Raw genomic sequence first — 254,519 nt, forward strand, 5'->3', positions numbered from 1 at the left:
ATGCATATTCTGGAAGTAAGGAGGACTAGGGCTGTGTTTTTGGGATCATGGGTTCACCCACCATCATGCTGAGCCCTACCTAAAGGCGGCCCATAAACACATGGCATAGGAGGAACCTGCCTTTGGAGTCTGACCGTTCTGGGTTCACATCCTAGCTCTGCCTCGTACTTCATGGCTAACTCAGGCAGGTCATTTTCCCTATTTAAGCTGTAGATTCCTCCTCTTTGAGTAGCTCCCTCAAAGATCTGTTGACAGGACTCCGTGGGGGCTTCTATGAAGCAGGGGCATGGGGCAGGGACTCCTCTGTCTCTTCCTGGGAGCCCCTGCACCTGCCTCATATTGTACAGAGCCAGCCTCAGTTTACCACTCCCTGCTATTTGCTCCCCTTGCCCCTGGGGTGTGCTTACATGCAGCCAAATGGGCAGGTACATGCACATGGGCACACAAGGTGAGGAGTCATCTGGACTCAGCAAGACCTTGATCTCAGATCTACGACAAGCCTCAGCTCTGCCTTTTATGAGCTGAGTGACGTTGGGCTGGTTGCTCAACATTTCTGGACTTCAGTTTCTTTACTTGTCAAATTGGCAAAATAATAGTACCTTCTTCCCAGAGGGCTGCTGGAGCTCTTGACTAAAATAATGAGTGGAAGGGACACCTGGATGACTGAGTGGTTGAGTGTCTCCCTTCCTCTCAGGTCGTGATCCCTGGGTTCAAAGATCAAATCCTGCATCAGGCTCCCCGGAGGAGCTTGCTTCTCCCTCTGCCTGTGTCTCTGCCTCTTTCTCTCTCTCTCTCTCTCTCTCTCTCTGTGTGTGTCTCTCAGGAATAAATAAAATCTTTAAAAACAAAAAACAGGCAGTGGGGTGTGGAGCAGGAGCCTTGCTTCCCTGGAGCTCTGTCTGTCCTGGATCTGCCCTTTGCCGGGGCTGACAGTTGCAGGAAGTGCAGAGGGGGACTCCAGCCTGTGAGCTGGGCCTGCCAGGTTTTAGCCTCAGCACTGCCTATGTGATCCTGGACAAGTCATTTGACTTCACTGAGCCTCAATTTCCCCATCTATAAAGTGGGGCTAATAGCTTTTTTAAAAAAAGATTTTATTAAGGTGGGAGGAATTGAAGGCAGCAAAGAGCATACAGGCGGCTGGGCAGGTATAAGCACCACACTCTTCAGGGGGTCGCGAAAAGGGGGGCCTTTGCACAGGTCAGTTGACAATAAGACAATGAGGACACAGAGACACTCTCAGGAACTGCATTTAGGAGGGGTCCTCTTTGTCAGGGATGAGAGCATCTGAGATGGAGTCAGGGCTCCACCCTCAAGGGAAAGGCAAGGCACATATGTACTGGGGCTTCCTGGCCCATCCATCCAATGCCCAACTGTCACATGTTTGACAGGCCAAATAACTGAATAACTGCATCTTCTGAAGCAAAACCAATCAGCTGCTCTGACACCAGCTAGATGCAATTCTAGAGGATTCCATCAATGGCAAATAATTGTAACCATCTCATAAGATCGCTGGAGGAGTTAAAGGAGTTAATACATGTGTTTGCCACAAAAATAGCCAGAATATGTTGAAAGCAGTTAGAAGGAACAGGGGTTAGAGTGAGGCAAACTCCTAACCATCCCTCAAAACCCTGTCCTGGTGTCCTCTCCCCTGTGAACCTTATCTGAACAATGTAGATTCGGCTACTTCAACCATACCATCCCTCTATCATTGCAAGCATCACTCTGTACCAGAATTATCCAACATTCTTTTCTGGAAGCTTTGCACTCCCTGAGCCCAAGGACTCACGGTCTTTCCTCAAGCAGATTGGTTTCCCTGAACTGAACTGGCTAAAGGCCAAAAGAGCATGGCCTTGCTATGCTGAAACTCATTGCAGCCTACTCCTATTTTTCATTCATTCATTCATTCATTCATTCATTCATTCAACAAAGATCTTTGAGCTTCTCTTCATGTCCTTTTTGTGGCTCAGTTTACCTTACACAAATTCGATCCATCTTAACAATGCATTTAATTTGAGGTGGCCAGGAAGGAGATGGATGGATGGCGACAGTGATGTGATAGGATGGTGAGGTCACAGTGGAATAATTCGCACCATACAGGAATACTGTATATGAAGTACTATAATACATTCCATAATAAATGGAATTATAAGGAATGATAATTTTCCATAAAATAAGTTATAAAAGAATTTCTGTCATAAAACAGGAATATTTCTCCTGTAGAAAATAATTCTACCTGCCATCCTACCATAGCTTACTTAGAGCTGAAGGGTGAGACATCGGTGACACCAACATCTGAGAGGTCTCTCTGTGCCAGTGGCTTTCCTTCCCTTGCTCAAACCACAAGCTGAATATTTCAGTGACCTGTTTGGAATACTGGCGTCACCCAGCATCACTGGACTTCTGTAGCCTGGGCATTTTCCAGTATGTTCCATGCTGTCAATACTCCCCAGCTTCCTGGATTCCTGCCACAAACTGGAAAACTAAGAGGTTGGACAGGAATTAGCCAGAGAGCTCCCTGCTGAGGGAAAAAGTACCTAGCTCCTAAGAGCCAAGGCAATCAGGCTCTGCAATGACTTTTTGATACCACTGCCCCCCTCTGATGAGCCGCCACCACAGACTTGGGATCAGGAAGCAGTGGGTCTACTGAGGATGCACCACACAGAGTGATGTAACAACAAGGTCAGGTCACCCATAGGCCAGGAGCCCCAGGCCAGAAGTCCCAGTCATAAATTAGCAAACTGTACACCCAGCCCGGGACACTCCCTTTGGAAAAATAAAAAGAGACCTTTATGCAAAAACGGCTCCCTGGAATGATGTGGGGTGGGTATAAATACCTCTTTAGCAGCCTGTGTGTTCATGACTTTGCAATAGATTGAGTCTGAGACTCTCTGACCCCAGAGAACTCAGCGTTGCTGGTCTGAGACCTCTCAGCCACCCCTGGTGAGAGGACAGGAAAGTTAGAGGTGGTTCTGAAGGCCTAGAGATACAGGTATCCTCCTGTGCTTGTCCATCCTCTTCAACAGGCAGTGCGGCCAGTTGCGAGGTAAGTTTTTCTTTGATTTACGGGTAAGCTACTGCTTTTTCCTATTTGGGGAGGCCCAGGCAATTCTGGGAGGTCCAGATTCCCTATTTGGAATTGGACAATTGGAAGGCCCAATTCCCTATTTGGGAGTTTTTGGCCTACAGAGAAGTTTATCTCTGGTGGCAAATCTAAGAAATGCCCCACGTGAAGTTCGGCCACTTAAAAAGAGCATCTTGCTCAGATTTTTTTTCCTTCAGGATTTGCTACATTTCAAGGAAAACTCTGTTGGAAAATTCAGATTGAGAGCGGGGAGGAGCCCACTAAGAATTTTTTACCCAGATTATCTTGTCCAGTCCTTATAATGGGCACCTCTACCCTGGCAAACAAATTCTGTTAAGATGAATATTATTAAGCCCATTTCACAGATGAAGAAATGAGTCTCAGATAAATAAGTTGGTCCAGGTCATATAACTAGTAGAGCCAGGACTTGAACCTTAGAGGTTTGGCGGCTTCTTCCAAGGGCCACATCACACACTGCCTCCCAGTGCAGAGTTTTGCCATTGAGAAGGCATGGTGGGTGCAAGCCCAGACCAGACCTGGCCTCTACTTTGGTCAGTGTCCCTTTTTCGTTTTTTTTTGTTTTTTTTGTTTTTTTTCTTAAAGAGGTGATCTCAAATGTTGAGAGTTGAGTGTATTCTTTTCACAAACAATTCCACAAACAATTTCACAATTATCCATCCCTCCCACTCCACGCTCTGTAATAAAAAGGGAGCAGGCGGGAGAGTTGACAACAGTTGTAGTCTTAAAAGAAAGGCAGCTACAACCTGAGTGCTCTCTCCAATGACAGGCATAACATGACAGTTGCTAATTAGCCTACTGGGAAGACCTTGCAGAACCAGGCAAAGGCGCCCCGTGTTTAACACAAGTGGGCTCCTCCCCACCTTGCCTGGGTCAGAGGGCCAGCAGCTCCCATTAAGGAGGCTCACAGGTTATTTGCTTTGTCCTCGTTGAGCAACGGGTTTGGTGTTTTTCCTTTAGATCGTTATGTCAAATTAGAATCTTTGACAAAAGATTTTTTGTCAAATTAGAATCTACGTTCATGGAACCCCAAATCCAACCTCAAAATAAGAACAGAAATTGCAAGCACAGATGAAGTGGGTGTTTAAGACTCTTTATGTCAAAAAAAAAAAAAAAAGACTGTTTATGTCAGCTTTTGTACTGATTCTATAGTAACCTAGCCATATTGAGAAGGGCCAGTTCTGCAAACTCTTCCTAAGCTTTTTATTTAAAAAGCCTGATGAGGAACTCGATCCCAGGACCCTGGGATCATGACTTGAGCCAAAGGCAGATACTCAACCACCGAGCCACCCAGGTGCCCCTCTTCCTAACATTCTGACCTTCTCTTTTGTCAGCCCATAGTGAAGAATCTCTGAGTTTAAATCCAAAAAAGCCAACTGCTTTGCAAAACCATAGAGATGGCCTGTCCCTGGCAGTTTCTGTTCAAGGCCAAATCCTACAAGTACGACTTGACCGAGGAAACAGACATTAACAACAACGTGGGGAAAGCCAGCCAGGCCCCCTCCAGGTAAGCTTTTGCCTGCTGCCACTTGCTGCTTGTGTCCCCTGGGCTCCCACGTTCTGCTTCGTGCTGCCAACTCAGAATTCCTCTCCGTGCATCTGGCTTCTTACTGGAGATCTGTTCTCACCAGTTGTTTCTTGGATATCTCTGTTGGAATTTAGTACAGCTATTCTTTTTTAGTGGACACCTCGTTGCCCCTGACCCCATGTGAAAAAGGAAGGGACATGGCACAGTCCTGTCCCTCAAGGATTCTGGAATCCCTGGGGGAAGAATATAGGAGAGGAATATGGAATACCTGACTTGAGAGTGGGAGGCAGTGGAGCCCAATGGTTAGAACCAGGGCGGCATCCTGGCTGATGTTTGTTCTAATTCACTGTTGCATACGCCTCACAAATTGCTGGATATTTTGAATATTGATCTGGTACAGAGTTCCAGGATGTTAGACAGATGGTATCCAAGCCTTGTGCTGGGCTGCACTTGCTGGTCCTGTGCTGTCTCTCACCAGCTGTGTGACCTAGGGCAACTTAAGCTCTCTGATACTCAGACATAGTATGAGGACACCAATAGTATGAGGACACCCATAGTATGAGGACGCTTCATAGCTTGTTGAGGATGAAACAAGAGTGTGCATAGAAAGCACTCAGCAGAGTGCTCGCACAGAGCATAGCTCCATTAATGTTAGGGCCTCTTATCATTTACCGGGCACCCTGAGTTACTGAGTAACTCTGTGCCAGGGTTATACAGGGCACTTCACATGCATTGCACCTCAACTGATTCCCACAGCGGCTCTGTGAAGTGTGAGTTATTCTCTCATTTTACAGATGAGGAAATGGAAGCTCTAAGAGGAGAGTGACTTCCCCGGAGTCACATGACTGATGGTCATTGATCCCCATCCACACTCCCACTCCACTCCCAGTCAGTGTGCAATAACATGATCCTATAAATCAGAACAAAGCCCTAGTCTGCACAGCGCTGCCCCCTAGTCTCACAGCCCAGAGCCACTTTCCCATGGACTCCGGTGGGCAGCACGGCAACCACCGCAGGAGGTTGCACCCACCAGAGGCCTCTGGTGCACCCACCAGAGGCCGCAGAAAAGCATCAAGGTTAAAAGCACGGACTTGGAGATAAGCAGGTGGCTTTGCCACTTACTAGCCCTGTGACCTTTGGCAAGTCCCCTAGCACCGGAGCCTCGGTTTCCTCATCTGCAAAAAGGGGTTAGGAAGGCCTATATCCTGAGGTCATGGTAAGAATGAAATGAGTTCTTTTTTTTTTTTTTTTTTAAGATTTCATTTATTTATTCATGAGAGACAGAGAGAGAGAGAGGCAGAGACACAGGCAGAGGGAGAAGCAGGCTCCATGCAGGGAGCCTGATGTGGGACCCGATCCCGGGTCTCCAGGATCACACCCTGAGCCAAAGGCAGGCACCAAACCGCTGAGCCACCCAAGGGTCCCGTGAAATGAGTTTTTGCAAGCAACACATAGCCCCGTGCCTGGCAGAGAGAAAATGCTCGGTAAATGGCATCTCATCTAAGATGAGGCAGAGCAATGTTAGGCGAGGTCCCCTTGAAGGGCTTCTGAGGAGTGAGGTGGGCTCGGTGGACTTGAAGAGAGGGTAGAATGTGGGGAGGGGGTGAAGACAAGTAGCAAAGGCATTCCAGGAAGGGGGCGAGGAGGGGGGCAAAGATTCACAGACAGAAGCAAGCATGACTGTGCTTGCGGGCTGCCACAGAGGAGGTGAGGCAGGGAGCCACCGCAGATTCTGGAACGAGACAGGTGTGGCTGGAAATAGAGGTGAGCGCACTGGAAACCAGGCAGGCTGAGCTGTGGTGGGTCTCATCCTAGAGACCGGGAGATGAGAACGCAGGCTTGGATAGCCTCTAGGTATCTTCCTGGCATTTCAGACTCAAAAATGCGGACTGATAGCTTTATTACTCCTCTCAGGATCTCAGAAAGTTCACCCTTCTCTCCACCGCTTGGCGGCAGCCCCTCACACTGCTCTGACCTCTTACTCCAACTTCTAGTAAGCCACGCTCCTGCTCTAGAGTCTGCAGTGGCTCCCCATGGCCTGTCACCACACGGAGGCTTGGCTATGGCATTCTGTGTGAGCAGCTCTCCCAGACGGGGTGCCTCTCCTACCGGCCCAGTTCCCCAGTCCCCACACTCAGCACAGTCCTCCGTCTACTCCTCCAGACCCACTCTATTCCCCAACCCCCATCTTTCAAGATCATCCTGAATCCTTCTCCTCTCCTAGCCCCCCGCGGTGTGGCCTAAAGCCTTTAGCCCTGAATCCCACACTTCATATAGCACTGACAGTTAGTTATTCCCGACTTGGGGCTTTGGACCATTCAGAAACTCGAGCTGTAAGTTGACTTGGGGCAAACCAGCTGACTCCGTGCCTCCTGCGAGGACGAGCCCCCTGGAGGGGACCCGAGGGGACCTCACCACCAGCAGCCGGCCCGGTCTCCCACGAGACGTCACCCCCAGCCCTGTGCTTCCTTTGGCTTCTTTGCTAGACTCACAGACAGGTCTTGGGGCCGCCTATGGGATGAGAGGGCTGGAGCTGTGGCCTGGGGCAAGATCCTTAGCCTCTCAGGGGAGCCCGCAGCTTCCTTCTCAAGAGAGAGAGAAAACAATACAAAACTGCCTTTTTGCCTGGATTTAGTAAGGGACAGATGAAGTAACAGGAAAGTTTGCTTTCTCAACGAGAAGCGCCCTGCCCTGCCCTGGGAGTCATCACGAAAACCTTTGGGGTTCTTTCGCGAGGGACGAACGAGCCCCGCCGGCCGTGCAGGCCCCTGCTCGGGCGGGGAGCGCGGGGCCGCCGCAGAGGCTGACTTGGCCGCGGCCGCGGGGGCAGAGGGCCGGGGGCGGGCCGCGGGCCGCGGCGGGGCCGGGCTGGGCGGCGGGCGCGGGGCGGAGCCGGGCTGGGCTGCTCCGGGCTCGCTCCGCCCCGGGGCGGGGCTGCGGGGTCGCGCGGCGCTAAAAGGCCGGGCCCGGCGGCGGCGGGGGGCGCCCTGGGAGCTGCGCCCGCGGCCGGGCCATGCGCGAGGGGCTGGGCGCTGCGTGCGAGGCCGCCCGGCCCCGGCTCTGCCGCCTCCTCCGCGGGATCCTGCGGCCGCAGCCCGCCTGCAGGCCCCCGCGAGCCAGGTACTCCCGCCGGCCGGGTCCGCCCTGGGAGGGGGCGGGCGGCTCCGCACCCGGGCCTTGGCTCCGACCCAGGCGCGGCGCTGACCCGCCGCGGGCCTCGGTTTCGCGTGAAAGTAGGAGGCCGTTAGAGGGCTCGCTCCGTCGGATTGCGATGAGGGTTTGCTTCCATGCCATGTTTCCCTCCTTTAGGACGCAGAAGAGGTTGCAGGGCAGTAGCCACAGACGATCCACGGAAGTCCCGCGTGCACCCTTGAGAGGCGTCTATGCGGGCAGGACCAGGAATGGTGGATGTTTCAACATGGGGGCTGTGCACACTTTAGGACCGATAGGATTAAGAGAGCAAAGAGGGCCTTGCTTTACGAATTAGACCCATTTCCCAGAGCGCTCCACCCACCCACCCCGTGTTTGCAGCGGCGGGCGGTGGTGGGGAGTGGGAGCTGCCAGGGAAGTCAGGACCCCCGTTACCCCAAACAAGCCACGGACCGCAGCTCCCTCCTCAGTAACTCCGGGGCTATGGATAGTTACGGGGTCTAAGCACTACACTCCAGCGCTCCTTCTGATGGCAGCTTCCTAAGGGTCTGCTGCTCCCTTGAAGGACCAGACAGGACTGGGCATAGCTGTGGGTTAGCCAAATGGCAGGAGAGTCTGGACAGACTGTGCAATAATTGGGCAACAAGTACCCAGAACCTTAGTATGCTCACCTGGCTTCTGGCCACCCAGTCTCCCATCAGCCAGCCCAGAGAAATTAGCCACCTGGGGGAGGCCGGGGACCATGCATAGCTTTGTTTATTGGTTTTTTCAAATGAAAAAAAAAAAATCCTAATTATGAAGAGCGCATGGTCATAGTGAAAGTTGAAAAATGCAGAAACCTATAAAGGAAAATTCACATCTCCTATGCTGTCATCACATCACGCTAGCCACTGTTAATATTTACTGGCATTTTCAGTGCTTCACACACACACACACACACACACACACACACACAGCATCAGACCGTATACAGTAACAGTTTGAGGCATTATTGATGATAGTGGAGAAACTGATACAACATAAATGTGCAGCCATAGGCAGTGGGGTCAGGCTGACTATGGACCCCCTAGATAGTGGATTTTCAGGTAGCTTTTTAATATTTGGGGGCAGTAGTTATGTAAAGTATACAAAAACGGTGTTTCTCCATCTAAATGTTACTGTGGACCAGTAGGCTTCTCCATTTCTCCAGTCCTGTGGCCACAGGCAAGTGAAAGGAAGCAAGAACCAGCAGGGTGGAGGTGGGGGTAAGGTAAGGAATGATGGCAAAAGATCCAGAAGAGCGGTAAGGCATTGCCTCACTGAGGACTTCAGCCTCAAAACAACTTCCATTTTAAGAAGCCCCGTGATGAATTGCTCAGGTGGCTTACCTGCTCTGACTCAACAGATTTTGAGCTTTTTTCTGGTGGGGCCTCCAGTCTGACCCAGAGAGGTGATGGTAGGGTTTGAGTCACTTCATTCAGATAGAAGTTGTGTTCTGATACATACTTAGGTTCTCTTAAAGAGACACTATCTCTTTGTAGTTATTATCATGTAATGCTACTATATAATGTGTGTAGTTAATTATATGTTAATTTAAATATACAGTCATACTTTTTCCACTAATTAAAGTAATACTCATTCTTCACATTCCAAATATGTATAAAGTAGAAAATGAGAGACCTTTATGATATTTTCTGACTTCTTTCCCCTTGGATGTGTACGCACATGCGTGTCCACCCCAGAAATACCCAGAAGAGCACGGACCATGGACCACAACAAGGTTTCATACCGAAGTGCTCCTATAGTGTGATTCACCCTAGGAGGAGGCATGTGTAGGGGTTGCTATTAAGGGGGTGCACATGTGTAAGGAGCCTAGAAAGGTCACATGCTTGCTGTTCTCTGTAGCATCTGCTGGGAGAACAAATCTGGAATCCCAAATCAGAGGGAGTGGTTCCTAAGTGATTTCAGACTACTGGGCTTTTTCACCTTCAAAGGACAGGCAAAGTTTTTTACATCTGTCATTTTGAAATAAATATAAGCAACATATCTTTTAAAAGAGTTCTTGACTTCCAGATATCCTTACTGAGATATTTCGGGGATGACCTGACAGCTCAGATTTGCTTTGAAATGATGGCAGATGCTGGGAGAGTAGAGTTGAAATAAAACTGGCCATGGGTTGATACTTGTTGAGTGGAGTTAAATCTGGGTGAAGGGCCTGTGGAGATTTATTATACCATTTTTTCTACTGTGTACACTTAACATTTACCATAAATAATAAAAAAATTAGAATAAGTAAATAAACCAATATAAGTCAAGGACTTTAAATAAAAAAGCCTAAGTCCCCCCCAAACAAGTGGATAGTGGGCCCTGCTGCTGTCCTGGAGTGGGGGGATTAAAGGAGCCATTTTCTCTGTATTTAGTCTCATCTCACATTTGTAGTTGCCTTGGGGGGGGGGGGCATCTTCCCAGAGCTTCCATGGGTCACCATTTGGGCAGCTAACTTTGTCTTAGCTCTCCGTTTTGTAGGGGGAAGGCAAGAGAAGAGGAGGAGGAGGAGGGAGGGTGATGATGGTGGGGAGATTGGGTCTGGTGGGCTGCCTCCCCCACCACATACACACATACTCCTGGTGTGGCAACTGTGAAATTCACTCCCACCCTCTGAACCTCGGTTCCCTCATCCATCAAATGAGGGTTGGCAAGGGGGACTCCAAGATCCCTCTCTGCCCTTAGATACTCTATCTCATGATGGCTGTTTCCTTTCACAGTCTAGTGACACAGGATGACCCCAAGTGTCACAGCCTCAGCAAGCACCGGGATGAGTCCCCCCCGTCCCTCACAGGGACAGTAAAGGTCAGTGAGTCACAAGGGTGTGGGAAGCCCCTTCCTTCCTTGCCCAGGCAGATGCAGGCTGAGCAGCCTAGTGGAGGCTGAGGCCTGGGCAATGAGTGGGGATCCTCAGGGGTACAGGTAGTGAGGAAGGGCCTTGGGAGAGTGGGATGATCCCTGGTGAGCAGGAGTGGTGGATTCTATGGTGCTATGGCCCCTGGATGGCTTGCCTGTGCAGGCTACAGGCACAGATGCAAGGCGGACATTCATGGAGCCGGGGGGGGGGGGGGGCGGGGGGGCGGGGGACAGACACCCTAACACAATCCCAGACTCAGCAGCTGAACCCCAGTTCCAGCTCCCAGCTTCTAGCCCAAAGGTCCCATCTTTCCTAAGAGCTTTGGATCATTCTGGAGAGGTGGGCAGAGAAATGGGTGGGAGGTGGGAGAGAAGATGGATTCCATGTTCTTAAATAACTCCAGGGAAGTCCTGATTTCTGCTCTCTGCAGTACTGGCTGTGACAAGAGCCTCTCTTGCATCTAACCTCAGTCCCTCCTGTTGCAATTTCACTGAGGGAACATTTGGCAGGGTCTTAGGTGAGGAGAGAAGCCTGGCCCGTGGCCCAGGCACCTGGGGCTCTTAGCAGGCACTGGCCCAGGTGGCCAGGCTGCCGGGAAAGGAGGAGGGGGACCAGACTGACATCCTGACCTGGGTCCCCTCATAGTCCCCCACCCCAAGCCAAAGTGGGGTCCTGGGGTAGAGTCATTTGTAAATCCTTGATGTTTCCCCCTCTTAGACGTCTCCAGAATCCACAATCAAGCCAGCTGCGCCCCCACTGGCCTGCCCACGGCACGTGAGGATCAAAAACTGGGGCAACGGGATGACCTTCCAAGACACACTTCACCACAAGGCCAAAGGGGTGAGAAGGCTGGAGCTCAGGGAGAACCACCTTTGTCCCAAGCTGGTGGAGCCACTAGGGCCCTTAGTAGATCAAATGGATACACCCCTGGGCAAGCCAGACAGTTATCTGCTTGGACACAGGGTGGTGGGAACAGGAGCCAGTGGTCCACACAAATGACAGAGGATGGAGACGATGCCAGCTCCCTGTTAGTTCCCATAATGGGTGTTGGATAATCCAGGAGACAGGATGAATGATTACAGGAAGAAATGCAGTCTTTTTTACAGAGACAGCATAGTAATGGGGAGAATTTTTTTTCCTTTTTCCTTTTCTTTTTAAATTTTTTCTTTTAAATTTACTTATTCATGAGAGACACAGGGAGAGAGGCAGAGACACAGGCAGAGGGAGATGCAGGCTCCATGCAGGGAGCCTGACGTGGGACTCGATCCCAGGACTCTAGAATCCCACCCTGAGCTGAAGGCAGACGCTTAACCTCTGAGCCACCCAGGCATCCCTCCTTTTCTTTTAATCAGGGCAAGTTTTCTTTTTTTACAATTTTATTTTATTTTTGTTTGAGAGAGAGAGATAGAACAAGCAGGGTGGGGAGGGGCATGGGGAGAGGGGGAAGCAGACTCGCCACTGAGCAGGAAGCTTGATGCAGGGCTGGATCCCAGGACTTTGAGATCATGACCTGAGCGGAAGGCAGACGCTTAACAGACGCTGAACCATCCAGGTGCCCCTAATCAGGGAGAATTTTCTAAAAGAACTGCCCAAAGCTGGGCTGAGCAACATCGGTAGATAGTGAGCTCCCTGTCACTAGAAGAATTCAAATTTGATAGGGAGATGGAAGAGGGGTTCAAGCAGCCGGTGAGTAGTTGGAATAAGAGTCCTTCAAGTTTCCTTCTTCTAAGTGTCTTAATCTAACTATAGAATGCATTCTGATTATAAAGTAGAAAGGAAATGAAAATTTCAAGACCGTGAAAACAGAAGGATTTCCCATACCTTCCAGAAATTACCACAATTAACATTTGGATGTACATTCTTCCAGCATTTTTTCTGTGCCATCTTCTAACTTTAGGATTTGTATCCTCTCCATTCGGTTCATTTTGGCTAAGTACAAAACTGTGTTCCCACGAGTCACATCAGCCTCTTTAAATGAGAAGGTAGTTGAGATATTCCCCGGGATCGAGCTGTTGACTTTGCCCTGGGTCTGAGTCTGGCCAGGGAGCAGAGCCAGAGACTGAGCCCAAGGTGGTGGGAATAACCCCAGCTCACACCCCCTTGGCTCAGCCAATAGAGGAAAGGAGATGTGGGTGGTGAGAAAGGCTGGTGGGCCCCAAGGAGGAGGTAACACAGGGGTGGAGAGGGGCAGCAGGAAGCTGGAGCAGCTGGAGGAGAAAGAGATGGCTAGGAGAGGAGCTGGCCGGGAAGGAAGACGCCCATCAACACCTTCCTGAGGGTTCCAGGCAGCCCCCTCACCACTTGCCTCTCCCTTCCCAGGATCTCGCTTGCAAGTCCAAGTCTTGTCTGGGAGCCATCATGAACCCCAAAAGTTTGACCAGAGAACCCAGGGACAAGCCAACCCCCCCAGACGAGCTTCTACCTCAAGCCATTGAATTTGTCAACCAGTATTACAGCTCCTTCAAAGAGTAAGTCTCACTTGGACTGGGTCGCTGCCTCCCCGTTTCCCTGAGCTCTCCTGTCTCCAGTCATTTCCCTCTGACCCCAGGCTCTCTCCCTTCCCAGATCCACAGTGGAGCCAGGGCTCAAGCATAGTTTTCCAAGGGGGGAGACCCCAGCCCAGCATAGGTTCTCATAATTATAAGAAAAAGAGGCAGAGCAATAGTGGTGAAAAGCGCGGATCAGGAGTATAGCTGTTTGACTGAATCCTGGCTGTGCCAGTAACTAGCCCTGTATCCTTGGGAAATCTGTTCATCTTCTCTGCATGTCAACTTCCTCCTCTGTAAAAGTAGGGTGAGAAAAGAATCCAGCTCGTAAGATTGTTGTGAGGATTATGTAAGTTCAGAACAAAGTGACCTTGACTGTGAACTGGTGTGCACCCTTTTATTAGGAAATGTTTGAGGCAGGAAGGACTTTCGGGACCACCTGGTCAGACACTCCTCCACATGAACAGGGAAGCCCAGTCCCAGCTAGAATCCATGCCACGTGTCTTGGAGAGAGCAGGGCATGCTCTTTGCATTGAACTCTGTGCAGTTCTGTATTCCTGGATTTCATAAAATACGTGATTATTAATTTAAGCCCATTTATAACTTTAAAATAAAAATACACAAAGGGATTGTGAGACAGAATGGCTGACAGAATGGATTTGCTGTTTGATGGGCTGGGAGGGGAGTGTGGCTTTTATGGTGTAGGCCACTCAGCACTCTGCGGCATGAAACGAATCATAGAAGCACACCTGGGACCCCCATGGTGGAAAGAGTGGTTCCTGGTGATACCACATCCTCTCTACCATGACCCTACAAATATCTGAGCTGGAAGGAGCCTGGCATCTATGAAAAAGGCCCTTATCTTCCACGGCCACTGATTTCAATCCTGGCTGTCATAGAATCACCTGAGGACTTTGTAAAATGCTGATGCTGGGGTGCCTTGGCCAAGGGCCTCAGGATCTCAGGAAGTGTGGAGTGGGAAGACCTCTGTGTTCTCTCCAAAAAGCTCCTCCGGCGATTCTCAGAGAGAACCAGGCTGAGTAACCTGCTGGGGCTTGGCTGCCACATGTGCTGTGTAACTGCAGCCTCTATGGGAGTGCTTCGCCACTAGGAGGTTCAAGGTCTTGGGCTGTGAGCCCTGCCAGTGGCCAATGAGCCTTTCAGGGTCTAAGAATTCTCTTGATGGGCCTCGTTGGGCCACCGTATCAACACTGACATTTACTGAGCACTAAGTACATCCCGGGCCGTGCGTAAGTGCTTTATAAGTAATGCTCACCACAACTCTAGGAAATGAGTATTATTGTGATTTTACAGACATTTTACAGATAACTGTAGGAACCCCCCAGTTTATGGGAACTGAAGGCCACAGATGAAATCATTTGCTTGAAGTCAGACGTTTGGGAGTCCTGCAGTGGGATTTGAACCCAGGCAGTTTGGCACCAGAGCCCCTGCTTTTAACCTGTGTTCTAGAAGATTCCAACTTCATTCTGGACCTGGGAGGTCCTGGTGGTGTTTAGAAGGCACTGGGTGGGTGTTAGCCCAGGGAAGCAACTCAGTTGTTCTTGGTAGCTGTTCAAACACAGTTGTTTCTCACAAAGGGAAAGTCCCAACCCCATACCTTGAACCCGTCAAGAGATCCTGGAGGGTACAAAGGATGAATGGCGGTCCATCCACAACTACGCTAGCAGCCAGAGTCACAGACGGCTGGCAGTTTTGATTGTTAGCGAATGAAGGATTGTTATAGTTAGAAATTGTAACTTGCTGAATGTTCTGTTCAAATTCATTCACTGAGTCCAAAAGCAATACTCTCTCTCTTTTTTTTTTTTTTTTTTTTGGAACCATAAGCATCATAACGTCTGTAGTGCCTCAGAAATGTGACTGTATGGGAACAGTGGTAAAATATAAAACTCTAAAGGAATTGGGAGAAATGTGAAAAATAATGCTTCCTTTACATAGCCACACATTAACACTACTACTGTGCTTAGGGCTTCTGTTCTGGTGACTGGTACTGTTTCTATGCATAGACATGGAGCAAGGAGTCTTGCTAGAAGCTTTAGAAGCTTTGTGTGGGAAGGGAGGGGGCTTCCAGTGTGGCTACGTCAATCTCACCCAGCAGGTCCTTATGCCAGGAGTGTCCTTGAAGATAAAGAGCCCCCAATGTTTTGTCTCCAAGCTTTTTTCTTTAATAAAGGAAGAGTTGTCAAGACACTCTTCATACACAGAAAGGCCACTTTGTTCAGAGTCGACCATTCTCCCTAATCAGGAGTTCATTCCTTAAATAGTTTTGATTGTTGCCATTTCAAATTGTCTTTGGTGTTGATTAGAAATTTCAAGGTTGGCGTGTGTGTGTGTGTGTGTGTGTGTGTGTGTGTGTGTGTGTCTCAAAGCCTTTCTGAATCCCCACCCTGGGAGATATTTTTGTAGCCTGGGAGGGGTGAGGAGAAACACTTTAGAAATCTCCCCTGGGATTGATTGGTGGCTGAGCGATGCCGAGGTTGAGAAAAAGCATATTCTAGGGGGCCTGCGATATTGGATCGTGCTGTGGAGGGCTCCTTCCTGGGTAGGCCCTGCGGCCCTACAGGCTGAGTCCTGAAAACCCATCCCAGCTCAGGAAAGCGTGGGTGGGCCCTCAACATCTCTGCGCTTGCAATCCCCTAGGGTGGAGGGTGGAAGGTTAAGAGCCTGGCCTTGGCATTAGGGCAACCTGAATGTAAATCCTGATTGCTCTTTATCACACTTACGTTCTCAGGCTAGTACTTAACCTGCTAGAGCTTTCATACTCCAGATTATAAAATGAGCAGAAAAATGCCACCCTCACAGACTCGGCAAGACCCGGACTGTGAGTGGCTTTGCCCAGTTCCTGGCTCATAATGATTCCTCGGTACACGGGAGCACTCCTGGGAGGGACTGCTCATCTCTGGATCATAGGATGGTGGCCGGGAAGCAGGATGCGGCTGTGGCTTGATGGGTACTCCTCCAGGTGGTGCAGGTATCTGAGAAAGGTTGCACTCCTTGTTGATGCTTACCAAGCTGAGATGACTATGACTGGAGTAAAAGTATCTGGAAACAAGGATGCCAATGAGAACAGGACCAGTGTAACTGGACCCAGTGGCAAAGTGAAAATGTGGGCTCCCTGTTCAAAAATGATTAAGAATTTCAAGACAGGGACAGCAGAGCACTAAGCCAGGCCTGGGGCCCTTCTGAATTCTGGGCCATGGTCTTACACCTATGAAGCTGACCCTGGAGGGGACAGTCTCGGTGAGGGACATCTTGCCCTCCTGGTATCCTAGCTCAGTTCCTGCTTCTGTGGATCGAATTAATCCCCATCTAAGGCCATCTCATTGTTGATCTTCCTGCTGTCTTCCTGTCCCCCAGGGCAAAAATAGAGGAACATCTGGCCAGGGTGGAAGCAGTAACAAAGGAGATAGAAACAACAGGAACCTATCAGCTGACGGGGGATGAGCTCATCTTCGCCACCAAGCAGGCCTGGCGCAACGCTCCCCGCTGCATCGGGAGGATCCAGTGGTCCAACCTCCAGGTGGCCTTCCTTAGACCTGGGCAGGAGAGGAAATTGGGGGTGGGGTGGGGAGCAGGCGCTGAGTATGTGGCTCTGAGTCGCCCGGTGGGACTCCCCAGTTCTCTCTTCACATTTGTGAACTTGACATAGGGGCTCATAGGGCTCCCCCTGGAAGTCTAGAATCTGATTTCAAGATTTTTTTTTTAATTCATTTATTCACGAGAGACACAGAGAAAGAGGCAGAGACATAGGCAGAGGGAGAAGCAGGCTCCCTATGGGGGGCCTGATGTGGGACTCCATCCCAGGACCCTGGGATCGCCACCTGAGCCGAAGGTAGATGCTCAACCACTGAGCCACCCAGGTGCCCCTAGAATCTGATTTCAGCACAGGATTTCTATCCGGTCTTTTCTCTTAAGTTAAACAGACATAAAACCAAATGACCTGTTGAAACCACAAGAGAGAGAGTTTACCTCGTCTGTTTGAATCCTTGGCTCCTAGGAAACATTTTCTTTATCCTAGCCTCCTAGGTGTCTTTATCTTGGGGGATCATTCACTGCTGGGCAATATGGAAATTGCTGGGGTGGGAAAATTGATAAGAAATGCCAGTGAAACCAACACTGGCTGAAGAAAGAATGTGCTAGGAGCCCCGTGGAAAAGGTGCTGACATTGTGGAGGCACTAGGCTAGGGCAGTGGGAATCATGATTCTTGTGTTCTAAAGTCAGATTTTCTTGGGATTTGGGTTTTGATGGTGTCTTTCAAGAGGATTTGCCTGGGATCCCCCAGGAGAGCAGAAGAAAGGCTAGATGAGGCAACCCTGAGGTGGGAGGTGGCGATGCAAAGAGGAGAAAGCTTGGTGTTTGGGGTGGGGTAGGGGGTTCAGGTCACTCCCCCAGTCCCTTGTAACTTAGCTTCTGATCAACCCCAAGGCCTCTGTCCTCACAATCCTTGATGGCCTGGGCTGGGTGGGCTGTGTGCAGGTCTTTGATGCCCGGAGCTGTTCCACTGCCAAGGAAATGTTTGAGCACATCTGCAGGCACCTGCGTTATGCCAGCAACAATGGCAACATCAGGTGAGTGTGCCTTTCCCAGGGCTGGGGCTGGGGCCCACCCTGACCCTGAGTCTGAGCCAAAGGATGCAGTTGGGTTTAGGGGAGGCTTCTCCAGGAGAAGCCAGGGAGAAAGAGAGAAGAGAAAGATGCAGGCCTTTTCGGCGAGAAGAAGCTGCCCTAGTACTGAGGCTAGCCTCCATGAGCCTAGCCCCCCTTACTAGCCCATGTCCTTGGTTTCCTTCTGACTTGGAACCATTTGGAGGGGGTGGGGGATCTTTAAGAAGCAACATCTTCACTGCTCGAGGTCAGCTGGCTCCCCACTTTTTAGAAGGAACAAGAGGTTGGTTTTGCTGCTCAAGCCTCCATTTTTCTTAGAACCAAGAGAGTCACTGCTCATCAGTACCCACCCCCCACCTCCCTCCTCTTACCCCTAACCAAAGAGGTCAGAGCTGATAGGACTGAAATGCCCATTTGGTCATTCATTCATTTTTTTGTTTAGCAAACATGTAGCAAGCACCTACATAAGGGGAACCCAAGTCATGACTAGGCATAGCAGTGGGGCGGGAGCAATGCAGAGGTGACTAAGACTTAGGACACTGCTCCAGCCCACTGGGAACCTAGGCCTGGCACTAGACAAGCGTCCGGCTAACTGAATTTCATGAGAGCAATGTGCAGCAAGGGCAAAGGCTGAGGCAGTTAACCCTGCCTGAGGGATGGGGAATGATCAAGGGATGGTAGGGTGGGGGGGTGTCCTTGAATTGGTCTTGAAGGAAGGGGAGGAGCCGGAAGGAGAAGAAGGAGAGTGAGGGTGTGTCAGGAAGGCGGGCAGGTTACACAGAAGCCCATGAGAACCTAGCATGTTGTGTTGTTACAGGAGTTTGGTTAAGCTAGCACGGGGGCAGAGGAATGGGGAGCAGGAAGATGGGAAGCAGAGGGGCCCTATGGGGACTGGGAGCCCCCTTCCCCCTGAACCGAGGAGTAAATGGCACTATTCTTGTCTTGGTGAAGGTCGGCCATCACCGTGTTCCCCCAACGAACTGATGGGAAGCATGACTTCCGAGTCTGGAACGCCCAGCTCATCCGCTATGCTGGCTACCAGATGCCCGATGGCACCATCCTGGGGGACCCTGCCAGTGTGGAGTTCACTCAGGTGCGAGATCCAGCCTTGGTGGCTGACAGAGTGAAGCCAGAGGGGTCAAGGGGCCTGGGTCAGGCCCAGACTCACTGTACTTATCTTTTCCTCAGCTGTGCATCGACCTGGGCTGGAAGCCCAAGTACGGCCGCTTTGATGTGGTGCCTCTGGTGCTGCAGGCTGATGGCCAAGACCCTGAGTTCTTCGAAATCCCACCTGACCTTGTGCTCGAGGTACCCATGGAACATCCCAAGTAAGCAGGCTAGGGGTGAGGTAACATGCATGCTCTAGTACTCTCTTAAGGAGCAGATGGTGTCCAGAAGGGCTGGCTTTCAAGCCTTGTTGATGCTTGTACAGGAATCCTGGGCTTGAGTCTTGGGCCTCAGACTTAAAACGATATGTTGATGATGAAGGGGAAGCAGAGGCTTAGACATATGGGGCCCTAGGAACTAGGAAAGCAGTGGCCTTGGGAGAGGAGCCCTCAAAAGGCTCTAATATTCTCACACTGAGCAGCCCAGGCCTCTTGTCTTCCTGCCAACTCTCTTAGCTGCCCCTCTCCTGACTGTGGTGAAAGTATATGGCTGAAGTGACTTCTGGAGCTCATCTGGTTCAGCCCCTGCTCTGGGGCAGCAGTCACAATCACAAAAATACTTCCATCTGTTGAGACTCACTGTGTAGCAGGCATTGAGTTGGACTTGACTTTTCATCCTCTGCATACATTGAACTCAGTCCTAACCTAAGGGCTTTTGCACTTGCTGTTCCCGCCACCTGACATACCTTTTCCTCAGAAATGTAAAGGATTCATTTCTTGACAATGAGGTATTTCCTTAATGTAACCCCCTCAGGTGGTTAAGCATCTGCCTTTGGCTCAGGTCATGATCCCAGGGGCCTGGGATCAAGCCCCGCATCAGCTCCCTGCTCAGAGGGGAGTCTGCTTCTCCCTCTCCCTTTGCCCATCCCCCCCACCACCTTGTTCATGCTTGCTCTGTCACTCTCTCAAATAAATAAATGAAATCTTTAAAAAAAAAATGTAACCCCCTCTATAGGCCTCTATTCTGAACACTCAGTCTAGAGAAGACACTCTCATCCTCTGTCTACCACCTCATCTTGTTTTGATTTTTCTATTCATCTGTCTACTTGCTTATAGTCTAGAATCTAGACTCTAGTCTGTAAGCTCCTTGAGAATAGGGATCTTGCCTTTTTTTTTTTTTTTAAGATTTTATTTATTTACTCATGAGAGACACAGAGAGAGAGGCAGAGACACAGGCAGAGGGAGAAGCAGGCTCCCTGCAAGGAGCCCTATGCAGGACCAATCTCAGATCCCGGGATCATGCGGAGCTGAAGGCGGACACTCAACAGCTGAGCCATGCGTCCCGGATCTTGCTTTTCTTATTCAGCTATACATCCTAACACCTAAAAGGGTACCTGGCACATAGTAGGCACTCAATTATAAATATTTCTGGAATAAATGAATTTATAAATAAATGATACCGTTATCTTTATAGTAAGCTCATGGGTTTGATGGTAGTATCTCTGTTTTACTGCTGGGGTTTCTGAGGTTCAGAGAGGCTAACTCACATCCCAAGGCCACACAGCAGGCAAGCAGTAAGGCAGACCAGAACCTGGGTTTTCTGACACTAGAGTCCTTAACCGCTATGTTCTATTGGGTTCTCCGCATTTAGCACAGTGTCTGTCGTGTACTTGGTGCTTAACATATGTTTGCAGGAATGAGTGAATAAATGAATGTGTAGTGAATGAATGATACCTACTGTGCCCAGTTCATCTCTCCAGGTTGGATGAATGTAGAGAACAACACTTGGAAAGGAGTTTTCTTGGTTGACTCTCTTTCTGAAGCCTTTTTTGTTGGGGGTTGGGGTGAGTATGGGCAAAAAGTACAGGCCACAATCATTGCTGGTTCCGCCTCCCTGCCAGGTATGAGTGGTTCCGGGAGCTGGAGCTGAAGTGGTACGCCCTGCCTGCAGTGGCCAACATGCTGCTTGAGGTGGGTGGCCTTGAGTTCCCAGGGTGCCCCTTCAACGGCTGGTACATGGGCACGGAGATTGGGGTCCGGGACTTCTGTGATGTTCAGCGCTACAACATCCTGGAGGTAAGGAGACCCATCCAGGAGGGCTGGCTGCAGATGTGGGCCTGTCAGGAGTGGGGGTGGGGGAATGCACCCTGAGGACCAACTCACCCCATCACTCTGCCTCTGCAGGAAGTGGGCAGAAGGATGGGCCTGGAAACACACAAGCTGGCCTCACTCTGGAAGGACCGGGCTGTCATTGAGATCAATGTCGCTGTACTCCACAGTTTCCAGGTACGTTGTGTTCTGTGGGTCTGGAGACTTGCTGGTCAGAAGGTTATCTGGTCCAACCACTCATCTCAGGCTTGGTTCTCCCCTGACAGCACTGTCCATTTTTTTTCAAGCATCACACAAGTATTGAGTACCTAGTTTGTGCCAGGTGCTGGGGATGCAAACAAATAAGCCATCCTACTCACGCTGGGTCTTCTAGCATAAATTTGGATGCTTCTAGCAACAGGTGACTCCTTACTTTCAAAACTCATCAGGTCCTTGAGCTTGAGCACTGAGTCCTGATCCCTCTCACTTTCTCAAGGACTGTACTCCTGAAAATTCCACCTCCTTTCTGTCTCATCAATGTCTTCCTCTCTGTTGGGTCATTTTTATCAGTGACCAATAGCTATAATGGTCCCCACCTCAAAGAAATAAACGAGCAGCTAATTGAATAAGTCTCCCAGCAGCTACTACCTTGTTTTCCTGCTCCCCTTTACAGGTAAACCACTGAAAGGTCTCACTACACCTCCTTATCCTCCAGCCACTCCAGTCAGTGGTCTATCCTCTACTACTCTGGAATTCTTCGTGTTTGCCAAACTCACCATGATGGGTCCCACCTTAGGACCTTTGCACTTGCTTTTTCCTCTGCCTAGAACACCCTTCCTACAAATCATCCCCTGACCCCCTCCTTCCCTTCATCCAGGTCTCTACTGTCACCTCCGTAGAGTAGCTCTTCCTGACCACACCATGGAAGATGGCACCCTTACCTCCACCTCCAATCCATCCCTCTCTCTTCTTCCTTTAACTCTGTATTTTTCTTCATAATTCTTTTTTTTTCATAATTCTTTTTTTAAAGATTTTATTTATTCATTCATGAGAGACACAGAGAGAGAACGAGGCAGAGGCAGAGGCACAGGCAGAGGGAGAAGCAGGTTCCACGCAGGGAGCCCAATGTGGGACTCGATCCTGGGTCTCTAGGATCAGGCCCTGGGCTGAAGGCAGGCGCTAAACCACTGAGCCACCTAGGCATCCCCATAATTCTTATTAGCTTCTGACAGTACATAGTACATCTACTTCTTGCCTGTTAGGGCCAGGCCTTGTCTCTTTTGTTCACTACTCTGTCTCTAGAGTGTAGTGGAATGTCTGGCCATTGTAGATACTGAAAAAAAAATATGTACTGAATGAATGAATGAGAGTGCATGTCCACATGAGCAGAGGCTGCTCTTCCATCTGCTGAGCAAATGGACCCTCTCCATTGGCCTACACACAGGTCAGCTCTTGTGTGGGGCTGAGCCTTTTGGTCTGTCCGCTGCTTTTATTCATAGAAATGTTCCCCTTCCTTTTGGGAAGGAGGCAGGGGATATGTGAAGATGTTACTTTTTTTTTTTTTTTAAAGATTTTACTTATTTATTCATGAGAGACACAGAGAGAGAGAGAGAGAGAGAGAGAGAGAGGCAGAGATACAGCCAGAGGGAGAAGCAGGCTCCATGCAGGGAGCCCGACATGGGACTCCATCCTGAGTCTCCAGGATCAGGCCCTGGGCTGAAGGCGGCCCTAAACCCCTGAGCCACCGGGGCTGCCCAAGATGTTACCTTAAAGACTGAAACCGTCTCCACAAAGCTTGCAGATGCCCTGGAGGCCAAACCGCTAGGAAGACAGTCCTTTATTCATTCAGCAAAGTATATTGAACATTTTGCATGTGCCAGGCATAAGGCTTGGCCATGTGAGTGGTGAGCAAAATAGACAAAAACCCTTCTCCTGTGGAGTGGGGCAGGGACTTGACATTGAACAAACATCCAGTAAATATTTACAATCACAGTTTCCCCGGGCTGGTCACCCTACAGGCAGGTCAAACTTGTGTTTGTTGTTCTGAAGCGGGATGGGGGGGTCTGGGGCGGAAAAGGAAGACCCCCCCCTTAGGGCTGGGGCTGGGGCTGGCCTGGGTCAGAAGGACCCTGCTGCCTATGGACTGCACATCCTGGCTCCTGGGGCTCTGTGCACCAGCCCCGTCACTGCAGGATGCAGATATGTCCCAGAAAATCTGCGGATCCTCGGCTGTCTCCTGGCCATTGCTGACCACACACCCCCCTCCACTGCTTGAGAGTCTCCAGGACTTCCTCATCATCTTCCTTCAGGATAAACTTCCTCGTCTGTAAAATGGGAATAAATAGTAGGATCTCCCTCACTAGGTTATTGTAAGAATTCAGTGAAACTGCGTGCAAAACACTTAGCTGGGCTGCCTGGCCCATAGCGAATATTCTGTAGGTATTCATTTTGCTGTTCTTCTTATTTATTATTACCATCATCAGCTTCTGAGCATCAAACTGGTCTGGTACCCAGGAGCTGCTTGCATATGTGTAAGATTTCAGAAGGCCGCCTGAGCCCTCCATTGGTGGGCTCCCCCTGTGCCTCCAGCCTGACTCAGGCAGTGTCCTCCTCCAGAAATGCCCATCCCCCACTCAACTGGTGCCCATCCCCCAAGACTTGCCTCCGCTTAGAAGCAGCCTCTCCTCCAGGCCTCTGCCTGAGCTCAGCCCCCTCTGGCTCCCAACAGCACCTGCACTCTCCTCCTTTACATCTTGTAGCAGACCACATGGAAGGCCAACTTCCTCTGCCTCCTCTCCTTAGAATATAATCTTTTTTTAAGATTTTATTTATTTATTCATGAGAGACACAGAGGGAGAGAGGCAGAGACATAGGCAGAGAGAGAAGCAGGCCCCATGCAGGGAGTCCGATGTGGAACTTGATCCCAGGACTCCAGGACCACACCTGAGTCAAAGGCAGATACTCAACCACTGAGCCACCCAGGCGTCCCTCCTTAGAATATAATCTAATGCAGAAAGGGGGCCACATTTTCACCTCTATAATGCCTGTGCTTTATGCAGTGCCTAGCAGATAGAAGAATGGCAGCTAATGCTTATTGCGCATGTTCTGTGCTCTGCTTGTGCCCTTGAGCAGCCTCATATCTTCCAAATGAGGAAACTGAGGCTTAGTGAAGTTCAGGAGCTAAGAGCTCATGCTCAAAGGGCCAGTAAGAGGCCAAGGTTTGAATCATGACACTGAACACTTGACTAGATGAGTTGCTCTGGGCAGTGAGGGGTGTGGCTGCTTCTTTTGGATCATTCCAGGAAGGCTCAGACCCCTTGGCTTCTAAATTTAGGATGTGGGACATTATGGTGACTTGTCTTCCATACTCTGTGGTTATCCCGATGCTCAGTCCTCTTCAGAGATGTCTAGTTCCTTCTTGGCTGCGAGAGCCACATTCTTGGGGATGTGACTCCTGAAAATCTCTACTAACAAGTGACAAGAAGCCTCTGTGGCTAGATTTATCAGCATCAAGAGGGAGCCATTTGTGGGGAGTTGGGGGAGACTTGTAGGTGTAGCCTGAAAAGCTGACACGGCCCCTAGAGAGCCAAGGGGTCCACCATGTGATCTGTGGGTCGAGCATGGCTGTAGTGATTTCTGGGGCTCCTTTGGAGGTCCAGAAAGTGCCTTCCACTTGGGTATTTATTTTTAGCAGCAAGGCGGTGGCCAGGGGCAATTGCTGTCACATTTTACTGATGCCAGGCTTTTCCATAGTCCCATCTTGGGAGCCCTGCAGCTGACAGACCGTGTTCCTGACTCCCCCATCCCTTACATCAAACCCTCCTTCTTTGCCTCCTTCTAATTCAGAAGCAAAATGTGACCATCATGGATCACCACTCAGCTGCAGAGTCCTTCATGAAGTACATGCAGAGCGAGTACCGCTCCCGAGGGGGCTGCCCTGCCGACTGGATTTGGCTGGTCCCCCCAATTTCTGGGAGCATCACTCCTGTGTTCCACCAGGAGATGTTAAATTATGTCCTGTCCCCTTTCTACTACTACCAGGTAAGGGAGGGCTTTCCTCTCCTCTCTGTCTTGGGAGCTCAGGGATGGAGAGAGTGTGACTGGATGTGTGCGTGGGTGTGTGTGCGTGAGCAGATGTGTGCACGTATGCATGCTAACTCATGCAAGACACACAGGGGAGGGTCAGGGACACAGAGGCCTATGCTTTGCAGGCTGCACTCCTAGAGGCTGAACAGTGTTTGTCCATTTTCACAGAGAATGGAACTTAAGGAAATAGGTTTTTTTTTCCTAATATATTTATTTGTTCATGAGAGACACCCAGAGAGAGGCAGAGACATAGAGGGAGAAGCAGGGACCCTGCAGGGAGCTTGATGCAGGACTGGATCCCAGGAATCTGGGATCACACCTTGGGCCAAAGGCAGACACTCAACCACTGAGCCACCCAGGTGCCCCAAGGAAATACCTTTTATTCTACCTTTAGTGGCCCACTGCTGTCATGGGGCTTCTGCTTCTGAGGTTGATCACTGTGACCGTCACCTATCATATCCCATAATGGTGAAGAGCTTGGCTCCTGGGTCAGACATGCCTGCAGGCGACTCTCCCACTTCCTAGCCATATGATCTTGGGTGGGTCTTTTCACCCATGTAGGCCCCGCTCTTCTTACTCTAAAAACACTGGGCATTAACTCCACTATAGGAGGTGGTATGGATCCTATGAATTGGTGTATGCCCAACCCTGAATGCCTTCTATCACTGCTACCTGTTGAAACCGGTTCATTTTTTTGTTAAAAGGGACTTTGGTTAGATTTGGGCAAGAGGTTCCTTACTTTGACACTAAGTAGGGTGACTGATTGCTGGGACAATTTGTGTCTGTTGTCATAGAGACAGACACTCCTTCTACTCTCAAAGGTACCCGGTTTGGACTCTACGTCATATGGCCTGCCTAGTGATTAGACACTAAAAATGAAAGTGAAGTGGGGCTTCTTCCTTCTGGGGAGACACTAGTGGAAAATAAGCCAACTGACTCCATCCCGGTGTGTGCAGGCTCTAAACTGGTTACTGGAGCTGTGACTCTGAGGGACACAGAGCCCCTGTCCTCCCCCATGGGGCATCCAGAGACCCCCATCTCACAAACGGCATGAAGGATCCTCTAGCTCCCTCATATCCCCAAGCCCGAGCTGAACCAGGGCCCACCTGCCTCACATTTGTCTTCTTTTCTGGAGGTGGAGGCCTGGAAAACCCACGTGTGGCAGGATGAGAAGCGGAGACCCCAGAGGAGAAAGATTCAACTTAAAGTCCTGGTTAAGTAAGTGAGAATGACCAGAGCTGACACACCTGAGCAGCAGCCCTTCCTTCCAGGCAGCCTGCCCTTCTAGGCCTTGACGGGCAGGGAACAAAGCGAAATGATGATCTTTACGGAGTTTGGCTGGCAGAGGTCCAGACGCCAAGGGGGACCACCTGTCACCATCAGCCCAACCTTGCCTGTCCTCTATTTCCCTGGGGCTGAGTAGCGTGTCGGGCAGGGGAGGGAAAGAGAAGGGCCACAGGTCAGCGTCAGTGGCTGGTAAGATATGTGCATTCCTTTCCCTTGTCCTGCCACACTTTGAACTCTGTCCCTCTCCCATTCTCCTGGGCTCCCCCTACTCCCTGTGTTCCTCTGGAGGGTGGAGTCAGCACAGTGTGTGTCTGTCTGTCCACACAGAGCTGTGCTTTTTGCCTCCATGCTGATGCGCAAGACCATGGCATCCCGAGTCAGAGTCACAATCCTCTTTGCGACAGAGACGGGAAAGTCAGAAACGCTAGCCCGGGACCTAGGGGCCTTGTTCAGCTGCGCCTTCCACCCCAAGGTAGTGAACTCAGCTGGACGTGGGCCTTTCTCTCTGCCTGTGCACAGACAAGTTGGCAAAAGTTAAAGTGGTTGCTCTGCCCCTGAATGTCCCAGAGCCTTGGATGTGCTGAAGTACATTGTAAATCTGGGATAGGGATCCCCGGGTGGCGCAGCGGTTTGGCGCCTGCCTTTGGCCCAGGGCGCGATCCTGGAGGCCCGGGATCGAATCCCACATCGGGCTCCCGGTGCTTGGAGCCTGCTTCTCCCTCTGCCTGTGTCTCTGCCTCTCTCTCTCTCTCCGTGTGACTATCATGAATAAATAAATTAAAAAAAAAAAAAGTAAATCTGGGATAGAAGGATAGATTTGGGTCCAGGGATTCCCAGATTTACATAGTAAATACATTTTCCAGGGTGTTGCATGGGAACACAGTTTGAGAAACACTTTCCTAATCCGAGTCTCTCTCTCTCTCTCTCTCTCTATATATATATATATATATATATATATATATTGTGTGGAAAATACGTCCACACACTCCGAATTCAGAGTAGCAGTGGAAGTGTTTTCATTTGGGACTTAGCAGGATTTTGAAGGCAAGCCCTCCAGGGCTTGTGGAAGTGTTGGTGTTGGGGCTTGAGTGGGGTAGGAGGATGAGGAGCGAGGTATTCATATAGGTTTATTTGACTGGGATTCACAGAACCCTCACCCCTGTACCACACTGGTGCTGGGCGTGGGCGGGGTGGGGGGAAACAGGTGATAAGGGGTCTCCTGGGTTGGGGAGGAAGCACAGGGCATCTGGAGATGGCATAGAGGGCCTCGGCCTGGGAACGCAGGGCTGATGTCCACCCCCGGGGCCTTGCAGGTTCTCTGCATGGATGAGTACAAGCTGAGCCACCTGGAGGAGGAGCAGCTACTGTTGGTGGTGACCAGCACGTTTGGGAACGGAGACTCCCCTGGCAATGGAGAGGTGGGTGGCCTGGGGCCCAGTGGTCTGGGTGCAGGGTTGTGGGGGATGCCAGGCCCCAAGGGAGCCAAGGAAAGGATCTGGGGATTTAGCATGTCCTAAGGAGGACATTTGGAAATGAGTGCTCAGATCACTCTGGGCTGCCAGCGTTTACCTGCCTTCTTTGTAATTCTCACCATATGTACGTGATGCCTTTCCAAAGGCATATTTTATATTTTCAAGTAAATTGACTCACCTTTTTAAACTCAAAAATTTATGTCTAAAGGAAACTTTATATCACTCACAAAGGGAAAGCTGACAAAATAAATCTTATGAGAGCCAAAGTTCTTGAATTTGAGCTAACTACTATTGTCTGGCCATAGTGGGCTTTGTTTTTTAAAATGAGTAATAGGCAAGTATTAGAGGTCTTTGGGCTCCAAGAGCCCCAAGCTGAGGATCTCCCTAGTTTTCATAAAGATGATAAAAATAGTAGAAACAGGAATAAATTAAAAAATTACAGAAAAGAGAATACTTTTTTTTTAAAGATTTTTAATTTATTTATTCATGAGAGAGAGAGAGAGAGAGAGAGAGGCAGAAACACAGGCAGAGGGAGGAGCAGGCTCCATGCAGGGAGCCCGACGTGGGACTCGATCCCGGGTCTCCAGGATCACGCCCTGGGCCAAAGGCAAGCGCCAAACCGCTGAGCCACCCAGGCTGCCCGAGAATACTTTCTTACCATGTGATTTGACATTCTTTCTGTTGGGTCACATTCCACATTCCATTCCTCAGAAATCAGGGTTATCTTAGGGAGTGCGGGATCAATTATCATTCTTAGCAGGTTCCAAACAGGAAGAGGGGCTCATGCCCCATCAGGAGATCCTCTAAAGATGCCCTGCCGCAAGGCAGCCCTGCCCTCTGCCAGAGCTGGATGGGGCTGGGCTGTTCTGAGTTCCCCACCAAGGGACAGGCCTGCATGAGTTGCTAAGGCTGAACTTCTCCCTCAGCCCCAAGAAACTGTCCCTACACAGAAACTGACTTCCATTTGTGGGTCTTGAACCTTCTTCTGCCAGATGTGGCCAGTTTTTAAATGGGCTACCAGAAGAAGAAGAGTAAAGCAGTGCTTTTCTTAATCTTGTCCTAAGAACTCCATGGTTCTCTCTCTTTCTAGAAACTAAAAAAATCTCTCTTCATGCTGAAAGAGCTTGCCAACAAGTTCAGGTAAGGCTTCTCCCCACTCCCACTTGTCCAAGCCTTGCCTGATGGACCTAAGGGTTCCGGGGAGGGTACTGGTTGTGTATGGGGGGGGGGGGGCGGTCTTATCCAAGATGTCCAGGCACAGAGAGATCCTGTCGTCAGAGTGTACTAAGAGTCAGGCCAGGGAAACCAAGTCCCTCTCACAGATCTGCAGACCAACTCATGGGAGTTGGCGATAAGGTTTGGGAGCTGGAGAGGACCAGAAGATGGCGTGCACTGGCCGGTGCTGTGCCCAGCTGGAGTGGAAGTGTCTGAGGCTGGCTCATGGGTGGGTGGTGCTACATAGTGCTTGCATGGGTGGGCTCACTCCTGTCTCTGTGTATGTGTGTCCTCCTCGGGCAGGTATGCCGTGTTTGGCCTCGGCTCCAGCATGTACCCTCAGTTCTGTGCCTTTGCTCATGACATCGACCAGAAGCTGTCGCATCTGGGGGCCTCTCAGCTCGCCCCAATAGGGGAAGGGGATGAGCTCAGTGGACAGGAGGAAGCCTTCCGCTGCTGGGCCGTGCAAACCTTCAAGGTCAGTTTGTAGCTGGAGCTGCCTCACCACAGGGACAAGGATGCCACAGCCCATTCATGCCCAGGACATCTGTGCATCCTGGGTGGCACGACCCCTGCCGGGTCCTGTAGGCATCAGCCTGAAGGCTCAGATCACTGCTGTTCTCCCTCAGCCCCCCAGAACCCTACTTTAGACATGTGTCCCTGGATGGGAGAAGAGCCCTGAGATGCCTCCCACCCTCAGGGAGCTTTTTCAGTTTAAGATATTCGCCCTCTAATTGTCCAGGTCACCTCTTGATGACTTTGCCCTGTTTCAGCCTCCCAACCACAGAGAGCCTGGGGACAGGGACCATGCAGTGGGGTCCTTTGGATCCATGTCAGAATCTCAGTAGACTTTTGCTTCCTATGGCCTGACACCCCTAATTTAACTGTCATTGGAGTTCCCCAGGTGGCTCAGTTAAGTGCCCGGCTCTTGATTTCAGCTCAGGTCATGATCTCAGGGTCATGGGATTGAGCCTCTTGTCAGGCTCTGTGCTCAGCAGGGAGTCTGCTTGGGATTCTCTCTCTCCCTCTCCCTCTGCCCCTCCCTGTACTCATTCTTCTCAAATAAATCAATAAAATCTTAAAATAATAATAATAATAATAATAATAATAATAATAATAATAATAGGGATCCCTGAGTGGCGCAGCGGTTTGGCGCCTGCCTTTGGCCCAGGGCGCGATCCTGGAGACCCGGGATCGAATCCCACGTCGGGCTCCCGGTGCATGGAGCCTGCTTCTCCCTCTGCCTGTGTCTCTGCCTCTCTCTCTCTCTCTCACTCTCTGTGTGACTATCATAAATAAAATAAAAAAAATTAAAAAAAAAATAATAATAAAAGCCTCCTCATGTAAGCAGACCATTTCAGCCAGCAGTGGTACTTAGAACACCAGCTTGAGTCAAGGCAGACCTGGTTCCCAGGCCCACACCACCTCCACATGACTCCACACCTGGAGAATGGGAGTAATCAAATCTCAGAGCTCAGGCATGCGGGTAAAATGAGATACTGTATTAATATCCATACTAATAGCAGTAACAACTGTGTGCTAAGTCCAGCCACTTCTTTGAGTCCTTGCAGCAGCTCTATCAGATCCATGTGCTCAGTAATTTTACAGGAAGCACTTTACTGATTTGTAAGGACCTACAAAATGGTGGCCGATGATGACATCGACCTTGTTAACCACAATGACAGTGGTTAACACCGGCCTGCTCCATCCTCTTCCAGGCAGCCTGTGAGACGTTTGATGTGCGAGGCAAACACTGCATTCAGATCCCCAGGCTCTACACTTCCAATGTGACCTGGGACCCACACCAATACAGGCTCGTGCAGGACTCGCAGCCTCTGGACCTCAACAAAGGTACCTGCTTTGCCGCACCACACGAGACTGGTTGCTGGGGTGGAGGTCTCTGACCCTGGGGTCTATGGTCCAGGAGACCACTAGGACCCTCTGAACAGAGACAGCTGGCTTAGGGCTGCTAGGCCTCTCTCTATCTCGTATCCAAGAGCCTGCTGGCATGCAAGACTGGAGAGCTTGCTTCATCTCTGAGGGAGGCTGTTTCAGGAGGAAGCCCTGGGAGGGTGGTGGAGAGACAAAGGGAGCCAGCACCAACTGAGAGCCTCCTATGTGCCAGGCACTGTGCTGGGCTCCTCGCCTGCCCACTCTCAGTGAGCCCTGACACTCATCTTGCAAGAAGGGCACAAAGACCAGGGCCCCCAGCTGGCTCAGTTGGTAGGAGCAGCTCTGGGTCATGAGTTTAAGCCCCAGACTGGGTACAGGGATTACTTTAAAAAAAAAAAAAAGAAGGAGAAGGAGAATATAAAGAAACTGAAGCTCACAGAAGTGAAGCAAGTTGCTAGCATATGGCCGAGCTGGGATTTGAGCCCCAGCTGTCCAGCTCTGACAGCAGCCAAGAATTGTAAACTATCGCAAAGAACATCATGCAGAGGCAACCCTAGGCTGCCGTTGGTAAACTCTCCTTCTGGACACTGTGATTCCTCTTTTCTTGTACCATGAGTACAGCAGTATTGTGGTTTTCCTGCATGGTTAGCCTAGGCCCGACTTCAGCTAAGCTCTCCTGCGGATGCCAGGCCATGGGAATGGCTCAGAAATGCCCATATTTGGGCACCTAGTGTATTTCCTCCGCACCTAGCAGCGTCACAAACACCCCTGTCAGTCCAAGGGTCTTTATTTGTGATTCAGAAACACAGCAGGGAAAAAGAAAACCCCACTACTGTCACAGAGGGACACCCCCAGGGTAGTGTCCAGGTAAAACTGACTCAGACACATGGAAGCTACCCCCACCAGCACTTAAGAGCCACTTTTTCACTTCATCATCTCTGTCTCCCACAGCCCTCAGCAGAATGCATGCCAAGAACGTGTTCACCCTGAGGCTCAAATCACAACGGAATCTACAGAGTCCAAAATCCAGGTAGGGGAGACTACCGGGCTGCTTGGGTGATGTTCTGCCGGTTTAATTTAAGACAAAACAAAACAAAAAAAGACCAGAGCCAGTCAGTGTTTGAAAGGAGAGAGGTGTACACAGCATTAGCGATGATGCCATCTGTAGGACCAGCTTGGCTGGTAACCCCTGTGACCTCCAGTGCCTTTAAGTCTGGTCTCCATTAACCATACACTGGTTTTCCAGCTTGAGAACTAGGCACCTGCTTTACCACCTGCCCTTTGTCACTAAACCCTTTCACCAAAGGTGGAGAGCAAGAGAAACTCAAACCATTTGGCTCTTAAGAACTTTTAGGAAAAATTTTGGCAGGTAAGGACATTTCCCCACCAGGAGAAATGGGTGTTATGCATTCCTTGTGGGTTTTGTTCATTTGTGCTGTCCCCCTGCCCCAATCATTAGGAAAACCAGCTTTGGGGATGCCTGAGTGGCTCAGTGGTTGGGCGTCTGCCTTCAGCTCGGGGCATGATCCGGAGGCCTGGGATTGAGTCCCACTTCGGGCTCCCTGCATGGAGCCTGCTTCTCCCTCTGCCTATGTCTCTGCCTCTCTCTCTGTGTGTCTCTCATGAATAAATAAATAAAATCTTAAAAGAAGGAAAGAAAGAAAGAAAGAAAGAAAGAAAGAAAGAAAGAAAGAAAGAAAGAAAGAAGGAAGGAAGGAAGGAAGGAAGGAAGGAAGGAAGGAAGGAAGGAAGGAAGAAAGGAAAGAAAGAAAGAAAGAAAGAAAGAAAGAAAGAAAGAAAGAAAGAAAGAAAGAAAGAAAGAAAGAAAAAGAAAATCGGCTTTGTTCTAATGAGAGCCAGATTTGTGCTGGGGACAAGGAAGGGTTTGTCCTAATGGCCACTGATCTCCCAGGGGGGATGCTCTCTTTAGATGGAGGGTGTAGTCAAGCCTGGCTGGGCTCGGGAGTGCTGCACCGGGAGGCTGCGGCCCACCGTTTTTCCACAGAGAAGCCCCAGGCCTGGTTGGCCACAGGCCCTCTTGAGCACCCCAGCTTCAGTGGGGGCTGGTCACCTGACCTGTGTTCACGGAACTAAGCAGGAAGATGAAAGAGGGCACATTTCCTGGGGAAGCCAGCCCGCCCCTCAGGGAGCTCTGGAGGAAATCCTGGTGGCGTCACCAGAGGCTTCTTTTTCCCTTCTCCAGCCGCACCACTCTCCTGGTCGAGCTCTCCTGTGAGGACAGCCAGGAGCTGAGCTACCTGCCAGGAGAACATCTCGGAGTTTTCCCAGGCAACCAGCTGGCCCTGGTGCAAGGCATCTTGGAGCGAGTAGTAGACAGCCCTGCACCCCACCAGCCTGTGCACCTGGAGACCCTCAGCGAGAGGGGTGAGACCTTAGCACGGTGGCCCCAGCATCCGCCCTGCCTCCTCAGCAGCCTCCCAACCCCGCTGTTTGGGCTGGTCCCATGCCTGCACCGTGGGCGCCTAACCCTGTCCTTCCTGCTGAGTGGGTGGACCACCCAAGCCCAGGCTAATACAGCTTTGCGAACAGAAGGGATGCTCCTCTAGGGCTCTCTGCCCAGCCCAACAGGCTGGGGAGTCTCTTTCCTTTCATCCTTTTGCTCACCTGGCCACTTTTTTGTTAATTGATAGATTCATTTATTTTTCCATTGAAATTTTAACTAGTCAGTTGCATCTATGTACAAGGCACGCCCTGGGCTACAAAAATGAATGAGACTCAGTTTCTGCACTTAGAAAGCTCACTACCTAGTACAGGAGGCAGATAGGCAAGAGTATTTGTCACCATCATCATCATCAACAGTAGCAGCTAGTATTTCCTGCGTAATTATTAGATGCCAGCATTTTACATGTCTTGTCTCTTCAGTCCTCGCAATAGACGTGTTGATGGTTTGCCTGATGACATGATGGAGAAATGTGGGAACGGTGTAATAATATTGGGCTTTGAAGGTTCAAGTCCCTGATCCATTACTTCCTAGCTGCATTACCATTGGCATATGAGTCAACCTCTCAAGGCTTTATTTCTTTGTCCACACCGTGACCCCCTGCATACTGCCTCTTGGGACTCCTTGGGACTTGACGCTTTGGGCTGCTTTGCTGCTTGCCCAGTACCTATTGGCATAGCCCCAGTGTACTGCAGTCATGGGCTTTTTTCTAAATGAATTACTGGCCTGGGGGGCGGGGGGAATACATCAGTCTTTTGTGAATTTAGTCACTGTGAGTCTGTAGTTCACCTGTAGGTGTTTTGCTCTAGTTCAGGTCTGAACCAGAGAGGGACCGAACTCTGGTGCGTAATTTTTAGGATCATGTCAACTTGGGGGCCTTTCAGAGGGCTGTTGATCAGCCTTCCCTAGCAACCGTACCTCTGAGCACTGCTTTCTTGCACATGAATTGGGTAGAGGAGCACTTTTGCTATTCCTGGAGACAGAAATTCAGTGTCTTCTCTCCCCTGCAGCTGAAAGGCAGAGGGTATCTTCCCCAGAGGCTTATCCCCCTGCAGGAAAGACTTGTTTTGCTGTTTCACCATCTCCTGACTCCTTCTTTCCCTGTCCAGGAAGCTACTGGGTCAGAGACAAGCGGCTGCCTCCGTGCTCACTCAGCCAGGCCCTCACCTACTTCCTGGACATCACCACTCCCCCGACCCAGCTGCTGCTCCGAAAGCTGGCACAGCTGGCCACAGAAGAGGCCGAGAGGCAGAGGTTGGAGATCCTGTGCCAGGTAAAAGTTGGGCTGGTGGAGCCCCAGAGTCAGGGGGCACCAGAACCCAGAGCTGGTCTTTAACCTCCAAGGGGGAATCCGACTCAGCTTCCCAAAGTGAAACTTGTCAAAAGCTGGTGGGAAGTCAGTATCCTCTCCCATTCTATATCCAGGACACAGTTGTGTTAAGTGAACTGAAATTTTCTGAGTGTCTGCGGGATGCCACCAATGTGCACTTCATTAAAAATTAGCTAGAAAAGGAGAGCCATGTAGGCTCTGCCCAGCCTTACCAGGAAATGCAGTGCATGTAGCTTCTGCCCTCACGGACCTTCCCATCTAGACGGGCAGTGAAGAGAGACTTGTAGAAATAGACAGTTGTCATTATGCAGGTGCTAAGAAGCATAGGGTGCGCTGAGGGCAGAGGATAGGGGATGGGCTAACATAGCCTGGGAGGTCCAGAACCTTGTCTCCTTGGACTTGTCTCCTGCCCCAGATGAACTTTCCTTGCCCTGCACGGTGTCTTGTCTTTGTATATTCCCCAAGCCTGGAATAACCTTGGAACTTAGGAAGTGTTGGAGGATGGAAGGTGAGGATGGGTGGAAAAGTGGCCCTTAAGAAGGCATCGGGGTCCCACATAGGACATAGAGACAGACGGGTAATAGAGTTAATAAGTTAATGAGAGGATGCATGAACTCACCTGCAAATTTCTAGGCCTATGCCTCTGCAAAAGGCACTGGATGGTATTATTACCATCATCTTCACGAATTAACTTGATTCTAGCCACCTCCACTGCCGTTATCCTGTGGCCACACTGTACTAACTCAGCACACATTTTCTTATTTCATTCTCACAACGTCCCCATGAGGGAGACGACACTATCCTCATGTGACAAAGGTTAACTGATTGGGACAAGATCCCACAGCCATAAAGGCACCCAGTCAGGATTTGAACCCAGGTCTGTAGGATTCCAAAGCCCTGTCCAAAATTAGATTATAATAAAGGTGTGACTCTTGCCCACCGGTGGCTGACGGTGGAGTTCTAAGCACACGAATTAGGTAAATACTACTCATTGGCCTGAGTTCTTCCAGGACGGACACCATTTTCTCTCCAGCTTGGTCGTGTCAGCACCCTGGACAGTGCCTGGCACTTGGCAGTGTTTGTTGAGGAAGTGAATGAGCGAATGAATGAATGCTGGATTGTGACAGCCTCCTGCCTCCGTGTGGGGCACATGCCACGAGTTGCTCACACTGCCTTTGGCTTTCAGCCCTCAGAATACAACAAGTGGAAGTTAACCAACAGTCCCACCTTCCTGGAGGTGCTGGAGGAGTTCCCATCCCTGCGGGTGTCTGCTGGCTTCCTGCTCTCCCAGCTCCCTATTCTGAAACCGCGGTACTACTCCATCAGCTCCTCCAGGGACTGCACACCCATGGAGGTCCACCTCACGGTGGCTGTGCTCGTGTACCCCACCCGAGGTAAGGCTGGGCAGAGGCTTTGGAGCAGTCCAATCCTGCTACTTCCTGGGCAGCTGCTCAACATCTCTGAGCTATGATTTCCTCATCAGTTAAAAACCTACCTCCCAGAGGGTTAATAGCAGTAGCAGGCATGTTATAGTAATCATAGAGATATTACTATGTAATAATAGAGAGATTACTATGAGCCAGGCGCCAAGCAGACCCTCTGTATATGTATTATCGGTAACCACACGAGATGGGTACTGTTTGCATTTTACAGGTGAGGAAACTGAGACATAAAGAGGATAAGCCCCAGGGGCAGCCTGAGTGGCTCAGTGGCTTAGCGCCGCCTTCAGCCCAGGGCCTGATCCTGGGGACCCGGGATTGAGTCCCACGTCGGGCTCCCTGCATGGAGCCTGCTTCTCCCTCTGCCTGTGTCTCTGCCTCTCTCTCCCTCTCTGTGTGTCTCTCATGAATAAATAAATAAAATCTTAAAAAAAAAAAGAGGGTAAACCCCAGAGTCACACTGTTAGCAAGTAGAGAAATGGAATTCACACCCACACAGTCTGATTGCTGGACCACCCTGCTTCACTCTGCTGTCCTGCTACTGCCGGGATGATTTAATGAGATCAAATGGAGAAAGCACCCAATACTTGGTGGGAGCCCAGTGGGTCTTAGTATTCCTTATAGTCTACGCTGGGTATGGAGGTGATTATGCCTTGCTTGCTCACTCACTCACTCAGCAGTGGTTTATTTCATACCTCTCTACGCTTGTCATGATGTTGGGTGTGGAAACGTGGTACATGTAGCTTCTGCCCTCATGGAGCTTCTCGTCTAGATGGGGCAGTGAAGAGAGACTTGTAGAAATAGACAATTGTCATTATGCAGGTGCTAAAGCATAGGATGCTCTGAGGGCAGAGGTTAGGGGATGGGCTAACATAGCCTGGATGGTCCAAAACCCTTCTCCTTGCACTTGTCTCCCGTCCGAATGGACTGTCCCCTTGCCCTGCCCTCTGTAATGCAGCGTTGTCCATGTTGGCAAAGTTGGGTGAAAAGCACAATCACACAGTTTCTAAACCCTGGGCAGAGACTTTGTCTGCTCTGCTGGAGGACATCTTCCCAGGCCAACTCTCAGTCCTCAGACAGGACTGGGGTGGGTACATCTTATGAGAGCCAGATCCCATTCTGAGGGAAAAAGGGACTTCTCAGGTTGGTTGGGATAGCTTTAAATGCCAGGCCTTTGGAAAGGGAATGTAACCCAGAGGAAGCTGGGGTTTCCACAGGCCCAGGAGGAGCCACCAGGGAGAGAGGTGTCAGAGCAGACCAGGATGCTCAAGAGGCTGGCTACCACTCAGGGTTCATACCAGCAAGGGCTTTACCTCATGAAGACACTGTGGGGCAGTGACTATGGCCACCCTGCAGGGCCACTCTTTGCTACAGCCACCAGAGCTGAGTGGTGGGCTGGGAGGGTCCCTGGAGCAACTCTTGGGAGGAACGTTGGAGTAGGAGTCAGGGAAGCTAAGCTGTGATCTGATTTGACTACTGCCTGAGTGGCCTGGTGCGAATCACTTTGCTTCTCTGAGATTTTCTGCAATGGCAAGAGAAGAGGCTGGCACACTTCTTAAGGTGCCTTTCAGCTTTCCCCAACTCTGGCTGCATAGAGGGAGAACCACAAAACCAGGAGAAGAATTGCCCCCTCACTAAAACCCACAGAGTGCCTGAGTGGGCACTTGCAGGAGGCTCACTGGCATGGGAGGAGCCTCTGGGACAATTCATTCCCCCAAGGGTTGGGAGGGTGGGGGATGATGTTGGTCAAGTCTGTGTTGTCCTTGCAGATGGCCAAGGTCCTTTGCACCATGGTGTCTGTAGCACATGGCTCAGCAACCTGAAGCCCCAAGACCCAGTACCCTGCTTTGTACGAAGGTAAGCACCCTCTCCACTCCAGCCATTGTAGGACCACTGGCCCTGGGAGCAGTGGTTTGAAAAGGAGAGATCTAGGCCCTTAAGAAGGCATCGGGGTCCCACGGGGCCTCTCCATTCTATCCCCTGGCAATAGAGCATGGCAAGGTCTCCAGTAGGGACAGAGAGGACAGCGGTGGGGGCCCAGAGTACAATGAGGTTCAGCCTTTTTTCAAAAGGAGCCCAGGACAAGGTGAGGGTGTGCCTGGACAGGGGAAATGAAACAGCCTACAGGACTTGGGAAGTCAAATTTGAGCTCATTGTCTTCTCCACCCCCACCACGCTACCACTGCCCCTTCCCCCTGCACCTTCGGCTCCCCAGTCCCCGTCTAACTGTGCATCCATCCCAGGGTGTCTGAGAACTGAGCCTCTCCATCTGTCCCCCTCAGTGCCGGCAACTTCAAGCTCCCCGAGGATCCCTCCCGTCCTTGCATCCTCATTGGACCTGGCACAGGCATCGCCCCCTTCCGCAGTTTCTGGCAGCAGCGGCTCCATGACATCAAGCACAAAGGTACAGTTAGGGGCTTCCCTAAAGGCGGGGAGGGAGCACCAGGTGGCCTGGCATCTCCCTGGGAGTAGAACTACAGCGACTGGAGAGTTGTGCCTCCGCCCGCTCTCCCATTTGCCTCAGCCTGTATGGACCAGTGATCAGAACACTCTGGGCCTGGGTTTCCACATTTGTAAAGTGGGGACAATACTAGGTAGGACACTTGGGGGTATCTGGCTGGACAGGTCTGGAGCAGTGGCCCGCCCTCTGGTGGCCTCCCTGGTAACTGCAGCCTGCTGGGTCTTGCAGGGCTCCGGGGCAGCCGCATGACCCTGGTGTTTGGGTGCCGCCGCCCAGATGAGGACCACCTGTATCGGGAGGAGATGTTGGAGATGGCCCAGAGTGGGGTGCTGCATGAGGTGCACACAGCCTATTCTCGCCTGCCTGGCCAGCCCAAGGTAAGTATGGCAGCTGCCCGAGCAGCAGGTGGAGCTTTAAAAGCACAGATTGGGGGCACCTGGGTGGCTCAGTGGTTGAGCGTCTGCCTTCGGCTCAGGTCTTGATCCCAGGGTCCTGGGATCCAGTCCCACCTCGGGCTCCCTGCAGGGAGCCTGCTTCTCCCTCTGCCTATGTCTCTGCCTCTCTCTGTGTCTCTGATGAATAAATAAATAAAATATTTGGGGGAAAAAAAAAGAGCACAGACTGGTGCACTCCGGCTCCCCAAAAGCCCCTTGTTCTCTGAGCCTTCATCTTAGCTCTAAAACAGAGGCAGTTACACAACCATCAGAGCAGTGCTGTGAGGCTATTGTGTTTGCTCTGCCAGGAGAAGAGACGAGCCCTGAGCCATTCAGGAATAAACAGGGTCACGTGGTGGGCTAGTCCCAGTGCCCAGCTTTGCTACGAGTTAGGGGCTGGGATGCACACCTGGGATGCACACCTGCCTGGGAAGAGGTGGCCCAGGCTGGCTTCATGCTTAAACACCATGCCCCGCTCATGGTCCCTGCTGCCCTCGGGAGCACTTAGCTCTGTGAAACACGAGGAGTCAGAACAGACTGTTACCTCAGCCCTTGAGAATTTGTTCTCTCCAGACTCCTCCCAGACCCAGTGTTTTGTGTCCAGTGCTGGGGTCACTGGGTGTCTTGTGTGGAACAAGAGCAGAGGCTCCTAGACTTCTGTGTGACTGGGGAGCCCAGCGCACTGTGCCCTGCTCTGAGTTACAGTGGAGCTTCCATGAACAGTCTGCACTAAGAGGCTCCCTTTCTGGGATGCACACAGGTGGGCCTCAGAGCTCTGGGCGGGGGAGTGGCTTGATTGATGCCTCTCTCAAGCATGGTAAAATTCAAAGTAAATGCAGGAGCTTCACTGAATGGTCAGCTTCTTGAGGCCAGGGTGGTGGCCAACGTTCATCTCTAGCTGGGCTGGGCAGGATGCCGGCGCACTCCTCATCCTGAGCCTGATCCCTGGGCAAGGTTCTGGCTGGGACGGCACTCACCCTGCAGCCCATCGTGCCCCCCACAGCCCCCTCCTGGCCATCAGGCCTGACTGCAAGCTTCACCCCAGCAGCGGGGACCTGGACCCACCATTTCCTCTGCTTTCAGGTCTATGTTCAAGACATCCTGCGGCAGCAGCTGGCCAGCCAGGTGCTCCGCATGCTCCATGAGGAGCAGGGCCACCTTTATGTCTGTGGGGATGTGCGTATGGCCCGGGATGTGGCCCATACCCTGAAGCACCTGGTGGCTGCCAAGCTGAGCCTGAGTGAAGAGCAAGTTGAGGACTATTTTTTCCAGCTTAAGGTATGGCAGCTGGTGTTTGGGCTGCAGCTCAAGGACACAGACAGGGGAGTCAGGACTGGGAGAGTCAGATCTAGGGGAATCAGGCTCATTCTAGTCCTGAAACTCAAAGGAATCCTAGAGGTGACTGGATGTCTGAGCTAGATGGGCTGTTAGAAGGCCTGCCCGTCCCATCCTGGTCTGCTTGCTCAATTAAACAAAGGCAACACGTTGCTTTATGACAAGACTCCTCAGAGCCTCTACCGTGCTACCGTGCATCGTGACTCCTCAAGATTGGGAGAAAGTATGCAGCATTTTCCAAATGTATTTATCTCAGAGCCTATGTTTCCTGGAGCATCTTGTGGGACAGGCATGAGGCAGGCTTGGCAAGCTGTTCAGGTGGTTCACCTCAGCTCAGGTGCTGATGGGAGTTAGTCTAGTGGGATTCAAGTACACTCTAAGCGTGACAGTTGTGAAGGCAGATGGTGTGTGGGTATACGTGTGATAAGGAAGCTGGGGGAGCCCCAGGGGCTCATCCTAGCCTGGACCCAATGAACGAGAAGTGGCTGGACCAGCAGAGCTGACACCCTGATTCTGTTTTCCCTTAAAGAGCCAGAAGCGCTATCATGAAGATATCTTTGGTGCTGTGTTTCCCTACGAGGTGAAAAAAGATGGTGCAGCAAAACAGCCCAGCGATCCCAGAGTTCCAGCAGCCCACGGAAGAAGTTAAAGTTGCTGCCATAGAATTGAATGATGAAACCAACTCTCGATTATCCGAGGGCACAGGGCCTGGGGAGATGGAAGGAAATTGCATCCCCGAGCCTCATATCTATCTCCCCAGCTGCTTCCCCACCACACCCGATACTTGACCTGGACTGTATAGCACCCCGGACTGAGTGGAACCTCTTGTCTCCCTTGAGCCCACCCTTTCCAGGTAATGGAGAGTTGGGCCTTCCAGGTCTCTTGAAGACTAAATCTGCAGTGCCAGGCCCAGCTGATGGGTGAGAAGGATGGCACTTTCATCTGATTGCACCACTTTGAGTGACCAGCAGGAGACGATGTCGTCCTGCCCTGTATTTATTTGCCCTGTGTACAGTTATTTATAACTCTGTATTTAAAACAAAACAAAACAAAACAAAAACCCAGTCTTCTCTTAAGGGCCACTTGGGCCCTCCCTGTATGACTCCTTGATGGAGATATTTATATGAAATGCATTTTATTTTAACCACATTGTATGTGTGTGTGGGTGTTTTGTAGGGAAAGCAGCTCCTTTCGACAGAGTTAGGGATTGGTGGATGGCACCACCTGGACCCAAACCCCCCCAAGAGGGACATACTAGCTTGGCCAGGCTGCTTCTCAGAAATGGCCACCAGGTATGGGGCAGCATGTGGAACTTTGTGCATATCCGCAGGCCCGAAAGCGGGGTGAGGAAGACAGGCTTGCCCGCCAGGCCTGCACTGTGCCTCACCCGGGGGACACCCTACTTCGGGGGGGTACTAGAGGTGCAGTCCTGCCTGTGATGCCGACTCCCCAGCGAAGGCCTTGACCACAATCCCATCGTAGAAAGTCACAGCGTTTGGCTCTGGGGCTGCCTGTTTCATGAGTTGGGCCAATACTAATTGGGCACCTGGGTGACAAAGTGGGTGAGATCGGACCACGTGTCAAAGACTTGACAGTGAGTGAAGGACACATATGTTCCCTGGGGAAGGCTTATGGGGCCAAGCCATGTTTCCTTCTCTTAGAATAAGGAAGGAGCTCAGCCAGGGGCTAAGTGAGCAGTCTGGGAAAATCAGGCTCCACAGCTTGGGTTGGGCCTCTGTTTCGTCGGCTCCCTGGCCCACTTCTCCCCTCCCCCTACTCAGAGGGGGGAGGCGAGGGGAGAGAGAGGCAGGCCAGAGTCCCAGCAATACATCTGAACCGTATGGTCAAGAACACGGTCACCCAGACCCGGGCTTTTCCCCTCCAAGATGCACACAGACCGCCTGGGATCTCGTTACAAAGGCAGACTGATTCTGGAAACCCAGTGGCAGCGCCTGGGATCCGGCCCTTCTGACAGGCTTCAGGTGCTGCTGGTCCAAGGCCAATGCCCTGAGCCCCCGGCCTGGTTCCTGAGGCACTGGATTCTTGATGGAGTTAGCAGGGTGGGTTGGCATCACATGGACCCAGAACCAGCCCCTCCTGCTCTGGCCCAGGGGCTGGTAGAAACCCACACACTGAGTCACTCTCCCCACCACACCCTGACCCTGAACGCCAGGACCCGCAGTGGAACAACACAAACAGGTGTCAGCCTGAGTCAGCTTCTCCTGACACCACACCTGCCACCTCCTCCCACTGGGACACAGGCTTCTCTGATAAGCCAGCCCCGCTATTTGGCCTTCTGGCCCAGCCTTTGGTCCCTTTCAGAAGTGTGAGGCTATTTGCTGGGTTTACCTGTTACCAAGCTTTCTTGCATCACAGATTCCAGCCCAGGAAGTCTGAGCCCAGCCTGCTTTCTCCCACCTGTGTGGGGTTTGTGGGGAACCACTGGGAGCAGGTGTGGAGGTCAGGACCACACCATCAAAGCAAGCTCATGCTCTTTCCTCCCAATGCCCTCGCCCAGAACCTCCCCAATTCCAGAGACTCCAAAATGTCTTAAACACATTTAATAGCTGCAAAGATCCATGTGGATGTGCCAACAAGCATTTGTCTTTCTTTGAAAGACTGGGAAAGAGAAGCGCCCCCTGCTGAGAAAGGTCCTGGTGGTGGAGACCAGTGGAGAATCGGGGTATCTTTCCTGGAGCAGGTAGGGTTGTACCTGGGTGGAAGGAAAGGTTGAAGGTAGGAGACCGCCTCCCCTGTGGAATGAACAGCTGGTGGCTTGAGGCCAAGATGGAGTTAACTGGGGGGAGATGTGACTGAGCAGCAGATGGGGTGGAGGCCTGGGCTGGGAGCTTGGGAAGGCCCAGGACTCTCCCTTTCTGCCAAGGGGACCGAACGTAGGGCTTAGCCTGCAGAGACCACCCTCCTCTCCCCAGATGGTAGGATTTAGGCAGCTGGAGCCCCAGGTGCTGCCCTGCCCGAGGAAGCCTGGAAGCCCAGGTGCAGCCCCGCCAGGTGCCTCCTCCCCTCCAGCCTGGCTACAGCAGGAAGCAGAGCCAGACAAGGACACCATCTCTCCAGAAAAGCCCCAAGTCCTTCAGCAGGCTGGGAAGGACTGAGGCAGGGACAGGGACAGGGGGACGGGGAACATGAAGGTGATGAGCAGATCCAGACAGCAGCATGCCCCAGCCGTGTCATCCCCAGGGCCGCGGAGCCCCACCTATGTCTGCACGTGGGTCAGTTGGACGTCGCCCGCCACTTCCATGTTGTTGATGGCCAGCAGGTTCTTCAGGCGGTGGTAGTACTCAAACAGGTGCTCACCATCCACAGCTACCTTGAAGCAGTGGCCCTCACACATGATCCACACCTGGGCAGAGGCCACATCATTCGCACTCCCCTCGGAAAGTTCTCAGACCTAGACGCAGGCTCGCACCTCCCTCCGCCTTCCTGCCTTCCTCAAACATTCAAGCAGGTCTCACGCCTGCCGTCAGGCCCACTGGGGGAGACACACTTCCCTCCACACGTCACCTGTGCTGTTATATACCCCATCCAGCCCGCCTCGCCCACGTGGGTAACTCTGCTCGCCCTTCAGCCTCGCCCTCCCAGCGAGTCTCCCCTGCCTTCCCCGCACCTCGAGCCCTCCTGGTCAGGTGTCCCCCACCCCACCCCCATTCTGCCACTGACTCCGAGCCTCTAGGGGCAAGAACACCGGCCTGGGCCACCCCTGTCCTCAGTGGCTGGCACACGGCAATGCCTCACACCTGCACAGCTGCAGTGCAGTCTCCTGACTTGTCCTTCCCGCCCCCCTCATTCTCCAGGAGGCAACAGCCACATGTTAAAACATCACGACAGCTGACACTTGTGGCACACTGTGCCCCGGCCACTGTCCCAAGCCTGTCACAGACATTATTTCATTTCATCCTTCTACCTCTATGAGATTGATACTCTCATTAGCCCCATTTTTCCTTTAGATGAGGAAACTGAGGCACAGAGCAGTTAAGTCACTCGCCCCAAGTCACACAGCTATCTGTGGATCAAAGTGTGCTCCTCTCCGGCTTGAAACACACTGACTTACTGCACTGAAATTCAGACTTCTTTCCATGGCTCTCCAGGCCCTACGTTAATCACTGTCAACGCTGGGTGAGGAGCATTAGGGCATATCTAGAAATACGGACGTTCAGGCAGGGGTGCAGCCAAACATTGCTTTTTCTTTCTGAAGCTCCTCAGGTGATTTGCATGTGTAGTCGAGGTCAAGAACACCTGCTCTGTGTGATCAGGCCTCTAGCCACACCACCCACACCTGTCCTACGTACAAGCCCCTCACCTCCCTGTCCCTAGACAGGCCCGGCCATGACTGCTTTTGCAATGATAGCTGCCCATCAGGAATGCCCCCCACCTTGGGCCTTTGCAAGGTGGGATGCTTCTGTCCATGAGGTCTTGGCTTACACTGTGGCCTCCTCTGAGAGCTGTCCATCTAAGGCGGGGTGTCCCCTGCCCCAGAGCTCACTTGATCCCATTATTTATTCTGTTTTGCTTTCTGCACAGACCTATTATTTCCAGTGATCTGTTCATGATTGTTGAATGAATGAGTGAATAAATGAATGACAGCTCATGGTTGGGTCCCACCTGGTACTTATGGACTATAGGGCCTCAGGCCAGTAACCTGCACTGGTGAATCTGTCCCATTTGCAAGCAGGAGGTACCACCAGCCACCTTATGTGGGACAGTACGGGCACAACAAGAATAGTTGCTGAATAGAATATTCCTGAATATGTGGGGCACTTTCTCTCCGGGGCCCAGCCCTCACCCCAGAGGTGTCAGCTCTCATGTGATTCGAGGGGCCCCCAGACGCCCTCCGCTCCCTCATTCTGTTGGCCCCTGGAGCCCATCTGAGCTCTAGGCTGCAGCCCCTTACCGAGAAGCTCTGGCCTTGGACAAAAGGCATTTTTCGGGGCAGGCTTCGCTCCTCAGACCCCCAAGAGTTGTTGATCTGCGTGTTGCGGACCACGGTGTTCTCATTGAAGCGGGGGTTCAGGTGGAAGGCAATGTCATTCCCAGAGCGCAGGTTGATGTGGAACCTGGGGGTGGACAGCTCAAGTGGACCTCCTCTGCCCCCTGAGCCCTGAGCCCCTACCTGCCCCCACAACCTGCCCAGAGCCAGGGGGATGACCAGGGGGACCTTGGGTTCCTGAGAGCCCTGGCTTACCTCTTGGCACCGGGCAGGACGGTGCCTGACACGATGATGCTCTTGGAGGGGTACAACCCACCCGGGATGGAGGTGAAGAAAGGCATCGGCTGTTGTGGGGAAAGGGGCAGGTCAGCTGCGGGGGGAGGGAGCTTTGTGCCAATTACTGTGAATTTGGACTGTCAACTAAGTTTGACAGCCATACCTGTGAATAATATGTTTTCAAGAAAGAATTCCATGATGTCATTACTTGGTTCAGGAAATGCCAAAGGAAAACTTTCCAGCATTCCTCAAAGTAACGGGCTTCAACTGTCATGAAAAGAACTTCAGCCAGACACAAAAGGATACTTGGGTCAAGAAGGGAAGGCCCTCTAAGATGCTTATGTCGAAGGGACAGTTTTAAAGGTGACAACTCCTTTCAACAGCCTTTTAATTCATTTGGATGTTTCCAGAACTTCAGCTTACAGAAGGACTGCCCTCATGTTGTAAGCCACCCATCACCTCCCACTCTGCCTGACACAGACAAGGCCTCCGCCCTCTCCAAGAAACCACTTACATAGGTTGGGGTGGGGTACGCCATGGGTGGGATGATAGGATTCTGTTGAAAGAGACCAGAAGTTCAGTTTGGGAATGCACACTCACACAGCCCCCCACCTGCTGCAGGGGCGCCCTAGCGTGTGGCCCTTGGCTTCTCCCTTTCACCTTCCTTCCCAAGTCAGTCTTGGTGGGACTTCTTACCATGTTCCCTGACCTCATCATGGCACCTGCCTGCCCCTCAACCCTTCTACTGGCAGTTTGGCCTCCCATCTGATTCATGCTGGCAGCAGGAGAAGCAGCAGCAGAAGCCTGTGACCAGCAGTGACATCCCAGGGCTTTGTCCCCAGGATGCAGGGCTTCACTCACATTCAGATGCTAGGACCACTGCGCTCCCCTTTCGGTGACGGAAGGACCGGTTTTCTTGCTGGTCCCTAGGGGACCTGCTTCTTAGGCCACTGGGTAAATCCACCCTGATCCAGAATCTCCATTGTCCCAAGGGGAATTTTACTCACATGGCTCTTGAGCAGAAGGCCCAACCCCAAATACCCCCATCCTCCTTGCTACTCTGCTTTCTTCCTGCCTCTGGGACTAGAGTTCAGTCCTTGGTGAAGAGGAAGCGTGGTCAGGCTGTGATTTGACCAGAGCTTTCAGACTTACAGGGAACGGCTGTCCGGGGGTGGTCTGCACAGTGTGGATGACTGTTTGAGTCTAGAAGAAAGAACCAGATTTGAATGGGCTCTCACCAGCATGAAGACCACCACCTGCCACCAGAGGGCACCGCTTAACAGACAGCCTATGAGGTGAATCCACCTGGAGCCCCTAACCAGCCCAACCGACCCCCCCAGACCCCCAGAATTGGCAAGTACAAGTTTCTTCTCTCAAGGGGATGAGGTGGGGGCAAAGGTGTCTTCTACTTGGAGAAGAAATAGGCTGCACTTGTGGCCTGTGGCCCACCTTTCTTCTCAGGGGACTTTCTCTAGCGCAGCCCCACTTTCCAGGAGGAATAAGTAAATGTGGGGCCTCGGGCTCCTGTGGCTGCGCATGGAAAGGCGGGGCCTTGAGCAGAAAGGTGGCGATTCAGGTTGTTCCCCACTTCCTGAGGGCCAACCACTCCCCCCACCCCCCACCCCCACACACAGTGGGAGAGGCCCGGGGCCTGCCCTGCCTCCTCCTTCTAACACGTGGGAGAAGCAAAATGAGAGGGATCCCAGGAGAACTCGAGAAACTCACGATGGGAGCCGAGCTGCTCTGCCAGACGCCTGGAGACTGACCGGGATGAGAAAAGCAAAACGGCAGTTAATGTTGCTGTTATATTCCGGGGGCGATGCTGGCAGGAACCGTGGTAAAAAAGGCCTCCCCAGACTCAGCTCGCCTACTTCCTGCTCCCCATCAAGCTTTCCAGAGCCAGTAGCTGCAGACTCTCCCCCCCAATCCATCCCAGGTACGCTCTGGTTGGGAGCGAGGACATGCTCATTGGCTCCTCCAGAGGGAGAGACCACAGCCTCCCTCAGCTCCCAGAGGCAAAACCACGAAATCCAGTGCTGAGTCTTATAGTCAGGTGAGGCCCTCGTGAAGGCCCCACTGCCCCAGGCTCTGGCCCCAGCGCTCTCACAGGGGAGGCACCCTCAGCTCCTGTTTCACTAGTGAGGCCAATCCACTTGCCCGACCGAGCCCCTCCAGGTACAAGTGATAGGATCCCAAATGCTACCCAGTTCTGGTTCATCATATCTGCCACACCCTGTCCTCTCCAGGCCAGAACCAAAGTCGGACTGCCCTGCAAAGACTCCCCGAAGCTTGCCCAGCCCTGAAGTCATCTCGGCAGAAAGCACATGCCCTCTTGGGACCTCGATGGACCATGGAAAGCTGGGTAGAGAGGCACCCCTTCCTATAGCCACCCCCCCCCCTCCAGTAGCCACAGGAAGGGCTGGGCCCTGCTTCCCTTCTTGTTCTGACCCTCTCCCCGCCAGACTATCCTTGCCCTGGCCAGTCTCCCATTCTGCTGGCTGTGCACGCCACACCCCACGTTCCTGGAGTCCCTGCTGCTTGCTCAGGCACTGTGCAAAGTGGGGGGATACAGATGAACAAGCCACAGTCCCAGCCCACAAGGGGCTTGTGGGTGTAGGGGAGGAGGGGCCGAGTGACAGGGACAGACATGTAAGCACAGTTACAACAGGATGTGGTAGCTGGCATAGCACGGATATGGACGAAGTCCACGGGGTCACGGGGGAGCACCCGATGATGTTCCAAGCACCAAAGATGCTCCAAAAGAGTGACATTTAAGCAGAACATTGAAGGGCTGGTTAAGGTCAGCTGGGGGGTTGGGGAGGGGTGGCGCAGAATGCTGTCAGCACTGGGACTGCAGGTGCCAAAAGTATGGTAGCCCAAGAAAGCCTCAAGTGAGGGAGTGTGGCCAGGAGGTGGGCTGGGGCAGGACTGGGGGGGCTGGGTGGGGTTCTGCACATCCTGCTGGGGAATCCAGGCTTTACTAGAAGACCTTGGATGGAGCCTTTAAGATGTTTAAGCAGGGAGAGGATGCAATCAGATTTGTATGTACAAGGGTCAGGGTCTCAGTGGGTGGGGTGGGTGGGGAACTAGACCAATGGTCTTTGTAGTCAGGGGTCAGATGGCCTAGCCTGAGGAAGGCAGTGGTGTGAGGATGGAGAGGCATGGGAGCACCACAGGGGTAAGGAGGGGAAGAGAGAGCCAGGGCCAACCCCCAGGTCCTCAGCTCAGCCCAGGTGGTGTGGTGCAGACAGGACAGCTATGGGTGGGCATGATGGGGCCTGCCTGCTGGAACCAGCCTCTTGGACCCTCTGTCCTTCCTGCTGAGTGCTCAGCCTCCAAGGCCTCCACATCAAACTCACTTTTGGCTTTCGCCCCTTGGGCCTGGGTGGGAAACAGGCAGTCTGGGGGAACTGCATCGTGGAGAAGGCAGGCTGGGTAATGGTAACTCGGGTGTTCTGTTAAAACAAAAGGCACCACAGCGTGAAGAGAAACATTAGTGGAGTTAGAGGGCGGGCGCCTGGGCCAGAGGGAGGAAGCCTGGCAGGAAGGGGAGGGGAGGGCACTCAGGATCACACGGAGGGCCAGAGGCAGGGATTAGGCTCCAGCGAGGGACAGCAGGCCACGAGCTCTCTCCTCACACCCCTACTCCCCTCCATCTCTCTCTCCTTCCCTGCTCTCTCCCCCCAGTAGGGAGGGAATATGAGAGATTAGGACAAAACACAAAGGAGCTTGCATCTGTTGCAGGCCTACTGTGTGCTTTTCTCATCTCAGTGAGCACAGACTGAAAGTGGTGACAGCAGCTCCACCCAGCCTCCTACAGCCCTGTGGGAACATAGGTCCTGTGTCTCCCATCCTCCTGGTTTTCAAAATGGCCAGAAATCCAGATTTCCATGTGATACCACCTGACTTTTTCTTTTTAAATTGTGGTAAATAAGATTTCCCATCTCGGGGGATCCCTGGGTGGCTCAGCAGTTGAGCGGCTGCCTTCAGCCCGGGGTGTGATCCTGGAGACCCGGGATGGAGTCCCACATCGGGCTCCCTGCATGGAGCCTGCTTCTCCCTCTGCCTGTGTCTCTGCCTCTCTCTCTCTCTCCCTCTGTCTCTCATGAATAAATAAATAAAATCTTTTTAAAAATTTCCAATCTCAACCAATTTTAAGTGTACGGCTCCGTGGCATTAAGTACATTCCTACGATGGTGTGGCTGGTACCACCCGCCATCTCCAGAATGCAGAAACTTCTTCTCCTGATCTTTTAGATGCTGGCAACACATTCAAAAACGTTAAAACACAGAGAAGGTCAAATAGAGCCTGGCGTGGGCCCATACAGGCTGTTTTGTGACCTCTGACATATATTGCCACTGGGGCAGCAGTGACTATGCCCCTTCCACAGATGGGGGAACTGAGGCTGGGGGAGGCAAAGTCGCTTGTCTCAGATCCTGCAGTGGATGACAATGTGCAGACTTGAGCTAGATTCCGTTAGATTCCCAAATTCTTTCTGGATCCACATGGCCTCCTGACCGTGGTAGAAGTAGAGAATGAGAGAGGAGTGGCCTGGGAGTCTGAGAGACTGAGGCGACTGTTCTGGACAAAGACAGGAACACAGAAGGACAAGACAGGGGAGCTGGACGGGTATCCCCAGAATCACCTGGGTAGGAGATTGGCTGTTACCATCAGGCCCACCCAACAGGAAGTATAGCTAGATGGGGCCCCACACTCGGCCTCTGAGACAAGTGCCAAGTGGACAATCTGACCTGGAAGCTAATGTAGGACAGCTGCACAGCCCCAGTGATGGAGAGGGTGTCCACATAGTGGAAGGGCACGCGATGTGAATACTGCGTAAAATGGCTCCCGTTCACCGTCACCTGCCAAGACAAATGCATATTCCAGAAGAGGGGTCTCAGGCCAAGGCAGAAGATCTGTGCCCCTGCTCCCAGGAATTAAGACCTATGTCTGGTTTTCACATCTGTCCCCTGGGAGGTCAGGGGCACCAGCCTTCAGAGCTGTGCCAGTTGTAAGAACATGGCCTTACAACAACAAGATCCAAAGTGTATCTGAACCTAGTCTCTAATTGGCTCTTCTTGACTTTTTGGGTTCTTATGGTTGTTTATTGCAGTTTCTCTTTCTAATCTGAGCTTCCCTGAGGTTTTATTTAAATATGCATAAACATGTTCATGGGGAGCAGAGGAGAGGCAACCCTGGCTTGTACATTGAGTGGGAGGCACATCCACCCCCACATGGAGGACAGACACGGGGATACTCCCCACCCCCCACCTGTCTCCCAAGCCCAGATACACTACTCTGTTTACCAGTGCAATGCACAACAAAACTAAGCCATCCCTAGAACCTGGATAAAGCCTGAACAATATAGGGGCATCTGGGTGGTTCAGTCAGTTTAGCGGCTCAGGTCATGATCTCAGGGTCCTAGGATCAAGCCCCACATCGGGCTCCCTGCTCAGCGGGGAGTCTGCCTCTCTCTCTCCCCAGCTAGTGTTCTCTCTCTCTCAATCAATTGAATAAATGAATGGATGAATGAATGAATGAATGAATGAATAAATAAATAAATAAATAAATAAATAAATAAATAAATAAATAAATCAATCTATCCAAGAGAAAGAAGAAAAGGCTGCAACAATATTACTGAAAAACAAGTGTTATCCCGGACCTGCAGTGGAGGAATGGCTACAGCAAAGGAATAGGATTAACTAGAACTTTAAAGATCTGCAGGGCCAAAAAGCACCATGGTGATGTATCTAGTTCTTATTTCCTGAGTAAAAGAAGCGATATGTGTACCTGTAGATGCAAGGGAAGGTGTGTGAGGAGACCGTAACCCCAGAAGCACCCCTACAAGGGGAAGGTGCTGCTGGGTAATGGCACTGCACGTGTGATTACTTAAAAGCTCAGGTGCTTTATAGGAGGCACCTGGGTGGCTCAGTTGGTTGAGAGTCCAACTCTTGATTTTGGCCCAGGTCACGGTCTCAGGGTCGTAGGATCAAGCCCTGCATCAGGCTCTTTCGCTCAGCAGAGTCGGCTTGAGATTCTCTCTCCCCCTCTCCCTCTGCTTGCACTCTCTCAATACATACATACGTATAATCTTTTTTAAAAAGTGAAGGCTCACATGCTTTATAAAAGGCTATTCACCACATGCGATGGGGCTGGGAGGTAGGCAGCAGGAAGGGGGGGGGTCACTGCTCACCTTGAAATCGCAGCTGTTCACCATGAAGCAGAGCTCAAATGGATTCCCCATCTGGAAGGGCATCTGCATCTTCCTCTCCTCTGACCCCCAGGATCCTTTCTGCTTCGTGTTACAGACCACATATCCACCCTCCTCAAAGCGAGGGTTGAAGTGGAAGGCGATGTCACTGTCGCTGTGGCCACTATGAAAGTTCACAGCAAACCTAGCAGAGGGAAAGCGGGCAGCCTTCTGTAGCCTGGTTTATCGCCCGCAGAGGGGGCAGCCTTGTGCCTTTGAGCTTTTGACTTGGGATTGTGTCAGTCTGTAGACCTGGACCTGCGTGCAACTTGTATGGCAGGTTTGGGCCTGTCCTTGGTTGGTTGCTATCCTTCCTAGTCACCTAATTTGCACTTCCTGTGTTTTTGTGCAGTGATTGCAATTTGCCCTTACAGTGTGATTTTCCAAAAATACATAGGAAATGGGTAGAGAAAAATGTTGACACTAGCAACAAGAGGCATAGGGCTTGAACATGGATTCAGATTTATATCAGAGACGGAAGTCAAGAAATGTGCCCAGAAGCAAGTGACTTTCATGCCAAGTTGATACTTGGAGGCCAGTCTCCATCAGCTCAATTGCAAAAGAAGAAAACAAATTTAAAGAATGTGTGAAATTGGGCACCAGGGTGCTCTGTTGGTTAAGCGTCCGCCTTCGGCTCAGGTCATGGTCCCAGGGTCCTGGGATGGAGCCCCACATCGGGCTCCCTGCTCAGTAGGGAGTCTGCTTCTCCCTCTACCTCTCCCCCATTTGTGATCTCTCTCTCAAATAAATAAATAATATCTTTTTTAAAAAATGGGGGAAGAAGAAGGAGAACATGTGAAATTGATGAAATATACCTACGAAGGGAGTTACTAATAGAGAAACATCGATTAAACAGTAGCTCCAGGCATAAGAGCTTTCCATATGTCTGTCTGTCTCTCAATGGAGGTTGGCTTGTGTCTCACGCATGATGTGTGGGGAGGTGGCCCTGAAGTCAGCAGGCAGGCCTGGTCCCAGATCAGACCCCAGCTCTGCACTGTTTGTCATTTGTGATCATCCTGAACCACACTACTCTCAAGTCACCATACCTTGGGAGTTGAGTGACTTCTTTTCTCTGGGGATGCTTAGTGAGGCGGTGTTCAGGAGGCCCCCAACCAAGTAAAAGCCTGTTCCTATCTCTCCTCAGAGGAAGCCCCCTCACCATCAAAACCACCTTTGGGTACAGCCATGGCTCTAAGGTGAGGAATTAAAACAAAGAACTTTGCAAAGAGCCTGGCTCACAAAAGGGGCACAATAAACGTTTGCTGGTCCTAAAACAAGTTCCAGTCTGAGGTTCTCCTCCCAGGCACCTCTGTCTTACCCCAGCCTTCCCTGAACTCAGCACCAGCCTCATTTGCCACCTGCTTCTCGGGGTCACTCTGGTCTCCCCAGCTACCGCCCAGTGCTCTCCTGTCATCCACAGCCCCCACAGCATCAAGCCCAGGGGTGGGCCTTAGGAGACATTCTATTAAATTCTTGCAGAGCCTGCTTGATTTCTTGCTAGAGGAACGTGAGTTCTGGATATTGTCCTCAACACCAGGTAGCTCCGAGCCAGCAGGCCCCACAGGAAACTGCCATGGCCCTGAACCCAGCCAGCCCTCCTTCTGGGAAAGGAGGCTGCCAGGGACTCTGGAAGCAGCAAGTCTAAGCCTGTATTCTTCTGGAAATGGAGAATATTGTTTCTGAAGTGTCTCTGGGTGGGCAGCCCGGGTGGCTCAGTGGTTTAGCGCCTCCTTCAGCCCAGGACCTCATCCTGGAGACCTGGGATCGAGTCCCATGTCAGGCTCCCTGCATGGAGCCTGCTTCTCCCTCTGCCTGTGTCTCTGCCTCTGTGTGTGTGTGTGTGTCTCTCATGAATAAATAAATCTTAAAAAAAAAGAAAGAAAGAAATGTCTCTGGGTGTATTTTTCCCTCCAGCTTAGAAAAATCCTGTCTTAGGGGCACCTGGGTGGCTCAGCAGTTGAGCATCTGCCTTCAGCTCAGGTCGTGATCCCAGGGTCCTGGGATCGAGTCTTGCATCGGGCTCCCCATGGGGAGTCTGCTTCTCTCCCTGCCTGTGTCTCCGCCTCTCTCTCTATGTCTCTCATGAACAAATAAATAAAATCATTAAAAAAAAAACAAAAACAGGGGGGATCCCTGGGTGGTGCAGCGGTTTGGCACCTGCCTTTGGCCCAGGGCGGGATCCTGGAGACCCGGGATCGAATCCCACATCGGGCTCCCGGTGCATGGAGCCTGCTTATGTCTCTGCCTGTGTCTCTGCCTCTCTCTCTCTCTCTCTCTCTCTCTCTCTCTCTGTGACTATCATAAATAAATAAAAATTTTAAAAATTTAAAAAAAATTAAAAACAAAAACAAAAACAAATCCCCACCTTAGAAAATCCCTGCCCCCAGGGAAGGATGAGGGCAGGAGCTTTTCGGGGCGGGGGGGGGGGGGGGAAGGTGGGGCCAGTCTCTGTTGGACAGGATGGGAGTAGAAAGCCATCCTGGTGCTGGAGGAGAGGGAGGCAGGGGGAGAAAGGGACATTCAGAGGCCGAGGTCCCCAAGTCCCCTGCTGGTAGGGAGTAGGGAACTCTTGGCCTCGCTCCCCTCAGAGTCTCCTGGGGGCCCTGAGGTCTCTCAGAGAAGACCCACGGACTGCATGGCCATATCCACCCAGCAGGGAAAGCCACAGTGGAGGAAGTTGTCTAGAATCGAAGTGCCCAGCTGGGCCTGGGAGTGGTGTGAAGGGATCCAGGAGGTCCCAGACCCCTGGGAGGTGATCAAAGAGAGGACCAAGAGAAGGGCTTCCAAGAGAGAGGACCACGTGTCCTCTGTGTATCCCCCAGGTACACAGACCCCATGCAAACTGGGCAAGAGCCCCACTGCCTCACGCCACCTGGACGCTGCAGTCGTTACAGCGACTGCATGAGCTTCAGAGGGGCCTCCAGCCTCTGCAGAGATGGCAAGCTCCTCCCTGTTCCTGGAGATGCTCCCTTGAAAAGGGGGAGGGGGAAAGAGCACGAGAGGGGTGTTTGTATTTTGAACCAACTTAGCATTTCCCTGAAAAGACCTTGAAACTGAAAGAGACCAAAATGCACTTGATGACAAGTTTAAAATAAATCTAGATCAGCCAAATGAGGCTGTTATGGGAAATGAAGGAAGCGATACCGGGCTGGGCACAGGCAGCTCAGGGGGTATTGGGTGAAACAACCTGAGCTGATGGCCGCCACGGTTTGCTAAGAGCAGAGTCTGGAGGAAAGAAACAGTTCCAGGTACCTGGTTCCATTGCAGTAAGGAATGGTCCCATTGATTGTGATTTTAAGTCCGTCCTGGAGACCCCCCTGGATTTTCCCGGAGAAGGGGACACCCTGCAAGGAGAAAATGCAGGTCAGTCAGTGGGCCTGCCTCCTCCTGCTTGTTCGTCAGCACTTGTAGCGAGGCCTGGGTGTGTCAGGCCCGTGCAAGGGCGTCTCAGCCTCACAGATCTTCCAGGCCTATGAGGAAGCAGACTTGAGTCCAGGTAGTTCCACAGACATTCTGCAATTGTTCCGGGGACACTTTGGGGCTCCGAGAGTTGTGATGGGGCACTGGCCTCCCTTGAGCATCTGAGAGGAAATGACAGTTTCTAAGAGGAGGAAGTAGCATGTCCACAGCCCAGAGATGGGAAGAAGCCAGGGTAGTGATGGGGGCTGTGGGAGACCCCAGGCCAAGCTCCTAGCAAAAGCTCCAGGGCCCTGGCTAGAGACTCGAAATGCCCAAGGGACCACAGAGACCACCAATGTGTTCTAGAGGATAAACCTTCTGCTCGTGACAAGGCCAGGAAGAAGGCATCCTCCCCTGCTCCTGCCCACCCCACCCCCGGGACTATGGTGACCAGGACTTTGCCCTCCCAGCCACCTCAGGTAGCACCTCAGTCCCAGGATCGAGTCCCGCGTCGGGCTCCCTGCATGGAGCCTGCTTCTCCCTCTGCCTGCGTCTCTGCCTGCCTCTCTCTGTGTGTCTCTCATGAATAAATAAATAAATTCTTTAAAAAAAACTTTTAAAAAAATGGATTTGATGTAGCCTCCACAAAAAAAAGAAGAGGAAGAAGAAAATTCTTTGAGAACTGATATGAAATGATGCCATTTGTATGTAAAAAATGGGTGGGGGAGGCTATAAACATGCATTTAACTTATTATAGATGAAATATGTGTGGATGGATTCAAAGACACTGACAACCCTGGTTGACTCCAAGGAGGAATGGGGGGCTGACTCCACTGCCCCCCACATCCACATTCCAATCCCCAGACTTTGTGGATGCTGTATGTCACCTTACAAGGCGAAGGGGACTTACAGGTGTGATTAAGTAAAGGATCCTGAGAGGGGGAGGTTATCCTGGATTATCTGGGTGGGCCTCCAGGTCCTCGGAGAGGGAAGCAGGAGAACAGAGTCAGTAAGTAGTAGGACATGTGACAACAGAGGCAGGAAGCTGCTGGCTGTAAAGATGGCAGAAGGGACCCCCAGCCAAGGTAAGCCAGCTGCCTCTGGAAGCTAGAAAAAGCAAGCAAGGCAAGATCTTCCTTTGAAGCTTTATTGATACTTCTAAATTTCTGACCCCCAGAAGTGTAAGAAAGCAATTTTGTGTTGTTCTAACTCTGGCAGGACAAGGCTGTGGTGCAATTTGGGCACGTGAGGGGGGGGGGGGGGGGCACGCACATGCACAACCGCACACTTCTATGAGAAAGAGAGAGAACTTTTGGATTTACGGTCCCACAGACATGGGTTCGCCACCCCCCACCACCACCAGTTCCTTGTGCTAACAGCTCTCCTACTGGGCAAGTCACTTGACCTGTCTGCACCCCAGGTCCCTTCTCAGAACAATAGCACTGCCTGGCAGTGTTCTTGAGAGGATTAGATGAGAGCCCCAGTGGTGTCCAGGCCTTTGACAATGGCAACTGCTTGCATCAGGATGAATTAATCCCTCTACTCCTGGCTGTGCCTGGAGCCTGAGGACTTCTTCCTCCTCTTCCGGCCAGGCTCTACAGGTGTGAGGGTGGGCAGCCTCCATCTGGAAGCCCCGTGTCACCAGAGGACCCAGCTGGCAGAGGGGGCTCACCAGCAGGAGGCAGCAGGAGACTTTTAGCCAAAGGATGCTGCCCTCCCCCCCCCCCAAGAGGTTCTGCGGCCCTTTTGGTGACTTAACCTGCCCCTATTACCTCATTACCCAGTATTAGTGCACTTTTACAGAGGAAACTGAGGCACAGAAGATTTGGTAGTTTGCCCAAAGCCACTTACCTGGTCAGCAAAAGCATGGGGTTGAAACTCTAGCACTCGTGCCCCACAGGCTGCTTCTCAGGATGAAGCACAGAAATCCTCTCCTGGCTCACCAAACGCTTCCCAGACCAAACATTGAGTCTTGTTCTAATTGTGGTTCCAGATTCTGTCCTGGACCTCTGATAAGGCTGACCAGGTGAGGCGGGTGGCAGGTGACACCATGGGCAAGGAATGGGGGCCAGACTCCCCAGGCAGCCTGGCCGTGTGACCTTCCCACCCCACTTTGGAGGAAGCAAGGTTCCCACAGCTGGATGTCAGTGGGCTGTTTGGGAGAGGGTGCCCATGAGGGTGGGCAGGTGTTCCCGAGCCTGGGGCGGGGTGGTGGTGGCTGCAACCATCTTATTTCTTGTCTGGACTCCAAGGCCCTGTTTTAGCTCACTGTTGCCCATAGGAGGATTTTCCTTCTGATTTGAACATCTCGGATGCAAGGATCGGAAAGTAAAAACTAGTCAGCAGAATAATTAAATGTCAGGGCCTGGGAGGATCTTGGGGATTCTCTGTCTGATGGAGAAGGAACCCAAGGTGACATGTTTTTGTTTTTGGTTTTTTTAATTGGCATTTTATTTTATTTTATTTTATTATTTTTATTTTTTTTAAAGATTTTATTTATTCATGAGAGACACACAGAGAGAGAGAGAGAGAGGCAGAGACACAGGCAGAGGGAGAAGCAGGCTCCATGCAGGGAGCCCGATGTGGGACTTGATCCCAACAACAACAAAAACCGAAAGGCAGCCCTTTGAGCCACACGCTGCAGGAACAGCCCACTTCCTTCTCACTCCTGAGATGGCCCCTCTACAGACTCCCTTGGCCTGCCTCTGCCTTAGCTTACCTCTCAGGGAGCAGAAACCTCAGGTCTTCCCTGCTGCCTCCAGACTCCTAATACTACAAAACACTTCCCAAGGACCCCCAGTGTGCCAGGCACTGTTCAAACACTCGAGACATGCTGCCTCTCAAATCCTTACTTAACCCTAGGAGGTGAGCTTGAGGATGATCCCCATCTTACAGATGTGGAAATTGAGGCCCAGAGAGGTCAAAGTAACTTGCCGGAGGCCACCCAGCTATTCAATGGCTGGACCCAGTCTCCAAAGTAAGCTCACTGAACTGCCCCGCTGGGCTGTTAGCCTCCCTCAGGAACCCAGTTTATTTTCCTGTTCGTACAAACTGTCACTCTCCTAGTTATCGTTCATGCCTGTCTCCCACTCCCCATTTCCCCTCACCAAGGACAGGCTCCCAGGGGAGCTTGGTAAGCATTAGTCAAAGGCACAACCCCCGGTGATCACCAGCCCACCAGCCCTGGGAAGCAGGGGACACCGGCTTGGGGTTGTGTCAGGATTGCCTCACTTAACTTTGCCCACTTGTGCCCTCTTTGGGACGTCTGCCCTCTTCACCTGCTGCCACCCCAGAGTTACCTCTCTGGGGACCCAGTGCATCCTGGGGCCCGCACCACCCCTGCCGGCAGCCCCGGAACTCACCGGGCTCAGGTAGGGAGGCTGGGAGCTGCTGAAGGCCATCTTCACACCACCTCTGTGGCCACCAATGCTCTTCACACCAGCCAGCCGGTCCTCTGCTCTGGGAGGAGTTATTTCCAGGGAAATAGAAACCAAAGCAAATTGGCAGTGACCCAAGGAGGAGGAGCCAGGGGCAGGAGGAAGTGGGTCTAGAAAAAGAAAGCAAGTAGCGTGTTGAGGGGGGGCTGGAGGTATGACCCAGGCAAGGATAGGGACACTCCCCACCCCAGTGAAATTTTCCCCTCCTCTCTCCTTTGCTCCACCCTTTTCAGAAAGCCTTAGGGAGCCTAGATAAACATCCTATGAGTGAGCCTGCATTTCTCTTCCTGCACCCTCATTCCCTCCTAGCCACCCCCAGAGGACCCTGATAAAGGCAGAACTTCAGGTCTGTGCTGGTGTGCTCTCTCTCTCTCTCTCTCTCTCTCTCTTTCCCTACAGCCTCCCTGTGTAGCCCCTGTGTGCCCTGCAGCCCCTATGACTTGTGAGTAAGAAACCTCGAATTTTCACAGGTCCCCGATGGTTGCTGCTGAGTTGTGCCTTGTAGGCATAAGAAGAACCAAAGGGCTGGTCCAGCCACAACACTGGCTCCAATGCAGGAAATATCTGAGGGGGTCTCACCACAAGTGGTATGAGGTCAGTGAGCACCCCAGGTATTTCTAGCCTGTAGCATCACTGAATCGGCTGAGACAAAAGCAACAACAGTTTGGTGGTTCCTTAAAAAACTAAACATAGAGGGCACTTAGGTGGCTCAGTGGTTAAGCATCTGCCTTTGGCTCAGGGTGTGATCCTGGGGTCCTGCGATCAAGTCCTGCATGGGGCTCCCCATGGGGAGCCTGCTTCTTCCTCTGCCTATGTCTCTGCCTCTCTCTGTGTCTCTCATGAATAAATAAATAAAACCTTAAAAAAAAAAAAACCTAAACATAGAATTCTTTCATGATCCAGCATTACCACTTCACATGTGCCATAAAGGATTGAAAGCAGGGACTCGAAGAGATATTTAAAACCCATATTTATAGCAGCATTATTTATAATAGCCAAGAGATAGGAGCAACCCAAGTGTCCATTGTTGGATACACGGATTAAAAATGTGTGTGTCGGGATCCCTGGGTGGCGCAGCGGTTTGGCGCCTGCCTTTGGCCCAGGGCACGATCCTGGAGTCCCGGGATCGAATCCCACGTCAGGCTCCCGGTGCATGGATCCTGCTTCTCCCTCTGCCCGTGTCTCTGCCTCTCTCTCTCTCTGTGTGACTATCATAAATAAATAAAAATTTTAAAAAAATGTGTGTGTCTGTGTGTCTATAGAATGGAATATTATGCAGTCTTAAAAGGGGGGAAATTTTGACATAAGCTACAACGGTGGATGAATCTTGAAGACATTACACTGAGTTGAAAGAAGACAGTCACAAAAAAACAAACGCTATATAAGTTCATTTACATGAGGTATCTAGAGCAGTCAAATTTATGGAAAAGAAAGTAGAATTGTGGTTGCACAGGGGTTGGGTCAAGGGGAATGGGGATTTGTTTAATGGTTATGGAGTTTCAGTTTTGCGAGATGAAGAATGTTGTGAGTCAATGGCAGTACAACAGTGGGGAAGTACTCGATGCCCTCAAACTGTACACTTTAGAAAAAACTGTACACTTTAAAAGGGCTAAGATAGTAAGTTTTATGTTAGGGGTGTTTTACCACAATTAAGAATTTTTTTAGGGAAAAAAAAAAAAAAGAATTTTTTTAGGGGCACTTGGGTGGCTCAGTGGTTGGGCATCTCCCTTTGGCTCAGGTTGTGATCCCACCCAGGGTCCTGGGACCGAGTCCTGCAACAGGCTCCCCATAGGGAGCCTGCTGCTTCTCCCTCTGCCTATGTTTCTGCCCCCCTCTCTCTGTGTCTCTCGTGAATAAATAAATAAAAATCTTTAAAACAATAAAATAAAAAATTTTTTTAGAATGTGACTCTGGGGATCCCTGGGTGGCTCAGCTGTTTGGTGCCTGCCTTCGGCCCAGGGCCTGATCCTGGAGTCCCGGGATCAAGAACCACATGGGGCTCCCTGCGTGGGGCCTGATTCTCCCTCTGCCTGTGTCTCTGCCTCTCTCTCTCTCTCTCTCTGTCTGTCTCTCATGAATAAATAAATAAAATCTTAAAAAGAAAAAAAAGAATGTGACTCTGATGGTCTGTATTGTCAGGCCAAGAACTGATGATCACTGTGGGGTCTCTGCTCCATTTGGTCTCACAGGGCCGAATCCAAAGCACTTCCTGCTGGACTGATAAGGGCGGGCGGGCCTCCAGGGCTTTCCAGGGGAGACCAGAGGAGCTGACAAGGAATCCGAATCTCACGCTAGGGTAGGGGAGGGCAGAGGAGGGAGAGGAGAGCCAGGGCCAGAGCAGAGCCAGGGCCCCAAAGCAATGCAGCACCTGCCAGGAGGTCCTCAGGGAACTCTGTCGGTCTCCTCAGGACTGAAGGGGAGAGGTGGGCTCTCAGCCGGGGATTGTGGGGAGGAAGGGTCCCCAAAGAACTTCCCAGGCAGCAAAGGTGAAATCCTGGAGCTGAGTTCGGCCAAGTTTAGGAAAGGACAGAGGCAGCGAGCAAGAGAGGGAGTGGAGGAGGGCAGAGCCCACAAAGGCAGGGCCGGTCGGAGTCCAGACCTTACTTCACAAGCAATGAGGAGCCTTTAGAAGTTGCTGATTTTTCAATCAAGGTAGAAACTACAAACAGTAAAATGCACCGGTCCTTAGTGTAGAGGGGAAGAAGGTGGTAGATGTCTGCATGCGTGTAACTACCAGGGGCATCAGGAGGGAGGACTCTTGCCCCCAGGGGCTCCCTCATGGCTCCTCCCAGCCAGTACCCGCCTCCCCCACAGTAACTACCATTCTGACTTCTCTCACTATAAACTCGTCTGACATACTTTTGAACCTCCCATAAATGAAATCTTACGGCAACGGCACGTGCCCTTTGGAGTCTGGCTTCTCTCACTGAACAGGCCGTGTAGGAGCTTTTCTTTGCGGCCTGGTGCGCCTTTGTATGGGCAAACCATAATTTATCCATTCGTTCTTCTGCTGATGGAGATTTGTGTGGCTTTCAGCTTTATCTCTACAGCTGCTGTGAGCAACGGTGGTGTGCGTATCTCCTGGCGCACAGACGCATGGTGCCTGTGGGACTCACCGCAATGCGGGGTAGACAGGTCTCCCTTTAGCGGCCTAGAAGGTCTTCAGCAGATAACAGACACAATCAGATGTGTAGTTTGGGAGAATCACACAAACTTCCGTGTGAAGCCTAGAGAAGCTTCGACAATGGTGAGGGTCAGGGACTCATGTTCCAGTCTTGCACTCAGGAAGGTGTCTTGTACAAAACAGAAACTTAACAAAACTCTAGCTTGCAACTTGCTTCTTCCTCCTTTCTTGTGCAACCAAAGGTTGACCTTGCATTCTAGAGTGACCCCAGGGAGACCGTGTCCTTAATGATCTAGATAAGATTGACTCGAACCACATGCCAAACCTCAAAACTTTCCAAGGACCATTGTTTAATTTTGGTGTGTGATGAAAAGATCAGATTGTCGTGGATGTTGGCTCGCAACTACTGTTTCCACATATTTACATAAATTAAATGAGTTCCTTTTATCTTTCCTTCTCTGCCTTCCTGCCTGTCAGGGGCCATGCTCTTAGCCAGGTCACTGTTCTGCTTCTCAGATAGTTTGGTGAGAAAAAGCCCGTGGCTTGCATTCAGACAGACCTAGGATTCATTCCTGAATGATATGTATTGTAAATCCTAGGGCAACTACTAAAAAAAATAAAACAGAGGATAGCTAAGAGAAGAAAAATGTAGAAAAGACAACGTGGAATTTAAAGGATACCTTTTAATCCAAAAAGAAAAATCAGGAAAAGAGGGAAAAGCACAGCCAGGACAAATAGAAAACCAGCAACAAACTAGTCAACCTAAACCCAGTTGAATCCATGATGACATGAAATGGTGAGGGACTTGACACTCCAAACCAAAGGCAGAGATTGTGATGATGGATAAAAAAAGCAATACCTAGGGGCTCCTGGGTGGTTCCGATGTTGAGCGTCTGCCTTTGGCTCAGGTTGTGATCCCGGGATCCTGGGGTCGAATCGCACATCAGGCTCCCTGGACAGAACCTGCTTCTCCTTCTGCCTGTTTCTCTCTCTCTCTCTCTCTCTCTCTCTCTCTTTCTCTCTGTGTCTTTCATGAATAAATAAATAAAATCTTAAAAAAAAAAAAAAAGCAAGACCTAGAGTGATGTATTTTTTTAATTCTGGCATAATTCACATACACTGTTGTATTAGCTTCAGGTGTACCATAGAGTGATTTGACAATTCTATACATTTCTCAGTGCCCACTATGGTAAATGCACTCTGAAACCCCTTCACAGAGTGGTATGTTTTAATTGAGACCTCTTAGTTAAGCTGGGACTATGTTTCTTGAATATTCTCTCTTTCTGCATAGTTCTGGATGCCACAAAACAAGTTTAGCTTGCAGTTTGGAAGGAGGAACTGGAGTTGCTTCCACACCCAGACGGTTGCCACTTGTGGGTGTTATTGCTCACCTGCTAGCTGTCCTGTTGGCGTGGGGTAGCGGCGGGGCCTGAATTCAGCACCACTGCATCTCCTCCTTCACCTGCTTCTGACTCTGCTCAGATGTGTGATCAAAGGCTCATGCTTTTCTCCCGGGACATGCTCATCATCAAAGAGAGAGGCTTGAAGGCAGTGAGAGAAAATGTGTTCCACAACCTCGTGGGTTCCACTGATTCTCACAGGCTCCATTTTTGTCCTTGCTCTGCACATACCCCTTTGTGTCCCTGTCCTCTTCCTGACTGCCTGTCCTGCTGACTTCAGACTGTAACAGTGAGCATAGAAGACTACTTGCCCAGCTCCCACAATTACAGATTCCTAGTAACCACATCCTACTCAAATTCCTGCAAAGCACATTGGAAAATTGTTCTGGTAGTTTCTTGCAAAGTTAAGCATACCTTCCTTATGACCTAGAGATTCCACTCCTCAGTGTTTACTTCAGAGTGAATAAAATCATATGTCCACACCGAGACCCATGTAAGAATTTCATAGCAGCTTAACACATAGCCCAAGTATCCACCAAAAAACAGATGAACACACTGTAGCATAGCCACACAACAAATACAGTAATAGAATGAAACAAACTACGGATAAACACAATATAGGTAAGGCTCAAAGATATTATGCTGAGAAAAAGAAGGCAGTCACAAAATGTATGAATGCTTCCATTTCTATGAAGTTCTACAACAGACACGAGTGGCCCATGATGAAGGAGTGCAAATAGTGGTGCTTGCATCCCCACTGGGGTTGGGCAGGAGGGATCTTTCTGGGGTGATAGAGATGCTCTCTGTCTCAACAAGATCTTGGGCCACTTGGGTGTAGGTACTTGTCAGAAATCACTGAACTATACATTTCCATTCTGTTCTTCCCACTTGTGTGCAAAGTAAACCTCAGTTTCTAAAAACTAGCTTGAGAGAGGCCCAAGGAACGAAACTCCATGTGTATTTCAAAATTTTTAAAAAGCTTTTTTTTAAACAAAAACCAGGCCCTGGGGTATGTCAGCAGGAAAGACATCATATACGGTGTCCCTCCCCACTTTTCCGCCAGAGGATACATCCCAGGACCCCCGAGGGATGCCCGAAACCCTGGATGTACCAGCTCTTGTATGTGTACTACACTTTTTCCTCTACATATGTACAGATGGCAAAGTCGCGTTTATACATTGGGCACAGTGAAAGATTACAATAATAATAAAATGGAACGATCACAACGATACTGTAATAAATGTCATGTGAATGTGGTTTCTCTCTCTCTCTCTCTCAAAATATTCTACTGCACTCCCCCTTCTTCTTGTGATGTGAGCTGCTAACATGCACGCGTGACCACTTGTGATGTGAGCTGCTAACATGCACACGTGACCAGGTGGAGCGAGGGGAGTGAGGTGGCGCAGGCTCCTGCGGACCTGGCAGTTTGTCGCAAGGAGGATCTGCTGTTTCCAGACAGTCCCGGAAAGGGCGGATAAGGGGGGCCGCTACTGCATTCCTGGGGAAGAGCCGGCGCCAAGCAGTCCGAGGTCCCCTCCAGGGATCTAGCCTGCGGGGACCACCTGCAGGCCTGGCTGCCTCTGCCACTGCCTGGGCAGCTCAAGGGGAAGCGCAGTGGAGTGTAGAATAGCCTCCATTGGCCGACTCCCTGCCGCCTGGGGGGCGATCCTCCTCCAGCCCACACTTTCCCTCCTAGTCTCTTACGGTGAGGACTTGCAGGCTCCAGTGGGCTCTTCTGCCAGGGGTATATACAGGGCAAATGAAAGGCTGCCAGGCTTCCTTGGAGTAACTCGGGGACACCCGGGGTGAGCTCTGTCTCCACCACGGGCTTGACCTTCCTCCACAGGGGCTGCTGATTGAGTCACCCCTTCCCAGAGCAGAAGTCAAAACTGACCACTTGTTCAGAAGGAATGGAGAAGGGGAAGCACACTTGTCTTGGGAGGGGAAGGGGACTATGAGGTAGGGTAGGGACAGATGGTGGCAGGACAGGGTGACATCTTCCCCCCGCCTGGGCCCCCTTCTGCCCTCTGGCCCCAGCCAAACGCTCACCGGCATGCCCAGGTCTTGGTCTGATAAGAAGGAATCGAAACTGTGTTCCATGGGTGACTTAGGCAGTTAAGAGTCTGCCTTTGGCTCAGGTCATGATCTCGGGCCAGGGTCATGGGATCAAGTCCCTGCATCGGGCTCCCTGCTCCGTGGCAGAGAGCCTGCTTCTCTCTCTCCTTCTGCCTGCCGCTCCCCCTGCTTGCACTCTCTCTTTAATAAAAAAAAAAAAAAAAAAAAAAAAGAAGTAGGAATCAAAACTACTCAGAACTCAAGGAACTTCTACTGGAATCCACAGCTTTCCAGGAAAAGGAGGGTACATATATACAACAATGACTCTTCCGGGAGCCCTGAAACAAATAACCCCAGCGCCGGCGTAGGGTGGAAACGTTCAGCACGGTGATACTCAAACTTTAGTGAGCCCAGAATCTTTCCCAGGGCCTGGGATTGGGTAGTTTGGAGGTGTCTGGAATTCTGCATTTCCAACAGACCCCTCACACCGAGCTGGGTAACCCATATTACAAGCCTGGGAGGCACTTTAAGGAAAAAGAACACACGCTTAACTAAAATAGATGACTAAATAAACACACTGCTGGGGCCCTGCCCACAGGTCACACAAAGGAGTGGCCTTGCAGTCAGAGCCTCTTAGGCCTGCTGGTGAGCCCACCTCTGAGCCCAGAGGATTCTGATGTCAGAGGCAGGTGGCACACCATAGAAGAAGCACAGACTAGCACAGGATGTGTACTGAGGCTGCATGCCCAGCGCTGGGCTTGGCTCTGGGACCACAGACCAAGGAGATGTTGTCCTTTCCCTCCAGCGGTTCATAAATCATCAGGGTTGGTGGGGATGCAAGTTGTGAAATGCACTGATGGACAATGAAGGAAGCATATTCAGCCTGCGGTCGGGGCACAGCAGCTGAGTGAGGCCAGGCAGGTTACTTGAACTCTGTCAGCCTCAGTTTCCTCATCCATAAGATGAAGCTAATCATGGGGCCTTATTTCATTAGGTTGTGAGGACCAAGTGAGCTGGTGCTTGTGAGGCACCGAAGTCAGTGCAAGGAATAAGCACTCCTGAAATTCTGTTTGTTCACATACCGTACTTGCGGGTGGCCCCTGGACTGAGTCTTGAGGCAGTGGTGATATCCCTTCCATGGACGGCGGGGATAAGGAGCCGAAGAGCATGCTGCACCGGAGAATCACTGGGGGCCCGTGTGAACAATCATGCAGTACCAGATGTGCAGAAGTAATCTTATCATATCAACAAATTAGCCAGACACACCACCGCTCTGCCTTTAGTGCTTGTGTGACTAATCTTACTTGCCAATTTCCTGTAAATCAACTTATATGCATTTGTTTTTAAAAGAAAACTTCAGGGGTGCCTGGGTGGCTCAGTTGGTTAAACATCTGCCTTGAGCCCAGGTCATGATGCTGGGGTCCTAGGATGGAACCCTAAGCAGGGAGCCTGCTTCTCCCTCTCCCTCTGCCTCTTCCCCCACCCAATGTTCTCTCTCTCAAAAAAATAAATACAATTTTTAAAAAGATTAATAAGATAAATAAATAAAAGCAAACTTCATGGCATCACCATAAATGAAAACCATCACCACTCCCATAAATAAGAACTCCTGGTGGGCAAAATGGGTGAAGGTGGTCACCCAAATTTTGGGGGGACACAAATATTGAAACCATTGCAGTCAACAAATACTCTGCACATCATAAAATCTAGAAAAATAATTTTTTTTAAATTTAATTTCCTGGTGGGCAGCCCGGGTGGCTCAGCAGTTTAGCGCCACCTCCGGCCTGGGCTGTGATCCTGGAGTCCTGGGATCAAGTCTCACATCGGGCTCCCTGCATGGAGCCTGCTTCTCCCTCTGCCTGTGTCTCTGCCTCTCTCTCTCTCTCTCTCTCTCTGTGTCTCTCATGAATAAATAAATAAAATCTTTAAAAAAATTAATTTCCTGGCACTATAATACTTTCCTACTTTTTTGGCTGCATACTCTTTGCTTCTCTCTGTGGGATGAAGATGTGACACATTTTCCATAAAGGAAGTAGGAAGACCATCTACTTCTTGAAGTCCACCGCGTGTGTACTCTGGGACACATTCCATTGGGACGTGTTTCTGGCCCCACAACTTTTTATCTGGACCCAGGTGGTCTGGCACAATGGGCAGGAGGAGGGTTCCAGAAGCCATTCCTAAACTGGGACAGCTGGGAATCACTGAATTATTCACCGAAGTGTCTGTGAACCACATACATATATCCCATTCAACCTAGAATAAACATATGCCCAACTCAACAACTCTCTTAGTTCGATCCCCAAAATGCATATGGCCTCTCCGATACTACCTGACCCAAGAGGCCTTATGATAGAGGAGAAGTCAGAGGCGAAGGAGACGATAGTGTTAATCAGTTCACTCAATACATCTTAGCTCTTTTTTTTTTTTTTTTTCTGGTTACATCTTAGCTCTTGCAAATGTTATGCATGCCTGTGGCCCTGCAAACCCATTGCCTCTGCAGTGAAGAACCCTGAAGTCCAAGCTTCTCGGTGACCCCACCTCTGGGTTCTGCTCCTAAACTTGCCGGGAAGACAGACAGCGGTCGGGCTGGCAGCCAGCGGCACTTGCCATAGGAAGATGAAACCTGGTTTGTTTATAGCTCCTGGCCCCAACCCATGCCTTTCCTCTCCGTGGCTCCCCTGCCCCCCTCCTTCCCTACGCTGCTTTCAGGAGCCAAGTCCCTCTTCATTCACCAGGAACGCCCCAGAAAAGGAACCAGTGTTTATGGACACCAGTGGGCCAAGGATTTTACATCTGTCACCTCTGGTCAAGCTCCTGTCAGGCCTTGCTGTGCTGAATCATCAAGGAATCTAAGAATCAGAGAAGTGCCCCGTGCCACACCTGTAATGAGCAGCCGAACCAGAATAAAGACTGGGTCACCCTGGCTTGCAGGTCTGGCACTCCTCCTGCCGCCCCCAGTGGCCCCTCTCTCCATTTTGGTGTCCCTGGAAGAGATGGCCTGAGCGACCAGCCACCAGCTACTGACCTGCTGAGTCGATGCCACCAGCGCTGCTTAATCAGTCCACGTCCTAGTGATCTGTTGCGTGAAATTATACAAAAACTGAGTAGCTTCAAACAATGACAACATTCACCTGGCTCACAAATCTGAACTCCAGCAGCGCCCGGTGGGGAGAGCTCGTCTCTGCCCCAGAGTGGGAGCCAGATGGACTTTTTTTTTTAATTTTATTTTTTTAAATTTTTATTTATTTATGATAGTCACACAGAGAGAGAGAGAGAGAGAGAGAGGCAGAGACACAGGCAGAGGGAGAAGCAGGCTCCATGCACCGGGAGCCCGAAGTGGGATTCGATCCCGGGTCTCTAGGATCGCGCCCTGGGCCAAAGGCAGGCGCCAAACCGCTGCGCTACCCAGGGATCCCTTTTATTTTTTTTTTTTTAAAGGTTTTATTTATTTGAGAGAGAGAGAGTGTGTGTGTACAAGCAGGGGAGAGGGAGAAGCAGGCTGCCCATCAAGCAGGGAGCCTGATATGGGGCTCGATCCCAGGACCGGGAATCATGACCTGAGCTGAAGGCAGCCACTCAACCAACTGAGCCACCCAGGCACCCCCAGATGGACTTTATAACCTAGCCTCAGAGAGCCATTTCCTCCACATTCTACTTCTCCAGGCAGTCCCAAAGTCCCACCCAGGTCCAAGGAGCGGGAGGAGACCTCACCTCTTGGTGGGGAGCAGTAAGACTCTGGAAGGGCTTGGGGACTGGTAATGTTTGGAAGACACAATGACTGCCATGGTCAATAACCAAGTGCTGGGCTCTCCTGGGCGCTGGGCTCAAGGAAGACCTGATAGGTACAGACAAGGAAGTGCTCAGAGACGGGTTTGGTTTTTTTTCTTTTTTTCTTTTTAAGATTTTATTTATTTATTTGAGAGAGAGTGAGAGAGAGATCACAGAGGGAGAAAGAGAAGCAGATTCACCGTTGAGCAGGGAGCCCAACACAGGACTTGATCCCAGGACCCCGGGATCATGACCCAAGCCAAAGGCAGATGCTTAACCGACTGAGCCACTCAAGTGCCCCTCAGTTTTAAGGTAATTTAACACTGGTATAGTGCTGATTATGTGCTGAGCACCGACCTAGGTGCCTTACATTTAATCCTCCATTAGCTTTATGAAGTAGGTGCAATTAATTATGTCTAGTCCACGTGGGATGAAAGCACAGAGAGGTGAAGCAACATGCCCAAGGTCACACAGCCAGAAAGTGTCGCAGCTGGGATTCAGCCTAGGCAGTGCAGCAATGAAGCCTGTGCTGCTAACCCCTGCACCGCCCTGCCTCATTTTTCAGATGCCTTTTCATAGAACGGGCTTCCTTTCACGGGCCCCAACATCTGTTGTGGGGAACATGGTCCCGTGTGGCTGTGTGTTTTCGCTCCCAGGGATGAGGAGACCTCTGCCAGAATCTGTCTCCTGGTTTCATTTTCTTTTTTTTAAGATTTATTTATTTGAGAGAGAGAGAGAGCGAATGGGGAGAGGGAACAGAGGGAGAGGGAGAGAATCTCAAGCAGGCTCCCTGGTGAGCATAGAGCCTGACATGGGGCTCCATCCCAGGACTCTGAGATTATGACCTGACCTGAAATCAAGAGTTATCTGCCCAACTGACTGAGCCACCCAGTCCCTCCTGGTTTCATTTTTGATCAATATTTTCCATGCCTGGGCAGGAGGAAGCCTAGAGCATCAGGTGCTGCTTTGGGTCCTGTCAACACCCTCTCATCCAGGGCTTGTTCCAGAGGGGGCAGCAGGGAACAGGGGGTGGAGGCTGCTCTGCTGAACAGACAGGAACAATGAATCCATTCTCTTTTGTATCCAGGGATTTCCTTGTAAAAAGTTAACATGGAGTGAAATGGTATTTCCCATGGTATTCCCATGGAGTGGAACATGATTTACAGAGGGACCCCGGGGGCAGCCCAGGTGGCTCAGCCGTTTAGTGCTGCTTTCAGTCCAGGGCCTGATCCTGGAGACCTGGGATCAAGTCCCACGTCGGGCTCCCTGCATGGAGCCTGCTTCTCCCTCTGCCTGTCTCTGTCTCCGTCTCAGTGTGTGTGTGTGATGAATAAATAAATAAAATCTAAAAAAAAAAAAAAAAAAAGGAACCCAGGGGTCAAAGCAAGAGCCAGACACTTTGAGAGTCAGCCAAACTTGTCTTCAAATCATTCAAGTCCAAGCTTCCTCATGGTCGGATGAGGCTGGACAGATGGTTGGATGACCAACCATGGTTACTTCTCCTCAGTGGTCCCCTACTCCTTCTGTAGATGGGGGTAATACTTGTTTCATATAATGTGCCTGTTATGAAATGAGAAGACATATACCACACAACAGGCACGTAGCGATGTTCTCTTGCTTTACCTTGGCCTCCTGGTATGTGTCCAGACCTACATCCTGCACCCAAAATCTCTGAACAATATATAACCATGTGGAGCTTTCACCTCTAGTTTCTAGACACTCTACCTCTAGTAATATGGCCTAACATGGTATTATTTTTAGCAGCCCTGTCATTCAGTGGTTCTTACCAATTAATATCCTATAGTTCTTTCCATATGTCACAGCTGGTCCTCAGCCTCCTCCCAGCAACCATCATAATTTGCCCAGGTGCAGACATTGATGGTTGGTAGTGTTCCAGAAATGTGGCAAATCCCAGGCTCCTTCCTCTATGACTCAGGGCTTTCTTCCACATTGCCATGGAAGGCTTGCCCAATCCACCCAACAAAGGAGGGGCCGGGTAAGATTCAGAGCCCAGGCTCCCTGCACCTCGGCCCTGACCACCTCTATTCCCAAGGGGTGTCGGCCCAGTACTGTGCTCAAGAGGGAAAGATGGGAAAGATTAAGTAGACACTCAGTTCCTACTCGATAAGGTGAATGAGCCTGTGCTGGTCTACTCCTCCAATGCTGTTCCTTCCTCCCAGACTAGAAACTTACTGAAATGACTGACGATCTTTTTATTATTTATTTAAAGGTAAGGATGGGGGTGGAAGAAGGAAACTCTCGCAACCACTTTGGAAATTAGACATTGCCCTGGCCCATCTCCGTACACAAACTTTTTTTTTTTTTAATATTTTATTTCTTTATTCATTCATGAGACACACAGAGAGAGGCAGAGACATAGGCAGAGAGAGGAGCAGGCTCCCTGAGGGGAGCCCGATGTGGGACCCAATCCCGACCCCAGGATCATGCCCTGAGCCAAAGGGTTGAATCTTGCTCAGCATCCCTGGATGTCCAGTCTCTCTTCTCCAAGCACTAGAAGCCTGGGTTTTAGCTGGGCTTGTGACAGCCCTGATTAAAGAGGACACTACCAGCTGAGGGCTCTTCACCCCACAACTTACCTTTCAGGTCTGCTTCTTTTCTTTTATTTGTAAGACTGGGACGGTAGTAGTACCTCCCGAGTAGAGCCATAGGAGGATTAAGTGAGTTAATCGTGCATAGTGCTTACAGCAGGGCCTGGCACATAACACGTGCATGGGGACAGCTGTTCACAGGTGCTGTGGACTTTTGGATCAGAACAAAAGAGACTTTGTGTGTTGTCCTGGGGCCACCCTCACCAATCCCTTCCCATTCCAAGCTGCTCTGGGGAGCAAAAGAGAGGGCCTAGCTTTCCCTTCCCAGGATTAATCCACATCAGAAACCTTGTTCCCTCCGAAGGCTTATATCCTAAGGGCTGGAGCCCAGGTCTTTATTTATTTTTAAAGATTTTATCTATTTATTCATGAGAGACAGAGAGAGAGGGGCAGAGACACAGGCAGAGGGAGAAGCAGGCTCCACGCAGGGAGCCCAACGTGGGACTCGATCCCGGGTCTCCAGGATCAGGCCCTGGGTTGAAGGAGGCGCTAAACCACTGAGCCACCCAGGCTGCCCTGGAGCCCAGGTCTTTAGAGCTACTTTTCTGATAGCGTCGTACAGTAACGGCCCCCAAAAAGTCACGCTCCCCTGCATCCATGCCGCTTGCAATGTGACTGCTCTTCCTCCCCTCGAGAGATGGAGTCTCCTTTCCTGCCCCTGAATTGGGGTTGGCCCATAACTTGCTGTGGCCGACAGAGCGCAAAAGCGACATTGTGCAATTTCTGGGGTGGGCCTTAGGCGCCACACAGTTAAATGGTTAAAATGAGATTTATGTTTATTTAAGAGGTAGGGGTGGAGGGAGAAGGCTATTAAGCTCCAGCTGTAAAACGCTGTTCCTGGGAAGTTCTGAGTCTGCAAGGGGCCGAGACTGTGGTAAAAGGCGGATCAGCGCTGGTGGGAGAGGAGGCTACTAACCATCCGGGCCTTTCCTCTTGGGGTCCCCAGAGGGACTGAAGGATACTTGGAAAGAGAATCACTTTCTCACTGTGTGACTCTACATCACTTGCTGCCTCAAGGCGGGTTAAGGACCTACCCGTAGCTGGGGCCTCTCCCTGGGCAGCTCTCAGCTGGGGGCAGTGGCCGTGTGCTCTGGGGCAGGCGGGTGGGAGCACAGGATCAGGCTCTCGTCGTCGGGTGGCCCTGTTGACAGCGGGATCTGCAGGAGGGCTGGGGACTGTCCAGGCCCCAAAGCGAACAGGGATTAATGCAGGTGGCTGGACTCCAGAGCTCTGGTACGTAAGTCGCCCCCACGCGTGCACTGCTCGGGCGCCGCCAGAGGACACCCCCTTGCGCCGAAGTCCAGTGACGTGTCGGGCTCCCACCAAGCCCCGGGCCTTCTGGGGAGGGGTGCTGCCATGTGCGGTGAATCAGCGTGTGTCCCCAGAGCACGCGGCCCGGGCGGCAGGGAGGAGGGCGAGCCTGCACAATCTCCCCTGATGCTGGGCCTCCTGGCACCAGCTCGTCCTTAGCTCCAGCTGCCTCCTGCCGGCCCCCGGGGTCGGGCCAGAACCTACACTGGGTGGCCTGTGGGCCACGGCCAGTCTGCAAACTGGTTTTGTTTGTCCTATACACAGAATAAAAAAAAAAAAAAATTAAAATAAAAGAAAAAGAAAAGCTAACTTTTGGAAATTTGGAGATTTCACCAAACAAACAAACAAACAAAATAAAAAATCCAGACTTCTAGCTCCTGTTAAAAACAAACGAAAAGAATGATAAGGGATGTTTGGGTAACTCAGTGGTTGAGCATCTTTGGCTCAGGGCACCATCCCGGGTCTGGGGATCGCGTCCCACATCGGGCTCCCCGCGGGGAACCTGCTTCTCCTTCTGCCTATGTCTCTGCCTCTCTCATGAATAAATAAATAAAATCTTAAAAGAAAAAAAAAAAAAAGATAAAAGGGAAGGTCTGGCAACACTGGGTTCTCCTTCCCAGGAGGCGACAGTTCACCGGAGGGGGGACCAGCTGTCTCACAGAGCACATTGTCCGGTTCCCCAGTCTTCACCACCCTCCCACTTGGGGGAGGAATTGTCGCTGGGTGCTGGGTGCCGGCTACTCCCTCAGGCGATTGCTCTAGCTCCTAGCAACTTTGAGCCCTGAGCACCTTTCCCCTGCAAACCAGTTGGTACTTGGCCCTGAGGACATCTTTGAGCTACCTTCCTCAACCACTGCTCTCAACTGGCCCCTTGGGGCTTCTGGCACAGGACGGGGGCACCCATTTCGGAGTCACACACACCTTCTGAAGACACAAAGCTCCTGTCAACGTTTTGGGAGGCGCAGGCCTAAGGGCTGGATTGTATCTGCATTCTTCTCAGCCTAGCAGCAGGGGATGGGAGAGCTCATTCTTCCAGTTACAAAGCTCTCCTCCGGGGATCCCTGGGTGGCTCAGCGGTTTAGCGCCTGCCTTCGGCCCGTGTGCGTGACCCTGGAGTCCGGGGATCGAGTCCCACGTCGGGCTCCCAGCATGGAGCCTGCTTCTCCCTCTGCCTGTGTCTCTGCCTCTCTCTCTATGTCTATCATGAATAAATAAGATCTCTTAAAAAAAAAAAAACTACTTCTCTAAAAAAACAAAGCTCTCCTCCACGTATACGCATTAAAACTTATGCCCAAGGACCCAGGTGTGCTGCCATGTGGGAGCTGTGGTACCCCTTGTCCCTCCTCCATACACCAGCCACCAGTACCTGCCAGCGCTGCCCCCAACCCCCACTATATTCCCGTGAGGTCCTCTTTCCTGTGCCAAACTCTGGAGCCATCTATCCCTGCAGAAGCCTGCATGAATGCAATAGCATACAAAAAATCCAATTGCAGGATACAGAGGTAATTAGGGAATGTTAAATATTAAACAATGTGTCAAAGGGCCACTGTGTGCCAAACCCTCCCTCCCCCTTTCCAAGATAACCAGGGATCTTTTTTTTTTTTTTTTTAAAGATTTTATTCATTTATTAATGAGAGACATAGAGAGAGAAGCAGAGACACAGGCAGAGGGAGAAGCAGGCTCCATGCGGGGAGCCCGACGTGGGACTCGGTCCCGGGTCTCCAGGGTCTCCAGGATCGCACCCCGGGCTGAAGGCGGCGCTAGACCGCTGAGCCACCGGGCTGCCTGATAACCAGGGATCTTAAAGGGACTCCCACCAGAGCCTCACTGTCTCTTAGGTTAACTTCTAACCTAACCCTGCGCAGGCCCTGGGGAAACAGATTTCCATTGCTTTTATTTAGCACCTACTCGAAAGATAAAAATGGCCTGTCAAGAAAGAAAAAGGACTCTAGCAGCTAGAGGTCTTATCGAAAATCATTAGGGAAAACCGCTGGTTATGGCAGTTATAAACAAGCACCCCCCAGTTATGGAGACTGGGGACCCTCAGCTATAGCACTGGGTCCTCAGAATGAGGCCACATTTTTAGTTTTCCTAGTTCCCACCCTTACTCTTTTTTTTTTTTTTTTTTAAAGATTTTTGGGCAGCCCCGGTAGCTCAGCGGTTTAGCCTGCTTAAAATAAAAAGATTTTTATTTATTCATGAGAGACACAGAGAGGCAGACACAGGCAGAGGGAGAAGCAGGCTCCATGCAGGGAGCCCGATGTGGGACTCGATCCCAGAATTCCGGGATCAGGCCCTGAGCCAAAGGCAGATGCTCAACTGCTGAGCCACCCAGGCGGCCCCCCTTATTCATTTCTACAGCAAGGTGTGCTCCCAGGCAGTGTCCCTATGCCCACTTGGAGCTCCCCTGGATGCCCCTAAATGTGATCCCTGTCCAGCTTCTCATCCACAGGCTCACCTTCTCAGCGACTGACTCTATCAGCAGGGGGAAGCAGACATTTAGGGAGCTACCCTGGAAGCTCACCTCTCCCCCACATCCAATCAAAGCTCAGGTCATTATCCCTTTTTCTCTGGTTCAGCCCTCCTCCAGTCCCTCCTGTGTATCTAAGATATAAATCTAATTATGGCCTTCCCCTGCTCAGGCATCTTCCATGGCTCCCCAAGGCTTGGTCTGTTAAAGTCATAACTCCCTGGCTTGGCACCTGCAGGATCCTCACCAGTTCCAAGTTCCACTTTTACAACAGCTTGAAAATTCATGTGAAATTCATTTGAAAATTCCCAAAGCATCTCATGTGTTCCCAGATCTCTGAGCCTTTGCTATGCTGTTCCTCAGAATAGAATGCCCTGCTCGTTTGTTTGCACCAGGCATATATGACCGTAAAAGTCAGCTGCAAGGCCACTTCCTCTACAAAGCCTGCCAGGCAGACAGGGACCCTTTCCTTGGGCCACTTGTTGGCTCATAGCTGAAGGCAAGGGCACTACCACCTTTTTATGTGTGTTCTAGAACTTAGCACCATTGCCTGAGCACAGGTGCTCAGTAAATGACTGGTAAGTTCCTCGGCTTTCGCTGAAAGGAAGTTTTGGCGTCAAAGCCATGAACTGCATCCTGAACTAGCCACCTTTCAGCCATGTCATCTTGGGGGATCAACCTCTTGTGCCCCAGCTTCCTTGATTGAAACATCACAATTCCTGCCTCATGGCATCGTTCGGAGGATTACACTAAGGAGGGTGGGTGGCATGTGCAGAAAGCACCTCCCTGGCTCAGAAGAGGGCCTTGTGAATACTGGATCCCTCTCCTCTATCTGTTCTGCTCACTCCAACCTCCAAAGCACCTACTTCTCTACCTGACTGGCAAGGAGAGGCTCCTAGAAATAAAATTCAGATAAATGAGCATTCCACTTCCCACCCCACCTCTAAGGCTTCCATGACGCAAGGCATCTCCAGCCCAGGAGACACTGACTGGATTTGGGTCTGCTTACTCTTGGGGGCTGGATGACCATCCTCTGTGCATCATGGGTTCTTTTTTTTTTATTATTTTTATTTATTTTTATTTTTTTTATTCATGATAGGCACACAGTGAGAGAGAGAGAGAGAGGCAGAGACATAGGCAGAGGGAGAAGCAGGCTCCATGCACAGGGAGCCTGACGTGGGATTCGATCCCGGGTCTCCATGATCGCGCCCTGGGCCAAAGGCAGGTGCCAAACCGCTGCGCCACCCAGGGATCCCTGCATCATGGGTTCTGATGCCATTCTGTCTCCACTCTTCTGTGCCTTCAAGGTCCATGGATAATTTCTTTCTTTGGAAGGAGCTCCTAGAGGGGGTGCAACCCCCACTGACTCCCCCACCCATTCCTGTTCCCTGTGCCATCCGAGTAGCTCCTCACACTCCTCTGGAACTGACCCAAGTAGACACAAGCCCCAGACATCATGGTACACTTTTATTCACAAACTCCAGACACCCAGGCCTGGCCTGGCACAAAAGATGTGTTCTTGCCAGTGGCAAAAAACTAATACAGCACGTTCATTAATACTAACCATTTTAATTTAAATTAATAGCATTTCTGGAAGACAAATGCAGTTGATAGAAAATATAAAAACTTTTACTGTACAAATTTTACATCACATTCAAAAAAGCAAGTGTGTGCCTGTGGCCACGGAAGACGCTGGTTTTACACACACTAATGAAATCCGGGCTAACACTGCAGCATCACACAAGCTCTCTAAACGGCTTCACATTTACATCTCCACTCGGCCCCCTAATCAACACGGAACAGCAATGCAGGCTTATAGGACACACGGCTGCCCCCTGTAGTCACAAGGAGAAATGCCACTAAGAGGGCAGAGGGGCTCCAGCACCCTGCATGGATTTGGTGACATGGAGAGGCGAACGTTGCTACACTGCCCACGACCAACAGGGAGCTTGCTAGGACTGAAGACCTTGAGTTGGACAGAGACCTAGGGACTGCACCTCTGGTGGCTAAAGGCAGCAGGGACAAGGGCCCTAGGGTTTTGGAGGGGATGCTAGGGACTGGGGACGTGCCATGAAGGACCAATGCTTGGGGTCCACTCTCAGACCCCGGTGGGGACCCCCGCTATCCCCAGAGCTCTCGCCAAGGAGGCCATCTCAGCTTCTCCATCCCCTTCACAGTTGGCCATGCAGGCTGAATTCACAGTATCTGCCGTCCTTCGTGTTTCCACAACAGACGGGAAGAGCACACAGAAGGGCAAGCATGTCTTCTCAACCTCAATTCACAGTCACTTTGAGTGGGAGAAGGGGACTACTTTTCTCTTAAATGACAGGCAGTGCAGGGGTAGGCCAAGAGCTGGGAGGCTGTCCAGGGTCCTGCAGATGAAGGGGCTGTCACCCCCAGACCTTCACCTCCGCCTCACGGTTCCTGGCAGAGGGTCAGTTCCTCTAAGGGCAGAGACTGTGGCTGCTCCTGTTGCGGAGTCCCCTGCACTTGCACAAGACACCGTTGGTGTTTGATGAAAGCTTCCTGAACTGATCTGCGGCATGATACTCATTGGGGAGGCCAAGGGATGAGGAGGTGAAAGCAGCAGTCCCACCTGGAGCTGAATCCAGCTGGTTTACAGCTCCAATCTTCCCTAAGCACCCTGACTAGGAAGGGTTAAGGAGCTCAGGTCTGGGGTGCTGATGGGCAGTGGGAGCCCAGATACCCTGCATGGCTGCACAGCTCTGCTAAGCGTGTGTCAGCCAAGGGGTGCCTGACCTGGGGACAGGAAGACAGCCCTACAACTTCTAGGTAGTGGCTTGCTTCATAGGACATTTTGGCTAGACTCCAGGGAAGGCTCTGAAGATTGGGAGCTTTGCTAAATGGGTCTAAATGAAAGGGATGAGAGGACCACATGCCCCTCCATCTTGGCTCAGGGCATGGCTCAGAGCATTCTGGGTCTGAATCCAACCACATCTCCACCCTTGTCACCTTCAGTCAGTTCTGGTTTGAGGCCTAACATGGTGAGTAACACCCACTGAAGGCTTGTTTGCCATTTGGTACTATCCCTTTGGGTGACAGCTTCTAATGAAGATAGGGAGGGTGCTCTCACATCACAGACTTCCCCTACTCACACCCCTCCTTCTGGTGCAAATGTACACACATAGGTAGGTGGCCCTGACTTAGTTCATGGGAAGGCTCAAAGACTGGTGGGCTGGGTGGGTCTAGATGAATGGCGTGGAGGGGCATAGGCCTCCTGTCTTAGCTAAGAGCTCAGAACACGGACTGCAGAAGAGTCAGGAGTGGCTATGGGCTTTCATTTCAACAGTACAGGGGGAGAATGGGCAGGCAGTTCCAGAACCTTGGCATGACTGATAGAGCTTCCAAAGAGCTAGGTCACCCCTGTGACTGGGAGGGTGGGCTCAGGGGGCCTGCTGCCTGCCACTTCTCCCTTCCCTTTGTCCTCACCAAGCAAGCTTTCATGGTATACACAGCTGCTGGGCTGGGCCTTAGGTCTGGGGTCAAAGGTCAGCCAGGACTGGGACGTGTCTAAAAAGCTGAAGCCGGGAGTGCCATCTCCTTGGTGTCTTCCTGGAAGCTGTGTGAAAGAAACCTCTCCACAGGTGAGAGGCTACCTCCACCCTGGCTACCAACCCACGAACCCCTGGATCAATCTAGATACTATTTGCATTTTATCTGTCTCTCCTTTTCCAGCAGGTATGGGCTGGATTATTGGGGTCAAAAGGGAAACAAACTCTCGGAAATTCCTGACCCTCATAATCCAGCTTGGTTCCTAGCCAGGGTTTCTTCTGACAGAAGAAAAAGGGACAGCGTCCCTTTGATAGGATAGGGCAAGAACCCAACACAGGGACATTCTCTATGGCTGGGCTTTAGGGCCAAAGCAGAGTCCAGGTCAAACCTCATGGTTCCCTTCCTCCCTGGAGAACAGCCACAATCATGATGCTTTTCTTTCTTTTTCTTTCTTTTCCTCAATGCCGACAGGGTCCTCCAGAGGGGAAGGCCACTTCCGCCATCCTGGCCAGTGGTGCCAGTGTGCCTCTGAAGAGCACTTTTTATTATTACCTACTGTAAAGCATCAAATTCACTCCCCAGAAACATATATGTAAACATTCGCTGCCTGTTGGGGCAGGTCTGGTTGTCAGTAATGTCACTTTAAGAAACAGCAGGTGCATCTCCATCTCCGGCCCGGGTGTTTTTGTGGATGAATGGTCTGAGTCGAGGACTCACACTCCTGATTTGCAGCACTTAGGGTAGACTGATGTTTTGAAGAGTGTTTTCATTTTTGTCACGGTGGTTGTTTGGATGCTTCAGAAACACATTTAAGAAAGAAAGAAATTGGCAGAAAAAACTGCACAGCTGGCTACATCTTTGGATTACTGGACTCCAGGACACCCAAGCCAAACCTTTCAAACCGGGGTACAACTTTGCTGCTGTTAATGCTGCAAAGAGGAACAAAAACATGAGTTACAGCCACGCTGGTCTTGACCGGAAGTAGGGTAATGTTAGCTCAGGAGCAGGCCAGTTTCAGAAGCTCCACAGAGGACCTGACCCCAGCAAGAAGTAAGGACGACTACAAGCCAACAGCCTTGGCAGAGCTGCTCCTGGTCATACTTGGCCAAGGGAGTTTAAGACTTGGCCGCATACCCTCCTGAGGGGACAGGGGCTTGTTCATCTTGGAGTCCTTGGCCCACGGCATGTCGTCATTGCCCATCTGAGCTACTTTCTCACTTGCAGCCAGGAAGGCTCTGCTCCAAGTGCAAAAGGAAGAAAAGAGAAACTGGACCCCAAATACTAGGGCGGGCAGGCATCAGGACCATCTGGAAAGCAAGTATAAATGCAGAGTCTCAGAGCCTGCCTCCAGAGACCTGGACTTGGTTTGGGGGGTGACCCCAGGAATCTGCACTTGGGAAGCAGCACAGTGATGGTGTGTGGCCTCTTAGCCTCACTCTTGATGAGCCTGACTTGGGGTCTGGTACTTTCTGTCTGTAAAGGGAGTGAGGGCTGGCGGCAGAAGCTTTGTTCTCATCAGTGAAATTATTTGGCGACAGGCCCCCTTCGTCTTAGGACAGCTTTCCTGAGGGCACTGCTGAGGACAGAGCCCTTTCCAGCTAGTGTTTTTCATAGCAATAGGACTCTGGTGTCCACCGCCCCCAGCCCTCCAGATGGGGCGGGCCTCAAGCAGCTCTGAAATCATCCCACTCCTTGTTGGATGAGACCTCTGCAGGTTAACAGCCAAGCAGAAAGCCCTCCCCTGTACTGCGGACACAGCCCACAGGGGGCTGATGTGCTCAGCAGGGAATTGATCCCATTGAGGTGTTAGTAGGGAGCCAGGATCACCCAAACAAACTGGTGCCGCCCTCACAGAGGAAGAGTTAGAGAATGATGTCCTGTCAGAGTAGGCAGCACTGCTGGGTGGGGTGAGGGCAGGGTCTGTTAGGGGATCCTCGTGGACAGCAGTTATTCAGGTACACACGGGCCGTGGAGAGGGGAGGGGGCCCGTTTTAAAAACAAACAAAGCAAAAGAAGTCTTGGGAGAGGTGCCTGGCGCGGCAGAGATCACATCCCCTGGGTTAGTGCCCGCACATCAGTTTGCGTTTGAGCAGAAGTCACGGTGCCAAGTGTCGATTAGGAGGAAGAAAGCCCCTGGTGCATGCAAGGCAGCCAGGCCTACAACCTACGGGAAGAAAGAGAAGAGGGGAGAAGAGAGTCAGCAACCCGAGCCCTTGGAGGAGCAGGAGGAGCGGCAGAGGCCTGGCCAGGGCGGGGGGGGGGGGGGGGGGGGGGGGGCGGGGGGGGCGGGGGGGGGCGGCGCGCTTTCCCTGCAGAGGGAAAGGGCATCCCCGCTCTATGCCAGGCTTGGCAACACAGCGAGCTCAAAAGGGACCTGGCACAAAGCACCTGTCCCAAGTTCCCCTGGGACAGCCACAGAATGTTTAGACAGAGGTTGGCCAATGGACCCATTCCCCTCAGCCCCTATCAAAACGGACCTCTTGAAAGTTCATTCATCCTGCTTACTGCATTCCCTTCTTTAAACTCTGGTCAAAGGGCACCCTGGATTTGGATCAAGGACCCAAGTTCTCTTCCACCCAGCAACAAGCCACAGCAGGTAGACGGAGGTCCTGCCGTATGCCGTGCGCCTCCACTCAGCCCGGTGAGAGCCACACAAGCCTGTGGGACCCTTGCCGGTGGCCAGTTCAGCTATGAGAACATCACTTTGGCTTTAGGGGAACAAAACAGGCAAAAATGGAAGCTGGATGCAGACACAAGACAGGAAGCAGGGTGCAAACAGGCAGGGAACAAGGGCAATCACAAAAGACACACTATTCCTCCAGAGCCGGACAGGAGTTCTTAAAGTCCAGGTGACCGTAACGCCCCTTCCCGTAGTAGCGGCTCCGCCAGCGGCTGGAGGGGCCCCGCGACCGTTTTGCCAAGTGTGGGAAGAATGCAGTCCGGTGGGTGATGGAATCAGGCACCCAGCGCAGACAGGTGGAGGAGGAGCGGCAGGAAATCATGATGGTGGGAAGTGGGGAGATGACAGCACAGGCCAGCACATCCGCCACCCCCCACCGCCGAAAATAAAACAGTAACAAGACAGATGGAAAAGAAAAGAGAAAATGAGAATTAGAGGCAGAATGTGTTAAAGTACAAATTATGAACAGGAAGCTCTGACTGAGGCTCATTCAGGTAGGCTGGCATTTTTTTCCTCCCAGCGGCTGAAACAGATGGCTTGGGTAGGGAACGCCGATTTACGGCTCTGTCTCCCACCTGTAAATGAGAAGGTGGGGCTATATGGTCTTTAGGGAATCTGAAATCATCTCCTGAATGGCCGACCTGCCTAGTGCAGCCTTCTCCTCTCTTCTGTGGATGACAAAACCAGGAACCAGGATATTAAACAAGTGCCCAAGTCCAGGGGAACCTCAGTCTCCTGGTCTCTGCCAGGACAGTTCCTGTTCAAAACCCAGTTCCAAAGACCCCTCTTTCTGGAGACACTTTCTCAAGCTTTCTGGGTGGGCAGAGAGGCCCCTGTGTGGGCTCCCACAAAGGCTGTTCTTCATCATAGCTCTTAGCATGTTATAATCATTCTCTCATCCATTCTCCAATTAGACTAGAAACTCCTGGCTGGCCGAGGCCTGGCCTTGGCCTTCGTCTCTGTGGGTGTGTAGCAGGCACTCAGCAATGGATAGGCTGAACCCACACTTCTAATCACAACATTCTGTTGTGCCCTGTTTGCCTTAGACTCTGACCCACCTTAAGAGCAAAATATGGAAACTAATGTGGCATTTTAAGAGACAGTATTCCCAACCCCAAACAGTCATTCCTCTAGGCTGTCCCTGCAGATGACCTAAATCAGTGGTTCTCCTACTGCACCCTCTGGTCACCCTCGGGTGACCTGTGCTGGGCCTCCCCTCACCCATGACTCGAAACCCAGTACAGTTTGTTTTCAAGATGGGCCAGCAAACTAAATACAAGCCAAATCCAGCCACAAACAGATTAATCACTTTAAAGTTTTAAAAGAAAAAAATCAAAAACCAAAAATACCAAGAACAGATGATAGAGATCATATGACCTACAAACCTAAAATATTTACCAACTGGCCTTTTCTAGAATGGGAGGAGTGCTGCTGCCACCACATGCCTGGGCAACAGACAGGAGATCCAAGTGCCGCTTCTCTAGGGGCTCTGTGATGTGACTGCAGGTGCCACTTGCATCATGACTGGGGGCCCCAGGAGCCACCTTGGGGATGTGGATGGGCTCCTGCCCACACAACTACCAAGAGCAGCTATATTTTATCTATTTTATATATTCGGACTTTGGGGGGAGATTGCACTTTTAGAAAGTGCCCTTTGCCTGAAAAAAGTTTAAAACTATTCATATCAGGAGTGCCTGGGTGGCTCAGTGGTTGAGTGGGCGTCACATATTGTGAAATCTTCTTTTATTTTTTTCCCTCCAAAAGCAATATGTGAAAGTTGCATGGAATTTAAGTTGGAGCATCCATAAATTAAGCTTTATTAGAGCCCCCAGCCACTCTTGGTTTACATGCTGTCTGTGACTGCTCTCACATCAAATGGCAGAGCTGAGTCCTTGCCTTGCAATACAGGCCGTCCACAGTGCTGTCACAGCTTCGCACCACTGCTGGGCACACTAGAAATCCCAGGGACAGGAGCTGTAACTTGAAATTTCCCTCCATGCCTGTAAGGCCTAATGCATTTCCCATGCCCACTCACCCCCCACCCCGCTCTGGCCCAAGCTCTACTTTTAAAAGCTGTGGATACTGAGGCCTGGAACAAATGACTTCCTCAGATTCTCACAAAGGTTTATGGCAGGGCAAAGGTCTGCTTTGGAGCGTTCAGGCAGAGAGAGTGCCAGAGGGACAGAACAAAAGGGGAATGAGACAGAATGTACAAGAGGAGTGAGGCCTGCCCAGTACCAAGGGGCACAAACAATTGTGTGATTCAACAGGACAAAGATGGACTTCCAGCATCAAAGCAGCACATAAACTCTGGCCATGTGGCCCTCTAACAGGTGGCTGATGCGGGGCTAGAAAGCTGTCTTGAGTCTGCACCCTTTTAAGTAATAGCCGCTCTGCTGGCGTTGCTGATGCTCTAGGACCCATGCTGCTCTGGCTTCCAGCTGGCCCCATGTGGCCCCTTCCAAGGCAAAATCTTCTTGTCCTGGCCCAGAGTCTGCACTGCCCTGATAATAGTGACAGGCAGCTTTTCACAGAAGAACACTAGAGATACTGGTCTCTCAAAAGGAGTTCTCTGAAATAAACAAGATCCTAGTATCACTTGGGCAAGGGGACGAGTCTAGTTACCTCCGGCTAAACTGCTCTGTGTATTCCCCAAATCAACGCTGTAGGCAGACAGATTGGACAGTGCCCTTTAAGAAACCAGATAAGGCTGTACAGGCTTGGTTGGTGAGTTTGGCCCACTGAGGGGAAACTTACTCAGCAGACTTCCAGAAGTGCCCAGGGTGGGAGAGCCTCCGGTTCAGCTTGGGCAGTTTTTCCAGCATGTCCATCAGCAGGGTGAAGCTGGGCCTCTCCTGCAGGTCGAAAGCCCAGCAGGCAGAGAGGATCTCCTGCAAGCAGAGCCAGCATTAGTGGGTGTGAGAGCTGGCTGGGAGGGAGGAGGGCACAGCTGGGGTACTCTGCACAGGGTCCCTTTGATACTCTCGAGTCCCCCTTCTCCATCTGGTGGTCCCCTGAACATTCTGCCAATATTTGGAAGATTGGTCATTTCTAGAATAGGGCTGAGAAACAACTGAATCTCAGAAGAGCTCTCATGCTTCCAGTTGAAAACAAAGTGCATGAGCTTGTCTCTCCTCTTTCCTTCTTAGACTGCCCTGGAATAACAGGAACAAGGCCGGATAAACAGGTAATAAAAAAGAGATCAGAAATTGGGTTGTAGATTTTTGGAATGGAAAGCAGAGAAATGCAAGAGCTCAGAATACATGTGGGGCGGGTGGGATGCATCAGAGGCAGAAGCCCCAGTACTATAAGAATGGAGGCTGGGAGCGACCAAAAGGGTGAAACAGTCAGCAGAACACCTGTCCTGACTGCCCCCCAGCCCAGGGGTGCCGGGGTGGCTCAGTTGGTTAAGTGTCCAATTCTTGATCTCAGCTCAGGTCTTGATCTCAGGGTCGTGAGTTAAAGCCCTACGCTGGGCATGGAGCCTACTTAGAAAAAAAGAGTAAAGCTCCTCTCACTTTGAGAGTTTGCTGCCTACTCTCTGGATCTGCACATTTCCCACACACCTCTCAGCCTTTCAATTCAGGAGAGCTCCCGCAAGAAAACAGGCCTGCACACACAACCAGGCAGAAAGTGCTCACCTACTTAGGCTCAGCAACTCAGGTTTTTGTTCCTAAGTACAACTAGACCTCATTGGGTTGCCTACCAGGTCAGGAAAACAAGAGACCAAAGAGAACACCAACCCTGGAGAAAAGTGTGTGTGTGTGTGTGTGTGTGTGTGTGTGTGTGTGTGTAGAACCTACTCTGTCCATAAAAGAAGATCAGGATGCAATAAAAAACACACTAACAAATAAGAAAGAGATTGAAATTAATAATATATCTTCTGAAACAAAATATTAGGAATACTGGCAGATAAGATCCAGGAAATTCCTCAGATTGTGCACTCAATTTTATTTATTTTTTATTTTTAAAAGTTTTTATTTATTTATTCATGAGAGACCCAGAGAGAGAGGCAGAGACATAGGCAGAAGGAGAAGCAGGCTCTCTGTAGGGAGCATGATGCGGGACATGATCCCAGGATCACGTCCTGAGCCAAAGGCAGACGCTCAACCACTGAGCCACCCAAGCGCCCCAGCACTCAATTTTCGATAGAGAATAGAAAACATTAAGGAAGGTAAAAGACACAGAACCTCACTAAGGACCAAATTCTGTCCAATGGAAGTTTCCACAAGAGAAAACAAAGGAACTATAGGGCAGAAGCCATATAATGAAGACTTAATAGGAGAGAATTTCTCAGAAACCTTTGAGGGAAACTGGAATCTTCATCTGAAAAGACCCAGAGAAGGGACCTCACTGAAAAAAGAAAATCAAACCAAGAAAAAGAACTTATTCTATAAGGTACATTTTAATGAAATTTCAAAGTAACAAGGATAGGGCAGCCTGGGTGGCTCAGCGGTTTAGCGCCGCCTTCGGCCCAGGGTATGATCCTGGAGACCCGGAATCGAGTCCCATGTCGGGCTCCCTGCATGGAGCCTGCTTTTCCCTATGCTTGTGTCTGTGCCTCGCTCTCTCTCCCTCTCTCTCTGTGTCTCTCATGAATAAATAAAATCTTTAAAATAAAAAAAATAAAAATAAAAACAAAAATAAAGTAACAAGGACAAAGAGAAGATCCTGGACATTCCCAAAGAGAATAAACCAGGGCATCTACAAAAGACTGAGAATTAAGATTAATATCAGATTTTTCAGCAATGCATTGGACACTTAGTAGACAGTAGAGCAAAAATTTCATGTTCTTAGGGAAGATTACTGTGAACCTCTTGGTGTAAAAACAAAATCAGGACTTGTGTAGGCATGTGAGGAGTCAAAAATTATCTCTTATGCATCCATTGGGAGGAAGTTCCTTTAGAATTCACTCTCTCTATTTATTTATTTATTTATTTATTTATTTATAAATTTTTATTTATTTATGATAGTCACAGAGAGAGAGAGAGAGAGGCAGAGACATAGGCAGAGGGAGAAGCAGGCTCCATGCACCGGGAGCCCGACGTGGGACTCGATCCCGGGTCTCCAGGATCGCGCCCTGGGCCAAAGGCAGGCGCTAAACTGCTGCGCCACCCAGGGATCCCCTCTCTCTCTTTTTAATATTTTATTTACTCGTTCATGAGAGACACAGAGAGAGAGAGAAAGAGAGGCAGGACACGGGCTCCATGCAGGGAGCCCAACATGGCACCCGATCCAGGGTCTCCAGGATCACGCCCTGGGCCGAAGGCGGCGCTAAACCACTGAGCCACCCGGGCTGCCTAGGATTCACTCTCATTTTGCTGGAATGTAAATAAAGAAATGGAAAGACATGAGATACAAAAAATTCTAGTATTGAACCAGGATTGAAAAGAAATGGAAGGATAACAGCACTACAGTAGGCCAAAAATTCCATTATCCAGATTATAAGAAATCAGTGGGCCCTGGAAAGAATGCAACAAATTGCATTCCATAAGCAGTATGTAGGAACTGCATGACCTCGGGAATATGGTAAAGGTGCCTGTGACTATTCTCAACAAGAAGAAAGACAGACAATTAGAAACTACAGGAAAAACCTAAAAGTGCACAAGAAAACCATGGTCCACATGTGAAGCCAACAAAATTGTGGCGAGCCTTTGAATAACTGATAGAATGGAAGAAAAGAAATGGACCCGCAAAAAAGAGAATGTAGTGAACTACTGAATCAGCAGCTAATGGCAACTACAATCTATTATAATAATGTACACATATTTATCATCCTTTCATTTTTAGCCTCAATCTATAGACACAGCATGGACAATTTAATCATGTCAACACAAAATCAATTTCAATAAAAGGATAAAGGGAAAGCTGATGGAAGTTAAACAGAGAAGGGGCAGAGGGACAGCGAATGAAGAGGTGATGGAACAAGAAGTTGGTCTTTTGGAGAGTGACCTCAGGTAAGGAACTGGTGGTTTTCATTAAGAATCATTCTGGCCTCTTGATGTCATCCTGTGCACACTAACTCAACTGTGGCTGCCTTGATGCAGAAACTTGGTGGTGAACTTACAGCAGTGTGGCTGAAGGGGCAGAGAACAGTGCCCCCCAGAGGGCACTCCCTGCTTTTGACTATGATTCAAAATCACTTTTTATTGCCATTGACCAATGTCTCATCTACCCTCCAATGGCAATGTGTTAAAAAAAAAAAAAAAAAAAAAAAAAGACCAAAAAGGAAAGCCAATTTTCATGAGCCAGAAGCTGACTGCTTGAACACTTTATCTGTCCCCATTTCCCCGCTCCCTGTCCCTAATCTATTCTTGAAAGGCTTCAAAGGACCCATAGCCTTTGTAAGCTATCCTTTCTGTAAGATATCCTTTCAGAACAGAACTCTAGCTGTGCACTAGGAGGAGCTTTACTTAAAATGAAAGATTAAAAAAATTATGATCTTAGCCTCAGCCCAGGCCAAGTAAATCTTTCTCTCTGGTAGGGGCCCTGATCCTTATATTTTTAAAAGCTCCCAGATGACTCTTTTAGCCAGCACCGAACTCTGACTCCCTTGTCCTTGTCTCTGATGGGCTCTAGACTCTGCTCCAGGCCTTCACCCTCTTGAAGACTCCACCTCTGTGCTCTAAGATTCTAAGTGTGCAGAAATACGAGATTGCTGCCAGGAAAGCAACTTACTCTTTTTTTTTGGGGGGCGGGGGGGAATAAAACAAACACATCTGTACACTCTAGTTTACACAAAGGTGTCCTTAATAACTTTGTTGTAATGGGCACAAATTGGAAATAGCCTAAATGTCCAACAACAGAGAAGTTGTTTTTTGTTGTTGTTTTAAAGATTTTACTTATTTATCCATGAGAGACATATATATATATATATATATATATATATATACACAGAGAGAGAGAGAGAGAGAGGCAGAGAGAGAGGCAGAGGGATCCCTGGGTGGCGCAGCGGTTTGGCGCCTGCCTTTGGCCCAGGGCGCGATCCTGGAGACCCGGGATCGAATCCCACATCGGGCTCCCGGTGCATGGAGCCTGCTTCTCCCTCTGCCTGTGTCTCTGCCTCTCTCTCTCTCTCTCTGTGACTATCATAAATAAATTAAAAAAAAAAAAAAAAAAAAAAAGAGAGAGGCAGAGAGAGAGGCAGAAACATAGGCAGAGGGAGAAGCAGGCTCCCCATGTGGAGCCCAATGCAGGACTCCATCCCAGGACCCTATCCCAGGACCCTGGATCAAAACCTGAGCTGAAGGCCGACTCTCAACCACTGAGCCACCCAGGTGTCCCCAGAGAAGTAGCTGGATTATGGTGTAAGCCATAGGACACAAAGGTAGACAGGTTTAAAGATAAGGTTTTGTCAATGATTTGAGATAAGCATAACAAAAGATCATGTGGGGAAAAAAATGTCATGATTAAAAAAATCAGCTATATGTTATGATCTTGATTTTGTTAAACATATATCTTCAAAAAAATTAAGGGGCATCTTGGTGGCTCAGTGGGTTAAGCGTCCAGCTTTTTTTTTTTTTTTTTTTTAAGGATTTTATTGGATCCCTGGGTGGCTCAGTGGTTTATCTCCTGCCTTTGGCCCAGGGCATGATCCTGGAGTCCCATGATTGAGTCCTGTATCAGGCTTCCTGCATGGAGCCTGCTTCTCCTTGTGCCTGTGTCTCTGTCACCCACCCTGTGTCTCTCATGAAAATCTTATTTATTTATAATATTTATTTATTTATTCCTGAGAGACACACAGAGAGAGGCAGAGACATAGGCAGAGGGAGAAGTAGGCTAGGCTCCCCACGGAGAGCCCAATATGGGACTCAATCCCGGGACCCCAGGATCATCACCTAAAGCTGAAGGCAGATCCTTAACCACTGAGCCACCCAGGCATACCAAGCATCTAGCTCTTGATTTCAGCTCAGGTCATGATATCAGGGTCATGGGATAGAGCCCTGAGTTGGGATCTGCACTGAGCATGGAGCCTGCTTGGGGTTCTCTCTTCCACTGCTGCACCTCCCTCTACTCATGCATGTATACGCGCTCTCTCCCAAATAATAAATCTTAAAAAAAAACAAAAAAACCAAAAAAAAAACAAGACAGGAAGCTGAGTAGCTGCTCAGGTGTTCTCTCAACTACTCAATAGTCAGGAGCCTCATCATTGTGTCAGGGCCAGGAAACTTATAAACTGCAATGCGAAGAAACCATCAAAGGTATCTGGAAATAGGTCAGTACTTATATTACAATCTGATATTTTGGCAAGAAATAGGCTGTGGAAACTTCGATTTGTTCTTGAACAGTTATAAAGAACATTTTGGAGAAGAGATTCGACGCCACAGTAAAACCCTGTCAGTGTTCTGTGCAGTGAGAATTTTATCACCTTTTTTCATCTAAGATACAGGGCTCTACTATCTTTTCAACTCATAACTCAATTAAAACTATGATCTTTATTTCTTTCCAGTCTTTTTTTTTTTTTTTTTAAAGCTTTTTCTAAAGAAAAATAGTTGAGTAATAAAAGACACAGCTGTTTTAGCCAGGTGCAAGGAGGCCCACCCGGCATACTTCTGCCTCCAGGGCTCATTTCTCAGGTGAGTGAATGAAGAAGGGCACACCTATCGTGTGCCCAGGCTCACCCTCTACCCTTCTTCCCGGAACACAGGTGGCTACTCACAGTGACTTCCTTCCCCAGGCTGACGGAGGCCAGGACGCGCTTCATACCCTCTCCGCTCCCAATCTGCCAGATCAAGGCCTCTGCGGCTTGGTTCTTAAATGGCCAGTCTCTTGCTTGCAGTTCATACCAAACAGTCCTGTGGGGACGGTCCATGCAGTGTGAGCTCCGGAACCACCTGGCCCAGCTCATGCCCAGGGGCTCCTATTGCCACAGTGCCAGGAACCCAGCCAGAGCATCCAGGATCCTCCTCCAGCTCTCCCCACTCACCGGGCTTCCAGAAATCCTGTGATGCCATCCTGGTGGCTCCTCCTGAGTACAAGAGGACCCCTGGCCCTACACATCTGTTGTGGTGGGAAGTCTGAGGCTGCACAGGCTCTGAACAGAGTTCCTGGTACAGGGATCCCGTCTAGAATACGGCCATACCACCCTGAACACACCTGATCTTGTCTGATCTCTGAAGTTAAGCAGGGTGGGGCCTGGTTAGTACTTGGATAGGAGAGATCCCGTCTAATCTCAGTAGGGCTAATGCCAATGTCCAAGGTTGTTTGGGGAGTAACAAATGCCAAGCCCAGTGCCTGGCGCACAGAGGTGCTCAGGAAGTAATAGTCCAAGGTCAGGAGATGAAAGCACTACCCCTAAGGGAAAGTACCCAGAGATTACACAGTGAGGCCCTCACCTAGCCTCTCCAAATTCCCTCACCTTTCTTGATTCACCTTGGCCTTCTCCATGAGCCCCTCACTGCCACTGCTGAGGGTTGGGGCCACTAGCCACGTGGGGCTACTAAACAACTGACATGTGGGGAGTAGACCTGAGGTGTGCTGTAACATATTCTATACCAGATTCTGGAAACTTTGTGGGGTCAAACGGTTCCTTCATTTTTAAATTTTGATTACATGTCAAAATAATAGTATTTTGGATCTACTGAGTTAGACACATTATTAAAACAGATTTTATGTTTTTCTTTCTTTTTTAAGATTTTATTTATTTATTCATGAGGATGCAGAGAGAAGGCAGAGACATAAGGCAGAGGGAGAAGCAGGTTCCTGCAGGAAGCCCAATGTGGGGCTCCATCCCAGAACCTCGGGATCACACCCTGAGCCGAAGGCAGACGCTCAACCGCTGAGCCACCCAGGTGGCCCTCACATTACGTTTCTATGCTACTTTTCTTTTGGTCAGCTTCGTGGGGCACTAGAGACTGGCTGGTAGGACCCTATGGTTCTCCCAGGAGGACAGTTCTGAGCTCTGGGCAGCACCTTCACGGGGTCAGGGGTGAGACTGACACCTAGAAATCACCTGACTTAGTCCTCGTGAAGCAACCTTACAGGAGGTATTGTTAATTCTCTGCATTTTAGAGCAGGGAAAAGAGAAGGTCCAGGATGTGGTCTCTTAGCCAGAGAGGCAGAGCCAGGACTCAAAGCACAACACTCCCCTCTCCCCCCTGTCCCCAATGCCAGCTGGGCCCCTTCTTTGGGTCACACTTGGCCTTAGAGCCACAGGAGGGAGGATGTCAGGGCCTCCTCACCCAAATGCATAGACATCAGCAGCTTTGGAGAACGGCAGCTGGTCCTCGTCCTTCCCAGGGGTCATCTCTCGTACGATCTCCGGGGCCAGGTAGCAGAGCCAGTCGTGCGACAGCTTCAGCTGGTTCTCACGCCTGGAGGCCAAGAAGCCAGGGCAAGGACATGAGGCCTTTTGGCCAGGGGAGGAGAGGCTGCCTAGCACACCTATGCCCCAGGGCCAGCACACCACCCATGCATGACCCAGAAAACAGTGCTTTGCAAAGGCAAGAATGTTACAGAACACTGAAACCAGGTTCTTTCAGGAAAGTGGGCCGGTAACAGGTATCAGCAGGGGGTGGATTCTCTACCCTAGGATATCTGCCTGCCTGTGGATCTTAGAACCTGGCCTGGGGCTCATCTCCAGATAACGTGCTACTCTCCCTCCTGGCGGTCCCCCAGATTCCTGGAGAGAAGCCTTTCTCCCCACTCCTGCCTTTCAAGATTTGGGGAAATAAAATTGAATGCTCTTCCTCATTGGGGACATGAACCTTGGCCCTCCGCCCAAGTCAGTGAGCAAACAGGGGACCCAGCCTCTTATGAAGGTCAGCCTGAGAATGCAGGGCTATGTATGAGGGAAGGCTGCCCTTCAGTAACAGACTGAAAGGGTGCCCAGACCTCAGTGACACCCCGAAGCCTGGCTGGCACTGCCCAGCTCCTCCCTGTTCTATCCAGACACTCAAAACCAACTTACCGGCCCTCTCGGACCACGCCCGAGATCCCAAATAGTCCGAAGTCGGTGATGACAACTTTGCCATTGTCATAGAAGACATTCTTGGATTTGAGATCTTTATGCACAATACCTTTGGCATGTAGATAGCCCATGCCCTGGAAAATAGCAAGCCTCATGTCAGGGGGCGGGGCAGGAAGATGAGGGACAATGATTCAGCCCTCACCTGGGCTGGGCAAAGAGCTGGATGCCTCATGCAAGTCCCTTCCTGTCATCTTCAAAATCCTATGCAGTAAAAGGTCTCCACTGAACAGATGAGGAAACCAAGCTTCAGGGAGGGGAAGTCACTTGCCCCAGGCCACACAGCAATTAAGCAGCATTGCTGAAGTTTTGGTTCCAGGCTAGTCCACAGCCCCATGGTCCAACAGACACCATATACTTGACTAAAGTGTGAAGTGTGGAGAGGGTGATGGGTAGGGAGTTGGGGGGCCAGGAAGTATATAAAGAGCAATGATACCACTCATACAGGAATCCAGTGATCTATAGGGTCTCTCTCCCTCAGGCTTTATACAACTGGCCTCTACCCTCAGGCTAGGTGAGGGCTCAGTTGGGGTGCAGAGAGGAATTGAAGTCAGGTGGTCCCAGTATCTGTGCTGTGGGCGAAGGAGTTCTGGACTACTACTGATGCCCAGAATCCACGTTCCATCTCAGCTCAGGTTCTAAATTCCCGTATGGCCTGGGACACTTGACTTCTGAGCCGGTTTCCTCATCTATCAAATCAAGGTTAGGGATTTCTAACCACTGCTCTATTGGGAACTGAACGCTAGCCAGGTGTATGGGATGCAAGTGCCTGACACAGGCACAATCTCTTCCAAGGTCAAGTGGTCTTCTGACGTGAAACCCAAGACTCGCATGTACCCCGATGCCCTTGGGAATGGGGGTGAGATGCTACTGCTGAAACAGCAGTCCTCACCAGCTCAGAAAGACGCACCTATAAAACCATCTCCCAACCTCTCATACTGACGGCCCTTCACACATTATGAGAGTCCTTCTGACCTTAAAGCTATCTCAGGATGAGAGGTAAAATGGTAAACAAGAAACAACATGTAGAGATAGAAAGAATGAATTGTGAGGCAGAACCAGACAGAACTCAGCTGAGGCCAGAGCTCGGTCCGAGGGGGTTTGGAGAGCACTGGAGAAGAATTTACACAAGGAAAGGGATGGGGAGGGCATGGGGTCTGCTGTACCGCTTCCCTCAGGCCTGCCAAGAATAGTCACCCTGCTGTGGAAGCAAAGAGCTCTGGGAAAGAAGGACCTGCTCCTTTCCAAAACTCCAACCTGAATACAAGATCGTTCCTAAAATATCTGCCCATTCCCCAAACCAAACCAAGGCACAATCCTTTCTCAGTGGCCAAAGACCCCACGTTGGGCTGAACAGGGACCAGCTAGCTGCAGGACTGAGGTCAAGTCGCTGAGCCCCTCTGAGCCTTATTTATGTAAGAGCTGCCACAGCCTCAAAGAGCTTCAAGAGACAAGATGTAAAGCACCCAGGTCTGGAGCACAGACTCCCCTCCCCACAATGTCATACTGTTTCCCAAGTGGCCCCCAAGTCACAAACCTAGCCAAAAGTTCAGGACCTTGTTAATGCACTTTGAACCTCAAAACACCACAGATGAGTACAAAAGGAAGTGGCTTAGAAAGTCCTAGAAGGGGGCAAGGGACAGCTTCTTGGCAGGAGGAAAACCAAACAAGACAGCAGAGAGGTGGCTTCCGGCTCTGCAGCTCTAAAGTCTCAGAAGTAACTTCTCATCTGCCCCTAGAATCTTCCGGATGGCTTGTTCATCTGACCTTAGCCAGTCAGCAACAAGACACGACTCCCCAGTGCTCTGACCATAAGGAGAAGGAAGGAGGGCAGAGGAGGAGCGAGAGGGGAAATAGGACCCAGCAAGTTTGGGGGACAGTCTGAAACAAGTGTGATACCCAGTAGGTCCCTCCAACTCCTCTGAAACAAGATATACTGCAAGTGAAGGCAGAAATGTGCTATTTCAATTTCGAGACTTTCAAAGTTTATTTAATTCATTTAATTTAGCCACATGTTAAGTGTCACGTGGAAATCCTGGTTTGCTCATAAAAGTCACTGTGATTTTTTTGGTGTTTTCCTTGTGAAAGACACACCACACACACACACACACACACACACACACACACGATGGGCAGGAGGGAGGGAGAGAAAGGAAAAGTAGGAGTGAAAGCAGAGGAGAAAGCAGGGGACAGAGAGTTGAGGGAAGCTGGTTACAGCAAGCTTTTCGACAAAAACAAGAGGAGAGGAACCCCTATCCAGCAGCAGTCTGGCTTTTATCCAAGCCTGCTTGGTGTTAAAGAAAGCAACTTAAAAAGAAACTTTTATTTTGTGTTTCATTACTTTAAAAAAAGATGAAAGAAAGAAAAAAGGCTGCCTGAAGGCCAGTCCTCATGAAACTTAGATCTGGATATTACCCAGATCTAAGCACCACCTTAATCAGCTCTAGCAAACTGTCACTGAGTGCCAGGCCCTGGGCCCAACATGCTCTCAGTGGATTTTTCTTGCGCCAATCCAATGGGGGAGGCTACGTTGGAATTCCTATGCTACGGGAGAGGAAGCCAAGGCTGAGAGAGACTGAATGACCTACCCAGAGCCACACAGCTGGTGCTACCAGGATTCGAACTCAGGCCATGTGTCTTTAAAGCCTGCTGCATTCCTCCCCAACCAATTCATCTGTCATCACAGACTGGGCATCTAGCTCCTGGCTCTAAGTGGCTGAGACACAGACGAGGGAAGGTGATGGGGTACTACCCTTGAGGAACCCCAGCTAAGAGAAGAAACGGAGCAGGGGACAGCCAGGAACCCTGGAACCAGCTGGATAACCCTTTACCTTGATGATCTCCTGAGCAATCTGTCTGGTCTTGTTGATGTCCAGAGACGTCTTGGGGTCCCTCACAAATGAGTGCAAAGTCCGCCCCTTGCAGAAGCTGTCAAGAGTGGTGAGGTCAGATTGAGGGATGGGGCCAGTGCAGCCGAACCCCAGCCCGCTGGGAGCCTCAGAGAAGTCATGGAGAGAGTTGTGCCCCCGGCCTCTGGAGGACTCTCTCTGTCCCCTGGACTGTGAGGGTCAGAATCCTTGTTCTTTTTTTTTTTTTTTTTTTAAGATTATTTATTCATGAGAGACACAAAGACATAGGCAGAGGTAGAAGCAGGCTCCCTGTAGGGAGCCTGATACAGGACTTGATCCCAGGACCCTGGGATCACAACCCGAGCCAAATGCAGATGTTCAACCACTGAGCCACCCAGGCACCCCCAGAATCCTCGTTCTTAACCAAGCCCCTGACAACCATTCTTTCTTGGGCTGGGCCTGAGTGTGCAAAATCATATACATGTCCCCCGATCCCTGCAGTTCAGGGCCCATGCACCCCAGAACAGGACACCCAGTTCACTGAGACTCCTGGCAACCCAGAGCAGCTTACCTTTGGAGGATTCAAGGCCGAAACATGTCTCCCCTCAAACTCAGGGAAGATCCTGGTCTTTTAGAGGACTATAATCAAGCAACATCTGGTACTGTCTATAATGATTCTCATGACCATTTGTACTGCTTTCTGAATATAGAGATTTTATTACAGTAAAGGCATGTGTAGGAGCGGGGTGGCTTCAAGGATGTCGGAGTGATTACCAGACAATGGGCTCGAGTTTTCAGGTCTCCCCCTGCACGGATTCCCAAAACCCAGGATGAGCAAGCACCCAGAGAGAATGTATGGCTCATTCCCCCTGTTCCCAGGAGTTCACTAAGGCAGCTCATGAAGGTGCTAGTTTTAGGAAACTTTTCCAAGGAGAGAGGATTCTTAGAGCCTCAGAGACTTTGAGAACTGGCTGAAGGGTCTGGGACATTGGCTGATGGTTCCTTGTATGTTTTCTGATCCCCTCAGCATATCCTAAAATGTGATTTTTTTTCTGGGTAATGAATGCTTTGCTATTTTTTTTATATGTATTTCCTTTAAGCAGACTCAGATTCTCACAGCCCTGGGTGGGTAAACAGAGCCGGACGGGTGAATAGACGGACAGCGCCGGGGGTGCTAGGGCCCTGGGGGCTGCTGAGCTGATATAACCTAAGGCATCATATGTTGTGCTTTGGGCTGGAATTTTGTTCCCTTGCTGTGTGACCTGCCCGAATCACAGTGCTCAGGAATTCTGGGGTGGTCCTGGTTTACATCTCTGATAAACAGGAAAAAGGGAAATGAATTTTTATTTAGTAAATACAGTTTATTTGAGGGGGGACGAAGGTTCTTTCAAAGCACAAGGTCTGGCTATGGGGAATGTCATCAGAATATTAAAGAGAGGACTCTTGGCTGATAGGATTAAAGTGATTTCTAGTTGCTTTTTGAAACCTCCCTGTATATTCCAAACTACCTTCAGTAACCTCTAATTACTGTTCCTGACTGTAAAAGTAAACACCAAACAACAATTTTTTGAATGCCAAGGGCAGCCTCACAGCCCTGGTACTGAGGGAATGGACTGTCATACACCAAAGTTGGGGGGCAGGGGGGACTGGTGAGCACTTTCTGGAGTAGAAAGGGACAATGTACCTCAGAGCACATTCATATACTCTCCCCTAGCACTTGCACTCACAGAAGTCCACCAACATGTTCACTATAGCAAAGTGCCCAGCAAAAGAGGACTGACTAAATAAACAAACTTGGGCAACCAGTGATCAGCCAGAGGGAGAACATGTCGTTAGCTTGAAATCAGCTGTGGTGACAGTATTTACACCACAGGCTCGGCTTTCCTCCCCACCACCTAGGAACCGAGCACACCACTGGGTTCCACTTCGTGCCAGGAATGCTGGGTAAGCATGAAAGATTGCGGTTGGCCCCAGACCTGCACTCAAGTTGGAGAACACTGCACTCAAGTTGGAGTGATCCAGTAGAACCTGTTCTATTTTTACAAAGGAATAGTTTAAAAAACATAAGTAGGGGTGCCTGGGTGGCTCAGTCGCTTAAATGTCTGCCTTCAGTTCAAGTCATGACCCCAGGGTCCTGGGATCGAGTCCCAAGGGCTCCCTGTTCAGCGAGGAGTCTGTTTCTCCCTCTCCCACTCCCCCTGCTTATGCTCTCTGTCAAATAAATAAATTAATAAATTAAATAAATAAATAAATAAATAAATAAATAAATAAATAAATAAAATCTTAAAAAAAAAACAAAAAAAAAAAAACCACGAGTATCAACAAACTTCTCAAAGTAACAGAAGGCACACTAAGGATCTGTTCACAGTTTCCACCTTTGGGGGAGAAGCACCCAGTTGGGATGGGAGGAGGCTGGTTTTTACTCTGTGCCTTTTTAGAACATAGGATTTTCTTTAACCTTAGGCACCATTTTATTTTTTCATGTCAATGGGGCTATAATGGGAAGCTATTTTGGTTTCTTTCTTTGTACCTCTCCCCATTCAGGCCTCCCAGTTCCCCAGAGCGTCCCCACAGATAACAGGGCACCTGGGGCAATGGCGGGATGGGCAGGGGCTTGGTTACCTGGTGATGATGGCCAGGTGGGGCGGGTTCATGCAAGCCCCCATGAAGAGCACCACGTTCTCGTGTCGCGTTTGCCGATAGTTCATCACCTCCTTCTTGAACAGCTTCAGGTGGTCCTGGTTGTGACCGTCCATCTCCAGCAGGCGGATGGCCACCTCGCCATGCCAGCGGCCACGGTGCACCCGACCCCAGCGGCCCTGCCCAATGGGCTCACCCAGCTCCACCTGCTCGAAGGGGATGTCCCACTCCTGCAGGTACACGCTGGTCTGGCTGGCCTTGCGAGAGATGGGGCCCCGCCAGGGCCGGCGGGAGCTCGGCAAGTCATCCACCTCGTCCTCGTCGTCCTCTGCCTCTGACTTGCCAGCCTCTGGCTCCTCAGCCTGGAAGGAGGGGGAGGGAATGGGGGGCTGGGCAGCAGATCTGGGCTCGGCCGACGCGCTCTCCCCAGAGCCCCAAGAGAGAGGCATGGGATCAGGAGACCCAGGTACTGGTTGTAGCTCTTGCTCTGACCTGCTGTGGGCAGGTCACTTACCACCACAGGACCTCAACGTCCTCATCCACACAATATGGTGGGTGGCCCAGGTGGGCCCAAGGCCCTTCTTCCCAAGAATGCTCCAAGATTTACTCATTACTGATATCTAACTCCCAGCAAAGAGCATTAACATCCCCTGGCACAGATGAATTTAACCCCATTTATCCTTTCTGGGCATTCTTTTGTTTAAACAGTTTCTGATGCTCCTCTCAGCAGGAATAAGTCAGTCAGCGAACATTCTAAGGCATGTTGCATTGATGGAAGCCAGGCTTGGCTGATGCTTTAGTTCAAGGGTTTAAGACAGTGGTTCTTGGGCCTAACTATAATCAGGATCACTGGGGGGCTTTGACATCACACAGATGCCTGGCCCCCACCCTAGACTGACTAGGAGTCTCCCACACTGGGCACCAGGCCTCTGGGCTAGGGGTGGGAACCAGGAGAATCGAGCGCTTACTTCAGCTTAAAAGATAAAAACAAAACAAAACAAAACAAAAAAAGCCTGCTTCATTGTACTCCTCATTCTTCCCTGCTGTGCACCTGCCTCAGTGGGCCCCTGAGATGGCCCTTGCTGGCCCGGCACCCCTGTGCTCCCCACACCTTTGTGTATGCTGAGACAACGTGGAGAGAAGGAAGGCAGGGTCCCTGGCTGCGTGTCCCCCTCACTCACCTCCACTTCGTGATCCTCCAGCACATCTGTTTTTGGCTGGTGGTCGAGCCTAAAGGTAAAATAGTTGGTCAGGGAGATGCTGAGGGCAGTCCACCCTGCTCTCACATCTGGACTCCCATGTGAGGTCAGAGAGAGGGCTACCAGGCCCGCATCCAGACTGTGACCTACCTGGTCATGGGAAAGGCAGTCTGGATGCTGTAGAAACAGACAGGAGGCCCAAGACCAAACCCCATTTCCCTTCTTTGGCCTTGGCCTTCTTCAGACTAACCCGAGGGTGGTGGGGAAGACGGGTCATCAGGGACCACAAGGCCCCTTTCAAATCTGATGCCCAGTGCTTGGGCTCTGAGCGTGCGTGCGCGTGTATACATACACACACACACACACACACACACACACACACACACACACACGGGGTTTGAAATTTGAAATTCTACCTGAGAACCGACTTCACGTAATTTCTTAACATCTCTGTGCGGGCTTTCTCCTCTGTATGTTACGGATGACACCTATTTAGACACCTGCCTTCACCAGGCTGAGGCCCGTGTGAGGAAATGGGAGCCAAGGGCTGGGCAGAGCCGGGCTCCCTGAAGGAGTTCCGCAAACAGGAGCCATTTTTAGTAGTTGTCTCTAACTCCAAGTGGCCTTCGCTCACCTCTCCTGCATCACAAAACTGCTCCAGGGTTACATATATCCCTATCCAATGCCAGCTGCACTCACAGGAGGCAAATAAAACCCTCTGGCCGAGTTCACAGATGCAGGGAGTGAATTGCCCAAGGGGTATCTTGCCTGGCTGGCCCAGGCATACGGCAGCATCTGGAGCTGAGGGGGGACGGTGGTCAGACACTTATAGGTGGGGTGGGAGGTGGTCCAGGGTGTGGGTCTAGAAAGAGACCATGGCATAGGGATGCCTACCGGGTGCTGTCCGCCGCATCAGGGGATGGCACTGCCTGTGGAAATGCCGAAATGTCTGGAGGAAACAAAAATCAAACACAAGGCCTGAGACTCCCCTCCCCCTCCCCCTCCCCCAAAGGGCAAGGTGCTTACAAACCCAGCCCACACAGTGGAGTGGCTCCTCCTCGAGCGGCCAGCCCCTCGCAGGGCTGAGTACATGTTCGCTAGGCCACTGCCACTCCTAAAATGGGACACAGAAGTGACCTCTACTGTACTTGGTTTGGCCCACACGGCTCAGTGCTGGGAAGGGACTCCAGGTGAGAGAGAAGGTTGAGATTCTCCAGTGAACCCCGTTCCCCTGTAGCCAAACTGTCCACTAGGAGCAGGTGGTAAAAGCAGACTGGATTATTATTTACTGGACATGGGGGGGTCAAGGCCCCCCTTGTCTGCTCAGAGGCAGCAGGTGGATGCAATAGCCCTGGAGAACAGTGAGCTGCCTTGGCCCAGGCCAGCAGAGGTCCAGAGGCAGGGCTCGCAGATGGCTCAGTAGTGACACCTGGTGTCTGGCTCAGCTGCTGGCCATTTCTGGTGGGAGCCAGAGACCCCACCCCCTTGGCTTTCCAGGTGTTTAAGTCGTTGGTGAAGCAGCTCTCTGGGGAGACGAAGAAATGCACAGTCTATACTTCCTAGGGCCCAAAGATTGGGCAGGGGCTGACCCTGAGCCTAGGAGTTTCCCACTTTTAGCACTGAAAGTCTCACATCTGGGGAACACCAAACAGATGGGTCACCCCAGTGTGGAACCAAAACCTTCCAGGGCTCCTTCTGCTGCCTGCTTCCTTCTGGTCCCTCTCTCTGGTTCCCCTGAGGCTGGCAGCCCCAGGCCTGGCTGGGCCCCTCACTCCCTCCTCTTTGGTCAACAAAAGAAAAGAGACTATAGGTGGCAGTGGCTCAAGCTATTAGCAGCCTCTCCCTGCCTTCTAGGACAAAGAGCTGCCCAACTCAGCTACCAACACCCTCTCAAGTTCTAAGGCTTTATCCAAGGCTACCCCCTAAAGATCATCTATGCGACCTCACAGACTTGGAGAATCTGAGAGAGGCCGTGGGACTCTTTATCAGGGAAGTGCACACATGCAACATTTCTGGGGGATCCTGGGCCCTTGAAGACTCTGCCAAGGCCTCCCCCAGATACCATTACATGGTGTCTGCAGACTACCAGGGGCAGCCTGACCTTTCTACCTCTCCGATACAGCTCAAATATTCCCACAGAAGATAGACGCATGCATAGGGGGTGGCACTGGGGAGAAACAGCACCCCAAGTGAGAGGGAATAGTGTCTCTGAGGCCTCCTATGTTTCCTTAAACATTAAGAGTGTCTTTTGCATTCTGCTCCAAAATGTGTCCATGTTTATTTTAACAGAAATACGTTCCTTCTCCTCCCTCCTTGACATACGTTCAGAGCAAGATGGACCCTTCGGGAAGGAGAGCGACATTCTTCCAATGCTTTTGAGTACTCCTCTGTACTCTGTCCTATAGCTGGTAACCAGAGAGGCTCTTAGAGGCGAACTGTGACAAAAAAGGGTGTGAAACCACTAAGGCAGCTCAGAGAGGCTCCTCAGGACCAGCCCCAGGCCCCTGACACCTGCCAGCCTGTTCACACCTGGCCAAAGCCATACAAATAGTCCTGTAAGAACTTACAAATGCTCCAGATCACTCCCCTAATGGAGCTGGGCTGGGGAACAGAAAATGCTGAGCTAACTAAAATAGCATTTCAGGACAGGTCTGTTTAACCCAGGAGAAAAATAATTAGCCACAGTCTTTGTCTAAACACACAGCGACTCCCTATGACTCAATTAAGAATTAAAGTAACCCCCCCCCCAAAAAAAATAAAAGAATTAAGGTAGCCAATCACTGATAGGAATGCTTGTCATCCTCAGCTGGAGAAATAGGTACTAACCACACAAATTCCTTGGGGGAAGCAATATGGCCAAAGGCAAAGGTTGGCACACAGTGAGTGTGCAAAGCAAGTTTTGTGGAAGGAAATCAGAGATTGAAGGTGATCTCCTTGAAACTCTAAAACAAAGCTGCATTTTATCTTATCGCCAGCATGAGGCGCTAGGCAGCAACGCTCAGGAAGGAGAAGCCCAGTCAGTAAGTGAAGCCTGCAGACTTTTCCAAACTGGCTTCCCTTTCTAAGATAGGTCCTGTAAGCAGCTTCCTTGTCATGACATAGGGGAAGATATCCTGACAGATGCTCAGAAGGCATTAGCAAAAGGTCTCTTCCTTCATTCTACAAACTGGATTTTGGCCACCTCCCTGCTGCATGATCCTGTAGTCTCTCTATGCAAGAGGCTGAACAGGCTCCTTGCCAAGGTCCCTCTCAGGAAGTCACTGCCCCTGTGAAGGGTCCCCTCAAGGTGACCCCCCCCCCCACAACTGTCTTTTCCAGCTGTGACACACAGTCAGCTCTCAAAATAGGTATATGTGAGACTCCAGCATCTCAGAGGTGCCCAGGGAAAGGATGCCCAGGTGGGCTGGACAGAAGGCTCACAGTGAGGGGCAGTTAGTGGAACCATGCAAAGGACTCACCTGGAAAGATAAACTGCTGTCTATGATGAATGAAGTAGGCAGCTTTAAACAGAAGAGGAGGTGAGTCACACACACAGAACAGCAAATGCGGGGGCTTGGCCGGGGCGGGGGTGGGGGGGACGGGCTGATTATGGGATGGGGCAGAGCAGGGTGATCCATGCAGGAAGGAGGATGGGGGCTAGAAGGAAATGGGTGCTGGCAGGAGCCCCCAGGAAGGACTGGTCCATGAAGGATCTGCTGCAGAGCCCTGGCCCATTCGCCTTATCTCCCAGGCTTGCTTCTCTGTGCAGTCTGTATGAGCTCAGCTGGGGCAAAACCCAAGGGGGAAGAAATGGTGAAAGCTGGCTGAGCCATGCGCAGAGGAGTGGCCCCCCTCAGCCCCACATTCACCCCCTTGGCAACCCGACCGCCCCACACAAAACAAAACAAAAACCCAGCTCACTGAAGGGGATGCGCTGGGGCTCTGGACTCTGACACAGTTGTCATATTGTCAAACAGGGGTACAGATAGCCTTTCCCCGGCTTTATTCTTGGAGGTAAACAGAAATGCTCCCCCGAAGTGCAGAATGGGGGCATGGTGGGAGTTGTGACTTCCCAGATTAACCACCAGGCCAGGCCCAGGGGCACTGCCATGCCCAGCGAGACCACAGATCCTGGAGAGACGGAGGGCTCTGTGCACAGAACAATGAGGGCCCATCAGGGAAAGCTGAGAGGCTCTGGCTGACATCACAAAACGGACTTTTTCTGTGGCCTGTTTTTCAAACAGGGACTTCCTTTTAGAAAAATCCAACCTAGGAGTTTAGCAAAAGACCCAGTTTCAGAGCATAATGACAGAGCCGAATGGGAGAGGAGGTCGCTCAAAGGGGCTGTCGCTCCACTTGCAGGGAGGGGATAGGTGTGATGGGGACAATGCAGAGGGTATCCAGCCAGGTGCATGTTAGAGCAAAGGGGCAGGCAAAAGAGAAAAGATTCCCACAAAAATCTCAGTTTCCCAGTGACCCTAAAAGAAATCCCTGGCACATTGGTAAAATGGGCCCAGAGAGGCTACCTGGTCTCTTGCTGGCTGCATGTGGCCCCAGCTAAGAGTCCCCCGGCACAGGAAAATCTGTGGCCCTGACCCCTCCACCCACCCACCAGGTCTGGAGCTCCAAGGACCAGTGACAGGTGGGGCCTGACCTGACTGGGCCCAGAGCAAACTGGAGTGTCCCAGTGGCTGCTCCTTCTTCCTGGCTGCCAACTGAAGGGCCAAGACCAATTGCAAGGAGATGTGAGGGAGGCCCAAGCCAAGGTGTGTCCTGAGACAGGCAAGTGGGCCTTGCTGAGACGGGGGTGGGGAGGGGGGCACCCTGGCCTTATAGAGTGCAGGGCAGCCCGGGCTATGGTGGAGGCAAAGGTTACCTCTAGCATGCACCCCTGAGACTCAGTGTACTCATCTGCACAGTAGGAATAAACCAAATCCCAACTTCATGGGGTAACAAAAGTTCCCCCATAAGCAGCTTTTTTAGATCACAGAGCAGGTAAGCAATTGAGCCTCAGAGTCCCTCTCCCAGACCTCCTGGGTCAGCCCCAGCCCTCCGTGCTGCCTGCCATGCTTCCTGAGAGCTCAAAGTCCTGAGTGAACAATGCTTAGGAGAAGCCACCACATGCATGGGAGGGCAGCCTGGGGATCCTGTCAAGAATCCAGGCTTTATGCCAGACAGATTTGGCCTTGATGGTGGCTCTGTCCCTTACGTGTTATACAGCTCAGAGTAAGCCACTTCCTCTGAAACCTCAGTATCCCCATCTGTAAAATGGGTGTGATAACAGCATCTACCTCAGAGCTCTCATCAGGTGTAAATATGGTAATGTACTTGAACTTGGCACAATGCTTGGCTCCCAGCAAATGCTCTTTCTTAGTGGTGGCAGTGTTTGACCTTGAGCCTGCTGGGGCATGCTGAGAAGGGGCATCTGACCCTACCCTGAAGGCACACAGAAGCCCCAAGGTGTGGTTACCTGGGAAGTTGAACCTGCTGTCCCGCTGGCCAGGAGAGGGGTTGGGGGGTGTGGTTGCACTGGATGGATTGGACGATGTTGGGAAAGGTGCCGGCGAGGAGGGTGTGGAGGAGGTGGTAGAGGATGGGTTGCTACTGGAGTCCAAGTGGTTCATGGCCGGAGGATGCTCCTGTGGGACGAGAGACACCAGAAGTGGGCAGGGACTGTCACTGCCCTGCCCAGCCTGCCTCCTGTACCCCATGCTGGGACCCTCCCCTCCCTCCCTAAAAATGAAGAAGTCTGCCCAGGGCATCCTGACATTCTACTGGTCTAATATTCAAGGGAAGAATGGCACAGAGAGACCCTCACCTCAATGCCATCCCCTGGGGGACACCTGCTCATCTTTCTTCATCTCATACTTTCCTCTCAGAAGCCCTTCTCAAGCCCAGTGGGGACCATGCTCCTCCTATAGCTAGCACCTTTCCTCATCTTAGGGGGTTTCTGAAAAATGTCTCTCCCCCACCCCCCAGAGTGTCCTGTGAGGGCAGGGACTGGCCTGCTCCTCATAAACCCAGTGCCTGGCTCTGAGCCAAGCACACAACAGGGTTTCTTAATGAATTACAGGGTTTCTTAATGAATTTAGCCTCTGACAAGTGTTTGGTATGTGGTACACAGTGGTGTCTAATAAATAAATGCTCCCTCCACTCTTTTGCAGACCTACTGGTTAGGACTGCCCAGTGGTTTGGGCCCTAGCAAAGTCAAAGGGCCAGCTGAGAGAGGGCTACAGAGGGACTCTGTGTCAGGTGGGACACTGGCCCTGACCAAGTTCCCAGACCCAAACTCCAATCCTTTAGGGGACAGGATTGGAATTCCTTGGTCAAAAAAGTTGGGGGCTAGGGACACCTGGTTGGCTTAGTCGGTACAGCATATGACTCCCGATCTCGGGGTTGTGAATTTGAGTCCCACACTGGGTGTAGAGAGGACTTAAAAATACAATCTTTAAAACAAAGTTGGGGCCAAATTATGTTGAATGTTGAGTTCTATAGGTTTTTCTTCTGCAGACCATCAAGGCTCTGGGGACCCCAGAACCCACCAGAGCCACGCAGTGGGCCTCACAGTCCAGGGATAGCCACCACTACCCAGTGCCACATGCCAGTGGGGGAGGGAGCTGGGTCCACTGAGCCTGTCCTCTCCCTGTGCACCCCGCAATGATCCTGCATCCCATCTCTGTTCCCCAGGGCTAGGCCCGCCAGGGGAGGAGGAAAAGCTACGAGGCAGGCGGGTTGAATCCCAGGCTCCTCAGCTCAGCGCCCATGTGACTTGCTTCAAATCAGCCCACCTTTCTGAGCCACAGTGGTTCTCTATAAGAACCGGCTGCTGCTTCACGGGCTCAGCGTTCAAGGCCAACATGTTCTTACCACAAGCTATGTGCCAGGCTCTGATGCAGGCATCAGGTAGAGGCAAGACGACAAGGCCCCGCCCTCCATAGCACCCCCCCGCTGGGGAGATAGGCCCTCCGCGGGCAGACAGGTGACTGTGCCATGCGGTCAGGCTGCCAAAAGCATCCAGAAGGGGGTAAGTGCAGCCAGAGGCCCCGGTCCTTAGCCCACATCTTGGCAAAGTGTCCCTGAGGAGTGTGTAAACCCGAGAAGGTGGGTGTGGGCAGAGCTGCTGTGAGCAGAGGCAGCTGGAGGAGAGGCTGGAGAGACAGGAAGGCCCTGAAGATGAATGGGTCAAACACGTGGCCCTCAGCACAGTGCCTGCAAGAACTCAGTAACCATTAGCTCCGGTTATGAGAACGACTACAAATAGGGGTGAGGGAAGGATGACAGCTGGCCAGTGTCCTCAGTGAGGTAAGAGAAGGCATAGCCTAGAACTATGTCGGGGCAGGGCCGACCAGGTGCACGCAGGAGGGCCTCCTGGAGGAGGAGGGGCCTGAGTGGGTCCTGAAAAACCAACAAGGACTGAATGTGGTGAGATGGTATAAATGGGGGTGCATCTGGTGCTGCCAGACAAGAGGACAACACTGGCAGGGTGGGAGTGGCAGATCCGGGGCCTAGCGTCCCTCCCAAGGAAGTGTGTCTATCTGTGACAGCCTGGACACCACCACTACTCCTGATGAGCAAGTTCATGAACGTCATCTCGTTACCCTCACAACACCCTGAAAACGAAGCATTCTCATCCCCACTTACAAACCAGGAAGCTGAGGTTCAGAGAAGTAAAGGAATTCACCCACGGTCACAGGGGCAAGAAAGGGGACTAGTTGGGACTGGAGCTCAGGTCTGTGATCCTACACCCTCCATTCTACCTCTATTCCTGCTGGGAACGCCACCTCGGGGGAAATGCAATGATGGGGGAGGGAGGCCAGAGAGACAGCACGGGCTGGCCCATGAGGAAGTCAGCTCTGAGGCACTGGCCTCCCCTGTTGGACAGTGAGATGTGGAGCAGCCCCTTACGCTGGATCTTCAGGTCCCCGGTGTTCATCAGCTGTGCCATCTGCTTCTCTTCTCCCTGCCTGAACCTCCACCCCAGCCTGGCCCAAGCCTTGGAGAAGCCGGTCACATGCCCCTCAGTAAGGCAGGCAAGGGCATGCTAAGCCCCGGTGTAGGCCTGGGACACAACACACTGAAAACCCAAAGCCACCCCCGCAGCAGCATCGGGGCAGAGTGGGGAAGCCACTGGCTGTATGGTCACCAGGGAGCTGCCATCAGAAGCCACTAGTGCCTGGAGGCCACAACAGGTGTGTTGAGACTCTCCTTTCAAAAACCTGTGTTATGGCAGAGCACACCGGCTCTGGGCCTGCCCCTCACTCACGGGGGACCCTGTGCCCACTTTCCTCATCTAAAACCGAGGTACCATCAGTATGCGATTTTTACAACTACTGTGAGGATCAAAAGACACATTGATGGAAAAAGTTCCCAACTCACAGTACATGCTCAGGAAACGTCAGGTTAAACTGGGGAAGGAGGTCATGGGCACATTAACTATGATTTTGGACATAAAATATGAGGTCTTAAAAATGGCTAAAGACAGAATCCCTGAAGGCCACCCTCTGGCCTTGGATCCTGGATTGCACGCCCCACACTTCCCTGCTCAACTCTCCCTTTTGGAAAGGAGCAGGACGGGTTTCTCCCAGCAGAAGCAGCTGACCAGGGGACCACCGCTGCCACCAGCGTACCTTCTTTGTTAGTGCTTTGGGGAGGGTTCCGAAATGGGGCTCAGCTGCTCTGTCCACTGGGTTGTTGATGTCCGAGGGGACAGACTCTGTCCTCCGAAGCCGAGGTTCTATTGAGAAATGACAGGGGAAACCATTAACAGGGAGCAGATCAAGCTACAGAAAAGTTCACCCCAAACCCAGTGAAAGCAAAGAGCAGAACACTCACGTGGAAGGAAGGATATTCGACAGGCAGGGGCTTCTTTTGTACACTTGTTGTGACACTTCAATCTGAGAAAGAAGGCAGGGTCAGTGCCCAGGGGGCCACTCGGGGCTCCCAGGGCTCGCACAGGGGGCTCTGGGCACTGGGCCCAGCAGCTCTGGGCACTCTCTCATGGCTGCCTCAATCTCCACACATTTCTCAACAAACATTAGCTCAGGAGTTTGGAACATCCCACATCAATTGCCCTAGCAGCTATGGGGAGCAGGACACTTTCCCTTTGGTGTATGCCTAATCTTCACAGTGGAGCAGTTTTACTTGCACCCATTTTAACTTGTGTGAGTCACACATCTATTTCTCTTCTCTAAAGAAAAGGGAGACCCTCCACTCACATTCAGAAAACTGGAGAAAATAGGAACTTACAAAAAAAAGATGAATTGGAAGGAGAGCATCTACATGACCAAAGGGATCCCAGGAATGCACAGGGTGGCTCCTGCTGCATTCCAACATGGGCTACGTGGTTTGAGAGCCAGCTGGGGGGCCAAATTGGAAAGAGCAGGGCCCTCAGTTTGGTCCTACCTGCTGCACCATGTCTTGGTGGTTCTCAACAATCAGATGGGTTGATATTGGTGCCCTACTAACCTTAAACCACAATTGTAGGAGAGTGTGGGGCTCAAAGATCATGCTATGCTCTCCATGTGAAAGGTACTGCTTGAAAAGAAGAGGGGGTCCCCAATTTAAAGCCAGGAGCCACAGAAGACCTAGACTGGTGGAAAGCTCTGACATTATCTCCTTGGTGGTCAGGGGAGTCATCAGGAAAACACAATTTATCCAAATGACAGGCACGAGACCCAGTCTGGTGGGAGCCGAGATGCTTTTATTACACGCATCTTGATCAGAATCTTGAAGCAATCCTGATAGATAAAGAGCCTGGGATCATCCACCTGCCCGGTTGTGAAATGAGGCCCAGAAAGGGCAGGCATCTTGCCCCGGGTCACAAAGCAATGAAGGGGCTGTGATCTGGGAGCAGAGACTCCAGGTCCATCCTCTGTAAGATGAAGGCAGCTGATAGCAGCAGAGGCCACTCTGCCCCTAACACGGTTCCCTTCCTCATCCTTCTGTCCTACCAGAAAGCATAATGGTAGGAAATAAGTTGGGTTTGTAGAGAAGCCATTCTCCCTGAACTCTCCTCTTCTGTGAATACCACAGGTCATCTCTGTTTTCACCTCTACCTGACCCTTCTCCCCACTTTGTGTGCTAACATGTAAGGCTAAACTTCAGAACTCCTTATAGATAAGAACAGTCCTCCCATTCCTCTTGGACTTGTACAAGGTCAAAGGTTTGGAATTCTTTTCTTTCTTATCTACCTGGTAAACTTCTACTCCTCCTTCAACACCCACCTCAAACATCCTCTTCTGGAAATGCCTTGCTTGATGCTTCCTTAATCTCCCTACAGAGAGCTGATCATACTGAGGTATGTCAAATGGGATTATAAATAATAGGTTTAAGAACTCTCAAAGGCGTTCCCTTGCGCTCTGACTCAACCTATGGCCAAGAATCAAGTAGTAGGACTCTTACTAAACTAAAAGTATGGAGTTTACTCGCCTCTCTCACCCTCTTCCACCCTCTGCCCATCACCTGCAATGCTTGCATTTCACTCCAAACATCATGCTCTTCTGGCACACATGGCAGACCTGTGACAGCCAAGACTTCGTGGAGAATCTGCAGAAGGTAGACGGGAAAATGCTCACATGGCTAGGAAACCAGAGCCTGGGCAGGGAAGGGCCCCAGGAAAACCAGGAGACTAGGCTCCATCCCAAAGCCTCTAGCCTTTCCCAGGGAAGGGCAGGGACACCCAGGGCCACTGCCTGCCCCTGAGCATTCAGATTTCCCCGCTGTAAAGTCATCATTGCCAAAACCCCAAAGTTAGTATGATCACGGATACCAGCTCTCTGGCAGCAGCCATCAAAATTACAAGAGTGTATACTGAATGACTCCCATCTTAGGAAGTGACTCAATAGATACTTCCAACTGATATCAAATGATGTACAGACAAGGTTACTCCCTGCCGTATGTTTGCAGTGTAGAAGACTGCAAACAACCTATGCTGTTTAGGTGTATAGACGGCTGACTGCAAAGTACAGTCCAACTACACCATCAGACACCATGAGGCCAGAAAACAAAGAAAGCTCTTTTTGTACAAATACAGGATGATCTCCAAATTACATTATCAAAGGAAGAAGTACATGACTCTATTTACATGAAGTTCAAATATAGGAAAATGTAACCAATGAAGACATAAGTGAACAGTAACCCGTGGTGGTAGTGCTATGGACCCAGAAGGGCCAAAGATCAATTTCTGGGGGACCAGAATATTCTAGATCTTCACCAGGATGACACACATCGGTGTATCCATATGTAAAAATGCATTTGTGCTCTCAGCTCTATGTAAATTATGCCTCCATTTTTACAAGAGAAGCAGAGTATAGAACAGTGTATATAGTATACATATGTATTTGCTTATATAAAAATATCTCAAAAAACTGCCAAGATCTGCCTATAGGGGGACCTAGAGGGCTGGGGGGTAGCAGCAGGAGGGGACTATGTATGTATTATGTGCATATATATGTAGTATATATAGTATATAGTGTGTATATATATGTGTGTGTGTGTGTGTATAGTCACCCTTCTATACCTCTTGAATTTTGATTGTATTTCAATCCAAATTAAATCCAAATTAAAAAAAAAATTAAAAACACAAAAGATAGATTGGAAGGAAGGGCGAGGGTTGAGTGGGTAGACGTGTCCTGCAGAGAAAAACTCTAAGGCAGTCCCCAGAGTGGGAAGGCTGAAGGGAAGAAAGAACGCACATTTTTGGAGGAACAGATTTTTGAAAGCATAGTAGATCATAGTAACAACAGAACAAATAGCAACAGTTATTTGGGAAACAGTTTGTAACACATCCATGAACATTAGCTCACTCCACCCCAGGGTGCAGATGCTTAGTACACAGGCAAAGGAACCAGAGAGGTTAGGTGACTTCCTGGGGTCACACAGTTAGGATGTTGCTGCAGCAGGGTCTGGACCCCAGGTCCCTAAACTCAGAGCTGCACAGCTTTTGAGACCACGAGGGCAGAGCATAGAGAAAGAACATGGGCTTTGGGATCAGACTGCACCGGTGTGAATCCTACCAACTACTGGCTGTGGGAGCCTCGGAGCCTCGGAGGCCAACATCCTCATAGGGACCTGAGGAGATCACATGTGTGAATGTGTAGTGCACACGAGCGCTACTGTCTCCACCCAGCCAAGATGGGTGCTTCCAGGGACAAGGACAGAGGTGCTCATGTCCCTGATGTACCTTTTAGGAGCCCTAATCCTACCTATCTGGGATCCACAGACTCTCTCTGGGCTTCAATCTTCTCTCATGCCAACAGTGGGGATAAGGGGAGCAGCTCAGTGAGAGGACCTCCACTCGGAAATCTTGAAAACGGGGCAAAGTGGTGGGTCAGATCTGGCCCTGAGAAGAGGCAAGTGCTAGAAAGGGCGTAGGCATAAAAGCCTTCCCAGACTGGGAACGGACCATGATTAGACTAAAGCACTTTAGATTTTCCTGCTGAGGGCAGCCCGGGTGGCTCAGCAGTTTAGAGCCACCTTTAGCCCAAGGGGTTATCTTAGAGTCAAGTCCCATGTCAGGCTACCTGCATGGAGCCTGCTTTTCCCTCTGCCTGTGTCTCTGCCTCTCTCTCTCTCTCTGTGTCTCTCATGAATAAATAAATAAAATCTTAAAAAAAAAAAAAAAAAAAAAAAAGATATTCCTGCTGAGCGAGAGAGGCCTGGAACCAGGGCTTAAAAAACCAAGCAGGGAATGCTCAACCCTGAGCATCAGCTTCAGCTCAGGTAGTGATTCCGGGGTCCTGGGATTGAGCCCACATCAGGGTCCTGCCACAGGGAGCCTGCTTCTCCCTCTGCCTAGGTCTCTGCCTCTCTGTGTCTCTCATGAATAAATAAATGAATCTTTTTTTTTTTAAATTCACCTTTTAAAATTGTATAATGCAGTGGTTTTTAGTATATTCACATCACCACTAGTGATGATGCACCACTAGTTGCATATTTAGTATATGCAACCATCACCACTATTCAATCCCATAACATTTCCATTACCCCAGAAAGAAACCCCATACTCGTTAGCAGTCACTGTCCACTTTCACGGAGGAAGAATAGGTGGGCTTCCTGTTGATGAGATGCCGTGCAGACCTGTTATCTGTGGCACACACCAGCCTCACACCCTGGGAAGATCCCGCTGGGCACCTGGGGACAGAGGAGGGAAGACCTCGGACCTTCACATGAAGGGCTTGTCCCCATTGTGGCACCAGGGCCTCTCTTCCTCAACACTCAGCCCTGACAAGTCTCCAGAGGTGCCTGGGTGCCAGTCAGAGGACTCAACCACTATCTCACCAGCAGCATGACCTTAGGCAATTACTTAAGCCCTCAGAGCCACAGCTGGGTCTCCAGCTCTGGCCAGAATTCCAGGCCAGTCTTCCAGGCTCACTGCTGCTACAGTTCATGCTCAGGGGGAAATGAAAGTCCCTGGCAAGTTGCAAAGCTCCTGATAAGTGTGTTCCCAACAGTCTGTGGCAGGGATGGCCAGAGCACTGGCATCCCTAGGCACTGTTCCAGTTGTTGTCCAGGGTGATGAGATGCTGTGCAGGCCTGTTGTCTGTGGCACACCCCAGCCTCACGGGAACTAAGGCCAAGTCTCCTGGTCCATCCACGTCATGGGCCTGTGTCAACCCATGACAACACACACCAGCCACCAGAGTCACTAGAAGTTGTTGGAAATCCAGGCTACCAAGCCAAGAACTTTAGGGATGGGCCATGGGACCCTGGAGTTTCAAAGCTTCATGGACTCTGACGTGAGGCCAGCTGTAGGCCTCAACATGATCTCACAGTGGGACCTGCAGGAAGCTCGCAGCTCCTCCTCCCTGAGACCATAACCGTGTTTCTCCTGGGACCTGTGTCTTCCCTCAGCAGGGGTGGGGTCAGGGAGGGTCCAGTGAGTCCATAAAGCCACTGGTGACAGGCAGGGGCTCCACATGGGTGGGTGATGGACAGGCCAGAGGCAAAGAGCCCCAAGAAACAGGGATCAGGCCGGACACCCACCCACAATGAAGACTGACCCCTCAGTGGGTGCCCTGCCACACGCAGACCCCAGTCCAGCTCTACGTCCCCTTCCTGTCCCAGCCCGGCTGGACCTACCTGTGAGTCACTGACAGTCCGATATCCCTTCGTACCATCTGTGGGGATCCATGTGGGAGATCTGTGGGGAAAGACGCCAGGTCAGGCAGGCTGAAGAGGCCTGTGCACCTGTGGCCTTCTAGATCAGAGACCACAGGCTAGGTGGGTGAGACGACTTGCTGCAGAGTAGATAAAGTTGTCCCTAACATTCAGAACAGGGACGGTCCAGGGAGACTAATGGGGCAGTGTAGTTACCATCATGCCTGACCTGCTTCTCCTGTGAACATTACTGTCTGGTCTCTGCAGGTGGTTATGAAACCATCGCTGTGTGGCTTCTCGTTGCAGTGGCAGGCAGCAGGCAAAGCAAAGGTAAGGACAGAAGTCTCCACCTATGCCCACCTCTCGCGCTCCCTCATGGACACATCCTTAGGTCATCATTTGCAAGGGCTTAATTTAGGTCTCTTCTTGTTTAGTGGGTAGGAGCTCTCTGATCTTTGGCGGAGGTTCTGAGGCTGAGCAGCCATATAGCACATCCAGGACCTTTATAGCTACAAGCACCTTGAGAATTTTGCTCTGAGAGCCACCAGAGCCAGATCTTAGCAGGTAGAGCAAGGACAAAATGAAGTTGTATCATGCTCCCACTTGGGCCAGTCCCACTGGCTTCTGGAGGAGTCTCAGATCGCAAGCTTTGAGATGAGCCTTATGTCTGCCTTCCTAGAGGGGACCCCAGGCTCTCTCTGTCCTAATCCTGGGTTCCCCCATAAGAACAGCATCCCTAGTGGTTAGGCCTTACAGGTCAGGCAGTGGAGGAACACCTGGAGGCAAGCTCTGCACCCACTGGCAGTCCACATGTCCCACTGCCTCATGCCCCTCCCCCACTTCCCAGTCCTGCCTCTGCCCCTACTCAGCACTGCCTACCTCCTCCTAGAGGAAGGGTTCTCAACTGAGTCCCTGGATGGACTTCAGGGGTTCTGGGAATCCTCTGGACTGGAAAGCTTTGTGGGTGGACTTTTCCCTGGAAGGTAGGTCTAAACTTGTATCCAGTTATCAAAAAGAACCATAACCCAGAAAGGTCAGGAACATGGTGCTTGAGGGATCTGTGGCTGTCTCCTGTCCTCAGAATCAGCAACAATCCCAGACCCCCTGCCTCCTCGTGCTGGCCTGGCACATACCTGGTGCTCATTAAGTGCTGGTTCACTTAATGCCAAGTACCACATACCTGAGCACACAGAGAAGGAAGGATGGGCCGGAGGTGCTGGCTCCTCCTCCCACACTAAGGGGGTTTGATCAGGACCAAAAGGCCCTGTGCTACCCCCTGATGATTTGGGAACCCACAATCACACTACCACAGTTCTCTCTGGCATATCTGCTCTGGGACTGACTTGTCCTGCCTCCCTCCTGGGACCCACTTCACTGTGAACAGCCAAGGCCATCAAAGTACATGGGTGTAAAAGGGATTAGGCTGCCAGCCTAAGAGAAACAGACTGTAGGAAAAATGAGATTTCGACCATATATACAACCTGTAGTGGACTTGTAATGTCGGCTGTGGGTGAGAGATACGAGGCAGGTGAGAGGGCACAAGGGCCAGGCATCAAGCACCCCTCATCTAGATGAAATACTCGCCCTGAAGACTTTGTCCTGCCTCCTGGCAAGCTAGGCAAGCAGTCCCACAGCAACTGGGAGGATGTGGGGACTGGGCTGTCCTAAGGATGCTGATGATGGATTCTCCTCCAAGGCTCTGGTAAGGGCCCTGAAGTTTTCGCCTTGTGCCCTGGGGAAGGGACAGTGCAGCCTCCCTCCTCGCTCACTCTATGCCTCTCTGGTGGTCCTGCAGCCAGCTTCATTTTGGCAGAGCTACAGCCTATTATCCCCCTAACCCACTGCCCCCTACCTTGTCACTAAGACCCTGCTGACAGCTTTGTCACTCTGCTTAGCCAGCTCAGGACAGGACAAAAAATAAACTGCTATTTTGCTCAGGCAAAAATCAGACGTCTCTGCATTTCCACTGAGACAATTCAAAGCAGACCCCAAAGGCATGGTAGTTTCCCTCCACTCTGACTCAGGAGTGAGAAGCCCTTTCACAACAGCCGAGTGCAAGACCCCACTTCTGACCTGGAGGTGGATGGGTGGATAAAGGGATCAGGGGCCACGTGGGTCTCCCCTCTTAAAGGGGAATTCTCATTCACATCCTCCGATCTCTTGGGGCCTCATTCAGAGCCAAGCTACATTCCTGCTGGCAAGGTTGCCTGTCCCCTAAAAAGAGAGGTCCCAAGACATCAGCTGGGTTCTGTGGACAGCTAAAATCCACCTACACCAGACATATGGTGCATACCTCTTGGTTATCATGGCAGCCCAGCAGGCAAGGCTCCCTGCCAGAAGTCACCTGTGGGGATGACGAGGTACAGACTGGGCCTGAGTAGGTACTGCCTGCAGCCCAGGATGCTCTCCAGGTTCTCTGCTTCGCAGAGAGCAGCTCCTGGCTGGTCTGAGGCCACCTCACATCATCCTAAGGTCACCTGTCTTAGAGCTACTTCCTGAGGTGGTTCCCAGCACCTCTGCTTCTGAATGGTGAAAAGGCCAAGTGGACTGGGACAGGTTCAAAGAAATCCACCCCAGATGGGGACAGCAACACAAACACGACTCCCAGGCGGCAGAGGGGATGAAAATGAATCACTCTTACCAAACCTGCAGGAGACAAAAGAGAGAGAAAGTGGGATGGCACCATGCTGGTTCAGCATGTCCCCCAGGATATCCCCTCTTGGGAGGGACTGGGTAATGTGCTCAGGTAAGGACTTTGAGCCCCCCGAGCATGGGGTAAGGTTGGCTACGTGACTATGGAGACAATTCCTCAATGGAAAGGGCTAGAAGTTACCCCTAATGGACACTGGAGCTACACACTTGAAAAGAAGAGCCCATGTCCGGAGAAAAGCCGAGTTCCCCAACCCTCAGAGGTACAAGAAAGTAGAAGGCATCCAAAGAAAACTCCCCCCTTCTTCCCCTGTGCGCTGCCGACAAGGGCAATTTTTGTAATAGCAAAACTGACAATGACCTGAAGGTCCATCAAGAAGGGAGAGGGTAGGTAAACTATACACTGCAATGATATGAAAAGGTTAAGAATAGGAGGTAGTTTGAGGGCGCTTGGGTGGCTCAATCGATTACGTGTCTGCTTTCAGCTCAGGTCATGATCCAGGAGTCCTGGGATGGAGCCCCACATCACTCTCTGCTCAGCAGGGAGTCTGCCTCTCCCTCTCCCTCTGATGCTCCTCCTTGCTTGTGCTCTCACTCTCTCTCAAATAATTTTTTTTAAAAAGGTGAGGTAGTTAAAAAAAAAGATGAAGTAGTTTGAATAATTATAGGTATATACAAAATTGATAACCTGGTTGGCTCCCCAAGGAGAATGGGGTGACAGGAAAAATGGTGAGGGTAACTCACACTGTCTGCCCCCTACAAACTACAGGAGCCACAAGGCTTCTACATCTTGAGACATGTGACTGTTAATACCCATTTCAGTAGATTAAAATTTTTTTTAACATAAAAAAGATATTTTAAGATATATGTACATAAAGTTCTCAGATATAAAGTAAGTTGAAAAACATTGGTTAGGGGTACCTGGGTGGCTAAATTGGTTGAGCATTCAACTCTTGATTTCAGCTCAGGTCATGATCTCAGGGTCATGAGATCGAGCCCTATGTCAGGCTCCGCACTCAGCAGGGAGTCTGAAGATTCTCTCTCTCCTTCTCCCTCTGCCCTTCCCCCCATTCATGCTTGCATGCTCTCTCAAATAAATGAATAAATCTTTGGAGGAAAGAAAATAGAGTCTAGAAAAGACTACATGGTATTTGACAATCATTAGAGGTTTCAGTCATATATTTCAGTTCTCCCCATTTGGGCATATGGGAGAATTACATTTCTTGGTTCCTTTGGGTAGGGCCGTGATGGTGAGTGGAATTTCCAGGAAACAGCATCTAATCACTAGTGTGTAACATCTAAAATTCTTTCTTCCTCTGCCCTAGTGGAATTTTCCAGATAATGTTTGAGAAAGTGTCTGCTCTGTCAGCCTGGGACCTGGAATGAGACCAACCCACAATGGACAGGTGGCATGAGCAAGAAATAAATCTCTGTCGTTTTAAGACTCAGAGAATTAGGGGTTATTTGTTACTGCAGCATAATGTAGTCTATCCTGACTGATGCATGGTACCATTCTGTGTGTGTGTGTGTGTCCAGAAAGAACCTAGTAATGAAGCCTGGAGAAGTGAACTGAGAGACACAGGTGCTTTTCACTGTGCACACTTTTTTTTTTTTTTTTTAAAGATTTCATTTTATTTATTTGAGAGAGAAAAAGTGAGTGAGAGACAGAGCATGAATAGGGGGTAGGGGAGAGGGAGAGGGAGAAGCAGACTCCCCATTGAGCAAAGAGCCAGATGCAGGTTTCCATCCCAGGGCCCCAGGATCATGACCTGAGCCCAAGGCAGACGCTTAACTGATTGAGCCACCTTGGCATCCCCACTCTGCACCCTTCTACATTGACTGATTTTATTTGTCCTTTTAAAATAAAGCCCATATTACCTTTATAATGGGAAAACCACAGACAGAACTTTCAGGGGACGGCAAACTGAGCACTCACCTCATCGGGGAGACCTCATCAATGCGGTTCCCCAACTGTGACTCATGGGACTTGCTCCGGGTGAGTGTGGGGAAGCTGGGCAGCAGCTGAAAGACCTTGCGGCTGGGCGGGGGTGGTGTCCGCGGAGGCTTCAGCTTGGTGTGCCTTCGCAGTTGGGGTGTGGTTGGGGGGGTGATGAAGCTGTGCAGGGCCCGGGGAGTCAGCCGACCACTGGTGTGCAGGAGGATACAGGTGTCCGAGAGGCCCTCGCAGGGGCCAGGGGGCAGGGAGTCTGAGGTGGGCAGAGCTGACACGGACACGGAGCGTGGGCCCTGGGCACCGCTGCCCATTCTGCCCAGCTGGGCACTCCCTGGGGGCCAGGGCAGGCTGGCTGGCGATGGGGTATCCACCGAAGACCCAGAGCCACTTTCCCGCCGGGCATCCAACGAACTCCAGCCTGAGTCTTCTTTGTGCTCCCCTCCTGTGGGCCAAGAAGTCGAGTCACAGATGATGGGAGCTAGAGGGAGGTGGGTCAGCACCCAGAGATGGTAACACTTTGTTCAGGGGTGCACATTTCCTTAACAGCAGGCTTTGACTACCAGCCTTCATACAGGCTTCTCACACACACATATCACCCATGTCACCTGTGACTGTGAGGGCACCGGCACAGGTATTACTGTCCCCATTTTATGGAGGTGAAATGAGGCCCAGAGAGAGAATGGCTTGTCCAGAATTCTTGCTGCCAGGTCGGTGGGGAGCAACGCGGGAAACCCAACCCAAAAATGGGTGACCTCAGAGAGGGAAGTGGTAACTGATCTTTAGGAGTCAGGAAGGGGAAGCTGGGGTGCTTAAAGGGAATGACTACATCAAGAAAATTCAGGCACCAGGAGAGGAGCGTACCAACTTTCAGTAGTAATCTGCCCTGGAAATTTGCTAGGAAAGAAATCCGGTTAAAATAGATAGAAAATAGATAGATAGATAGATAGATAGATAGATAGATAGATAGATAGATAGATAGATAAAAGAGGATCAATAGCCACTTCCTTCTGAGAGGAGCCCATGACTTTTGGCTTCCCACACAGAAGACCCCTAAGACCATGGGGCAGTTCCGACTCAACAGTCTAGTCTGTCCATTCTTTCAAGCATATACTGGAGGCCGGGTGTCAGACCTTGGAAAAGGCATCCATTGTGCTCCAAGAGTCCAAGGAAGGTGACAGTACCATGCCAAGACAGAGTTGCCTGGGCCCCAAGGGAGCACAGAGGAGGGGGACCCAAACTAGCCTGGAGGTCCAGGGCTTCCCAGAGGAAGTGGCACCCGAGCTGAGCCAGCAGGAGAGGGCAGCAAAGCAGGTGCACCAAGCAGAGGGAACAGCATGTGCAAAGGCAGGGAGCACATGGCACCATCTGGTGACTATGAAGAGTTCCCTGTGCCTTGAGAGGTCAAGGTCAGGACGAGCCCAAGAGATGCAAGAGATGAAGTGGGCTGGTCAGCCCCTCTGGGGCCAGCTCAGGAGGGGTCCTGAAGGCCTCCCTAAGGACTTCAGGTTGGAGCTTAGAAGGCTTGGGGAGACACCAAAGGGCTGGGGGCAGGGAGAAATGAGCCTGTCTATAGAGACCCCACTGCAGGAAAGGAAAAGACACCTCCCTCCCGGTTTTATCAATGAGTGGAAGGTACGAGAAGGTAGCTTTTGATTCAAGACCAAATGAACTTCCACATCGGAGTCATCTACTTTGTTCCCCATCTTGCTCAGTCTTCCCATCACATCAGAGAGGCCACAGACACTGCAGAGGTCCGGCGGCTAAGCGAGAAGTGGGCCGGGAACAGAGCCCTCAGTACCAACCACAGCACTGGGCCTCCTCCCACAGGGCTGTCCATGTTGAACAGCCTACAAATACGACACAGCCTGGAGAGCTGCAGAGCTCCCTAGGGTCAGAGGTGTTCAAGCCCAGCCCATACAGCCATTTATCAGGGATGGTGGGGAGAAACTGTCCTTCCCGACTCCCAGGGGCTCTTTGTACACACCCTCCCTCCTACTCCCTGGCATCAGGACTTTCTTTTCAGGAGCCAGTTCTACAGAGGGAGTTACTCAGCCTGTGCGTGCCTTGCATTTGCTCTTGTAGAACTGCAGCCACCACTGTAACTCAGAAACTCATCTACTAGGATGCACTGGCCTGTCTCTTACTGAGGGGAGCAAAGAGTGAGTTCCACAACCCATGGGCAAGTCTGCCACCCAAGTAAACAAATCGCAAACTCTTCCAGTTGCCCATTTGATCAGCATCACTCTGAACCAGCACAGAAGTGGCAGATGGGTCTTGACACACATGCCAATACCAGTTAACCGGCAGTGGCTCTTGAAGATGACCTGGAGTCAATCAGTAGGAAGAGCCTGGGAGCAGTTAGTGATGTGTGCTACGGATGAGGGACAGGAAGCATGGGCAGAAATAGTCTCTCCTGTTCACTAGCCACAGGCACAGAAAACTATCCCTTACCTTTCTTAAGACCAGCGGCCACAATGTCAATGTATTCAACATTTTCCATGACCCTGCAAGCCCAATACTGAAAAGAGCACTAATATATCCCAGGCTTTCGCCTAAGCACTGGACCTTCACCCATTTCATCCTCACAACAACACTATGAGAAAATGTTATTACCTTCATTGTACAGATGAGGAAACTGAGGCACAGAGGAGTTAGGTAACAAAGGTCCCATGGATTCTAAGAGTGCTAGGCCCAGGCAGATGGATTCCACCATCCATCTTTACTGCAAATAAACTGCTCTCACCAAGCCCTGTTAGTTGCAACAGACTCTCTGATGGCATGATCTGAGAGGCACGGTGATGGCGGTACCCACTCAGTTCCCAGCAGATGCCCCTGAAGCATGGTCACCGCTCGGCAGACCCATTTGGGTTGGGTGTGGCCAGGACCCTCTTGGGGACATAGGGGTACCCAAGCTGGTACCCAAGCATAGGGTACAAGCTGAGACCAGATGAGAAGGATGTGGAAAAGATCCCCTCCTCCCCAGAAGCCTCCTCCAGGGCAGAGCAGAAAATCACCCTCTGAGGAAGAAACCCAGCTCTGCCGAGTGCCGAATGTGGGACCCCAGACAATTCACCCAATGCCTCCGATGCTCTAGCTACAATAGGCGCTCAACACCACCACTTAAAAAGGTATTGCCACACACATGGCAAGTGCCTGGTTTAATAAATTAGTGCTTAATGAGCTGGTGATCTCCCTAGCTTGGCACCCAGGATGGGCAGTCACCTTCCTAACACAAATAGGTCACCACCACTTGACAGCTGGCTTTTCCACATTCCTTACAATTCAGGTATAAGGAGGGAGGGCTGACTAGTTACCCCCAATCCCAGCTTGGGTGGCAAGTACTTCTAAATTTCCACAGTGTAGACACAGCCTAGCCATCAACAAAGACTGAGGCTGGAATTCCAGCTCTGCCACCCACTGTTGTGTGTCCTCGGCAAAGCCCTATCCTCTCTCTGGGCTCAGTCTCCAGCCTTCTCTGTAAAACGTGGGGATGAGAAGGAGGACTACATCTCTCTCATGTTTCTTTGGTACCTGCTGGAAGGCCTGGCCTGTCAAGGTCTTCTGAACTGAGTGAAGCTCTCCACACTGTGTTCAGAGGACTTGGGGGACAGTAGGGCCCAGGAAGAAATAAAGCCCACTCCCCTCTGGGGGGAAAAAAATCAAGCAGAGCATAAACCTCGATAGCTTCCTGAAGCCACAGGCAGTCAGAAATAAGATAGGTGGCTCAGATAATTAAAAACAGGACTGGGGACACCTGGGTGGCTCAGTGGTTGAGCAACTGCCTTCGGTTCAGGACCTGATCCTGGGGTCCTGGGATTAAGTCCCACATCAGGCTCCCCACAGGGACCCTGCTTCTCCCTCTGCCTGTCTCTCTACCTCTCTCTCTGTGTCTCTCATGAATAAATGGATAAAATCTTAAACAAAAAAAAACAAAAAACAAAAAACAAAAAACAAAAACAGGACTGCTACGCCTGGGTGGCTCAGCGGTTGAACATCTGCCTTCAGTGCAGGGTGTGATCCCGGGATGCAGGATCGCGTCCCGCATGGGGCTCCCTGCATGGAGCCTGCTTCTCCTCCCTCTGCCTATGTCTCTGCCTTTCTCTTGGTCTCTCATGAATAAATAAAATCTTTAAAAAAAAAAAAAAAAACAGAACTAATTCTATTCTTTAGGCTCATTTTAAAGCCTTATTGGCATGGTAGTGGGAATATTAAATCACAGCAGTTGAAGCTGTTTAAGACAAGATTTAGAAAGCCTGCAAATAATTCCTGAGGAGCTCATTCTAATGCCAGGATTACACACTTTGCCTGGGGCGGCCATGTCCATGCTCACAGCTGAAACACCATACAATTTCTCTCATCATGCTACTGCCTTCTGAGCAGATAGCCCAGCATCCAGTGGGAACAGGAAAAGGTAGGGAATAGGCTGGGGGTGAGCCAGGGTGAGCATGGGGCTGGAATGCAGGGAGCCTCAGGAGGGTTCAGAGCCCAACAGATGTGCTCCAAAGAGGGGAAATCCCACAGGGCCCACCTAGTGGCCCGGTATAGGGCCTCTGACCATGGCAAAAGCTTTCCTAGCTTGACCAGTCAGGATGCAAACCCTATATCTCAAGTCAGGGCAATCCACACACTCTCTGGCCTTTCCAAGCTGTCCCACAAGCCCTGGGCTACACCTGCCCCACCCCCATCAGGGGCCCCAGGGAACCAGGACAGGCCTGGAGAAGGCTGATGTCCCAGCCCAAGTGTAGGGACAGGAAGCTGATGGGGTTGCCATCAGCACCGGGGACGCTGGTCCTACCTACCCAGACCTGTCACTTTCCGCAGGCAGGCAAGTGCATACTGCAGGCGGCCACACTCCTCGGTGTTGGCCCCGTAGCGCCGAAGCGTCTCCTTCACCTTGACCTCGTTCATGTCCAGCAGGGCATCCAGTGTGAGCTCGCTGAGGATCTCCTGAGGAAGCACAGAAGGGACAGGCAGATAGCAGTGAGTAGTCAGGCCGGCCCTGGCGCCCTCCTCATCCTCTCCGTGGCCAGGGCTGGGCTCCTCCGCTGACTGGCAGGGGCCAGGTGCCGGCAGGCCAGCCTCCGACCAGAAGCTGCCACTTGTCAGAGGACACAGGCCGCCAGCTCTCACCCCCACCCCCAGCGCTACCAGAGACAGCAGCTGAGGCCAAGATACCAAAGCTTCAGGGTCGGGGTGGGGGAAGGAAAAGAAAGGAAAAACAGTGAAGTTACAATGAGGGCACATTGCCCACTTGTTTCTTTTCATGCCTCTGCACAGAAAAATGATGAATCATGACAACTTTTTAGAATGACAAGAACTTCAGATAAAGATGGCCCTTTACCACTTTGTTATACCTGAATTAGACAAGATAGATTCCAAATAAAATTGGCTCAACAAGAGAAGGATTAAAACGAATGAACCCTCACCGAGCCCCGTATAGGCCCTTATACCTTGCTGTAATTAATTAATTAAAGGTTTTAATTGTAATTAAAGGTTTTAATTCTCAAAAACCTTTCAAGGGTTCAAGGTAGCAGAGAGGAAGAGAGAGACTCAAGTGTCACAAGGGCTCCATGTGGCCTCTGGAGGAATGGAGGGGCCAGGTGAGAAGGGATGCAGGTGGCTTCTAGCAGAGAGAGTGGTCCCTGGCTGACCAGCAAGGTAAAGGGAGCCTCAGACCTACCCAAAAGGAACTGGCTTCTGCCAACAACCTGAACGCACCTAGACATTGCTTCTTCCCAAAGCTTCCAGGTAAGAGGCCAGGCTTGCTGACACCTAATATTCTTGGGCCCGGTGAGATCCTATGCAGGGAAAAGCTAGCTGAGCCCACCTGAGCTCCTCTATCCAGTTCTCCTCCTACAGAACAGTGAGCTAATAAATGGGGGATGTTTCAAGTTGCTCTGTTTGTGGTTGTGATACAGCAACAGAAAACTAATAGAGAGAGTGAATATTTGAATCAGGGCCTGACTTCGAAGCTTGTGTTCCTTCTTCTCATCAAGGAAGGAGGGGCACCTGGGTGGCTCAGTGGTTGGGCCTTTGGCTCCAGTTGTGATCCCGGAGTCCTGGGATCAAGTCCCACGTCAGGCTCCCCACAAGGAGCTTGCTCCCTCTGCCTATGCCTCTGACTCTGTGTCTCTCTTATGAATAAATAAATAAATAAAATCTTAAAAAATAATAATAAAGGAAAAAGGAACCCCCCCACCCCCCACCTTGGCTGATTGCTTTGAGCCATATGTGATATCAAGTCCGGGGTAAACACAGAGAGAAGGGACAGGTCTCTGGTCTCAAGAGGCTTGCAGGTGATTGACATAAAAACAAGTCATTGCAAAGCAGTATGATATGGCCTAGCACAGAGAAAACTCAAAGAGCTACCTGATGAGGGGTGAGGAGGATGAGATTGGGGATTAGGTTCTTTTTCCTCTTCTTTGGCGCCTTTCAATATTTCCCAGATTTTCTCTATCAGGGAAGGCCAGGCATCCCACATTAAATGATTCATATAAAGCTTGTAGTTCAGAAGCTAAGCTGATTTTCATTGATTTCAGCAAGCTGTGCAATTTTATTTTAGAAAAGTTTTTGTCAATTCATGCTGGTATAGATCTTAGACTCAGGTGTCAAAACAGAACCTGATGGAGATACTGGCTTTAGTCCTTAGAGCAATGGGCTGCGGGATTTGAGATCCTGGTGGTGGAAGGCCACAGCTGAGGCCTGGGGTCAGGCCAGATCCCACCCCACCCCACCCCTGCACCTTTGTGTCTTGTCTGTATATTCTTCGATCTCCAGGGTTGTGGACAAGAATCTCAGAGCTGTTTAGAATGATTCACCTCGAAATTTGGAAAAATAGGCATGAAAAAGCACCAAGAAGCTAGCTCATCATTGGCTGGACAAACCCTTGGTTGTCAGAAATCCTTCCATATGATCAAACTACAGTGTCACAGGAAACTGCTGATAAGAACAGTACAGACGGGAGGCTGGTCAGATAAATGTCTCCAGGCAGCAGCTTTTGTTCGATCCATGCATCTTCCTTTATTGGCTACCATGACATTCTTCATCAAACGCAGTTTTGACATCTTTTTCCCTCCTTCTACTATGGAAACTAATTTGGCAATACTGTCAAGAACGAATGGAAGTGATGCTGACCTTTACACAACTGCACAAAATGACCCCGCCACCTTTCCCTGTAGTGTCCCCTCTTCTCACCAAAGGAGCATTTCCACACCACCACCCCCAGGCTGTGATGACTCAGCAGTTCCCCCAGAAAAGAGATTCTGAAACCAGCCTAGAAGCCCAAGCCCCAATCTAATTATAATGCAAATAGGGATTTTCTGCCTTCCTTTCTGTCTTTCTATTCTTTTCCTCCCCACCCACACCAAGTTTCCAGTTCTCAAACATAATAAGTACGTTTATTACGACAAACCATCTGCCCAGTACGATGTGCCCAGTGCTTTGTATGCTCTCTCTGTTCAGCACGATTCAGCAAAGGCAGGCAGTGGGGCGCACCTTCCCAGGCCTCGGAGTCCTCAGGCAGGGCAAGCTACCGAACTATGGGCCAGACCTGAAACCCATGTGTGTGGATTGCAAGGCTCCTTCAACTATTTCTCACTGACATTCCTCAACATGCCAAAGCCTTGGGAAGCAATTAATAGATTAATTTTTTCAAAGTAAATTAAATGAATTAATTTCTACCTGCTTTCTGAAAAAAAAAAAAAAAACTATACTGTGTAATAGAAAGTCTTTGTTCTTCATCAAGTGAAGCAACCTCCTAGAAAAGGAAAAGAATATGTTTAAATCCATTTCCTTTTAAAAAAACAATGAAGAAAAAAGGTATTTCCCTTAACGTTTCAAATTAGCTGGGAAGTTTCTACCACTGCCATGAAGCTTCATGCATCAGCCCAGCACACAGAACAAGGCAGCAGGGGCCACCTTCCCTCTCTTCCTCTGCCCTTTTTATGCACCAATTCAAACCAGAGGTTGGCAAGACATAACGGGGGCGGGTGGGTGTACTGGGACAAAAGAGCCAATCCAGGGTCCCACTTAGATCGGAGCTGCCCCCCCTCTCCCCGGACAAGCCTGCTTTCCGGAGTGTGAACTGTGTACATCCATCCATGAAATGAGAGCGCTAGCACAACATGTCATCATTTCTGACTGCCCCTTCCATTCCCTAACCCCTCCTCTCCTACAGGGTTGGATCACTGAACTGGAGAGAGGGACTACCCCACTCTACCTAAAAGCTGTGGTCAAAAAAGCTATCCACCAGTCAGCAAGTTACTTGGGAGAGTAAGGGTCTCAAATACATAAGCCTCAGGGCCAGGCCGTGGGAAATGAGACCAGTAGGGGATGTAGCCCACTTGATCTACCTTTTATTAGAGATAGAAGTAGTAGAGACACTTTTCTTCTTTACTGGACAGCAAGAAAGCCACAGCAGCAAGGATGATGCTAATCAGAAACCCACTCTTTGCCTGCACTCAGTGTTGGGGTTCTGAGGTGAGGCAATGAAGGGTTGCCAGATCTCACATAGAGAAATCTGGGGGCGCTGGGGTGGCTCAGTTGATTGGGCACCCGGCTCTTGATTTCAGCTCAGGTCTTGATCTCAGGGTTGTGAGACTGAGCCCCGTGCTGGGCTCTGTGCTGAGCATGGAGCCTGCTTAAGAGTCTCTCCCTCCTTTCCCTCCCCGCTTCTCTCTCCCCATCTCTTTAAAAAAAAGAAAAAGAAAAAGAAAAGAAAATTAAAATGAAAAAATTGAAAAAAATCTGGATCTTTACTTTAGCTTATTTGGGGGTGCCTGGGTAGCTGAGTCAGGCGTCTGACATTACCTGAGGTCATGATCTCAGGGTTCCTGCTGGAGGGGGGGTCTTCTTCTCCCTCTGTCCCTCCCCTTGCTTATATTCTTTCTCAATAAATAAATAAAATCTTAAAATAAGTAAAATAGCTGATTTTTATAGGGTAGCAACTAATACAAAACTGTGCAGACCAACAGTCACATCTGAGAGTTACAAGGAGTCCCCAGCAAGGAGACCCTATGTGAAGAATGTAACACCTTCCCAACTACTGTCTGATTAGCAACTTCTAAAGCTTTATTTCTGTAGGCACATGAGGAGGGGAGGCAGCCCAGAAGTAAATGCCCTGGGGAACAGAGCATGGGGTGGCCAGGCCTTCTCTGTGAGGTGTCCATGCTGGCCCTAGAACCCCACCAGAAAAACAAAGTACCCCAGCCTTTCAATACCTACAAGTGATTTCAGACCTAAAATTAATTCAGTCGAGGTGGGAAAGCGCATAAAGCAATCATGCTGGAGTCAGGGGAACTGGTATACAAAGAAAAGGCACACCCCCAGCTCTGAGCTGGACCTTCAGCTAGACATCAGTCAGGCCTGGGGAGTGGCCCTGCTATCTCAAGCCATGGCCCCAAGCAACTCGACACCCCCAAGCCTCACATATTGACGTGACCTGCCCACCCACACAGAAGGGCCCAGCCAAGTCTGAGTTAGGAAGTTCTTTTAAGCCATGTGCAACAACTTCCCTGGATCATCCCTAAACTGAAAGCACACTAGGAAATGAGTTTCACCAACTGCTGCAGGTGACCCCACACGCCCACCGACTACCCTGCAGGTGAAGCTGCTCTGTCTCAAAGACAAGGACTCAGACCCTGGAGCTCAGGGCAGGGAGACTGATAGTCCATACTGCTTTGAGGAGAATTCCTGCCCATTCCATCCCAGCTGCTGTCTAAAAACAAAACGTGAACTAGGACACGGTAGAGCAGGGTATGTCAAGCCCCGGCTCTCACAAGACTTCCATTAGCACCAGCACAGAATAGGGCAGCAAGGACCTGGGACAGAGCAAGAGCTCCTCGGCCCCCCCCCCCCCCCCCCACATCCTTCAGGTCACCGCATATGTTCTCCCGGTGATGGGAAGTTACTCTTCTTGATAATAATTAAACAGTAGGGTTGGTTGAGTGCTGAGGTCACTCCTGGCCTATGGTGTTCAAATACCGGTTTTGTTCTCTCAGGCAGGAGGCGGGGCTGGGCCGAGGAACACAGCTCTCCCCTCCCCTCAGCACCTGGTGTTAGAGGCCAGGATGCTGTCAGACGGTATGGTATCCTGGGACTTACCAGCAGCCACGGGGCTGCATGGGGTCTATACTTAGAAACCTGTACCGGCTGACACCAAGAGTTGTCCACACTCACCCTAGTCAGTCAGGAGTGGAAATGCCTGGGGCTTCAGCGCCTGTTTGTGGGCCATGTGCAAGAAACCAGGGCAGCTCCAGGCTGAATTCCGGTGAAGGCCTGGGTTAAAGAAAGCCCAGGAAGCAAACCCACACTTTGTGGTTTATTTAGTCTTCTGGTCCGAGAGCACAGGATGGGTCAATAAAGTCAGTAAGTGCCCTGTCAGTGCTGCTAGCTCTCCAGGTCCATTTGCAGAACTCAGATGTCTGGTATGTGGGTGCAGGGGCATCCCCCACCCCCACTTCCCTGACTGCCAGATAAGTAAAAGGCCAGGATCCTTCACTGATGCTTCCCTGGGACTGGTCACAACCCCAGAGCCCAGTGGATGGTGATGCAGACCCCTGCACACCCCTCTGAGGCCAGGGGAGCAGCTAGGGAAAGAAAGAGAGGGGAAGAGCAAGGGAGTTTCTCTGGCAGCCCAGGCGGGGAGCCCACATGCCCCTGTTTGGCAAGGGAACACCTGCCAGGTGTTCCTCTCTGCCCTCTGCCCACAGCTGGGCCTGAGGAAGAGGGGCAGCAAGACTTGGGTGACAATAGTTGGAAATTCTGGGAGGCACAGGTGGAGCTGAGGCAATGAGAGCCTGGATTGGGCAGCTTTCTGGGGCTTCCATGGAGATCCAAAAGACAGCTTTGTCCATAGGGTATACTGGTTTGGTCTGTGGACCAGTCCTGGGCCCAGCCTCTTCTTATCTCAGCACTAGGAAATGAGAAATACCCCCTTCCCAGGAGAAGTCAGCCACATTCTGGAGGGCTTCTCTCCACCACCTCCCAGTCGGACAACATAGTGAAGGAAGGGTCAGGCCTGGTCATTGGAAACCCCATGACCTTGGGCCAGTCCCAACCCCTCTCCTGAGGTCTGGTTTCACATTTGTAAAATGAGTGTGTTTGGCTGATTTATTTAGATCAGTGGTTCTTAACCCTGGCTGGGGGGCTTTTAAAAAGGATCCTGATGCCCGAGCTCTACCTCAGATCAATCAAATCAGAATTTCTCAGGGTGGGGACCATGAGAGAAGGCAGGCTGCAGGGCCTTACATCCAGCTAAAGTAGCCCAGGGCAGAGAGTCTGAGAAAGAAGACAGGTCTGGCCAGGGCAGGGCAGAGCAGGGCAGGGCTGCGCCCTGGGGCTGACCACTGCCTGTCTTCTCATGAGGCCCACACTTCTTCAACTCAACCCCAGCCTAGCCCAAGCTCACAGAAGTCCTAGGAAAGGTCTGTGCCTGCCCTCCTCCCTCCCATAAGACAGGATGTGGGCTCAAAGAGTGGGGAGGCAGGCTGGAATCTTTAGGGAGTGGCTGTCTCTGGCCTATACATTGGTATGTCTGGGCTTAAAAGCCTCAGAAAGATGGAGCAGCAGTGGGGTGAGGTGTGGGGGTCGAGAAATGCAGGTCAAAGGAGGAACTGAGGAGGAGGAGGTCAAGAAAGAGCAAGCAATGAGCATTTATTATGCATCTCCTCAGTGCTAGGTGCTCTGTGGGATGAACTACAGAGGTGTTTATGATTCTCATAACATCTTGAGATGCACGGTAAGGTTAGGTTCAGAGAGGGTAGATAACTTGCTCAAGACCACACAGCCAGATTGGTAAGGCTGAGGCTTACCAATCTGAGGCTACCTCTTCCTATTCTCAGCCAGCTGGCCCTGCCTGAGCTGGTGCCCACTTCTTTGCTTTATTAAGTGAGTTCTTCTGCCCAGGTAGAGTTTACTGGGCATCATAAGGTCACGTCTGGTTTTCCTGGCTCCACACCATGCCCTATCCCTTATGCCAAGCTGGGTCGAGCTCTGGCTGTAGGGGTTAAAAGCACCTGCAGGCGCCACCCCCCCACCCAAGGGGCTTCTCCCCACATTCCCTTTCAAGGCTCTCTGTTTTCTTTGTGCCTTCTGGAGGAAACCAGTGCTTCCTGACTCCACCTCAGACAAGATCTCCAGCTTCTGGTGGCATGTGCTGTCACCACAGCCACCACCATCACCCCAGGAGCTGGCCCCACCTTCCTAGAAAGCCTGCCCTTTGTCTCCATGAGCCCTGAGGTACTTAGGGCGGGGACTGGCAGGCTTTTCCTGAACAGAGGGCGAATAATCTTCAGCTTTGCAGGTATATGGTCTGTGGCAGAACTACTCAAACCTGCCATAAGAGGTGCCCAAACAGCCATGGACAGTATGTCAATAAATGGGTGAGACCACATTCCAATAAAACTTCACAAGTATAGGGGGATCCCTGGGTGGCTCAGTGGTTTAGCGCCTGCGTTCCGCCTAGGGCATGGTCCTGGAGTCCCGGGATCAAGTCCTGCATCGGGCTTCCTGCATGGAGCCTGCTTCTCCCTCTGCCTGTGTCTCTGCCTCTCTCTGTCTCTCATGAATAAATAAATAAATAAAAATTTAAAAAAAAAAAAAAACTTTAAGTATAGACACTGAAACATGACTATCCTATAATTTTCATGTGTCATAGAATAGTCTTTTTTCTGTTGGCTCAAAATGTGAAAACCATTCTTAGTTTACAAGGCTGTACAAGAAACAGTGGTGCTCTGGATTTGGCCCAGGAGGCAGTTTGGCAACCCCTGATCTAGGGGGTCACCCAGCTACTCAACAAACACACATCAACTATGCTGGGCTCCATCTCCTCGTGGCCTGTACCTCACTGCTCCTTCTTTTCCACCTCCCTCTGTGCTGACAGGCCTTCTTCCCCACCCAGCAGCACCAGCACACAATCTGCAGAAGGGGACACAGAGGAGAGGCTTCAACGGAGGCCCACACACACCTGCCATCTAGGGTACCTGCATTTTGTCACCTTCCTCTGTAGCATCAACACACATTGCCAAAACTGCTCCTCCTGGCTGCTGTTTGCAAACAGCCACACACACCCAGCTTTAAGAGAAACACACCTACTCACACACACACCAGCTTCGGGGTTGTGTGCTCACCCCTCAAATACACGCTACTTCCCAAATGGACACAGGAGACATGTAGGCTTCTACAGGGGTGGAGGATCTTGTCTACACCCAGGATCTTTGCTGGACGGGGGGCGGCGGCTACTGTCCCCTAGACTCCACAGTAAAATACTCTAAAACAAATAAAAAATAGAACATTCAAAGATAAGATTGGGGTCAGAGTGGGACAGGGGGAGGGTTTGCCAGCAGCCAGAGAGCTACACTAACCCTTGGGTGACTACCAAATGGGAAAGTCCCTTCCTGGACAAGTAGGGCAGGAGGAGGGAGGGAGAGCTGCCCTAGAGCCGCAGGCCCTCCCTGGCAACCCTGGTTGACACAGCAGCTGACAGCAGGACAAGCATGGTGGCAATGGGGATGTAAGCCAGGCCAGCAACTGGGTGACAAGAGGCTCCAGGGTGAGGGTGGGTGTACGAGGGACCCACAGGGACACCTCTGAGAGGGGGGAACTGTAACTGCTTGGGAAGCAAGAGCCCCAAACTGGGATGCCTGTTAATCCCACACACAGGGTGCAGGGAGTGGGGTCTGGTTTGAAATGGATCTCCTCATGGGAAACCCCAGCTCTTCTGAGGGCAAAGGCAAGGATGGAAACCAATAGGGGCTCCTGGGTGTGGCCATGCCTAGGGCCATCTTTACTGCTGGCCAGTGCTTCCATCCAAACATACAATTAAAAAGAGGATTCCCATCAGGTCAACTGGTCTGCTACTTGCACCTCCCTCCATACCTATCAGATTGGGGGCAGCGGGGGGGCGCAGCTGAGTCCAACCAGTGAGGCCCACCACACTAGAGTGCACCCAGACTGGAGAACAGTCCCTCAGGCCACAGCAGCTTTGCTTAGGGTCCTGACACATGCCTGGCCCCAGCCTTGGAACCTGGTGGGCCCCATCCTGGGGCCAAGAGCCAAATCACAGACCCCTCTACCAGAGTGGCACGTGCTAACATGCGGTTATACAGTCTGTCCTTTGGGGTTGTTTATCTATCTGTCTGGGTGGGGGAGACACTGGGCCACAGAAAGTGAGCCTAGGGCGGAGACCTGAGAACCAGGACGTTCCACCTGAAAACAGGGGCTGCATTGTTTCCACACTACCCCACAGGCATCCAACCAGGAGACCAAGATCTTTTAGGAGATCTCTGTAGTTTTCCAGAAACCCTGTAAACAACTCCTGCCCCACAGCAACAATGGCCTCAAAGTATAGAAGCCCAAGTGGATGGCCAAGACTCAAGCCAAGGAGGCCATTGCTGGTGCCAAGGTCTGAGGGCATGAAAGATGCTAATGGATATTCATGAGGTTGAGAAGAAGATAAATCCTTCCTCTGCCAAGGTCAAAGGGCAGAGTTTAAAAGGGACCTGAGAAACAATTTAGTCCAAGACTCATTTTATGGAGAAAACCAAGGATCACAGAGGAGGGGACATGCCTCGGTCACCCTGACCAGGGCCCAGATTTCCCTACCACTGTCCAGCACTGTTGATCCTGGGTCCCTGGGAGAGCTCACTGGTTTTCATCCTGGGCTTTCCTCACACAGATGTAAAGGTTTCACTCCTGCCAGATTCTCTGAGCTGCTCTAAGAAGCGAGCCAAGGGTAAGAACTACCTTGAGATCTGTCCAGAGAATCACCTCCAAGGCACTTCTTGGAATGCCAAGCCAGGTGCTTGCCTAGTGGGCCCAGAGTCCTACGGAATCCAGAAGCAAAGGACTTCTAGGCTTATGGCCTTCCCCAGAGACCAGCAAGTCCCTTATGTCTTGGTGGCTTAAAAGACAAGTGGGCAGAAAATCTCAACTCCATGTTCTTGTCCACCCTTACCCGTGCCCACTGTTGACAGTGCCCATTTTTCTTTTTATTGATAAGATCAACAAATCCCACCCAAACACCTAAGTCCTGCCATGCGGCCTAAGACCTGCCTAGGGCTGAGGCGCACTGATTCTTACTCAGCTTCTCTGCATGCTTCCTCTTTCCACAAACAAGCTAGTCATAAAAATAACCACTACTGGTACTGTCACTGCTCGTGAAGTGGCCTGGGCACAGCTGCTTGGTAGCTAAGGAAACTGAGGCTCAGAGAGATTAAGTTACTCACTTGAGACACAGCCACAGAGCACCGGAGCCCGGATTGGACTCTGATCCACGTAACTCCAAAGCTAGCACTCACAGCCTCTACACCATGTGGCCTCGCTGGCCTGGGTGACCAGAAGCACCAACAGGCAGGGCTGGGCAGCCTGTACAAGTTCAATTTCTTAAGCTCCCTACAGAAGGATCAGGCTCAAAGCAAGCATATATCCTGCTCAAAACAAAAGCATGAACAAGCCAAAAGTCAGTCATTCACTAAAAGGATGGGGAAGATCCATTTCGGTAAGATCCTAACAGTTCCCCAGCCACTTTACCACAAGAAAGCCAGGGAATGAAACAATGAAATGGAAATCACAATCTAGATCTTTCCAGATACATTCTATAGACAGTTAGCAATGCAAGAACTCAGAGCCCAGCCAAATGTTCCCATTCTGGGGACTCACAGAAGGGCCACCTGATCCTGGACCCCAGGACCTACCTTGCAACCCTCCAGCCTGGGCTGGTCCAGGCTTTCTGTTTCTTGCAGGACCACGGGTGGTGGGGTCCCCGAACCCCGTGCGGCCTTGGCCATCACCCAGCTCCATAGGCAATGCATGGTGGGGGTCCCAAGCCCAGGGTCCCCAGCAGCCCCAGCCCCGGGAGCAGTGTCTCAGAAAAGGACAAGGCAGGGAGAGCAGTTTCTGTTTTCATGACTGTAGTGAACAGTCACTGTAGCCAAAAATAGTTTGTGCCTGGGAGCTGGGGAGTCAGCACATACCTCCTAGAGCAGGTGCTAGTTGTAAGATACTCCGGCTCTGGCGGGCCTCACTGCAGGGGCCTAAGGACCCAGACACCCAAGATACCTGGGATACCAGGCCACAGACAGAGAGGTGTTCTCTGCCTCACTGCTCACCTCCAGAAAGTTTGACCTGAGTCAATAAGGAACACCATCGTCTCCCTCCTCCCAGTGAATCATCTGGGGAACCCCCACCCCCACATGAAATCCAACTATCCCCAACTTTCCTGGAGCTCTCACACATTTGGGACTGGGTGGTTTGGACAACCACAGGAAGAGTCCTGTGAACTACGGCGATACCCTAGATGGGACATAAGACAACCATTACAAATGAGGTGCGGCTGTCGAAGCTCTTAGAACTTTACCATATACACGTGAAAAAAAATGTAGTAGAGGTTAAGGGGGGCTGCCAGTGGCTGTTGGGAGTTGTGGGAGGATTTTGTTTGTTGTTTTGTTTGTTTTTAAAGTAGGCTTCAATTCAAGGCCCTGAGATGGAGAGTCACATGCTGTAACTACCTCATTGTTTTCTTTTTGGAGCTGTTTTTTTTTTCAAATTTGCCTGCAATGAATATTTGTAACTAGATTTATGAAATGCTATTTTGAAATAAAACTGTGAAAAAGGAAAAATGTTCAGGTGTCACAGAGGGAATGTATCACATGGTTCTTAGAGAACTGAAAATTTGGGTTTGGGTGTATCTTGTGACGCCTGCTATGGAGCCAGATATCCTGGATATGGATCCTGGCCACATCACATACCATCTAGGGGACCTCAGATAAATGACACCTTCAGTTTCTCTAGCTCAAATGCATATTGAGCATTAAAGCATTGCCTCCTGCTATAGACTAAATATTTGTGCCCCCACCCCCCACCTCAAAACCTAATCCTCAGGGTGTTGATACTAGAGTAGGGTTTTTGGGAGGTGAGGGGATTATTAAGGGTGGAAGCTTCACGATAGGAACAGTGCCCCTAGAAAAGAGACCCCAGAGAGCTGCCTGGCCCCTCCTACTATGCGAAGACATAGCAGAGACAGCTGCCTATGAACCAGGAAGTGGGTTCTCACCAGATGCTGAATCTGCTGGCACCCTGATCTTGGATTTCCCAGCCTCCAGAACTGTGAGAAATACATTTCTGTTGCTCATAAGCTCCCAGTCTATAGTATTTTGTTATAGCAGACTAAGACATCACGTTATAAGGCTTTGGGGAGGACTGAATGAGAGACATTCCATGTACAGCTCATAGCTCAGCCCCAGGCACACTGGGAACACTCACTAAAGAATTATAGCACAGGGGTGCCTGGCTGGCTCGGTCAGTGGAGTATGTGACTCTATATCTCAAGGCTGTGGGTTTGAGCCCCAAGATGGATGTAGGGATTACTTAAAAATAAAACAATACTTAAAAAAAAAAAAAAAGAAGAAGAGGGATGCCTGGGTGGCTCAGCAGTTGAGCATCTGCCTTTGGCTCAGGGCGTGATCTCGGGGTTTGGAGATCGAGTCCCATATTGGGCTTCCAGCATGAAGCCTGCTTCTCCCTCTGCCTATGTCTCTGCCTCTCTCCCTGTGTGTGTCTCTCATGAATAAATAAATAAAAATTAAATTAAAAAAAGAATTATAGCATAAATTCCTTAATAAACTTCATTTAAAAAAGAAGAAAGAGAAAGAAAAGTCAACAATGAAGGCTGACTGGAAGGAAATGCACCAAAATGTTTATACTATTTCCTGAGAGTAGTAAGATTAAGGGATAAATCATCAATAAATGTAGAATTATTATTTTACTTTCTATGCTTTTCACATTTTGAAAATGAACATCTAGGTAAATTACTGGATATTAAAAAAAGAAAAGCAAAAAGCCAAGAAGCAATGATTACCTCTGTGAAGGATTACAGGTTACTTAACTTTGCTTCGCTATATTTTCTAATCTGAAATAAATACTTAGTGCTTTCACAGTGAAGAAAAAGAGAAATGTCATCAAAAACAAAAATGAGGGGATGGGTTCACTAATTATATTCTAGAAATGTGATCTCTGCTGGCCCCACCAGGGTCAGGCCTTATACAGTATCTCGAGCCTGAGGCCCTTTGTCTCCCACACAGACACAGGAGCTCTGCTCAATGATGGAAATGGGACACAGTGGTCACCCCTGAGACCCACGGGGGAAAGCCAGGTGACCCATCCCCATGGAGAGGCCCTGCTGAGGGTGGAGACCACTGCTCTTGCCATCTGGGGATGACGGTGTTTATGCACACCTCTTCTGCCACCCGGACTGTCTTTCCTCCAGGAACCCATTTCCCCGAGTGCAGGTGGCACTGAGCCTTCAGACCCCACACTCTCCACCATGCTATTAATGGGCTGAACCATGAGCCAGTGTGGGCTAACTGGAGTTTCTCATCTTCCTAGCCCTGTGATTGGTTCTGGTATAACATATGACCAAAGGCAGGCCATTCAGAGCCTTCCCTGGGATTTTTCAGCTATCATTCTTGGGAAGAAGTTCTCCCAGGCAAGCACTACCAGTTATGCATGAAGAAAGTGAGGCTTAGCAGCTGGTGCCTGGGGCCTGCCATGTGAAGTGGGCCTGGCTGAGTAGTATACGCTAACTGCATCATCTGAACTTCTGTGTCCAGACTTCCTCAGACTTGTATTACTTCAGCTGACAAGTCTTTAGTTTATACCAGTCAGTATTGGAACTTGCTATAGCAAAATTCCAATTAGTAGGAGAATATAATCGCTTGTACTTAGTATGTACTTACTATGTGCCCTGGTACCATTAATGCCTCCATCTATTTATCCCTCCCTTTCAACCATCTCATCAATAGACAGCTACTGAATACTGACTGTGTGCCAGACACTTTATTCCACGCTAGGAATATGACAGCAAACAAAATATGTAATCTTTTTCTAGCCTCTAGCAAGCTTATATCTATTAGGGAAACATAATTTATTTTTTTTAATTTATTTTTTATTGGTGTTCAATTTACCAACATACAGAATAACCCCCAGTGCCCGTCACCCATTCACTCCCACCCCCCACCCTCCTCCCCTTCTACCACCCCTAGTTCGTTTCCCAGAGTTAGCAGTCTTTACGTTCTGTCTCCCTTTCTGATATTTCCCACACATTTCTTCTCCCTTCCCTTATATTCCCTTTCACTATTATGAATGAGAACATATAATGTTTGTCCTTCTCCGCCTGACTTACTTCACTCAGCATAATACTCTCCAGTTCCATCCACGTTGAAGCAAATGGTGGGTATTTGTCATTCCTAATAGCTGAGTAATTGGGAAACATAATTTAAAAAATAAAATAAAATATGTACTTGAAATTTGTGAATAAATGCTAAAAAGGAAAGAGCATGTTGAGATACGGGGGGCATCTCATTTTAGACAGGGTGGCCTCTCTGAAGAACAGACTTCTAAAGATCCTAGCCATGTGAGTATAGAAATTTCCAGGCAGAGGAAACAGAACATACAAAGGCCCTGGGCTATGACAGGAAACCTGACGTATTCTGGCACAAGGCGAAGTGCGGAGGGGTAGGAGATGGTGTGGAAGAAGGAGGCAGATGCCAAATACTTCAGGGCCTTGCAGATAATGGTGAAGGGGCTTAGATCTTATGCTGAGTGCAAGACATTAAATGAAGGACTGTACTCAGAAAAGTGAAATGATCAGATCTGGGGTATCAGAAAAATCATACTTGGCTGAAAAATGAAATGAAGGAGAGGGCAAGAATAGACAGAGTGATGATAGGTGCTACTGCGCAAGTCCGTGCAGTAGCTAGGCCTGGGGAAAGGGCAGTACTGAAAAAGAGACATAGGTGGATTTGGGATTTATTTGGAAATAGAGCCAGGAGGCTTTGCTAGTCAATCAAATGTGGAGGTTAAGGATGCAAAAGGAATGAGAAGTGACTCCTCAGTTTCTACCTAGAGAACGTACAACAGAATAAACAGGCTGAGAGGGAAGGGACTTGTCCATTAGCAAGTGGCAAAATCCAATTTCTGTCTGCCTCCCAAAACCAGGTTCTGAGCTATTTCCAATCTTGCTCCTTGCCCCAAAGCATATGGATGAGAACCAAGTCACCAAAACGTCTATGTTGATTGTCTTGAAAAGAAGGGTAATAAGAGAAGAGGTTTTGTCTGCAATAATTAAAACACTGTGGTGTGGACACAAGAATTCCCCAATGATATCTGGCTGGTGAGGTGTGTCTTAGAGCAATCTTGCCTTTGAGGCCAGTCCCGGAGGATGGAAGAACACAAACTGGCAGCCCAGGAGCTGGATGGCCCCAGAGGTGGCTCCAGCACACCCTAAGCCAGAGTCATCCCACAGCAGGACTACAGGCACACAGTTGACCCAAGTCCAGCCCCTCACCAAACAGAGCAGAGGCAGCTCAGGAATCCCGACCTCAGCAGCCCCCAAATACCTCCCTGCAGCGGCCCCTGTAATTCAACCTTCACGAGCCTAGATGAGAAAGTTCCTGAGACCCCTCAGCCCAAGAGACCAGAGCTCTGGGTGATCTGATCTTAATTTGTTCATTCAACGAGGACACTTCAATGTGCCAGGTGGCAGGGACAGAGTCTCGAACAAAATAGCCCGATTCCTGCCTGCATGGCTCTTCCAGTCTGGCCAGTTTTCACTGGACACGGCAGCAGCCCAGAAATCCAAAGAATTGAGGAGATGGACTCACCATTCATAAATGCCAACCAGTAGAAGGGGCGACCAGGACCATCATGCTCTGATTTTTTCCGATTTCTAGAAACCAGGGGCAACCTCACACTCAAAGCTTCAAAGAGGGCCTTTTGGCTCAGAATTAGAAAATAAATCACTTCATCAATTGGAGAGAGGGAGGTATGCAAGTTCGATTAGGACAGGAACCCATGCGTGCCACCTGGAACAGGACCTGGCATACAACAGGAACTAACTACACTGAATGAGAGCCTGACTGGGAGGGCAGGAGACAACACAGGAAGGCCCTCGGCTCTGTATGGTGCCCCATCTCAGCCCTTCCTCTCCTAGGGCCCCATCTGCTTCCTCAGCTGTTATCTGTAGATCTGTACATCCCACCACCCTGCAAGCCCCCCAAGAAGACTGTATTTTGTTCATCAGTTATCCCCCACCATAATTTTTTTTTTTAAGATTTTATTTATTTATTCATAGAGACAGAGAAAGAGAGGCAGAGACACAGGCAGAGGGAGAAGCAGGCTCCATGCAGGGAGCCCAACGTGGGTCTCGATCCAGGGTCTCCAGGATCATGTCCTGGGCTGCAGGCGGAGCTAAACCACTGCGCCACCGGGGCTGCCCTCCCCCCCCAATTAATCCGGATAAGTGATCAATGTATGTAGAATGAATGTATATTAAGGAAAGACGGAGGAGGAAAGGAAGAAAAGGACAAAGTACAGAGGGAGGGAGGAAGGGAGAGAGAAAGAGATCAGTTCAATCATACAGTTGCAGGAGGTAACCCCAGGCTGGGCTCTTCTAAATAAGAAACCAAGTCAAGGAAGGAACTCTGGGTTTGCAATCACAGAGACCTGACTTTGAATCCTGACCCAGCTAACAGGCTCACTGTGTGACACTGACCTGTCACTCAACTTCTCTAAACCTCAGTTTGCTCAGCAATAAAATGGGAACCAAGGTGTCCCCGCCTCCCTCTACCCTGGGTATAAGGATTAAAGAGGACAATATAAACACAAAAGCGCCACCTTCCTTCCATGCCACCCCACTTCCAGCCCTTCTCCTGACTGGTTGGGTGACATGGGCACGCTGGCCCCCCGTCCAGGCCTCCACCGCCCCATCCTGCTGGGCTGGTACTGACACCTCAAATTGTCAGTAGCAAAGCAGCCTTGGGCTGCTGGAGCCAACACGCTGGTGCCGATCCCTCCACGCAGTCTCGGGAGAGTGTGAGCTGCATTTGGAGGTGGCTCCCAGCTGCCAAGAGCAAGGCTGTTGAACCGTGGAGCCTCTGGCTCTGGGGAGTGGGTGGGGGTGACGGGAAGATGGGCAGGAGGAGAGGCTCAGCAGAAGGGTAGCAGGATTCATGTGCCTTAAAGCTGAACCCAGGAGCCAAATACCGACTCGCTTTTGCAGTTTACTTTTTCACAGCCTCCTGCTTCATCCAGCCCGCTCGCCAGGGCCCATACAGAGCTACGGCCACTCCCAGCCAGTGGGAAACCAAGATGGTGGCAGACTTCAGGTAGTTTTCTTCCCCATCCCCAAGAGAAGGCCTGATTTTCAACATGAGAATTCGAGGGGAGTAGAGGAAAGGCTGTAAAGAGAAACTTGCCCAGTCAGAGCCTTAACAAAACCCCCTTACCGGATTCGCCTGCATCTTCAGTTGACAAAACACCACCAGCAAGAGCTCACTCAGGGGAGCCTGTGGCCTGTTGCTTGGGCCCTGGAATCTCGGCCTCTGCAGTACCCACCTCTCACTCTCACGGCTGGGACTGATCCCAGTCAGTGCTCGCCACTTCCTCTAACAACTTCCAACAGGGAAATTGCCCAAAGGAAAAAAAATGGCTCCATGCCAGCAGGCTCTGAAATCATTTCCCCCCAGCTGCAGCCACAAGATGAAGCTGTGATTTTTAACCTGTGGAAGCTTCAAGGGTTGAGGGTGGAGGAGAGAGTCACAGTGTGTGACTCTATGTGTCTGGAGAGGGAGGGGAAAGGCACCCTGCCTCTGAACCCAGGCTCAAGCTCAGTGCTAGGCCTGAGGGCCCCTCCTCCACGCGGCACCCCGCGTTCCCACACCAGCACCTTCTCACCTTTCACTGTCCTCATGATGAACCCAGCGTCTCACCAGCAGGGGTTTTAGTTTCCCTAAAACAATTCTAATGTTCTCTCTCCCCCTCCAGTACACATGCACGGCATTGATCTCCAGATAAATCCCTCCATGCGAAGATTTCCATGAACTGACCCTTTGCTCACTGGTCTCCTCCCAGGCCAAGCCCTTTGCGAGCACTTCCTTTGAGTCCCAAGCAGCTCTCTCAGACCTCAGGGTCTCTGCTGGTACGGTTTCCGCCCTCTTGTCCTTCCTGCCAGCCTAGCTCCCAGCTCTGAGGGAAGCTCTCCCTGGTGCTGGTCCTTCTCCGACTCCCAGGGTGGGTTTGCCTGCTTGCTCCCATGAATCCCAGGCTGCCTTTTGTCAGGGTATTTGATGTCGGCTCTCAGCAAGTCTCACCACAGCCTATGAGCTCCTGGGGTGGGGGAGTGTCTCTAGCATCTCAGTTGTGAGCACAAAGTCCCGCCAGGGCAGGCTCCAGACCTGCCCTGTCCAATACAGCCAGGGCCATGTGTCTCTACGTTAAAATTCATAAAACAGGGATCCCTGGGTGGCGCAGCGGTTTAGCGCCTGCCTTTGGCCCAGGGCACGATCCTGGAGACCCAGGATCGAATCCCACGTCGGGCTCCCGGTGCATGGAGCCTGCTTCTCCCTCTGCCTGTGTCTCTGCCTCTCTCTCTCCCTCATGAATAAATAAAATCTTAAAAAAAAAAATTCATAAAACAAAATTCAAATTTTGGTTTATCAGTCACACTAATCCTGTTTCAAGTGCTCCGTGGTCATATGTGGTTGATGGCTACCATGCTGGGTAGGGCAGTACAGAATGCTGCTATCGTCACCGAAAGTTCTATTGGATAGGGTCGCTCTAGACAAAGATCTGATGGTTGAGTAAACGTATGAAGATGTCTCCCAGGCTGTCTGTCTCCAAAGAAGCTAGAATTAAAGGTCATTTAAGTCCAAAGCACCCACAGCAGGCTCTGGAGCTGCAGAGGGCTGAGACTGGACTCGGAAGGGAAGAAAGAGAGCAGAGTCCCTTCATCCACACCAGAAACCAGGAAGTGTCACTACCACCCTGTGGCCACTTCCACATGCATCCCTTCTCTTCATCAAGCAGAAGGGCACTATTTCCCAGAAGGGTCAAGATAAGCAGAGAACTGAGAGGCCCAAAGGACAACTCCCAGCACTGGAAGGCCATGCCCAGAGGCCTCAGGGAACGGCTTTGCAGTCCTGAGCCACTGTCAGCAGTGACAGCTCAGGCAAAGGAAATTGCCAGACTTCATGGTTCAGATCTGTTCTCCAAAAAACCAACCAAATAAAAAAAAAGATACACAGATAAGACCATGTCTTGGGGCAGCCAGGGTGGCTCAGCGGTTTAGTGCCACCTTCAGCCCAGGGTGTGATCCTGGAGACTCAGGATTGAGTTTCACATCGGGCTCCCTGCGTGGAGCCTGTTTCTCCCTCTGCCTGTGTCTCTGGCTCGCTCGCTCTCTCTCTCTCATGAATAAATAAATAAATAAATAAATCTTAAAAAAAAAAAAAAGACCATGTTTTAAAGTCTCCATCTGGGACTCCCGGGTGGCTCGGCGATTGAGCATCTGCTTTTGGCTCAGGGCGTGATCCCGGAGTTCCAGGATCGAGTTCCACATTGGGCTCCCCCCAGGGAGCCTTTTCTCCCTCTGCCTGTGTCTCTGCCTCTCTCTGTATGTCTCTCATGAATAAATAAATAAAATATTTTTTTTAATTTTTTTTTTTTATTTATTTATGATAGGCACACAGTGAGAGAGAGAGAGGCAGAGACACAGGCAGAGGGAGAAACAGGCTCCATGCACCGGGAGCCCGACGTGGGATTCGATCCCGGGTCTCCAGGATCGCGCCCTGGGCCAAAGGCAGGCACCAAACCGCTGCGCCAACCAGGGATCCCATAAATAAAATATTTTTTAAAATAAAAATAAAAAAATAAACTCTCTATCTTAGGGCGTCTGGGTGGCTCAGGTTATGATCCCAGGGTCCTGAGATCCAGCCTCACGTGGCGGGAGTGGTGCTGCTCAGCAGCCTCCATCCCATGAGGACTTTCATTCATTCCTTGGTCACCTTTTCACCCAGCAAATATTTGCCAAGGGCTTCCCACAGGCCAGGTGCTGTGCAGCTGTGCACATGGACTCTTCTAGGCACAGGATGAAGCCTTCTGTGTGTGCCTCTATGTGCACAGATGGGTACCCTTCAGACAGTCATTGCTAAGCTGGCTTGCAGAAATCCTACTTTTAACTAGTCTACTGTTAAAGAGGAATGAGATGCATTTGTATGACTAACACAGAGACGAGATTAAGACAGAAAATACTGTATGAGCCCATTTTAGCAACTATAAAAAATAAAAATAAAAAAAGAAACAAATTTGTATGTAAATAAGAACAATGTGCCATCCTGGATTGGCTCCTAGAACTGAAAAGAAGACACTAATGGAAAAACTGGTGAAATCCAAAAAGAGTCTGGAATTTAGTTAACAGTAACATACCAACGTTTTCTGTTTTGACAAATGTACAACAGTAATGTATGATGTTAATGATGGGGGAATCTGGGTGAGGACCATACAGGAACCACTGCAGTTTTCCCATAAATCTAAAACTCTTCCAAAATAAAACATTTTTTAAGAAAATTAGCCATGTTCAGATGCCATTCAGAAGCTAAAGGGTTCTATCTCTGACGTCAATTTTGGAAAAGCATGGGTTTTTATGCTGTTTAGACCTTCGGTTTCTAAGATTTGCACCTATCTTTGATGGGTGGAAGTTTTAGAACCAATTCCGGCTACAAGCACACAAGACCCATCAGGGCCAAAAACAGGGTAGAGTAGGTGTCAGAGTCCAAACAACCATCTGAGTGTAAAATCAGACCCATACCCTGGGACCAATCTTGAGGCCTACGCCAGGGAGCTGCTCTAACTCCGGGCCCCCATCACTATGCCCTCATACAGGTAATAAAGAGAGATTCCAGGAGCAGAGCTGAGTGGAGGCTGCCCCCTCCCCAATCAGCAGGGGCTGGGGTTACTAATGGAAACTGCCCTCCTTTCCAACCTTCAGCATGCTCTGCCCTGAGCCTAAGAACCAACCTGAGATTTGAAGGGAAGAAACAGAATAATCTTGAGAAAAGGGGTCTGGAGACTTTAGGGAAGACATACTGTGATACCCAGCCAATGGTTCCTTGTGATCCTTAAAACCCATGCAGAAAGCTGTTGGTCTGCTCCCCAGCTCCTCTCAGGTAGCCTGGCCCACCCTTCTCATGCTCCCTACCCTTTCAGGCCTCATTCCTCAAACTTTCTGGTAAGGATGCCCATGACTGGCCTTTGGCACCAGGGATGGGGGCGGCAGGGTGGGGGTGGCAGTGAGGAAGCTTCTGTCCCTGCCACCCTTCTTAGGCCTTGAACAGATTCCCATTGCCTCTTGATTCAGAAAACTGCCTCCAGCCTTCCCTTCATTCCCTTCTTTGCACTCCCCAGACGGTTATTTCAAGCTACCTGTGTGCAAACCTCCAGCAGTCCCTGTGGGTCTGGCTCTCACTCAGGAATAACAGCGGCTGAGGATGAAAAGTGAGGAAATTGCCCAAATTTTCTCTCCTCCACCCCAGTGAACACCACTGTGGTTCTAAGTACTTGACCTTCCCAAGTGCTTCACAGTGTAAGAGGCACATGGGTCATGGTACAGCCCCAGACTACAGAGGCCTCGCAGTGAAGGGCTGGCCCAGCTCCTGGAAGCACAACCCTTTAACGAGTGAAGCGTGTTGGTATGGTCACAAGAGGGGTGCCAAAGAGGCCCAAGGACTCCCCAGGGCAATGGCTTGTGCCGGCCTTCCTGAGGGTACCAACTTTCCCAGGGCTCCTCCCAGAAGCTGACTTGTGGGTAGACGGCTCAGGCCCTAGAGCTGGGAAGGTAGATCATGGGGCTGTGATTCTAAAGAGGCTTCTCTTGTGGGGCATGAAAAGTCAGAGTAATCTGTGCCACTCACTCAGAACCAAACCCTCGACTCCTGGGACATCCACCACAAGAATGAGATTCAACCCTACCTCCCCTCTCAATCGTCACACTGAGCCCAACACTCAGTGGGTTGTCGTGGAGCATGTATTCCAGCAGGAGAGAACAGACAGACGACATACAGTTAGATACACTCCAGAAAGTGGTCGGTGTCAATGAGAAAAATCAGCCAACATGCACTGGTAGAAAATAAAGGGTATGAGTGATCTATATATCAGGTTATCAGAGAAGGCTGCTCAGAGGAGGTGACAATGGACCTGATGCTATAGTGATGTCCCCAGTAGGAGCCAAGGAGAAAGCACTCCAGGGAGAGGAAGAGGGTGGGGATGGGGAGAGGTAGACAAGTCTGCAGATCTGGGAGCAGAGCTCACGGGGTTCACATACGTGAGGGAGGGCAAGGGAAGACTCAGGGCTGTAGCTTGAGCAACTGGGCAGATGATGCTACTGTTCTCTGAGATGGGCAGAGGAGGGAAGAAAACATGTCTATGTGAATAGAAGGAGAAGAGCAAGAGTTCGGCCTGAAACATGTTGTTTCTGAGCGGCCTCACGGTCCCCGGGCAGCTGGAGATGCTCTTGCTCTCTCACCCTGACCCCGTCGTTCCCACAGAGTTCTCTGCTCAGTCTCGACCCCAGTCCCCCGGGCCATGTAGCATCCTGGTTCCCAAACCATATCTGGCTCTTGGGCTCTTCCTCCTACCTAACCCTTCCACACAAATGAGCCTGCCCTCTCATTTACCACCAGCTCTGAGGCATCACTCACAACCTCATGACTCAAACATCACCTAACTCAGTATCTGCTATGCCTCCGGGTCTGGCTGGGAGACCCCGGTCCCAGCTGCCCCCTGCAGCCAGTCTCCATGGCTCCAGCTTCTGCAACGGGCACATCTGGCTCCTGTCTCACAGGCAGATATAGGTGGAACTGGGTGCCTGGCACACTGGCAGATCTCTGCAGATCTAAGGAGAATGCCTGGAGAAGCTAAACCAACTGATGGAGACGGCTCAGGCCCTAGAACGGAAGTTAGAAGGCACAGTTTGGAGTACAGAAGGCCTGGGTCAGAACCCAAGGGTGTCCCTATTACCAGCTCCAGACTATCACAGAGCCCTTTGGCCTCTTGAATGTGTGGTGGTCCTCTGTCAAGGAGGGATGCTGCTGGGGAGATGCTGGGCAAGTCATTGCCTCTGTGGGGCACCCTTCACTGCAAGCTACAGATGCAGGTGTGAAGGGAAATTGCTTTTCACCTCTGAGACTGGGGGAGAGGAGGAGTAAAGGTTGGGGTTAGCGGGGGTGGGGTGGGGGGGCAGGATTCAACTCTTCCTAGCTCCCAAGTCCATGATTTTAAACATGATATCATGGACAACCATTATATATATGTTGAGATCTCCTTCCTATACGGCAGAAAGCTGTTAAGACAGGTGGGTGGGGGACGCCTGGGTGGCTCAGCGGTTGAGCGTCTGCTCGTGACGCCAGGGTCCTAGGATCGAGTCCTGCATTGGGCTCCCCACAGGGATCCCTCTGCCTATGTCTCTGCCTCTCTCTCTGTGTCTCTCATGAATAAATAAATAAAATCTTAAAAAAAAAAAAAAAAAAAAGACAGGTGGGTGGGTGGAGAGACATGGCTCCTTATACATGTGTGCATGTGTAAGTGTTAACAATGCCCTAGGAAACACCATCTCACAGGGCAGTTTCCCTCAGCCTTCACACAGACAAGCTCCTTCCTGCCAGCTTTATAACCACTGGCGTGCACCACAAATATGAGGGCCGCCAGGGCTAGGCCAGGCCAGGCACATGTGATGTGTTGACAGCACCCTGTGGGTTCCCCGTTCACCCCCACCTGCTCCACTCACCTCATGACAAGACCTTCTAAGTTTATGTCACTTCCTGTCCAGGAAATCTCTCCCAGGAAAAATTCCTAAATATACAAATAGCTGCATAAATCATATTAACTACTGCATTAGATAGAATACCCAAGGACTGAGATGAGCCTCTGCCTGATAAACCACATCCCATGCACACAATCAAACATTATACAGCTACTTTAAAAAGGGAGGGGGGTTATGTGTGAAAGTATGAAGAAAACATGCTGGCTAGCATAGCAAATGATAAGAACAAAACTGTTTATTCAGGATGGCTAGTATGTTGTTGTTTTTTTAAGATTTTATTTATTTATTCATGAGAAGCACAGAGAAAGAGAAAGGCAGAGACACAGGCAGAGGGAGAAGCAGGCTCTCTGTGAGGAGCCCGATACGGGACTCGACCCCAGAACCCTGGGATCACACCCTGAGCTAAAGGCAGACACTCAATCACTGAGCCACCCAGATGTCCCTATTCAGGATGGCTTAAACCAGTGTTGCCCAAGAAGAATATAATACAAGCCATATACTCAAATTTTTGAGTCACAACATTTTAACAAGTACACATGAAATTAATTTTAATGACATTGTATTTACCTTAATATACCCCAAAGTGTCATCTCAATGTATACCAAATATGAAAAGTTATTAATATTTTATTTTTTTCTATACAAAGTCTTCAGAATTCAGCACATCTTTGGATTTCTATCTTTGAAATTACAGCACATCTCATGTGGATTTGCCATGTTGCAAGTACATCATAGCCACATTGGCTTGTAACTACCTTACAGCACGGTGGGTCTGACCCATTAGAAATTTCGAAAAGACTTAAGTACTAGGGGGGAAAACTAGAAGGAAATATCAAAATCTTAATGATCACAGACTTTTGCTGAAAGGTGGGAATATATATGTGATTTTTTTCCTCTTCTGTTTTCCAAAGTGTCTATAAATAATCAATTCATACTGCTTTTAAACAACAGCAACCGTCAACTTTTTAATTTTAGAATTGAAGGGATTTAAGAGATCTGACGGTGAACTCCACCTGCTATAGACTGATTTACTGACTCCTCAAGAGAGCTGTCCTGTGTCCCTGACACCTGGCACAGAGTACACTCTCCAAGCTCACTGGCTGTTTAGTTGGTGGGTGGGTGGGTGGGTAGGCTGGCTGGATGGGAAGAGGGAATCAAGGAGGGAAGATAATACAACAGATACAAGAGAAAACTAAACTCAGACTCTTGTTTCTGAATCCCAAAGTGATCCCTTGCTAGCTGTAGGACTTCAAACAAGGCATGTAACCAACCACTCTGTGCTTTAATTTCCTCAAGTGTGAAACAGCAATAATGACAGTATTCCTTCACAGAGTTTTGTGAGAATTAAGTGAGATTATCTAGACAAAGTGTTTAGCATGGTGTCTGTCATACAGCCAATGCTTCCAGAAATGCTGGCTGGCTCTACTTATGGTGGTGAGTCAGTGAACCATCAGTGTGGTCAGGCTGTCTACCTCATAAAGCAGCAACACCCAGGACACATGCTAGAGCCACAGGTACTGTGGTTCCTCCCACTGTGGCATCCTCCCAAGTCCCCCCCTGCCCCCAGTTCCCACACCCTGCTTACCTGCACCACTGCTGGCCTCACACTGAAGGTACACAGCCAGTCACTGAAACGGGGGTAGCTGTTGAGCTCTGGGGTCCTCTCGCCAGGAGCCACACTCAGCTTGCACTGCTGCTGTTTGCAAATGTACCGGACCAGCTTTGCCTGTGGGAGCCCAGGGGAAAAAAAGGCCAGTTCATTTGGGGCGCACACATGCATGTGGCAGCCCCAAGCACAATACACAGGAGCCTGCTGGAATCCCCCCTGAGGTCATTCAAACACCGATAAAGTAGGAAATGGAAGGATGAGAAGAGGAGACGGGCGTGAGAAAGTTGGCAGGAGACCTGGAGAGCCACTTGTGACCCCTCTGCACCCTGAGGCTGGCTGACACTGCCTCACCCTCAGGACTCCCATCCTCGGAGATCAATGGCAACACTGGTCAGGACAGAGAACTGGGTTAACACATAAGAGCCTCCCACCTGGGGAAGCTGGGGGAGTGGGGGGACAGACAGTAAGTGAGGACAAGGAAGATGTGGGGATTTGGGGAGAATGAGTAACCCTCCACTTAAGAACCTTCCAACCTAGTTTCAAACTGCCTAAGTTGGGATCCGGGGACTCAGGCATACCCTAATGAGGGACCCTGAATGAATTACTGAACCCCTACACCCAAAAAGCCTCAGTTTCCTCCTCCAGATAATGAAGTAATAACAGAACCTCCCTCTCAGGGAGGCCAAGAAGAAATGAAGCACTTGGTGCATGCCTGGCACACATGAGCATACCACATGCTGGCCATGCCTTTTGGGATGTGGCCTTCTGGGCAAAGGTCCTTGACTTGGGCTCACCAATGGGCTTTCAGGAAGCACACCCCAATATGTATGTAAATTTCAGAGGTACGACTCTGCATTTTCCAGGGGAAGAGTGTCCATAGTTTTCAAAAGCCTCTCAAAAAGCTAAAACTTTAAGAAGGGAAGTTGAAATAAGGACAGCCTGGTCCTCTCTCTGACAAACACTGGGCTCTAACCAGGTGCTCTGCACAGGACTAAAGAATGCAGAGGGAGAGGTGATGGGATGGGCAGGATGGGTGCACCCATCAGTGCCCAGGGCTGATTACAAGAAGGTTGAGCTGATAGAACAGATAGAAATGAGCTCACAGTCTCAAGAGGAGGACCAGGGAGCTTCCTGGCTTCGCTGAGATCCAAGGATGCAGAGACTCCGTGAGGGCTCCTGTCACACTGGCCTCCCCTTGGTGCCTTTCAAGCTTCCCCAGAAGGAATGCACCTTCAAAGTCTTTGCAGGAACCCTCCCAAGTAGAGCTACTTCCCAGTACCCCCTGACCTCAAGGGGTTTTGTTGTTCATTCATTCCTTTCTTCCTCATCTCTAAATATCTCAGCGCATTTCTCTCAAGGGTAAGGAATCCTTCTGTTATTCACGATACTAGTAATAATAATTATTCTGTTACTCACAAAAAAGTAATAACAATTAATGATTTAACATTTCAAGTATTTAGAAAGGCTCCCCAATTCCTAACAGGAGCTCTTGACCATTTGGGGACCATGGACCCCTCCCCAGTAGACCAGGGAGGTCCCCAGTCCCTTTCTAAGAATGATGCTTCAAACGAAACACTTAGGATTATAAAGGAAATCAATTCTATTTAAATACATTTCTCAAAATATTTATAATGGTGAAAGAGTACTAAAAGCCCACCTTTCTTCCTTTAAAGATTTATTTATGTGGGGGAGGCAAGGAGAGGGTAGGACAGTGGGCGGGGGAGAGCCCAAAACAGATGACATACTGAGTACGGAGCCTCACGACGGGTTCAAACCCAGGATCCTGAGATCACAACTTGAGCCGAAATCAAGAGTCGACGCCAAACCAACTGAGCCACCCAGGCGCCCCCAAAAGCCCGTCTTTATTACAGCATGAAACAATAGCTGGCTGTGGGTCTCATAACTATGACAGCTTTTATATTGTGACAAGCGTCAACTACTTTTTTAGATATCGCCACAACTGTAAGGTGATATGCAAACAGCTGTGCTTTTCGCTGGTGACTGAGTCACACATATATGCTAAGATGACTGTGCCTTGTTGCCTACATTCAAACTGAGTAACATTAAATTCCAGTTAAGGTTAGTGAAAATAAAGGTTCCTTTTTTCCCCCCTATAAATTCATGGATCCCCCGAATTCTATCCACAGGTAAAGAATCCTTGTGGGGCACTTGGGATGCTCAGTTGGTTAAGCATCTGCCTTCAGCTCTGATCTGGGGGTCCTGGGATGAAGCCCCACAGCAGGCTCCTACTCAGTGGGGAGCTTGCCTCTCTCTCTCTCTCTGCTCTTCCCCCAGCTCATGCTCTCCCTCTCTCTTTCTCTCAAATAAAGTCTTTTTTTTTTTAATAATTTATTTATTTATTAATGAGAGACACACACACACACAGAGAGAGAAGCAGATATACAGGCAGAGGGAGAAGCAGGCTCCATGCAGGGAGCCTGACGTGGGACTTGATCCCGGGTCTCCCGGATCACGCCCTGGGCGGAAGGCGGTGCTAAACCGCTGAGCCACCTGGGCTGCCCTCAAATAAAGTCTTTAAAAAAAAAAAAAAAAAAAAGAGTCCTTGTGAGATGTGAAACGAGACCCACACTGACAACAAAACAAGACCATTTGCTTCTCCATCAGCCTTTCTGAAAATTCCCCTAGCAACTCTGGCCCCAGGACTAGACTCAGGGATACCCGCCCCCTCATGCGGACCTGAGCATCATTATGTGCCACCACCTCCAAAGGGCTCAGTGGCAAGTGGGCACAATTGCCAGGGAGGGAAAAGGGAATCAAACAAAAATGATTCCAATTTCCAGTTTTGATGTTTAGAGAAACCTACACAGAGGCAGACTCCTGGCCTTCCTGCACCACGGGCCCCGCAGGCACCCCAAGCTGACACTGCTAATCAAACACTCTCTGCGGAGGCTTTACACCCCTGAGTGACACGGCTAACAGAACACCACTCTGTACAATCCGAGTGGCCACTTGAGAAGTACATTTGCTGTCCTACCATGGAACTAAGCCCCGGGAACATCTTCAGAGCACAGTTAACAAACAGGAAGATGTGAGTGCCACTTTTATCCTACAGGGTTAAGTAAAGGCACTCCTGTCCCCCCCATCCGGCCTAACCCCACAACAATCTATCCCTTCCAGTGTGACCAGAGGCCGAGGACTCCCCACCTTCCTTCCCAGGCTCATCTCTGCTCCCCTCCACCCCTGGCTCACACTGCCCTGCAGGTGCACACTCACCTAGGAGCTATTTCTCCAATACTTCCTGTACTTTCCTACCCCTGGGCCTCTGCTCAAGCTGCGTGCAGTGGTTACAAGTCCTTCCCTCCTCTGGCCACGGCATCCTCGTGCTGGGCAAGACTTCCCAGGCCTCCTTACAGTCCCCGTCTCCCCTTCTGCACACATGCTCTACATCTCTACGGCTGCACCCCCAACCGGTGTGAGTTCCCAGGGCAGCAGACACAGCACCGGGCCCCAGAGTTGAACCAAATCAGGATTCAAATGTAGGTTCTACCCCACATTCACAGTTATATGACTTCGGGGAAGTTTGTTCATCTTTCTGAGTTTTGGTTCTCTCATCTGTACAACGACAGGCATGATGACATCCAGCCCATGCTCTGTTGGGGGAATTGAACAGTACAGAAAAACCCTGAGGATGTGTAAGTCCCCAGATTATTACGTATCAGGTCAGGACTGTGTCCATCTCATCTGTGACCGTCCCCATGTGCCTATTACTGCACCTGGTATGCAACATGTGCTCAAAACGGCCCAAGGAAGGAAGGAGGCAAGGACACACATGGACCACAGCCCCATGCTGAAGCCACTCTTTCCCTCCATCCCAGCCACTCTCCAAACATGGCTCAAAGAGCTGGTAAAGACAGGGCAAAACATCAAATAACTGTCCAGAGTCAAAACCGTTAAGCAGAGGTCTGGCCCTCACAGCAGGTCAAGACTGGCCCCCTTGGCCTCAGCCATGAGCCAGGGTCCCGGCTTCCTAGACTTCAGCCCCTTCCCACATACCCAGCCCCTTTCGGCCTCAAGGCTCTCTGCCCAGAGGCTCTCTTCCGTGACCTCTGGGCCACAGCTCAGCTTAGAACTCCATTCTTCCAGAGAGCACTGCCCATGCCCCTCAGCCCACCTCCCTGACCAGAACACACAACCAAGTTCTAATATTTTACTCTTCTGATTCCCACCGTATGCCTCCCCCGTCCAAGGTCAGGTGTCTGCTATGTTCGGATCCCTGCCACGAACCAGCAGAGCCCCCAGAGCACACAGTCTGCTACTGTAAAACCTCTGCTGGACGAATGGACACAGGAACATACAATCTACCTTGGAGTCCTGCCAGGCTCAGACATTTACCAGAATGAGAGCAGAAAATAAAGGCTAACTATGCAAGTGGTCACTCAGGAGCTCAACAGTCTCAAAAGGCAAGGCAAGTTCCCCAGAAGAGGAATGAGTGGGCTTCTTAAAGGTTGCTAGTGATCCCTGCTAGACAGCACAGAGGCTGGGTAGGATTCTGCAGAATGTGAAGGGACTCCTCACTACACCCAGTTAACAACCCATATGCCTGGCTGGGACAAGGAAAGACACACAGCGCGCTGTGACCCATCTGCCAGCAGGTCTGATGCTCCGGCAGCTGCTATCTATCCCCCGGAGCTCGTAAAGAAACACCTCATAGGTCTGGTTTCTGCTAAAGCAGCAAAACTATTCTCATTCAAAAAAAAAAAAAAAAAACTATTCTCATTCACAGAGGATGCAGGTACCCAGCATGCAGCAATTCCATCTGAGTAAGCCAGTCTGCCTCACTTTTTGGAAAGTTGGTCACAGTCACAGAAGCACCCAGGGGCTACTTTCCCAGACAAACCGCAGTGGGACCTGCCAGCCCAGCCCCAGGGGCCTACAAGGGGACCGTTCACAGGCAGTGTCATTTTTTTCTTAACCACAAAACCGCAAGATAGAAATTTTCCGGAATAGAAAAGCACCTGGGGTTTCAGCGAAGGAACGTGCAGCAAGAGGGAAAGACTTACTGGCTCTCTGGTCGCTGGGGAGGACCCCAGGCCGGAAGTGAACTCGTAACCCCACCCCCAATATTCTTCTGCTTCACTGAATGTGTGCTTCACCCCTGCCCTGACACTCAGCCTGGCTTCACAGCTGAGAGGTAGTACCAGCCACTAGAGTACACAGGAAGCCCTCATAAGTGTCCTAGGCTGAAAGAGCTAGGACCTGGTCCCAGCCCTGACATTTAGATCAAGGATCTAAGGGGAAATCCCCCTTAGCTCAGCTTCAATCTCACCACCTATAAAAAGGGTATCATTTTATAGAAGCTGGGGCCAAGTGAGTGACCATATATAAAACTGTTTGGAATAAGTGAAAAAATATGACAAGTCCTCCTACATTACTGTTAGGTTATTCCAACCACATCCAAGAGGCAGCACTCTGGCTCAAGATAGACGGACCTGGCCTCTCATCCCCAGTCCACACACACTCCACGAGTGGACACAGATTTAGCCTGTCGGTCTTAGTTTTACCACCTATAAAATGGGACTGATCTACCACAGAAGGTTGTTGTGGAGATTTACATGAGAAAACATGGACGTGAAACATTCAGCAAAGTGCCTGGAAGAAGGAAAACATGTGCTCAGTGGGCGGTGTCCTCACTAAGCCAAGTCTTCAGGCTCTCTTACAACCTCCCTGGGCAACAGGGCAGGTGTGGGTGGGATTGTACTCATTTCAGAGATCGGGGTTAAAGACGACCCCGAAAGCTGGCATTGGTCTTCAGGACGACGCTGGGAGAACTCACAGATCTGGTACATTTCTTTTCAAGGCATGAGGGCCAGGACCTGGCTCAGGTGTTGGCTCCTGTGAACACGAACCACCCCCCTCCTTGGGAGTGCTCACACCCCCCCGCAGCAGCACCAGAGGGCATGGCTGGAGCCAAGCATCAACTCCAGAATGCCCCTTGCCTCATCTGGCATCCTGAGCAACCACAAATCTACTGCCATCTCTAGCTGCTCTGGTGGGACTCCAACACAGGCCTTCCAAGTAGAAGCTGCCGTAAGCATGGCTTCCGTGAAGTGGCCAGGGAGGGGGGCTGTCAGACATCCCTAAAGGGCAGACACCTGTCAGAGCTCCCAAAGCACCTGCCACCGAGAAACTTCTGCAGGAACAGGAAGCAACTCCCAGAACTGCAAGGGGCCCAGGAAGCTGAAAGGCCTTCCATGTCTGCTCTACTCAAAGTTCGTCCAAACATGGCTCTGTGGAGGCATCTTCAGCTCTCAAATTCACCCTTCAGAGAGCATCACAGCTGTCAGAGGCAACCCACGAGCCTGGCTGACCTTGGACTCGCGCTCTTCTGCGGCCAGAGTACCAACCACAGCGGGGTGGGGTGGCAGCTGTCCTGGCCTCCAAGTGAGACAGGGCAATGCTGGCTGAAATGGTCATCCCAGCAGAAACCTCTCGCAGGCTCCCACAGGGTAGCAGGATGGGGGCCAGCCATTGTGCCTGAGTGGCTGGGGGGTGCAGTGGGAATGACCGGGCAAACATTCTGCACTCACGCCTCCCATGTACCACCAGCACCCATTCCAACCGGTCAGGGCCATGCCTCCCATTGTTAACTGTTCTATCACCCACGGAGGGAAGCACCAGGCTTAGCAGCCGGGCAGACAGAGGCAGACCGAAGTTCCACCCCTGGCGTTCTCACGTACCAGGGGCATGGCCGTGGCCAGTTTATTCCGTCTTAGTTTCCTCACCTGTAAATCGGAGGAAATAGCACCTGCTCTACAGCACCGCTGAAAACTCACGATGGGATTCGTGCAGGTGTAATGCTTAGCCCAATGGCCAGAACACATGAAGTGCTCACTGAACAGGGTGCTCTTAGCATCAGCCCTGCTCAGCCTGCAAGCACAGCCTCGAGAAGGAGGAGTGTAACGACTTTTGGCCAGTGCCATCTGGATTACTCTTTTTGCAGGCTTTTGCACTTTTGCAGAAAACACACAGACAACTAGCTCTGCAAAGAAAGTCAGCTACCCCCTAACACTGCAGGGCCTAGGATGCAGAGGTCCCAATTTTGTTGCCCCCAAATCTGTAATCCAGGCTCTGGAAGTGGCCAGATGCCACGACTTTTGTCGCCCTAACTCTGTCTCAGGCATTGGCTGCTTGCCTTTCTCAGTGTTGTAGGGGTTTTCAGATCTCAAGCAGGGCAGGCAGTTCAGTCTATGGGGACAGATGTGACAGATGCTGAAAGATAAATGGTGGACAAATGAATCCCAGGCACAGAGATGTACACCAGATTCCCGTGTATAGCAATGGGCTTTCTCAATTATGCATATCGTGTCATTATTCCATTATCAGCTCTAAGTAGTTATAATGATCTCTTCTATTTATGTAGTAACTTATCACTTTCTCTCCCTGGATTCTCAATGAAAATTCCAGGAGGTAGGAATTGCAGCAGACCCCTGAAGGCAGAGGAGTGATCTCCCAAACCCTCACATATCCCCAAAGCTGGCAATCTCCCTCAGCATATATCATACTCCCCACAAAACACCGTCGAGCTTAAATGAAGACATCACAGACCCTTCTAGACTCTTGGTGGGAAGTACTGTGTACTCAATATTAAGCCAAGAAAAAAAGCTATGTCAAGATGTGGATGCCGGGCAGCCTGCTTGGCTCACTCGCTGACTAAGGGATGCCCACCCACCCTGCAAACAGCAGAGTGCAATTCTAAGCCCAGCCTCAGCACACTGGTAAGTATGGCCCATCACTTAGGGTCACTCACAAATAGTCAAACCACATATGCTAAACCCATGAGACTTACGGGTGTATTTTATTATTCCCACCTTACAAATGAAAAAATTGGGACACCAAGAGCTTTGTAACTTTCCCAAATCGTATGGTTAAAGGTATTCTTTAAAGAAACTCAATAGTTTCTACGTACCATACCATCTCCCAGAATAATGACTCCTGCTACCTACACCTTTAGCTTATCAAGCAATCCTGGCCAGCACAAGCAGGACACCAGTGGGCAGGGTCTACCTCTCTTGTGATCAGAAGCCCCAAATCCAGCAATGCGCAGACTGCTGCAGGCGGTGAATTCTCTGAATAAAAGCCATAGACTTCTCCACTCTCCAAATGTGTCCAATCACTCAAGCAGGCCACCACCTCTGACCCTAATTTGCAAAACCTATCATCTGGACTATACCCAATCCCTGGCTCCAGACCAGCTCTGAATTCACTAAAACTAGCCACCACCTTGCCCAGTACCTAGAGTCACCCCTTTCAAGGATATCCCAGCATAGTCTTTGCAGACTAAGGTGAGAGGTACCTGGATGGCCACTTTGGACCAGACTCCAGCTCGCCACCACCTATGGGAGCCTGACACCCTCCTCCAGGTGAGCAACACCATACTCTAAAAAGATCTTGACACAGGCTTTGCTAGTACCAAGCCCCTGTCCACTCCATCCCAAACTTCAGGGAGTTGCTAAAGCTCTTGAGACTTACTCCCATCTTTCCTAGATAGTTCCTGACACTACTGCTCCTTCCCAGGCACCTCTGGCCCTGCCCAGGCCTTGGAGCTGTTCCTCTTATTTTTCCCCACACCCTCCCCAAAGCTGGAGTGGACTTCTGGGGACTTCCTGCCAGCCCAGCCAGCTAAGCTGTCTGCTCTGCCTACCATGGCCAACGTGTTGCAAAATGATTTCTGAGAATGTAAGGAGGCCTCTGGAGGTCATGACGCAGCTGACAGCTCCATGCACAGGCACGGACCGACCACAGCACTTAGCTCCAAGAGCACCAGAGGCAGCCCTGGGTCTCCAGCACTGCTATGCCTCCCAGAGCCCTCAAGGGGACAAAGGGGGTCGGGGCTATTCTTGGTGAGCAGGGGACAGAGAAAGCAAGAGTGCCAAGCCAGTGGGGTGAGGAGAGAGAAAGTGACCTCAATCTCCAGACTGGGGATTTTGCAAACAGTCATCCTTCGGCCGGCCCTGTCCCGCACCCGGGCTCTCCTGGGGAAGCTGCCAACCGTGTGCATTTGTGCGGAGACAATCTCCGCGCCAAGCCTCCCACTAGCAACCCTGCCCTGACGTCAAACTCCGAGTCAGGGAACTTCAAATACAAACAAACAAGTCTGCCCCAGACCACAAGTGGAGCCGTTCCCAAGGAGGCCAGAGATGACAGGGTCACAGCTGGGAACTCAGGGCTCCCTGCCCTGCCTTGTCTCTACTGGAGCTACAAACTCCAAGGCCTGACTACGGGCTACATATGGGAGCCTCAAGCCCAAGCTGAGACCAAACAGGATCCATCTCTGGCCTCAGGGATAGATGTTGAGCACCAGTGTGCAGCCCCGCACAGCAGGGAGTCCGGTGACCCTGTCTGGAAGGACAGTGCAATCAGCAGCCCCCCCCCTTAGATAACATCGCCAGTTGTCACTGCCCTGATGCTAAGTGTGAGCATGCAGAGGGAAAGGAGAGACCGATGTGACTAGGAAGTGCTCACAAAGCATCCTGGGAAAGATGGAGCTGGAGCCCAGCCAGGGTGGATGGCTACGGATGAGGGTTTTCTTAGCAACACCTGCTCTTCCATCGCAGGCTCCACTGAGGTCAGGAGACTTGATAGGAAAGATTTTCAAGAGGAAGGCAGTTCCCTGACCTACGTATTATTCTAAGACAGCCTCCACCTGAGAAGCCACGGCGGGGGGAGTCAAATAAATGTGCTCTTCAACCTTTGGCTTAAAAAGCTGGTGAGGGCAGCCGGGTGGCTCAGCGGTTTAGCGCCACCTTCAGCTCAGAGCCTGATCCTGGAGACCTGGGATCAAGTCCTACGTCAGGCTCCCTGCACGGAGCCTGCTTCTCCCTCTGCCTGTGTCTCTGCCTCTCTCTCCGTCTCTCATGAATAAATTTTAAAAATAAAAAGCTGGTGAAACGGTGGTCTCAGGGATACCTTTCCAGTTTTGCTTTGTGCCCCCATTCAATCCTTTGTGCTCTGTGTTTTAGAACCAGTGAGCAGGGGACAGAGAAAGCAAGAGTGCCAAGCCAGTGGGGAGGGGCCTGTGGGAAAACTGGACTACATCATGAGAAAGCCAGACATCTGCTTCATCCTCCCTGCGCCTCACGTGACTGCACAAGGAAAGGGAAGCAGAACCTTGATCTATAATCCATTCGTGCAACAAGGGGTCGGGAGACTTCTTCCCAGTGCCAGGCACCTTGACACAGTCCCAAGACACTTAGCGCATGAGTTTGAGGAGCTCACACAAATGTAGGCGACAGACTTATCCATGGAGAGACCTCACTTGACAGTGGGAGGTGGGAGGCACAGAAAAGGAGGTGTGTCCACCCTGTGAGCATCGCAGCCACCGCCCTCCACAGTCTCAAAGCTCAGCACTTCTGGGTAACTGAGGGGAGCGTGGGCATCAAAGCCCAGGTGTCACCCACAAACCAGATTCCTAATCGACGCAGCTTTGTCTCCGTCCAAACACGCGGCTCCTATATGCCTGGCTGAAGTCCACCAGTCCCACAGAGCACGGCTCAGCCCAGAACCCCTGAAGTACAAAAGGGAATTCCATGGGCAGCCCAGGTGGCTCAGTGGTTTAGCACCGCCTTCAGCCCAGGGCATGATCCTGGAGACCAGGGATCGAGTCCCATGTCGGGCTCCCTGCGTGGAGCCTGCTTCTCCCTCTGCCTGTGTCTCTGCCTCTCTCTCTCTGTGTGTTTCTCATGAATAAATGAATAAAAATACACTTTAAAAAAATAGGAAATCCCAGAGAAGTCCTGACACTGCCTACTAGAGGGAACATGGGTGTGAATTACTAAGTGTGGCCTAGGAAAAAAGGCAGAGGGCACACCTAATGCAAAGGTGGAGCCCTGCCAATGGGGCCACCCCATTTACTATCCTGAGGATCTCATCCCCTGGAAGCTTCAAGAAGTAAGCGATGGGGGAGGCACTTCAAATTCTGATCTGAAAGCATCTGCTGTGTGTAGGATACTGTGCCATGTGCTGGGGATATAGAAGGTGTTCCTTTCCGGGAACATACATGAGTGCTTGCCTAGCGACTCCAGTCACCACAGAAAAGGATAAAGGGCTACATAGGGGGCAAAGGTCAAGAGCAGGTAAGTAGACAACCAGAGGTCAACTCATGTGATGGCAAACTCCTCTAAAAGATGATAGCCACTGGGATGCCTGGGTGGCTCAGTGATTAAGTGTCTGCCTTTGGCTCAGGGTGTGATCCTGGAGACCTGGCACTGAGTGCCACAATGGGCTCCCTGCATGGAGCCTGCTTCTCCCTCTGCCTATGTCTCCGCCTCTCTGTGTCTCTCATGAATAAATAAATAAAAATCTTAAAAAAAAAAAAGATAATAGCCATTGCATTAGGCATTGCTTATGCCCTACCTCATGTCCATTTCTGACTTGCTCCTCACTCACAGAATGATTTTGTCACTGTGCCCAGTGATGAACTGGTCTGAGTCAGTGGTTCTCTACACTGACTTCACATCACAGTAACATGAGCCCCCACCTAGATTCGCATGGGATGGGGTCCCAGCATGGGACTTTGTGGCTGTCTGTGACAGTCCTGATCAATGGGACACAAGGACACATCCACCGAACTGCAGAGAAGTGTCTGCTTTCCTCACAAGTGGAGGCAGCTGCCAGGGCTGTCCACCACCTTCTTCCCGCTTTAAAGATTTGAATTGCCAAGAGTTGTCCAGAGAACCAGAGACAGCAGCACTATCCAGCTACTGTCAACATGTAAGCCACCTAACCCCAAACTTCTCAGTGTAGAAGAAACTTAACTGCCTATTTGTTGAAGTCACAATTTCTGTTAGTCATTTCTGCTAACACTTACTAAGCCCACACTATTTCAAACCTCCTTCTAAAGCTTCTAAGGTGGGGCACCTGGGTGGCTCAATTGGTTAAGCGTCTGCCTTTGGCTTGGGTCATGACCCCAGGGTCCTGGGATTGAGCCCTGCATCGGGCTCCCTGCTCAGTGGGGAGCCTGCTTCTCCCTCTCCCTGATAAATAAAATCTTTTTAAAAAATAAATACATAAAGCTTCTAAAGCTAACATTTCTAAGTCTACAGCTTCCTGTTGGCTTCCCGAAAACCTACGAAAGGAAAAAGTATCCCTTCATTCTTCTTGGGACCACCTGCTATCCAAATTCATCGCTTTAAAAAGTCCTTCCAAATTTCAAAGAGCAGCTATGTTGTCATGAAGTCCAATTTGCCATTTTTTTTTCTTTTTTTGGTTTGTGTTTTTCATTTCCTAAGAAATTTTTGCCAAGACCCACATTCACAAAGATGTTCTACACTAAGTTTTATAGTTTAATCTTTGTTTAGGTAGGTCTATGATCTATAAAATTTGAAGTAATTTTTGTATTCCAAGATGGTCTTTACCATAACTCTGCACTGATTTTTAAACTGGATATTCCTATATGCCAGGCACTGTGATATGCATTTTATGTATACTGTCTCATCTACTAGTCACACGAAACCTGTGATTGGTATACATTAGAGCCTTCATGGACCCTCCAGACCAGGACAGCTGATGCCATGTGGAACATGCCACCTCTGCCACAACAGAGGTTTATGTATGTGCTGTAAGATCTCAAGAAGACTGGATCTAACTGTGAGGTGTGGTGCTAAGATCCTGGGAAGACATCAACAGTTTGGGGTGGTCCACAGGATATGGCACACAGACACAGAGTAAGGGGAGGGCACAGCGTGAGCAAAGAGTAATGACATTACTGACTCAGGTCTTGATCTCATAACCCTGAGATCATGACTTGAGCTGAAATCAAGAGTCAGACACTCAGCCATCCAGATGCCCCTAACAAAAACTTAAAAAAAAAAAAAAAAAAAAAAGGGCAGCCCCGGTGGCGCCGCCTGCAGCCCAGGGCGTGATCCTGGAGACCCTGGATCGAGTCCCACGTCAGGCCCTCTGCATGGAGCCTGCTTCTCCCTCTGCCTGTGTCTCTGCCTCTCTCTCTCTCTGTGTCTCTATGAATAAATAAATAAACTCTTAAAAAAGAAAAAAAAAGATATAGTCAATTGCCAAAGAGTAGAGAAGATAGGGAAGAGAAGGGAAGCAAAGTTAGCCAGGGAACAGGACCCACTCATGCAGGTCCAGGAAGGTTCTGGAAGGTCCCGGAAGGTCACACTAAAGCATCTACACTGCTCTCGCAGGCATGGAGAGGGAAGCAAAGGAAAACACGTGATCAGATCTGCATTTTTGAACAATCATCATTCTGGAAACCATGTGGAGGACAGATAGAAGTGGGTGTGGAGAAACCAGAGAAACAGGAAAATCAATTAAAAAGCCACCGCAATTCAGCAAGTGATGAAAACAAAAGGTAATTTAGTTAGTGGCAATGTGGGTGTAGGGGAAGAAGCAGATTCTAGAGATGTTTTATTAGCATTTTTACTATAAAGACAAGACTTCCCTGATTGCTTGTCCAGGGAATGTCTGGCATACCAACACCGTGGAATGCAGGAAACTGAAGAGCTGATTTTCTCCAGCAGAAGAGCCAACAGAGCAGAGAGCCCAGAACTCGGTGCTTGGTCAGGGAGAGGGCCTGCTTCCTGCCAGGGCCTCCCCACTGAAGATCCGGCTCGGCAAAGCCACCTTGGTCCAAAGGCAGCTATCATCGGCCTGCTCCTGAGCTCTGCTCCTTGCCCTCCTCCCAGGTGAAGCGAAACCTCATACCGCCAAGAGCAAAAGCCACTCCCCTAACAGTTCCATCTCCAGCTTCCCTGCAGCCCCCAGTGGTGGGTCAGACAGATGGGGTCTAGAGAGACAGCATCTGCCAGAGTAGCCAGACCCAAGAGGAGCCTTCTCCAACCAACTGAGGCCTGCTGCTTCTGTCTGGCCCTCTCCAGCTTGTCTGTGCAGAAAACATGCCACCCTATTAAGGAGAGTGGGCCCAGCTGGTAGTAGGGATCATCATCAGAGAGATTCAAGTTCAAATCTTCCTCCCATGCTAAGCTAGTGGACCCACCAGCTAAGCTGACCATGGGCAACTGACACAGCATCTCTATGCCTTTATTTCCTCTGTTATAAATGAGGCAGCAGCAGGGAGTGGAGCATCGAAACATGGCTGTGAAGACAAAAACGATATAATACATGTCCAGCAGCTGGTGACCAGCAAATATTTGTCTGCATCTCCCTTCTTTGCAACCTCAATTGTAGGAAAGGCTGGGCTTTGACAGCCAACAGGCAGACTGGGACAGGAGATTGGGGGAACCTCAAGAGGCAAGTGTCCCAATGCAGGTGTCAATCTACTGACACATCTCCAGTCTCCCCATGGAACAAGGAGAATGACCAGCTATAGAAACAAATCATGAGCACAAGGTAGTCTCCTCCAACCCCAACCCCCTAGAGGGGACAGTAGGACTTTAAATTAATAGATTAAAACCAAGGAGCCATTCAATTACCCATGACCTTCCCTAGAGGGGACAGTAGGACTTTAAATTAATAGATTAAAACCAAGGAGCCATTCAATTACCCATGACCTTCCTCATTATAAAATCTTGAGAGCTCTCATTTTATCTGGGCAGAGGAAGCTATAAAAATTAAATATATATATGCTGTTTGGGATGGATGCAGTGGGGCTGAGGTGACCTCAGCTCTAGGAGACAGGAGCAGAGGAAGACCATCCTCTCTAACAAGCAATAGTCAAAGACTACCAGATTTCTCCCCTGAGCCCTGTGCACCTCAGCTGACCCAGTGCTAACTGAGCTCCTGTCATCCACACGATCACTAGCAGAGAGTGAGAAAGGACTCAGATAACAGCAAGTCACTGTGGAGCCATCCCAGGAATCCCAGCCAGAGGCAGTATGGTGAGGGATGGTCAGATGCTTGGGCACAGAACCTGGCAGACCTGAGTTCAAATCCTACCTATACCTGCTGTCCAATTACCTTAACATGGGAATTTTTTTTCTAAAGATTTTATTTATTTATTCATGAGAGACACAGAGAGAGAGAGAGGCAGAGACACAGGGAGCAAGGGAGAAGCAGGCTCCATTCAGGGAGCCCAATGTAGGACTCAATCTGGGACCCCAGGATCATGCTCTAAGCTGAAGGCAGGCACTAAAGCATTCAACAACCCAGGGATCCCCATTAACATGGGAATTTAAGTTAACCTTTCTATGCCTCAGTTCTCTTATCTGTAAAATAATAGTACCACCTTCGGGGAGGGAAAAATAAAGTGCTTAGCCCTAGGCCTGGTAGACTGTTTACACTCATCGCCCGCCATCTTTATCATAAAAATTCCAGCATCTTGGGGTGCCTGCTTGGCTCAGTCTATAGAGCATGCAACTCTTAATCTCAGGGTCATGAGTTCAAGCCCCACACTGGGTGGAGAGATTACTTTTAAATTTTTAAATTTAAAAAATTAAGTCTTTAAAAAAAAAAAAAAATGGATGCCTAGAGCCAAGGAAGCAAGCTGGGGAGAGCATGGGAAGGGTGGGCAGACCAGCCACCAGGCCTGGCACACAGGCTGTTAAATGGAACTGTTCTCTGACACAGCTCAAAGACAAAGACACACAAGCACGTATGCACACCTGCCACCCCGGACAAGCTCCAGCTAACAGAGAGAGGACCCATTTCAAAACAAACCGGGCGCATGGGCTGCCAACCTTCCTAAAATCAACTGACCTGACCACAGCTTACTGAAGAAATTAGATCATAATGCTAACAAAGTGCTTAATATGAGCCGGCATCACTCTAAGTATTTCATATATATTAAGTCACTTACTCCTCATAACAAACCTCTGAGAGAGGCCCTAATACTATCTCCATTTCACAGAGGGGTAAACTGAGGCCAAGGACCAGTCCCAAGGCTACTAAGTGACAGAATGATAATCTGAACCCAGGCAGTTTAACTGCTGAGTCCGTGCCCTAAGCACAGACTAGATTACCTCAGGTGTTTGGGGCACCTACTGTGAGCCAGGCCAATGCTGAGCATCTCGGCATGAGGATCCTCATTTATAAACAAGGACCCAGAGGTTCAGAGAACCAACTCAAGGTCTTGGGTTGAGAGCCAACCTAAACCCAGGAGGATCTAATGCCCCATGCTACCCTTCCTGACTCCATGCACTGCGTTTCATCTTATTGTAGGCCACCCCACACCAAACCCTGCCCACTGCTCTACCAGCACTAGTGCACACACATCACTTACACAGTGCACAGACCCAGGTGAGGCTCTGCCGCCTGGCCAGGAGGCCAGAAACTTCTAGAAGGCCTGGAGGACCAGCAGAACCTGGAAGAGCATACAGTCCTTCCCTCCTTGGAGGCCTGCAATCCACATCCTACTCCATTCTACCAGTCCGCAGAAAGAAACAGAGCAAGAGCCAGTTCCCCGACTGTAAGAGCTCTGCTAGAAGCTCTGCATATTTAGCCATCTGACATAACAGCTCGAGGTGGAGAGATACACACAAGCTCTTGCATAAGACCCGATTTCGCTCACACACAGACCTCAGGGCAAGCAGCGAGCTCTGCAGGCAGGTGTGCACTGCAGCCCCACAGAGCAGAGATGCTAGTGGCCCGCACCTCAGCCCCACTCTGCCATGCAGGACAGCACCTGCCTCACATCCCCAAGGAGACCGGTTCTCCCATGACTTTTTCCCCGGTGACCCAAATACTTACATTCACCCTCCAGATGGAGGCAAGCTCACCTACACAAAGAAAACTCCAAGCAAACCCTAAAGGTTTCTGGATCTCCTCCTGACCCCCAATCTATGCAGTCAGGCCTGAGGAGGACCATGCCAAGCAGGAGGGGCTATCGGCAGGACTGGACCCTTTTTGAGATATCTGAAATACCTTTAAACCATAAAATCCTAGAGTGTTCTAAAATGAAAAAGTCCTTTCAGGTCAACTCATATATGTAACGAATAAGCAATAAGGAAACTAAGGCCCAGGACAGGACAGTAACCTAGTCACATAGACAGTCAACGGGCAGTGCCAGGACAGAGCCCCTGGTCTCCCGACTCCTGGTCAGTGCTCGTCCTGCGGGGCTGGATGGCAGAAGGCATGGTTCCACCTCCTGCAAGAGCAAAAAGCTTAGCCAGGTCTCTGCTTCCCTATTTTTACTTAGCAAATTAGGGACTATTTAAAGAAGTTTACAAATACTAACTCCTTTCATTGGAGGTGTTATTATACCACATGGGGATGAAAGTACGACACAAAGATAAAGGAACTGTCAGGTGAGGCATGAACCTAGGCAGTGTTCCTCCATAGTCCAAGGCCTGGACTTTTGGGCCACACTGCCTTTGTAACTGCAGCCCGGGCGGGGGGACACGACACGGACTTGGCATCAGGAGCTTGTCAGCGTGCCCTGAGCAGCTCTTCAGAAGAGTGAGGCTGAAGATAATTCCAGAACTGCTCCCATCCCAGCAGCTCCACAGGACTCACACAGGATCGATCTGCCATACAGGATCCAAGTCTGGGACCAGCCAACAAATGGACCCGGGTGTTCACTATAAACTCCCATGGAGACATAGAAGAGTGACCAGAGCTCACTAGCAGGGAGGGCAGCTTTGCCAGGTCTAAGGCCTATGGAACGTCCAAAAGCTAAGCCTTCCCTCCCCTGCATCCTCTGTACCCCGGAGCCCAGGCGGGCAGGAGGGGCTGGCTGTGCGACACCAATGCCCCGACACCCACAGGCCATGATTCTGCACTCCTGTGTGGTCTCCTCAAGGCTCGAGCACTTGAGTTTTCCTCCCGAAAAGGAAGCTGTTTCTCAACATGTTGCTACACACAGATACTGAGAAACGCAGACCAAGAGGCAAATGGGGCACCAGCCACAAAGGGAGGAGGAGAGAGAGGGCAAGGGTGCGATGGGTCTTTCACCCTGGCAGTGCAGCTCAAGAAGCGGCAGGGCAACACTGTGCACAACCTGTCCATCCCTGTCCACAAGAGTGACACAGCGGGCACAACCCAAAGACCCACCAAGAGAAATAGAGCTGGGGAAGTTGTGGTAAGACCACTTACGGTGGTGCAAAACCGTTCAACAAGTTTACAAAGACACGAGAAGTTTTCTGTGTTATTCTCCTGAGTGACAAAGGCAGGACAAAGAATTGCATGACAGACGGTTAACACACGTGCACCTGGACACTGCAGCTCAAAGAAAACATGGCAGAAATGCCAACCACAGTCAAGCCGAGTCTGGGTGGGAAGGCGACAGGTAATCACTTCCTTCCACTTTTCCCTTTTCCAAATGTTCCAGAATTACCATGTACTGACTGTATAAGATGATTAGTGATAGTATTCCATTTTTAACTGTCAGAAGAAGAAAACGGAGGGTGATGGGGAGTCTCTTCCAGCAAGGGGAGAAAAGTCTGTGTGGGCAGCCAACCATCTGTGTCCTAGTTGACGCAGAGACTTGCCAGGGCCACCAGACCCGGCCTGCCCTTGAAAGCCCTGACAGGTTATGTGATGGAGCAAAACATCACTAGTTCAGAAAGGAAAGAGGAAGAAAGGAAGAATACAATGTGACAAGATGGCATTAGATTCACCTTGCTGAAAAAATTAATATTTTTTATTTTTAAGTAATCTCTACATGCAACACAGGGTCCTGAGATCAAGAGTCACCCGTTCTACTGACCAAGCCATACAGCCACCCCTTTTAATTTTTAAGAACTGTGTGTATCCATCCATCCATCCATCCATCCATCCAAGAATATTGAGCACCTGCTAGTTATCTAGCATTGTGCCAGGCCCTCTAAGTAATACAGAAATGAGTAAGACCCATTTCCCACCCTCAGGACTAGATTCCAGTAGGGGTCAAAGATGCCAACTTAAAATGCAAAGGGGGACTTAAAGGGGGATTTGACAAGTTGTTTTAAGTTACAGACTGCTATGAGAATTCAGAGGTGAAAATAAAACCTTCCGGGGTGCTTAGGTGGCACAGTCAGTTGAGCGGCTGATTCCTGGTTTCTGCTCAGGTCCTAAACTCAGGGTCATGAGATCCAGCCCCATGTTAAGCTCCGTGCTCAGCTTGGGATTCTCTCTCCTTCTCCCTCTGCACCGCTCAATCATGTGCATGCACTTGCTCTCTAATAAATAAATAAATAAATCTTTAAAAAAGAAAAATAACTTCCAGCTTCAGAAAAATGGCAGGTAGCAGGAAAGGGGTCACGAAAAAGGCAGGCTTTGAATTGGGTCTCGAAGAACAGGAGCAGCCCATGACAGGGTCAGGTCAGTAAAAAAGGACAAGGAAACATACATGCTCATCTCAAAGGAAAGTTACAGACCTGTGCAACTATAACAAACCTTTCTACCTTAATTATAAGTGAGGAAATACAGAAGGAAAGCAAATGGAGTTGTGGCAATGCTGTAGAACCACTCCCCAAGTGGTCCTGGTGCGGGCTGCAGCGGGAGCGCGGAGCAGTAGGGCCAGCTCCCTGGAGCGTAGCCGAGACCCAGGCAGCTGCCTTAAAAAGTGGCCCACTCGCTTTGTGCCAGCGATTTCACTTCTAGGAATACATCCTAAAGGAACAGTTAAGCATGCGCGTAGGGCTATTCACAGAAGTGTAACTTAAAATAGGCAACCATGGGGAAGTGGGTGACTACATTTTGGTGTGTTTATAGAGCAGAAAACTGCAGCAACTAAAAAATGAAATCCCATTTTCGAAGAATATTAAATGACAGGGTGATGCCCGTAATATTATAGCAAGGGAACAACTCAAGATAAGAAAACTATGTTTACAATATAATCCCAAATTTATCCTTAAACAATTTTAAAGATTGTATTTATTTATTCATAAGAGACACAGAGAGAGAAAGGCAGAGATACAGGCAGAGGGAGAAGCAGGCTCCTGCAGGGAGCCCAACATGGGACTCGATCCCAGGTCTCCAGGTTCAGTCCCTTGGCTGAAGGCAGTGCTAAACCGCTGAGCCACCCGGGCTGCCCTCTTAAACAATTTTTAAAGCATGATTTTTCTTTCTTCAGCTTCACTGAGGTCACTTTATAGTTTATAGCAAAATAAACATATCAAAATTTAAACACTGGAAATATAAAATCTAATTTTGAGACTTTGTGTTTTCTCTAAGAACATGTATTCTCTTTATAAACATGTAACATTATTCAAAATGAAAGAGTAATAGATGGAATTTCTTAAGATTTTATTTATTTACTCATGAGGAAGACAGAGAGAGAGGCAGAGACATAGGCAGAGGGAGAGGCAGGTTCCATGTAGGGAGCCCGATGCGGGACTTGATCCCAGGACTCCAGGATCACAACCTGAGCCAAAGGCAAACACTCAACCACTGAGCCACCCATGTGCCCCCAATAGATGGGATTTCAGGAGAAGGGGGCATTGCAGGCTGAAAACAGAAGTCAGAGGTCAAGGAGAAAAGGCCTGTTTGCAGAAGAGAAAGGGCCACACTTTAGGGTCAGACAGAGCTGGGCTCTAGATCCATTCTTTTCTAAAGCCTGGATCCATTCTTTTCTAGCTGTGTGACCTTTAACAAATGACTGAACCACTCTGGATCTTCTGGTTCCTTTAACGACTGTGTTAACTTACACTGAGCACCTACTTGATACACTGGTGGGGGTGGGGGAGGCCGCATCAACTCTCTCAGAAGTCAACAAAGTTGGATCCCTTTCTTTTTTTTTTTTTTTTTAAGATTTTATTTATTTATTCATAGACACAGAGAGAGAGAGGCAGAGACACAGGCAGAGGGAGAAGCAGGCTCCATGCAGGGAGCCCAATGTGGGACTCGATCCCAGGTCTCCAGGATCACACCCCAGGCTGCAGGCGGCACCAAACCGCTGCGCCACCGGGGGCTGCCCTCGGATCCCTTTCTATTGACCAAACAAAAATTCATCCTGGATGAACACAGATGAATTTATAAAACACAGGAATTTATAAAACATTTTACAAAATGCACCATTGATAAGAGAATTTGCCGAAAAAAAGTGTCACATTAAATCAGTGTACAAAGCATCCCAATTTCAGAAATATTACATTCTTTCTGAAAAGATATCTGTCCTAAAACCTAGAAAACATGAAAGTTTCTTCTCAAGATGGTGATGACCATGGGGCACCTGGGTGACTCAGTGACTGAGCGTCTGTCTGCCTTCAGTCCAGGGCATGATCCTGGAGTCCCAGGATCGAGTCCTGTATCGGGCTCCCTGCATGGAGCCTGCTTCTCCCTCTGCCTGTGTCTCTGCCTCTCTCTGTGTCTCTCATGAATAAATAAAATCTTTAAGAAAAAAAAAAGGTTGGTGATGACCAGATTTAGGCCATCGGTCATAACCCAAGACATTAATGTTGTTCTCATGCTTCTCGTGTGGTCTAACTTGCATCTAAAATGAGTAAATGAACCAGAAGTCCGCTTCCAGTTCGAAGCAGACCTATATGTGAAGCAGACCTGTATGCATAGGGATGAGGTCCCCCCACCACAAAAACAGTTCTGGATTGGAGAGTGCTGCTCTCATTCTCCCTGGAACCTGCCTACATCTCTCTAATCTTACATTTAGGAAGAGAATTTAGACAAAATTCTGCACAGTAGGCTCTGCCAGCCTACCTGGGAGGTATCCTTGACCACGACCACTCCATCACCTCTCAGATGAAGAAGATAAGACACCAGCAATGCCAAAGTCAACTCCCTTTAGGGTAAGCAGATGCACTCTGGGAAAGCTTAGGGTTTGGAAAAAATCCTTGGAGGGAAATGCAAGCTCAGTAACTGAAATGTAAGCAATCAAGAGCCCCAACCCCTTCCAAATGCCAGGTTCTGGCAAACCCAACAAGGGAAGCCTTCAAAAAGGAGACCCAGGAGGCTCAAATCACCCAATTAAATATAATCATGGCAGCTAATCCTTATATGGTGCTTAACATGTGCCAGGCATAGTTCTGAGCACCTTACCTGGAGTAACTCATTTATCCTCACCACAGAAGCAGCAGCACACACACAAAGAGGTTAACCCAAGGTCAGGGCCAAAACTAGCCCTTGATCCAAGTTGAAAGAGGGTGCCCTTGCCTTTATGGAGACACAGCACAGTCACGCGCAGGGCACGTGCCTGACAGATGGGGGCAGTCTGGATTTCAGTATCTCTCAGCCCCTTGTGCAGTCCACAACCTGCTTAATTATACACTGCCCCATCCAAACAAACAAGTGGGCACAGTTCAATAGTAAATAAGTGGCTTACAAATGAACACAAGCCAAAATCTTTGAAGCACTGATTTGGGTGACTAGGAGCACTCAATTCTGTTTATCGCCGATGATCAGATTTTCAGCAATGATAGGAAAATGCCCTGACATTTACTTCACGGGCTGAGACTTTTTAGTCTTTTCACCATTTCTAATGAGAATAGTTCTAAAATACCTCCCATTCTTCTCTGTCACTTAGAAAAGAGAGCATCAAATACAAGCAAACCTTGTCTAAACTCCACCATCACCGCCCACCCCAGGACCCCGCAGCCTCCTGCCTTTGCCTGACACCTGGGCTGTGCCTCAGGATCCTGGGTAATGGATCCTTCTCTGCTTCTTTAATTGCTACTGTAGAAAATTAAATATGCAGGTGGGTTGAATTCCCTCAAAGTTTTGGGTTTAAAACTCCTTTCTATAGCTTAGCAGTGTTTTCACTTGCTTCTACCTAACTGCTCATTCTTCCTTGGTTCCTGGGTCTCACTGCTTCACGCTGGATGAGCCCCCATGCAGAGACGGGCTGGCCTGGAACTCCCTCAGCTGGCCTCTCCTCACCTCCCAGGGGCCCCTGCTTCCTTCTGAAGGCAGTTAGGGTTTAGCGAAATGGGTTTTAGCTGTCCTGTGGCCTCTCAACCTTTATTCCAATCTTTCTGACGATAGGAAAACACCTTCCCTCCTCTTCTTTGAGGCCCAAAGGTCTTGACACTGTCCCTCAGCTGTTCACTTCTTCCTCCTCCATCCATCTCAGTCCCTCTGCTTCCCTGGGACTGCTCCTGCAGACACCCGAGGAGTTAGGCTTCTTACTTCCACGCGCATCTGTTTGATCTCACTGGGGCAGCTGGCACAGGGAGCCTCTCCTCCTGCCTGCCTGCCCCTAGCTTCCTGTCATCTTTCTACCTCTGAAAGCTGAGGAGCTTCCTTTCCAGGACTCCCACCACCTATAGATCAATGCCTCCTTAACCAGAAACTCCAGACCCATCTGTGCAATTCCCAAATGGACGGCTTGCCAGCACAGCCCACAGGAACCTCAAAGTCAGTGGGTCTGAGCCAACCTCGTTCCCTCTCACCTTTCATCATCTAGTGGCCTCCCATTCTCCACTCTTCCTAACAGAATGCTAATTTTCATTGGCCCATTTCCATCCTCTCTTGCAGTTAGGTGTAGCTGTCTGGCCAATGACATGTAAATGGAAGTGTCCTGTGGCAATTTCAAAAAAAGAATATTTAAAGAACACATCCTTCCCCCAGTCCCTCATCCATCCCACTGCCTGAAATGATGATGTGATAGCTGGAGCTCTAGCAGCTATCTTGGAATGTGAGGACAAACAATGCAGAGGGGGTGACCTGGAAGGAATGGGACTTCCTTATGTCTTTGCAGATCCACTACACTGACCTCGTTTATGCGTAAGAAAAATTAACTTGTTTAAATCACTGCTATTTTATTTTGCTGGTGTCATTTGCCTCCATATCCATCCCTCACCTCCAAGCATGTGCATGCACCTGAATACTCTGAATTTGCTATAGCAGACACAAAGGAATACCCTCAGCCTAAGCTCCTCTCCCCAAAAGGCTGCCTGGCTACTATGTGGAGATGGGCACCCCTCCGCCCCCCACAAAAACCGATTTAGCTAGGCAGCCAACATTCAGAGTGAGTACCTGCGTTATCCTTCTGTAACACATCGCCCTGCAAGGTGGATGCTGACTCTTTCCCTCAGAGAGCGGGGGGGGGGGGGGGGGGGGGAGATCCTCTGCAACCACTTGTGGGGGATTCCCCACAATCATTTCATGTGAAACACATCCCCTCAAGCCTTCCCCAAAACTAACATGAACACAGACAAGGGCAGTTTGGGGGTGTCTCACCCATCACAAGCCATCCCTGTTTTCCCCAGCCGGTGGAAAGAAATGTCACATCTTAGGTGGCAGCTTGTATCTCCTGATAAAGGAAAGTCCCAGGCAGAGAAAGCAGCCAATTTGTTTATTTCCAAACAGAAGCCAGTGACTCCAGCTGCAACACTTAAACTGGATCTGCCCACTGCAAAAGGGCGCTGGGCAGGAGGGCCAGCAGGAGGGAGGGCTGGGAAGGAGCTGCGGTTGTTATTTTAGGTGAGCCAGTCTTCCCGAGATCAAGTACACAGCCCCCTCCCAGTCTTGTTTTTCCTGACTCTGCCTGGTCATGCATTTTTCATCTGGACTCGATTCAGATACAGAAGGGTAGATGCCTAGACCCACTTAACCCAGTGGCTCAGAAGAACAATGGAACGCTCCGGGACAGGTGTCTGCCCTCCCACTCCACCAACACTTCCTGAATGCCTGCTCTGTCTAGGCACTGGTTTATAATGATGGCTAGAACCACCCCCCAGGAGGCTCACAGCCCAGAAAATAAAGAACTGTAATGTTACGTGAAAGGATGCAACATAAACAGTGTGCAAGATAAAGGGAATGGGGAGAATGACAAAGACTAAACACTAACTTGGAGTTATTAGCAAGTCTTCCTGGACAAAGTGGCGCTAAGCTTGGTCTCCCTACCAGCATGGGTGACAAGCGAACAATTTATTATCAACCTCAAGCAAACAACGGCCCTCCTTTCCCGTAACTATGAGCATGAGGAGTAACAAGGCAGTGGGCAGTGCTCAGGGGAAAGCCTGAGTCCCACACGGAAACCTGGTTCTCACCCAATCTGCCCCTACCAGGGTAGCCTTTGCCAACTCATCATCCTTTTTATAGGTAAACCCAAGGGAGGGACAAGTAACTGGAATAGTCTTTTCAGCTCTAGCATTCTGATGTTCCCACCCCTCACTGGGAGAGAGTATAGGGATAGGGTGTCCAGGACCCACCCCAGAGGTTTAAAGTCAATTGGTCTGGGGCTGTGCCCCCAACATCAGTATATTTTAAAAGCACCCAAGAGGGATGCCTGGGTGGCTCAGTTGGTTAAGCAGCTGACATTCAATTTCAGGGTTGTGAGATCAAGCCCCATATTGAGCTCCACACTCAATGCAGAGTCTGCTTGGGTTTCCCTCTCTCTTTCCCTTTGCCCCTCCCGCTGCCTAAAATAAATAAAATATTTTTAAAAATAAAATAAATAAAATAACAGCATCCCAGGTGATCTGCAGACAGGATTCAGAACCAGTGTGGCAATGCTAGGGATGGTGGCAGCCATTGGTGCTTGAAGGCTGGGAATGCCACTCATAGGACTGACTTGTCCACAGAACTTCCCAAATCTGAAAGCAGACAGGCCAACAGCACCTCCATACCAGTTCCCTTCTCACAGGGATGTAACAATTTGAGGCCCAATTGTCTAAGAGTCCAATTAAGGAAGACAGGCAAACAGAAAATATCACACCATCTCCAAAGCTCACCTTCTCTCTACCCGTTCTCATGTCCCCTCACGGGGGTGGCTCTCATCCTCTCCTCCTGTCCGTTGGGGAAACAGGTAACCACAGTCTGAAGATGGCATTCCCTGCCATCCACTGAACGGACGGTCACCTCCCAGTCCGGGAGCTCCTGGTAGAGCAGCAGGAGGCGGCCAGAGGGCCTGGGAAACCTGGCCCAGCACAGCCTGGCCTCCGTTCTGAGTCAGCCACGCAGAGGCCTCTGGCGGACAAAGGGGCAGGAGAACAAAGCTCCATTGTTCGTGCTCTGCGTGGAGAGAAGCGAGCCAAGACAAGGAGACTTTAGAGCCAACGAGGGTGTTATTAGCATTTTATTTATTTATTTATTTACCTTAATTTTATTTAACAAACACTTAGTGGGCACAGCACATAGCATGTGCCAGGCACAGTCCAAGGCCCTTCCAAATATTAACTCATTCGGTTTCCAGACCACAAATTCAGAGGTTTAAGCTTTCCAAAGTTCCTGCTCAGGGCCAGGAGCAACAGAACCTACACCATCATCTAAGAGTGATTATCTACCTCCTATAATCTGCTACTGCCAGCTGGTGGCACGGTCCGGACACCACCTGGATGTACGGGTACAAATAGGACGGGCATTCTGTCACAGTGACACAGGAAGAATCTGGGAGTCAAACTCCACTTGTTACGTGAACTTGGGCAAGGTCTGTAACTTCCCAGAACCTTGTCTCCGTGTATATAAAACGGGGACAGTGTTGCCTACCTCAGCAATGTGTGGGGGTGAAATGATTAGATACAAGTTGCTCCGGCAAAGCACCTGACATCGCCCCTGTCCATCTGCAGAGCACCATCAGCCCCGTTCCTGACACCTCCTTCTAACCCTGGATATGGAAGTTTCCCCATCTCCAGGCCCTGAATTCAAAGCCTATGCCACGACTCAGGGCCTAGCTCAGGTCCTTCATCCCTGCCACACCCCAACCCACGTCCAGGATTTGAATGACCATAAAGCACAGGAGCCCTTCTGCTTCTTTACTTGGTCTAACCATCCCCTTAATCTCCACACAACAACCTGGCAGCACGAGGTGCTCACACTGCAGACCCCACAGAGCAGGACTCTCAGTCCTGGCCTCTGTCAAATGCCCAAGGAAAGGTTCATTCCAGGGACAGCTGGAGTCCTTCAGCTGGGACCTTCAGCATGGGACAGACTAGCTATCACCACCTGGTTCCTCCTTCCTGCCATTGAGCCCACCTTAGCCCTGAAGTCACAAAGAGAATCAAACGGACACCCCAGAAGCACCAAATGCTGAGAGTTCAGCAAGCCTCAGTTTCCTCTGCTGTAAAATGGGCATGGGGAAGAGTGCTGCTGAACTAAACAACCCTGAAGGGATTTCCTGTCCTCCTGCCTCTGGGAGCCAACCCCAACAGTGCCTCACACTTGAGACACAGGGCAGGCCGCGTTTGAACAGTGGGCAACCAAGGTGCTATAGAGTCACTGGGGGGTTATTAAGGGGTGGGGGCCGTAATTTCCTATTTTGATTAGTCCAAAGCCTCATTTACAATCAGCAGCACCACCCCCGTCTTCAGGGGAACCACCACCAGGCTTTCCGTCTGCTGATCGCCACAAGCCACTATTTGTGGAGGCCTCTGGTCAGGCGTTACCCTGCTCCCCAGCAGCAGCCTGCAAGGCCCAGAAGGAAGTTCTGCAGCCCAAGGCTTCAGGGTAGAGCCAGCCTGGGGCTAAGGCCAGCCCTGCTACCTCAAGGCAGCATGACCTAAACGAATCGCCCAACGTCTGAACCATAATATCTAGAGCTCTAAAACATCATGCAAGGTTACTGACACGTGCATCCTACCACACAGTGTCCAGTCAGGGCAGGCACCAGCCAATGTCTTTCCTTGAAAGCTCTTTCTGGTCTTTTGGCCATTGCAACCACAGCTGAGGGATGTGGAACCTTCCTGGCAGTACTGAGACCGTGTCCTTTGCCGGGGGCAGGGGAAGGGCAGAGGCTGATACACTTTTTCTCCCATTTTATTTATTTTTGAAAGATTTTATTTATCCATTCATGAGAGACACAGAGGAAGAGGCAGAGACATAGGCAGAGAGAGAAGCAGCTTCCATGCAGGGAACCTGATGTGGGACTCGATCCCAGGACCCAAGGATCAAGACCTGAGCTAAAGGCAGATGCCCAACCACTGAGCCATCCATTTTAACGTCACAGTCTTAAGCTCTCCCTGATCTTGCCAATAGATTCCTGTTCTCGTTCCCACTTTCCCACAAGACCTGTCAGCACAGAACATCAGTGATTAATACAGATGTCCACCTGCCTCAACACACTGTGAGGGCTGGGCAAGGGCAGGCTCCGGGCCCACAGCACCGTGCCTGGTAGGGGGTGGGCACTCAGATGGCAGATGGACAGGTGGGTGGACTGCAGACACCAAGATTACTAGAAACTACTTCTCTGCTATTCTGGGTGACACTTCCCAGAGAAAAGTGCTTTGAAAGCAAGTACCTTCGGCCTTTTCTTTTCACTTTAAGAATATTAAAGTTCATGCCAAATTTCACAAGTGCAGCTTCCCTGCCCAGCATGAAATGCTTTAGAAACGAAAAGGTAAGAGCTATTGCCCCACCTTGCTACTAATGTAATCCATCCAAGCTGTGCCACACCTCCAGAGCCTGACTCTGCAGGGCCCCTCCCTGGAATGCCCTTCGCCTGCAAAGGCTTTGATGTTGTGGCTCAGAGCAAGTCCTCCGTAAGGACTGAGTGAACCAGGACTGAGTGAACAAACGGTCTGAATCGTCTGACTACTTTAGGCCACAATGGTCCCTCTGCCATAATTACGCACCTGCCTGCGTCTGAAATCATTCCAGAACCCCGATCTACTCTCAATCCCAGCTTACAACATCCACAGTTACAGAATACAGGGACCCAACTGCAATCCACTCAGTCTCAGAGCTGGACAAAAGCAGCTTTTACAATATGGAAGGATTTTCCCAGAGATCAACCAGGAAAGCACATTGGTCTGAATCCTCAGTGGTCTCTTTCAACTCAGGGTAAAAAAGCCACCCGACACGATGCTGCGCAGCTGTGCTGAACATGATGAGCATCCACTTGTAGTTTACAGCACTGTGAAAATGAGAGGTGACAGAGCAGAAAGCACAGGACCCCACCTTTTTAGAGTCCTCCCTCCCTCCCTTCCTCCCTCCCTCTCTCTCTCTCTCTCCCACACACACACACCTGCACACACAGAGTACACGTAATTTAACAGTGACTTGAAAAAATCTCCTATGGGACACTGGGGGGCTCAGTAGTTGAGCATCTGCCTTCGGCTCATGTCGTAATCCCAGGGTCTCAGGAAGGAGTTCCACATCAGGCTCCCCACAGGGAGCCTGCTTTTCCCTCTGCCTGTGTCTCTGCCTCTCTTTCTCTCTCATGAATAAATAAAACCTTAAAAAAAATTCTTTTATAGTTTTACATTTCTCAAATTCTCCACAATGTACACATATTAGTTTTATAATCAGATATAAAATTATTGGAAGGAAAGAAGGAAGAAAAAGAAACTCTCCACTCTGCGCGGTCATGGGAAGGGAACAAGGGCAAAAAGACACACTAAGACATCTGTTGTTGGTTCCCTCTTGTCCAAACAATGGATTTATCTCTGTCATCAGGTAAATACGGTTCAGACTGGGGTCTGTCCAAATACTTTCCCAGGCGGACTTATCCCACACTGAATACACACACCTCTTCTATAACAATGACGACAATATCAATAATAGCTTTCATTGTGTGCTTACTATGTGCTAGGCAACTATTTCATTTTTTTTAACTCATTCTAATTTATTTCTTTAATTGCCAAAGCAACTAATATTACCTTCCTTCTACAGATAAGGAAATAGACCCAGAGGGATTGGGTAACTTGCTGAAGTCACACAGCCACATCTTCTTGATTTTCTCCTTTGTTTATTGCCTGATTGTGACAGGTCTCTCAATCAGGGAAAAAATAGGTTTATGGATGTTGTGCTTATAAAATGAAGCTTGACATTCCTAGGGACAGAGGCGGCAAGGAGGAAGTTATCTGAGTGGTGATGAGACAATCAGCATTAAATCATATAAAACCGATTACCTTGTATCACCTTGATCGGAGGATATGACAGGAAATGGTCTTTGGTTTGTTTTTATTTTTGTTTTGAAGTATGATACTTAATTATCTTATCTGGTAGGCCAGTTTAAGAAAGCAAATGCCTCTAAGCAGACAACGGACCCCAGTGCCTGTGCAGGAAGGCTCCAGCTAACCTGCCCATCCTGCTCTCACCAGAGTTCACACTTCGGTAGCACTCGACCAGGTCCCCCGTCCACAGAATACAGAAAGCAGATAATTTGAAGGTGAGAAGAACCGTGGCATCTAAAGACCACAAGATGTGACAGCAACGACAGAACAAGTGTAAGAAAGTATAAAGCAGCCCCAAGATTCAAAAGGCAGACTTTCCTGGGACCACTGTACCAGGGGCCAAGCAGCCCCTTCAGCCCACACCTCCACAGAGGTAGTGAGGCTCCGCAGCCACAGTGAAAAATGTGATGCCATTAGATCATTTCAAAAAAACATTCTGTGCCTTCTGGAGCCATATAAAATGATTAAAAATAGGGTGCCTGGGTGGCTCAGAGGGTTAAGCCTTTCAGCTCATGATCTCAGGGTCCTGGGATCAAGTCCCATGTGGGGCTCCCTGCTCAGCAGGAAGTCTGCTTCTCCCTCTCCCTCTGTTCCCACTGCTTGTGCTCCTGCTCTCCCTCTCAAAAAAATAAATCTTAAAAAACAAAATAAATTTTAAAAAATAAAATGATTTAAATACATTCTGGGGCTCACAGGAAACTGGCTCTACATTAACATGAACCCGTTCCCAACAGGATCTAGGCACATCGTGGCACCTGCTGTTAGCTGCCTTCCATATCCATTCTCCCCTCTTCCTGAACTTCAGGGACCCTTGATTCCGTAGAGAGGGCATGGCTTCCAGGCTCCCTTGGAACCAGTAGTTGCCACGTGACCCAGTCCTAGCCACTAAACCATCAAGGGAAGCCTTTAATTTCTGGGAAGTTAGTTTTCCATATTGAAATGGGTGAGTCAGTTGGCAAAAACCAGCTTCCAGCTTCTCTCTCCCCTTCTTCCTGCCTGGAATACAGCTGTGAAGCTGGGAGCTGCAGCAGCCATTTAGAGCCTGAGAGAAAAGGTTATACGCTAAGGATGATACAGCAAAGAGAAACAAGGAGTCAACAGAAAACCCTAGGACTGCTTGCCTTTGGACTTCTTTCATGAGAAAAATGACCCCCCCTTACTTGTTTAGCCCAGTGTTATCTGGATTTTCTAAACATGGATCCAAGTGAACCTGGCACATTAATATCAGATTATAATCCCCGGATGATAAAAATGACTCCTAAATATCTTACTGTCATTCTTCCAAGTAGCCTGTAAAGTATCTTGGTGTCTTTGGTGTGCCTCCATAAAACAGAGGCTGACCCCCTGATTCACTCGGAGCTTGCCTAGCTGCCACAAGTGGCAAGTGGCCATTAATTGGTATTGTGTCTTTGCTAAGCTGACTTGCTTTTGCAACTTGGAATTTTGTCAGGAAACAAAAAGCGCTTTATGGCAAAGGCGTTAGTGCCACAATGGGACCTTTCTGCTTTGATTATGAAAACACATTAAGAGCTTAGCTGCACCGCAAGCAGCGGCCAGGAGACTCAGTTGAGGCCTGGGCCTTCCTGACCATTCTCCACTCGGTATGCTGGAGGGGTGCCAAAGCCACTCAGGAGGAAACACTGTGGGCAGATGCCAAAGTTCAGAGGGGCTGGGCACTCGGGTCCACCTGGGGTTCTGTGATAGACAGGCTGCACCCCCCACACTCTCCATCCACCCTCCTGACCAGTCTGTCACAAGCCACTCTTATAGTCTACCTGCAGAGTTACTAGTGGTAACTCCCATAATACTAGGAAGGTGACGTGGCCATACTAGGAGCTTGGGGATAACCCAAGGGGTACAGAGGCAGGACAGCAGCCAAGACTCTCATTTGCAGAGCTGAGCCAACCCCTCCCCACCTGCTGAAAAGGTTTGATGTAAAGAAGAAACAAGGTGACATGATTATACCACCAGATACGCCCAACAGAAAGCAAGATATGCACATGTGCATGCATACACACAGGGATGTCCAACAATGATCACAGCAGTATTTTTTGGTAACATTCCCAAACTATAAACTAACTAAATGTCCATCCATCAACATGAGAACAAAAACTGTATGAATCATTCCATGGAATAGTACACTGCAATGAAAATGAATAACAGCTACATGCTACAAAAAGGCATACATTTCACAAATATAACATTGTGCAAAAAAAGCCAAATACTAAAGAATACCTACAGTCTGATTCTCCCTGTAGAAAGTCCAAAACACAGGCCAAACTAAATGATGGTGATTATAGATGCATATTAATGGTGAAACAATCGTTTTAAGAAGCAAGGAAGTGACTACTATAAAAGTCAGGCCAATGTTACTTTGGGCAGTAAGAGGAAGGGGTTATGATCAAGGAAACCTCTGGGGTGCTGGCAAGGTTCCATTTCTTGATTTAAATAGCAGTTGTAAGGGTGTTCACTTTGTGATCATTCGTGGAGCTGCACTGTTATGTTTCATATACTTTTATGACTCTGTTATATTTTACAATATAAACACTTAAAAACAAAAATGAAGAAGAATGAGGTTTGGATAACAAACCCAGCCCACTGTGGGTACTCGATACATCTTAACTGAACCTAAATCTCCTGCTACCTTATTACCACACCACCCCCACCCCAACCAGGGCGTTTGTGTTCAACCAGAAACTGGCAGGGGTGGCACATTACGTTCTTCCTTAGATGCTCCAAATATATTCATCTCTATCTCCCAAAACCAGAATTGCAAGCTCCTTGGAGGAAGGAAATAGTTGGGGACATACACATTTACTCCACAGATTAGTGACGAGACCTAAAATACAAGAAGCTCAGAAAGAACTAGAAAAGTCAGTATGGCAGAAAGAGGTGGATGTTCTGCTGAGCCATCAGAGCAAAAGCCAGAGCCCAGTGCATAGGCAGGACCTCAATAAAGAGACAGTGGGTCTAGGGTCCAGCCCTCTGCCAGCCCCGAGGACATGCCCATGCTAACTGCACATACACAAGACAGATCGAGACTGCACAGAGCCACTTTACTGTTTTATGGTGAAAAAAACTGCTGTCTCATGTTCTGCTATCCTACAAAGGCTGTATAAATCAGTATATTCTCTCCTGGTGAGCAGGTTTACACTTAAGCAAATGTTTGCTTGGTGAGCCTGTCCTTACCTAACACCTAGTAAGGAAATTGCCACGTTTGGTGGCATTAAGGGGAAAAAAAAAAACAAAACAAAACAGAAAACCTAAAAATCTACAACTAACCACAGTGATGGAATGCACAGAAGTCTAATGGCTGGGGCGCCCCCTCCCCCAAGCAACTTCGTTTGGGTACTGCCAAGCTCACTGAGGATCCCTCCCCTTTCCTAAGTTTTCATGGCTGACCAAAGCCACCTTTAAATCAGACGTTCTCAGGATGCCTGAGTGGCTCAGTGGCTGAGCATCTGCCTTCGGCTTGGGTTGTGGTCCTGAGATCAAGTCCTGCATCCCACGAACAGCCTGCTTCTCCCTCTGCCTATGTCTCTGCCTCTGTGTCTCTCATGAATAAATAAATGAAATCAATCAATCAATCAATCAATCAATAAAATCACACATTCTCTCTATAGAGAGGCCTCAACCAAGCCTCAGCCAAGCCCTGCCAGTCTACCACTCCACCAAGGTCCTGCAAGAAATCGCCCAGTCCACAGGTCCCTGGTGAGTAGAATCTGACAGATCTACAGGACAGGCTGTTATCCTTCTGTTCTGAGTATCTAGTCCCCAAATGCCCCCTGATACCCTCACCCATTCATGAGTATTAAAACTTCTTCCCTGAAGAGTACAAGCAGCCTGCATACTGCCTCACCCCCAGGGAAGCAAAACTACTCCCAGGTGCTCACTTGACCAGCCTAGAATCCCCAAAGCACTGAGACTGGGAAGAAAATAAGAGCAGAGACCCTTCCTGGCTCTAAATCACCACGATAGTGTCTACACCCAACAGTCAGCTCCCTAGAGGTGGCAAGGATTTAGCGACAGCAAGTTTCCAGCCTGTCAGTGTCCTCACAACACACCTTTCGTCTACCTCTTCACAGGCAACTGCTCTGCAAAAGCAACAGATACTAGAAAATCTCTATCCCACCCTTCTTTTTTTCTCAGAAAGAAGTGAACAACAAAGAATCTGATAACAAGGGCTTCTTTTAGATCTTCTAGACTGTTCTTCCCAGGACTCTGTGCACAGGTATGCTCACCCACCTTCTGAGAACCGTCTTCTAAGATGGGCCAATGGCTGTCCAGCCCACTGCTGGGAGAGCTATGAGGATGAGGGACATGAAGGCACTCCATGATTTGCTAAGATGCCACATTGTTACTAGAGCAGAGCGGCTACCAGTATTGAGAGAGAAGACTGGCCCAGAAGTGTACCTGGGAGGCTGCAGGATGCTAAAGGATTAAAACTCTTCCACTGCAGAGAACTGAGCCAGGAAGTGGTATTTGTATGCTTTAAAAAGGAGCTAGACAAGCACTCCCCTGACAGCCTTCAGCTCAGCAGACCATAGCCCTGCCTGAGCATTCGGGAGAAGAGAGGCGACTAAGCGTCGGCTATGCACAAGCCAGGTACACAAAAGTCTCATTTAAACCCACTTCAGCAAACCCCACTTTGCAAACTAGGCCCCTGCAGCCTGGGAGGGTACATTACCTAGGTGGCTAAGGCCACTCAGCTATTTGGTGTTAGGGCTAAGATTTCTTTAGCTCTGGTGTTCTTTCCAATTCCTTTGTGTCTGAAAAATGGTCATCGAACTATACAAACGACTGCTTAGAGCAGTACCACATGCTTCCCCAGGCCCTCTGACATGTTCTCAACCCTCACCTCTCCTCCGGGTGTGTTTAATCATGACCAACGTTCTCCTACAGATAGGGAAATGGAGGCTCGGGGAGGCCAAGTGACTCGCATGAGGTCACTGAGGCCCAGGAGAGCACAGGTAGAGGGCAATGAGTCAGGAACAGTAGTTCCTGACTTGGCTCTGCCACGACTCTCAGCCCTCAGAAGGAACGAACGGAAATCCACGGGACAAAGAGAAAACCACAGTGTTATCTCAGGTCAGGGTGGAACATGCAGTGAGGAAGTGGCCCAGGTGGATTTGGGTGAAGAGATTAGCCTAATTCCCTGGACACTTAGGGTGGGGGTGAGGAGGCAGGCGGGTGGGTACTGTTCCTCAGGCTCCCTTGCAAGCTAGGATGATATAGTGACACCCCGCCCCCACCAACGACCTGTGAACTCAATCTGCCCCACACCTGGCCCCTGGACCAGAGAGGGTGGAGCCCACGGCCTCCCCAACACACACCTAAGAGAGGGCTCTGGCCTCTTCAACCAATATTTATTCAATGTTTAAAAGGATTCGTGGTCCAGGAAACAGGGTTGTACCCAAATGCCAGGAACACAGAAACCTACCTGGCTATGCACAGGATCCTTTGGGGCATCAGGATTGGCTGGCCAGCCTCTGGGCACCTGGCTTCTACAATGGGACTGCTCAAAACTTCAGGCCAAAACTCAGTCAACACAAAAAAGAAGAGCCCAGTGGAGACAAGTGCATGTGTTTTCTCTACAGAACAGGTACCCTGGTCCAAAACCTGCGTCGTACCCCTGCCCTTCCTGCACCTCCTGTGAGCAAGTGGCCAGCCCCTCTGCTTTCGGCAGAACACAGACAGCCAGAGGGAAAAGAGGGACTGAACCCAGAGATGAGTGGCGTGGGGCAAAGAGTCAGACAGGTTTCACCGTAAGCTCTGGCACTTACCAAACAGCAGGATTTGGGGCCAGTATTATAGTACTTGGGCCCTGTGATTCTCATCTGCAAAATGGGCTCCATGGAACCCCCCCACCAACCAGGTGGGAAGGTTCAGAGGGATGAAGCACAAGGCTTGGGTTATCACAGGCACCCCATCAATGGTAGCCATTACTCTCATTCTCCGAGTCAGGATTCCAGCCAGGCCTCATGAAATCATGTCCAGTAGGACACCCTTGAGCCCATGTCCACCCCCCAAAGTCCACCCTCAGTCAGCCACTCCCCCCTGTGAGAAATTCCCTCAGTGACCTAACTTCCTGTGCTCAAGACCCCAGGTGTATTACCAGGGTAGCTGGATCTCTGGGAACTCTGGGTACTCTGCCCCAGGACCCTTGCTGTTTCTTCACTCAGATGGCAGGTCTGGAAGCAGGAGGCACTGGGACATGAGGAGGAATCAGGGGGGTGCCCAAGTGGGTTTCACTTCTGCCCTCTCTAAGTCAAGTCAGCCCTTCGTGGGACAGGATGGCAGCTGCCAGTCTACACTCTAAAACAGCGTTGTCCAACAAAAAGTATAAGGTTAGTGCCCATGGAACTTTAAAGTTTTCTTTTTTAAAAAAATATTTTATTTATTTATTCATGAGAGACACAGAGAGAGAGAGAGGCAGAGACACAGGCAGAGGAAAAAGCAGGCTCCATGCAGGGAGCCCGACCTGGTCTCCAGGGTCACGCCCTGGGCTGAAGGCAGCGCTAGACCACTGAGCCACCTGGGCTGCCCACTTTAGATTTTTCTAGTAGCCATGTTATAAAAAGAAAGTACCAATGGCAATGATATCTATTTAACCAATAATATCCAAAAAAATCACTTTAATGTATATCATATAATATGCAAAAAAATTCAAACGTAAAGATACATTCTTTGGTTCACACTGTCTTCTACATCTGCACGCATTTTTACAGCTAGAGCACATCCAGGGATGGACTAGCCACATTTTTAGGTGGCTCACTAGCCACGGGTGGCTGATGGCTACCATACAGGAAAGAAGAGAATGAACATTTCCACTATTACATAAAGTTCCACTGGACAGTACAGGTGTCCCCTTTCATTAAATCCTGGGAGTTTCTGACCCTTGACAGGTGGGGAGTGGCATGGGTGGGGCTCCTCTTTCTGAATTACCAAGGGGGCTGATTTCTCTGACAGCTGGGGGCCAACAGGAAATACCTGTTTGTCTGCTGTGAAAAAGTTTTCCCCTCCTTCTTCCTCAGGCCTGGGGGGTTTCCATGACACCTGCAGAATCGAAGCACAAGCAAGCACTGTCCCCCAGGGAGCTGAACCTACACCCAGACCACATTAGAGAAAAATCCAGCTTGGGGGCACACAGCTTGGGGGTGGGGACGGACACAGTGACTGGCAACAAGGGATAAAAGCTGACCCTCGGCAGGGTTCTGGGCAGCCTCTCACCCAAGCAAACCCCAAAAAACAGCAAGTCACTACCTTCAAAAGGTGAAGTTTGACTCCAGGGGCTTGTAGCTGCCAGCCCCTAAGACTGCTGCTTCCAGAAAAATACAACCAAGAAAAAAATAACGTCCAACCCCATACACCGGCTGGAAAAATCTGGCTAGATGCATACAATCAAATATCAGGCAGTCAGTAAAAACTCTACAGTAAACATGCACAGCTTTTCTAATAGAGGACGCTTTGGGGGCACCAGGTGGCTTTAAGTACCCAACTCCTGATCTCAAGTCAGGTCTTGATCTCAGGGTCATGAGTTCAAGTCCTGCATTCAGCTACAAGCTAAGCATAGCAACTACTTAAAAAAAAAAAAAAAAGAGTACGCTTTGTTAAACAACCACACTAAGCTTGAATATTTATCTATACTACCTCTTTTTATTATCAAAGTCAGGAGTTAGGATAGTCTTATTTCCATGCTACTCAAGGGAGAGAGCAAGGTTCCAGAGTCAAATGAACTTGCCCAAGATGGCCCAGCCAGCAACGGCTACGGCCACCCTGAGTCAAAGCCCACCAGACCCCCAGACCTCAAATTTACTACTCTTCTACTGCCTTATGGTGTGTTTTATTTGGGGCAGTGGGGGAGATAACATTGTGCAAACATGTGTCTGCTCTTTCATTACTAGATGCCTATCTGCCTGCAGACAAGGACATGGAGCAGGCATGGAGATATCAATGCTTAAGTTAGGTCAGGGGCAGTAAGCCAATTTTTTTTAACCTTATTACGCTGTTTATGCAACGCATCATTTTTTAAAGGCAGCTATCTTCTGGGAAGAGAAAAAAAACAAGAGAAATACCAAGAAAACCAAGCATACACAAAGCTATCCCCAAGGTCTAGAGTCCCACCCCCCACCCCACCCCCACACACACAGTGGGGGGTGGGGTGGTGACTTAGACTTGAACTATGTTTGCAAGGGGCTTCCACTGACAGCAAGGACACAATTTTTAGTTACACCAAAGAACTGGGGAGAAGCATGGCAACCTGTGGGTGACACCACCACCTGGTACAAAACAAGGTAAAAAGTAATAAGAAAAAAAAAAAAAAAATACTAACAGCTGGGACCCCTGGGTGGCTCAGCGGTTGGGCATCTGCCTTCAGCCCAGGGCATGATCCTGGAGTCATGCAGGATGGAGTCCTGCCATCCGGCTCCCTGCATGGAGCCTGCTTCTCCCTCTGCCTGTGTCTCTGCTTCTCTCTGTCTCTCTCATGAATAAATAAAATCTTAAAAAAAAAAAAAAATACTAACCACGCCATGTTCACGGTATACTGGCACGGTTATAAGCATTCTGCTCATACTAAATATATTGGCTCATTCGAACTGCACCAAAGCGCTCCTGAGGAAGGTACTTATCACTCCCATTTTGCTGATTAGGCAAACTGAGTCACAGGCAGATAAATAACTGGCTCAAGATCATACAGCTAGGGAATGGCAAGATTGGGATTCACACCCAGCCAGTCTGGCTCCAGAGCAGGGCTCTTGGCCTCTCTGCCATGTGACCTCTCATAACAGTAACAAACCTCTGCTGCCTGAATGTGAATGAATCACCCAGTTGAGGTGGAGACTGCTGGCACCTTCTTGGATTAAGAACCAATCCCTCTTGGATTAATGAAGGTAGTGCGAGGGGGAAGGAGCAGATTTACGGGAAGCATACCCATGCACCTGCAGGCCCGCAGGCATTGGGGAAAGGCAGTCTTGCTGGACAGGTGGGGTGCACTGTGGAGCCCACACAGTGAGAACCAACTCCTGAGGCTAGGAGCACCTCAACTTGGGAATCCAGGGCTGCAGGGGACAGCGACAGACCCCTCCAGCCAGCAAACTGAAAATTTAAACAGGCCATCCCACTGACGAGCGTTGCCAGCTCAGATGGTGTTCATGCCTGCAGGTGCCCACTCAGCAGGGCTTTTAGAGCTATCCCAATGCTCCAATCTGGTCCCCTTCAGACAAGAGCTCCTCCAAAGACATGAACAGAGTGGCAAGAGACTCAATATGTCACCCCTCCCCTTCTGACTTGCAGGGCATTTGTCCCTGGCTTTATAGGACTACTTTGGTGAAACACAGATGGATGGGGTAGGCTCTCCTGATGCTGCCCCTTTTGTCGATGGGAACACTGAGGCACCTGGGAACATGAGTCAAGCTGACTTTGTTCTGCGCTGCTGGGAAGGGCGCTGGCTCTATGCCAGGATAAGCCTGCTCCTGGCACTACATGATCATTCCCTGAGCCTCTGAGGGAGATGAACACAATTAATGAGCCTTTGGAGCAATTCCTGTCCAGGGACACCCTCTCCAAGGCCATGTGCTATTCAGGTAAGGCAACACCTGCTTGGGCAAAGCCAGGGACACCAGAAGTCCTCCCCAGGGCCGGCTAAAAGGAGGACACCCTACCCTACAGTATCTCTTTTCCATGGAGACCCGGGAGCTGGGGCACTTCTCTGGGTTTCTGAAACCCAGAGAAAGTGATTAACACCCAGCCCCTCTCTCCTCCCTGCCCAGGCCCCACCCTGAAAGCAGGCCCAGTGTCCCTGCGGGCCCCTCGGGTCACCTCTTCCCCTAGAGCCCTCAAAGCCCTCCAGCTGCACACCATCTGGCTCTGCCCACTTTCTACCCTGTCCCACCACCCAACTCACTCAACAAACAATACTGTGCCAGATGCTACAAGAAGCCCTAAGCAGGTAAAGATGGACTTTGCCCTTGGAGCATTCCCAGACCAGTAGATGCCTTAAGATCAATCAGAGCTGGGGGAGCATCCTAGTGAGGGACTCACAGATGGTTGGCTAAGTCACTTACCCTCTTTAGACCTCAGAAAGGTCTGGATGGGCCTGACGGGTCTTCTAAACTCCCATTTCTTCTATGAAGCAATCTGCCAGCATCCCTAAACCACCCATGGGTTGAGCACAACATCTTCAGAGTATGCAATCCTCAAATATTGGATACTGGAGCCTGTTGCCACAGTATCCAGACAGATCAAAGAAACATGCCATCAACCTAATCCAAATCCTACCTTATTTTTGTTCTATTTAGAACATACCAGTCAGCATTGGATAGGCTATGCATAACAAGCCACCCTGAAATCTCAGTGGTGAAAATAACAGCAGTTAGCTCTCATTCATACTGCATGTGCACAAGAGTTGACCAAGAGCTAGCTCTACCCTGGTCGTCCTTACTCCAGGACACAAGCTGCTGGTGCCTCCACCATCTGGGAGCTCTGATGGTTGCCATTGTAAGGAGGAAGCAATGTGGCAAATTGCACCTGAGCTCTCAAAGGTTTCCACTTTGAAATGTCACGTTACTTCCTGCTCCCGTGTTATTGGCCAACACGAGTCACAGCTCCACCTAGCTCTCTGAAGGCAGCAAGTGCAACCCTACCTTGTGTTCAGTGGGAGGACCAGAAGCAGATGGTGAACTGCACCTGTGACCACAAGCAGGGTTTGACCAGACGTTAAAGGATATCAAACTGGCTGAAAGGCTGAATACTGACTGTACCTAACTCTCTTCAGATCAGTTTCTCAACCTCTCACTATCGACAGGGGTTGGATAATTCTTTAAGAGGTTGTCCTGTATTGCAGGATGTTTTAGCAGCATCCTTGGCTTCTACCCACAAGAGGACAGTAGCAAACCCAAACTGTGGCAACCAAACTATCTCCTGACATTGCTGAATGACCTCTAGAAGATAAGATGGCCCCAGCTGGGAACCTCTGCTTTAAATTTAGAAGAAAGCGGGATGCCTGGGTGGCTCAGCAGTTGAATCTGCCTTAGGCTCAGGGCATGATCCTGGGGTCCAAGATCGAGTCCCACATCAGGCTCCTTTCGGGGAGCCTGCTTCTCCCTCTGCCTGTGTCTCTGCCTCTCTCTATATACATATCTAATAAATAAATAAAATATTTAAAAAATAAACTTAGAAGCACAATTTCTCCTAAAAAAAATAACAGCATCCTCCTCCCTCAAGATATCCTTAATTCAGAACTACCTTGAGAGACAGTTTTTCTCATTTGTAATATAGGAATAATCATTGATGCCCACTTCAAAAGGTCATTGTAAGGATTAAACCAGCAAAGGTTTAGAAAGCACTCAGCAGGGGGCCTGGTGCACAGGGAGGGTAAGCCAGCAAGAGGCCACCTACAAGTAATACAAACTCACTGTGTTACTACCCCCACTAGAGCTGTTAGCACTGTAGTGCCAGAGAATACTTGGGAAGGGCCAGGCCAGATTTCTCCCTGAGAGCACACACAGCAGGGCCCAAGGTCACCCCTGGCCATGCACCCTCCCCACCCCCGCTCCTCCCAAGTCCAAGGCAAGGCAACAGCTGCAGAGTTCACTGCAGAGTTCTTACCATTTGATCTCCAGCCCCCGAGGCCTACAGTCAGACATCTCTGTCATGATAATGCCCACTGTCGGTAGAATGTGCTGGTGCTCAAGAATGGGCAAGCAATGGATGTTAAAGAGTGTCTGCCCAGAAAAAGGAAAAGGGAAGGAATGTGGATCAGAAATGTGAGATTCTGGGGCACCTGAGTGGCTCAGTGGTTGAGCGTCTGCCTTTGGCTCATGTCGTGATCCAGGGTCCTGGGATCGACTCCCGCATCAGGCTCCCCACAGGGAGCCTGCTTCTCCCTCTGTGTCTCTCATGAATAAATAAAATATTAAAAAAAAAAAAAAGAGAAGAAAGAAATGTCAGATTCTAAGATGCCTTACTTAGGCCACAAGCTCTAAGAATTGGCAGAGAGGCCCTTCAGTAATAGCCACCTTGTCATACAGGACCTCTTCTAAAGGCCAACCCTGGGACAGTCCAGGCCACACTGGCAGGCTCTGATGGGCACACAGTTCTCTCACCTTGGTGCTGGTTAGGAGCACCAGTTCCAGAATCAGCAGACCAGGCTTGGAATTCCAGCTCTGCCATTTCCTAGCTGTGCAGCTTTGACTACCTATCTACCACTGTGCGGTCTGGGTCTTTGCACTGAGGCGCCAGGCCAGGGGGCAGGCATGACGGCAGGAATCCAGGCCACAATCCTCACCAAACTCAGTGCCCTGGACCAGTCCAACCCCAGGGACACCCTTTAGAAATCTGCATGAAATCTGCATGCATAGTCACATCTGTCAGAAGAGCTAAAATCAACAACAGGTGTTGGCAAGGATGTAGAAAAGAGGAAAGTGAACGCCAATAAAAAATAAATTTATTATTAAAAAAAAAAGAAAAGAAAAGAGAAAGGAGCCCTCATGCACTATCGGTAGGAACGTAAACTGGTGTGGCCACTGTGGAAAACAGTATGGAGGCTCCTCAAAAAGTTAAAAATAGAATTACTCTATGATCCAGCTATCACACTACTGGGTATTTACCCAAAGGATACAAGAACACTAATTCAAAGAGATACATGCACCCCAAGATTTATTGCAGCAGTATCTAGAATAGCCAGGATAAGGAAGCAGCCAAAGTGCCCACAGATCGATGAATGGATAAAGAACATGGGGTATATACACACCATGGAATGTTACTTAGCCATTAAAAAGAATGAAATCTTGCCATTTGCAATGACACGGATGGAGCCAGAGTATAACACTAAGCGAAGTCAGTCAAAGATAAATATGATTTTGCTCATATGTGTAATTTAAGAAACAAAGGAGCAAAGGGGAGAAGGGGGGGGGGAACAAATCAAGAAACAGACTCTTAACTCTAGAGAACAAACTGATGGTAACCAGAGGAGAGGTGGGTGGGGGAAATAGGTGATGAGGATTAAGCAGTGCACCTGTCATAATGAGCACCGGGTGATAGATGAAAATGTGAGTCACTACATGGTATGCCTGGAACTAATATAACACTATATGTTAACTAACTGGAATTAAAATAAAAACTTTAAAAAAAAAAAAAAGAAATTTGCATGCAAAGGCCAGTGTGTTGGGCCACAGTGGCCCAGCTGATCTTCAGTTCCTCTGCTTCTGAATAAGGAGACTCATCCCCAAATCTCCACAGGATTACTATAAAGATTAATGGCAATGCATGCAAAATAGTTAGTATTGGTTGGCATGCAGGAAGTGCTCAGTGATCGCTGTGATGATAATTATGATAAATCCCAAGGATGACGATGACTTAATTTATAGCCTTGGTCGATGTCCTACCACAAAAGCAACTAGAACAAACCTAAATGCTACCTTGTGGCGCTGCCACGAGGATTAAAAGATATAACTGTGTGAGAGAAGCACAGAATAGGAAGGGTTCAATTAAGTGCCAGCAATTATTATAGACCTGCACAGCCTTTGGTCTAAATTCTGCATCCTGGAGTTTCACCCACATGTGATCTCCTGGTAAGGCGGCTGTGTCAAGGATTCAGAGTTAACATTCATGAAGGGGCTGGTACCCAGCCTGGTGGGGTCAGAGCAAGGGCATGGCAATCCTCCCTTGCCCTCCCTCTCTCCAGGGAGGTTTCTGGATCCCTGAAGATGGAGATGGCCATCTGCCCTCCACAGGCTGCTCTTCCTGCTTCTCATTATCTTTATATACCCTAATCACCCACAAGTTCATCAGCATCCTTCTAGAATGCAGCCCTCAATTTTTCCTAAATTTTCAGGTGTCATAATGTTACTTTTAAAACTTTAAAATACTTGTTTTAGAACAAAGGTTTCTAATACAACTAAGTAAGGTAAAAATAAAATGTGGTACCCAGACCAGAACATAAAGATCCAGCTGAGGCCCAGCCACTCCAGGTGGATGGAGCCCCAGTGAGGTCTGAACACCAAACCAGCCCCTCCAATCCCCACCAGTCCTCCCAGGCTACCCTCAAATAACAGGTAATTCAGACAAACTCTATACTTGCCAAACTTGCCAAGTCCCCTTTGCCCCCTTCTAAGCAGAACATCTCACCAGACCCCTTCTACACTAATTTTCAGAGGCCCCTCTGCTTTGGGGTAGCTGGTGAATTTACTCCAAAGCCACACAGCTGTATCCCATCCAGTCCCTATCACAAGGATGTATCACCGAAGGCCTACCCAAACCAGACCTGGCTCGCTCTGGAGAGCTTCCCAGGAAGAAGGCATCAAGTACTTTGCAAAATACTTTGCTGAGAGGCCTGAGGCCCTGCCTGAACTAGCGGCTGGCCACCTACCAGAATAGGGAAGGGTGCTTTGTTCTGGGAAAAGACAGCGGTCATCACCCTGACCCAGACTGAGATCCACACCTGCTCCCCAAACAGCTGCTCAGTAACGCTCTCTGGGAATTCCTTGGAAATGGAGCCCAAGCTCACCAGACTGGTTTCACTTAACTTCTTAAAAGCTGAGACCACTTTTGCCATGGAGGCAGTGTCCAGGAGCCTGGCTCTCTTCGTAGCTCCATGAACTGACCAACAACAATGGAGTGGCCAGGTTCCCAAGGGTCCGGGAAGTCCCTCCCAAGGGCAAGGTAAGGAAGCCTTCCTCAATGAAGGTGGCAGGAAGCGCTCTGGCCATCTCTGCCTCAGCTCTGTCCTCATGGCCGGCTTACCTTGCTGCCCAGAGGCCTAAGAGAAATCAGAGCAGACCCCCCACCATGAGCTGCCCCTCATTCCCATCCTCTCACCACATTGCCCTGGCTGGGCTGCAGGCTGCCCCGGTCCTTATTCTTCTCCCTCTGAGCAAATCTGTGACAGTCCTTTTGATGACCTTAGCTGATTCCTGGAAGCTGTTAACCCTCCTGAACCCGTTCTCACAGATCGATGCCCCTCTCCCTCTCACCCTGGGCTACTTGCCTGTCTCCATCTTTCCGCAGGAGTCCTCCAGAAGTTTTCCTCTGCAGCCATGCTAATTTTTTTGCAAACGCCTCATGCATCCCTCTGCTCCATCAATGAGCGCTCGGGGGTGTGAGCAGCAGTGCCTGGCCCCACCCCATAGATTCTGGCTGGCCTTTCTCTAGGGTGGGGCTCAGGCCTCAACATCCTCCATGGCTCTCTGTCCAGGCATTTCTAAAGGGCAGCCAGAGGGCAGCCCGGGTGGCTCAGTGGTTTAGCGCCACCTTTGGCCCAGGGTGTGATCCTGGGATCAAGTCCCACGTCGGGCTCCCTGCATGGAGCCTGCTTCTCCCTCTGCCTGTGTCTCTGCCTCCCTCTCTCTGTATCTCTCATGAATAAATAAAATATTTTAAATAAATAAATAAATAAAGGGCAGCCAGGGCTGGGACCCGCAACCCAGCCCCCGAGCGCACTGGTGTGTATGGGGATCACCTGGGGCACACAGAGGTCCCACTGGGTGGGACAAGCCATGAAGGTCCCCAGGCAGTTCACAGAATGACTCAAGTTTGGGAGACACCAGACTGTCTGGAAAACAGGCTATCAGTTTTAAAAAGGGAGATAGCCAGGGGCACCTAGGTGGCTCAGGTCTGCCCTGTCTGCCCTTGGCTCAGGTCGTGATCCGGGGGTCGAGTTCCGCATCGGGCTCCCTGCATGGAGCCTGTTTCACCTTCTGCCTGTATCTCTCCCTCTCTCTGTGTGTGTCTCTAATGAATAAATAAATAAAATCTTTTAAAAAAGGGGGGGGGGGGGCTATGGCCAATCGGGCTTTTTTCCCCCGGAAGCCCTAGGACTGCTTCTCTGCAGTTAAAATCACCCAGACAGAATTGTCACACCGAGCTGGGTAGAAGTAGAGCCGGCTGGTAAGAGCAAAGCACCACTGCTGCTGAAAGAAAAAACACGCACACGCTTACCCCCAAATACAGACATGCCGTGCACACATTCACATAACATTCAGGCACAGGTACCCACACGTACGTGTAATCACATATACACACTCTCCCCAACAGCAAAACCTGTTCAAACCTGTCTGGCCATCCCGGAAAGAAACTGCCACCCTGACAGTCTGGTGTGTGCGTGTACCTGTGTACCGACGCTACCAGACTTCCCAGAAAGAGGTCTTTCCCTCTTCAGACTTGCTGAGCTGCCTGCGGCTAAGTAGGTTCACAAATGGTGCCTGGTCACATTGGCATATGCCACCAATGCTACTGTTTGTTGCTTTTTCTTAAATCAACTCACTTTTTAAAAAATTAACATAATTGCTACAAAGGGGTGCTTATCTGTGCTAGACAGAAATTTCCAGAAAAAACAAGTATAGGTGAAACAAAACGATGTTATTAAACCTAGCAGACTCTGTTCTCTGCAGAGGTCTGGTGTCTGAGGCCCATTTCTTCCTTGGTCCTGTGCTCCCTGCTTCTTAGAAAAGGAGGTGGCAGGATGCCATCTGGGCGGTGGCTCAGTAGTTGGGTGTCTGCTTTTGGCTCGGGTTGTAATCTCGGGGTCCTGGGATCGAGCCCTACATCAGGCTGCCTGCAGGAAGCCTGCTTCTCCCTTTGCCTATGTCTCTGGCTCTCTGTGTGTCTCTCAAAAATAAAATCTTTTTTAAAAATTTCTTTAAAAAAAGAAATGGCTTCAGACCTTCTCCTCAAGGCCACTGAAGGGCTGGAAGGGGATGAGGCTTCTCATAGGACTTAAGGTAACTAATGCCACATCTGGGCATTGCCTAAAGTTATCTGAGGTGCCCACCCTGCACTTTGTCCTTAGCCAAGTTTTCTAGAAAGAACAACCAACACCGAGAAGTGAAAGATACTGAGATTGCTGGCTCCATGATGGAAACAGGACAAATCCCACCCAAGGCCACAGCAGCCCACCACACAATCCTGTGGTTACTGAACCAACCCCAGCTTCAGCATCTGTGCAGGGGCTGCTGGCCCTTCACCTTGATGCAGATGTTAAGGGGTGGAGTAGGATTGTGGAGGATGCACACGAAGAGCCTAGATGCATGGCCACCGTCTCCCCCATGTAAAAACAAACAAAAGTGCAACTCAGAGTGGAAGACCAAACATCTGCCCCCCTGCTGACCTCAGTGAGCAGCTCCACATCCTCTTCCTTCTCTAGCATCCCCTTCTCCCCATGGGAGGGAGGAAAAGACCACTTACTGCTGGCCCCATAGAAAATACCAGAACTAATGCTTCCTGTTTACATAGCGATGAAAGCAGTTATGGGCTTTTTAAACTATCCCACCAGGAGAACTTTCAGGGCAGATCCGGGGTGCTCAAGCATCCTCACCCTGCTTGCTTCTACCCTTATCTCAAGATGATGATGGGGCATGGCTGTCGCTTCTGGCAAATTCACTAGCCCCCCCAGACAGCCACATTCCCAACCTCCAACTGCCAGCCCATCCTGGACATTTTTCTTCTTCACCCCGTTAGAAAGACTAAGAGGAAGGAAAAGCCCCCAGGTCTGGCTGGGGGCTGGAAATCCTGAAGGCATGAAGGACTTAATCATTAACCTGAGGTCCCCAGGCCATACTAGTTGGTTACCATGGCAACCACCAAGTCCCAACCTGCATTCCTGCCTTCAGGCCCTGTCAACCCGAGGCCCAGCTGGACAGGACCCGTGCTGTGCCAGAGCCTCCCCTTGGCCCAGGGGTATGAGGAAAGAGTACCATGAAGTCTGGCTTGTGACAGATTTCAAAGATTTAGGATCAGCTACAAGGCTGGACAAAACAGAAAAGAGGGTAGCAAATTATTTGGATTTTTCCATTCAACTCACCGTTTTAAGGTTTCTAATTTTTTTTTTAAAGATTTTATTTACTCATAGAGACAAAGAGAGAAAGAGAGGCAGAGACACAGACAAAGGGAGAAGCAGGCTCCATGCAGGGAGCCTGATGTGGGACTCGATCCCGGACCTCCAGGATCACACCCCAGGCTGCAGGCGGCGCTAAACCACTACCCCACAGAGGCTGCCCTTAAGGTTTCTAATTTTAAGGGAAACTGGGATTTCATTAACTAGAAGTATCTCTTGTATACATTCTTTCCCCCCAACCCACCCATCTTATTAAACATAACTGGAGATGAACAAAAGATGCATCACGGCGGCCTCTTTCCGGTCACATGTGGGTGGCTGAAGAGAAGACATCCTCTCAGGCAAACATTAACCACCACCCATGGGTCTCAATCTCTTACCCAGAATGAGGCTGCAGTTACTGAGAGAGAGACAGGCCTATCCTGGGAGCTTGACCAAAGTGGATTCAAAATGCCAAGCCTGGGGGTGCCTGAATGTCTCAGTTGGTTAAGTGTCCAACTCTTGATTTCGGCTCGGGTCATAATCTCAGGATTGTGAAATCAAGCCCCATGTCAACCTCCATGCTCAGCGGGGAGCCTGCTTGAGGTTCTCTCTCTCCCTGTCCTTCTGCCCCTGCCCCTCGCTTGATCTCTATACCTCTTTAATAAATAAAATCTTTAAAAAAAAAAAAAAAAAAAAGCCAAGCCTGGCCACTGCCCCATGAGGTTCCAATAAACCAAAGCCTGGCAGTCCTCATGGGGCAGTGGCAGGGCCTATGTAAGGTTTCAGAAACATTTACTGTCTGTTCACACAAGACCCGGCCATAAATTAAGCTTACAGCAATGGCATCTCACCCCAAAAAGGATGCATTTTCCAAACTGTTCCCTCTGGGCTCCCCAAGGCAACATGGGCAACAAAAGTTTACACACCATTAAGGGCAAATATAATCTCACAAAACAGAAAAACATGATTTCAGGCTTTGAAAAGAATGTCTGTGCCTGACCAGCTCCAAGAAAACTGAACCCACTACAGGCCTGTGATCAACTCCATTTCCATGGGGACTGCAAGGTTGATAAAGCAATGAAAACTCTGTGAGAACTGGCTCTGGTATTCTGAAACTGCAGTGATTAAAATACCTACGTGGCAGTCATGTGTTACCGGGTAGACACAGTCTTACTGGACACTGTTCAGAGAATTTCAGGGTTGGAGGGGGCATTAGAAATGATCACCAAGCCTGTCTCATTACTGGTCTCCACCCCTGGAGCCAGATGAGGGGGCCATATCCCAGGGAGATGCAGGAAATAGGTCAAGTCACCATCCAGGTAGATGCCAGGACCTACGTCCTCGAACTCGGTTCCAGGCTCTCTGGTGCACCTCACCTCCTCTGTGTTGAGGGGGCCCTTGGTCTCCTCGAGTTAGCACACAGCCACACAAGGGCAAATGCACAAATAAACTGCTTTTCTGCCAAGACACTGGATAAGGCCAAGGGAATGAGAGATCGGAGTAGAGATGTGGGGAGGGGGAGAGAGTAAGGAAGAGGAGCCACTCCTGGATACACCCCGGTCTCCTCTGCCTCTAAGCTACCTGTTCTCAAAAACCACAAGCTCCTGCCCTAAGACCAAGCTTCCAACAGACACCCTCTCCAAAACCAGGCTCAACTTTTCCAACTGCTTTTCCTGCCCAACAGATCCAGGAGACAGCCAGAAAACCACCCTGGCTGCCAGCTCTGAGCAAAACTCACAGCTACTCCACACACCTGAGGCCTCCACCCAGAGGAAGCCCCTCCCTCACTGCACTCCTGTCCTGCCACCACTGCCACCACCCTTCCCGGATGCACCCACCTGGGACCCGTGCTGCCCGGAAACCCCTTCCCTGTGTCTCAAGGCGCAGAATCACAGCAGGATCAGCTGGGGCACCTGCTCATGGGCCGGGCCAAGGGACACTGCCAGAGCCAGAGCCGCCTCCCAGGCGCAGGGAGCCACCCAGCAGGCCACATTACTGAGTCAGAGGCCAGGGTCCAAAATCAGCTTCCTGGAGGACTAGGAAGGGATGCCGCCCAACCGCGCCCTCGGAGAAGGCGCTTCCATTGTCAGGACATCAACATGGAGAGGGCTCCCAGCCCAGATCGAGAGCTAGATCTCGGAAACAGCTCCTTCAAGAGCTGTTTTATGGGGTTGGTTTTTAAAAAATGCAAATGCCAGAAATCTCTTTCCTGCTCTTTATCGCTTTTAAATGTAAATTAAAAGACCTGTTCCTTCATGTCTCTGGAATCCAAAGTATCAGTCCTTCGACTGGTCTCAAAGGAAACATTAACCCTGTAGAGTCATGGCAGGCTGTGGCGCCAACAAGCAGGGATCTGTTAAGGCACCCACCAGGCACAGGACCCCAGGCACGTGAAATCCACCCTTTGCACTTGCTTTAACACCTGGGATAGGATAGATGCAGTCTCCTTAAACCTCACTCAGAGGCTGAGCTTCCAAATTACTGCCACCTGCTGACACCTTCCCACCTTCCCTTCCTCACTGCCAGGAGGCCCATAGTGCTCACGTGCTCAGCCAGCCAGGCACAATGCACACACCCCCATCTAAGCCCAGCATATGCCCCCTCCCCAGGAATAATCCTATATGCTCCCTGCCCAAAACCCCATGGCAATTTCACTCTCAAATCCCAAGTCTTTGTTTAAAGGGCCCTAAAAATAAAATTCTCTACTTGTCCCTGGAAGCTTGTTCTTTTTTCCCCTGTTGTCTGACAGAGGAAGGGGTAGAGGAGCCCCGGTGCCAGTTCATGGCACCCAGTGAGCATTTCCAAGGCCTCTGCTCCATTTCTCTCAGCCAGAGGAGAAAGAGGCCAGAGGCCATGAGAGTCCAGTCTGCCAATCACACCACAGAATGGGAGCCTCAGGTTCCCCAAATTAAAGACAGTAAACAGCCAAGCCTCCTGACTGAAGCAGGGGCCGTTTTGCTTTGTGATTTTTCCAGGAGTAGGCACAAGCCTTCAACCCTGCTACCGAATATAACCAGCACAACTTAGAATGCTCTGCCAATTGCATTATTCCCCCTTCAGTGCCCCTCCCTCTCCACCCCACCCCATAATTACAGAGAGTCTGGGGTTGGGATTTTTCATGATGCTGCTTTTTAAGCGTGTGACAACACAGAAGGGTTATTTAAATCTGAGCTAGAGTGGAGAGATCAACATTGTTAAAAGGGCAAAATTAAGAACACATTTCCCTGGGTCTTAAGTAATTCAAGGTCACTTGCAATAAACAAGACAGAAAACTGAATCATCGAATCAAATGTATCCCGGGGCTCCACTACCTTGCAGGGTCTGAGAAGCCATAAGCCCGGAATGGAGCTGATGTTAACGTCTCTTAGAAAATCTACCACATTAAGGAATTCGAGTGCATGACTTCCTGTCTGACTCAGGTGTTTTACAGCTTTTCTTGGTCCCCTAATGCATCCCGTGTTCTGAAAAGCTCATGTTGATGATTACAGGTAAGGACTCGTAAAGAAAGATGTGCTTCGGTCCTGCCCTCACTGTTCACTGGCTGGGTGACCCTTAGGCACATCACCTGACTCCTCAGAGCCTCGATTTCTTACTTTATAAAATGAGAACAATGGTCCCGATGACTTCCAAGGGTTTCCTGAGGAGTAAAGGAGATTAGAGTTGTCACATGCATCCCACAGTCAATGTTCAGGGAATGCCAACCTTAATCAGGATGATGAAGGAACATACATTGCTTTGGGAAAGGTCAGTAAGGCCCAGTGTCAATGCCTTCTACTTGAGAGCATCTCTAAAGCAAGATAATGCCTCTCTCTCTCCCTACATGGCATACATTTTTCTGCTAAGACAGAAAGCAAGCACAGTTGGGAATGCCAAATCCTAAGTGTATGATACATTTGATAAGCACTTACCACGTGCCAGGAATTTACCATATAGTCACAAATCTTCATTCGCCTGCAAGGCAAGTACTGCTAGTCCCATCTCACGGGGTACGGAGCTCAGGCTCAAAACATGTCCTACCTACCCCCTCCTGCTCCAGGTCAGTCTCAATGCAGATGTGGTAGGCCAGGATCAGCACCCAGAGCTTGGCGGCAAGCACTAAAGCACAGTGCCTTGACTTCTGGGCCTCTGTCTAGCTCATATCCCCTCCCTGCAAACAGCACATGTGAGCATATTACTCACAGAATGTTCTAGAGCTGAGAGACCGTGGGCCTCACCTCATCCAACCCCTTGAATTCAGCCTTGGGAGGGGAAGTGGCCTGTCCAAGGTTGCAGGATGGCCCAGAGGCAGGGCTGGTATTCAGCCTCAAGTTTACGGACTCTGGAGAAGGATCTTGCTGATGGATGGCCCAGCGGTTCGGAGAACAGTAGGTGGGCACTAGGAACAAGCAGGAGTACCTTTGAACAGATTTCAAAGCGATGAACAGGGGACCTAAGCAGACCCCACCCTCCACAGACTGATGAGAAAGTAAAACCTGCCTGATGTGCACTAGGCCAGCTGTCTTGAGCTTGGTTCACCCATGAACCACAACCTCGAGACTATCAGTGTGTAAAATTACTTTCCTAGATGCTTCATGAATTTCTATTTTGAGGCCACCCACTCTTAGCTGTTGCACGCACCCTCCTGGTCCCGCCTCTCTCACAACCCGCAACTAATCTGCCCGTCTCCAGCAAGGGAGATCCATCAAGTGGCTGACCCTTGTAAATAATTAAAGGGTGATCCCATCGCCCCAGGGAAGCTGGGCGGCTTGTTATGGGGGGAGGCACTGCTAACAGCCTAACAACTGCTTCCTAAACAGATGGCAAGCAGGGTGTATCAGGAACACAGCCCACAGAGCCAGCCTGCCCAGGGGCCAACCGAGGGAAGAGGCCAGGGCCTGCATTTCCCAGGCTAGCTTTAAGAGCATTGGAGCCTGCAGCCACAGCCCAACTCTCTCCACAAAGACCTGTGCAACCCTGGCACATCCATCCTTGGCTCTAGGATGGCCTCTTTCTTTTTAATTCGGAGGAAAACGCCAATCAGCAAAATCATCCAAAGAACTCATCTCTTTTGAGTAGGGGAAAACTCCTTAGAGTTAGAAATGCCAACTTCCCCTCAATCCCCCAAAAGTCAAGTCCTGTTAGCAATCTAGGAAGTACCCGTCCAAGCTGGCTCGGACACAGGTGAGCGATGGAGTGTTCTGTGTGTCTGTGCGCATCTATTACAGAGAGGTATGGACACATACGCATATGCTTTTGAAAAAACAGGAATATGCCAAATATCATTCTCCCTCTGTTTTTTTACACTTAAGATATCATGAAAATAATTGCGAGAGAGTCCATAGATCTATCTTGTCTGTTTTACAGTCAGAAAGTATTTCATAAATGATCCAGTCTTTCTCTTTACTACTGGACAAAACTATGATGAACATATACCTATAGGTACACAGGCATGGTCTGTGTCAGATGTCAGATTCCCAGGAGCTGGACTGCTGAATCCTAAGCAATATATATTTTCAGTTTTAATAGTAACTGTCAGGGGCACCTGGGTGCTCAGTTGGTTAAGTATCTGCCTTCGGCTCAGGGTCCTGGGATCGATCGAGCCCTACGTTAGGCTCCCTGCTCAGCAGGTAGCCTGCTTCTCACTCTCCCTCTGCCTCTGCCCTTCCCCTTCTCTCTTGCTCGCTCTTGCTCTCTCTCAAATAAATAATCTTTAAAAAAAAAAAAAAAGGAACTGTCAAAGTACCATGCAAAAAGGAACTGTCACAGTACCAAGCACAACTTAATTATACCTAAGAGTTGCAGGAAAGAGGTTCAGGAACCCAGCAGGAAAACCCCTGTGCCTCCACCGCCCACACCCCACCACCCCCATCCCACCCTTCCAACCAGTGCTGCTCCCATTTCACCTTCTTTTGTATACTGGCTTTCCACAAAAGATTTTACTAGGGGGAAAAAAAAGGATTACTCTGCCTGAAATGTTTAGAAACCACCTAAAGGCTGGTAACAATTGCTAACACACAGCATTTACTATTTCCTTACACTGTATAAGGATAATCTCATTTTATGCTGCAACAGCCCCATTTCATGGATGTAGAAACTGAGATTCATCAATTTTTATAAGGTCCCTCCAAGCATGCGGACAAGAGGTGGAGCCTGGATAGACTTGGCAACCCGATTCCGAAGTCCACATACTTGTTAAGCCCTTTACCGCTTTCTGGCAAGGGCACTGAGCACACAAGTCCATCCATGCAGACCCACAAATACAAAAATGCTTCCAGACCTAGGCCTGCTGGCCTCTCCAAACCAATTCTGACAAGCTTCTAGGTCATCACCTTTCTGCCCAGACCGGTGAACCAAAGAAGCATCATCACTTTAAGAAGGTGCTTGCCACCTCCCAGCCCCTCACCCTTCAAAACCCAGGGGCCATCATCCCTATCACTGCCTGTCTGTGACCTCCTGGGCAGGCAGGTCCTCCCTATGTCACAGCCACAGACTCTGAAGGAGGAAGTAAAAAACGACCAGCAGCAGATCTGCTCAAAGGGAGAAAGAAGAAGCAAAAGGCAGCCAAGGCCCCGATGCTGCCGATTCACTGCCCTCAGACCTTAGGGCCCACCACATTTCTCCACGAGGGACTGTCTACATTCATTCATTTATTTATTTTAGAGAGGGAGAGAAGGGGGATAGGAAGAGGCAGAGGGAGGGGGAGAGAGAGAATCTCAAGCAGGCTCTACACCCAGCACGGAGCCAGACATGGGGTGCTCCATCTCACGATCCTGAGGATCATAACCTAAGCTGAAACAAAAGTCACTCAACAGACTGAGCCCCCTAGGCACCCCAGTACGGTCCATACTCAGAACTGGGAAAGAAAGGAGAGAACAGCCACAACTTCTACACACGTGGATGCAAGGATCAGCCCGCTTCCCAGGGATTTTAGTTCAAAGGGGCTGAAGAAAGAGAAAAGGAAGACGAAAGAGGAAATGAGGAAGAGGTAGATGAAGCAGCAGCAAAGGAAATGTGAGGAGCAAAAGCTCAAACACATCGTGGCCAGGGCTTGAGCACCCAAACCAGCCCCCCTGCCTCACTTCTGTCTGCAAAAAAGCTGAAGAAAAGCAGAAGGGCAGACCCAGGCCCCTGCAGGGACATTGCATAATCAAAAGAAAAGGAACTTTTCTGCCTGGAGGGGAGCCTATAGCTGTATTCCCATCAGTGCACTTCTCCAGCACACATGACAAACACTCGACCAGGGATCCCACAACCCCCAAGACCCAGCCCCGGGGGGCACTGGGGAAACGGTGGCAGCAGACGGGCCATGCTGATTCTAGGAAGGCGCAAGCAGAGGCTGAAGAAAGTGGCACAGGACATCCATGGCTCTGTATGCCAGAGCCATGCAGTGCTTCCTGCAAGAGCGTTTCCATGTTGTTCTAGAAATGACTGGCAGGTCAGGGAGGCTGATGCAATAAGACCTCTTATGGCCTATTTTGATTAATGCCAGTTTCTGGAAGCCAGAATTACTGCAGCATTGTTGGTAATGACAAAAGATTGGAAACACCCTGAATATCCAGCAAGAGGGGATTGGAAGAAAAAAATAGTAATAATAATAAAATGGCACACCCGTATAGAATAAATGTTATGCAGCTATTAAAAAGAACAAGACAGGGGATCCCTGGGTGGCTCAGCGGTTTAGCCCCTGCCTTCGGCCCAGGGAGTGATCCTGGAGTCCCGGGGTCGAGTCCCACATCAGGCTGCCTGCATGGAGCCTTCTTCTCTTCTCCCTCTGCCTATGTCTCTGCTCTCTCTGTCTCTGTCTCGAATGAATGAATTAATTAATTAATTAATTAATTAAAATAAAAATAACAAGACAGGGCAGCGCCGGGTGGCTCAGCGGTTTAGCGCCGCCTACAGCCCAGGGCATGATCCTGGAGGCCCAGGATGGAGTCCCACATCGGGCTCTCTGCATGGAGCCTGCTTCTCCCTCTGCCTGTGCCTCCTCTCTCTCTCTGTCTCTCATGAATAAATAAATAAAATCAATCAATCAATAAATAAATAAATAAAACAATACACTTCTACATGTCCTGATGTGAGCCAATCTCCCAAGTAGAATAAGTGTAGAAAAAAGGACAAGAGAGCGTAAATAGCATGCTCATGCAAATAAACGAGATGAGGAACACCGAAAACAGGAGGATTTCTCTCTAAAACACTGGGAATTTTCCTATTTCTCAACCTGAGTAGTAGGGACACAGATGTTCAGTTTATCATTCTTTAAACTGCATATACGTTCTATACATGCTTTTGAAGATATATTTCATAATTAAAATTTTTTAAGGGTGGGTGCCTATGCATAGAAAATCTTCAAAGTAAATGCTTCTAATAAGAGAAACTGGCAGGGAACAGTGGGGTGCAGTGTGAGGGAGGTTTCCTTTGACTCTATATCCTTTTACAACCTTCAGTATCTTTTACCACACGCATGAATTGCTGATCTTAAAAAAAAAGAAAAAGAAAGAAAGAAAGAAAGAAAGAAAGAAAGAAAGAAAGAAAGAAAGAAAGAAAGGTCAGTCCCTGGCAATCCTCCAGGGTGTTTTGGCATCATAAATCGGGAAAGTACCCAAGGGGCCAGTTTCCCCATTTTGCAGCTGAAGAAGCTGCAGCCCAGAACATCTGAGTGTCTTATCTGTGGCCACACAATGAGTGACTGGCAGACTCAGGAAAAGAAGCCAAGTCCCCAGGAAGTGTCCTCCACTTTAAGTCTCTCAACCAGGGGTGCCCAGGCTGCTCAAACCCGAGTACCACTTGTCTGGCCTAGTCAAACCCTCCTGCAGCCCTTCCCTTCCCCCACCCCAGTCCACAGACGGAGCAGGGAGAATCAGGGGAGGCACCCAAGTCCCAGGGTGAGAGTCACCAGGCACAGCCAAGGTTGGAGTCCCCAATGCAGCCTCCTGACCCCATGTTCCCTGGGCTGCTTCCTTCAGCCTGTGAGCACACAGAAGGGCAGACAGGTAGGCAGTGGGGCTCCAGGGCTCCCATCCCAACCCTCCAGGCACTGTGGGTGGCATGGCCACTCCTGCATCCTCAGTAGGCATCCTCCTGGCAAACCACTGCCTGGCAAACTAACGCCCAGCAAAGCAACTGGACGAGTTCCACATTCTGGCCACTTTGCAGTCATAACCACATCTGGGTAGAGAAAGTACTTACCCTGATGTCTTCTTGCCAGCAACCAACCACCAGACCTACCCACTCAACAGCCTTAGATCCCAGACCCCAAAGTCAGTGGGTAAGCACCAGGAGCCAAACCAGACACTGGTGGCAAAATACCACCCTCGTCAGTGTATTTACATTGAAGAAAATCCTTAAGGGCTATGCAGAAGAATCATAAAACCTCAGAACCAGAGGGAGTTTAAGAAAACTGGTCGGCTCCCCCCACCCCCTATAGTAAAAACCTACCACGCCTGTTTCATTTATTGGAGGCCAGAAACAACTCAATCCAAATTTTAATACTTCCTTATTTAATACTTGCTAACCAACTTGAGTTCATATGTTCTTTTCAACAAATAGCACCCAACCCCAGGCACACTGGGAGCACGGGCGGGAATTACAACAGCTAACCTTTGGAGAACGTTTACCGAAGAGCTGAATTCAACATACAAGTCATGCTGCTAAGCTCTCTGCGCAGGACACCTCGCTGAGGCCTCACGGCAGTCCTATGAAAAGAGTCAGCTGTTAACCCATTTTACAGAGGAGGAAGTCAAGGTTTTGGAGGTAACCTGTCCAAAGTCACAGAGATAGCAAACGGCCAACTGAGGTCTGCCGGGCTCCAAAGCCCGTTCCCACCCACTGAGCCAGACACAGCCCTGTTCACAGGAACCCACGCTCTAGCAAGGGTCTGGACTTCCTCTAAATCTACTCTGCCCTCAAGGGGCCAATCAGGACTGTTACTTCCCACTCCCTCCCAGACTCTAAAAGGGAAATGTTTCCCCAGGAGTTCCAAATAAGTCTACAGCCCAGGATCCATCCATGATGCTGTCTTCTCTGCTTCAGCTCCAGACCGAGGGCCCTGATGACCTACATGCTGACACCAAGAGAGGGTGACAGCCTGGGTGAAAGGGTTTGTGTAACAGGAGACCTGGCACACTCACCCCATCTGATGGCAGAACCAGCTCCACAATGGCCCAAGGGAACAGCAGACCCTCTCCCCACTTCCCTTGCCATGAAGGCCAAGCCAGCCCATCCAGCAGGCAGGGGTGGTACTGCAGGGCTAAGGAGGTGGGCTGGGCATGGGGAGGGGGTTCTAACCTAGGCTCGGCTTTGGGAAGTTTCCTAAACCTCTCTGGGATGTCTCCACTTCTGTAAAAATGAGAATAAGTCCTTCAATTCCACAGGGAGAGGAGTGCTACTAAAGGGACTTAGTCACATAAATTCCTCAAAAGATCTTGAGAACAGGAGATCTAGTTTACAGATGGGGTACCAATGTGGGGTATCCTTCCTGGTGTGCCACCACCATGACACACAACATGCGGCTCCCAGGATATCTACCCTCTGCCTGGAACGTTCTCGGTGCCCCTCTGACTGGGAAGGTTAGAGGTTCAGACCAAGAACCACCTCCTCTGAGAAGTCACCTCTGTCCTCCAACCCCCTCACTCACAGGTACCCCCTGCTCTTTGGGCGCCTCCCATCACACTGGACAGGCATTAGACACCTACTGGTCAGTTCATCCCGAGGGCAGGTCTCCTTGAGATGAGGTCTGCCTCTACACTATCAATCCGTGCTGTACTGTCTGGGGCATACGTTAGGAGCTCAATAAATGTTTGCCAAATACATGAAAAGTGTTAGTAGTGTTATTATCACCCTCTGAAAGTTGTTAACAGGATATAAGCCTCCTGGGGGGATGGCTCCCCACAGGGACCCCCAATCACCGGGACTGACGCAGAGCATCAGAACACCCAAGCTTCCCTGCACTGTCTGCTTTCTGGCAAATACTTCTCATCATGCCCAAACACTAACTTCCCTACACTTGATCTGTACCAGGCACTGAGAAGACAGGGGAGACACAATCCCTGACACACCCCCAAGTAGTTCCCAACTCAGAAATTCTAGTTCAGAGGTGCTCTCAACTCAGAAATTCTAGTTCAGGGGTGCTTTCCTCAGATAAGGAGAAGAGAACTTTCCTTATCTCATCCTCTCAAGTCTATTGGTATAGATGTATCATTATAATGGACATGCTACAGTAACACAGCAGTAGGTGCACATAATTTGTAGGTGAAAATACCCATGTTGGGAACACATGATCAAAATCTCCTTCCCGATAGGTATGCAAGAGCAAGTCTGGAGGTCAGAGGGCCAGCTAGGAAATGCACCATGCAGAGGAAAAGACAGGAGAGAAGTTTCCAGCATTCACAGAGCAGGGGGCCCCAAAGGAACAAAGACAAGGGAAGTCTCAAAAAAAACAAGATGCTCAGGGCCCCAAGCCCAGCACATTCCCTGCTGGGGAAAGATAGGACAGGAAAGAGAAAGGAAACAGATGAGAGAGGCCATCCAGGGAGACAAGGGGGGAATTCCAGGCATTCCAGGGAGAGGAAGCTTGAAGGCCTGAAACAGTGTGGCCCAGGGGCGATGATCGCAGCTCTGCAGCTCTGTGGGGGCGACAGGCTAGATTCAAGGGATGGGGAGAAGGAGCCAGGCAGGAGGCTCAGGCAAAGCGCCACGCTGCAGAAGCGCAACTCGGCCCTGCAGTCAAGAAGAGCGGCCGCCAACCAAATGCTAAGAAGCTACTACTGTCCTCCATTTGTCCATCTGCTTATCAACAAAAGGCCACCCGGTTTGGGAATATTTTGAGAGTTGGGAGAGAAAAAGTTAAACCCAGTGCTTAGACAGCCGCAAGCGAAGGGCCGCCAAAGATTCTGGCCTGGGCAGAACAGATCTGCTTGGGCAAAGGTAAAGACCTTTCAGGTCCACACCCACAAACCCTTGGAGGGCACAGCTTGTGGCAGACAACCTGTCCCCAGCGGTCAGGGCCAGTCTCTGGGAGCAGCCACAGCTGAAGAGGCAGGCAGGCCAATGTCTGCAGCCTTTGGGTTTTACTGAGTACCCCAAGAATCAAAGCCACTTAGGGGCACCTGGGTGGTTCAGTCAGTTGGGTGTCCAATTCTTGATTTTGGGTCAGGTCGTGATCTCAGAGTCCCAGGATCAGGCCCTGCATTGGGCCCTGTGCTCAGCACACAGTGTGCTTGTCCCTCTCCCTCTGCTCCTCCCCCCAGTTTGTTTGATCTCTAAAATAAATAAGTAAAATCTTTAAAAAATAAAAAATCCAAGCCACTTGTTTTGAATGAAGTAAGAGGGCAAGAAGACACCAGATGGCAACCCTGAGAGCCACGCTCCTGACAGCCAGGAGGGCCAGAGCTCAGAAGGAGTGTCCCGCTTCTCCACAACCTCCTCACTGGAAAATCAGGGTTTGAGGTCAGATTTCCCAAGAAGTAGACTCTGAAGTAGAGGTCTGGCTGAAGGAGCAGTCCACACCCATGAGGTAAGCAGGCCTGGGCAGCAAGGCAGGGACACCAGTCGTCAGACCCATGGGGAACTCAGCTGGGATGGCCCTTCGAGGTGTCCCAAATGGAGGCAAGGAGTCAGCTTCAGTACCCCATCTTTGGATGGAGGGAGGGGTCAGCTTGGGAAGAGAAGGCTTCCTTTAGCTGAAGGCAATCCCAGGGAGGGACTCAGCTATGCTGTCAGTGGCCATCACTCCTGGCAGCTAGGATGGGGGCACGAACCCTGAAAGGGGTTTGGGGAGCACATCACAGCCTTTTTGATGGGCCTCGGGCTTTTCAAATGGCTGCTCAACAAGAGTTTCATCTAGAAGGGAAGCTCAGTCTAATAATCTCAGAATGACACGGCACAGAAAGTCTCAGAGGAAAAGCACTTGTCTTGTTATTTTTATGTCACTCGTAACTGAGCTGATAGGATCTAACGTTCTCTTTTCCTGGTCTTAGATAATTTTTAAGAACACATCATTTCACTTCAAAGAACCCGTCAACAGGTTGCTCTGTGAATTTTCCATTTTGTCCCTCCTTGTTTTCGAGCTCCTAGTTCACATATCTGAAAAAAAAATCTATCTTTTTGATTTGTAGACTCAAACCACACCACCTGAGCAGATATTTGCATTAAGTTGGGAACAAGGCCTTGGTAATCACATGGTTAAAACATTACAATAGGCATAAAAATAAAACCTGAGGGGGTACACTTGGGTGGCTCAGTCAGTTAAGCATCTGCCTTCAGCTTGGGCTGTGGTCCAGGGTCCTGGGATGGAGACCCTCATGGGGCTCCCTGCTCAACGGGGGGTATGCTCCTCCCTCTGCCCCTCCCCACCCTCCTCCCTCAGATAAATAAAATTTTTTAAAAAATAAAAACATGAGAATGTTTTATCACATTTTATTTTATTTTTTTTAAGATTTTGTTTATTTTTTCATGAGACACACACAGAGAGAGGCAGAGACAGGCAGAGGGGGAAGCAGGAACTCCATCCCAGGACCCCAAGATCACGCCCTCGGCCAAAGGCAGACGCTCAACCACTGAGCCACCCAGGCGTCCCTGTCACATTTTTAAATACATGAAAATCCAGCCAAAATATTTTTGCATTTATAACATCATTTTCCCCTAATTTATGAGAAATGCATATTTACTAAGGAAAAATTGGGGAAGAAAGGCATCGAGAAGAAAATAACTATTATTCCACAATTCAGGGATAAGCCACTCACCATTAAGAAGCATATGCACGACCTTCTCTTTTTCTTCCATGTCTTTCATTGGTGTCATACCACTGAATAACCTATTTCTTTCTATTAAAGGTATATTATGAACATTTTTCCAAGTAGTAAAGCTCATCATACCTGTGGCACAGAGCTACAAGCTTTGTCATGAAGCCTGGGACACACCAAGCATCATCCTGGCAGACACAGAAGAACACACACACACAGACATACACACAACTAAGAGACAGTTAGCCAGACCCACTGGATGCCTGACTGATGTTACAATGACTCTGACTTTCCAAAACTGGAAAATTACTCTGTGGGTCCCACTGGGCTCCAATAGCCAAACTGTACCAAGCACTGGACATTTTATCACGGACTTTCTTCTTTCTTTGATTCATTTGAATTTTACTGAAGGGTCCACTCTCCTTAGGTGTTAATGATCAGTGAATGACTAAAACAGATATAAATGCCAACCCTTCTAGAGCTTTCATTCTGGTGAGGAAAGAAGACAATCACAAGTAACATCACACAGCACGCACGGATGGCAGAAGGTGTGGGAGAGACACAAAGCCCAAGGGGGTGAGACAGCAGGGAGGGTGCGCTTTTACCCATGGTGGTTGGGGAAGACCTCTCGCACTCAGGAGGGGAAGCGAGCCCCATGGGTACCTGGGGGTAGGACACCAGATGGGATGCCTGGTGTGTTCAAGCGACAGGAAGGAGGCCAATAGAGTGGAGGCAAAGTGAGAATGGAAAGGAGGAGAAAAACCCTTGCCTTGACTTTGGCTTTTATACCAAGTGGACTGGGAGTCACTGAAGGGCTCTCAGCAGGGGGCTGACGTGACTTCACTCACATGTTTTTTTCAAAGATTTTATTTATTTATTCATGAGAGACACAGAGAGAGAGAGGCAGAAACATAGCCAGAGGGAGAAGCAGGCTCCCTCAGGGGAGCCCCAGGAGGATCTCGATCCCAGGACCCCGGGATCGCGACCTGAGCCAAAGGCATATACTCAACTACTGAGTCACCCAGGTGGCCCCACATGAACTCTTCATCATTAGATCTCTCCCTCGACCTCACCAAGACCCTCTTTACATTCAGACTTACCCAAGCACAGAGGAATTCTCTGTATTCCTCTCTCCACGATACCCACCAACCCCCTGCCCATAAGGCCAGCTGTCCTGCAGAGCATGGCGTTGGACCCCAATGCCCGTAATGGCAGCAGTTACCCCAACCATAGCCCCACTATTAGTCAGCGATCCTCACACCCCAAATGAGTGGGGGTCTCACCCCAGCTGTGCCTGCAGAGCATTGGGAACAACCCTCCTTTCAACAGTCTGGATCCATGGTTTCAACTCTCTCCTGTTCCTGTGGTTCACAGCCTCTGAAGCCCTTCCTCCTCCGAGCCAGAACCCACCATCCCTCACCCAGGAAACCCAGCAGAGGCCAGAACTTGCCAGCAGAGGCCAGGGGTGACCACCTTTGGTTTTGTTTGTTTGTTTGTTTGTTTTTAAGATTTTATTTATTTATTCATGAGAGACGGAAAGAGAGGCAGAGACACAGGCAGAGGGAGAAGCAGGCTCCATGCAGGGAGCCCGACGTGGGACTTGATCCCAGGCCTCCAGGATCACGCCCTGGGCCGAAGGCAGCGCTAAACCGCTGAGCCACTCAGGCTGCCCGGGTGACCACCTTTGAAGGGAAGCCTGAACCACAATCCAAGCGTCAGCCATTCCCAAGAATGCAGTGGTGCTTGACGGGGAGGAAGGAGGGGCTCAAGGTCTAAGCAGGGAGAGCCAGGTGTGGGCCAGGGAGGCTCACAGTGGCCCGCCTCAGTCACCTGCACTAGGAGGACACCTTTCTCACCTTGCCTCACCTGTCCCAGAATGAACAAAGGGAAAAGCAAAGTCAAGTCAGGTGGGTGAGGAGGAGAGGTGCACTCAGCTTCAGTGCTGCCCCTACAACTCAACATTTGTTCGTCCTCTCCTGGCTTGCTGGCAGGGACGCACACCATGGTCTCCTCACTGATACAGGCCCAGGGAGTAGGTGGGGCTCATGCAGGTTTGAGGGTGGCCCTTGCCCTCCAGGATGAGAGAGGCACATTGGCTCAATGCCTGCAATGCCCTGTGTCTTATGACACGGATCCTATTCTTAGCACCCCAATAATGACCCCATGAAGTAGCTATGACTGTCCTCACCTCCCATGTTAGAAATGGGGTTCCCTGAAGCTGAGGAGACCTATCCAGGGTCACAGAGTGACATAGCTAGGAACAGTCAAGACTTCATGTTTATCAAGTGCTTACCATGGCAAAGTTCTTTCTACACGCTCTACACATTCACACATTTGATCCTCACAGCAGCCCTAACCATACTATGACTGCCTGCCACCACCACCCGCCCCTCTCCACATTGTACAGATGGAAAAACTGACACCCAGGAAAACAATAACCTCACCAAGATTGGAAGCAGGCGATGGCACAGGTACAATTCAAACCCAAGCTGTCTAGATCTGATTCCAGAGGCCAGTTTCCCAACTTCTGCACTAGAGCGCCTTCTACATTGATTCACATGATTTCTCTAGGAACACAGTGAGGTTAATTTAGCACTATTACAATATATCCTCATTTAATTACTCAGCACTTACAATGTGCCAAGCACTGTATGAGGCCCTGAAACTTCTGGATAAAGAGGTCACCCACAGTCTTTGTCCTTAAAGAGACAGGAAATCCTTCCTTTAATGCAAAAGGGCTCTAATCACACTTCTTAAAGAAGGCTGTCCCGGAAGCATGTGGTATGCCAAGTGGAGGGGCTGCCAAAGGGAGAGGCAATGGCATTCTGGGAGGGACAGGAGGGGAGTGGAAGTAGGAGGCAGAGAGAGGACCACTGGTGACACTTGTTTCTGTGTAGCCAAAGTGTGCTGTAACACAGAAAATGCAAAGGCGAGGGCTCCATCATCAGCCAGATCCTGATTTGGATCTCCGCTCTGTTCCCATCAGTGTGATGTCGGAGGCTAATCCACTTCTCTGGGTCTCTGGGCCTCAGTTCCCTCCTATGCAATGTGGTGAGAACTCACCAACCTCCCAGGGCAGCTGCAAAGTGTGATATTCTGGGGGGCCAGCCAAGAGCCCAGAATCAAGAGCATTCAATCAATGTTTGCTTTTGTCATAAATGTCCCTTTATCACCTCCATCCATCGTCCAAACACCCAGAGCACTTTACTCAGAGTGTGGACAGCAAGAACCAGAAGTGGTTGTCCAATATTTCCACAAGAGTCTCTCTGAGCCAACCACCAGCTTCCTGGGACAGTGTGATGGGTAACGTTTACCCTGTGAGTGTTTGGCACCTAGAGACAGAGCCCACAGCAGCACTTCTCCTTTCTGGGACAGTCCCTCACACAGCCTCACTGTCACAAGGACGGGGACACTGACTGGGTGCCCCCAGCATGGCTCAAGCCAGGCAGCCAAACCAGCCTTCTAGGTGCCAGGCAGGCTCTGCTCCCACAGGACTGCTTGCTAGGAATAGTTTATTTGCCTCAGGAGGGGTGGCGGCTCTGGAAACTTCTCTGCTTCTCAGCCAAATCCTGGACCAGCTCAACAAAGGCCTGAACACCCCGGGGCAAAAGCTGCAGGACCAAGTCTCATTATTACTACAGAAGATCTGAATTCTGTATCATACCACATGGCTAGCCTTCAGTCCTGGGGCACTGAGAAGAGAGGAAGGCTGAGCAAAGTAGGGCAAGGGGACTCAGGTCAGATCTGCCACCATGTCTGAGCCCCAGCTCCCATCTCAAGGCTGGCAGGCACTCAAATATTCATTACCTTAATAAGCGAATGAATGGAAATAATAATGATAATAAAGGAATTTTTCCAGAAACACTTCCACACACGTTACTTTTCCCTTCTAGATTTTTCCAGGTGCAGATATATTTTTATACATTTATAGAACTACAAATGCTATATACATGCAATTTTGCATTCTGTATATTTTCACTTAATATAATATCATAAATATGGTCATGTTATCACCCAGGCTTCCTAAGAGCAGCTGTGCATGGAATAACCCATCGTATGTTATACCATGGCATGTTTAACCATGACCTCGCCGCCAGACATCTGTCTGGGTGGGGGTTTTTTGTATTACAGATAATACACATAACCTCATAAATTTTGCATTTCTTTTCCACTGAATAACTCTGCCTTAGAATAAGCTCCCTTGGAGGGATGAACAGAGTCAAAGCATATCTATTGTCCCAATGTTATAGATGAGGAGAGAAATACCCTGCCACCCACCCTCAGTCAGAAACAGGACCCACTTCCCAGTACTTTCATTAGTCAGCAACAGAGCTTTTGATCACAGGTTTAGTGCGTATACCATTCCCAAACCCCATTCTTTAATAAGAAATGAGGGCTGAGTTTCAAAATCCCTGTACGATTCGACAGGATGGACAAGAGGCCACTGAAAAGCCACCTCTGGCCCTGGTACCCATCATAACCTTCCCTTCTCATCACTCCTTCCTCCTCACTGCCAGGCTCCTGGCTCCCTTGAGCGTGACACCTCCTTGTGTGTCGCCCAGGCACCAGCTGGAGGCACGTCATGGCTTCCAACTCACTCCCTTGGGCCCCTGCCCTGGTTGGTACTCAGCTTCCAAAGCTCCTTCCCAGGTACATCCCTGTGGTATCCCTCTCTAGCCTTCTGAGCTCTTTATTCAAATATTACCTTCTCGGCACAGCATCCTGATCCGTCCCTTAAAATTATATCATCCCTTACAGCACTGGGGTGGCTTGGTCGATTAAGCATCTTACTCTTGGTTTCGGCTCAGGTCATGATCTCAGGGTCATGAGATCTAGCACCGCACTGGGCTCTGTGCTCAGCATGGAGTCGGCTTGATCCTCTCCCTCTGCTCCTCCCCTCCATGCTCTCTCTTTCTCTTTCATAAGTAGATAAAATCTTAAAAAAGAAAAAAAAAATCATACCACCGCTTGCCCCTGGCACTCTTCCCTACTCTGTTTCCACGGCACAGTCACATTTTAACAATCTATTTTACTTACTCACTCACTGCCTTACCATCTCCCAACCTGATATCTTTGTCCGTTTTGTTTACTATTTCCCCCCAGTTTAAAATAGGACCTAGCCCATAGTGGGGGCTGCTGCACTCACTAATGAAATACCTGTTGAGAAAACAAATACAAAGAGTCTTACTCTGTGCCAGGCATTGTGCCCTCCTTGGCTCATCTCACTTATGATGAACAACAATCCTATTAGAATCCCCATTTCACAGATGGAGAAATTGTTGCTCAGACAGGTTATGCAATTTGCCCAAAGATGCACAGCTAGCCAGGATGGGAATGGGCCTTGAACCCAGGTCAGCAAGTGCCAAAATCTGTGCTTGTACCTACAAGGTACTGCTCATTCTCCTGGCCTTTTATCCAAATACAGGACCAGTCCTATATTGGCCAGCAGAGCCTTCCAGAACAAGACCAAGAATCTACCCTGTGGGGGCAGCCTGGCTGGCTCAGTTGGTAAACATGGGAGCTTTGATCTTGGGGTCAGGAGTTCTACCACCATATCAGGGGCAGAATTTCAGAATTTACTTTAAAAAAAAAAAAAAGGGCAGCCCAGGTGGCTCAGCAGTTTAGCACTGCCTTCAACCCAGGGCGTGATCCTGGAGTCCTGGGATCGAGTCCCACATCGGGCTCCCCGCGTGGAGCCTCCTTCTCCCTCTGCCTATGTCTCTGTTTCTCTCTCTGTGTGTGTCTCTCATGAATAAATAAATAAAATCTTTAAAAAAAAAAAAGGAATCCATCCTGTGATTAAAAAGGGGAAGAGGAGGCAGGAGTGGCGAGCCCAGGCAGTGGACCCCAGGAGCCCACTCCTGCTCCACTTCCTCAGGAGAACAGCAAGTGTGACTTGCAGAACACAAGCCCAGTCTAGTTTGGCAGCCACAGGGTGACAGAGGTCAGTTAGCTGTGACAAGTGGATTGGGGCTTTGACAACAGGGTGCTAAGAAAACAAATCCTGCCAGACCAGGAAACTGCTTAAACCCACCAGGGCCTGAGAGGAAGTTTAGTTTCAGTTGTTAGATGCCCAAGACAAGCTCTGGTCATCTGAGGCCACTTAAGGCTCTTTCCAAGAATAGTCAGAAGCCCCCTCTGGTTGAGGGACCAGAGGTGGGGGAAGATGTGAACAAACCAGTTGTCACCAGTCACATGGTGAATCGCAGCCTGCATGGCCGGCCACACACAGGTATCAGGACTAAGCGACATCTTTGGCTTTTGGTTTCTTTTTAGTTTTTTTTTTTTTTTCTTTAAACTACTTCCTAAAACTCTCAAAATTGTCAAAGATGCAGTTGCAAGACCGGCCTGGCGCTTTGTCTCTACTGCTCCCCTCGCCTCATAAACCACCAGACCAACCACACATAAAAAGTTTCCTGTCCCCTAAAGAGACAAGTTTCCATTCGCTGATGGATTCTTCCTTGCTCTGTTCTGTCCCCTGGGCCAGGGTGCCTCAGGGCCACCAAAGGGAATCTCCCCAGGGACTTACCTTCTCTCTCTCCTAAAATCCACCACCAGACCTGAAAAACAACTGTGGGGGGCGCCTGGGTGGTTCAGTCAGTTAAGCATCTGCCTTCAGCTCAGGTCATGATCCTGGAGTCCCAGGATCAAACCCCAAGTCAGGCTCCCTGCTCCTCTGCTTCTCCCTCTCCCTCTCCCCACACTTGTGCTCACACGCACTCTCTCGCTGGAGCTCTCTCTCTCACGCTCTCTCTCAAATAAAAAAAAAAGTCTTTAAAAAATAAAAAAAATAAAAAGAAACACAACTGTGCCTGCAAGTCATCGGCACCAGGCCCAAGTGCTACCCACTACGCTGCCTTTCTAACCAGAGTGCTTTGAAACAGAAGCCAAGTTCTTTGAGATGGAGTCAGATAAAGAGCCTTGGCTCTGAACCTGCCTCCCCCCACCCTCTCCCACTCAAGGATGCTTCTCTCTCCATCTTCCTTCCCCACCAGGGGTCATCCACCTTCCCCCTATGCCTCCTTTCTGCTGCAAAGGGTCACCTGCTAATCTAGACTCCAATATTCTGGTCAACTCCTCTTCTTTACAACTTTGAGGTCATCTAGTTCAAACAGTGTGGAAAAGGAGAGATTTTCAAACCCTTTTCCACCTAGCATTATGTCTTCCAAAACGCTGAGTGTTACTAAAGGTCTTTTCTGACCTCTCTGCTCCAAATAAGACCCAAGGTCCAGCAGATTTCTGAGGGGTGCAGACAAATGAACACGAATGTGAATTCAGACCATTCTAGATTTGAACCCTGGCTCTACCAATTACTGTGTGACTTTGGGCCTTATTTCTCATTCACAAAGTAGGCTGATAAAGTTATCATTACTGAGAAGTTAAGTGAGAGAACACCTATAAAAAGCTTGATTTGTGGAAGTTGGACAAGTCTACCTCTGATTAGCTGTAACAAGGAAGGAGGACATGGGGAGCCCAAGATACCATATTCCTAGAATCTGGCCTTCCCTTCCCATTTGGCAATAAACTCATCTACTAGAAACCCAAGAAGCTAGCCAAAGCTGACCTCCAACTCAATGCTATCAGAGCACCTTATAGCTTATGAGTCACCAAGCCTGCTCCAAACAAAATGGCAGCCAACATCTTCCACAGCCCAGTTCCTAGAACCGCCACAGGGTCACAGCTCACTAGGTGATACATTCAAGGCTGCCCAGAAGCTGAGCATCTAGGATCATCTACTCAGACCTCATCCCCCAGATCTTTGCTCTACCCAAAAAGAAGAAAATATTTGAAAAGCACAGTGTTCTCTCGTCTATATCCCCAAGAAGACGCACAAGTCAGAGTGCCTGGCCCGGATTGGATGGGCCAGGGCAGAGTAGCTCAGCAAGAAGGGGGTTTCCCGTGTCTATTTCTCAGGCTTGTTTCCCATAATTGGCACCTAGATACTCATACCTGGTATCAGCAGCACCACTTCTGAGTTGGCAACCTCAGTTCTCAGGGCCCCTTCCTTGCAAGAGGCCCAGGATCCCCTGCCCCACCCCCCAACTTGGCAGGCTGTGGCTGCCAGGCCTTACAGGAGAAAACTGAGTTTCAGTTAGCATGGGTGAAGGCTGGTGGCCCAGAGCACAGATTGGTTCAAATCAAGAAACATTTCCCAAGTCCCTGCACACCTCAGGATGTAGAGATGAGTCACTATGCGGGTCCTATGGGCTTTCATTCACACCCTCACTAGCACCTTCTAGCGGCTTACTCATCTACAAACTCCTCCACTAAGCCGACTTTCTTTCTTATTTACTCTTACATCCCAGAATAGTGCCTGACACATACCTGCTGGATTAGTACAGGAATTCTTCACCATAGCCCAACTTTAGGGAAACAGGCCCAAACTCCTGCCTATAAATCCCTGACTTCATGGTGCATCACCCATAGCCAAGCCAGGGTCCTCAGGGACCAGCACTTCCCACTGACCTCTAGGCACACTGGCCTCCTTTCCTGTCTTTGAAAATACAAGGCTCATTTCTGCCCCAGGACACTTGCACAAGTTGGTTCCTCTGCGTGGAATACTCTTCACTCAGGCTTCCATAAGACTGCTGCCTTCTCATCTGTCAGGACTCAGTGCAGACATCACCTCTGGGGTGGAGGCCTCTCCTGGCCACCCAACCTCAAGCAGCAACCTTCTCCCCAGTTTCATCACTCAAACACACTTCCAGGTTTCTCTCTCCCAGGTCCCCTTCTCTGTCTGATGGCTTTGGTCTTTTCTCTCTTTCCAAAAAGAACTACTCATTTTTCTCATTGCTTCTTTCTTAGGGCCTAAAACAGTGCCTGGCAAATAGGAGATGCTCAGGAGTCCCTGAATGAATACACAGAGAAGAGAAATAAACAGCAAATTCAGGATGGGGAAAGATTTCCACACTTTAAATATGTCAACAGTTTTACTTGTCAATTATATAAAAGACAGAACGGTGGGGAATAATTTAACAAAGCCAAAAAGTAAAAATAAAGAAAAAGCGGGGGAGAAGAAGAAATGGCAAGAAGATTGCAAAAAAAAAAAAAAAAACAAAAACAAAAACACAAACAAAAAAAACAAGATATTTACACAAGAGTATGATTTTTAAGATAGTTATCATCCAAAAAGCATAAAATGGAGAACAGTTTAGCAATTCCCATCACGAAAAATATCCATGCTCTTTGACCCAATAATTCCATTCCTGGGAATTATCCCAAGGAAATGAATTCAGAACTGGAACAAAAATAAAGAGGCGCCTGTGCAAAGATGATTACAGTCACATTGTTTACAATAGCAGAAATCTGGAAACAACCGAAATGTCCAACAATAGGGGAAATGCTTTGGCAAATTACAGCATGTCCACTGGATGGAATATCATGCAGCAACTAAAATGACCAAAAGAGAATCATGGAAAAGTGTTTTAGAACAAGGTTGAGAGGAGGCTAAAAAGCACTGAATCCCTTATTACCAGGCACTGTCCATCACACCTTCTGTATCTGTATTTGGGACACTTCACCCGAGTCCCAAAGAAACATATTCCTATTCCCTTTTAACTAACAAGGAAACGGAGGTTCAGAAAACTAAAGAACCTGCCGTGGTCACAGAGCTATCAAGGAGTAGAGTCCTGACGTGAACGTGACCTTCTGCCCCCAGAGCCTGTGCATACCCTGAGGTCCTCACTGTACCCCTCAGTGTCCAGACTGTCCTTTCCTGTAATGACATCATGACTGTACTTGGGAGGCCAATCCAGATCTGAAGCAGCTAGCAAAAAGTGACAGGGCATCTGAGAAACACCTGTGAGAATACTTGGCAAAAAGCAAAGAAGAGACGGGCAGCCCCAGTGGCGCAGCGGTTTAGCGCCGCCTGCAGCCCGGGGCGTGATTCTGGAGACCCTGGATCGAGTCCCGCATCGGGCTCCCTGCATGGGGCCTGCTTCTCCCTCTGCCTGTGTCTCTGCCTGCCTCTCTCTCTCTCTCTCTGAATGAATAAATAAATAAATCTTTAAAAAAAAAAAAAAAAAAAAGCAAAGAAGACAAAATAACAATGGAAACCACCTTTGTTGGAGGCAAGAAAACGCACAGAAAAGAAGCCAGAGAGTGGTCCGCAAGACCAGGCATCGGGAAGGACAGCTGAACCATGAGCCAAGAAGCACGAAGGGCAAGCAAGCCTGGAAGCCCCTGGAAACTGGGTCTGCCCATCCTTACCCACACTTCTCCCTAGGGCTACATTCAGCAGCACTCAATAAATGCTGGCTGAAATACACACATCTCATGGTATATGTGGATAAACCAAGAGAAAAGCTAGAAGAGGAGATACTAGAGCCAGGGAGATGAGTGGACTGGAAATCGGGACCGCCACCCTATGATCACGGGTCTGGTGGCCCATGGCAGGGCTGCGAGACTTTGAAGGAAGGCGATTAAGCATTCCTGGACTTCACCATCTGAGAACAAATGGCACAGGAAGGAGATTTGGCTTAGCTGATGACCTGGCCTCCCTGCACTGTGTGGGCTGCCAGAAGCCAGAGTAAGCTTCCAGAGGGAATGGAAACGGTCATTTCATGAGGAAAGGTATAGAGATTCCTCCCGCCTGCTGGAGTAGGTACGGCTCTGCTCGGAGGCAGAGGGCTGGACTAGAAGACCTCCCTGGCTCACTCTGCTTAAGGCCAACTGCCCAGCACCACCACTCTCAAAAGCAGGCTTACTTAGGGGGAAAATGCCATAGAGGGCCCAAGATTAGCTAGGGCTGCTTGTTACTGAAAATGGGGGTGATCACTACTTTGGGGGTTCATCATATCATTCCCTCTACTCTTGTACATGTTTGAACATTTCCATAAGAGAGCTTTCTTTCTTTTTTTTATTTTAAAAGATTTTATTTACTTATTCATGAGAGACAGAGAGAGAGAGGCAGAGACACAGGCAGTGGGAGAAGCAGGCTCCCTGCTGTGGGAGCTTGATCTACACTGCAGCCAAAGGCAGACACTCAACCACTGAGCCACCCAGGCATCCCCATTAAGAGAGCTTTCAAAAAATGAAAACTCCCAACCCAGGCATTTCACGTAAAAATCACCAGGGCCCAGCCCAGGCTTTGCAGCTGCCCTCTAGATCCCAGAAAAAGACCACCAGGGTCTACACAAATTATTCTATGCCAAGAGATTTTTCAGGACAAAGGGAGAGGAGTTTGCAGATGCAACGCAGGCAGTATAAGCAGGTAATTAAGAATGTCCGTGTTTGGGGATCCCTGGGTGGCTCGGGGGTTTGGCGCCTGCCTTTGGCCCAGGGCGCGATCCTGGAGTCCCGGGATTGAGTCCCGCATCGGGCTCCCGGCATGGAGCCTGCTTCTCCCTCTGCCTGTGTCTCTGCCTCTCTCTCTGTGTGTGTCTATCATAAATAAATAAATAAACCTTAAAAAAAAAAAATGTCTGTGTTTAATTCACTGTTTGGTCTCTCCTTAGCTGTGTGTCTCTGGGCAAGTCACTTAAACTCTCTATACCTCAGTTTCTTCCTCTGTAAAATGGGGATAACCAGAGGACCTTCCTGACAAGGCTGCTGAGGGGAGTAAATGGCACATGTAACTCCTAACAGGGGGGTGAGGCATGGAGTAAGCTTGCACTAAAAGTTGCCTATGATGATAGATCCATTTTGTAACATAGATAGTCATTTCGGAAACTGTGCATCCATTTGATCAGTAATCTGAAGAAAACAAAAAAGGGTGAAACAGGCCAGCTACTTCTGAGACCTCAGGCAGCACACCCAGCACCTCTAGAGCGGCCCCAGGCCCCCATCAGCCAAAGGGCTGGAGAGAGCTCCTCCTTTCAAAAAGCCAGCAGCTTCCTTTCCTTCCCATTCTAGGCCAGCATTTCCTTTTTTGTTTTAAAAAGCATTCCTCGTCCGCAGCCCAGCCCTTCCCCTGCCCTCAACAGCCCTAGGCTCAAACACACCCACAGCCATCTGCATTTCTCTGGGATCGTTTTCTGCCCACCAGCTAGTAGGGTCTCCAGGTTTCTGGGAGGCCCAGAGTGAGTGTGCCCTTGACACCAGGCTAACCAGCATGGGGTGGGGGCGGGGGGGGGGGGGGGGGGGGGAACGGGACACGGACACAGGGAGAGCAAGAGTGAGGATTCCAGTGGACTGTTTTCGTCACCCAGGTGGAAGAATTAAGTGAAATACGTCTTAAAAAAATATACCTCGGGATCCCTGGGTGGCGCAGCGGTTTAGCGCCTGCCTTTGGCCCAGGGCACGATCCTGGAGACCCGGGATGGAATCCCACGTCGGGAGCATGGAGCCTGCTTCTCCCTCTGCCTATGTCTCTGCCTCTCTCTCTCTCTCTCTCTCTCTGTGACTATCATAAATAAATAAAAATAAATAAAAATTAAAAAAATATATATATAGGGATCCCTGGGTGGCGCAGCGGTTTGGCGCCTGCCTTGGGCCCGGGGCGCGATCCTGGAGACCCGGGATCGAATCCCACGTCGGGCTCCCGGTGCATGGAGCCTGCTTCTCCCTCTGCCTATGTCTCTGCCTCTCTCTCTCTGTGACTATCATAAATAAATAAAAATTTAAAAAAAAAAAATATATATATATATATATGTGCTCATGTGATGCCCACAACACACTGTGCTTCCCTATGTAAAGAACCTCCCTCGATAAGGCAACCTCACACAGCTTGGCAAGTCTATGGAGTCCCTAACCTCTCCATAAACCACCTGATTTAAACTGGAATCTCAAATGGGACCCCAGCATCATAAAAACAAAGCTTAGCTAATTAACTATAAGCCTACAATTTCTTCCCTCTTTCCCAGTTCATGGCTTAAGGAAGTATTTCCCCAATTATGTTCAGTGGAATACAGATCCCTGGATAAATAATAAGTTTTGGGGTCACCTGGGCGGCTCAGTCAGTTAAGTGTCTGCCTTCAGCTCAGGTCATGATCCCGGGGTCCTGGGATCGAGTCCCATGTCAGGCTCCCTGCTCAGTGGGAGTATGCTTCTCCCTCTCTCTTTGTCCCTACCCACTGCGTGTGCATGTACACACATGTGTTCTCTCTCAAAGAAATAAATAAAATCTTTAAGTAATAAAATAAGTTTGGGAACACTTGCTGCATAACTTCTCAGAGCCTATAAAACACCAACCATCTTCAGGAATCTCCAGGAGGGAGTGGGCTGATATGGTGCATTCTCAACCACGAGGAGGCCTCTTTCACAGATACAGTATGGGAAAAGCTGCATTAAGCCCTTTCAAGAGCCCCAGACTCAGGGGAGGGGGCTCTCAGAATACTGTCCAATGGCAGAGAACACTCAAGTCCCAGCCAGCAAAACTCTGAATGCACCAGGAATAAAGCTAGTCCTGCTTATCCATGCCCAAATCAAACCCAAACTAATTGACTAAACTGGGACTCAAAACCTCCAGGCAACATGCTGAAGGAAACCCCAGCACTCTATAAGCAGCGTATCTCAAGAGAAAAGCAAAACTCTCATGATTCAAGTTACAGATTGGAGTCTGTAGTTTATTCTGCACAAAAAGTTATTTTTCCTAACCATGGCTGGTCTATTCCATGGACTGCAGTAATGCTGTCTTTCCCTCTCTCTTTTTTTTTTTTTTTTTTTATTTTAAACACGTCTTAATTCATTCTTGCAATTATTCTGTGGGTGGAAAAATGAAAGCGGGGAGAAAAACAGCAAGCAAACAGGATACTTCAGCTCCATTATTTTGAAAGGCAATCTGCCCAGTTAAAACACACTGCTGCCCACCAAGGCCAGAACAGCAGAGAAGTACAGATGCATATAAACATATAGGGTTTATATACAGCCGCAGCTTGAACTGAGGCTTTTTCAGTGCAGATGAGAAACAGTTATGCCTAGGAAAAAGTGACAAAGCATTTCTGATCCCAGCATCTGTCCCCAGCATACCCCTCTGCATCTCTACCTGGGGTCTCTGACAGGGCAGAAAGCCAAGATGGACAGAAAGACACTGGATTAAAAGGTTATATCTTCTAGAAGTCTCAGTAAATGATGTATAATGTTACCATGACATTAAAATCAATAATGTATCATGGAATATAATGCAAAATCTGCACAAATTTAAGACAGACAGCAGGCCCTACAGGAGTAAAAGTTCACCCACCCAAGTCTCAGGGGATCTTTCAGTGGAAGGATGAGAAACCCTGGAAAGTACATAGGTTCAAAGACAGATATAGCCCATCCTGACTGAGCCAGCCCACTGGCTAGACCCGTTTTCAAAAAACGTCCCACCCACAGAGACCCCAAGCTGTTCCCCAAGAATCTATCCACTGCCCAGGGTCCCCAAGGCACTGAGATGGGGCCAGGAAGGCGAACCCATTTGCTCACTCTTGCAGGAAACTCCTAGAGGCGGAAGACCCCAGTAGCACAGGAGGGTGAGAAAGCAGGCTACAGCCATCAGCGTAGGTGGTTTGTTTTAAGATTCTATGTATTCATTTGAGAGTAAGAGGAGAGAGAACAATGGGGGCAGAGGATACAGGGAGAGGGAGAAGCAGATTCCCCATTGAGTGGAGAGCCCGAAACAGGACTCGATCATGACCTGAGCCGAAGGCAGATGCTTAACCAACTGAGCCACCAAGGGGCCCAGTTCTAGATGGTTTAAGGATCTCACTGGCCGGCCCCTTGGGTCTGAATCCCAGCTCAGTGCCTGGTCCCTCCTCTACCTTTGGATAAGTAATTCTCTAATAGGGACTCCTGCAGACTCACGCCCCACTCAGGCCTTCAGTCTCCTTCCTCACCTGACCTGCAAGACGCCAGGGCTAGACAGATGGAAAGCCCAAGATCCTTTGAAACCCTCTTGCCAAGATACCTCAAATAGTTCTCTGATCAAAATTTGTGGTTGGTGAGGAAGACAAGGCTCCAGTTCAGTGAGGGGCCTTCCATGAGCTCCAAGGGATAAAACCTCACCTCACCGCCTGGCTGTCCCCTGCCCATAGGCACCCAGCCCCTGGACACAGAAGACCTAATTGCCCTTGTATCAAGGGAAATTCCCTCTTCTAGTCGGTCAGCCCAAGTCCCCCTCCCAAGTTTGCTGCAGGCAATCACAAAACTGGAACCCACAATCCTTGACCCCAGAACCTCAGCCTCGGCAGCTGCAAAACGAGAATCCATAATTCCCAACACATAACCCAGTAGAGCCTGAGGGACCACATCTTTCCTGTCTCCTGTTTACAGTACTCAACCTCAGGGTGGATACAAATGCAGTGGCAAAGGGGTACATACATAAAGGCTACCATTTTGTACATCCTGGCATTCATGTTGGGAAAGGGGACATATATTACACCCTAAAGATTTTAAAGAATAGGATCAGAATTGCATTGTGGGGATCCCTGGGTGGTACAGCGGTTTGGCGCCTGCCTTTGGCCCAGGGCGCGATCCTGGAGACCCGGGATCGAATCCCACTTCGGGCTCCCGGTGCATGGAGCCTGCTTCTCCCTCTGCCTGTGTCTCTGCCTCTCTCTCTCTCTCTGTGTGACTATCATAAATAAATGAAAAAAAAAAATTTAAAAAAAAAAGAAAACAGCCTGAATGGGATCCCTGGGTGGCGCAGCGGTTTGGCGCCTGCCTTTGGCCCAGGGCGTGATCCTGGAGACCCGGGATCGAATCCCACGTCGGGCTCCCTGCATGGAGCCTGCTTCTCCCTCTGCCTGTGTCTCTGCCTCTCTCTCTCTGTGTGACTATCATAAATAAATAAAAATTAAAAAAGGAAAAAAAAAAAAAGAAAACAGCCTGAATGGCCAACACTAGGAGGACTGGCTCGGTGAATTTATGGTATGACCACACAACGCAGCCACCAACAGTGATGATGCATATCTATATGCATTAATGTAGACAGAAGACACTGTATTGCAAGGCACATGGTATGCTCTGCAAATGTGTATGTGTACATCCATATGCAAATGCAGAGGATAAAAACACTGGAAGAATATACAGCAAAATGTGAGTAAGAATTAACCAGATGAAGCGCGCCTGGGCGGCTCAGTGGCTATCTGCCTTTAGCTCAGGTCACGATCCCCGGGTCCTGGGATCGAGTCCAGCCAGCATTGGGCTCCCCATAGGGAGCCTGCTTCTCCCTCTACCTATGTTTCTGCCTCTGTGTGTCTCTCATAAATAATGTAATGTAACTTAATTTTTAAAAAAATTTAACCAGATCTGAGAAATGGCATGATAGGTGTTTTTTTTTTCTTTTGTTCATCTGTATTTTCTTTTTTACATTGAACATGGATCATTATGTGTATTTCTCAAATATTTTTTCTAAAGTACAAAGCTAAAGAATATTTATCAGAGGGATTATTCAGAAAGAATAAGGCAGGTATCCATTAAAAAAATTATGAGCAAGCTGATCTCTAGGCAGCTTCTTGTTTCTCAGAGTGACACCAACACAATGCTTGTTGCATCTCAGACCTGTCTTTGAGGATGTGACGCGCTGCACTTTAAGGAAGCAGCCCCGAGCCCAGCTCAGAGGCTGCATGGCCTAGGGTCGCCACCAGAAGGCCCAGTCATCTGAGCAACCAAACATACACCCCTAGGCTGCCCTTTCTGTTACAGGCCACTTCCTGGGCCTCAGCAGCCATGATCCTGATCAGCATCCCCACCATGTAGTTGCAAAGTTCAGAATGAAGGTTCTGAAGACCAGCCAATGAGGTTTTGTCACCTATTCACTCAGTCCCTTAATCCCTCTGAGCCACAGTCTTCATTTGCCACACGAGAATAAAGACTCCTAAGGCAATATATGCCAAGGGCCTAGCAAAGTGCTCCACCCAGAACAGCTGAATAAGAATGTTTCTGTTCCCTGTCCACTCTCACTGTACTGGAAGGCCATTCCCATAACCCCAAAGGCACGTACACAGCTTTTTCTTTCAACGTAATGTGAGAGAAGATTCTAATCCACCTATTCTGAAAAGACATATACTTTTTTCTTTAGAACACTTGTTTTTTTAATTCACTTGAGAGAGAGAGTGAGTGAGAGCAGGAGCAGGAAGGTCGGAGGGAAAGAGAGAAGCAGACTCCCTGCTAAGCAGAGAACTCCATGCAGGGTTCAATCCCAGGACCACCAGATCATGACCTGAGCTGAAGGCAGAGGGTTAACTGACTGACCCACTCAGGGGGCCCCAAAAGACATACCCTTTTTTAAAAACACAGCTTAGAGAGATTTGGTTGCAGGGTTTGCTACATCCCCCACCACTGCAGACACTGCTACCAAGGACCAGCGCACCTCTGGCACCTCTGCCGACCCTCTCCAGACCACAGCCAGCAGGCAGGTTCAGAATACTTGTAGTAGGGAATGCAACTCCCCCCTCCCCCCATATCACCCCACAGGGGAAGGAGGCATTCCCATTATCATCCCCAGGCAGCAAATCAACAGCCTCCTGGCACTCACTCAAAGTTGGGCTGCAGATGTGGTGAGGCCTTCCTCCAGCACCACCCAGCCCCCCTCAGCCTCAAGAAACTCCAGGACCCTTTCCAGGTCACCACCCAGGCATGCTAGTGACAAGTTCCACCAGGGAAAAAGCTGCCAAGGCAAAAGCAGACACGAAAGGGGACGCTGCCCCATCTCTGCATCCGCTCAGGGACAGCCAGGGTTCAAACCCCCAGCAGGAGGTTGAAACTCTGGAAATGGAACACAAGAAGAGAAATGCCCCATTCTGGAGCCATGGCTGTAGGGAAAGGAAACCAGCTTTCAGTCACAGCCCTGCCAGGGATGCAATTTGGGATACTGAGACTCTGGGAATATTTCCCACAGAAACAGAAGGCTAGACTGGCCAACCATTCAATCATATTCCCGATTCCTAAGCACTCAGCAAGCCATGTTACTGGAGTCACTACAGTTCACCTGCCTGGCTCCCCATTAGATTCAAAGTGTCCCCCAAAGACCAGGAAAACATCCTACCTACCTCAGAATCCTTGCCAGGGTGGCTGCAGCTAGCTCAGCAGGCAAACCAGTAATAACAGAAGGTTTGTCCAGTGAACAGATGTTCATGCAAACCCAAAGGGCCTGATCTCTGAGGACAAATGGCACCTGTCTCCTTTCCAGTGCCACTCCTCTCCTCTCTCGGGGTGGGGGAGGGCATCATGGGGAGAGCTTGGGTACTCCATGCAGCAGGGTTGTGACCTGTATCGCAATCAAGCTGGGTGAAAGGCAAGCCCCACTGACCTTCCAAGTAGCAGCAGGGCCTGCCCCAGGTGCTTCCTGGCTCCAGGGAAACTCCTCACAGAAGTGGCCAAAGTGCAGACTGGACCTACCCCAATGTCGCCCTCCCAGCAAGACCCCTGGGCAAGGTCCTTTGAGGACTCCTTTCTCCAAGTCACTTCCATAGGAGGGATTTCTCTCTATAAGAGCACAAGGTGGGGAGATTTGGCATGCCTTGGCCTGTTCTGGAAAGTACTAGCAGGCTGGCAGAAAAGGGCAAAGTTACAATGCCACTAAACATGAATCTTCATGAGGCACTGCTATCTCCCCAGAGCCTAGCACAGATTTGGCCCACAAAGCAAGAACACACGAGGGAATGCACGGACATGGGGCTCCAGGCCCAGCTGCGAGGTCAGCCAGGTATCCCTGTGTGAGCACATCTGGGAATAAGAACATTCTATCCTGCCTCGATAGAGTTCCCAGACCCCCAAGGAGGGTCTGATGGAGGCACGGCACCAGCTTCCGCTAGTAGAAAAGTAGCCTCACAACTTTGTTTACAAATGCAGACTCTGAGTTCAGATTTTGACTCCTTCCCTCCCCATCTAGAGAGAAAAAAAATGTGTGGTAAAAGTGGGTGGATTTCCAGAAAATATCAGGAGACTGAGAGGGGTCCAGCACCCTGGCTGTCAGGTAGGAGGCACACATTAAATCCCTCTCCTTCTACTCTTCTGAACCCAAACGAAATCGTCACAGGGCAGCTGGACACGCTCACCCCCACACATCATCCTACCCTGCAATCTCGGCCACCACCAGCAGCAGCACCCAGGTCAGAGACTTCCAGGGTATCCCACATGCCGTTTCTCCCAGCGAATGCCTATTGAACAAAGGCCAGAGTGGGCTGGGGTTCCTAACATTCTGGGAGAAGTCTAGCGCAGTTGTATAAGCCAAAGCCTTCTGGTCAGCCCCTTTCTTCAAAAGCCAGGAATCCAATGTTGCAAGCATAGTCTCTGGGGGCCCTGGCCTGGAATACGATGGGAAAAGAGCCTGCAGAAGAGAAAAGAAAGGGCATCGCCACTGCCCTGCCCACCTCACTACGTGCTGGTGGGATTATCTCCCGGCCTGTGTCACCCACCTTCAGGAAACAAGAGCCAGCTCTATAGGAGTACCTTCCCCTGAGGGTGGCCTGTGTCATGAAGGCCACTGGACCCTCACTAAGGGAAATTTATAGGTAAAATATCTTGGTAGTAAGACATGGACTTACAGATACAACACTGCAGGTTTATGTGGTCTCATCCCCACTTTACAGATGGGAAAGCTAAAGGCTCAGAAATCATGGACCTTGCTCAAGGTCACACAGACTCTCAAACCTGAATTCAAAGCTGTCCGCCACACTGTCCCTATCAGCAGAATTCTCTGACTAATACACTTCCCCCCTATTTTATCAGTTTGGTAAATCCGGGTTTTAGAACGCTTTTAAAACAGGGGCAAGCGTAACAAACGTTTGATTCAACCCAACTGAATAAACCCCTTCACTAAACCACAGAATTGAGAGCCACAAGAGCCTGAGGAAATCCACTCCAACTTCCCTGTTCAGGCCCGGAGGCTGAGGCCTCCACCGCTCTAAGAGCTTCATTTAAACAGGCTGAAGGCAGCCCTAGGGAACCAGTTCCTGAGGTCTAAATTCCCATCCCCAAAAACAAACTAGGTCCTGCCTTTTCTGTGGTATGGACCCAAATCTATATCACAATGGAGACAGAGCAAGATATTTCCCCTTCGGGCCTTTGGATGGGTTTCCCGCTGCCAATAAACACTCAGGAGGGAGGCCACTGAAAAACACAGCTCAGAGAACTGAAGAGTGGGATGCTTTGAGGTGTCATGATGCCATGCCTTTGTCAAGATTAAGGACTTTGCAAGTCAGGGTACCTTGTGGGCAAAGCATCCTTTCCAGGGAACGAACAGTAAATGGTTCTCCTGCATCCACTCTGTGAACCAGGAGCTCTTCTGAGCAACATGGGGACAATCGGAGAGAGGCCAACACAGAGAACTTTCATCTCAATAACACAGCAGTCCAACAAGACACATGCTGCTGGACGATGATCCCTCCTCCCACAACTAAGCCACACAGGCCCCCTATTGTGTCAGTTTAAAAACTGAACTTTGCTGGGCAAACACATTCGGCTGTGTTCAAGAAACCAGTTTCTCTCACCACTTGGAAAACAGCAGCATGCCCGCAAGAAGGGACAGCTGGGGGGGGGGGGGGCGGTTGTCGGTTGGTTTGTTTTTAAGCAAAGTCCTGGTCATTCTGCTATAGCAACTGGAACAAAAAGAATAATAGCCAGCACTGATTAGATGCTTCCAATGTCCCTGGTTCTATAGCTTTTAAGAAAACTGAACGGGACACCTGGGTGGCTCAAGCGGTTGAGCATCTGCCTTTGGCTCAGGTCGTGATCCTGAAGGTCCAGGATGAGTCCTGCATTGGGCTCCCTGCATGGAGCTTGCTTCTCCCTCTGCCTGTGTCTCTGCCTCTCTCTGTGTGTCTCTCATTAATAAATAAATAAATAAAATCTTTTTAAAAAATCATTTAAGACAACAGAACTGCAGGAGAGAAATCACCCTCCCCTCCCAAAGCATTTTGGATCAAACAGGGATTCAGGCTTCTGGTGTGCTCAAATCTTTGGCTGGTCCTATAGCAGCCGCCAGAGGCAATCAGCAATAAGGGGTTGGGGGCTGAGGGGGCAGTTAGGTTGAGAAATTAAGGTTCTAATAAAACAAAACATCCCCAAATCTGCAGAAGGCCAGATGAGCTAATGCAAGGTGGAAAGAAGCCACTTCTGCAAGATGGGGCAGCAATTAAGTGGTGCCTGGCATTTCGCAGCCCTTGGAGTCTCTGGACGACAAATGCTAGTTGGGAATGCACTAGTTTTCCTCTATTGTGTATGGGGGAGGGGGAGACTCCCCCATTCTGAGAACCCAACCACCCTTTTGACTGGTTCTTCCAAATCCTTTTAATACTGCACTTCCCGGCTAGAATTTGAGGGAGGAGGGCCTGCATATCTTATTTATTCTTTAAGCTGAAGACCGTCTCCTCCAGAACCCCTTATATTTAAGGGGTCATCTTCGCACCAAAGGCGTTGTGCCCCAGCACAATCCTCCCTAAACCCAAATCCAACGTTTGGGGAGTGGGGGAGTCGGCGGGTAATTATATTTTGAGCGGTGAAATGCTGTGCGAAAGCAAAGCACCAAATGCCTGAACAGTAAAATGCAGTTTCAGCAAACACGTTTTGAAAAGCGGCAGACAAAAATCCTGTAGGAGAGGAAAGGAAGGAACAAGCCGGAGCCTGGGGCGTGAGGGGAAGACAGAGAGAGAGAGAGAGGGAGAGAAAGAGGGAGAATGGCGGGCCTGTGGTCACACTTCAGGGGGACCCCCCACGCCTCGTCACCCCGGCCCACGGCTGCTCGTCAGTCACAGCGGGAAAAGTCCAGCGTGTGACTCAGTGGCAGAATGAGTCCTGCAGCCCCGCAAAATGGAAACGGGGTGGGGGCAGAGATGGGGAGGCAGCGGGTGCCCGAGCGCGGCCCACCCGCCCCCCGGCTCCTCCAGCCTCCACCCCAGCTCCCACTCCGCCCCTCCCCCCAGTCCTGCCCAAGGTGAGGGGCCGCTCCGGGGCTCCCAAGCCGCCGCATCCGCGCGCGCAGGAAGGAGAGGAAGCCTCAGGGGGGCGACCCGAGCTCCAGGACGCCTCGGGGCGGCAGTGCCCTGGGGCAGGAGGGAGGTGCCGGGGGCCGCTTCCCGGGCGCGCGGCCCCCTTACCTCCAGGGTCCGGATCTCCTGCTGGGTGAGGTCGTTGGACACCGCGCACTTGGTGCGCAGCCCGCGCAGGCTGCCGATGGAGATGTCGATGAGCTTCTGGAGCTGCCCGCACTGCTGCAGCGCCCGGCTGGCCGCGGCCCCGGGGCCCCCGTCCGCGGCCGCCACGTCCCCCCCGCCGCGGCCCTCCTTCTTCTCCCCCATCGCCACCGCGCGCGGCGCCGCTCTATCCATGCCTCGGCATCGGGGCGCGGGGGGACCGAGGCGGGGAGCCCGGGGAGCCCGGGGGCGCGGGCGCCTCGGGAGGGAGTCCGCGAGCGGGGAGGCCGGCCGAGGAGCGCCCCTCGGCGCCGCCGGAGCTCGCACGCCGCGACGACCGGCCGCCGAGCCCGCTGCCCCGCCCGCCCAGCCCGCTGCTCCGCCCGCCCAGCCGCGGCGGCAAAGCGAAAGCCGCGGCGACCCGACGGCTGCGGCTCCCGAAGCTTTTAAGTGGCAGCGGGGGCCGGGTCAGGGTAGCTGGGCATGCCGGGACTTGTAGTCCGCGCCCCGCACCTGCCGCCCGACCCGCGCCCTCGGGGCCCCTGTCCGCGCCCGGCGCCCTAAGCCCGGCGCCCCGCGGTCCAGGCCTTCCCCCCCGGCGGCGGGCTCCGGCTGCGCGAGACCGCCCCGCCTCTGCACCCCGGGAGTGGCTGCGGCGCGCCAGCTCCTCCCCCGGGCGCGCGGAGCCCGGGAGCCTCGTCTCCCCGCCCTCCCCCACGCCCCACGCCCCACGCCCCACGCCCGCCTCCCGCCTCCCGCCCGGGGGCTGCCCACGACCCCCGGATGGGGCGGGGCAGGGGCCCGTGGGCCCTGGATGGGGGGAGGGCGCGCTTCCTGCAATTCTGCAGCCGCCGCTGAACCCTGGAAGATGGGGATAGTGGAGGTTCCAGAATTTCTATGTGGGTTTAGGGGCCGCCATCTAGTGGGAAGGGGCCTAAAGTACTTGTCCTCTCTCTGGCTCGAAGAGCCTCTCGATTGTCTACGCCAAAGGGAATGCTCAGGCCTGGAGAAAGACGTCAGGGCTTTCTTCAGGAGCCTATTCGCCCACCCAAAGAAGTATCCCATCCCTCCGCCACCCCAAGCCAGCAGGCCGGTCCAGACACTTGGGGTGGCACGTTGATTTGTCATGGGCTTGGAGTGCTCTAGAGCAAGACAGCCTGGGTTCAAATTCACACTCTACTTAGCTGTGTGACTTGGGCAAAGTTAGCTCACCTCTGAGTGTCTTGAGTTTCTGCATCAGTAAAAATGAGGTGATAACAGTACCTATCTCATAGGGTTCCTATAAAGAATGAGTTGGGGGCGGGACACCTGGGTGGCTCAGTGATTGAGCGTTTGCCTTAAACTCAGGGCCTGATGCCAGGAGGGGCAGAGGGGATGGAGTCAGGCGTCAGGACCCCAGTAGGAAGCCTGTTTCTCCCCCTGCCTATGTCTCTGCTTCTCTCTGTGTGTCTCTCATGAATGAATAAATAAAATAAACAAAATAAAATGAGTTAGGGGCACCTGGATGTATCAGTGGTTGAGCACCTGCCTCTGGGCATGATCCCAGAGTCCTGGGATGGAGTCCTGCATTGGGCTCCCCACAGGGAGCCTGCTTCTCCCTCTGTCCGTGTCTCTGCCTCTCTGTGTGTGTCTCTCATGAATAAATAAAAATCTTAAAAAAAAAGAATGAGTTAATGTATGGACCTAAATTGACTACTGACAGTGAGTAGTCACTGTATAAATGCTGGTACTTGTTACAAGCCAATCTCAGATCTCCTAACCATGCATGGCTCCAGACCCCTGCTGTGGACACCTTTACACACCATGGCCTGGGTGTGGGGGCCTGTCTATGCCATTTAACTCAGCATTCAAGCTGCAACACTCTCCCCACTCATCCCCCACACCACCTCCTGCCGGTTCACATGTGCCCTATTACTTGGCTAAACTGAAAAGCCAAGACTCTAATCAAAAGCACACAATTCCATTCTTCCAACATCTGCTAACCAGAAGAAATACTCTGAATTTTCTCTTGTAAGTGCCTTGGCTGCAGAGTGGCTGGCTAATTTATCTTTGTATCCTCTTCACTGAGCCAAGTACAGCACATGGCCCACAGCAGGAGCTCCATAAAATTGTGCAACCCAGTTCAGGAATTCTTCAGGCACAACCTCTGCTGAGTTTCTCCTATCTTTCAGACCAGCCCAGGCCTGGGCACTTTCTCTGTGTGTCTGTCTCTCTGTCTCCTCTTTTTTGAAGCATAAGAATGGAACAGGAGGTAGGGTCCAAGCATTATATTCCTACCTGAACTCTATACATAGTCAGTACTGGGTGGCAGTTTATATTAAACCTTCCTTTAATGTCACTTGACATTTCAAAACTAAAATACAAAATTATGGTAACTTTAAGATATGCTTTTGCAAACTAACCCCTCCTCTGAAGATTTTCTGAAACACAAGAGGCTTCCTTCCTAACTCTTGACCCTTCCCACTCCTCACTTAAAACAGGACTCCCTGTACCATACCTATGAAGCCCCCACCAATGATTATTAGCTTAGCCCAGCCCACAGTCCTTGCAGGAGAGTAGTAACTGTCCTAAAAGAGAAACCAGTGTTCTCAAACTGTGAATCAGAACTGCCTGGAGGGGTTGGTGATGGACCCCACCCTCAGGGTTTCTGATTCAGTGGCTAGAAGATGCCAGGCTGGATAAGTTGCATTTCTTTCTTTTTTTTTTTTTTTTAAGATTATGTTTATTTATTCATGAGAGATACACAGAGAGGCAGAGACATAGGCAGAGGGGAAAGCAGGCTCCCCACAGGGGACACCATCCCGGTACCCCAGGATTGCGATCTGAGCCAAAGACAGGTGCTCAACCACTGAGCCACCCAGGTGCCCCTATTTGCATTTTTAACAAGTCTTCAGGTGATGCTGCTGCTGTAGTTCTGGGAGCCTGAGCTTTGAGAAGCATTGGTGCAGAGGAAGGTCAGGGGGCCCAGAGAACGCTCTCCATGGGCCACCCATACTAATGTCCTGGCTGGTCAAGAATCTCTGCTCAGCAGCCAAAGCTGCCTGGCTTGAGCGACTGACTTACTCTAACTCAATTCACAAGAGGTTTCCTGATAAGTGCCTATTTATGCATTTACATAAGCTGTAATTGCCACTGGGGCCTGGTTGACACATTTCCCCTCCCCCGCAGGGCCACTTTATGTAGGAAGCCATCTCCTGAGAAGAGTAACTGCCAGCCTGGCAGTGGTGTCAGGGCTGGAGAGACAGACCCCAGCTCCCTGGCTGCTCTGCAGGCTCCATGAGGCCGGTCCCTCTTCTGGGGACACGGTCTTCCTTCTGATGTGTTGAAAGCAATCAGCCACAGCTTTCCTACCCACTCCATCTTGGAGGCACTGACGCCCTTCTCCAGCGGGTTTGGGTGTCCTGTCAGCTGCGCTCTTACAGGACTGCCTCTTAGAGATGCAGAAAGCAAGGCTTTAAAAATAATCCCTCCATTCATCCCTTTAAACATTCAGTAAGTACTCATCAAGTGTTTACTTGCATGGCAGGCCCTACTCTAGGCTCAAGGAAACAGTAGTGAACAAAACAAAAATCCTTACCCTCCGGGAATTTATATTCTGGTGAGATAAAACAGACAATAAATAAATGGCAGGCACAGTATCACAGCTGGTGGTAGGTATTAGGGCACAGGAGGAAGCAGGGAGAGGAACAGGGAGTGTGGGATGGACAACCTTCCCTGGAGCTGTTTCAGGGAGTGGGGTTCTCAGTTCTGGCTCCAAAGGGCTGGCTGACCCTGGGCAAGCTGGCTCTAATCTCAGAGACCTTCTCCTCATTTGCAATGATGGAGGGCATGTGTTGTGAGGATGAAGAGAGAGGGAATTCTACAAAGCAACCATTACAGAGGGTTCAACACATTTATTTTTATGTATTGGTTAACTACTTTCTTTTTTTCTTAAAGATTTTGCACATTTATTCATGAGAGACACAGAGAGAGAGAGAGGCAGAGACACAGGCAGAGGGAGAAGCAGGCTCCATGCAGGGAGCCCCACGTGGGACTTGATCCCAGGACTCCAGGATCAGGCCCTGGGCCAAAGGCAGACGCTCAACCGCTGAGCCACCCAGGTGTCCCTGGTTAAGTACTTTCTACGTGCAGTACTGTTCCAAGAGCCTTAGTTAACTTAGTTAACTAATGTTAATTCCTTTCCCACCCTCCAGAGCGAGTCTCTCCCAGTCTGATGATTTCATCCATTCCATGGTGACCCTTAGGTTCAACTTTGTCTCCAGGCTCTTGAGAGTTTTCCTGTGGCATCCTCGGTCCAGAGAGTTCGTTCCTTCCTTTCCCCCTACCCTCTGCCCTAGCCACCTGCATTACCAGCACACGATGTGCTGGAAGCTTGCAAAACCCCAAATGCATCTCAACACCACAGCAGCCGCGTGGGCAAGTTGGTGCCGAGACCCAGCAGACACGAGACAGGCACGTGCCACGTGCTGGGCTCTGGGATAGGCCAAGCGCAGGAAACCAAGTCCTTATTCCCGTGCAACAAACCTGAGAGGGGAGACAAGAAGTTCACAAGTCAACAAAGATATCACCAGAATAAATTCAAAGAAAGGTAAGCAACATGAAGGGGGAAAGCTAATAGCTGAGAGCAAGCCCCCAGGATGTGAGGTGCTTCGTTAGCGGAAGAGTCAGAGCAGTGCTCTCTGACTGCTCTTGAACTGAGATCTCAATAAGGAGAAGGAGTGAGCCAAGGAGAGCCCCAGGAAAGGGGCATTCAGGCAATGGGAACACCATGTGCAAATGCCCTGAGGCAGGAACAGCTTGGCACGCTCCGGGAACAGAATGTAAGCCAGTGTGGCTAAGGCACAAGCAAAGAAGAGCGGGGGCTGGAGAGGACGGGGGATTGCTGGGAAGGGGCCTGATAAAGTAGGACTTGGATAAAGTAGGACTTGGACAGGAAGTTTGGATTCTTCTCTAAGTTTTTGTTCCTCCTACTCTGGTCCAAGATGCCCGCATTGCAGCCCTGGTGGCCCAGCAGTTTAGCACCACCTTCAGCCCAGGGTGTGATCCTGGAGACCAGGGATGGAGTCCCATGTTGAGCTCCCTGCATGGAGCCTGCTTCTCCCTCTGCCTGCGTCTCTGCCTCTCTCTCTCTGTGTATTCTCATGAATAAATAAATAAATCTTAAAAAAAATAAAAGAGCTCTCTGACCACATGAAGAGTGGATGTGAGAGAGACAGGGGGAGACAGCAGGGGCACTGTTTTTACAACTGCTGTAGTGGCTCAAGTGAGGTCATAGGAGCAGGAGCAAGCGCAGGGTGCACGAGGAAGATATAGAAGAAATAGATGGGGTGCCTGACAAGCTGATGGGTTGAATGTGGAAGGAGGAAAGAAATGATTTTGACCATCTTGGCCTCTGCTCCTCCTAAGACACTGAAGGGCCTTGTCATAGGACCCCTACCCTGCAGTCAGGTGTGGCCACACCTACTGGCCCCATACCCACCTCCACCCCCAGCATCATCTCCGAACTGACAGGTGGCAGGCTCCTCTTAGAACCTAGAGCAGTACAGAAGAAGCTCTGCTTTCATGGATTTTACCTTCAAACTATCCAGGAAATGCATGGAGTCACCCTGGAGACCTGGAGAGATGGACTCTATTTTCTGTTACCTGTGCTCATTCATTCATTTATTCATTCACCAACTATTCACGGAGCCCCAAGATGTGTTTAGCGTTGAGCTAGCCTCTGGGAACAGAACAGTAAGTGATACATCACTTTATTAAAAAAAAAAAAAAAAAAAAAAACGTTCCTTTAGGGGATCCCTGAGTGGCTCAGTGGTTTAGTACCTGCCTTCGGTCCAGGGTGTGATCCTAGAGTCCCAGGATTGAGTTCTGCATCAGCCTCCCTACATGGAGCCTGCTTCTCCCTCTGCCTGTGTCTCTGCCTCTCTCTCTCTCCCTGTGTCTCTCATGAATAAGTAAATAAAAATCTTTAAAAAAAATTGTTTTTTCCTTTGAAAGGAAAGCTCACAGTAACCTCTGTTGTCTTCCTGAGGCCTGTCCCATGTTACTGGCCAACTAGCAAACCCCATGGGGTCCCTGTTGACCTCAGGGTGGAGTATGAGAAAGAAAAATACACACTCACAATTATGATACAACTTCCTGGGGTTTGTGAGGACCCTTAAGGGTATCCGTGAACCTCGGGGCCATAGACAAGCTTAGGAGCTCTGCTTAGCAGTTGCTCTTGACCACCTTTACTCAACAATCGTGGGTCACACTGGGGAGTGTCATGTCACAGTGACCTTGTCCAGGCTGTGCCTTCTGTCTGCTGTCCTTCCCCTCCTCCCCCACATACATTTCCACTCATCCTAGAGTTGGAGCTAGAAAGAGCAAGTTGAGAAAGATCCTTCTAGGGCCTGAAACTGAAATCACTCCAGTTGACCTGTGCTTTTTCAGGCAACCTGGCAGAGAGAAACCCATCTAGGGGAGGCAGGAGGTGATGCAGTTACCCTCTTCTCTCCACTCTCTTTAGCCTCCTTCACTTCAGATCCTTGCCCTTCTGAAGCCACCAGGGTGTGCTCCCCATCCTGTGGTTTCTCATACCAATTCCTCCCATGATTTAGCTCTTCCACTGTGGGCCCCAGCTTCCCGCCCACCTCTGTGTTTCATCAACCCTCTATCTGTTCCCATGGTCACCTTTACCCACTCTCCCCTGTGCTTGGCCTGCCTTCCCTCCTTACCCCGCATAGAGTTCTTGCTCCATTGTGACTGCCTGTCCCTAGCTTGCCCCCTCAATGGACTCGCCCCTCTCTTTCCACTATAGGAACTTTGGCTGACTAAGTCCCAGGACCTGGTGAACCCCAACCCTCCATGTTCCGCAGGCCTGTGCCACAGCAGCCAAAGGATATTGGAGAAAAATACACAGCTCTGCTGACGGGTTGCTCTTTAAATTCATGACCACAAACCTCAAATTGGCACTTCTCAGGCCTGGCAAGCCTACCAACCTTTCCTAGAAAGTTCATTTTCCTGTTCTCAGAGATGGCTATTTCATGCTTTCTTCTATCTCTACAAATTACCTTGCACTCCTCTGCTAATGTTCTTGGCTCACCCTTCATTGAGAAACTAGAAGCTGTCAGACCTAATCTACAGCCCTCCTGCCCTGTGCATCATGCCTTCCTCCTGTAACCCCAGAAGGGGTGTCTCAGGACCCATCCTCTCCAGCAGGCTTGAGGCCTCCACTCCAACAAGTAAACAAGTATCTTTTTTTTTTTTTTTTACAAGTAATCCTTTTTTTTTCTGCATCATCATTTTCTCCCTTTCTGCCCTGTTATTCTCATTTGCATTCAAACATGTTCTAGTATCCCCCCTTCACGAAGGAAAGAAAGAAAGAAGGAAAGAAAGAAAGAAAGAAAGAAAGAAAGAAAGAAAGAAAGAAAGAAAGAAGGAAAGAAGGAAGGATGGGCAGAAGGAAAGAAGAGGAAGGGAAAGCACTCCTCTGTATCAGTTAGGGTCCTGGCAGGAAGTGAAATTTCACTCAGATGGTTCAACTGAACTCAAAGGAGACACTTCCAAAGTTAAGGGAACAAACAATGATGCTGGGACACTCAGAGACAAGCAGCGCCAGGTAGGGGTGGTATCTCCTAGCGCAGGAATTACTGGGGTAGGAAACAGTGCTCTTGGAACCATGTGGAAGGGGACAGCCAGGAAGGACTTGCAAGCGTAGGGGACAGGACACCCAGGCAGCAAGGGCAAGGGGAGGAACACCCTCTCCCTTCCTTCTGGCCTTCAGCTCTCCTGCCTTTGCCTTCTCTTGGCTGACTCCTCTTGAGAACATTCTAGCAGGACAGTCTAGGTGGTGGTACCAAAGGATCCCTCTCCCAAGCCTGACTGGGCAGAGAACAGATCTTGGATGGGAGACCAGCCAGTACACCTTGCTTTTACCCCCTGATTCCCTTCCAGCTCCTGTCCTGTTTCTCTGCTAACTCCTATAGCAAAACTTCTTGAAAGAATTGTCTATGCTCAATTTCTTTACTTCACATGCTTTCTCCAACCTACTAGTCTAGCTTTGTGTCCACCATACAGCCTGACAACACTTTGCACTGATATTCACTTCAAGATTGCCAGTGGCGTCTGTGGTCCCAAGTGAGAGACAGCCTCTCAAGCGGTGGTCACATCGCTGTCTTAAAACAGCTCTCTTGGTTTCCATGCCCCTAAGGCCTCTGTGTTTCCTCCTACCTCTCTGAGGGCTATTGCTTGGTCTTCCTTTCCAGCCACTCATCCTCTACATCCACTTGCTCCGGAACACAGTCCAGGACCTATAAGAACTGTCATTTCTGCACCGACTCTCGACTCTCCACTCTCCGGCTGACCAGATGCATAGTGTCTTCTTATCCTTCAGCTCTTAGCTCACATGCACCCTCCCCACAGAGGCTTCCCTTGGCCACACTCTCCAGAGCAGTCACTCCCACCCTTGGTGCTGGGTCACACTGCCATGTTTGTTTCCTTCCTTGGCCTTATTGCTATTTGTCAACCTGCTTGGTTTATGGGTTTGTTTCCTTTATTATCCAGGGACTTGTTATCCAGCAGTCATGCCCATTCCTATATCCCTAGTACTTACAAAAGGGCATGGTACACAGTAGGTGCTAAATAAATAGTTGTTGAATGAGTGAGCAGGAACTTTGCAAATGTCACATAACAAGATAAAGCCAATAATTTAAGAGCACTGTTTTGCTTTTGCAAGACTGAATTTCCTGGCAGACACTTAAATATCCTATTGGATCCTTTGAAAGCAATTCCTTTTCCTATTAAATTTATACTCATATATATTACATAGATATGTGAAAATAACCTGAGCAGAGAATCTGGCAATACAGATTTGGAAGTAGATGAGGCTCCATATTATTGTCACATAGTTCCATAAAGACTCAGAAAGAGATCATCTCTCTGCCCCATCTGGATCTAGCCTTCATGAAGCAGCAAGAGGAATGGTCAAGGGCCGGGTCAAGGACCAGCACTATAGAATGAGGCCAGACTTGGTTTAAATTCCATTTCTAGGCGTGTCTGAGTGGCTCGGTGGGTTAAGCATCTGCCTTTTGTTCAGGTCATGATCCCAGGGTCCTGGGATCAAGCCTTGCATCAGGCTCCCTGTTCAGCAGAGAGCCTGCTTCTCTCTCTCTCTCTGCCCCTCCCTGCCACTATGTGCTTGCTCACTCACTCTCTCGCTCTGCTCTCTCTCAAATAAATAGTCTTTTAAAAAGTAAACAAACAAATTCCATTTCTAACCCTCGCTCATAATGTGACCTTAACCGAGTCACTTTATCTCTCTGAGCCTCTGGGTTCTCCTGTGTAACTGTCTGGCTAGGGCTGTCACGAGGATTAAGTGAACAGCGCATGTAAATCCCTCAGCCTCTCAGCCTAGCACTGTAAGCACACCATATTAGTTCCAATCACTTCCACAGCTCTGATACAATTTTCCAATTTCGGAAGCCTCCCACTGATCACAGCCTGCAAAAGGGAGCGGCGAACGTGAACCGGGGAGGTAAGGACTGGCAGCTGTTTCTGGCAGGTTGTTTGAAAGGTGGCGGGGAAATGGCTAAAAATTGAAGATAATGTAATATCCTTTCCAGGGTCAAAGCATTGAAAGATTAGAGTGCCCATTCCCACTAATAGGAGCCACAATAAAAACAAGACCACAAAAAATAAAATCGGCATGGATGCTCAAATGAAAATGGCCTTTTTTCCCTCTAGATTTTTGAATTGTAAAATTCTAGATAAATTTATTAAAGCCAAGTTCTTCATTTCCCAGTACCTGGCTGTGTTGTCTGCCTCCAGGTAATCCAGCCCCTATCCCATGCCAGGATTAAAAATCCCTAGGACTTGGGGATCCCTGGGTGGCTCAGTGGTTTGGCGCCTGCCTTTGGCTCAGGGCGTGATCCTGGAGGCCCGGGATTGAGTCCCGCATCGGGGTCCCTGCATGGAGCCTGCTTCTCCCTCTGCCTCTGTCTCTGCCTCTCTCTCTCTCTCTCTGTGTCTCTTATGAATAAATAAATAAAATCTTAAAAAGGGATCCCTGGGTGGCGCAGTGGTTTGGCGCCTGCCTTTGGCCCAGGGCGCGATCCTAGAGACTCGGGATCGAATCCCACGTCGGGCTCCTGGTGCTTGGAGCCTGCTTCTCCCTCTGCCTGTGTGTGTCTCTGCCTCTCTCTCTCTCTCTCTCTCTCTCTCTCTCTGTGTGACTATCATAAATAAAAAAAAATAAATAAAAAAAATAAAAAAAAAAAATCTTAAAAAGAAAAATCCCTAGGACCTGAATGCCAAGAGATACTTCCCACACCTGTAATATAATTAATGATAATGACAATGTGTTGCCTTTTCTACTGTCCCGTTGTTTTTGAAATTCATCAGTCCTTTCACCTATATTAGTTTGCTTGAACTCCACATCTTCCAGATGTGGTTGGCAGTTCTTTGGGTTTAAACCCAGAGAAATTGATTGTAGGGGTGGTCAGCCCCACATTCACAGAGATGTAGCCTAGGCCCCTGGACCTATCAAATCGTAAGCCAAATGACCTTCAAAATACTCTTTGCCTAGAGATCACCCACTCACCTTTTACTCAGACAATGCAACTCATAATGCAAGACTCAGGATCGGGGTGCAGCCTCTTCCTAAAAGGCCTCCCTCCCCTCCCAGCTGGCCTCGCTCACCTCCTCCAAGATGCCAAAGTCCTGTGCTCGGCCTCAGCATCGCCCGACTGTCCCTGCCTCAAAATTCTTTATTTCCTGGGACACCTGGGTGGCTTAGCAGTTGAGCGTCTGCCTTTGGCTCAGGTTGTGGTCCCAGGGTCCTGGGATCGAGTTCTACGTCGGGCTCCCTGCCTCTCCCTCTGCCTATGTCTCTACCTCTCTCCCTGGGTCTCGTCTCTCATGAATAAATAAATAAAATCTTTAAACAAAACAAAACAAAACAACTCTTTGTTTCCTTTTCTGCCTCCTGCCCTGGACCATGAATGTCATGAGGGAAGGGATCTTTGCTCGTTGCACAATGTTCCCAAAAGTTTGTGGTTCATCACTGAACCAAGTGAACTGATTTAATTAGCATAGAGATCTTTCTCAAGCTGGATTCCATATCCTGGGAGGATTTGTTTTACGAGAAATTGAGGCAGCACTAACCTAGTCCCAGGCAAAAGAGAGACTTGGAAAGTTTCCCTCTTGCCACCTACAGCCACCCATAAACACAACTGTGTCCCTGAAATATCACCATTTGAGAAGACTCTGTTGTTTTGGACTGATATTCTTATTCCCCCGGATGGGACTAGAGTGATCTGGGTGGGTGGATAAGTGCCTAGGAGGGAAGGGGGCTGCTGGGACATACTAGTTCCTACAATTATTTACGTACCTGCTATGATTATCCCTGTTCTACGGAGGCTGAAATGCAGCCAGCCTGCATCTATTCCCCGTGGTCTGGGCATCCAAGGGGACTTTCAGGCTCCGGAGCATAAAACGAGGTCACGGTTCTGGTGACCCGTTTGGTCAATTACAAGGACTTGAAACACTCACCTTCCTTAATCACGGTCTTCAGCCAGGTCCTGTCCCTGAGGGTGCCTAGGTCTCCTCTTTGGGAACTAAGCCTGTTGCACAAAGTGGCCAGGTCTGTGATGGGCCTTGACCAGCTCCAGGTGCCGGGTGCCCAGACAACCTGGTCGAGGCAGGCTCCAACCCTCCCCCTAGATGCCCTCACCTCACAGCTAAGACCAGTAGGCCAGGGTTAGTGATTCTTTATGAGGCTCAGAGCTAAGGGGTAGATTTTTAAGTAACATATACTGAGCACTTACTACTTTCAAGGCACTATTCTGATCACTTTTTAAAAATGTTATTTTCTTATTTGATAGTGAGAGAACATAAATAGGGGGAGTGGCAGAGGGAGAGGGAGAAGCAGGCTCCTCACTGAGCAGGGTACCCAATGCAGGGCTCGATCCCAGGACCCCTGGACCATGACTTGAGGTGAAGGCAGATGCTTAACTGACTGAGCCACCCAGGCAGCCTGTTCTGACCACTTTTATTGCATAGCCTAGGATCCTTAGGGCCCCTCATCAAGGAAGGACTATAACTACTAATCCCTACTTATTACAAGGAAACTGAAGGGTAGGAAGATTTAATTGCACTTCAGTCTTCTTGCTGGGTCTCCCTCATCATCCAACCTCCAGCCACAGAGCACAGGAGCAGGCAGGCCTAATCTTCCCCTCCTCTGGGCTCACTGGGACATCTCATCTATAAATTGACCTTGCCGTGGGCTCCAAATTCCACCTGCCTCTCAGCATCTCCATGTGGATTTCTTTCTTTCCTTTTTTTTTTTTTTTTTAAGATTTTATTTATTTTTTCATGAGAATACACAGAGGGGAGAGAGAGAGAAAGGCAGAGACACAGGCAGAGGGAGAAGCAGGCCCCATGCAGGGAGCCCAACGTGGGACCCAAACCCGGGCCCCCAGGATCACACCCCTGGCCGAAGGGAGCACTAAACTGCTGAGCCACCCGGGCTGCCCTCCATGTGGATTTCTAACAGACAGATACCAACTTGGCGTGTCCAAAGGAGTTCCTGATCCCCCCACCCTCAGCCTGATGCTCCCCCAGTCTTTCCCTGTCTCAGAAGGTGGCAACACCATCCTGCCCCTTGCTCTGCCAAAAGTATTAGTTGTTCATGATTCTTCCCCTTCTTTCTCCCACAACCAGCGCATTGGCAAATCCTGTCAGCTAGACTTCAAACACACACACACACACACACACACACACATTTTTATGAATATATGTACATACCAATATGACATGATAAAAGAAAAAGATGGTAAATTGGGCTTCTTTAAAATTCAGAATTTGGGGGGCATCTGGGTGGCTGAGTCAGTTAAGCATTCACCTCTTGATTTCTGCTCAGGTCATGATCTCAGAGTGATGAGACTGAGCCCTGAGTTGGATTCTGCACTCAGCAGAGAGTCTGCTTGAGATTCTCTCCCTCTCCCTCTGCCCCTTCCCCAGCTTGTGAATTTACTCTCTCTCTCGCTCTCAAATAAATAACCTTTTTTAAAAATAAAAAATAAAATTCAAAATTTTTGCATCTCCAAAGACATCATTAAGAAATTGTGAAAAGACAAGCCATAGATGGGAAGAAAATATTTGTATTTAATTTTACTACCTCCCCCAAATCTGCTAGAACTACAGTAAAGGGGTGTTTTTTCCTCTCTAGTAGAAGAGACAACAGCTATAAAATCTTGGGAGCTGAGAAGCTGATAGAGCAGTGGGAAGAGATTTAGGGAAGCCAAGAAGCAACCAAACCAAAAAAGGGGTCAGTAATGAACTCTTGAGACAACAAAATGGACAGGGAAGAAAAGTAAGCATAATTTCCTATCATTCTGTTCAGCTATGATTGACAAGTCCATAGTTGTAACAATGTAAATACTGAATATTAATCTAAGCTAAGCAAAATTAGAATATGATGACCCTCAGAGGATGGAAAGAGAGATCTTTGCGGTGGAGGATAAGGAAAAGATTCAAGGGTAAATCCTCATTTTGCAGAATGTGAAGTTGAGAAATAATCCTAAAACTGAAAAATCATGCAACCATCCTACAGGCTCGTTTTTTTAAGCTATAGAGAAAAAAAACAAAAAACTAGTTGAAAAGGTAAAAGATTTGCTAGAGGGGTCCCAGGCAATGGTTGGGGAAGCTTGATTTTTCATATTGACTCTTATTTACTATTTGACTATGAGCAAGCATGACTTTTCACACTTAAAAATTCTGCAGTTTGGGGGATCCCTGGGTGGCGCAGCGGTTTGGCGCCTGCCTTTGGCCCAGGGCGCGATCCTGGAGACCCGGGATCGAATCCCACGTCGGGCTCCCGGTGCATGGAGCCTGCTTCTCCCTCTGCCTATGTCTCTGCCTCTCTCTCTCTCTCTCTCGCTCTCTCTGTGTGACTATCATAAATAAATAAAATTTAAAAAAAAAAAAATTCTGCAGTTTGGGACACCTGGGTGGCTCAGTGGTTGAGCATCTGCCTTTGACTCAGGTCATGATCCTCGGGTCCTGGGATCGAGTCCTGCATCGGGGCTCCCTCTAGGGAGCCTGCTTCTCCCTCTGCCTGTGTCTCTGCCTCTCTCTCTCTGTGTCTCTCATGAGTAAACAAATAAAATCTTAAAAAAAAAAATCTGTGGATTGTCGGGGTGCCTGGGTGGCTCACTTAGTTAAGTCTTCAGCTTTTTTTTTTTTTTTTTTAAGTCTTCAGCTTAAGTGACTTCTGCTCAGGTCATGATCTTGGGGTCCTAGAATGGAGCCCAACATTTGAGCCCTGCGTTGGGATCTGTGCTCAGTGAGGAGTCTGCTTCTCCCTCTCCCTCTTCCCACTCATGCCTTCTCTCTCCCTCCCTCTCTCTCTCAAATAAATAAAATCTTTTTAAAAATTTAAAGAAACAAAAACAAAACACCTCCACAGATTGTCACCCAGACCTGCCCGTTAGAACTCTCTCAGGATGGCGCCTAAGGAACCTGCATTCTAAAGGGTCTCAGGCAAAAACCATTTTATTATTTTTATTTTATTATTTTTTAAAGATTTTATTTATTTATTCATAGAGAGACACACAGGGGGAGAGAGAGAGAGAGAGAGAGAGAGAGAGAGAAGCAGAGACACAGGCAGAGGGAAAAGCAGGCTTCATGCAGGGAGCCTGATGTGGGACTCAATCCCAGGTCTCCGGGATCATGCCCTGGACTAAAGGTGGCACTAAACTGCTGAGCCACCTGGGCTACCCATTATTTTTTATTTTTTTAAAGATTTTATTTACTTATCCATGAGAGACACACAGAGAGAGAGAGAGACAGAGAGATACAGAGAGAGAGGCAGAGACATAGGCAGAGAGAGAAGCAGGCTCCATGCAGGGAGCCCAATGTGGGACTCGATCCCAGGACTCCAGGATCACTCCCTGAGCTGAAGGCAGACACTTAACCACTGAGCCACTGAGGCATCCCTAGAAACCATTTTATTTATTTATTTATTTATTTATTTATTTTAAAGATTTTATTTATTCATTCATGAGAGACAGAGAGAGAGAGAGAGAGAAGCAGAGGCAGGCTCCATGCAGGGAGCCTGACGTGGCACTCGATCCTGGGTCTCCAGGATCAGGCCCCAGGCCAAAGGCAGCACTAAACAGCTGAGCCACCTGGGCTGCCCCTAGAAACCATTTTAAAGATAAATCTACTGGAAGGCAGCTTTATTTAAGATGCTAAATCAGAAATGTCTCTGCTTCAGTTTCCTGAGGCCAAAGTGTCCTTGGGGGGCTTGTCTCAGAACAAAAACATAGCACCCCCACCCCAAGATGACTTTAAGTCCTTTCTTGCAAAACAGGGCCCCCTTCTGGCCCTGCTGTGGGCTTCCTCAGCAGGATTTCTGAGTTCTTAGGACAGATGAGGCTAAGCTGTAGCCTGATGCGCTGTGTGTCCCTGGGAGTAGAACTAGAGAACCCTGACTACATCTCCAGGGCCGTCTGCCTTTTCTCCATTCCTTCATTCACTCAACAGAACTAGCTTAAGGATTTAGCAGGTTCCAATCTCAGCACAGGGCAAGGACCACTGTGTGGAAGAGAAGAGATGTGGTCCCTGCCCTCGTGGAGATAACGGTCCCGTGGGGGAAGACAGGCAATAGACCAGTACACAGTAGAGCATTCCCGGGTGCACTCGGATAGCCAGCGAGAAGTGCTTTGGAGGAAAGAATGCACGATGACTCGGTAGATCTATGTGGCAGTCCATCCAGACAGGGCGGTCCAGCGGGTGGTGGTTGAGTCGTGCATGTCAAGGGGCCACCATGTGGGGCTCCGGGGGTCGGCGGGCAGCACACATACAGCCCCTGCAGCAGGAACCAGCTGGGCACCCGGGGACTTCTCAGAGTCCGGAAGCCAGGGCATTGCAGGAGACTGGATTTTCTTTGAGGGCAGTGGGCAGGTATGAGGAGCTCTCCCACAGCCTGGTCCCCACAGAAGCCAGAGTTCCTTAAACAGGAAAGAAGAGTCCTAGGAGCAAGAACAGAAGGCGGGGGCTGGGGGGCAGTTGGAAGTTTACTGGGAGATAGGAGACAGTCACTTTGAGAGACTGGATCTTTTTTTCTTTTTATTTATTTATTTACTCATGAGAGAGACACACACACACAGAGAGAGAGAGAGGCAGAGACATAGGCAGAGGGAGAAGCAGACTCCTTGCGAGGGAGCCTGATGCAGGACTCGATCCCGGATCCTGGAATCAGGACCTGAGCTGAAGGCAGACGCTCAACCACGGAGCCATCCAGGTGTCCCGAGAGACTGATCTTCTGGGCAGGCCACTCTGAAAACAGAACTCTGACTCACTCCTGCAACAATCAGCCCAGGGGAACCAAACCGCAGCCCCTGCAGCCTTCAGCCCCAAACTGATGGCTCCATCAATAACTGCCAGCTTCCTCAATTTTCACCCCTATTGGTCCTGATTTAGGAGCAACCAGTGAAAGCCAAATACGCATCCCTCACCAACCACTCGGGTTGCCCCATCGGCCCATCCAGCCCCCCTGGTAATAGCCTCCAGCCAGGGTGCACCTGAAGCCTCCCCTTTCCCGTTCCAGAGCATTCCGACCTCCGCCCACCTTTGAGACTCTGCCAAACATGTGGGCAGACTCCCTACAGAAAGCTCCAAATACGTTTGTCTGTTCTTTGCTCATTTCCGAACTTTGGCACTCATTTCTGAACTTCGGACACGAGGTGGCAGAAGGAATGGAGACAAAGGCACAATCTGAGGTCGATTTTGGAGATGATGCAGGCTGGCCTTGCCAAGGGATTGGAAGCGGGGAGAGGGCTCCAGGGAAGGAAAGAGGGAGGGGACGCGTGGGTGGCTCAGTGGTTGAGCATCTGCCTTTCGCTCAAGTCATGATTCCAGGGTCCTGGGATTGAGTCCCGCATCGGGCTCCCCGAAGGGAGCCTGCTTCACCCTCTGCCTGTGTCTCTGCATCTCTTTCTCTCTCTGTGTCTCTCATGAATAAATAAATAAAATCTTTCTTTTTAAAAAAAAAAAAGGAAAGAGGGAAATCAAGTCCACTCCTAGTGGTGGATGGGGCACCATTTACTGGGATGGTGGGTTGAAGCCTGGAGGAGGAACAGCATCATGAGGCTGGCTGCACATCATAAGGTGGGTTTGGATGAGTTTGAGATGCCTTTTGGATGTTGGTGTCCAGGAGGCACTTCTACATCTGAGCCTGCGGTCAGAGGGCGTTGAGCAAGAGAGAAGATGTGGGGAGGGGCCCATGAACACGGTTGCCAGAGCCAGAGGGAGAGAGGAAGAGATCAGGAGGCAGGACTGAGCCCCGGAGACTCCCAGGGTCAGAGGCGAGTAGAGGATGGGCGTCCAGCGGTGATGAGGAGGACCCACTGAACCAGGGCGAGCCCCAAACCACTCGGGATAGCTCTAGTGCTCTGAGCCACTTGCCACCACCTTCCTCTGTGGCCTTGGCTCATCCTGCCATCTTCCTCTGGACTGCTGTATTTCCCCAGGTGTGTCTCATTGCCTCAGACCTTTGCACATGTTATTTCCTCTCTAGGATCTCAAGAGTGATGTAGACTCACCATCGATAATTCAAACACAATGGCAATGCACAACACAGAAAGTAAAAGCTGCCCGCAATCATTCCCTCATCAATAAACTTGTGGGGTACATTCTTCCAGATGTGTTTTCTGTGCTTGTACTAGAGTCCTCTTTCACACACATACATGCAATCTCTCCCCTGCCACCAAAAATGGGAAACACCTGCTTTAAAATTTCCTTTCTTCTTTTTTTTAATTTAATTTTATTTTAAGAAAGATTTTATTTATTTTTTTTGACAGAGACAGAGAGAGCAGAAGTGGGGACAGAGGGAGGTGGAGAAGCAAACTCCCCACTGAGCAGGGAGCCCAAAGTGGGGCTCGATCCCAGGACCCTGGGATCATGACCTGAGCCAAAGGCAGATGCTTAACCAATTGAGCTACCCACATGCCCCTTTTCTTTCTTTAAAAAGATTTATGTATGTGTGTATGTATGTATGTGAGAGAGAGTGAGCAAGCAAGTGGGGGGAGGGGCAGAGGGAGAGAGAATCTTCAAGCAGGGGGCTTGAGAAGTGGGGCTCCATCTCACAACACTGAGATCATGACCTGAGCAAGAACCAAGAGTCAAATATGTAACCGACTGAGTCACTAGGTGACCCAAAACTTGCTTTTTCTTCTTTTTTTTTTTTTTTAAAGATTTTATTTATTTATTCATGATAGTCATACAGAGAGAGACAGAGAGGCAGAAACACAGGTAGAGGGAGGAGCAGGCTCCATGCAGGAAGCCTGACGTGGGATTCGATCCCCGGTCTCCAGGATCGCGCCCCGGGCCAAAGGCAGGCGCCAAACCGCTGCGCCACCCAGGGATCCCGCTTTTTCTTCTTAATACACTACGGACTCATCCCATGTCAGTACGTAGAGAGATGCCTCATTCTTCAAAACATGTTTAGATTTCATTGTATAGTTTGATCACAATTTAACCATTCCCCATTGATGAAGCCTTGCCCCCTATCTTTTTTGCAATTACAATGTGGCATTGCTCTAATTTATACATTCTGTGCAAACTCATGCCCCTGGACCAATTCCCAGAAGTAGGACTGTGAGGTGAAAACAGGTGAATGCTGTTAATTTAACAGATATTACCAAACTTCTTCCAAAGACCCATGACAATTTTTACCAATAAACATGAATGAAATTCCTGTTTATCCACATTGTTGCCAGGATAGTATTGTCAATCATTTTGACTTGGTCAATTCTGATAGAAAGATTTTCTTGTATTATTGTTTAATGTGCATTTCTTAGACTATAAAGTAAGATTTCTCATAGTTTTTCATATGCTTTGCCCATTTTCCTGTTTTTTTTTTTTTTGTTTTTTTTTTATCCTTTTGATTTGTTAGCCTTCTTGGCCTATTTGAAGAATCAGCCTCAGGCAGCCCAGGTGGCTCAGAGGTTTGGCGCTGCCTTCTGCCCGGGGCATGATCCTGGAGACCCGGAGTTCTACATTGGGCTCCTTGCAAGGAGCCTGCTTCTCCCTCTGCCTGTATCTCTGCCTCTCTCTCTGTGTCTCTCATGAATAAATAAATTAATCTTTAAAAAAAAAAGAATCAGCCTTGCATATTATGTAGGTGTTACAAATATTTTGTATTGATTTGTTATTCTTTATTTTTGCTTTATAAAGATTTACAATTTTGTGTGATGGTATATAATGACTTTTGTTTTATAATGACTTTTTTTTCAAATTTTATGTTTTGTGTTTATAGAGGCCCTCAACATTCCGAAGTTACCTTCTATTTTTTTTTAATAGATTTTATTTATTTATTTGAGAGAGAGAGCAAGAGAGTGAGAGACAGAGCACGAGCAGGGCGGAAGGGTAGAGGGCGAGGGAGAAACAGACTTCCCATAAGCACGAGCCTGACTTGGGACTCAATCCCAGGACCCTAGGATCATGACCTGTGCTGAAGTCAGATGCTTAACCAACTGAGCCACCCAGGTACTTTTTTTTTTTTTTTATAGGAGTTTATAAACAAAGCAAAGTTTATTGAGTGATAGTTATTGAGTAATAGTACAAAGCCCCCCAAGAGGGAGAGGACCTGAGAGGATTACCCTATTTTTTATTTATTTTTATTTTTTTAAGATTTTATTTATTTATTCATGAGAGACAGAGAGAGAGGGGCAGAGACACAGGCAGAGGGAGAAGCAGGCTCCATGCCTGGAGCCCAACACAGACCCCATCCGGGTCTCCAGGATCACACCCTGGGCTGAAGTAACCGCTGGGCCACCCGGGCTGCCCAATAAATAAAATCTTAAAAAACAAAACAAACAAAACAAACAAAAAAAACCCCAAATCTTTCTAACCAGGCATCCATGTGGTGGCATGCTCCTGACTCTTCAGGGGAGGAAGCTGACTGTAGCCTGATAGCACAAAGGCTGTAAAACTTACAAAGGAGACTTGCGCTCTGGGAGAGCGTGTGATAAAGGAAGCTGCCCTAGCCCGGGAGGTCAAGGATGGTGTCTCTGGTTAGAGAAGCTTCTGCAGATACTCTCGGGACCAGCACCCACAAGAGAATGAAGGCAGCAAGGCTGGGCAGAGAAAGAAAGCTACGGTATAGCCACAGCAAAGGTCTCAGGGGATCCCAGGGAGCTCTGGGGTAGAGACAGCTGCACCCACACAGCTCCCAGACAGACTCCTCTGTGAGTGTCAGCTTCTAGCCCTCCCAGCAGTTGGAAGAATGGGAGCCCCGATCCTGAAGAGGACTTCTGGGTGACACACCACAGCACCCACCCCAGAAGTCCTCCCTAAGAAGTGGGGGTAACCCTTGGGTACTGATGGATGAGTAGGGGTTCACTAGGCACAGAGAATGGAGGCTTCCTCCAGCACAGTGCCGCACCCCCGAAGCAGAGAGACCGATTAGGGGCCTAGAGGGTAAATAGGTCCACCTAACACATTCAGACCTGGATGCGCACATACAAAAAATCAGGAAGACAGAAAGGCAAGTCAAACAGCCCCAGCCTTCAGAGACAACTACTATCAATGCTTTAGCATATTTCTTTTCTTTCTTCTCTGTATATTTTATTAAAATGCTAGGATTTTACTGTAGATATGAGCTGATTTTCTGCTTTTTTTTCCTACGAAGTTTTTCCTGTTTCTATTTCTAAAAAGAAAAGAAGTACCAGCCAATTACACATAGCTCAGAAAGCACAGCTTTTAAAAAGAAAATTAAGACTATCCAGTGTCTCCCCACCCCCCCCCCCCCCCCCAGTGTTGCTATCATCCAGATCCTTTGTTATGCTTATCTGTAGTTTGGGTCTTCAAGAATGAGTATCTAAACCAATTGCCCATCTGTCTCCTTTGAGATCCCTGGGCTGGAGTCAGGAGCATTGGGCTCTGTCCTTGGTCAGACATTAATAGTTCTAAGCCCCTCTCTTTTCCTCCGCTCCCCTTCCCTCCTCTCCCCTTCTCTGTCTTCCCCTCCCCCAGTGCTGATTTGTGCCTAAGGGCTAAATCCTCCTAGCCTTGACTTAACTATAATCAGGAAAGGTGGTGGCCAGCAGACCCCAAGGCTGAAGAGTGAGGTTGGAGTGGGATGGGGGAGAAGGACCAAAAAGAGGCCTGGCACCACGATAGAAAGGTTTTGCTGTCCCTTAGCCTACTGAGCATCCTCTAGCCTGGGAAGGGGCAAGGCCCCAGAGCTGTTTGTTACTTGGGGTTCCCCATAGCATCTTGCAATTCCCCCAGTGTCCCAGGCTCTCTCTGGCCCAACTCAATCCTCTTCGTGTGTCTCTTCCTTTCTCCTGACCCAGCTTGGTTAATTCCCACTGATCCTTTAGAACTCAGCTGCTGGGACACCTCTTCCTGGGAGCCTTTCCTGCTCCCCCCTCCCCACCCCCACCCAGCAGAATCAGACTCCTCTGGCCACTCAGAACCTTACACACTTCACCAGCACTTATCACAGGACATACTTTGGGCACCTGTTTCATAGTCTCCCACCTAGGCTTTCCTCTAAACCACGAGTTCCTTGAGGGCTGAGATGGAGGAGGAACCGCAGGGACTCCCAAGGAGGAGTCCAGGGAAAACAGACAAAGGCAGAGTACATGCTGCTCCATAGCATTCTCGGCTCAATGCTGAAAGCAGTGGACAATTCTTTGTCAAGCTAGAAGCTACAAACCAGACCTTCAAGTGCCATTTCCTGGAAAGAGTTCCCACTTCCCAGTAGAATGATGTAGTCCTTGAACTGTTGTGATCCTGTTGCTCTAGAATTAAGACCAAAAGCTTTAGTGTAGCTTTTAGGTCCTGCATGATCTGGTCCCTGACCACTCTCTGGTCTTTTTTTTTTTTTTTTTTTTATGAGAGAGAAAGAGAGCCAGAGAGAGAGAGAGCACAAGCAGGGGAGTGGCAGGAAAAGGGAGAGGAAAAAGCAGACTCCCCACTGAGCAGGGAGCCTGAAGTAGGGCTCTATTCTAGGGCCCTGAGATCACGACCCCAGGAAAAGGCAGATGCTGAGCCACCCCGGCACCCCCACTCCCTGGCCTTAAACTTCCCTGCTTCCTTCAGGTACTCTGGCACTCTGTCTTATGCTAGAAGGCACCACACTCCTTCCCTTCTGGCCTCTTCATTACATTGTTTCTGCTGCAAGAACTCCCACCTCATTCAACTCCACAACCAGTTCCTTCACTGAATAACCTCATCTATTCTGAGGAGCTCAGCTCAAATGTCCCCTTTTGCAGGAAACTCACTTAGATACCCGAAACAAGGTCAAACTGCTTTCTCAAAGCCCTATGCATTTCTCCTTTCTAGCACCTGCTACAGATGCGTTTACAAGACTGTGTTGATTCACATCAAAGTCTCCTGCTAGGGATCCCTGGGTGGCGCAGCGGTTTGGCGCCTGCCTTTGGCCCAGGGCGCGATCCTGGAGATCCGGGATCGAGTCCCACGTCGGGCTCCCGGTACATGGAGCCTGCTTCTCCCTCTGCCTGTGTCTCTGCCTCTCTCTCTCTCTCTCTGTGTGACTACCATAAATAAATAAAAATTAAAAACAAACAAACAAAAAACAAAAAACAAAGGGGAGGCCAAATGTAGATTAATTATCTCCTCTATGCCAAGTATTGGACTTGGTGGTTGACCTGTTTAATCCTCCATGTCTGGGATGCAGGAACTGTTCACTGGGCTTCCAGTGGGTTGAGGAATTTGATTAATGTCACACAGTTCTGGGGGTGCCTGGCTGGCTCAGTAGGTAGAGCATGTGACTCTTGATCTTGAGGTCGTGAGTTTGAGCCCCACATGGGGCATGAAGACTACTTAAAAAGTTTTCTAAAATAATAATAATGTAAAAAAAAAAAGTCACACATTTCTGTACCAGAGCCACCTGACCCCAACAATCATGCTCATTTTTCCCTGTAGCTTCTCTGACCAGGAGGCAGAGGGACCCACAGTACCCATGGGCACAATAACTAATGGCTTTAGAAGTCTAGGCTACAAGGGGCATGTGGGTGGCTCAATGGTTGAGCATCTGCCTTCTACTCAGGACGTGATCCCAGGGTCCCAGGATGGAGTCCCACATCGGGCTCCCTGCATGGAGCCTGCTCCTCCCTCTGCCTATGTCTGCCTCTCTGTGTG

General features: G+C 50.0%; 3 protein-coding genes and 1 long non-coding RNA gene across 9 annotated transcripts; 1 reads left to right on the forward strand and 3 right to left on the reverse strand.

Annotated features, from left to right (window-relative positions):
* Window positions 1-2,835: 2,835 nt before the first annotated feature.
* NOS2 (nitric oxide synthase 2) lies at window positions 2,836-41,524 on the forward strand. Of its 2 annotated transcripts, XM_077852064.1 has the most exons (27): window positions 2,836-3,043; window positions 4,435-4,607; window positions 10,523-10,607; window positions 11,377-11,499; window positions 12,979-13,127; window positions 16,521-16,683; window positions 17,641-17,732; window positions 18,720-18,861; window positions 18,957-19,096; window positions 20,776-20,950; window positions 21,059-21,160; window positions 24,809-25,003; window positions 26,184-26,266; window positions 26,663-26,807; window positions 27,649-27,753; window positions 28,898-28,947; window positions 29,326-29,500; window positions 30,741-30,873; window positions 31,867-31,945; window positions 33,119-33,300; window positions 34,486-34,649; window positions 35,893-36,100; window positions 37,915-38,002; window positions 38,428-38,549; window positions 38,835-38,983; window positions 40,124-40,318; window positions 40,905-41,524. In XM_077852064.1, the coding sequence occupies exons 2-27, from the start codon at window positions 4,498-4,500 to the stop codon at window positions 41,022-41,024; spliced, it is 3,474 nt and encodes a 1,157-aa protein (XP_077708190.1). In that variant the 5' UTR covers window positions 2,836-3,043; window positions 4,435-4,497; the 3' UTR covers window positions 41,025-41,524. The 2 variants fall into 2 exon arrangements, with proteins under 2 accessions (XP_077708190.1, XP_077708191.1); XM_077852065.1 differs by lacking the exons at window positions 2,836-3,043; window positions 4,435-4,607 and adding an exon at window positions 7,624-7,748.
* A 1,397-nt stretch (window positions 41,525-42,921) lies between these two features.
* On the reverse strand, window positions 42,922-58,768 carry LGALS9 (galectin 9). 2 transcript variants are annotated; one of them, XM_077852067.1, is made up of 12 exons: window positions 58,611-58,768; window positions 55,102-55,193; window positions 51,793-51,994; window positions 50,351-50,461; window positions 48,959-49,054; window positions 47,325-47,360; window positions 46,752-46,802; window positions 46,114-46,155; window positions 45,579-45,667; window positions 45,288-45,450; window positions 43,593-43,739; window positions 42,922-43,088 (listed from the first exon to the last, which is right to left on the reverse strand). In XM_077852067.1, exons 1-11 carry the CDS (start codon window positions 58,647-58,649, stop codon window positions 43,593-43,595), a joined length of 1,068 nt encoding a protein of 355 aa, XP_077708193.1. In that variant the 5' UTR covers window positions 58,650-58,768; the 3' UTR covers window positions 42,922-43,088. The 2 variants fall into 2 exon arrangements, with proteins under 2 accessions (XP_077708193.1, XP_077708194.1); XM_077852068.1 differs by lacking the exon at window positions 48,959-49,054.
* An 18,108-nt stretch (window positions 58,769-76,876) lies between these two features.
* On the reverse strand, window positions 76,877-231,660 carry KSR1 (kinase suppressor of ras 1). Of its 4 annotated transcripts, XM_077852071.1 has the most exons (21): window positions 231,333-231,660; window positions 148,181-148,321; window positions 122,748-122,895; window positions 117,931-118,390; window positions 115,987-115,991; window positions 113,328-113,388; window positions 109,710-109,793; window positions 108,081-108,142; window positions 107,876-107,982; window positions 104,719-104,887; window positions 102,728-102,769; window positions 100,164-100,218; window positions 99,252-99,300; window positions 98,053-98,432; window positions 95,413-95,509; window positions 92,525-92,658; window positions 91,797-91,928; window positions 90,275-90,410; window positions 84,373-84,506; window positions 81,747-81,827; window positions 76,877-79,864 (listed from the first exon to the last, which is right to left on the reverse strand). In XM_077852071.1, the coding sequence occupies exons 1-21, from the start codon at window positions 231,561-231,563 to the stop codon at window positions 79,786-79,788; spliced, it is 2,787 nt and encodes a 928-aa protein (XP_077708197.1). In that variant the 5' UTR covers window positions 231,564-231,660; the 3' UTR covers window positions 76,877-79,785. The 4 variants fall into 4 exon arrangements, with proteins under 4 accessions (XP_077708197.1, XP_077708198.1, XP_077708195.1 ...); XM_077852072.1 differs by lacking the exon at window positions 81,747-81,827; XM_077852069.1 differs by lacking the exons at window positions 81,747-81,827; window positions 115,987-115,991; window positions 117,931-118,390; ... (1 more) ...; window positions 148,181-148,321; window positions 231,333-231,660 and having other exon boundaries at window positions 113,328-113,452.
* Window positions 231,661-235,278: 3,618 nt separating this feature from the next.
* On the reverse strand, window positions 235,279-237,705 carry LOC144285266 (uncharacterized). The gene is made up of 3 exons (XR_013353596.1): window positions 237,487-237,705; window positions 236,942-237,087; window positions 235,279-235,892 (listed from the first exon to the last, which is right to left on the reverse strand). It is a non-coding gene; the product is annotated as an uncharacterized LOC144285266 (long non-coding RNA).
* Window positions 237,706-254,519: the final 16,814 nt, after the last annotated feature.

Source organism: Canis aureus, chromosome 16, assembly GCF_053574225.1.
Source record: "Canis aureus isolate CA01 chromosome 16, VMU_Caureus_v.1.0, whole genome shotgun sequence".
NCBI lineage: Eukaryota > Metazoa > Chordata > Mammalia > Carnivora > Canidae > Canis > Canis aureus.

Bases quoted from the DNA above. Each gene is read 5' to 3' on its own strand.
- LGALS9 (XM_077852067.1), bottom strand. From the start codon at position 58,649: ATGGCCTTCAGCAGCTCCCAGCCTCCCTACCTGAGCCCG. The intron at 51,995-55,101 runs GTACCTGGAACT...TCCCTCTGCTAG, and splicing joins CCTTACTGCAATGGAACCAG to GTTTGCTGTGAACTTTCATA. The intron at 47,361-48,958 runs GTGAGTTTGATG...CATCCCGGTCAG, and splicing joins CCAAGGGGCGAAAGCCAAAA to TCTCCAGGCGTCTGGCAGAG.
- NOS2 (XM_077852064.1), top strand. From the start codon at position 4,498: ATGGCCTGTCCCTGGCAGTTTCTGTTCAAGGCCAAATCCTACAAGTAC. The intron at 26,267-26,662 runs GTAAGTGAGAAT...CTGTCCACACAG, and splicing joins CAACTTAAAGTCCTGGTTAA to AGCTGTGCTTTTTGCCTCCA. The intron at 38,984-40,123 runs GTAAGTATGGCA...CTCTGCTTTCAG, and splicing joins GCCTGCCTGGCCAGCCCAAG to GTCTATGTTCAAGACATCCT.
- KSR1 (XM_077852071.1), bottom strand. From the start codon at position 231,563: ATGGATAGAGCGGCGCCGCGCGCGGTGGCGATGGGGGAGAAGAAGGAG. The intron at 122,896-148,180 runs GTAAGCAGGGTG...GTGCTTCCTCAG, and splicing joins TGAGGCCAGCAGTGGTGCAG to GAGATCCTCAGCGAGCTCAC. The intron at 104,888-107,875 runs GTACGCTGGTGG...CTCGTCCCACAG, and splicing joins CCAAAGCACTAACAAAGAAG to GAGCATCCTCCGGCCATGAA.